Below are 212,309 nucleotides of genomic sequence, written 5' to 3'. Positions count from 1 at the left end.
ATTCTTTAGGATGTATCTGTATGCTTCTGAGATGTATCTATATTCTTGAAAAATGTGTTCTTAAAACCACAGATGTTCTTGTCTCTAAGACTAACTGTTCTCCTTCAGGGTAATTGCAAGAGTCTTCTAGCAAATCTAACAAAAGTAACAAGCCAGACTTGCAAATTAACAGCCTGAACACATTAAAGAGGAAAACCTGCATGCAGGATGACTACTTCCTTAAATAGAATTCCAAAGATTCTTTCTTCCTACCAATGGTAAGGTGCACTGTTCCATCTCCCTGTGTGTGACACTGGTGGCTATTCTGATGGCACAAAGGCAGTACACAAGATCACAGGCTCACAGGATGTCAGGGACTGGAAGGGAGCCAAGAGATCATCTAGTCCAACCCCCCTGCCAGAGCAGGACCATACAATCACACAGGAACACATCCAGATAAGCCTTGAAAGTCTCCAGAGAAGGAGACTCCACAACCTCTCTGGGCAACCTGTTCCAGTGCTTTGTGACCCTTACAGTAAAGAAGTTCCCCCTTGAGTTGAGGTTGAACCTCCTGTGCTGCAGCTTACATCCATTGCTCCTTGTCCTATCCTAAGGAGCAAGTGAGCAGAGCCTGTCCCCCCCACTCCTGACCCCCAGCCCTCACATAGTTACAAACATTGATTAAATCCCCTCTCAGTCTTCTCTTCTCCAGACAAACAGCCCCAGGTCTCTCAGCCTCTCCTCATCAGGCAGTGCTCCAGTCCCGTAATCATCCTTGTAGCCCTCCACTGGACCCTTTCCAGCAGATCCCTGTCCCTCTTAAACTGGAGAGCTCAAAACTGAAGGCAGTACTCAAGATGAGGTCTCACCAGGGCAGAATAGAGGCGGGGGAGAACCTCCCTTGATCTGCTGGACACACTCCTCCTCTTTCACCCCAGGATCCCACTGGCCTTCCTGGCCAGTTATTTTATTACTCCACTGAGAAAATTCAGAATTGCCTTTGTCTTTGAATGCAATGATACTACCTGCTTCCCAGTTATAATCACTGTAATGAACATCATCATAGCTCCTGGTTTTGATTGGAAATATGAAGTTTACAAATCTGTCATCATAAAGTAGAATTTTACATCATGGAAGTATTTACTTTAGTGAAAAAGGGAATGTAGCAAAGTAAGATTAAGCTCATTTCATTGTATGAGTAAAATGGATACTGAAAACATTTTATCAGAATTTCCATTAATCAATTAGAAGCAACATAGAAAAAAGGGAATCCACTGTTGCTGAGGAAGGGCTCTGATAACCAACAGGGCTTTCCTACTCTTGAATACTTCATTTTAAAAAAAAGGGAGGGTGTTTAAAGAGTAACTTTAATTCACTGCTACTTGGAATCTGGTTCAAATTGAAGTGCAGAGAAATGGCTTAACATTGAATCAGCCTTGTAGACCGCAAAAATGTGATGCAAGGGATTCAGTTGTCTCAACTGGCTCTGTGTATAGGGACATAGGTCATAAGAAAGGTTCTCCTGACCCATTAAAATGAAAGACTACAGGACAGATTACTACCTAGTACAAACTGAATCAAACCAGATACTAAACTGTCCCAAGAGGAAAAAAAAAGACAATTATTCACATGAGTAGGACAGTAATGTGTCCTAAAATTTGCTGGGATTAAAACCTGTCTTGTTGGTTAAGAAAGCAGCCAGTATTCAATGACAGTGCTATTGTTACTGTTGAATTACCAAAAGCTCTAGAGCAGTTCTGCTACAGCAGAACTACTATGGCTACTGTGCAGAACTATGACTGTAAATCTTTAGTTGATTTTGTGTTGATTTCAAAAAATCTATTCCTGACCTATTAAGGTTTGATAGCCAGACATGAGACTTATTTTATACACAGGAAAACAAGACAAAGTAAAAGGTTTAATCTTAAAAGTTTCTATCACACATCTCACCTGAAGATCAAACAGCTTTGTCCAGTAGGCACCTTGTATGCAGAAGTTTTAGAACACCTGTAGCATCGAGCCCATCCAACCAGTCTTTTTACCATAGAGACAGGATGAATGAAAACACCATGTTTGAAAGAATATCTGTCAGCATTTCAGAGACAGCCTTCAAGAACCCACTATAATCTCAGTACTCTTTTGTACTATGTATCATTAATAAGTCACAATCAACTGAAAAGGGACAGGAAAGAACAGTTTCCTTGAGAGGGTGTTGAATGACATACATTTCAAAGTTTCCACAGAGTAAGGTAAAATAATGCAAAATACTGAAAATGTAACTCTTTGCTCAAGCTAATATTGATGCTAGAATAAAGAATATTCTGTTTGCAATTGTCTGATGTCACCGTGAAGCCCCTCAATTCAAGAAAGATGTTGAGGTGGTGGAACATGTCCAGAGAAGGGCAACAAAGCTGGTGAGGGGCCTGGAGCACAAATCCTATGAGGAGAGGTTGAGGGAGCTGGGCCTGTTTAGCCTGCAGAAGAGGAGGCTCAGGGGTGATCTTATTACTGTCTACAACGACCTGAAGGGGCATTGTAGCCAGGTGGGGGGTGGCCTCTTCTCCCAGGCAACCAGCAATAGAACAAGGGGACACAGTCTCAAGTTGTGCCAGGGTAGGTATAGGCTGGATGTTAGGAAGAAGTTCTTCACAGAGAGAGTGATTTCCCATTGGAATGGGCTGCCCAGGGAGGTGGTGGAGGCACCGTCCCTGGGGGTCTTCAAGAAAAGACTGGATGAGGCACTTAGTGCCATGGTCTGGTTGATTGGTTAGGGCTGGGTGATAGGTTGGCCTGGATGATCTTGAAGGTCTCTTCCAACCTGTCTGATTCTATGATTCTATGTATCCCAACTTTTGACTAGGACTGAGAGACTTTTTTTTCATATCCTGTTTGTATCAGGGAATCATTTTTATCTCTGCTGTTCATTTGGAGAATTTTAAAACCTAGTACTGCTTCCATTTAATCCACAGGAATTTTGCACTGAACTGGAAGAAGGAGGAGTGCTCTCCACAGCTCACTGTTCTGTGTTACTAGAATTAGTGACTCAGCTTGCTTTTGTTTTGCACTGTAATTTTCCTTATAAGAAAAGGGAGGGAGGGAGGAAGGAAAGTGACAAAAAGAACAAAGTAAGGTTTAAAACAACACAGAGAAAACAAAAGCAAACAATCTGTGATCAATTACAAAATTGCATTTTTGTCCTCTCCTAAGCTCTCTTACATAAATTAAGTTTGCTCAGTGTGCAAAAACGTTCAAAGCCCACTGCCACTTCATCTGCATTCAGACCTATTTGAAAACCATCCTATTATTGCACATTTCAAAACACATCTCTTACCAAGGTAAAACTTCTGGTTTATGCTATTATATCCTTCTTATACACAAACTTAGTAGATTATAACAATGTTTAATTAAAAAAATTAAACACAGAAGAGTATTTGAAAGGTTTGTGATATTTATGCTTTGCAGATGAGGTAAAATGCTTTATCATCAGAGCAGCTGTCAGAGGCAAACCTCAGCTCTCAGCAAAATGTGCTGTAATAACCACCTATTAGCCGCTGTGTCAAGAGGTGAGTGCTCTCCACACAGCTCTATGCCAGCCTGCGGGAGGAAAATGAAAAACCCGATATCTTCCTGTTGGCTGACCCTTTCCTCCCGCAGCTTCCTTTCTCAATAAAAAATTTACACCAAAGGTTTTTCAAAAATAAAGAGGGGTCGTGCCAAGCAAGGAAGGAAGGAAGGAAGAGTGGTCGGTGCCAGCACACTTTTGCTTACCTTTAGAGACTTTGGAGGATGCTGATATCCCGACTCCTGTGGTATCTCACCAAAGATCTTTACTGAGGAGCTAAGAAATCCCACAGATAGCTTGACTCCTAGGGCAGTAAGAAGGCAAATCCTTTTGGTTACCAATACAGAGAAAACGCACCAAAGCAAAAGCCACTGCTGCACAGAGTCCCATTTACACACAAGGTTCTTTATGACCCCTGCGCCAGGGGAAGCACTCAGCACTCTTGCCCTGGGCCGGACCCGAGGACAAGGAGCAAGCGCGAATCAACAGAAAACACGCTGGAACATCGCATGTCTCAGGCTCCTTTTCAGAAACCTCAACCCACCTCATGCCCTTCCTCAGGAAGATGCTTCAGGCCAGCTCGGCCCTCGCCTTCCCGTCACCTCCCCGTGCTATCTCCCCTCCCTTTTTAGACTCCTGGAAGGGTCACTGGTTCTGCACTTTCTGGCTACCCCAAAGGTCAACCTCCGACGACACAAGCCCAGCTGAGTCCATAGCTCCCCTCGGCCCCTCTTGCCTCTGCCCTCAGGCTTGCTCCCCAGCTGGTACCCTGCAAACCAGGCTCCTCCCGCTCCCAGTCGCCGCCCTCGACCCCCTCCCGCCATGGCCTCTGACAAGCCACGGGAAAGTCAGTTTACGGCCCTCAACGCCTCCAGGCCGCGCCGTGCGGAGCCTGCTGCGGCGGGAACGCGGAAAAGCAGAGGCAGGAGGCTCCTTGCTTCGCTCTCCCTTCGCCGCAGGGCTGCCGCCCCCTGAGGGGAGGAGGCGGTACGGCGCTGGCCGGCGACCCTGTGGCGGCGGGGGTGGCGGCACAGGGCCGGCCGGGCCTGCCTTCCCCCTCCGCCCCTACACGGGTCACATGAGAGGGGCGGGCGGCTCGGCCGAGGCGGCGGCGCCTGCTGCCGGGGCTGAGGCAGGGGTGGGCGGAGAGGGACTGGGCAGAGGAGCTCAGAGGCACAGCGTGACGGAGGTGGAGGAGAAGGGGCCGCGAGGCGCGGAGCGCCGCGAAAGAGGTGCCGAGTGAGTGGAGCGAGTCCAGGGCCTCTCTCAGCCGCGGCCGTCGCGGAGCGTCCTGCTTGCGGCCCCAACATGGACGAAGAGGGCGGCGGAGGTGGCGGCGGTGAGTGGCGGGACTTGCGCGGGAGGGGCCGCGGCCCGTACCTGTCGCCGGGAGCGTGAGGAAGGCGCGCCTGCCGTCGGGGCGCCCTGCTCCCGGGAAGGGGGCCGCGGCTGCCCCGCCTCTGAGGCCGTGACATTTGCTCATGCCGCTGCGGCCCCGCCGCTCCCTTCCCCTCGGCACGAAGCACTCCGCCGGTACTGTGCCGTCTCCCTCGAGAGCTGAGGGGCCAACCCGAGCAGAGTGACTGCAGCAGCGAGTGCCGAGCAGCGCCCGGGAGCGGGGGAGCGGCGCGGGCTGGCCTCGTAGCCGGCGGCCACAATGGGGGCTCTGTGCCCCGCGGCGGCCGCCCCCGCTCCCGGGAAGGGTCAGGCGCGGGGCGGGGGGACATGGGCTTGAGCAGGCATGGCGGGTTCAGGCACAACAGGGGGCGGCAGGGCCGGGAAGGGCAGGCGAGTCCCGGTCCTTTCGCCGCGGTGACAGCCCCGCGACGCTGCTGCGCTCCCTGCGTACAGCTGCGCTTCTGATGGGAGAGGGGAAGGGGGAAAAAAGTATGCGTGTTACAGTGGGGAAAACAATTAAGCTCTGCGAGGGCACTGTGTGTGTGATCCCGATGGAGGTTGGGTGATAATCACGGGGCGGTTGCTCCAGTTTAAACAGGGCGAACTGTTTCTCAAGGCAGCGGCGTTGATGTTGCCAGTTTCTACTTTTGGAAAATCCGGACCTGCGTCTTGGGAAGCTTTGAGTTTTAATTTTTATCTTTTGGATGCCGGCTTGCTCGCTTGTCCCAGTTTAAGGCGCTACAGACTTGCAACACGCTCCCCTCCTTTAATTTCTAATGTGTGTGGTGAGTGCGTGTGTAAAGCTGCTGCCTGAAATAACCAGTTCTTGTGTATCATCAGCGATAATGGTGGCTGAGGAGTAGCTGCTAATCCTGCCTTGGGGCAAAGGGATCGACTGAATGGGCTGTCCTATATTCGCTGTGTCTGTGTCTCTGGTGCCGGTACAGAATGAAGCGATGATGATAGACTTTAAAGAAAATGCTAGGCAAGACTGCGTTTGAATGCATTGGCTGATTTCTAAATAGGTAAAGTAAGGACTAAGCCTTGTATGATTAATAGTTGCGCGGTGCTTGCTAATTCTAAATATAATTACCCAGAACTCGGAAATCAAGTGGGTGTGGTGTTTGTTTTGACAACTTGGAAAGAAAAATACTATGATGAATCAGAAAAATAATTCTTCAAGCAGTTGTCTGAAAATGTGGCCGCTTCTCAGCAGGCATTCCTGCTCATTTTGTCAGTGATAGACTTAACTCTTCATCAGAAATCTTAAAAAGGGACATAAAAGCCAGTTCTGAAAAGGTATTATTCAAAGCAGTTGAGCGCTGTAATTGTAAAGAACAGAAAGCTCATTCAACTCAAAATGTGTTATTTTCGCAGTATTATGGACTTGCAGCTGTAGTTAAGGGAAATTAACGCGCTCGGTTTTGGCGCTGACCCTGTGTAATGTAGTATTAGAGTTGTAAACTGGAAAGGGGATGTATTGCTGAATCGGTCTTATATAAGGTGTTAAACATTTCAAAGCTGGATTTACATGGGGGGGGAATAATATTCAGGATCAGTGGGGGAGACAGTCTGTATTTAGCTAAAGACTGGTTCTGTAGGTAAAGTCAGAGTTTTTTACCTAGCATGCAAGTGGAGCTAGTATTTATCACATCAATAAGCGTGTTGCTTTCTTTAGGTTGAATGATAGTATAATTCGTGTTGTTTGGTACTTGGCTTCGTTGTAAGAGAAGCTGTAGACTAACACAGCAAAACTGACTTCTTGTAATCAGCGTCTTTGACATTTTACACGGGTTTCTTGTGAGTATTGCACTTCTTTCTTGATTAGAGATGTGTTATGACTTTTTCTTATGGACCTCTGTCAATTTGGAACACTAAGATTAGTTAGATCCTTTTCAACTGATGAATTGTTACTTCGAACTGAAAGGGATTATTTTTGTCCTTTTTTTAACTAATGGAAAACATCTAGAAAGTGTAGATTTGATAGCAAATTTTAAAATCCTTTGTTGCTGTTGAGTATTAAGACTCTTATGATGCTGGGGAAGTCTGAGCAGGGCAGTCTGGTATTTTGAACCTCTGCAGAACATCTGCAATCCTCAAAAAGTTTACCTTATTGAGTGGGGAAACTCAGAGAGATAAGCATATCACTGTGCACAAGTACTTTAGAAAGTATGCAAAATTATTTGAGGACTGCACACAATTCACCCTAATTAGAGGCTTGAACTAGATAATCGTCTGAATATCTAGGACATTAAACTGTGATTCAGAAGGTAAGCTGCTATTCCCAGTTCAGTTCTGCCTACTGCCCTGCTCTTCAGTTTAATTTCCATCCTATTCTTCAGTTCCCTTCTTTGTCAAATGGAGTCAGTTGTTTTACTGTCTTTGACAAAAACCCAAACCTGTGAATGAAATCAGAGCTGTTTAAAGTTAGGATTTACTTTTTTACAAGCATTTGATGGAAGAGAGATGTTAATTAAGGGAATTGTTCTTAGCACTGCTTTCTCTTTTGTGCGTGAAGCCCTAAATAGGGACATGCATTTGTATTATACAATCCACTTTGACACAAGCCTCCCATTGATTTCAGCAGAGGCTCTGTGCGTGGATTATTGATGCGATATGATCCGAGTCAGTTGGTGTTTGTCTCAACCTTCTTTTGTGTTCTGATTAAAATATCTCTGTGGTTCACTTAATCCAGAAAATCCCTCCTCCTCAGCTGATTTAGAACCACGTCTTTTGCGATATGACTGAGGCTTTTCTTATGTGCTTACTGTTATGTGGTAGTGGTGGTACCAGTGAACTGAGCTCCTCACGGTGGATAGTGCTGTTGGCAGCAGGTGGTATGGTCGAGTACTGCTAAGCAGTAAGTGATCTTCTGTGTAACGTCGAGATATAAAACAGTCATTGCTGGAGGCTCAGAATAGTAGTACTTTGTTTTTCTGAATTTGGATCCAGACATGCAGAAGCTCTGTAGTCCCCTGAATTCAACTCCGTGCTCTTGGAAAAGACTCCAAGATTGAGGACTTGCTAGCTGCATGTATGTGTGTTTGTTTTAAGCTGTCTTCACAAAGGACTCTAAACAGGCATGCCAAAAGGTTAAAATCCTGCTTCAGCCTGACAAATAGATCAGATTAATAGCACTAATAACAGCATTTAGGTTTCCATACTGGTTTATTTCTGAATTTTGAAGCTTTTTTCGGGAGAGAGCAATTCAGTTGCCAAGCTCTGTTAGTTGTTGGCTGTAGTTGCTAGCGATGGTGCCAGGTAGCAAGTTAATTGTGTTATGTAGACAGCCGTTGACAAGGAACTAGACCAAAAGACAAGGTCATTGCAGAAAGGACTCAAAAGAATGGATCTGCTGTCAAATCAGGTCTAGCAAGATGACTTCTGTTCATCTACAGGGCAAAGCAGTTATCTGTTTATAGGTAAAAGCTGTTAAACATAACAACCCCCTCAGATTTTTCTTAGAAAAAGGTGTTTTCTATTTTATGAAATACATATCCTGCTCTCACTTTGAGACATGAGCAGCCTAATTGCTTCTGTTCTTTCCATGGTGTAGTATCTTTCAAAAGCAGACATTAAAGATGTGAGCTCCTTATGGTTATAGGCATTTACACTGCAGTTAAGACTACATCTGTGTGGTTTGTTTATAATAAAAGAAGCTTGTAAAATAGCAAATGTATTTTAACACAGGAGAACGTTCATCATGTTTCACTCCCTACTTGTCAAGGTGGGTAACTTGTAGCAATAGTTTTAAAACATTGCTCCCAAAAGTTCTTTAAAGAAAGGTTTGTAGTTTTAAATGGCACTGCAGGGAAATGCCAAGAATATAAAAGCACACCTACGTGTTTGACTGCACAATTCAATTCTAGGGAGAGGAAGAGAGCAGATAGAGACAACACAAAAAACTCAATGACATAAATAGGACTTGTATAAGCCAGCAGAGCTCCACACTGTCTACTTATGCTAGATAAATATTTCTGCAAGCTACACTAATCTCATATTTGTGCAGATTACCTGTCAGATCAGTAATATTTTATTTTTTAATCTGTTACCACTCTAATAAAAAAGAGCTGTAATAAAAGATTAATAATTATGTTGTAAATATTAGTTATTTCTTGTGATACCAGAAAATAGACTTGTTAATTGCAGTCGCATTAAGCCTTTTCCTAGCCTAGTGCTTGGTGTTTTTAGCTCTGACTTGGAAGAACACTTTTTTAATATGATTTCTAGAAGTTGCCAAACTTACTCTATTGTCATATAATAGCATTTAGTGACTTGTGCTCAGCAATGTAAGCAGGCCATGGATTTAGGAGAACATTATGCTTATAACATAGCGCCTGTGTGTGCTGTTACATCTAGGAATGAAAGCTGTAGCATTTACTTGTTGGGTCAGAGTGTACATTACAAAACAATGTCTGGGAATCACAGGAATAGCTATGTGATAGTGACCTCCCCATGTACTCTTACTGAGTGAATATTGCAGTTCTTCAATGTCACTGGAGTTATAAGAGCTGTTACCCGTTGAGAGAGAAGGTAGATCTTGAGGCAAAGCAATCTTCCAAGATCTAGTCTGCAATTCACGTTGAACTTCTCAATCTCCTCATATTTATTTCCTCTCCTTCTTTATAGAATTTTGAACACTTTTTCAACAGGAAAACAAATGAAATGCACTGTGGCTTTCCTCTGGTTTCTTCTGCTTGCTGTCTTTTTATCCTGTAAGTCTTTCCTTTCCTGGTACAGCAGAAAGGTTTTAAAAGCTTTAACTAGTTTTGCTTATACTGTACTGTATCTCCATTTTATCTGCGGCTGTCTTCTGCTCCCTTCCTTTCCCTCCCAATGTGGACATGCTTTAGTCTGTTTCTTTTTACAGTCCGCCTTTGGCCCTATTTACTTTTTGAACTACTGCTCCTTTTCCTTTTAATGTTGAAAGTAATTGAGTGAGCTGTTTGCTGTCACTGCCTGAAGAGTATCTCTTCTAGGTTCATCCTAGATCCTTTCCACACTTGTCCTGACCCTTTGTACTCGGTACATTCCCTTCCTTCTCTTTGTCCTGCCAGCTACCTCTAGTACTGTTTACTATACTTCTCTTTTAGAAGCCTTGTTCTTTTTCTTGGCTTTTCCAGACTATTCTTGTTCTTCTGTCTTGTTAATTGTGTTTTCCCGTGGAAGATGATCTTTCTGCTTCCAGGTTTTTTTTTGGTGAAGATTTGCAGGACCCTGTGCTTGGTTTAATGCTCTCTTCCTCTCTACATCTTGTTTCAGGAGAATCAAATTTGCAAATATAATGGAACTATCGTATTTAAACTGATGACTCACAGCATGTACTGTGTGCTCTGGATCTAGTACCATCTGTCCCAGCTAATGTTGGCTTGTTTGACATCTTAAGGTTGTGTAATTGTCATCTTAAGCTTAATTAGTCTAAAACAGAGCTCTTAATATCGTTTACACCCACTTCTTTTTTTTTTTTTGATGTTAGTGAATGTGCACTGGCATCCCAAGTGGTTATTGACAAATAAATAGCAAGATGTTTTAATTTGTTCTTAAAATAAGCTGTGGAAAAGTTGTAATAAAGAGAGCAATGCAAGAGTATTGGAACCCTTTTGTGACCTGAAAGTTATGAAATAAGTTATGTTCTTCTGTGCAATATTAATTTTCCCATTTAAATGCACAAATAGACTTGATCAGGTTGTGGGGTCGTATGTGACACTTTCTGCAGGCTTGTGCATGGAACTAGCCACTGGCATGTGGGATGGTGTTTTGTAATGATATAATCAACTTCCATGGGTTTTTTTGCCCCTCCTTTTTAAAGTAAAGTGATAGTTGATGATGCCTGCTTTGCTTTTTCTCCTGTAGTTCATGAGTACTTAAGCATGAATGGAAGGATTGCACTTGTTTTCGTGAAGAGTTTGGACACATTGACCATATTCTTCATTCACAGGATTGAAAAAAAAACAAAGTACTTAACAGCTGTTTTGTTAGAAAAACCTGACAACTTACAGAAGTGTAAGGCAGGAATCCCGTGGAGGTGAAGGGCATGTGATTTTTGCTTGAAGATTTACAGAAGCAAAGAAAAAGTTGTGTGAACAGACATGATGCTGGCCTTCCTGCCTTCACTGTGCATCTTTGTAGAGCAGTGTGTTGTGTAGGGAAGGTGTGTGACTCAGGTAGTAAAAGCGAACTTAATCACACCTAGCAAATTGCTTTTAATTGCCTACAACTTCCTTCTCTTAATTCCAACAATTTCATGGGAAAACTTAGTATTGCAGATTTTTTGGACAGCAGCATTTCCTCTTAGTGGGATAGACACACAAAATGCACTAGAAAACCATGTGTTTTGTGGTCCTCTGAGACTTGCCTGAAGAAGGAAATGGCTTGACCTATTTGGTTGCTATGAACTAAAAACATTCTTGGATTTTGTTTTTTTTTTCTGTGAACATCTGTGTCACATTTATTTCATTACTTTCTGAGGTTCTTTAAAGCCATTATTTGGCAATATTAAGTTTTATTCAAGGAAAATAAACTGATGCATAAATACATAAGTGCTTCCATGATTTCATTGAAGTGATGATATTTCCTTATACATATTTATTGGAAAACCTACTCAATTATATCATAAAAGTTGACATGTTAAAAGGCAAAGACAAATATTGTCTAGTATTTCCTTGAGGAAAAAAAGAGAGCAAAAAATGCAGTAGGATCTCATGGAGTTAACAGGAAATGTTGCATGCTGGAAGCTTGTGAAATCTAAATCAGAATCTCAGCTGGGGTATGGAGTAGTGAAGGTCTTTGATGTAATTTTTCAACAGGTTGGACTTCTTGGTGTGGTTTTACTAATTAGCCCTCATTTTTTTTAGATTATGTGTTTATTATAAAAGAAGTAGTTACCTTATGCCAGGTGTATGGAAGAAATGTGATTTAGCCACCCGATGGAAATTGTACCAACAAGGACAGATCTGACTGCAAGAATACTAACTAATGGTTTTTTTCTGAATTCCATAAGAAAATTCCTCAACAGCAATTGAAGATCAATTAATTTGTAAAAGCTGAATTAGAATTTAAGTCAGGCTTCACTATCATGTCCATTGACTCAGCTGGATTGATGTTAGGAAGAAGTTCTTCATGGAAGGAGTGATTGACTATTGGAACGGGTGAGGTGGTGGAGTCACCCTGCCTGGAGGTGTTTAAAAGGAGGCTGGATGAGGCACTTAGTGCCATGATTTAGTTGATTAGAAGGGTTAGGTGGTAGGTTGGACTGGATGATCTTGGAGATCTTTTCCAACCTGATTAATTCTGCAATTCTTTGATTTTGAGCAGCTGCTGCTGTTTTTGCAGATGTGGGTCCTTAATACAAGAGGAGAAACTGTTCTTGGTTTTAGGGTAAAATATCCTGATTTTCTTAACAAAGAAGCTGCGTGAAAACAGTGAAATGAGTCTGCTGATTCCCAGGGCATGGAAGAGACTGAACAGTAACTGTGGGAATTAATTTTAGTGTCTCTTCTACTCAGCTACCAATTCTCACACAGCTTGAAAGAATATCTACTCCTCAGTCAAATCAGATTGAAATTGAGTGCTACGCTAGGTGTACTTTGGCAGGAGTTGATGGGTAAGAAATATGTCTAGTCTCTCTTGTGCTCACTCATTCTCACATGCATGCACACATGAGAAAAGGCTGAAAAAATTGGCATGTGCAACTAAGGGAACTGCCTCTTGCTGTTTTCTCTAAGAGGCACTGTGGGATGTAGTCATTTAATGAGTCACCTCTACGTTTTTCTGCTGCTGCCTCGCTGTAATACTGAAGTGTTACTCCTAGCATGGAGATGTGTAGCTTTTTTATTTTTCCTGATCTGATTCATACTGCAGAATCCCATTCAGGTTGTTTTCTTGTTTATTTCCAAGCATTCAAGGGTCTTTATTTGCTGTTCCATTTTTGCTTTCCTGTGCTGTAGATAATCATGTTCCTTAATAAGATCCTTGTTTAAGTCGAAAGCAGCGTTGCCTGTAGGGTCAGATAAACAGACCTTGTTGCCTTGCTATGAGGGAGAGGATTGTGAAAAGGGACATTTCTAATTGCATTAATATTATAAAATAAGGAATTATATTCAGTAGTCAGATTCCAAATAAGTGTTTTTTTTTTTTTCTTTCTTGCTCATCTAAGTTTGGACTAATGAACTTCCTGCCTAGTCATTCTAATACACTGAGGAGGAATTTTCCCACCAGGCTGCATTTTCTGTCTGAGTACAGCTTTCACCACTTGCAAATGCAATTTTTGAATTTGTAAAGCTGCTGCATGTTTTTGGTTCAGTATTTTCCCAGGAAGTGGAGGTTAAATGAAGTGGTTGTGAGAAGTGATGATGGTTCTGTTATGGAGAAACTCCATTCCTTGGGAAGGACCTTGCAAGTTGCATGCATTCTTTGACCATGAAACTCCTAATGTACACTGGGCAGGGATTTGGTTCTCCATAGGACCATTTTGAGAAGATCAAATGGACCTGCCCCCTTTATTGTACATACAAAGTGCTCATCTGTTCCTGAGTGCCCACACAGGAGCTCCTGTATACAAATTGTGCAGGCTGATGGTCCCTTATAATAGATCTATGGGCTTTGTTACATGGGGTAGGTGAGTGTGGGTCTGTGTTTTGTTTTGTGGTTCTCTTTTTTTCTACATAGTTTTGGTTCTATTTTATTTTTTTATTTCTTTTAACTGAAAAGGGTTCTGCTTGGGACCCACCCACAACAAACAGTATTTCATAGAATAGAATCATGGAATCAGTCAGAGTTGTAAGGGACCACAAGGTTCATCTAGTTCCAACCCCCCTGCCATGTCCAGGGACACCCTACCCTAGATCAGGCTGCCCAGAGCCTACTCCAGCCCAGCCTTAAACACCTTCAGGGATGGAGCCTCAACCACCATCCTGGGCAACCCCTTCTAGGCTCTCACCACTCTCATAGGGAGGAATTTCCTCCTCATGTCCAGTCTGTATCTCCCCATCTCCAGCTTTGCTCCATTCTCCCTCGTCCTGTCACTACGTAAATCTCAGGAGTAAGTCTTCAAGAGCCTCTATCAAACTGAAGAATTAGTTGATTTAGTCATGCATTTTGTAACCCAAGTATATACTAATTGAAGAAGATTCATTTTGTGTGTGGCATCTGTCACGTAACTGCCTAAGTGGTAGTCTGTGTTATGAAAATCTACCTTTATAGTCTCGAAAATATCTTTTATTTTATAGAGCTTTGTTATTATTTAACTTGCTCTTCTGCAAGTCACTTTTGATCTACTGTAACACCCTTTCAGTTATTCAAATCACCGTATCAGGTACTTGCAACATTTTAAAGCAGCACCTAGTATTCATCTGGGGACAAGAATATCCATGCTTGCTTTCCCACCATCTCTTGTCATTTGTGCTGCTGTTCCTGAATTGCAGTTTGTATAGAAACTGTGTCCAAAGCAGAAACTGATCGGCAAGGTCTGTCAGGGGCAAAGTTTAGAGAAATGGCTGTTGCCTATAAAAACATTTGGAGCCCCAGAGTGGAGAGATGAAAAGGTTTCAGATTTGTGACTAGTTCTGTTCATGTAGGTGTTGCTGGTTACTTCTGTTGCCTGGGCTCCAGACTGGGTCTTAAGCCAAGCTTCTATGAATTACATAAGGTCAACCTTTGTAGGCAGCGTGTGACATTTCAGTTTGCTGTAGATGTTTTTGCAAGGACAGATAAATGAAGCATATGGAGGTGATTATTTTTTTGGCTAGGGAAAGTGGATTTTTGTGCATTAAATATAGTAACTTTTTAAATATCTGAGAGGAAGCTTCCCCACCCCCAGTGACTTAAAAAAAATCAAAATCAAAATACATGTAGCGCTCCTCACTCTCATTTTATGCAGTATAAGTTGGAAAGACTGCAGTATTTAGTCTTGGTCTTGTACCAATGAATGATGTAGTATCACATGAATGTTTTCAAAGATTAGGTGATATTTAAGAAGAGAAGACCAGCTAGTTTGTAAAGTTTAAATCCTCCTGCTGTGAATCTACTGATGTCCAAAGTAAAGAGATTATACATTATGTTACTCTTTATATTTTGCTGAGAGCTTGCTTTCCTTTTTGTCTCTTCTACCTGCTTTGTAAGCCTGTGAAAGAACCATGTTAGGAAGAGGAAAGGTTGGGTGACATTGGTAATCCAAATAATACTCTGCAGTTTATGGAGCCTGTGGGTGGGTGGACTTGGCAGATAGACCCATTGTGGTATGTTAGACTTGAAAGACCATCTGGAGATGATTATTTTCTGGCATTTTGTAGTAAAGGTTTTTGGACAAGGAATTTTCTTACATTTATTTTTTTTAATGAAAGGGATGAGAAGAATGAAGAATAACTTCAGTTTGCATTGAGCACTGAAGTAGTTTGTTGTAGTAGCATATGGAAAACCAATTTATTCAAAGGTAAACTGCTAAAAGAACTTCTACTGTTTTCCTATTGGCCCTCTTGTTTTCTGAAGGCAGCCAAAGATCCTGTGCAGCTGGGACTAATACAGGATCCAGCTGTAACTTTTTTATTGTTGTTCAGATGTCCGGTGATGGTCAAATCTAAGTTATTGTGTGGAAATTCAGCAAAGGAAAAGGGTAGGGTGGGAAAAAAGTGACTCTCTATAAAAATATTCCAGTAAAAGCAACAGGAACTAGGAGGATCCATTTCAGAACTCTGCCATAAATCCCAGCCTGAAATACTTAAACGCCTTCAGATTTTGGTGTAGACTTTAAGTCATCTATGAGCTCTTGGTTTATTTTTTAAACAGAAGTGAAGTTAACAGCCACCTTCACACTCCAACCAGTTCTCCTAGATTACTTATGGAAGAAGATAGCAGTTTCTCATTCATAATACAAGGATTCAGTTAAATTTCTTCACTCTCTGAAGTGTTGGTACAATATGTAATGCTACAACACAGAATATATCTCAGTATCACCAAGGCTGGAAGAGACCTCATAGATCATCAAGTCCAACCCTTTACCACAGAGCTCAAGGCCAGACCATGGCACCAAGTGCCACGTCCAATCCTGCCTTGAACAGCTCCAGGGACGGCGACTCCACCACCTCCCTGGGCAGCCCATTCCAGTGTCCAATGACTCTCTCAGTGCAGAACTTTCTCCTCACCTCAAGCCTAAATTTCCCCTGGTGTAGCTTGAGGCTGTGTCCTCTTGTTCTGGTGCTGGCCACCTGAGAGAAGAGAGCAACCTCCTCCTGGCTACAACCTCCCCCCAGGTAGCTGTAGACAGCAATAAGGTCACCCCTGAGCCTCCTCTTCTCCAGGCTAACCAATCCCAGCTCCCTCAGCCTCTCCTCATAGGGCTGTGCTCAAGGCCTCTCCCCAGCCTCGTCGCCCTTCTCTGGACACGCTCAAGCATCTCAATGTCCCTCCTAAATCAAGCAGTTTTGATTTTACTAACTTAATTGTGCTGTGTATTGCTAGTTTTTGTTTTACAGAGCTTAAATATGTAGGGAGGGGAGCAGCCTAGGCTCTTTCTGCAGAGTTTAGTTCACCCTTGGTACATTTGGTGCTTTCAATCCAAGGCATCATTAGAGTCAGAGTTAAACAAAAAAGTGAAGCTCGCAGGTATATGGAATGATGGAAATGCTTGATGATAATCAACGTAATGCATCCTTTTTTCTTTCAAAACAGGGCTTTTCTGTTTGGTGTGCTGGTTTGAGGCTAACTGGAATGTTTTAATAAGGGAAATTAGATTATAGGCTGTGAAAAGGAAACAGGGGTGATGTCTACTTCACTCATAGGCTTGCTGAGAGGTATAAAAACAAGGACACAAACACAAATGAGACAGTCTCTGTCTGTTGGAGTTGCTGCCTGTGTTTTCTCCCTGGACTTCTGCTGTTCTGCTTGGATCTATCTAACCCAACTAATCCTTCTGCTTCTAACCCCCCTTGCCGATCCTCCAACTCACCTTGCACATAAGGCAGACTCTGGGATAAGGTGGAAGGGTGGTTGGGAGCCCCTCCTGGGGAATCTGATTTCTGGGATGGGCATTGTGTTTCTGTATTACTTTTAACTTGTATATTTCTGCATATAGCTGTAAATATTTGTAATACATTGTAACTCTCTGCTTGTATCTTGTGCTGAGCTGTGAATATAAAGCTTCATTCCTTAACTTCCAGATGGCTGAGTCTAGTCTGGGTGGTTTCATTGTGTTTGTGTGGGCAACTCTCAAGCCATCACAGGAGGGTTTTGGTTATGTTGGGGTGTGTTTTGCTTTGGTTATTTTTCTCTCCTTGTTAAAAAGCTTGTATTGCTCAGGTTTCTTTGTAACTAGCCTGTCATCCTGCTTGTTAGTTGCAGTGATTCTAGTGTAGAAATAAAAATGTTCAGGTTTCTGCTTCCTTCCCAAACCTTCTCTCCAAACTTTGCCTGTGGAATCCATCAAATGGCTACCTGAATTTCAGAATTCTTCTCCTCTGTATGTTGTTCCTCAGTCAGTTTGTCATTATGCTAGTCTAATTTAATAAGTTTGGTAACAATATTATACAATTGGAAGCCCTAATTGCCTGAAAGAGCTAGCTTGAAATACTGCAAGTTGTTTCCATTACTAGTGACAGTGAAAGGAGTTTTAAAACAGAACTACTGTCTCAAGCATAATCAGAGAATGGTTTACGTTGGAAGAGACCTCAAAGCTCATCCAGTTCCAGCCCCCTGCCATAGGCAGGGACACCTCCCACTTGAACAGGTCGCTCAAGGCCTCATCCAGCCTGGCCTTGAACACCTCCAGGGAGGGAGCAGCCACAACCTCCCTGGGCAAACTTTTCGGGCGTCTCACCACCCTCACTGCAAAGATCCCTTTCCTAACATCTAGTTTGAATCTCCCCTTTTCCAGTTTAAACCCATTACCCCTTGTCCTGTCATTACAAGACCTTGTCAACAGTCCCTTCCCAGCCTTCCTGTAGCCCCCTTCAGATACTGGGAGGCTACTATAAGGTCCCCTTGAAGCCTTCTCTTCTCCAGGCTGCAGAGCCCCAGCTCTTGTAGCCTGTACTCATAGCAGAGCTGCTGCAGCCCTCTGATTATCTTCATGCCCTTTCTCTGGACTGGCTCCAACAGTTCCATGTCCTGCTTGTGCTGGGGGCTCCAGAACTGCACCCAGGACTGCAGGTGGGTTGTGAGGAGAGCAGAGCCAAGGGGCAGAATCCCCTCCCTTGCCCTGCTGCCCACACTGCTCTTGCTGCAACCCAGCGCAGGGTTGTGTCTGGGCTGCACTCACACTGCAGGCTCCTGTTGAGCTTTTCAGCACCCCACACCCCCAGGTCCTTTTCCTCAGGGTTACTCTCAGCCATTCCCCACCCTGTGCTTGGGATTGCGCCGACTCAGGTGCAGGACCTTACACTTGGCCTTGTTGAATGCCATGAGGTTGGCCTGGACTCACCTCCGCAGTCTCTCCAGGTCCCTCTGGATGGATCCCTGCCCTCTAGCAAGTTGGTTGTGCCACATATATAAACACGGACAGTGTTTGTGCATTCCTTTCCAGCCACCTTAACTGGTTGGTGATACTAATTTTTTAATGGAGGAGGGAGAAGATGAAAAAAGGATGAACTGAGAAGGGTTGGTGGTTGGTGTGCTGGCTGCTGGGCAGCCTGGCCTTTTGCCTCACACTGCTAGAACATAACAGCAACAACAATTTCATTTTCCTTCCTGAGCTAGTAGGAGCTCATCTGTGACTTCAAAGTGGCCAGAAAGCTGCTTTGCAGGCAGAACACTTGTATCACAAATCAGCTGCACTGCAGAAATGCCTGTGATTTCCATATAGCACGGGAAAGTGGAAGCGTTTGGGGAATTCTTGAACATGGCACCAGTAGCAGATAGAAAAATGAAGAGGTTTTGTTTTAGTGGCAGGACTGCTGCAGTCTATGCATGGGTGATTAAAAACAGTTGATGCTGTTTATATGGTGTCTGAAAGAAGTCACTGTCAAAGTGTTTTGTAAATCTGCAACCAAATCTGCTTCATTTTGGTTTTTAAATTAAGGAGTTTTTCTTCTTCAATTTAATTAAGCAAATGGTGATGCTGATTTTGCTCTATTGCTGCATTGAGTGATATATGTTGTGTACCTGTGTTTGGGCTTTGGTCATGTTGTTGCCTCTCCCAAACACTCTTGTATTTGCTCTCTTATTTTCTTTTTAATACAACTATGGAAATAAATACCAGACAAAGAATTTGTGCTCTCTGCTGATTCTTTTTCATAGAATCAGCCAGATTGGAAGAGAGCTGCAAGCTCATCCAGTCCAACCTAGCACCCAGCCCTATCCAATCAGCTAGACCATGGCACTAAGTGCCTCACCCAGTCTTTTTTTCTTCCCATAGTAGTAGCTCCATGAGCAGCAATACTTTATTTTTTAAAGTTTTGAATAACTGGTAGTCAGAATTCTTCAAGTTGTTAAAGGTTGTGATGTTTATTTGAATTGTGAAGAGCCTAAAAGAATCTCTCAGCTCAATAATTTTCTTGAGGTGCAGGTCAGCTTACAGTGCACTTGGAGAAGTGGGTTGCATGTAGACTCTGTCCATGTCACAGACCATTAAAATGGAGCAACTAGTATAAGGAACTTTGCTTACAGGTTTGCTTTATCTGTATCCATCAGCTATTTTAAGGCAATTTCAGAAAAAAATGGTGACTTGAGAATAAAATCTGCCAGCTACGTTGAAGAAAGTAGTATGATCATATCTTTTATCTTGGAGAGAGTGAGCACAGCATTTCAACTGTGACTGCATTGGATTTGGGACTCAGATGGTCTTATAGATTATTCTCCGATGTGACAAGATAACATCAAAAGGTCCTTTTCAGATTTGAGAAATAGTAGCATGACAATTCTAGCAAAGTTTTAGCTTTTCACTACCCCATTTTACGTTTTGAAGAGGTTTCCTGCTGAACAAACACATGTTAGCCTGATAGCATTTCCTGTTTGAATTGTGAACAGTCAAATGACTCCAAAAAATTTATGTTACAGTAGATAGAGGGTTTCAACATGGAATATGTGCATACAATAAATCTATTCAACTGCTTCCTTTCCCTCCCACCTCCTTGCAGCTGGGAGTTCATCAGCTTCTCTGCTATATCTGGCTTCCTCTAGAGACTTTCTGGGATAGAGAGGTGGCAGGCCTTGATGAACAATGTCATGATTATATTCTGTGGGTCTGTATAAGTTGTCATTTTCCATTGCTACTCTTTCTCATGGAAACTACATCATCCGTTTAGCACAAGCACATCACGTATGCCATGCGGCGTTGCGTGCTGCAGGGTTTGCTGAAGGCTTGTACATCATCATTACATCCACAGAAAATATTTCTGGTGGCCAACCTGACACTTAACATGGGAAATTTTAAATATTTTTATTTTCATAAGGTTCTTAGCTAGGATAATGTTGGTTTGTCTTTCATTGGTAGTTCAGAATTACACTATATATATACACTATGCTATATATATTGGGGGCTGGACCAGATGATCGTTTGAGGTCCCTTCCAGCCTCTGATATTCTATGATACTTTGAGATACTTTGGCATGTGCTTTTTTTTTTCTTATGGTAGAGCTGTGGAAGAATTCAGGAAAGAGAAAAAAGAAATGCTTCTATTTGTTTAAGTCATGAGCTTTCATGATAAAATGCTTGCTGTGAGCTCTAATGAAATCTAACAGCCTGATTAAAAATTACTTGTCTAACTTGATTTTTGGTGACCTTTTTTATTTAAGGGATCAAAACTAGCTTCTGGACATTTAGAGAGACACTGGCTGAATGCCTGCAGCTTCAGTGCAGGTGTTCTCGTGGAGTTTGAAACACTTCAGCAATGTTTTAAGGTCTAATTTATAAACACATTGAAGAGATGGGAGGACAAATCTTATAACTGAATAATCTTTAAGAACTATTTTTTGTATGATTTTCACAGTGTCACCAAGGTTGGAAGAGACCTCATAGATCATCAAGTCCAACCTGTTACCACAGAGCTCAAGGCTGTAGGCTGTTGCCTGTCTACATGTATGCTGTCAGGATTAGGTGGTTGTGGATGACGCAAATCTATGCTTAACCACTTTTATTACCAGGCAACTTTCTCAGTGATCAAGAAATGTGACAGCAAAGAGCTTATCTGTGAGTGGTATCCTCTGGGTGTTTTGTATTCATGGCTGCATCGTCTGTGCTTGTGAAATAGGAAAGAATCTCTGAACTGCATTAACAAGTTTTCTCACTGCATGTAACAGAAGTTAAAACTTGGTATTTCTGCTTGCCCTGAGGCAAGTGCAGAAGGATTGCAAGTATATTAATGTGAGACAGATCTTTTTCAGTCGTTTATAAAGTATGCCTTTGTATAATGAAAGCTCTGCTCCTAAGAGCAGACTCCTCCTCTAGAAATGTGCTACATCTAACCACACTGTCCATGAAGCTGGTGTCTGGAGGTAAAGAATTGATAACTTGCTCTAGGTTGTCTACATGTAGGAAGTGGTATCTCTGATTTCTGCCTTTTGTGTCATGTTCAGGGGCAGCAGAACTAAAGCATTTGGTCCCACTCAATTGTTTCCCATTCAACGAAACTGTTTCCTATTTGAGCATGGCAGGATGAAGTGGGAATCTGAGAAAGAATGTTTATTAATAGGAGCAGCAGGAGCTGGTGGATTTAAAAAGAGGTTGAGGGTTGAATGCCTGTTAGTTGCTTGAAGATTTTAAATCTTTATTCACTTTCAGGGAAAATGCTGAATTTTATGTGCTGTAAATCAGAGATGTTGAGAGTAATAAAGCTAAATTGCTTCCAGCTTTGAAGTTGTAAGAATATTATAATTTTTTAAAGTACTTAGTTGAGAAAAGGTTTTTAAATTATTTGAAAACAAAGTACAAAAGATTATATATTCAGATTATTTTTCACTGATCTCTGGAAGGAATGTAGTGATTTTTGCCAGTGTCAGGCAGAGAAAACAGCTTAGAAAGGGCAGTGTAGTATTTTGGCAGATCTGGCTGAAACTGAGGGAGAGATTAAATAGGAGAAGTTTATTTCTTTAAATGAGTTTTTGCTCGGAATGCTAGAAGGTATGCTTGGAGTATGAAAAAAATCTTTCTTTTTGTAACCTAGAACTTGTGTCTGCACTTAGAAGGATTCAGACATATGCCAAATGTGCTCTGTTTTGGGAGGGCAGTGAGCCAGATGTGGTATGAACTGCTGAGGTTTTTTTGCCAAGCAAAGAATGGGAGAGCAGGGGTTTGACCTTACTGTAAGAGCAAACTTATCAGTGGGCTGGATAAAAAACCCTTTTATGTCTGGATTAGTGAGCTGTCAAGCTAATTGTTTCATGGTGTGATGGCAACCAACAATTCACAAAGGCTAAATGTACTCTTTTCTGTGGAACCTGAACTGCTTTATAGTCTTAAACTAAGCCTTACTATTCCTTCACTAATAAATCTGAATACATTCCTGACTTCTCCTAGTGCCCTCTTAGGCTACAGAGCATGTGGCCAGTGAGCCTGCTGATTCAGTAGCAAGGAGGTGGAGCAATTCAAGCTAAGATGGCCAAGAAGCACAACACTGCGTTGCCCACAGAGTGGTTCACTGCAAGTACTGTGGCTCAGTGCTTTCCATAGCAGGTAGCTGGATTAATTTTTTTTGAGTAGACTGCAGGAATGTCTAAGACATTTGTCTTGGGCAAAGGTAAATGCTGCTTGAGCAGTTATTTGATAGGTGAGCAGTCCTATATGGTTGCTTTCGGAGACTCTTCAGTGAATGGAGATTGTGTTCAAATCTGGCAGTTGCTTCATCTCCTTCAGTGTGCAACTGATCTTGGAAAGTGAATACATAGAAAGCTTCTGCAATAAATACTGCTTCTGAAATCTAATTCCAGAGCTGTATTATGAAGGGAGGGGGAAGGGGAGAGATGAACTTTGCCTTTCTTTCTGGAAACCGGATTTTTGTGCTTTAGAGACAGCCAGCTAAGTAACTGGCTAATGCTGTCTGCTAGTGACTGAAGTACAGTGAGCACCTTTCTTATTGCCAAGAGTAGATGTTACTGGAAACTTGTGACAAAGGCTTCCTGAGCCCCGATTGTCTTGTTGGAAACATGGTAGCTCTGATGAGCTGTGCCTGAATCTTGAGCAGGATTCAAGGGTATTGCTGGCAGGCAGACACGGGGCCTGGGCTCCAGGATCCCCCTGCAGCTGCTCAGCGACATTCCTGTCAGTTTTCCATGCTGTTACTCAAAATGGATCTGACAGGAATGTCTGCTCCTACTCTGATGTGTTTGCTCTTTGAGTCTTTTTTCCAAGGTCTATCCTAGGAAAAAATGTAGGTGTGTGCCAGCCAACTATTTCCCCTTCCCAGTAACTGGCGGCGCTGTGGGTAGCACTGATTGTGTAAGGACACAGCTGAAGCATATTGCTACAATTATTTTTTTCTTTTCCTATTTTTTCCTCCCTTCTCATAACATTTCAAAAGCTGAAGGGATCAGTGTGTTCTTGTTTGCCTCTTTCTCGCCCAAGAGATGATGAAATGATCTCTGCCTTCAGAAGAAATTGTCCCATTCTTGGTCCAAGATGCTTGGATCCTGGAGCCGAAAGCAATCTAGACTGGCAGCAGGACATTTGTGGTTAGTCCAGTTTTTCACAAGGACTACTGGGAGCTGTATACCAGTGGGAGATGAAATATTCCTGATTTCCTTTTCATCCATAGGTTCTTCTTGGGACTGCTAGGAGAGAAAAAAAGAGTGTCCTGGGAGAAGGAATCAGGAGAGGAGGATTTGCTGTTCTGTCAGTAGTTTAAGCGTTGCCTAAGACTCCACAGAGGTTCTAGGAATTACCCCAACCCCTCGAAAGTGAACACAGAACTAAATCCTGGTCAGTGGCAGCAGTAGTTCAAACTGCACAGCTTTCCAGCCTATGTGGGCTTTCACATCGTCAAACTGTTCTCTATTGACAGTCCGTGCTGATGACACTTCCTGCTGGTGAGCTGAAGAGCATGTGCAGGGCCACTTTCACTCCCTTAGAGGAGAGAAACTTCAGTGACGGTTGATGTACTGGATGTAGTCCAGTGCTGACCATGTCCCATCTTACATGAAAAGGGAATGTGGTGTGCATCTCAAAGGTAAATTATCTTTGCCAGCTTTCTGATCTGGATTTGAGGTAGCTAATGTATTGATGTAGTACAGCATCATCTCAATCTGTTGCAGGCTTAGTGGAAATTTGTTGAAGCTTCCTTACTTTTGTCACCTTACAGTTGTTTGAAACTAAAGTGATTTTTAATTATTGCCAGGGTGGCCTGTATGCCTGACTCAATCTGAAGTGACCTGCACTAGGCTGTGAAGTCTTGAGCCTGTCCACTCCTTTTCCATCTCAATTTTGTGTAATTCTGTCTAGCAATACTTCATTTTTCTGTTGGCCAAAATCATGAATGCCCCAAGTTAAAAGGTACGTACTACTTCTATTCTATGGCTTGAAGATCTTGCTCCTGAAAAGCCATTGCACCTACACTTCTTAACTTCAGAGGTTTTTCTTCCTACTGCAGGCGTGCAAAATCCACTGCTCTTCTGCTGCCCTTTCTTTGCACTGTAATGAAGGAAGGCTTTCAGTTTAATACATGATATCTGTAATGTGTCACTGAGCTATGCTGTGCATACTTGGCATGGTGTTCTGTTCCTTTCACCTCCAAGATAATGCTTAGAGGGAGCCCACATTTCTTTCCCAAGACTCCCACTTAAAAGATACATTTGCTGTCAGCTGTTAACCTTGGAGTCTCTCAGCATTATTGCTGGATGGTTCTCTCACTCTGAGGTACTAAAGTTTCCTGTGACTTGGGTCTTGTTATGAAAGTGCACAAAAGAAATTCAGAATTTGAAGGCCTCTACTCTTTATAGAGCAAATTTTGTGTTAATGCTTGCTGCAATGTAAGCACAGGCTCTAAAATGCAACCATTAAAGAATGTCTGTGATTTCAGCTGTGGCACTAAGTAACCTACCTGTTTGTTCCTCCTGGTCTGCAGATGTGCTAGTTTGAGGCTAACTGGAATGTTTTAGTGAGAAGAATTAGATGATAGGCTGTGAAAAGGAAACAGTGGTGATGTCTACTTCACTCATAGGCTTGCTGAGAGGTATAAAAACAAGAATGCAAACCATAGATAAGATAGTATGTGTGTGTGTCTCCATCAGAGCCTGTGCTTCCTCCCTGGGCTGCTTTCTCTGTAACTAATCCCTGCTTTCTAACCCCCCTTGCCAATCCTTCAACCTCACCTTACATGTAAAGCAAACTCTGGAATAAGGTAGAGGGGTGGAAAGAAGGTGGAAGGGTGGTTGGGAGCCCCTCCTGGGCACTCTGATTTCTGGGAGGGCTGCTGTGTTTCCGTATTACCTTTAACTTGTCTATTGCTGTCCCTAGCTGTAAATATTATAACTCTCTGCTTGTATCTTGTGCTGAGCTGTGAATATAAAGCTTCATTCCCTAACTTCGAGCTTGGCTGGGTCTAGTCTGGGTGATTTCATAAGGGGGTGAGAGGTGTGGCAGGTAACTACCAAACCATCCCAGCATCTGTGGGGGCTCCATAAGGAGAAAATTATTATGGAGTTCTCTCAGAATTATTTAGCTGTGAGACTCTGCCTTGCAGCACACAGATTGCAGGGCAGGGGCAAAGCAAGCTGATTCTGTTTGGCAGTATTTTGTTGATCTAATTCAGTGTAAAGAAAAGGCTTGAGACTACTTATTTTTGGAAAGGCAGCATCTGTATTTATGCTGGTAGTGTTACTGCACCAAGCTGATTCTGGTCACCCTTTCCCCATTCTGGACTGCAGTCATTTTGTTAAAAGGCTGAAAGCTGAGTAAGAAAAGGTAACAGGAATGCACCACTGTTCCTAAAAAGGCAAGACAGTGCAGGACTGAGGATTTTTAGTTATGGTGCTTGGCACTCTGTTGCATTTGTCCCACATTTACTTTGATGGCACTGATTTCCCTGTGGGAGGAGGACCGTAGTGTTAAGATGATGGTGTAAGTGACAGTGTGTAGCTGTACCACTGTAATCAGAATGGCACTGCACCGGGTTCCCTGAACAGTAATTAGTAAGTGATGCTAATGAGGGTACTGTTTATCTTGGGTGGCATTTCCTGTATCTGTGCTCATCTGTCCTTAGCCCTCCTCCAAATGCATACCACAGTGGTGTGGGCAGCATCTCCCTCTATCATTTCCGCATTAGTGAGCATCATTTTTTCCCTGCACTCCTTTAAATATGCATGGCCATGCATATTTTAACACTTTATATTATTAATGCAAGTATTAATGTGTTTGGGTAAGAAACTTAGAATGCAAAGTTAAATTCAGCTTTCTTCTTATACTCAATAATTTGTATTTACATATTTTAGAAAGAAAAGTTGACCCAGAAGCATCTTCTGATCTTGATGCAAGAGTAGAGCAACTTCAAAAGAAAAATGCCCCTAAAAGGAAACCCACACTTATCAATTTTTAATATCAGGTTGAACTACTTTTAGGATGTAGAGAATACAGCCTGTAAGGGTAGGGTTTGGAGGCTGAGATTAGCTGTTTTTTTGGCTGGCTGATGTCAAGGGGGTTGCTGCATTGCTGTTCCCTGTGCCTACCTTGCTGCCCGGGCTTTCTGCTATGCCTGTTGTGTTGGCATCCTCAGTGGAACCATTTGGCCTGCTAAACTGGCAAAAGACAAACCCAGAAGAAACAGGGTCCAGGCAGGATTGTGTATCTAGGAGCAACAACTGGCAGAGTGATGCAGGAACATGGGGGAGCCAGTACCAACTTGCTGCATGTGAACTCTTCCTCGGAGCCTGATGCCTGTGTGGTTTTTCTTCTTTCTCCCCAAGTGATTTTCCCTTATTTTCTTGGAATAGGTTCTTCTGTGTTGTTGCAAAGTACTTGGCTTCCTGCTGGAAATAGATCAAAATGCTGAAATAATACCCACTATTGAGTATAAGCTGTAAAGGAGGTAAACAGAATGTGATTGTGGCCTTCAGTGCTGCCTGTTCACATTGATAAAAATAACATCCTGGACTGAAATCAATACAAATACCTGTCTCAATAATTCAGGATTCAAAACCCAGGTAGGTGTCTCTCCAGTTCTGTCAGTGGGTATTTTTACCTAGCAAGATGAGGATTTGGAAGCTGTTGTTAAGTACCTGTTTGTGCTTCAGCGCCATTAAGAGCGGCAACAGATAGCAGCACATGCAGCTATGAAAAGCCTTTGTAGTCTTTTCTTCCACTTGGCAGCTGTTGTTACTGGTGTTGTCTACACTCATTTGTAAACATACACATACTGCAGTGTTTGCTGCAAACTCTGTTGCACCAAGTTCAAGAAGCACATCTACTGTGGTTTACATGGTATAGGCAGAAGCATATTTGCAGGCAGCACGGTAAGGCAGCACTTTCCTGTGTATGGCAGCTGAAAGCTGATGCTTTTTGGGTGGCAGGTAAAATATATGGGTTGAAATGAAAAAAATCTTTTTTTCTCCCCCTCCAAGTCATAGAATCATAGAATCAACCAGGTTGGAAGAGACCTCCAAGATCATCCAGTCCAACCTATCACCCAGCCCTAACCAATCAACTAGACCATGGCACTAAGTGCCTCATCCAGTCTTTTCTTGAAGACCCCCAGGGATGGTGCCTCCACTACCTCCCTGGGCAGCCCATTCCAATGGGAAATCACTCTCTCTGTGAAGAACTTCTTCCTAATATCCAGTATTGTTTGGACCTCATTCTGCAGTGTTTTGGAACTGCCTAGCTTTCTGCTTGACTGGGGATGTTAATGCTACTTAAATTCTACTTGGCTATTTCTGATCAGGACAAAAACATAATCCTGACTTTTTGGGAGTAATTGTTACAGATTATAATAAATACTACTTATTTTGTACAAGGAACTACCTCACACTTGGCAGTGCACTTATTTAACCTGCTGTATTTTTCCATATAGAATAAAAAATGTGTTTCATATTTACAGTTTTTTATGCTTTTGGCCTTAAAAAAGGGAATGAATGTGAGTCAGTGGTGTAATTAAACATACCTTGCAGTGGAAGTAAAGAAAACAACAACTTAGATTTAGTGATCTTAGATCTAGTGGGTCATAATAGAGGGAAACTCTCTCAATTGCTGAAAGTATGTTTTTATGTAGTAATAAGATGAATATCTCCATGCTGTTTCCCCCTCACATGTTATAAGCCAAATTACAACTTGCCTGTGAAGTATTTCCTTATTCTACAGGGAAAAATATTTTCAGGAACATCTTGTAATGGTGTGATTTCCAGCAGCTAAACAATGAGGATGATGGATGTGAGTTTGAGATTCTTTTCTGGGTTTGGACACTAATGTGCTTTCTGGCCACAGTGTCCCTCATGACTGAAAACTCTCAAAATAACTCTGCAAGCCATGGACTCGATGCTAAACTCTTCATACCGCTGGTTGGTAAGGTTTTTGTGTGTGAAAAGATAGTGTGTACAGGATTATTTCTCCTCTGTGCTAGGACATGTTCAGCAGTGACTAAATAGCAAAGATGAATACAGTAAGGTTTTACTGATTGATTTTAGTGCAGATACAGTTTGGGTTTGTGCTGCGAAATAAATGTGTTCAGGAGGATGTCCTCCTACAAAAACTTCTATGGAATTTTTAATAGCCACAAGTGGTCACAGCTTTGTTTACACATCTTGTCTGAAAGCTGGAATATGTTCCTATAATTAAGTTTAGAGAAAAGGAGCACGTAGGGGGAAAGGGGAGAGAAAATAGCCTGAGAATATCCGTCGAGGCAAATGTCCTGAGACAATCAGATTTGTTCTCAGAGCTGAATGTGTATTATTTTAAAGACCAGAAGAAACATGTCTACCCATTCTGTGCACCATTGAGGATAGGTTTGTTTAAAGCCTTGCATTGTGTGAGTATCCTTACACTTGCAAGATGTTTCAGTTGCAGCAAAATTAAATTCCATCCAATTGTTCTTTGCTTGGAACGGAAATGCTTAGTACCAGCAGATGGGGGCTGACATGGAAGAAGAAAAATACTGGGCTGTGTGAAACCAAAAAGTCAGTTGAACAGTAAGTGAGGGAGCTGTGCTGCTTCTTGAGTGAAGATGCAGGATTAGCATTTTGTCTGTTGGTAGGTGTTTGCTTTCTGCTGGCTGTGCAGTGTTTCACTGTGCCCGCTTGAGGCTGAACTCTGAACTGAGTTGGAAGTGGTGGGGCAAGATCGTTTGATACCTTGACTGCTGATCAGAAGGGTAATAGGTTGTAAATAAAAAGGTAAACTCGGGGATCTGGGTTCATATCATACCATTTGAGAGCTGGAAATTATTTAATTTTTGCTACTGAAAAAGAGAATTACTGAGTCCTTTTGGGTTGGAAGGAACCTTTAAAGGTCGGCTAGTCCGATCCTTCGACAGTGAGCAGAGGTGTCTGTAGATGAGTCCTCTCTAACTTGACCTTGAATGTTTCTAGAGATGGCAATCTTACCAAGATGAAGGTATCAGAGGTGTGGACTTGCAAAGGACTAAATTTCTGTCTTCTGTTACAGGATTTGCTCCTTATTTTCACTAACTTGTGGTACTTCCTTTGTAAGCTGATCTGTTGCAATTCTTTCTCGGTGAGGAAGAGACCTTTCTTCAGTGCCTGTTTGCTCAAAAATACTTTTTATGTTTCATAAGTCAGACCTCTGGGCTAAGGCTTTTGTTTGTGTACTGAACTTTGGTTTTCAGTAGTGGAAAATCATTTAACAACAATTTAACAACGGGGTGGACAAGACAGGACAAGGCTACAGGCTACAGAGTTTGCCACAGAAATCAAACACAGTTTGTTTTTTGTCTGGGTTTTGTGTTTAGAAGAAAAGCCAAAGCAGAGTAGACACACCTGTATTAAAAGTGTGTATTCCAACACAGGAAATCCACTTCAGTACATTTAGACCAGTTACAGTGGGAAGGCTGGGATGGAATATATGAATTTTCTTTCATTATTCTTAGTTGTTTTTTGTCTGTTTGTTGTTTTTTTTCTGTTGGCAGTCAGAAGGGGAGTAGTACCAACATACATGGTGCTTTGTTTTCATCTTGCTGCTTGGCCAAGAGTAGAATTTGTTCTTTCAGCAATTCTGTTGCTATTCAGCGTTAGTGTGTATGTTAACATTTCATTCTCTGGTAGCTGAAAGGCTGAAGGTTTTTAAGGAGAAACCCTCTGTGTTTCACACAAATGACTTGCACTAGAACATCCTCTTCAGTTAAAGCTTAGAAGATAGCATGAAAGAATCATAGAATCAACCAGGTTGGAAGAGACCTCCAAGATCAGCCAGTCCAACCTAGCACCCAGCCCTATCCAGTCAACCAGACCATGGCACTAAATGTCTCATCCAGGCTTTTCTTGAACACCTCCAGGGACGGTGCCTCCACCACCAATCCAATGCCAATCACTCTCTCTGTGAAGAACTTCCTCCTAACATCCAGCCTGTACTTTCCCTGGCTCAACTTGAGACTGTGTCCCCTTCTTCTATTGCTGGTTGCCTGGGAGAAAGTGTACTGCAGCTGTAGTTTGTTCCCTGCACTGAAATGCTTTTGGTCTTTTTTAATATTTAAGTGTTCATGCTAACTCCTCCCATCCTGTCTGCTTTGTGTTTAGATTGGTGAAAGACAAAAATCTTGGAAGTGACTCAGAGAGGACAGCTAGAAAATTTGTCTTACAGAACAAATATGTAGTATGTGCTCCATGAGGATTATGTGAACACAAGGTTGGAGAAACCACACATGTTCTAGCTGCTGAAACTAAAAAGCTGGCTTATGGAAGAGGTCTTGCCAGGGCAAATCATCACTTGTCATTTCTCTGCACTGTTTGCTTAGGACTGTGAAGATGTTTTAATGCCCTGTTATTTATCAGCCAGTTTTGGTCCCCTCTTAGCTTGCTCTGAGCCAAACCTCAGCCTTGACTGTACCCAGAAGTACTGTAACCCCTTCTCAGCTGTGCCTGGTTCTTCTTATCAACAGATACTGGAATTTTTGGCTCTGATACTAATACCACTATTTAAGGATGTTGCATTAATGTGCAGTTTTCCCTTAAGTTGTGTCTTCTAAGTGCTCTCCAAGTGCAGAGCAGACTTTTCCGGCAGACTTGTCTTGTCTTGCATCTGCTATTTCCTAATGCAGGAGGTAGTCTGACTCCATTTAGTTTATTTCCTTTCTGTCTAACAGCCTCATTAATTATATTGTGAGGATTGTCTCTCTGCTGTGGCTGTGATCAGAGGAAAGAAGTCAGTCTTTGAGTGCTGTAGGAAGAGGTTTGAGGTGTTTGATTTCTTTTCTTTGCTGGATTGCTTGAACAGAGAAAACTGTCACAGTTTGCATTGATTCCAAATAGCAATTTCACTTGCTCTAGGCATTCCAAACCTGTCCCAAGGAGCTTTTACTGCATGGTGATGTAAGGAAGAAGAAAGTACTCTACTGTTGATTGATACCATCAGACTCTCATGGAGGAGTTTGTGTTAGCATGCAATCCAGAGATTTCACAACTCAGCTTGAAAAAACCCCAAACAACAAACGACTACCATCTATGAATGTTATAGATTTAATGCTTAAAGGGTATTTTCTGTTTGGGTTCTGATCTAGTATTTCCAGTTGCCAACAAAGGCAGGAGGTACCAAAATGCTTGCTGTGGCAAAAGGATAAAAAATGGAGAACCCCTACAAATACTGGCACTGCAGAATTTTAACATCTTTTCATTTACCAGTGTAATACTGCACAAGTCCCTTAAGGATCCTTGAACATCCTAGTGAAGAAAGTGATTGATTATACAAAGTTTGCCAGCACTGAGTAACAGTCTTCTCTTGTTTTATTGTCAGTCCTCAGTTAACTAATCAGAACATTTGTGGGGGTGTATGTGTGTACATAGTGTTTGTATAACCATCAAGTCTCCTGAGTTTTGGTGGCTTAAGATCTTAGAGTGCAGATGTGAGACAAAGATCTGATGCAGGCAGATGTATTTATTAGATTTGATGGTATTTGCGTGCCAGGAATTTTTAGGAGTGGGTGGGTTTCTGAGGAGATGAAGGGAAAAAGCAGGTTAAATGTATTGAAGCCTGGTATTTGTTCAAGAGGAGACTGTAATTTCCTAAACTGGAAGTAATTGAATCATGTTTGTATCTGGAGTAGTTAAATGAGATCATTTGCTGTAATTACTTCATGTCTAACAAGGTCTGTTGGATTTTATGTTATGATTACAATCTATAAAGAAAGGAGCTTAACCATGGGATGTTGAAAATAATCTATTTCATTATTAAGATTTGAACAGGGTGCTTCAAATGGGTCTTTAAAAACCTCCTCTCAAGCTGGAACCTTGCTTGTGGTCCTGTTGCTGCATGTTACGTGTGTATGGAACATAAAGCAGCAGCTTTGGCCATCTCAAGTGCCTGCGTTGGTGTCGTGTTTTGCTGTTGGGACAGAACCATTTCAATTTCTTGATAATGGTTTTTATTGTTCATTTTGCTAAGCTAGAAGGAAAAGTTGTTCTGCAGTTAAGGAACTACGTCCAAGAAAGTGGGTAGCATTAAAACTGTTATTACAGGAACATTGCAGAGGAGGTGAATATTTGTGGTTGATGTCTGGTGTTGTAGAAGTGAGTGAGAGTAATCTGTGTCCAAAGAGGTTTCTTGCTAGAGAAAACATTTTGTGTGGTCAGCTTCTCCCAGTTGCTGGCTGTCAGGCAGAGGCTAAAGGGTGGGGGGCTGCTGCTAGGGGGAGTGACAGCTATAGCTGTCTACAGGAGCACATTTCCATCTTCAGTAGCAACAGAATATTAGCTAAGGAGAGACCTAAAACTGTCTTAATACTCCTGACTCACTTAAATGATGTTACACAAACCCCTAAGTTTGTGATACAGTGTTTAAGGACTGATTTTGACTGTGCATTTATTTGTGTATCTTACCGAGGGGAGGGATTTGCTGTTAAGGGTGATGGTAGTGTTGTACTCCCCTGCATCTCTGCTCTACAAACCAGGTGAAGGGGTGGTGTTAAAATTGTGGGGGTTTCTGAAATCAACACTGGGATACACGTCTTGTTAGTGACTTGTGTATAGCTTTGACTTCTCTTTGGCTTTCTTCCCTGAAGGAGAGTCATGTCTTCTGAATCATAATTCATTTACATGAAGGATTTTGATCTGTAACTGAAAGAATTTGAATGGTATCAGATTTCAATTCAGCAATTAAACTGCAGAGCCAAATCTTGCCATGTGTTATTTGCTAACAAGTTCCCTTTGGATGTGTAGCTTTCTTTTGAAAGATAATTTGTGTCCATAGCCATTTATTTGCTTACCTTAAGATTTTATCAAATAGAATTCCAGTAGATAAGGTTTGGGGTTCAGTTTTATTTCACCTGGAAATGTTCCCAGCCCTGATGTTTCCTGTAAACTTTTCAGAATCAGGTTTATTCAGTTCTCTGCAGTGAGATGCTTTTACAAATGCTCTAAGACTACTTTGCTCTATTCTAGTGCCTGATGACCTCTCCATAGAAGAAAGAGAAGAGCTTCTAAATATTCGTCGCAGAAAAAAAGAACTGATTGATGATATTGAGGTAATTGATTTGTTTGTAAAGATCCTTAGGCTGCATGTCTAAACTACAGCATATCTAGGTGTGAATTCCACATCATTGCTTTAAAAGGATATAAATGACTTTAGATTTGGCTGATATTGAGTAGGATTTATGCATCACCTGTGTGCTTTTAGAAAGAGTAACTTCTGTATTTCTGAAATGCAGCTTGTTCATGTGTGTACATTTGATTTGTGTAATCAGGAACTCATTAAAAAACAGATTCATGTATAGGATAGGAGTGAGTAAGAAATCTGGGTGAAAAAATCTACTGCAGTTAGTGCTGATGCTATGGCATGAGCACAAAGTGGGAGTTCAGAGCCAGGTGTTTAACAGTCATTCAGTTGTGGTAAAGTCTCCAAGTATCTCAAGAAGGCAGTATGATACAGGTGACTAGCAAATACTAGAAAATAAAACTTCATTGCTAATATGACTGTATGACAGATGATGTCAGAATTGTTCTAATGCAGGTTAACATACTGTCCTTCCTTCTTTTGGCAGAGATTAAAATTTGAAATTGCTGAAGTTATGACAGAAATTGATAATCTGACGAGTGTAGAAGAAAGGTAAATATTGCTAACATATGGACGTGGCTCAGGAAGAGCTTGGAACAGCTCTTCCAGGACTAGCAGACAAAAATAGCATGATGATGCTAAATAAACAGTGGATCACCTTTTTTCAGTCTGTTATAAAGTCACTAAAGCCTGACTTTATCCTGTTCAGATGTGTCATTCATTTGGATAGAGAATATGGTGGACAGCAGTAGTATTTTAGCCTGTCCAGTTGAAAGAATTCCCTGAAGCTGCAATCACTTGGAAGAACTGAAAAGAGTAATATAATTTCCCTGCCTTTCTAAAAAGTGAATGGCTTGTTTTTATAACAGAAAACACAAAGTAGCCACAATATAAATCATTGTGCTCCTCCAGAAGTTGTTGTTTTTGTAAAAGAGCAGCTGATAACTGCTTGTTGGTTTGTGTTTTTCTGCACACATAGCAAAACTACACAAAGAAATAAGCAAATAGCCATGGGAAGGAAGAAATTCAACATGGACCCTAAGAAGGTAAATTTTTTTTTGTTGCTGTTGTTCCTTTTGTCAAGAATTGAGTTCCTGCTTGTAATAGGTTCCATAGATCAACAAATACACTCTGCTAATAGAAGTCCACAGGCCTGACTTGTGTCTCCTGTACCACTCTGAGCAGAGGGTTGAGCAGTCATTTGCTAGTTAGGTGTGCTTTTTTCACTTAAGCAAACCTTTCTTGATACCAGCTTATTTATCAACAATCAAATGTGCCAGCTACTGATTGAGCTGGCTTACAGAAAGATGATTTGTCTTTGCTAGAGGTGTTCTATATTGGTGTGTCAAAGATAATGCTGAAAATATTTTTAGCTTTGCTTATACTTCTTTAAAGTGCCTCCCTATTTTTGGTTCTTCTAAAATCCTTCAGCGTGTTCTAATTTGCTCTCAAGAGGACTTCCCTATTTGCATATCTAAGTTCTGTTTGCTCTAAAGGCAGTTATGAACCTTCGTGGGTTTGTTTACATCTCTGTGTGTACTTACATGACTTGTACAAACACCTGCAGGTAGAATCCTGGGCACCTCTGCCCAGGTCTCTGTTGTGCATTTAGCCAAGAGTAAAGCAGTTAATTTTTGGACAGTGCCTCTACTTTCTGTAAATAATTGGTAGTTTTCTGGAAAATTCAGGGACCTGCACATGCTCTCACAGGCCTCCCCAGTTGTACTTAAAGGGCTGCTTTGACATACTTCACCTTTGGCCTTTATGTTGCATTTCCTGGCTTCCTGGCTTTGGTTTGCTGCCTTCTGTTGGTTGTAATTGAGACTCCATTTTGAATTGGTAAAGAGTCTCCTTTAAGCTCTTTCTGGAAATTGTTTGGCTTCTTTTTGGTTCTTGATGAGTTTCTTTCCAGATGTATTGAATGCAGTGGTGTTTTGGTGGTGTTTCTTTAATGTCCTGTGGTAGCTGCTATTCTTCAGGCTGTTTTCAGTTTGCCAGAAATACTCAAACTCCTTGGGACATAGAATCCTTCCTAAGCTGTTGACCATGTCTTCAGGGTTTATTTTCCATTTTGGTGACTATCTAACGAGTTCTGTGGAGAGCAGAATACTCCCCAAATATCCTGAGAGTTTGCTGTTGTCCTCCAGCTCTTTCATGTCCTGGAAGTTTCTGGCACAGTCCCAGAATGATGTCAGATGCTTTCATTCCAGAGTTAACTATTTTTTGTTACTGTTCTTGTTGGTTGAAACTACTTCTATAAATAGATGCTGTGGACACATTGCTACTGTAACATAATTTAAATGTTGTAAACAGACTCAGAGTAGTAATTTCTTAATAGTGCCTGTGAATCAGTGTTAGCCTGCAGTAGCTGACTGCTCTAAAAGCAAGACCATCTTGTTTGCAGCTGCTGCTTTAAATTACAGGCAGCTAAAATATAGCTCCTTCTACTGTTGAGAGAATTAACTTGGGGCCATTGTGAAAGAGATGTTTTTTCCAGTGCTAAATGGGAGGGAAGGTGGTCTCTGGAGTTATTAATATGCAAGAATAGGGGTGATAAGACATGCACCAAACCCCCCAAGTTTTCATCTGTAAAACAAGGTAGCAGAATTGTAATATTTTCATGTCAGGAGCACAGTGGAGTAACTTTCTCATCTTTAGTTTGAAGATCTTTACGTTTTCTAGTGTGTAAACTACATGCAGAGCAATTCTCCAACCCCAGTCTAGAAAATCCTCATTCAAAATAGCTGTGTTTTCTCACATACCACGCTGTTTGGATTTGGTTAGCTGGTGTGGGAAGGGCTATAATGGTAAAGTGTGTAAAACACTTATAGAATCCCTGTGTGAAGCTGTGTTTCAGAGCCTCAGTGTAGAAATCAGTACTGCCTATGCTGGGGCCAGAAGCTGAATTCTCTGCGATAGGCTGGGTTTCAATAACTGCAGAAATTTGTCATTAAGGTACTGTGAAAGCTGTGACATGCAAAGCAGATTTCATTGCACTGATGGAAGAAAAAAATTGAAGTATTTGTAGTGAATGTGGAGTATTTCTGGAGCCATGAAGTTAGTGTGTGGATGTTAAACTGGTGCAGCTGTCTTCCATCTCCTAGCAGTCTACAGAAAGAAAATTTGCATCAAGACAAAAGATAACGTAGGAGTTGATGGGGATTTGGCTGACCTATTTTACTGCTCCTTCCAGACACTGGAGTTGTTGTCCCAGACAAATTCCTTTTCCTGTCTATTTGACTTTGCGTTGTTTAACATCTTATGAATAGTAAAAGAGGGGGGAAAAAACCCAGAAAAATGAAAACTGGATTTATTTCTGTGGTACATTAAAGTATCTGCTTCTGTGCACAGAAATTTTGTTTTCCATGCTTACATTTGTGGATATTACCTTTTTATTCAGGTCAGGAAATAGGTGGTTTGGTTTTATTGTCAGGCAGGTAATAATTTAATCATAAAACTCCAGAATCAACCAAAGAAAAGGATAATTACTTTTTGGAATGTTAATCCTATGCTATGTCAATGAAATAATGGAAGATTTGCCATTGGAATGGGCTGCCCAGGGAGGTGGTGGAGTTGCCATCCCTGGAGATGCTCAAGCAAAGTCTAGATGGGGCACTTGGTGCCATGGTCTGGTTGATTGGCCAGGGCTGGGTGCTAGGTTGTGCTGGATGAGCTTGGAGGTCTCTTCCCACCTGGCTGATTCTATGATTCAGTGGTTTCCCAGCTGCAGTGCAATAAAGAAAGGTACTCCATTTGCAAAATTATTTGTGAACTTGTGAAATATTCTAGTAGGAAAGATTAGGAATAATTTGTTACTCCATGTTTGTAATGCAAGATATTAATGTCACAGCTGCCATTCCTACTTCTCACTAGTGTGCTGGTAACAGTTTTATCAAATCAGCAGGAGCAGCAGCATCTTTACTGGGGTGTGTGGTGGGGGAAAAAAAGAGCTCTGTTGTCTTTGTGACCTGCTGAGCACTGGATCAACAACATCCCTTCCATCCTTTACTTAAGTTTTATACAACTCTTAGTCTCCTTTCTTTGCCACTTTACAGAAAGTTCTCTGAGCATCCCTAGAGTGTGCCAGTTATAGGGCCAGTAATTTATGAAGCATAGGAGTCCAGGGGCTTGGTCAAGTACCTACTGAGGGACAGGGTAAGATTTTTCTATCTGGCTTTAATAGAAGCTCCATGGTAGAAGCTTCAGTGGTTCGTGAGCAGTCCTTTGTGAATAGTCTAGCTCAAGTCCTTTGTGACTAGTTTAGCTGCAGCACAACCAGAAGTCACTGATAATCCTGATGTCAACATACGCTCTTTTAAACTGGTTTCAGCATCACCTTCAGCTGCTACTTCTACTGCAAGTAGTGGCTTGATGTATTGGGTTGCAGTTTGTAGATTATAAGAGATGCTTTATTTTGTCTCATGATGGTGATTAATTTATGCCTGTGTACCTCTTCATTATATGATTTTACAGATTATGTCTTGTCAGACATTTATGCAGTATTCTGAACAGGCCAAGTCGCACATTAAAGAGCAACATGGAATCATTACTCAGTATTTGATATTCCTATTGTTGAGGGATTCAAACTGCCACCTAGTACTTCTAGCCTTAGAAATGTGTTCTCATTTTATCTTTAAACCAATACTAAATATTGCTTATCTAACTGAAAAACATTTGTTTACCATTTCATTAAAACCCCCTTGACTGTAGGCTAATGTCATATGTCTGTGTCAGGATATTAACACCAAACGGGTGAGCAATATTTACATGAATGCTTGTGGGAGGAAATCTAACCTTCCTTTTCACCTGCAATTGTTCTTCCTAGGGAATACAGTTTCTGATAGAAAATGACCTCCTGCAGAACACAGCAGAAGACATTGCACAGTTCCTTTATAAAGGAGAAGGATTAAATAAAACAGTAATTGGAGATTACCTCGGTGAAAGGTAAAATAAAACTACTGACATTTTGTTCTTGGGTTTACAAAGCATACTTGTGGGTTTGGGTGGTTACCTTACCCTTCAGAGGTTGCTTGAGGGGCATGTTCTAAGATCTGTAAATGCTACAGGACCTACTGCAGCATTGTATAGAGCTTTTTTTGTGTTAAGTTGTTTTACCCTTAAGTTTAACTGCTGTGCCAAATTTAATACCATAAGCTTTTGGAATGTGAGAGAGTTGTATTGCAACAGTTCCAGTAACCTTTGATACTGTGCCCAGTCAAGGAGTGATTTCTAATTACTGATAATCAGATAGCAAAGAAATTATTTATTAAAATGGATAGTTATGGGACAACAATTATAATCAGCTTTTGATGTTGTCATCTTGCCTGCCCCTGGGTTTCCCATTAAGAAGCAGAAGTCTGAAGGAGCAGCTGCACTGTATCTGTCTTAATCCTAGGACAACAAACATGCAACATGCATATTGATACATACTGCTGCAAAACACAATCAAAATGCAGGTTTCTTCCAGTGCCATGCAAGCCATGAATTGATTTTGCAAAAGGCAGAAGAGACAAGTGAAGAGTGGGTTGGAGTACACCTATCTACCTGCTTGCACGTGTTGCAGTTCAGGTGCTAGGTAGAGAGGTTTAAAAGCTGACTCATTTAGGATATACTCTTGTAGTGAGATGTTCTGGCAGATCCCTTTCAGGCACTCATAATCTGTTTACATCATCAACAGCTTAGTCCATGCTCTGCAATTTCCCCCTGCCTTTAATGTGTTTAATGAAGGTTTTTACTGTACTATGTCTGTGTTGAAAATCTTCACAGTGAAGTTTCTGCACAGTAGATGTAGAAATTTCAACAGTTGTTCTCACAAGACAAAGTTGTTTCTGTATTAAAAAACCCACTTATGTTCATGTCCATCGTTTGAAAGCTGAAACAAAGCAAGTATAAAGCAGTCCATTTTTGAGAGCTCTGTTGTACTGTGCTAAGTAGGTAGTCTTCTGGTCTCAAGCTGCTAGTTTGGCTTTTGTGACTATGTCAGAAGCAAGCTAGTAAGTGATTTGTGCTATGCAAATGACAGTGCATATTATAGATGAGCTTTTGCATCTACTATCTTGTGTCAAGGCATTTAGAGTCTGAGGACTTTCTCTTTTACTTTGCTGCTTTCTCTTGGAAGCCCATCATTCTAGCTAAATAGATCTGGGGACAAGACCAGGATAGTAAACAAAATGGAAATAGTTGCACAATTTTCTGCCATAAATAGTTATATTTAAAATTATTTATGTTTATGGTGTTAAGTACTTGATAAACTAGAAAAAAAAAGTGAATGGTGAAATGGAGCAAGGTAATACCTAAAAATGTACCTTAAACACAGGATAAATTATAGTCTACATAAGATTTAACATTTCTTTATATGTAGGTAAGTGGCTTCCTAGAACTTTCATTATATTTGGCTCATGTTTTTGGACTTGTACCCAGTAGAAGTGTAATTAATAATCCAGCCTACATTAAAATCTAGAAGAGCAAAAATTAGAGTGTAGGACTAATATTTGTTCTGAATTAATGCAGCTTTGCATTCGTATGAATGAAAGCAATTATTTGGCGTAGAGTAACAAAGTACCCCTGTTGAGTACTCTCTTTTATTACACTGTGACACCACTTTGTTTCACTGCACTGAGGAGCAGTTGTGCAGTACTAAATTTCCTGAGAACTGCTTTGTTGTGCTTGACAGAGCTGATGTGTTTTTTCTGTGAACAACGTGGGGACATCCTGATGAGTGGTTTGTTTTAAGGTGTTTGCCCATGAGTGTTACAGCTTAGTCTGACCATGCAGTTAGTCAGTAATGCAACAGGTAATTCCTGGTGGATGCACACCTTTCTATTTTTGGGTGGAGGCTGATATGCAACATTCTGTCTTGGTGATGTATTTCAAGCACACCCTGAGGATTATAAGCCTTGACACTTCTGGCATATGAACTCAGTGTAGACCAGATTCTGTCTGCATAAAAAATGGTTTGTGTTCACTAATGTTTAAATGTTAGTTTTGCATGTAAACACCTTTGTATCAAACAAAAGCATAATTTGGCTTGTGGATTATATGGCAGTATAAAAGGTGAGAGGGAGCCTGTTCAAAAACTACTCTGATTTAGTCAACTTTCATTGCACTGCTGTTTTGGAATGAAGTAAGAACATAGTACATAGTAAGCTGTTCTTAACAAAAACCTGTTCTTTTTATTAGCTAAAAGAAATCTTATTTAAATCACAGAATCAAAGAGTTGTCAGGGTTGGAAGGGACCTTTAAAGATCATTCAGTTTCAACCCCCCTGCCCATGGACAGGGACACCTCATTAGATTAAGTTCAGGTGTACTAGCTCTTGCTAACTTACCAGCAAAAATGGGCCAAATACTGGTATTAAATATTTAAATACCTCTCAAATGAATGTGTAAACTAGTTCTGATGACTTGATCTGATTAGTATAATGATTTGTTGCCTTGCTTAGTCTCACAAGCAAAGCCAACAGACCTTTGTAGTTCAGTTGCAATTGCCTGTCTCCATTTTTGTCTTTCACAGAGATGAATTTAACATTAAAGTTCTTCAGGCTTTTGTTGAACTCCATGAGTTCGCTGATCTTAATCTTGTACAAGCTTTAAGGTGAGCAAATTCTTTCTTTCTTTTCTGACCTGAGGTTCTTTGATCAATTTGCACTTTCTCATGAGTGACTGTGTTGATGTATTTGTTGGAAAGCTGATCTACAGCTCAGCAGGCTGATGCGCATTATTGTGCAAGTTAGCAGAGACAGCTCTGGTTTAACCCTTCCAATTGCTTGTGTTGTGTGCTGCCTTGCTAAGGTGAAGACCTAATTGTTTCAGAGAAATACAACTAGAACATGGCTGTAACTCTTTAGTATGCCTGCCATATGTGCCCACTATTTTATGTCTCAGCACAGAGATAGGTAAAAAGGCAAACAAACCCATAACTGAAGCAAAGCAGTGATCTTCTTCGGTGCCACTTTCCTTCTCCTTTCTTTCCGCCTCCACTTGTTCATCTGAGCAGGGAGGGATCCAACTGACAATAATCAGTGATAATGTTCATTTACAAAGAGGTAAACTTTGAATCAAGTAATTTTCTTCCTACTTTTCTCAGAATTTCCCACTTGTCATGTGAGAGAAAGTGTAATATCTTAGCGTGCTTTTTTCTGTTGCTGAGTGAACACTTTATGCCATTCTTTTTGGGATGCCAGCATAGTGACCTCGTGAAGTCCCTCCTAGTCTTGGTGGAAATTCATAATAAATGTAGCAATTGAAGCTGATTCAGACAGTTCTGGCAGTTTTATTGCCACAAGTGACTCCCTCCTGACACCAGATAAATTAAAATGTCTGTGTGATCTTTGTCCCTGGTGCGGTGCCTTGTGATGTGAAGTCAGAACAGCTTTGCTGTGGTTGAGTGATATGGGAGTGATAACTTGAGCTGCCTGAGGCTTGAGCTAAGGAAACCTTTTCTCTGGCTGCTGAAACTTGTCAGGAAGGCTTCATATTCCTATCTCTTTTACCCAATTTAACGTTAGGTTTGACATTATTCTTCCTTAGCAGCTGCTACTATTAAATGTTTGTATTTTGGTAGCTTACAAAATTGGTGATCTGGGTTGGAACCTTGCACAAGGTGAGTATAAGGTAGTATGTAGAGCTGGCAAACTAAAGATGGCCTGTGACACCTTAATATGAAAACCGACAGACAGGAATATTGGCACCCAGTGTACAGGGAATACTGGGAACTTGTTTTGCATGGCAGAGCATGTAACTTTGCTGGTTTAGGTCCTGTTTTAATTGAGATAATTCTTTTGCTAAGAAAGGAAAAGATAAGCAATTAAATTCATTGGAGCTTTTAAGCACCACAGTGTGCCACAAGTAAATTTGTGAAGACTTTTGTCCTGTATGCATTCCAGTGCACCTCTATGTAGAAACAGTGAGTTGTGAAAGTAAGAACTATAGTCCAGTTCATGCTGCTAAAAAGGAGCTGCCAAACAGATCTCTTGCATGCATTACAAAGTTACTGAGATGGCACCATGAGCCTTTCCTTTGGAGATTCTGCTATGGTTCTCATAGGGTGAACTTAAACTGGGCAGGCAGCACTTCTCTAAGCACTGGCAGTTGTCTTCTTGCTGTTGCTAGTTGTAAAATGTTTTGATGAGTTCAGGTAAAGATGTTATGTGTGTTGTATTTTTGCTTCTCTCCCCTACCAGACATAATTATCTTACTGTGTCTTTTTATGTTGTAAGAGAAGTCTAGCTGAGTGTTTATTGTTTTTAGTAGCCAGGAAACAGAGGGAGGATTGAACTGATTGTTATCCCACAGCATTCTCGTGGCAAAAAAGGGATGCATACAGAAAATTGTTTACTAGTCTGGAAAAAAGAGCATCTCAGAATATGACCTGCAGTATTCTCTTGCCTGATAGCATGCAGTGTTGCTGGCTGAATTACTGGGCTAGCCATCTGTGCATGTTGCTTTGTCAGAGCTCCTGACTTGTGTGTTGAGAGACTGAGAACATATTTCCAGGCCATTTTATATAGATGTTGCTGACTTTGTTTCTGATTGTTAGTAATACATGCCTGCTATGTGAATGTTGGAATGAGTCTCACAACTGTTCTTCCCTTCTGTAGGCAGTTTCTGTGGAGCTTCAGACTCCCAGGAGAGGCTCAAAAAATTGATCGTATGATGGAAGCTTTTGCTTCGCGCTATTGCCTTTGTAACCCAGGAGTCTTCCAGTCTACAGGTTAGTCACAGGAAGCAACGGGAGCTCTTACTTATACATACTTATTTTTGGATCATTTGTGTTCTTCTGCAAGAGACAATTGCCAGTTTGGAAGTTCAGGGGTCTGCTGGAGAAGGTCCAGTGGAACGCTACAAGGATGACTAGGGAACTGGAACTCTGCCTGATGAGGAGAGGCTGAGAGACCTGGGGCTGTTATTTTGGAGAGGAGAAGACTGAGAGGGGATTGAATCAATGTTTATCAATATCTGAGGGCTGGGGGTCAGGAGTGGGGGGACAGGCTCTGCTCACTTGCTCCCTGGGATAGGACAAGGAGCAGTGGATGTAAACTGCAGCACAGGAGGTTCCAGCTCAACACAAGGGGGTACTTCTTTGCTGTAATGGTCCCAGAGCACTGGCACAGGCTCCCCAGAGAGGCTGTGGAATCTCCTTCTCTGGAGACTTACAGTGGCTGTCTGGATATGTTCCTGTGTGCCCCGAGCTAGATTGTGTGGTCCTGCTCTGGTAGGGGGCTTGGACTAGATGATGTCTTCGGGTTCCTTCCACCCCTTGACATCCTGTGAGCCTGTAATAGGTGAAAGGAGAAACCTGCATACTGATTCTACAGGTTTGTGGCACAGCACAAGTGCTTTTTCAAATCTCATTTCAGACACATGCTACGTGCTTTCCTTTGCCATCATTATGTTAAACACCAGCCTGCACAACCACAACGTAAGAGATAAACCAACAGTAGAGAGATTCATTTCCATGAATCGTGGAATTAATGAAGGTGGAGACCTTCCAGAAGAGTTACTACGGGTAAGTTAGATTGGGTGAGCCAAGACATTGCTTTCTGGTTTTAGTAAGAAACTTAGAAGTGTGTGCAACATTTCTCAGGCAAATTTGTTGAGGTAAAGTAAGAAAAAGATTTTCTAGCATGCATAGTAACTGTGTTGCTGAAAGAGGAATTTTTTGACATTCACAGCTTTTTTGAGCTAGTTCTGCCTTTGGTCAGCCCTTTGTTGAGGAGAAGAGATTCCAGGGAAAGCACTTTCTGTATCTCTCAGTCAGAGAAAGAAAGGGAAAATAAAAAGTGAAACTCATTGCTTTGTTTTACTGCCTCTCATTTCTTCCCATCTGTCTTGTGGAGCTCCCTCTTGCCCCTTGAGATACAGTAAAAATGCTTATGCATTTGAGACACTCTAAACTGTTCTCTGCAAACCCAGGTTCATTGGCAGACCTTGTGCTAAGTGTGACCTGGAGCTGAAACCTTTGAAATACTGAAGTTTATTACAGCCTTTGCTAGGGCTGTTTATAAAATCTGTAACAGAAATGCTTGTTTAGAGATGAAGTGGTTTAAAAATCAAGCTCAAAGCAGGAAAGAAAAGATTGAGGAGGGATAGGTCGGTATATTATAGACAATATTGCCTCTGCTTTCTGTACAGTCTGGGAAGCAGTAAGATGTGTTGGTTGTGTTTTCTATAAGCTTGTTATTAATAAGGTCTTTTTATCCTTCTAGAATTTATATGAAAGTATTAAGAATGAGCCATTTAAAATTCCAGAGGATGATGGGAACGATCTCACGCATACATTTTTCAACCCAGATAGAGAAGGTTGGCTGCTGAAATTAGGTTAGTTCTAAAGGCAGCTCTGCTGGCCTGTGTTTGTTCACTGTTAGCATGTTGGCGCCTTCTGTGTCTCTGCTTTGTTGTGAAGGTAACAGAATTGATTTTGTAATTTATGCTGAAAAATGTTTGAGCCAAAGCAAGTAACTCCTTCAGATCTGAAGGTGGTTACTTCTGGGTTTTTTTTTCCTTTGCATATCCAAATTATCAGTCTTGTTTCAGACTTGGGAGTTTTATTTCTGACAATATGAGAAATAAAACCTCAGTGAAAAAAAGGCAACATTGTCTGTTATTTACCACCTGCTGCTGTGACTGATAAATAACAACTAAGTCTCCATGTGGTCATTTCAGAAAACTCTGAGATTTCAGCTCAGTTTTCTGCGTACAAAAAAACAACAACAAAAAAAGATCTTTCTCTTCAAAGAGTTATTTTTGTATGTCTTTATTTTTCCATATTATTTGTGAGTTTCTCTTGGTTTGGTTTTGGCTATGATTTTTTAATGAGTGGTTTAAATGTGCCTTCTTGTTTTCCTTATGGCCTATGACCTATCACCTTTCTGTTCTGTGACTGGCTGTCTCTGCTTATTCTGCATTAGGAGGTACGTATCTGATTGCTTTCCAGTCCCCTCTTCTTCAGTTGCTCATTCTTTTTGTTTTCTTCCTCCTTCCTCCTGTTTTGGTTTTCGTTTTGGTTTCTTTTTTTTCCTTTTTTTATTTTTAGAATCAAATTTATTGTAGCATTTTTCTTTTTCACTCAGTGTCACTAACAGTATCATCAGTGGTACTCTGACAAGCTGGCATGTCAGTGTCTAGCTCACATGCAAGTGTGTTCTGCAAAAGAAGAAAGTGTTTATGTGTAAAGCAGAAAAATAAAGATGACAATTCCAAGATACTTTTCTTGTTCATTGAACACCATGACAAGAGAGAGAAAACATGTTGCTAATGAGAGTAAACAACATGTCTTGTGATGGAGTTCCAGAGTGATTTTATTACTTGTGCATCAATTATATTAATTACTGGAAGATCAATTACATGTGAACTATGCATTTGTAGGAGCTGTTCTTTTTCCTGCTTAGGTGCCTTTGTAAATAATATATTTAGCTGACTTAACAGAATCTTAGATGAGCACCAAATTTAGGGTTGTGGAAACATCTGGTTACCTCCTGACACTGCAAGGTGATGTCCTTGTTTACAGATTCTTTTAGAGGATTCACTTTTTCACTTGAGTTTAGGGATATTTTTCTTCCTGTATGAGAACTTTAACGTTTGTTTTTCAGGGAAGTAAGCTTCCTCTATGTAAAAAAAACTACACACTCCATTAGAACCAGGTGGTAGCCACTTCACTGTGCAACTCCCTGTCAAAGTAGAAGGAACTTTGCCCTTGGAGAATGCTGAAGTGAGCAAGGGAATGTGCTGCAGGGTGCACATAGGGATGAGTGTGAACATAGAGCCTGGCTTGGTCTCACTCTACTGACTTTGCTGAAAAAGAATGACTGAAAGTCAGTGAGAGCTGCCAGGAATTTCTGCACAACCCTTCTCTGGCCCTGGCCTCAAGTCAGTGCAACCAGCTTTTTGTGGTGTGTGCTGCAGATGAGAGTGCTCAGCAGTCCCAGCAGCAGAGCTCTGTGGCAGTGGAAGGGTGTTCCACACAGCACTCCCACAGCCTGACCTTACTTGGGTGAGGAAATGAAACGTGTCCAGAGGCCTCCAGTGAATCAGCCTGGAGGTGCCTGGAGCTGGGCTTGGTGAGGGACTGCAGGGCTGTCAGCAGGCACATTGTGGCAGTTTAGATGCATTGACCAGAGATAAACCTGGACATCTCTTTTGGTTTTTTTTTTTGTCTTGATGTCTTTCCTCTCCCTTGAGTTGCCTATTTACTAGGAGGCTTGAGCAGTATTTTGAGAGTGCGGTCTCAGCCAACGTGGCTTGCACCTTTACAGTCCTATTTGTTAGGAAACAGTTCTTGTGAAATGGGTAGGGCTTCCTCCACTTCTGGAAGATACTAGTTTGAAAAGCTTCAGTGGTGTTGAAATGCTAAGAAAACTCTCATGCAGGAGAAGTCAAGTGCTCAGTTCTGATAATACTAAAAGGTGAAGTAGAAAAGTTTCTATAAAACTGTAAATCTGACTAAGATAGCTTGCAAACTCTGAGTGTGTCAGGTACTTCGTACAATCAGCTCTTCCCACTTAGCTGCTTCTGCCCCTCTTTTTAGTATCCCATCTCAGCCTATTGATTCTCTGAGCAGGAGATGGGTATCCTGATCCTTTCATACACTGTAAAATCCATCTGCCCTAAAGACCACCCTAGCTTTCTCTCTAGCCTGACGGTGAGTTTCAGAAAGCTGGGATGGTGCAGCGTGCTTCTGGAGAGCTGTTCAGAGGTGACTTTGTGTTAATTCTGAGTGTCAAACTTGGCAGCCAGACAGAAATTCTGGTTTTATCTGTCTAGTCTCAGCTGGTGCCTTTATGTAGACATCTTTATCTTTGGTAAACCTAAATTGTCATCCAGTTCTAGGTCATTTGAAGCCATAATGAAAAGCCATCATTACACCCTAATGAAAATGAATGCTACAAGTGAAAAACTGCAAGCTGCTGAGTGCTAATGAATCCTCACTTAGAGCAGCTTGAGACAGTACAGGCTTTTAGATTTTTCTGCTTCATAGCTGTTAGTGATGTTGGTACCATGCCATTTTCTGCCATCCACTTGAAGGTGTTTCAACATTGCTGCCCTACTGTCCATGTTAGTTGCTTTGCCCAGGGAGGCCTTTCTTTGCCTGAAACAGCTTCTCTTGGCAAATAGCTTGGTTTGTGTAATGCTATCTTGTAGTTAGGGGGAAACCAGGATGTTTGCTCTCCACTTTGGTGAAGTACTGATTCAAGGCAGACACATGATCATATTAGTTTTATCCTTGCCAGTCAGGCCCTTACTGAAAGCTTGGAGGTGGTCCAAAAGCTTTGTCCCTGGGCCTCTCCCACCAGTGCCACTCTGCACAGCACATCTGTCCTTGAGAGGATGATGTTCCTCTTTTCCTAAGCCAGAATGAGAATAGCAGTGGTTGATCAGGAAACTGATGGCTTCCTGCACCTGCATGTCTTTCATGGTAACCAAAGCTCTTCTAGGCTGTAGCAGTTAATGTTGTGATCGAGGGAAGCTTGTTCAGAGAAACTCCAGTTTCAGTCCGATCATCTGTGCAGTTCCTGAGCCTGCTCTGCTGGATGGTGTCTGAATGAACAGAGAAGAACCCACCACATTCTTGATGTCTGCATCTCTTTCCCCTCTAAATCTCCACAGAAATGTGCTGAAGATGTGGGTAGAATTTTCAAAGTGCAGTTGCATTCCTGCTGAAGGCCTTTTTTTTTAACTCAAACTGCTGTTTCCCCAGTCACTGCCTGTTGGTTTTCCCTTTAGCACAAGGTGGTTTGTTTTACCTTGTCTGCTTTGTGCTTTGCCCAGAGTTGACAGAAATAACCTTATGCTTGGTTATGTAGGTGAAGAGGGTTTCTGTTCATCTTTCCTTATGTTTTGCCTTGTTGTGGCCTTTCCTTGTAGTTCCCTTAGATTTCCACCTGCAAAGTATTGTGCTTCTTTCTTTTGTTGTTTGTGAAGTCTTTGCATTGTATTTAGCTAAATCTTACACGAGTCCATCACTTGCATCTCTCCATTGCTCCAAGTGTTTGTGGATTCATACTTGAATTTTCTTGATCCTCTTTTCTTAATTGAATTCTTTCCAGTTTAAATCTTTGCAAGTCTGGGAGCTGGAATGATCTAAAGTATGATACCAACTCCTTTGTTGTTCTTTTGTGAGCTTACAGCAGTTTTGGTGGAGGAAAAGAATGTTTTGTTATCATGAGTTCTTACCCATTAGTCTTGCATGCAGTGTTTAATGGCCACAAAGCCTTATCAACCAGCTTCTTGGGTCTTAGCCCACTGTAAAGCCATATCAAATGCATGTTAGACAGTGACCCTGCAAACGTGATGAGTACAGATAAGAAAACCTTTCAGAGCCTTATTAGAGTTTGTGCTGTTGTCAGCTGTGACTAAGTAATGGGGTGGGGAGACAGAGACTTAGAATAGTTGCTCATCTTGCCAAAATAATTCAGCCTTGCTGCCTTTTTTTCTGGAAGAGTAACATATCTTGGTGGAGCAGAAGCTTGGGATCTGTTTCTGTGGCTCACCTGAGAGGTATAACCTGGTGAGCTACTGCCAGGTTTAGGGAGAAGGGAGCAGTAATAGGAATATTATTAGAAAAACTTCATCTTCCTCCTGGCATCAGCATCAGTGTCCTGGAGCTGGGAAATGTTTCATGACAAAAGCTTCCTCAGAGCTGCAGCTTGATGCCAGGTCTCAGGTTTGAGAAATGTTGCTTTCTAAAGAGAGAGAGAGGATGCCAGGGAAAACTTCAGCAAACTCAGCTGCCTTTACTAATTGGCACTTTGTTGTCCATTTCTGCCCTAAATCATAAGCAGGCCTCCTTTTAACTATAGTTATGGCCTGATGGTTTCTAAATGTTTTGACAATCACAGTAGAAGGAAACACCTTTATTCAATGTAAGCTGCCTCTGACAGTAACCTCTTTGCCCATTTGTTTCATCCTCTCTCCCGCTGAACTGTTTCTCAAGTAGAACTCAGCAGGACATGACATTTGATGCTGGCTGATGTTGCCTGTTGGCCTGAAAAAGCTGGTGATGTTTTAGTGCTGTTAAATGATGATGACCCTAGAAAGCAGGATTGCTCTGACTTTAGAGCCACATTAACATGAGGTTTTACAAAGAGATGTCATGTTACAGGGGTAGCAAGGACTGCCCTGGGCAGTCATCCTGACTTGCCGAGGCTTATTCATTGATCTGGAAGTGAGTCACACTGAAGTTAGTCAGCTTTACATTCCTAGCCCAGACACTTCCTGCCACTTGAACCAGCTTTCAGCCAAGGTGATGGGAATTTTTCTAGTGATTATGTGCCAGTTTGAGTGTTTCTGCAATGCTTTATTTAAGGGTCTGCCACAGCGGTTACGCTAAAATGCCACCAGTTCTTCCCTCACTGTCTCCAGTTCACTCAACCATTCATTGTGTCATGGCTTCTGCATCTTGCACTATTTTGCCTTCTCTTATTTCACCACACCTGCTTGCAAAGTAAATTTTTCTTGAGATCTGTGTGCACGTGGTGGAGACACAGAGTTTGCTGAGTGCCTTGAACGTCACAGTGTGTTAGCGCTGGGCTACTGTGCAGGTCGTCAAACCAAGCAAAAGGAAGAGACAACATACTTGGTCTGCGGTGCAAACACAGAGTAGGCAGGTACCAAATTTCATGGTATTCCTGGAATTATTGATGACTGTGATCTGGAGTTGTGTATTAGACAGCCTCCCAGCTCTCTCAGGCAGAAGGAAAAGGCTGAAAAATGTATGCTCCTGTCTTAGGTTTAGTTGTGTTACTTGGATGCAGTTGGGCATCTCGTGTGTCGTCAGTGCCGCTCTCCATGCGTGGGTGTCCAAGAGGAGGATCGACTGTTTGGAAATGTTGGGTTAATGAGATTAAATCACTGCTGAATGGATGATGCACAGGTGGTGACAGAATCCTGAAATCAGATAACTCTGGTGGAACTAAGCCTGTGTATGAATACCAAGTGAATGCTTTATCTGCAGTTTCCCTTTGCTGGAAATTTGGGGGTTTTTAGTCATCTGACTGAGATTGGTAGATGGGTTCTGGAGTAGCCGAGAGCAGAAGAGCAGCTGAAAGGGCTGAGACAATAATGTATGTTCCTAAGAGGAACTGTTCCCTACAGTGTGACATGAGCAGGTGTAGGAAAGCTCTGTGGTTGCTGTTGTCTAAACTGTTAATGCAGGGAGAATTGGCATTTTGGGAGCAGTAGCTATTTCTTCTGTCAGGTGTACTCCACGATGTATTAACCCATGAAGGGAACGTGCTGAAAAACACTGAATGGGAGAGAGCAACCTGGTACATTTTAGCATATGATTTCCTCCTTACTGCTGACATGTCCTGTTTGTTCTGCTGCTTACAAGCATCTTAGGCACTTGCTGTTAAACCTGAAAGCAGAGAGCAGGGGTTCTTGATCCCATGTATGCTCACAAGGGAAGGTGATAAAATGCTCTTGGGCTTATTGACGAGACCAAGGCCAAGTACAGGGTTCTGCACTTTGGCCACAACAACCCCAAGCAGCGCTACAGGCTGGGGACAGAGTGGCTGAGAGCAGCCAGGAGGAAAGGGATGTGGGGGTACTGGTAGATAGCAGCCTGAAGGTGAGCCAGCAGTGTGCCCAGGTGCCCAAGAGAGCCAATGGCATCCTGGCCTGGATCAGGAGCAGTGTGGCCAGCAGGACAAGGGAGGTTATTCTGCCCCTGTACTCAGCACTGCTCAGGCCACAGCTTGAGTGCTGTGTCTAGTTCTGGGCCCCTCAATTCAAGAGAGATGTTGAGGTGCTGGAACATGTCCAGAGAAGGGTGACAAAGCTGGTGAGGGGCCTGGAACACAAACCCTGTGAGGAGAGGCTGAGGGAACTGGGGGTGTTTATTCTGCAGAAAAGGAGGCTCAGGGGTGACCTCATTGCTGTCTACAGCTACCTGTAGGAACATTGTAGCCAGGTGGGGTTGGGCTCTTCTGCCAGGCAACCAGCAACAGAAGGAGGGGACACAGTCTCAAGTTGTGCCGGGGTAGGTCTAGGCTGGATGTTATGAGGAAGTTGTTGCCAGAGAGAGTGATTGGCATTGGAATGGGCTGCCCAGGGAGGTGGTGGAGTTGCCGTCCTTGGAGGTGTTCAAGAAAAGCCTGACTGAGGCACTTAGTGCCATGGTCTGGTTGACTGGATAGGGCTGGGGGATAGGTTGGGATGGATGAGCTTGGAGGTCTCTTCCAACTTGGTTGATTCTATGATTCTGTGACCCTTCCCTCATACAGTGCAGTCTGTGGGGAAGGTTGGCCCAGGCCCTGGAACCCATTTACAAGTTTCGCCTTAGCAACACTGCATTTCTGAGGGCTCTGTTGTATTGCTATTTTTGATGCAATCAATAGCTGTGATGGACTGGACAGAGGGAGCAGGTCTGGCTGCTAAAACACTGTGTTCATGCACTGTAAGAGAGGAGACATTTGCAGCTTCAGGGCACACAGGTTTTGTGGCTGGACACCATAGTTAGTGCTGTCTCAGGAGTCTGACCTTAGTGCAGAGTTACAGTAACGCATTCCTTTACCCTCAGCTCACCTGTGCCTGATCCATTTGCAATTAAGCACTTAAGCCAAGTTTTGAAAACCAAGCAAAACTGAGGTTACTTTCTCCCTGTTGTTGAAGCCTTGACAGCAGCACACATTTAATTCAGCCATGCCTTTTGATTGTAGGGGGACGAGTGAAAACGTGGAAGCGGCGGTGGTTTATCCTGACCGATAACTGCCTGTATTACTTCGAATACACAACAGTGAGTATATGTTGCATATATGTTGCAGTGACCTCTGTTTGTAGTCAGGATATTTCAGTGGCTAATAATCTGGCATTTTCCTGGTTTTCTTTTTTTTTCAGGACAAAGAACCTAGAGGAATTATTCCATTAGAAAATCTTAGCATAAGAGAAGTTGAAGATCCCAGGAAACCAGTAAGATATTTTCAGAATACCTTTTTTTAAACTGAAGATAAATAAACCATCTGGAACTTAGATGAAGATGTTTGTCAGCTTGGGTTGGTTTCTTTGTTTGGTTTAATTTCTTTTTGTTTCTCCCCTCCAGAACTGCTTTGAACTCTATAACCCCAGTCATAAAGGTCAAGTGATTAAAGCATGTAAAACTGAAGCCGATGGTAGAGTGGTGGAAGGCAACCATGTAGTGTATAGAATATCTGCTCCCACCCCGGAGGAGAAGGAAGAGTGGATTAAATCCATCAAGTGAGTTTAAAGTCTTAAATGTCTTTCAGAAATGCAGTGTAAGCTTTTCTTGGAGTAAGATCCTTGGAAAGCTTGTATTCTGACGTGCTTGAAGAATTCTGATGTGGCAAATTCCTCCAAGATTAGTGACAAGCTATGTGATGTTGGAACGTCAAAACCAAGTCTCCTCTTACTGTCTGGTGCTGAGGAAGTAGTGCTTCTAACTCAGATGAGGAAAATGTGGAATCCTTTTTTAGTATTTTTTTTTCCACAGCAAATTAAAAGCTGTGTCTGAGTCATCTTTAACCCTTGTTTCATTAGGTTCTTACTTGACCAAATTAACTTCAGTGACATATATTTTAAGCATATTTAACAGTGCAGCTTTAAGCTTTCACAATTTGAATTCGTCTTGGGAGTTTTGTAAAGCAGACCCACACTTAAAGCATGATCAAGGTGAAGATATTCCAGTGGAGGGCTATGAGGATGCTCAGAGGGCTGGAGCACCTCTGCTGTGAGGACAGGCTACAAGAGTTGGGGCTCTTCATCCCGGAGAAGAGAAGGCTTCAAGGAGACCTTGGAGTGGCCTTCCAGTGTCTGAAGGGGGCCTACAGGAAGGCTGGGGAGGGGCTGAGGAGGTCTGGTAATGACAGGACAAGGGGTAATGGGTTTAAATTGACAGAGGGGAGATTCAAACTAGATGTTGAGAAAGGGCCCTTTGCAGTGAGGGTGGTGAGACACTGGCACAGGTTGCCCAGGGAGGTTGTGGAGCACAGAACCACCCAAGGTCACATTGGGTGATTCTGTGCTCCACAACCTCCCTGGAGGTGTTTAAGGCCAGGTTGGATGAGGCCTTGAGCGACCTGTTCTAGTAGGAGGAGTCCCTGCCTATGGCAGGGGGTTGGAACTGGATGGTCCTTGATGTCTCTTCCAACCTAAACCATTCTGTGATTCTGAGATGTGAACTCAGCAAATTTCAGCTGCATATCTTCTTTTTCTAAAGAAGTACCAGTGATGCCTGCAGGTCAACCCTCCATTGTCTTAAGAGCAGAGAAACAAGAATAGAATAGTTACAGCTTGCAAATCAGCTCTTTGTTAACCAAACTGATGATTCCTTTTGTCTCTTCTAGAGCAAGCATCAGCAGGGATCCCTTTTACGACATGCTGGCAACAAGGAAACGAAGAATTGCAAATAAGAAATAGAAGGTGATCAGCAACTTGCATACCTGCCTCAACCTAGACATGAGCATTTGAGTGATAGGGTAAAAGTTGGGACAAACTGAATGAAGACAATAACTGTAATTTTATATATATATATATACACACACACACTTTGATTAAAAAAAACTGGGCAAAACCTTTCAGGGTATGTAAGTATTGATGTATAATTTGAAGTGAGCATCAAATGCCAGAGATGATTTTATTGGAACTTAATTACACTGAAAACATGGAAGCCTTGTTTTTACTTACATCAGTTACAACTCCAGTTCACTTAGGCTGGGAGGGGAGGAATTTGAGGCTAATAGTAAAATGCCCTGTGCCTGTTAATTTGAGTGCATTTCCCACAAAAGGAGGAGTGATTTATAAAACCTCCACCTCTCACTAAAATGCAGCACCAGAAGTGGAGCACAGTGTGATCTAGCACTTAATTTTTCTGTAGGCAGAAAAGCCACCATCTCAGTGGCACAGAAAAGCCACCACCTCAGTGTCAGCTTTCAAGTCTCTTTCGCAGTACACAAACAGCTGAATGTGGCTTTTAGATTGGATTTGTTCTCCTACCTTTATGGAAATAGCTTTTTATTCTTCTTCAGAAAAGCAATTCAGTTGCAGTAGAGTGGCAGCTGCATAGTTAAATAGTAGTACCAAAGAGTTTGGTTGATATGTGTTTAAATATATTTTGAGATGGCAGCAGCAAAGGTTTGAGTCTGTGACATGCTGCTTTGAGTACAGACGTGGTTTGAGGTGTGCCAGTAAGCTAAAACTGATTGCTGCCTACTCCTACACTCAGAATAAGCAGTAAGAGTGAACAAATGGAATGGTTTAACCTGCTTTTTATGTAGTAACATCCTTCTTAAGCTTCAGATACGTTGCATTTTAATTAACACTAAGTTACTAACAGGAGTGAGAAGACAGGGCTTGCATGAGTTTAGGCTTTGCATGTGAAAACACCTCTAAATATTGACAGATGCATTTGATCTTTCTAGAGGGAAAACCCAGGAAGGTGGAACTGTTCTGTGAGATGCAGCCCTAGATGATGAAGCAAGCAGTGTTTGTTGCTTTGCTTGGTAGCAAACATTGGACATTCAGTATTCCTAGTCAGTGTTTTATTGCATTCTTCAAAGGCAGTTTTTCAGATCAGTTGAGAAATGAACAGACATCTCTGCTTTTACTTAAAAGCTCAGATCTTGCACATCAGTTACTCGGTGCAACTAAACTCACCCACAAGAGCATGTCTCTGCTTTGGGTTCTTTTGCAGCAAGCAAGCTGTTTGTGCAGGTTTTCCCTACACTGCTTTTCTACTGCTAACACACAGACCATTCAGAAGGTAAAGGCCCTGATTCCACAGTGGGGACAAAAAAACATCTGTTTGGGCCCTGCTGCTTCTGGTAGTACCCAGTTTTTCATGACCTGGTTGAATCTGAGCCATGCCAGCTGTGCCACTGAAGACCCAGTTGGAGACCCCATATTTTGTCCAAGCAGTTTTGCTTGCTGGAGTCAGAGAAGCATCTCTGGAGGTGCAAACCCACAAACTTAGTGAGTTGGTCTGTTTCAAATCTCCCTGTAACTGTAAGGGAGAGCCTCTTTTATTGTTCCTGTCTTGCTCATTTGCCTTGTTTTGCATGGAGTGTCAGCCTGCCAATGTTTTGATTTGTTGCATGTTTGCAAAAAAAGGCTGAGAGGAAGAGAAAAGAAGTAAACTTTTTTTACACCTTAGATTTTCACCAGAGTCTGCTTGGCTGAATGTCCAAATCCAAGTACTTTCAAGGGAGTAAAACTCAACTGAAGGAAGTGGAGTCCTTGACGAAGTGTCAGCATAGGGACATCTTTGCTTAGTGGAACACATTTAAACTCTATAGAAACAAATGTAAATGGTTATGTCCTGTGTTGGCAAAGCAGCAGGATCACAGAGCTGCTAACATCACTTGCTTTGAGGCTTCTGTTCCACAACTTCAAGTGTTGTTTGCAGATGATGCCTACATCAGGTTTAGCTTTGGACGAGCTGTAACGCAAATAGGGATAAGCCAGAACCAGTGGTACTAAAGAGGTTAAAGGAGAAGAGCAAATCAGGTGTGTCTGGAGAAACAGATTACTAAAGCATCCATAAGCCATGAAGCACTTTTGTATTGAATGTTCTGAAAGGTCACCTTCAAGAAAGTCTTATTTATTTAACCAGGTGAGGGTGTAAGCATGAAGGAAATGCCTTGAGAGAGTTCATTTGCTGTATTGAGTGTGAAGTTCTTGTATCCAGCTGGCATAACGATTTAGAGTAACTTGTAACTAAGGATATGATAGCAGGAAATAGATTACTTCTTAGCATTAAAATGCAACATCTTAAACAGCATTTTGTGGTGCTCAATCTATCTAATTTACCAAAGCTAATGGAGTAGCATTCTCGTGTGTGATAATATTTGATTTCAGACGTGCTTTGTAACAGTATTAGCAGGGAGTGAAACCGGCCCAAAATTTCCACTGGCCACGAGGCCAGTAAAACAAAGTGGCTTGTGAAAATTTTGGCCAGATCAGGTACTATCCATGAGGGTGAAGAAAAATCTCTCAGCCTTTCCCTTTTTCATTGGACTTTGAGTCCAGGGGTGGCTTACCTAAGACCAGCTGCTCGGTGGCCTAAAGCAGTATCTGTTAAGGTTTGGCTATGCTGAGAAAAAGTCCTCTGAGGACGAAAGGCTTTTCCCTTCCTGTTGCACTGAAGCTTGCTCAGTTCTTTGTCCTTTACAACTGCAGGGGCCAGCAGGAGCTGCTGCTGCCAAGCACATGGCTTCACTCAGCATCTTAAATCACTGGTCCCCAAGAGCAGCCCATGTTACCAGTGCCAGCTGGGCAGAGAACTGCAGGTAAAGCTTAAGCTCAGCTGGACTGACTTAAATTTTACAATGTTCTAACAAAAATAAGCTCTGCATCAGTTAACATTTTGAACCATTTTAAACTGGTACAAAACTGAACCTTTGTAAACTGAGCAGCATTTATAATGCTCCATATATAAAACCAATGCATATTTTTAAGATGTATTACATATCTCTGTAGATATTGCTTGCTGGAAAAGCTGGGTCTGTTGTAGCCACCTGCTACAAACTCAGATTTGTGGCTTCCCAGTTTTCATTACTCTATTTTCTTGGAAAATGTTTCTAGCTAGAGTTTAAATATAAAATGTAAATACTGTACAGCTCTGTATGGATAGAAGTTTTCCTTGATGTACACAAGTGATTTGCATGACAAATATTGTACCAATCGTTGTTAAAAATGTGATGTTCTGTGTAAATCCACTGCAATATTCATGTTTTCATTTATTGGTAAGACCTGTTGCTTAAAGGTGGAGTTGTTTTGGGTTTTTTTTTCCCCCCAAATAAAGTGTGAAACTCTTACCCACTGTGCAGCACCTCACTTAGCAGGAACTCACAGGGCTGTGCTGCTTTGGCCCTGGCTAGGGGCTAGATGCCCAGCAAAGCTGCTCTGCTGCTCCCCTTCTTGGATGGACAGGAGAGAGGGAAAGTCTAACCAAAGCCCTGTGTGTCAATATAGAACTGGTTTAATAAAATGAAGAGCAAAAGCCAAGGCCATGCATGGAAGCAGGAGCAAAGGAAGATGTTGCTCTCTGCTTCCTAGCAGCAGATGGTGTTGGGTCACTCCTGGGATGCAGGGCTCCAATACGTGCAGCAGGCAGATGCCATCAACCAGCGTCCCCACCCTGCCTTCTTTCATTTAGCTTTTGTATCTGAGCATGGAGCAGCCCTTTGGCCAGTTTGGGTCAGTTGGCCTGGCTCTTTGTCTTGCTCATCCCTCAGCTTACTGTTCAGGGGGCAATATGTTGGAAAAGCAGAGCCTTGGTGCCTGCTTCAGCAGTAGCCAAAGCACCAATCTGGTAGCAACAGCTGCCTACAACCCTACAAAACACAGCACTAGAAAGCTGCTGTGGGGAGCATTAATTCCATCTCAGCCAGTACCAGTACAGGAGGGCAATTAATTGCTGATGCTTTTGGTTTGTTTTTTTTGAGATGAAGGTTCAGTTTCACCACGTGTTGCAGCTGCTCTTGTTCCCTGCCTTTGGGCAGCCAGATTTCAGTTATCAGGTTTTTAAGTTCAGAGGAAAACCTATTGAAGTGCAGAATAGATGGGTTCAGCAAATAAGCTCTAACGAGTGCTCTTCCACAAAGTGCTGGCTTCCTGAGATCCAGCCTAAATTAAGGAAGTACTTTGTCTATTCCATCAGCACCAGTTGAAGATGCAGTGGGTAAGGAAATCAGATCTCTGCTCAACTGGATTAATTAGACCTTCCTCAGTTAGATGCAGCTCCTGCTGCTGCAGTTGCCCAGTCTGCTTCTCCATAGCTTTGAACCTATGCTGAGCTGCCCTCCCTCCCTTTACTTATGAGCTTCAGAAGCAACAAGGGCTTGAAGTAGCTCAACAATGACTCTCTTCTTGTCCACTTCTGCCAGAGTTACTCACCAGACACTGGCCAAGACAGCAAAATCTTGGAGCTGCAGGACAAACGAGGAAAAAACAGGCAGATACAGGACAGGTCTGTGTTTTGTTTGTCACGTTACTTTATGTAACTTCACATAACTGTTGCCATAGGAACATATGCAGGGTACACTTCTGGTTGGCTGTAGAGTGTTCTCCATGTACCAAAAGATTTGTTTTTCTAGTAAAACAGTGCCCTTGCTCCCTTTTTTCCTCCTTAGTGTCCCACACCATTAAAAGCTACTGTTGAGCTTCCAACCTGTTGTCTGGTTTTGGAAGCTTTCAACTTCAAAGGAGAAAGCCTTCTGCATTCTTGTGGAGGCAGCTGAAGTCCCAAGTTACTTCTGTGGGTCACACCGACAGCATCTTCTCACCTAGCACTGAAAGGAAGAGCTGCTCTCGGGAGCAGCAACCACCGGGCGAGCTGTCCAGTCACAGGGCATGGTGCAGGGGAAAGAACTCAAGTAAAACTCCAGTAAAAATGCATTTTAACTTTTTCACTGTATTTATATACTATATAAATTGTACATGCTATATATTTACAGTGGGGCAAGTGCTTTTTTTTTCTTTTGTTATCTTTAAAAAAACAAAGATCAAACTCTTAGACATCTCTGAACAACACAGCTTGTATAAACCAGACAGATTATTCAGATGAACTGTATTTAATACAGGTTCCCCACTCATCTCCTGATGCAGGACCAGTGAATAATAAGTGCATCACAGTTTGATAGCATTTAATAATAAAAATAAAAATCACAGTATGAATTTGTCTGTAACTAGACACTTTAAAGAGACAAAACAGACAACTGAGACTTCAGACAAGTGACAGTATATTAAGAAAATGTAATAAAAACATATGGAAGAGTATACAAAGAGTCTTGAGATACATTCAGAACTGCATATTCCTTGTTTCACAATGCTGAAAATCGGAAGATTTTCTTCAGATCTTGAATACAGCTCAACTGTGAAGAAGTTGCTAGTGTCAGACATCACAGGGAAAAAAAAATAAGATGAAGCTCTTGCAAATCTCTACTTATTGGAGAGCTTGTGAAATCTTAAATAAGTCTTTAAATTAAATATACAGACTGTCAGTTGCCATTTCTGTAATTCCTGGTCGCTCTTGCACCAGATGTCTAACTCGGGAGTAACATTACATGAATAACATAAAGTCAACCTGAGTCTGTAATTAAGCAGCATTTGAGATGGTCTATTCCAGGGCATTAGCTCACCTCGGTGAGAGACTGATGTGGTCATTTACAATGTTCAGCAGTTGTAAAAAGTTTCCACCCTTTTGGATTAGAAGTCTGTTTTTTTTTGTTTAAAAAAGAAAGTCTCGAGTTCAAAACTTAAAAAAAAGTTCTTTCATGGTAAAATTCTGTACAGAAATGTTAAGCACCACTTATGACTGGGTTTTGTATTGATGGTGATTCTTTTGATAATAAATGTTTTAAGTTGTGATGGTCAATATTGGTCATGTCAGGCTTGATAGTAAAAAGTCGTTGGGTTTGATGGTTAAGAAGTATTTGAGTTCAATGGTTGGTTTAGCTGGAGTAGTGAAGGCTTCCATCAGTAAGCTCTGCATCTGAAAGACAAAAGGCAGCAAGGTCACTCCCTGTCCTGACTGTTCAGTGTAAAGTCGAGCTTCAGTGCTTTGGTTCCTGAAAGAGAAGTCTCTGGCTTGCACACAGCTCCGCCTGCCCTGTCACTAGGGGATCCAAGTGACTCAAGAAGCTGCTTTCCTCACCTTACCTCAAGTGACTGCCTTGCAGCGCCACGCCGAGGTGGCTGAGCTTTACAACGTACTGGGACACAGCTACCTGCCTTAAGAGCAGCACACAGGAGACCTTAGGTAACTGGAGACTGGAAGCTTTGACTAGACAGCATCCTTGTTTTACCATTGACCTGGTAGTCAAGCTGACTGAATCTTACCCCCAAAACCAGAAGCCTTGACGGACTTGCCACAGAGAACACACAGGAAAACAACTGCTTTAAAGCTGCTCTTTCTCTGGGTTTTTCTTATCACAAGCCAGTGACAGCCTCAAATCATTTAGTCAAGGGTACAGGAGCAGGCAGGTGAAAAAGGCACAACCAAACAATTCCTTCTCTGCTCTTAATTAGGCTGTCCCTAGCTTTTAGAGAGGTTCAGTGTTCTGCAAAGAGCACTGCCAAAGCAGCCTTGTTTGAGATCAGGTTCCATCAGACACACAATGCTACTGGAGACCCCTTCGTCGCATGTATCGGTGACCATCTCTGAGTTGCAGCCCCTGACTCGTGTCGGGAGATGCAATTTCCTGGCTGCCTGCTCGTTGGGCTGCTGCAGAACAGGCGAGTTCGCCGCCTGCTGGCCCGAGAACGCACTACAGCCCAGCCAGCAGGGCAGCAGATGCCTTTTCTTCACCTTTGTGCCTGATGACTGATCACCTAGAACAGATGCCGCTAGTGCAAGAAAAGCTATTTTGACAGTATCATTTAGGAGTTGATTTTTCACAACAGCAGTATTTGAGAGACCTCGATTCGGTCCTCCTTCCGTTTTCCTTGTTGAAGGGTTCAATATCATCTTTAATTTTACAAGAAGAATGTGTGAACAATCAGCTTTCCTTCCAGACTTGGTTTTATTCTGAAAGCTTTTTGGTGTCTGTGTCCTGAAAAGCAGTCCCTGTTTTTCCACACGTGCCCTTCCTCTCTGCCTTAAGCAAAGAAACACCTGAACAGAGTCCCTTTATTTAACCACTGACTCTGGCAGCCTTTGTTAGGAAGATGGTCTTTCATTACAGTGCTCCCAACCTTGGAAGTCTCGTGTCATCCTCTTTCATCCTGACTACTGAACCTCCTGTCTACCTGACAGATTCCCTTCCAAGACAGACCTGCCCAAGGCTGGTTTTCCAAGTTGTGCCAGGGGAAGTATAGGCTGGATGTTAGGAGGAAGTTCTTCACAGAGAGAGCGATTGGCATTGGAATGGGCTGCCCAGGGAGGTGGTGGAGGCACCGTCCCTGGAGGTGTTCAAGAAAAGACTGGATGAGGCACTTAGTGCCATAGTCTAGTTGATTGGATAGGGCTGGGTGCTAGGTGGGCCTGGATGATCTCGGAGGTCTCTTCCTTTCCTAGCAGTCATTTAGAAACAGAGGGGAAGGAAGAGAAGCCTACCAGCTCTTTTTGATGCGAGTGCAGATAGTTCAGAAGCATGGCATAGAGCCGAGGTGTCACCACAATAAGAGGGTCAGTGTGCACGAAGAGGAGCCCTGCAAGCCTCCTGTGGCCACTTACCTTTACCATACTGGTTGGATGGGATGAAGCTGTGTTTCTTGCTGTCACCTGCAGCAGAAAACTTCCCTTCATTGGAGGGCTGGTTACTGCCCTGGTTTCTGTATTGCTCACAAAAATAGCCCCCTGGAGAACAGGATTCTTCCCGCTCCCGCCTTTTCTTCTGGAAATGAGGATCTAAGTGTTCCAAGAAGTCTTTTGGTTTCCTGATGTGTTTCTTCTTTTTCTTCTTTTTCTTATGTTTGCGACTGTCATTGTCAAAGCGGAGCACAGAGTCATCCAAATCATAATGTCTGAAGGAAACAGGCAAGTTAAAAACAGGCAAACAGATGTGGCACTTGATGCATACATGAAAGGTTATTTCTTTCACCCCAGCCGATGACTTGCAGCGCGTCAGCTCTTTGGTGGTACTTGCTGCATGTCTAAGTTACCTTAGGTGCAGCAAACTTAAGCCCTCAGAGTGAAGGACAGTAGGTCCTGGTTTGTACACAAATCATTCCCAGGGGCTACTTGCGGGACAGGCAGAATTAAGAGTACTAAAATTGTCGTAACCAAATCAAGAAGGCAGAGGTGAATCTAACTACGTGGTCAGATCTAGCGTTCCACCACCGTTCAGCAAGAGCCTTCCCGTCTTCCCTTCAGCGGCCTAATGCCGTGAGCCCCAGCCAGCTGATGCTACACAAATAACTTAGGAACAATGGAAGAAAGGCAGACATGAGATCAACACCTGGAACAGAATTAGGGGAAAATTGCTTATCATGCCAGAATCCTTGCTTACTTGTAATCCTTCTCTCGATGTTTATCTTTGGACTTCTTTTTCTTCTTCCTATATTTTTTCATTCTTTGGTCGTCTACCTTGCGGCACTTCCTCTCCATCTCGCTCCCGCTGCTTTCGGAGGGGCTGGATTTCCTTTTGCCATTTCTGAGCTTCTCGTTTTCCCGGGAGGAGTCCTCGAAGCTCGCATGAGCTGAGCCAGGTGGAAGCGCATGCCTTTCGCGAGGGTATTTGTCAGGCTGCTGCTGAGGTACTGAACAGTGATAGAAGTTTGCTCTGTGGCTGCTGAAGTGATGCCCGTCAGAGAACGTGTTGTGAGGCCACCTGCTTCTGCAATGATAATCCTTGTGTGACCTGTTGTAAGCTTGACTCAGCTTGTCAAAGTCCTTATCAGAATGAGAAGATTTTCTCTCTCTGCCATCTCTTGCTCCATACGAGGAGTAATAATCATGGTAGTACCTGCATTTATCCCATCTCCATGGCTCATCCTGATAGTATCTTTCTCTGCTCCAAGTTCTGTCTCCTTTGGAATGATAATACCTACTCCTGTCTTGTTCTGTTCTTTCTCTGCTTCGGGATCTATACCGAGAATATTTTCCTGAGCTTTTGCCCTTATTTGGGCTCTTTCTGTCACCATGGGAGGCTCTGTACTTGCTCTCGCTGCAATGCTCCTGCTGCTTAGGGCGATTCTGCTTATTTGTTTCTATGCTGCCAGACCTCCTCCTCTTGTGGGAATGCTCATCTGGTTTGCTTCTGCCTTGCTTCTCCCTCTCTTCAGTGTCTGAGCTTTCTCTCTTCCTCCGGTAGTGCTCTTTGTCAGTTCTTTTAGAGTCATACAGAGTTTTCTTGTATTTTTTTCTGTGTTTGTCTTCTTCACATTTTTTGTTACTCAGTCCCTCGTTGTCTCTAGAGAATTGACTCTCCAGCACTTTATCCAGCTTCGTAATGGAAGAGTCATTCACAGGTGGCACCTCCACATAGCTATGAGAAACGTCCTTTGCATCCTGGCATTTCTCTGCCGTATCCAGCGACACAAGTGTTTTAGAACTACATTCAACGTCAGGCTTCAGAGAGGAAGTTGGTCCTAACTTCTCTTCCCTTTCAGGAGACCCTTTGATGTACGAGGGATTTTCTTTTGAAAGGGGTTCGGGTTCTTTTGATCTTCTCAGTTTGTCTTTGTCTCTGCCATCTTCCGACTCGCACTGCCCGAGGAGCTCCTCTTCAGCGTCCGAGGGTTTTTTCCTGACCTTGTGCTGCCCGTTGATGTTGGGATGGATGTTGTCAGCTTGTTTCATACTTTCAGCTACTTCTTTGGTAGAAATGGTTTCGGAATCTGACTGAGAAAAAAGATTCTCAACCTCACAGCTAAAGTTGGAAGGAACCTTCCTGGATTCCTCATAGGCAAAGAGTGCTTCCATCACCACATTTTCCATGAGAGCAGCATTCTCAGAAGATTTCTGTGGTCCAGGGACACTGCACAAAATAAACACATTTTTTTTTTACTTGAAAACGTCCATTTCAGAGATTAAGGTTAGGAGTAAAATCCCCTCAGGTAAAAAGATTGATGACCACTGAAAAACTCTAAAGTAGACTTTCCCTTTTAGAAACCTATTTTTACACCTCCCTCAGCTCCCAGGCTAAAAAACATTTTCCTTCTCCTGATTCTTCAAGTACTGTACTAAAAATCCTCTCCCAACAGATCTGTGTCTCCATTTGCTGCTCTGAATCACAGCAACAGCCAAAACCACTACACTTGCTCTCCCTCCAACTAGAAAAAAGAAAAACACATGGATTTTCCTCTCAACAAATGGGAAACCAGATGGCAGGAATTTAAATTCACACATCTGAGGATGGAAAAAAAGAGAAAAAGTATTCCAGAAAATGGGGAGAAGACCCAACAAACCAAACAAAACACCACGAGAAAGAAAAACCAAACCCAGCATCCTAAGAAGAAACAAAGACTGTCCAACACGTATTCGACTGTATTTAATATGGAACAACCTATGCTCAGTGCAGCTGTTTGCAGCACTAAACACACAGTGTGGAAGTCTCTCTACTAATTTAAAGCTTTCTGTTAGGTAAAACAATGCTGAACTTGTATGAAGTCTTGGGTTTAAAGTTTACCTTATTTCCTCTGACAAGCTGTTCAACTGGCTGTATGTGAGAGACTCTAAGAGGATTTCTTGAGGAACCGGTGACAACCTTACAGGCATCTGCAATTAAAGTGTAGGCATTAAGAGAGAGAAATACATCAGATGCTGAACAAGATCACTATCACCCTGCTCCCCTCTCCCCCTTTCTAAGTTGTGAAACTCAGGAAGTGTTATCTCAGCTGAGCTTGTCTTAAGTCGACATGTTGTGGTATGTGAGCTCAGCTCTGCAAATCTGAATGGGCTAACAGCACAAAGTGTTACAATGAGATTTGTGCTCTGGGTTTTCTTGGTATTTCAGATTCATTAGGAATATTAGAATGCTCCCCAGGTGAGAAATTCTAGAGGGAAGAATCGAAACTTACTGTTTCAAGCAGTCCATTTGTTTTAGGAAAGAAAATCTCAGAAGGTTTAACAGGTTGGACTTGGCAAGTGGCATCATCAAGTTTCAGTCCGTTTTCTTTAGATTCATTATCTAAACTAATAGCACCATTTAGGGAATCACTTTTTGGCAGCTCATGCTGGGATCTCTCTTCTTCAGCATTCTGAGAGGAAGAATGGGAATTCTGCAACGTACGGACCACCTTTCCAATCAAAATCCCATTGGAAGATACTATGTTGCAATTCCTTTTGAACAAGCCCTTTGACTCCTCGGATTTTCCCCACGGTTCCGCACCGTAAGGGGCCGCGCTATCAGAGCTGAGTTTAGGGTTTCCATTTCCATTCACTGCTGGCTCAACAAAAATCTCCTCAGGAACTTCCTGTTTGGAAATGTTAGTAGCAACTGACATTGTAGATGCATTTGAGGTAGACTCTGCTGCAGAAGAATTTGTAATGGTAGATGAAGCTACAGGCTTGCTTAGGTCCTCATCCTCTGCAGCACCGCTAAGACAGTCAGCTTGTGACACAGTCTGACGTGCAGGCAATTTGTTATGAATACTGATAGTGATCTTCTGGGGTTTGGATGGATCTGGAATTGAAGGCCTGGCAATTGCCCAGTTTTGAACACAAGCTGTTGGTGGAGCTGAAGATGGCCTTTTTAGGGTAACACCAATGGTATTTGGATCCTCTTTTAGGGGCCCATTTCCATTCAGACGACTTGAGTTCTGTATTTAAGAAGAAGAGATTGCAAGGTGGAGGTGTGCAAACACTGTTTCATCAAGTTTTACACTAAGAATCCCACTACATATTTCTACAAATTGTCTCAACACTTGAGAGTACAAAACACCTCCCTTCAAATAGAAGTGGAAGTCCACTAATTGTGTTTTAATTCCTGCCTATGTTTTACTACTTAATGGTATCAAATGCACTTTACTCTCAAACCACTACCATTTGATAATGGTATCAAATGAGTATTACTTTTGAAACACACACAGACACCTTAGCTCTGGCTAAAGCTCTTCCTAAATGTATTTATTTTCCCCTCTAAACATTACCTGCAAACACCAGAATAATACTTCTGCTACTTGGAAACAAGACACTTTGTCTTCAGTGCACCAACTAAAGTGACACTGATGGGGGGCCAGAGAAATACCTTTACTTTTACCTATGTAAGCAGTAAAAGATTACTTAATTTGTCTCAAGAGTGTAGCTCTCAGTGTTTTAGAAAGCAGAGCTGGAAATGTAAAGCAGTGAAGTAACAAGGCTGCACAATTTAGGACCAGCCACAGTTTGAATGGTTCTGGCTGCAGCATGAGAGATGTCAAGAAAAAACAGAAGGAATGAAAACAAAACTCAAGATGCTAAAACCCAGTAACAAAACGCAGGCACACCAGAACTAAACCCAACCATTAATTTAGTGCTATTATTTGTTCCCCCCTCAAATTACCTTCATCATGTGAGGAGGAAGTCGTGGTCCCATAAACCCAGCCTGCTTACTGTTAGCCCCCCGCTGCCCGAGGAAGGAGCGGGGATAGGATGGTGCTGGCAAGTAAAACGCACGTTCTCCGAGGGTCAGGTCGTAGCGCCTTGGGGAAAGAGCAGACAGCTTAGCCTAGAGGTTTGATTTCAGCCCCTTCTTAGGTTAAATCCCATCCTGTAATTTTGTAGGAACTATTTCTATGGCACAGAAGACATAACCAAGACAACTAACTGACAATTGGATAACGATCCTCCTGCAGGGACTGTCCTTTTCAGAGCAAGAGCTCATCCTCACACCATCCACAGCTTTTATTTCTTCTCTTTTCTACAGAGAGCAGCGTACACAGCGCAGCCGTGCAAGGCCAGGAAATGAAAGATAAATCAATGACACAGGGAATTGCAGGTATGGCAGAACTGAATTACAGTAATCTTTTCGTAAGGCAGGAGTAAAACCACCTGAAAGTCAGAAAAACACCAGCAGCAGGAGAAGAAATCTATTCTGAAGACAGACAGTGTTTGTTATTACCTGATATAAAAAAGTACGTAAGCTTGCTGGTTGAGCACTGTCTTGATATCAGAGAGCTCTACTGAAGCATCATTCATTCGATACCAGAGTCCATTCCCAGCCTGCAGAGAAAGGCAATAAGATCTGTGGACGAACTGCAAGTTTTCCAAGTGGCACCACAGACAGAGCACTGTGGCACAAAAGGTACCAGAACAAGTCATACAGAGAGTGCAACCTTTTCAGCTATGACCACAGGTTCCCAGGAATGTCTTTATTTCTTTGTCAGCACGGATTTTGCCCTGTTCAAAATCAAGCTGGAGCCTACCTTGATGAAGCAGAGATAGTGTCCTGCATTACAGTTGAAACCACTATGCACCAGAACTGCATACAAAGCATAGATGAGAGGTTCTCCTATTGACTGCGACATATATGCTCGGAGATCCAAATATTCAGGGTATTTTACATCCTAAACACAGAACAAGAAGATCCAAAGGTTACCCTGAAATAGCCCAACAAAAACACAGACAATAATTACAGCAACAGATTTCTGATTCCTTTAAAGCTATCTGTTCTTAGAGAACACTTCATAACTGAAGTTGCAGTGGAATGTTGGCTACAGCATGAGCTCCTGCAGAGTAAGATAGGTTCTTATGGTTTATTCCTATTACAAAAGAAAACATAGTTGTTCCACCAACATTTCCTGGGCTATAGCTAGTTACTACCTGCAGACATTAACAACTTCTCCATCAGTTTCAATCTTTGAGAGAGAAATCTCCCATTCCAAGAAAAGCTGCACAACAGCTGCAAATATACCTTGTTGATTTTTCCACCAGTGAAATTTGCAAACCTCTTCAGTGATATTGTGAGAACGTTGGAAGCACGGTGTATGGTGTACCTCTTTGAGGCAGGAACCATCTTCTTACACCTTCAAGGCAAGCACAGACAAATGAGCTGCATATTCTTCTCCCAACAGCCAGACCAGGTTTCACCTCTCACACATGCTTATGCTGTCTGAATAACAGTTACTTGCATCTCATGTTTTCAGTTTTCACTGTTTTTGCACTCTATTTCCAAACACTCAGCCAAAAGCATGAAAATCACTCCCTTAGACACCAATGTATTGCTTTCCAAGTTTGCAGTTCTTTCAGTGTATGAATTCTACAAACAAGTGAAAGAACAGAGAGCTGTCTTGTTACCTTAAAGTCAAAAGATAACCTGTGCTTTAAGTCACACCACACATTCATAGAATCAACCAGGTTGGATGAGACCTCCAAGATCATCCAGGCCAACCTAGCACCCAGCCCTATCCAGTCAACCAGACCATGGCACTAAGTGCCTCAGCCAGGCTTTTCTTGAACACCTTCAGGGACGGTGCCTCCACCACCTCCCTGGGCAGCCCATTCCAATGCCAATCACTCTCTCTGTGAAGAACTTCCTCCTAACATCCAGCCTATACTTTCCCCAGCACAACTTGAGACTGTGTCCCCTTGTTCTATTGCTGGTTGCCTGGGAGAAGAGGCCACCCCCCTCCTGGCTACAATGTCCCTTCAGCTAGTTGAAGACAGCATTCAAAGTGTATCTTGTACTTGGATGTCATTAGTAAGAAATCTTACTTGCTGCACTTGTAGCTGTTTTCACCATCCAGTTGCTCTGGTTTCACAAATTGTTCTAGAGCCCTGGTGACAGAGGTAACTGCCTGGAGAAGTAAAAAAGGAGAGCACTAAGTCACTGGAAATGCAACATTTATAGCATTTACTAGTGGTTTATGAACCTCTCTAGATCCTGCTTGTGACCTACTGAGTGAGGAGGCACAGGCAGGGTAACTGAGCTTTCACCTCAGTGGGAGAAGATCCTACTTGAAAATGGCTAAGTGTTGCAATGCAATAACAACAACAGATGTGTACTGAAGCAGAATACTAAAGAAACATGACAATATCTGTGTTTATGTTGGTACAACTGCTGTTTTTCCAGCTTAAATCCTGGAGAGCATTTCCACAGCTTCCACAGAATAACAAAGTTCACGAGACTCCCATCCACCACCAAATTCTCTGGGGTTCACAGTGCCTGTTTAGAAGCAAAATGAACTGAGGAAGCTCTACAAGTCTTAAAATCCTAGAATCTTTTTGGTTGGAAAAGACCTTTCAGATCATCAAGTCCAACCATCACCTAACTGCCAAGTCTGGTCCTTTGGTACCACATCTATTCATCTTTTAAACACCTCCAGGGATGAGGATTCAACCACCTCCCTGAGGAGCCCATTTCAGTATTTAATAACCATTTCAGTGAAGCGATTTCTTCATGCATCTCAACACAGATTTGCAGAACATCTTACCTTTATATCCAAAGTAATATCAAGGAATGGCTCATAGGTATCTGAAACTGCTTTGCAGTTTAAGCACTTCACTGGAATCAAAACAAAAATGAATATCAAAATGTGAAGGAGGCAAAACTGTGCAAATTTCAACTATGAATACATATTACTGCAGCTAAACTACAAGGCAGACAAAAAGACACAGATCAGATGGAAGCATGGTAAGATTCTTAAACCAGTACCTCGAGATCTTAGATAGCCTCCAAATATCTGATAGATAAGGGTGGTGGCTTGGGAAGATCTGTCCAATCTGCAAAGAAAGCATAATCAGGCCTCACAAAAACTTAAGGCACAGAGTTATCTCTTGAAACAGATTTTCTTTTTAGGGAAACCACAGACAGAGGTTTTAATTTATGCTAATAAATAAAGGAATAAGAGGGGTTTGGGAACATGGCAAAGTTCATTTCTTTATGCTTACTTGGTGCTTCCATTCAAGCAAGCTTTCTGCAAAGCATCGACGGTGAAGCATAAGAATTCATGTGCGTCTTCCTGACTGCCAAAATGGAAATGTTTTCCTATTCCTAACAAAGGAGAAGGTTATAGGAGATAAGCATCATAAAGTGAAAGGAAGCCTGCCTTTCTAAAATACCTCTTCTTAAAAGTATCAAAGTAATTTCTATGCATTTTACTTTGCAAAACCAAACCAAACATCCCAGCCCGCCAAGCCCCGCGGTGACTTACTTTTAAGGCCATTGATAACAGATGTGGGTTTGATGGCATTATTGGAGCAACACAGGACCTGGTTTATGTGAGTTTCCATTGTACACATCATACAAAATCCTTCCTCGTGACCTGAAGTGTGAAAGAAGAAGGCAGCTCAGCCTAGTCAAATATGCCCTAAAACCACCTCCAGTCTTTACATTCCAGGTACAACATCCACCACGCAGGCCACGTTCTCCTTCTGAAGATCCCACACTGCAACAGTTCATTTCACAGGACAGTAGAGAACACAAATGTCAGTGAAGTCTGCCTTAAAGTGCATTGTCTGACAAGGAAGTACATACTTAGACTAGTCTAAGTAACTACTGCAACATCATTTTTTTGTGCAGGCTGACAGGGTTGCGAGCTCCACAGGCTGCAGAAGATAGGAAGCAGCAATATTGACACCGATGATTCAGCACGAAGAGCTAATGTGCATTATTCTCAGCACAGTGCTGTTGGGTGAGCTACGAGACAGAGATAAAACTCCTCAGGGAGAAGTGGAAGAGTCAAGTAATGTACTTATCATTATGTCTGCCCTCCTTTTGCCACAGCATTCTTAACTGAAATCCTTTCTATATATGGTAGGGAAATACAGCTCTGTTCTAGGAGTAAATAAATGCTGTGATACCAGACTAGAAAACACGCAGGTGCTGCTGTAAAAATACACATCTATGGATACCACAAGAGGCTCTTAGGCTGCAAAAAATTCAAACACAGAGATTTAAAAGGCCACAAACTTTTATCCAATTGCTATTTTTTACCCTAATTTTCCTCCCTTGTCCACTGGAACTCACAAGAGACTACCTTGTAGTGCTTTCTAGGGTGATTGCCTGTTTTTATTTAAGCAGTCAGCAGTGAACATAGTGTTTCTTGCAGGATTAGTGCATTCCAGGCTCCAGGCAGTAAAGACTGATATTTGACAGCACCAACACCCTCGATTTTACCACCTCTCCACCAGCAATAAACCCAGATGCCAAATGCTTATCAAATGCCTTACTTTACAATGCATACCATGATGCACGTGAGGGAAGGAGTGACCTTGTTCTGAACTTTCACTCGAGTGCATTAAGTGAACAAATGCACTTCATATGCTATTCTGAGCCTCAATGTGGTTGGAAAAGGTCTTTAAGGTCATAATTGAAGCCAGCTTCTACGGATAAACCGAGACAACTAAGGTTTCCTCACAGGTCTGCTGTTGTTCCTCCCCTTTCAGAGCTGTCCAACAGATCTCTAAGGGTGTCAGAAAGTACTCACATGACTGGGTGTGCTCGAGAGAAAGCATGTAATTGGCAAGTGGAGGGGTATAGGTCAAACACTGGAGAGTAGAGTTAAGGAAGCAGGTGTTGCCCAGGTTTTGCAGTCCAACTCCCACGCTTTGCGTTTGCTGCCAGTCCATACAGATTTTCTCAGGTGGAAACAGAATCCTTTGTGGTGGGGCAATTCCATCATTGACCACTGCAAGAAAATGGTGTTTTAAAAGAGATGTGTTGACTTTGAAAAGGGATAGTTGAGAACAGTGCAGTGTGCAGAACCAGCAGTGCTCCAGAACACTGAACCAGATGATGCACAGCTTTAACGCTGCCACTCCACTGGTCAACACACTGCTTTGGACAGCACCTTAGCTGCCTGGTCTACTCCTTCTGATGCAAGATAAACTACCCATCCTATTTGAGTAGCTTTTGACAGGCTTCTTTCCATCTATAGTCTGGTCATGAATTAATATAGTTGTTTGTTTTTTTTCTTACTGTAACTTACATCACACACTTGTAATTAGATGGCAGTAAATACAGGATCTAGCACAGAAAGATAAGCAAATAACCAGCCTTAGAGAGATCAGATCTCTTCCTGAGCACTCTTAGCATTTAAAGACTTGTGAATAATAAATCCACAAATAGCAGTGGCATAATGTACTTTTCTCTGCATAACAGAAACGACCTAGGCAAGTGAGTGCAATACAAAAACCCCTCTGCACAGCTGCCAGTCAATAGACAAAAACTAAGTTATGAAGATTGTAAGTAAGTTTTGCAACATCAGCCCCTTTCAGTTGCCTTAGGGGGGTCACACAGCACAAGTCTGCCACCAAAGTCTTTACGTGTTGTAGCCCCATTTTATAGCAGTGAGACAAAGAACAACAACTGCATTTTCTACCCCCGTTTCAGTCTGAAGAAGCGGAGAAGAGACACTTACCTAGATCTCTTTGGGCAAAAGGCTTAGATTTTTGAGATGACCTACAATAAATATGACCTCCAGGCCCTTTGTCCACAGAGACATTTGGATCTTCTGCAGGTGGCACCCGTCCCAGATTTGCAGTGCGGGATGTCATTTTCTTCGTACGGGGTTTCTTAGATTTGTCAGACTGCCTTGATGATGATTTTTTAGAGTTTGAAGATTTTGGCTTGTTAACTATGGTCATTGTTCATATCTGTAACAGAAGCAGAAGACCTGGTTGGCAGAAGAACACCAAGAAGTATCCCAGAAAGGAGAAATCTTGTCCCTTAGTCTCAAAGAAATAACTGAAGGAAGTGAATAACTGACAAGAATGATCAACAAACAACTAAGAAAAATCAACCAAACTGAAAGCTAAACACTCAAAGCAGCATTTTCCAGCAAACCTGTGTCAACATTGCTTGTAACAGCTCTACAGATGGTGACTGATGGGATTCAAGACACTTTCATGGGATTTTAATCCACTACAGTTATGAAGAGCTTTCTGTTCAAAGAAGCTGGGAGCAGTGGTGTGTTCAAGTGGTGGTCTGGTAGGATCCAGGAGGGGCTCTCTGGCCCATCTTTCAGCTCCTGGGAACCACAGACCTCTGAGTTAAAGATTATGGGATATAGCTCCAAGAAATCTTTGGAAAAAGAGAGCAAGAAACCACTAAAACACTTGAATATTGATGTCCACCTGGCTTTCTTCTGCCCCTCCCAGAAAGATTCGTTTGGATGCAGTTTTGGCAGCAGGACTTGCGGTATGTTGCACCTATTGCATTTCCAGCTCTTACTGACAAACAAAAAGATGACGACCCAAAAAAGTGTCTTTCCTGCTTCTGCTTAGGCAAAGCTGTGCAACTTTCCCTGGCAAACCAACAGGGAGACCATGAGGCATAAAAAGGAAGTGCTGGAGAGAAAAGAAAGCAAAGCAAGCCCTGGGCCCTCAAGGGCAAGAGCAATAGCTGAGTGCAAGTCCTTTTAGAAACGATGAGTAGGTTTCAAGATGACACTTCTTTTGAGATGTATAATTGTGTGAGCACAGAAAGCTGCACACAAGCAATTACCAAGTTGTAGATGTGTTTGCTACTATCCTGGGGCCTTTGCAAGTTTAGGGAAACCTGAAATTTAACTAAGAGGTTCAAGCACAAGCCATTTTTGTTACACTGAAATAACAGAGAACAAAGCGTGAAGGAGTTTCGGATTAATGGCACAACTGGATTGCTACTGCTAATAAAGGCAGATGAGAGAAAACACAGTAAATGGGAGAACTTCTGGTCCTACAAAACACAAATGATGTGCAATGCCCTTCCTCACATCTCTTCCCCTTTACATTTCCCATTTAAAATCCACCCTCTGTGCAGCTGCCATTTTGGAGTGGAAAATTCCCACTCATTTCACTCCGAGATGAAGAAGTCATCCTTGGTTGTTTTGGAGACCTAGAGGATAATTCTCAGGCTTCAGTGATTTGTAGGGAAGGATCCAGGCTTCAGGATGCAGATACCTGGGGCGTGTTTTCTCACCAGTTGAAATGGAAAGCATTTCAACAACAGATTTAAAACAGATTTGCGGGACAGAACTCAGAACCAAAACTGCAGTAAAAGGCAAACAGAAGAAGACCATCTCCAAATAGTGTTTCTTTGACAGACAAGGGAAACCTTAGGCAATTTTGAAGTTGCTTGTCTTGGACAGTCTTGTAGTAATAGCTGACCAAACAGCAAGCACTATACCAGAGCACATGCCATGACCTGAAGGCATCAATGAGATCCATCACTTCTTCAAATTATGGCAACAGAATTCTTAAGACAGACGTAACATCTCCGTGACAAAGAACCAGAGACCTCGAAAACGCTGAGAGCTCTCCCGTTGCTCACTATACACGCAGATCCAGCTCCTACCGCAGTGCTGAACAGAAACTTAGGCTGAGCCTCGTCTCCCTGGAGGGAAGTCCTAAGTGACGTTTTGCCGACAGTGGAATTTTTTTCAGCACCCTCGTCACAATCCACATCAGTTACAATTCCGATCTAAACCTTTGCATCTGCTCTCCAGTCTCCACACAGTGTATCACAACTCGCGAAGTTTTTGCACCAGATCCCACTGACAAAGCTGCTTTTCACCAGGGAGCAAAGAGTAATGAAAAGCACACTACCACCACACCCCCAAATACCTGGGTAGCAATGAGGCGCAACAGAAAACTACTAAAGCAGAGATGAGATGCAGCGCAGGCACGTTTAGCTCTCGAAATGACATGCCCAACACTACTACAAGCAAAACAAATCCCGGAGATGAATAAACACCACAAGCAACCCATCACATGCCGAGTTCATAAAGAAACTGTCGCTCACAAAGAGCCCAGCCACCAAGCGCAGAACTCCTTCTCACTTTACCCTCACTCGTAAGCCAGTGAAGTACGTGAAACACAGAGCAGCTTCAGACGCTCCCTGCCCCGGTGTGCCGGGGCTAGCAAAGGGTTTCTCGGCGCCCGCATTTCTGGGGGTGGCAGAGGGTGCGGAGAGCGCGGGCGCCCGAGAGCCGGTGCAGCCACGGCAACGCCGGTGCCCAGCTCGGCTTCTCATCCCGGGCCATGGCTTGTTCAGGCGGGCTCCGCAGCAGCGCTGCGTCGGTGACGGCCATAGATCTCAGGCTCAAAACCAAACCGTTCCTCTCCGACGCCCGCGTACTGCCCATACTGAGCCCGAACTCCCGAATCGCTACCCGCTGCTCTTCCTTTCGGAGGAACGGTGGCTCCTGGAAGCGCTTGGACACACCAAGAGCAAAAGCTGCTCCCAGGACCGGGCACAGCTTGCCCGCCCGCGCCAAAAACGCCCTCAGGAGCGGCGAGAGCCCAAATATAGCCCAAAGAAAAGCCATCTCAACACGCAGCCGAGGGGTACGGAGGAACGGCTCTGAAGGAGCTTCCTTCTCGTCTTGCCCTTCTCCCTCCAGTTCTCCCCTCACCCTAACCGGCCATAAACCCCGTGCTCCTCAGCCCCGCGGCTCCCCGCCCAGCTGGGGGCAGGCCCAGCGCCGTGCCGCACCGCCTCAACGCCCGCCCTCTCCGCACCGCCTTCACCTTTCCAGGCCGGAGCCAGCGCCTTTACCGACCGTCCGGAGGCAGGACCGCGGCAGCGGCTTGCCCAACGGCGACTCCGTGCCCATGGCAACGCGGCGGGGGGGGGGGCGGGGGCAGCGAGCGCCTAGGCGCGGGGAAGCGGGAAGGGGAGACAAATCGAACGCGGACCCTCCGAGCAGTAGGCGGCAGGCCCTGCAGGGTGCCGCCGCCTCGCCGCGGGACTCGGGGCAAGGGAATCCCGGCTGCCCTGCCACCCGCAGCGGGACGCGGCGAAGCAGAACCCAGAGCCCGCTCCAGGAGAAGGAAGAAGGCGGCGGGCGAGCGGGCGGGCGGGCGAGCGGGCGGGCGGGCGAGCAAGCAAGCAAGCAGCGCCGGCAGGACCTCGGCGCCTAAGGGAGGAGTTGGGCGCGGAGCGAAGGATTCGCGCCGGGAACCGCCACCCCCCCGCCGCGCCAGGAGGGGGCCGTCCTGCCGGCCCAGGGGGTGGCGGCGGCGGCGGCGGCTGGGCTGGGTCCTTTAGCCGCGTGCTGGGGACGGCGCCCCGCCCCGCCCGGGGGTCCCTCCCCCTCCGGCTGCCCGCCAGCCGGGAGGGCAGCGGCCGAGTGCCCGGCTGGCGCCCCGGCGGGGTGGGCCGGGCCGGGCAGGGTTGGGCTGGGCTGAGCCGGCGGCTCCCGCCGGTCTCTTTCCCTTCCTTTTCCCGGGCCAGCCCCTCCCCCCCAGCCCATTGATTTCCAGGCAGGGAGCCGCACGCGGCGCTGCTGGGATGTGCCAGGCCGCCGCCGGGCCCTGCTCTCCTCCCCAGCCCCATTACCTGGCTCGGCCCCGCTTGACTCGGCGCTGCCGGGTCTCCCTCGCCGCAGCCCCCGCCTCAGCCCGGCCCGCTCCGCCTACTGTTACAGCCCGTCGGGGAACAATGACGTCCCTCCGCCGGCCTCTTGCATCCGGGGCCCGGCGCCGGCCCGGCAAGCGGGCGGGGGGAGGAAAGGAGGCGGTGGCGGCGGCGGGGGGGAGAAGCGAGCTCCTCCGGGTCACACGGGGACCAGCACCGCCCCTGTGCCGCTGCCGGGAGCCGCTAGAGGGGGCTCGGCGCCCCCCTGCCAAGGAGAGCGGCCGTGGGCGCCGCGCTGAGTTCCCGCGGGGCTGCGGAGCCCCCCTGGGCGTGTTGAGAGGGGCCAGCCCTGCTGCCTGGGAGACGCCTCAGCTCCCCACGACGAAGCTGCAGTCTGAGTTGCTTCCTTCAGCCGTAGCGTTCCTGTGCTTCTCTGCCTTCCGGGCCCTATTTTCCCTGCTGCCATTTATTCTTCCAGTTAATGTTTTATTACTCCACGCTCAAAGAGCGCCCATAAACGCTGGCCCGGGGCCACCCGCAGGAAGGCTGGCAGGCCCCACCGGCCGGAGCGAAGGCTGAGGCCCCAGCGCTCGGCATGTGGCGGGGCGTGTGCCCGGCGGCCCCCTGCTCGGTGCTGCCCGCCATCGAGTTCCCTGAAGAGAACCCGGAGCCGCGCTTTGATGGTAAGCGAGGCCTGCGGAACGATCCGTTCTTGTGCGGGGTGTGTGGGGAGCGAGGAGGCAGCCCTGTCTCCGCGAGTGACCGCGGGGCGCCCCGCTCGGCAGGGTGGGAAGGAGGCTGGAGCGGCTGCCTTCCTCCTCTCCCTCCCCCATCGCCTGCAGGAAGCGGCAGCCGCGGAGGGTGATGCAAGAGCAGGCAGGCCCTTGGCAGCGCTCCCTGCCCTGCGGCCGCTGCGGGAGCTCCCCTTTAGTCGGGGACATCCTCGTCCTCTCCGGTTAGCTTCTTGCCGTATGCGCTGGCAAAAATCAACCTGATCTCTAGTGTGTGTGCTCGAGCCGTGGCAGCTCGTGTGGTGGTTTTGTGAGCCAGGACTGCGTTGAAGCTGTGTGGGTCGGTAGGTGGCTTTGATGTTTTGGTTAATGTGCATCTACCGAGACCTAAATTCATTCTTCTGACTTTTTTTTTCCCTCCAGAATCAGATGTGCCGGCGGAGCTGCGAATTGCAAATGGGTCCCAACAGTTTGTCAATTTCACTTCCACCATTCAAAATCAGCTGCTGCTCGTGTCACTTCTGGAACATCTCTGCCACATGTACACACGCAACCCTGTTCGTTCACGGTGCTTGTTCCGAAGTTAGTAAGAGTAGTTCCTTCCTGTCCCTTAAACTGCCTTACCCCAATACATGCCAGGGTTTTCTGTGCACTATTGCAGTGTAATGTCAACACACATCTGTAGGTCTTACCACATTAAGACAAGTTCTGAGAAGAGGGTGACTATCCTCATCAGCTTAATTGGAAAGGAAGACCTGTCCTGGTTTTGGGAAGAGTAGCAGAATATTGTTGCAAATGCAAAGATCAGACAGTTCTGTTCCAGCTCAGTTATGTGAGCTGCATTGTGGGGTTACTGATCAATACCTGCTTGAACATGAGCCAGCAGTGTGCCCAGGTGGCCAAGAGAGCCAGTGGCATCCTGGCCTGCATCAGGAATGGTGTGGCCAGCAGGAGCAGGGAGGTCATTCTGCCCCTGTACTCTGCACTGGTTAGACCACACCTCGAGTACTGTGTTCAGTTCTGGGCCCCCCAGTTTAGGAGGGACATTGAGATGCTTGAGCATGTCCAGAGAAGGGCGACGAGGCTGGGGAGAGGCCTTGAGCACAGCCCTACGAGGAGAGGCTGAGGGAGCTGGGATTGGTTAGCCTGGAGAAGAGGAGGCTCAGGGGTGATCTTATTGCTGTCTACAACTACCTGAGGGGTGGTTGTGGCCAGGAGGAGGTTGCTCTCTTCTCTCAGGTGGCCAGCACCAGAACGAGAGGACACAGCCTCAGGCTGTGCCAGGGGAAATTTAGGCTGGAGGTGAGGAGAAAGTTCTTCCCTGAGAGAGTCATTGGACACCGGAATGGGCTGCCCGGGGAGGTGGTGGAGTCGCCATCCCTGGGGCTGTTCAAGGCAGGATTGGACGTGGCACTTGGTGCCATGGTCTGGCCTTGAGCTCTGTGGTAAAGGGTTGGACTTGATGATCTGTGAGGTCTCTTCCAACCTTGGTGATACTGTGAAAGGTGGCAGGATAAATTACCTACCTGTTAAATCTGATCTAAACCACACTTAGGAATTTTGTAAGATCTTTATTAATTAATAGCTGTAGTTTAGTCTTCAGTGAATATTTTTAAACTACATTCTGAAAATCAAAGTAAATACCTCTTTAAAATCCTTCATTTTCCTGGCAAGTCTTCTGATAGGTGTTGGGGAGCTTGCATTTTCAGCTGTGCAGTGTTTGTTTTGAAATCTGACCTTTTGATATGTGACTTATCTGAAGTACTTTGTAAGCACATTCTTAATGGAGTTAAGAAACGATCCTCAGGGTTTTTACTCCTTACTATACTTCATTGTTGAAAATAAAATCCAACGCATTACTCATACTTAATATGAGAGTCATTTGTAGCATGCAGTAACAACAGTGCAGACAACTCATTTTGTCCTTCATAGAGGCCAATGCAGAAGTTTGGTCCTGGGTCTTACTGTAATCTCCACCGAATGCAGAAATATTGGTGGAAAAGAAGGCCAAACATTTCCTCCTTTTGGGAAGGGAACAAAAAACCCAACCTGGGCATCTTCCAATGTGTGTAGCAGCTTAGCTTCCTCGTGAGCTTCCACAGAAAATGCTGGCCCTGTGTTGGTATAGCTTATACCAGCCTCGGAAGTGGAATGGGCTTATGAATAAAAGCAATAAATACTGCAGTGATCATAGCTGGTTTGTGGTTTTGTCTGGTATATTCCTGTGGGCAAGGGCAGGTTTTTCCTACTTTTCCAGTGTGTGTAACTGTTCTCCTAAGGTTTGCATAGCAAAATTCCTGAGTTCTTAGAGGTTCACTTCCAATAAATGTTATTTCCTTTAAAAGATAAAGTAATAGTCTGGTGGGTTGCTTTTTGGTTTTTTAAATAGTGATACCAGAGAGGTGTGCTCAAAAAACTGCCAAACAGGTTTAGGACCTCAGAACTCTTTCAAACTTGAGGACATTTTTATAGCATCTTTACAGCTGCATCCATCTCTGGTGATAGTTTCTCCTGTCTGCCATGGCATTGTTTTGTGCAGCTCAGGAGGTGGAAGGAAGTGGCTTTGTTGTTTACTGTGGACGTGCACAAATGCTGGAGTTTGTATAGCACTTGCTGTAAGTGTGACCTCGTAATGGTGAACATGCTTTGAATTTCCTTTTTTCACTGATCAAAATTAGTCCAAGGATAAAAAGCAAGTGAATGGGTGAATGTTTGTATAATCCACCTGCTAAGATAGAGAAGAGGAGATGTTTGTGACCGTGAAAGGGCATGGTGAACAAGGATTACACAAAGGGATTCCCACCGAGCTTGGGTTCAGTGTTTATTGCTAAATCAACAGCATTGGTGTAGGAGTGACTGAGTGACTGTTTAGTTTTTCACATGTGTAATCTTTCAGATAAAGTTTCTCTTTTTGAAACCAACCATTCAGATGATCTCGTTGGCAGGCTTTATTTGATGTGACCTTTCTCTGTTCCTTTGTACAGTACTCCGTCAGGCTTTCACAAGAACAGGGTTGCTCTCCCCTTTTGCCTTCTGTGATGAGTTTAGTACTGTAAGACTGCAGCATAATAGAGCCATTACTGAACTAATGAAAGCAGCCGATCGACAAATCCTGCATGGGGTAAGCTTTGCTCAATTTCTTTGCTAACCTCTGCATCAAGGAATGAACACATTACTGCATCCAAAGAAGCTTTTGTTCTGGGCTTCTTTTAATGTTGGATTGGGCCTTTTAAATGATTATATTAAATGGTACTCCCCTCCTGGCTTAGCCATTTGGGATGGTTCTGGTTCTGTAGGTGCAAACCAGGAGTATTTTGTTCCTTATTAACTAGATTTTAATTCATTATAAAATACAGGCAAGGTGTTCTAAACTGAGCTGGAGCTTTTTCTGTCAGTGAACAGACACCCATTTTCAACTTGTAACTGTTACAGTTGATTATGTTAACACCCTCAATATTAGTAAAGGGCATAATTTGTATGTTGCATAATGTGCTTCAGGCTGAGTCAGAGCGGTTAGCTTATCTGGCTGTTTGAACTAAGCTAGTTAATTTTGTCTTAAGCACATTTTAGAGCCCTTATTTTATCCTCTGCAAGTTGAATTCCAAAAGGGCAGCAGTCTCTCCAGTTAGAGCTGTTAGCAGATTGCTAGTAGGGTAATAGTTCAATGTGGTGAAGCTGTCTGCATAATGAAATGACTCTCAGTGGCTTTTTTGGTTTCCAAGAACAAGTAGTTTCTAATTTAAACTGTCTGTGCTGACACCTTGGTAGACCTGGTATTCTGTGGGGCATGTTTTTATGCTGTTTTTTGTTGTTTCACAGGAACTTGATAATGGAGATTCTCATGCAATTGGGTATGTATGCAAAGCACTGAGAAATACCAAACTCCCTCCCTGAAGTTCTGTGCACCACTCTGAACTTAAGTAATACTTTGTTTTGTATTTTGGCTCTGAAACATAGAAATCAAAGTGAAAATCTCTCTTAAACTCTCAAAAGGACTTGTGTGTATATTTTCTTCTTTTCCTAATGTAAATAGCATTTCTAGATTGTGTGTGCCCATGCCTTATATGATGCTTTCCTTAGAAGTTGTGATTTAGGTTAATGCAGCCTGACTTTTTTGACCAGGGAGACAGAGGTACTCTTTGAAGGACAAACTTCACGCTACTTGAATGAATTCGATCAAATCGCAACCCTAGGGAAAGGAGGATATGGAAAAGTATACAAGGTATTCTTTACCTTCCATCTGTAACTGATCACTTTAATTCTTCTTTGAAGTGTAGAGTTACTGTTGTGCCTTTCATTTTTCTAATTTTCCATTGAATTTTCTAATGGATTTTTTCAGTGGAACAGGTGCAAACCTGCATATAGAATCAACCAGGTTGGAAGAGACCTCCAAGATCATCCAGGCCAACCTAGCACCCAGCCCTATCCAGTCAACTAGACCATGGCACCAAGTGCCTCATCCAGTCTTTTCTTGAACAACTCCAGGGATGGTGACTCCACCACCTCCCTGGGCAGCCCATTCCAATGCCAGTCACTCTCTGTGAAGAACTTCCTCCTAACATCCAGCCTAGAGCTCCCCTGGCACAGCTTGAGACTGTTCTATTGCTGGTTGTGTGGGAGAAGAGCCCAACCCCACCTGGCTACAATGTCCTTTCAGGTAGTTGTAGACAGTAATGAGGTCACCCCTGAGCCTCTTCTGCAGGCTGCACACCCCCAGCTCCCTCAGCCTCTCCTCACAGGGTTTGTGTTCCAGGCCCTTCACCAGCCTTGCTGCCAAATTGAATATTGAACATTGAAAGATGTTGGCATTTTGAAAAACACTTGTAGGTTTTTCTGTTTGCCAGATGTCAGGATGTGTCAGGTGCTTTACTTTGTGCATTTTTACCTTACTAGAGTGAATGAAAACTCCTGTTTCTTGTGTGAAGTGTTGTGATTGACTTAAAGCAGCCACAGGAACTGTTAAGTCTGCACACCCAATGTTCCAGTTGTGACTGCTTGACGAAAAGGCAGTTCTAATGTGGAAGTAAACTGCCCAAGCCAGTGCTGAATTGTATTAAGTACTTGTAGCACATGGCCAGCCTAAGGTCCCCCATGTGGTGTGTCCACATGGAAATTACAGTTGTGTTCTCAGAGATGAAGTCAGAACCTGTTTAAACCATTAGTAGGACCTGATCTTACAGGACCTATCAGCATTTTTTATTGATGGAAAGACAGCTGCAAGGCTCTGTGTTTCACAATGACTGGATTACAGGTTTGCAATTCTGAAAGCAGGCAGGAGTTACGAGTATCCTTATCTTAGATAGGTGGGGCCTAATCCCATTTCCAGTCTCTGGTACAGGTGGGAGGTTGTGAATGGAATGCAGAAATGACTTTTTAGAAAACAGTGGGTTCTAAAGGATTTATTCATTGATATAAACTCATTAATATCTAATTCTGTTTTACTGCAATGGTTTTCAGGTCAGAAACAAGTTAGATGGTCAGTTCTATGCTATTAAGAAAATTAACATTAAGAAGGCTACAAGAAGAGATTGCATGAAGGTAATCTTTTTCCTGGGTTTCATCTCTTTTAACTCCCTGTCTGCTGTGGCTGATTCTGATTTAATTTAATGATGCAGTTAATATTTCCCAAAACATCAAAAATGTTAGCAACATTTTTGATGCTTTCTGAGTTTCTGAAGATTTGACTCTTAACAGTACCTAGGAGAAAAAAGAAGAGAGTTAAATGAAGCATTTTCTTAGCCTGAATTTGATCATCTCTGCAACTATGAAAACAATAATTTGGTTTCTTTTAAAGCTTCCAGATTTTCTCCATTGCTTCAATAATTTTGTCTATTCTTTCTCTGTGAGAAACTGTTGGGTTTGCTTCTTTTTCTTTTGTTGTTGTGATTTTGGGTCTTCACTAAGCACTCAGAGCAAGGAGCAGTCATACTGTTTCTTTTTGGTCCTTTTAGGTGCTACGAGAAGTTAAAGTGTTGGCTGGGCTGCAGCATCCTAACATTGTAGGTTATCATACTGCTTGGATGGAGCAAGTTCAAACAGTACGTCCAAAAGGGAAGTACAGCATATTGTGTAATTCTTGCTTGTAAGCTCTGTACTGTTCTTTGCAGGGCTGTCATCTCTGATGGTATAAAGTACCAAAAACAAATCTTCAGAAAGCAAGCTACAGGGCACCACCAGGTCCTCGTGTCCCACTGTGTGCTTCAGGCTGCTGCCTGATAATTTATCTGTTACTTTATGATTAATTTGGAATTTTGGCAGTGTTAGCTTCACTTCTGGTAATGTATGAGGAAGATTTTAAAGTTGTGTGAGGTTGGGTAGAATGCAATGAAAACCTTTGAATACAGAAAGTGAGTTGACTAGAAGAAGAATAGATACTGGGGAATGAGCCACTTCAGATTTTGGGGGAAAAGCAATGAAAAGGAGCAAGAACCTCATTAATCTCCTACCACATTTTGCAGTCTGAGAGCTGTTACAAAACTAGAATAAGTCATCCACAATGCTTCTCCTCCTATTGGGAAAAGAGTTTAGAGAACCTATAAGAACCTAGAACTAAATACTTTAAGAGTAAAAATAAACAAGCATTTCTTCTTATTTTGCTTTGCTCAGGAGAGTTTTTGATGTGATAGATTGTATTTAATAGTTCTGCAGTGACACAGCAATCTGGTTTACTGTTTACCAGCTGCTGTCTGCAGTGACTGAGAATTTAACTACTTTTATGTTGATTTCACACTTTGTTTTCTGACCCTTTTCTTCTCTCTTCTATGTCTCTCTTCTGAGTGCTTTGCACCATTTGTCCTTTGGCACATTTGTGACCCTAATCCCTTGGTCCCTTTCTTTCCTGTCCTTTTCTGGAATGCCTTTAGCAGTTAAAGTCCTTTGATCCTCTCTTAGTGGGAGGTTTGCTTATGCTCTGTCTGACTTTATTGCTTTCCAAGTCGGTGACTTGACACCCAGTCAGCTGTAAGCACAAAAGAAAGTGCATAGGAAGTTGATAGTGTAGCAAGACAGACAAGATTTTTTAAGTGATGATACTGAGAATCTCAAAGCATGCAACTTTTTAGTGCCTAGAGTACTTTTTAAGTACTTAATAGAGATAATATGAGTACATAAGTAGATGTATAGGTAGGGCTTGCCATACTTAATGGTTTCCAAAATTAGTATTTAGTATTTGCCTCTGTGCTAAAACTGTTGGGTTTTTTTTCACATAAATATACAATGGTAATGAATTATTTCCAAAATATCAAGTGTTTTCAAAACATCAGCAGTGTGATGCAAGGGGTGGTGCCTTGTGGAGTTGCTTCATTAACTGTATCATATACATTATAAGCCCTAATGTTGAACAGCCTAAATTGTTAAAGGTGAAATCTACATAAATAGCTACAGGAGCCCAGTACAGCCCTTTCAGTGAAATCACACAACATGTATTAGCTTTTTACTGAAAAGAAAAAAGCAAAAACATATTAGGGTTGATTCATAGTAGACTAACAAGCACCTTTTGCAGCAGCAGAAGTAGAGAACTCTACAGATACTGAAGTTAAACTCCATAAGATGCTGTAGCTTACATGTTGATTTATAATAAATATATTCATATATTTATATAGCAAATATATTTTTGTGCAACACCATATTTACCTTTTCTTCCAACAGGTAAAACAGTAATGGAGCTGCAGCCATTATGCCTGGAGCAACCAAGCAGCAAGTGAGTGTTACAAATCTCAGTGATAGTATTCATTTGCCTTTAATAGGAGGCTTTTTAAAAGTAACTTTAAGGGTCCAGCTGCACAAGTGCTTTTTGCTTCCATACAGTAACAAAAATAACAAGTCTTAAATTGTCCTTGTCATTGTTTCTGTTGTTGTGTAAGCTGAAAAATGTTACTGGATAGTTCTCCCTTCTTCAGATCTCTCAGCTCCTGAGTGCTTTAGAATAGCACTGGGCTTCAGGTTTACTTCAGAAGTTCTTCAGAAGTTGTATGCCATCTAGCAACACTGATTAGTATGGTGGAGTCTTATTAGAGTGGTGAGGCCCTCTGTTTGTCTGGAGTGTTGATTAATCGTTTTTATTAGGAAATGGAGTCCCATGAGAAATCCTTTCTCACTTTAAGAGGCTGCAGATGTACCTCTGAGCAGCAAGTGCTGTGACCTAGGGCTCTATCCACGAGCTGTCTGGGTCAGCTATGAGAAATCCCTTCTGGGGGAAGGTATTAAAAAGGCTGGAGTCTACACTGCCTGCTTTTTTGCATTGGGAAGCAGCTGAAGTATTACTCTGTAATGCAGTTTGCAATGGGAAAAAGAAGTTTTCAGGATGCTGTCTCACAAACAGATGATCTAAAACTGTGTACATATCTTGATTTCTCTCTCTTTATTTTCAGTGACCACTGTCACATTCAGAGTGTGGAAAGCGGTAGTTCAATTATCTTTGCTGACCTTACTTCACAGGAGAAGAAGTCCTATGACAGTACCAGTCATAGAAATGGTAGTGAATCAGTGCAGAACATGGATCTAAGGAATGATTTTATGAACAGCAGTAGTAAAGAATGCATGAAACCAAATAAATGTGAATTATCCATAGGATTAAAAAAAGACTCTTTAAGTAGTGGTAGCAGTAGATCAGCTGATGTGAAAAATCATTCAGCACGTGGACCTCATTCTAATCTGGATCAAGAAGACAGTACTGACAGTAGTTCCTGCACTGAAGAACACTCCAGGAATGATGTAGCTCTCTGTGGAGAGTTTGAGGTAAATGTGGTTCTCTCTGTCTGGTGAAGTATGTTTGTAAAGCAAAGCCGATCATAGGAACTGGTAAAACTTAGCATACAAGGAGATTTCCATGTCTTAGCTGTCTTGGATACTTTCTGAGTAGTCACCTGAACAAAAAGCACTACTCGTGCATTAAAAACTTCAAACTTGAAAGTTGACAGTCTTCAGCATGTGCTAAGGAAGGCTAATTTGGCTGTTAGTGATGAAAGTGCCTGGGTGTGTAACGTGGTGCCTGTACAGTGCAGGACTACAAGTGAAATAGAGACAGAGCTGGGCAGGGCATTGCCACTCTGCCCACGCTTCTTAAACTTCGCTGGTGTTCATCTCACTGAAATGCTTTCTGTAACACAGCCAGATCTGGAAGGTTTCAGGCTTCTGCTACCATCTGGAGTGCTCTCTTGCAATAAATCCAGGATTTAAAGGTGTTTGCTTGAGTTGTCCAGGTTATCAATTGAACTAGTACATGGTGAGAAATTGAGAGTGAAGTTAGACACTCATGCTAATAAATCATAACATTCCATGTGAATAGGTTAATATTTTTCTCATCTATATTAATATACACTATTTTCTTAAGCCAGAATGAACCTCTGTTTAGTATGTCTGGAAGCTTTTAAACTCTAATTGGAATATTAAGGTAGGTGGTTGGCTGTTTGTTAGCTTTTATCATAACAATTGCTAAACTACGTGAGGAACAAACAAAAAGATAAAAAACAAAGAGAGTAGATACTGAAGGCAGCAGATTAGTGATGCTGTATCTGCTATCAAGGAAACACTGTTGACATGACAGTGGCAAAATCATGGACCGTTACTTTTCTGCCAGGTGGAATATCGTTTGATGCTTCACATACAAATGCAGCTGTGTGAACTATCCTTGTGGGACTGGATTGCTGACCGGAATAAAAGATGCAGTGAGAGAACAGAGGAAATTTCCAGTAAGATTCATCACTGTCTTGAAAACTTTACTTATAAAGCAAATATCTTTCTGTTTTTCCTAATTGGAAGGCCTGATGTTACTTTTTACTCCAGCAGCTTATGTTATGGATCTTCATTAGGTTTTTATTTATTTACTCAAATAGCTGGTATTGAATCTCTGTATGATGTATGTTGGTAAAAGAGATCTAAGCTCATGAGTTTTAGACAGCTCTTCAGAAAAGAATGAGTGTATGCCTGAGGCATAGTTGTTACCTGGAGAGGTCTGTGCCCAGGCAACACTACCTACTTGAAATACAGTTTTATATTGACAGAATCTGCTTTTTTCTCAGTGAGCTGTTTAAATAATTGAAATTTTCTTTGGTAGTAGTCTTGCTGCTACAAAATAGAGCTCTTCAAAGGCTCTGTCTGTTGTGAAAAACATATATACATCTTTTGCTCCAGAGGTGATACACATACTTCATAGAATACCAGGTTGGTCGGGACCTCAGGGAAAGGCAGAAACTAGGTAAGATGGCCTAGCACCACCTTTAGAGGCAGGCACATATTCATGCCTCCTGAACTTTCTCTTTTTTTAATGTCAAGGTTAGGGGCTTTTGCTATTTCAAAAATAGTGTCTTCAGCTATTCTCATTCTGCTACAAATGTATTCCACATCACAGATAAATAGAATTCAATGAGATACACCACTATACATGTAAATAGCTCAGTAAAATTACCTGAAATAATTGAGATTTTAAATTGGTTTCAGATCCATATCACCTTGTGGATGTCAGCTGGACAGTGAAAATTTTTCAGGAGCTGGTAGAAGGAGTCTGCTATATCCACAGCATGGGAGTGATGCATCGAGACATTAAGGTAAGTTCATCGAGTTACCACTTGCAGTTGAAGAAAACAAGGATGACTGACATGGGAGAGTAAAAGCCACTTCATAGTTGAGATGACTTGGACTTAAGAATTTAGCTATGGAAAAAATCATTTGTCTGCTCTACACCAGTATCATACTTTCTTGATAAGCACAGTACTTAGTTACATTGACTTAAAAGTATCATACTTTCTTCATGATAAGCACAGTACTCACTTACAGTGACTTACAAGTGAATTATGGTGACATTCTGGAAACGTTTTCTCCTTTCTGAATTGCCTTTCTGTTCTGAACAGGGATGGTCATACTGGTTTTGTTTCAGTCTTTCTTTCACCAGGGTAGGACCTAAATTACATAACTTATGTTTTCTAGGCTGAAAGCCCCCATTTCTGACAGCCTTTCTTCATATGAGAGGTGTGCCAGCACTTTGATAATTTTTGTGGCCCTTCTCTGGACCTGCTCCAGGAGATCCATGTCTGTCTTGTGCTGGGAACCCTGGGGCTGGATGCAGTGCTCCAAGTGGGGTTTTATGAGAGTAAACCACAGGGGGAGAATCCCCTTCCTGGTGCCACACATTTCATGTGCCCCAGGATGCAACTGACTTTCTGCTAGCTCATACTTTTTCATGCACCAGCATCCTCAAGTCCTTCTCTTGTAGAGCTCCTCAAAGCCTAAGATTCTTACTGAACGATTAGTGGTGTGTGTCTGAGGTGAGAAATAACATCTGGTTATGGGTTTTGTTTGTACCAAGACAAAAGTCACATTCAAAATTATCAATAGATGTGATTTTATACACTGAAAACAGTTGAAATGTCATAATTCCTGGAGATTGTATGATTCTTACTTTGTAGCCCAGAAACATCTTTCTGTACGGATCAGATCATCGTGTAAAAATAGGAGACTTCGGATTAGCCTGCAAAGACCTTCTGTGGCATGATGCAGACCAGTGGTTTAAGGCAGAAAGGGTAAATGGTAAGACAATAAAAGCTGAAGGGAGTTTTGGTGTTTAAGTTTCTATGATATTTAAACCATTAAATTCTTATGTGAAATGGTAATAATGTAGCAGTAGCTGAGCAAGTCTGAATTGCCTTTTTTTGAAGGACTGACACATACTTCAGGAGTGGGGACTTGCCTCTATGCCTCACCAGAACAGCTGCGGGGATCTCACTATGATTTCAAGGTAGGGGGGACTTAAAAAATTTTCTATTAACATATGAGGCTAGAGAACAGGACTAAAACAAGCCTTACAGAAGAGAAATGCAACATATTTGGTAAATACAGAACTAATCCTCATGCTGTTACTCCTAATGTTTTCGTTGACACATGGATTTCAACTCTTCTTTCTACTTTGCTACTAATGCAAAAATTATTTCCAAGATCACCTTAAGGAATGTCTCTAATTGAAGTGTGTTTCTGTAGTGGTGTCATGCTTTCTGTATCAGTATGAAACTTGCCATTCAACTTTTTCTTATAGTGCAATTTTAAATGAGAAATCCAGGAAATAAAGCCAGCAGTTACTCCACAGCTTTTTCTTCACCCTATTATCAGTCAGACATGTACAGCATGGGCGTTATCCTGCTAGAACTCTTCCAGCCGTTTGGAACAGAAATGGAAAGAACAGCAGTTCTGACACAGTTAAGGAATGGCCAAATTCCTCACACTTTCTACAAAACGTGGCCTATCCAAGCCAAGTATGTTAAACTTCTCACCAGCCAAAGCTCCACAGAAAGACCAACTGCTGCTCAGCTTCGTGACAGTGAACTATTCCATACCCCAGAACACGTAAGTTACATCAGCAACCTCAACCGCTACAGCATAAAGGCAATGCTTTGTTTCTCTGCCTGTGTTGTTTTGAATCTGTGTGGTGGAAACTGATTAATCAACAGTGGCTGAAATACTGGAATGTTTCAAGTGTCTTTGCAACGAGATACATGTTAAAGTGTAGGTACTTTATGAAGACTGCACCAGTTAACACAACTTGAGGTGTTATTATAGGTCAGAAAAGCTTTTGAAGCTTTTCATTAGCTCCACAGAATCTTTATTTTCTTTACGACACCTTTTAGTGGATTCACTTGTATCACATGCAGAAAAACTGTGGTGCTGCAGCGTGTGGCTGTAGTGGATTGCAAACAACTCAGATAGATGGGCAAGGATAAAATCTTACTAACCTGTCTGTGAAGTAAACCGCCTCTCCTTTTCAGGTTATTTCCAGCCTACAAGAAAAGGTGAGGCAGCAGGAGGAAGAAATAGAGAAACTCCGAGAGAGAATAAGATTACTTTCGGAAGGACGAGATGAACACCTGAGACTGGGTTCTTCTGTTTAAGTACAGGAAGAATCAACCTCAGTTGTATACTAAGTTATATAAAATTATTCCCTTTTTTTATTACATAAAAATATTTAAACTCATTTGATTCTCCCTGTCCGTTCTTCAAAGGTATTAACCTTTTATTTTAGTTTGCAAGACACCAGCTCACATCAGTCATGTTGTGCTTACCTGCATTACAGTTTAACTTGGTTACATAAGCTTTGGGGCTACACCAGAAAATACAAACTAAAAGTGCAACTTGTATTTATAGAGGGCTGCTTCATAGACTTAACCATTGAACAAACACATACATTGTACATCTGTTACAAAAAACAAGTCACACTAAAAAGGTAGCTGTGATGTTTTATTCATCTTAAAATTCTGTCCAACTGTTGTACTTGAACACAGCTCAGAAAGAACTCAAACCACTACAGCAGGAGGTGGAGTAGGATGAAAACCGCACCATGATGAAGAGCACAGGCTTACTTTAGTAGCTTCATAACAGAGCTGAAAGGTGCCAAGTTCTCACATGACTTCATCCATTTTTGCACGTTGGCTGGGGCAGCATTTGCACTACCTGTCTGCTGAAGCGCAGACCACACAACAATGTCTGCTACAGTGAGTTCATTCCCCACCAGCCACGATGTCTTGCCCAGGGCAGCATTCATGGAGCGCAGGACTGCACCTTTTTCCTTACTGCTACCACCTTTTAGCTGGAAGATGGCCGTATCAACCCAGCTGTCAATCAGAGTTGAAGTAACTGCATTGTACTTCTGGCCAAACAGGGAGAAGAGAAATCTAGCTATGTTCCCCTCTCCTTCAATAGGGCACATTGTTTGAATGCTGAACTTCATCTGTGGTTTTGGAACTGGAATTAAGAAAAGAAAGAAAAGAAGTGAGTACCAGATGGTAGAGAAAGTTAAATGTATTGGTAGTTCTATGATGTGTTTTAGGTGTGATTTTGACCTGTTGTTCTACAGGGTAACTTTGTTCTTACCATCCTTCCAGATAAGAGTAAAGCCCAACTGGTATTCATGACGTGGTTGCTTTTTAGTCTGCTCTCCAAAGCATTTCAAGAGGTTTTCTGGCACACTTCTCACTGATGAATGTGTGTGAACAGCTGACAGTATTTTGTAGTGTTCACAAAGCAGACTGTGAAGTACCAATAACGACAGTGGAGGCAGAGAAGGATTTGCATTGATGACAATATCTTTCAGGGCACCATAATCCTAAATGGAAAACAAAACATTTAACAGGTCAGACACGTTTGCCTTGGAAGCAGTGGAGTTTTCATCTGACTAAAAATGTTCATACCCACACACCTAAAATTTTAAAGAGATCTGAATAATTCAAGTTTGGACATTTAAAACTTGTTTAAGCATTTAAAGGTTTTCCTTCCTCAACATTTCACTTGATAACTGAGGTAAGTTCCAGTTCACCATGAAGCCAAAATTGAATTTCTCAGTAACAAACACCCTCTCCTCATTTCTGCATTAGCCATTCTAGATCCAAATGACAATAGAAGGGGTTTAATACAGACGCCCATGAGAGGGTAGCTGCAGGTTACCTGAAACGATAGAGAACTTGTATACTGAGCTCTGACTGTCCCAGGGTTTAATGCTACCCTTCCAACCTTGAAAACCCACAGATGTGCTCAACTAACCTTACCTTTCCAAGCATCAAATCTAAATCTGCACCATTTGCTGTCAAAGAACATTCATCAGTTCGAATGACATTAGTTACATCGAAGTCAGCATCTGGAGTTTGTATCATCTTTGAGAGACCATCAACAGCATTCTTCAGTTCATACAAGCGCTTTAGGATCTCTTCCTGGCGGGATTCAAGTGCTTGAAGTGATGGATCAGCCTCTTCCTGTAGGAAAGGAAGAGAGAAAGTCACATAATGTACACTCAGCTGTAGGAAATTAGTCCACCACTCACTTTATGACATCCCACGATGTTACCAACTCCATTTCCTTCTCTTGATCCAATGGATAAAGATGCCAAGCAAGGCACCGGAGTGAAATCCTGACAGCCACTTTACACTATATTCTCAAAGACAAGACACAGAAACACGTCTTAAGTGATCATTATTCAGCTTATCCACAAGCACTGAAGCTAGTGCACAGCTCAGAGGCCACTGGTACTTAATACATTGCTGTTGCAATAGAAGGGAATCCAAGTACGCATTCCTCTCAAGTTCTGCCCTAGGTCGACTACTCGGTTCCTCTATAAACAGCCTGGGTGAGGGCACAGCAAGTACTGAAAAGACAGGACGGTATCAAGCAGCCTGGTGCAATTCAAAGCATTCCTGGTGGCTGGAACGAGGTTGAAGTATGAAAATATTTCGCATTTTTGCCTTATTTAAGAAAGAAGTAGCTGAGACGAGAAATAGGGTCTGGGCAGCTCGCAAGCTCCTGTCCCAACAGCAGGAACGAAGAGACTTGAGGCAGAGTGACGACGCCGCAGGGGCACAAGGCCCGCAAGGCCTCTGCTCGGCCGCTTACACACAGAAACCGAGAAACACACACGAGAACCCTCGAAGGCCACGCTGAGAATTACTCACGGCTTTGAAAATGTTGCAGAAGCACCCTCCGAAAAAGCTGAGCTTATTTAACCCTCAAACGAGCCACCGATAGCTTAGGAGAGGCTAGCTGCCAGCGCTACCGCGCTCCTCCGCCGGACTTAGGCAGTGGATCGCAGTGACCCCCTGCCGCGCCAGCTCCTCGGCGTCAGAAGCTTCTTCTAGCCCCCGAGGGCAGACCCCACCCGGAGCAAACGCCGACCTTGCGCGCCTGGGGGCTCGCCCGCTGGGCTCCCCGAGAGCGCAGCCCCAAACGGCGGCCTGCTGCCCACAGCCGAGGCCGCCGGGTCCGCCCGCGGTCCTCTCGTTCCTACCTGCGGTGGAGGCGGCTCGGAGGACGAGGGGCAGCGATGGAGGTTGGGCAGGCGGTACATGCAGGCTGGCAAGTGCTCCGCCAACACGTCCGCGCCAGCCTTGTGCAGAGGCCTCACTTTGTACATGGGCATGGCGGCTGCCACCCGCGCAGCACGGCCGCTCCCGGCACGCCGGCAGCCCGCCCCGCGCTGCAGCCATTGGGCCAGGCCGCGGCACGGCGCCTTGCGCACTCAGCGGCCAGCCAGTGAGCGCCGGCGGCCGCGCACAGCCTCCCTCTCCTCCGCCTATTGGCCAGCGTGAGCCGGGCATGCGTTAGGCGAACCTCCATAGGGCAAAAGGGGCCGCTGCTGGCTTCCATTTGCTGTCCTAAGTGGCCAATCGGCACCAAGAGAGTTGAGAGCCCGGTTGGGACTGGCGAACTCTTTTACTCAGCAGCCAGTGGCTGAGCGAGGGCGGAGCCTGCGGGGGGGACCCTGCGGCGCCTGCAGCGCGTCCTGCTTCTGGGTCCCGATGGAGGAGGCTGCGTCTCGGTGAGTGCCTGCTTTAGAGCGTGCCTCGGCCCTCCTGGCTGCCGCGGTGGGGGCTGCCGCTCACCTACAGTGCCCTGCTCTGGCTGCCTCTCACGGGAGGCTGGGGATCTGGCTGCCCGGCAGCAGACAGCACTCTAGTCGCTGTCGTGGCTGCGGCCTCCTCAGCTGCCTCTGGCTTCTTGGTTCCCGCCTTCCCTCCGGACTTGCCTGGGGAACGTGTGCGGCTTCTCGGGCGCTCCGCCTTTGGGTATGGCCGCTCAGGGTACCCCTGCCTGGCACTTGGATACCAGTTGCCCGTGTTTGAGAGGGCTGGGCGGGTCCGGAGCGCCTTTACTGCGTGCTTCACCGTGGTCCCCCCTCCCTCCTCTCTGTCAAGCCTGCAGCCTGCCAGAGCCATCAGGCCCATCGACCGTAAGTCCGTTCATCGGATCTGTTCGGGACAGGTTGTGCTGAATCTTGGCACTGCGGTGAAAGAGCTGGTGGAGAACAGTCTGGATGCTGGAGCAACCAACATCGGTAACCTTCTGTTCACTGCAATTTCCTAACAACACCTTGGCCTCTAAAGCAGGCTTTTCCTCCAGGCAGAATGCATGTTAACAGGGCTGTGCAAATACTTTCTCTGTGCCTCACATGTTTGCAGTGCTTCTAAGCCTCGGATAAAGACAACAGTTTGATTTTCAGGCTCCCTCTACGTCCCTAAAGGATTTGATTTTGTCTCTGTTATTTATTATAGCCCTTTTGGCCACCCAGTGTGTGTGGCCTGTACAGCAGTGGTGATTAGGCTCCGCTAGCAGGTGGTCAGGGCAGTGCTGCAGCTTCCAGAGCTGCCAGGATAATGGCTGTTATCACTGGAAAAACTTATCTTCAGGCAAAAGTGTAGTGAAGCTGAACTATCTGCAAGCACTGACTGCTTTGCATTGGTTTGCCTTCAATTGTGACAGCTGTGGCCCTTTTGTTGTTCAGACTTTGCTATTACCTATGAATGTTACATCAAGTACAAAACTGATAGTGAATACTTTGTATGGACTTAACTTCCTAGATGTAAAGCTTAAAGATTATGGAGCAGAGCTCATAGAGGTTTCAGATAATGGAATTGGAGTGGAAGAGGAAAACTTTGAAGGCCTGAGTAAGTTGAACCTTTTCCTTAATTTACATATGGATGTTTTGAAAGCATATGTTCAGTGAGAAAACTGCTTTCTGTTCTTTTTAAACATATTTGCTACCTTCACTGGTTTTATTGGCAAATACTCATCCTTTATATGACACATGCACAACCTGCAAGACATGGGGAAACCTAGGCTGAACTTCTGTACTGCTATTTTGGGTATAGTTCTTGTAGCTTTGAATTAGTCTTTGGTTTGAGTCCTTATTTAAGTGCAATGATGAACAGAAGTAATTATAGAGGAGAAAGTCCTATAAACGTTCCTTTAGGTTCATTCATGTTGAGTCATCAGTCATTGTGAGTCAAACTTTGTGAGAGTGGCTGCTTTTGTGAATTACAGGTTGGACTGTTGGCTGAAAGGGACCTGACACTGCACATCTGACTGTCAGATCTTCCCTTTGATAGCTCTAAATTGCATAAAGGGAGAGCAGAAACAATACTATATCATAACTGTAACGAAGCACTGCAACACAAATACTGGCATTTCTTTTTTCAAAGAATGATTTCACCTTGGGTCATTACTCAGTAACTTTTTGTGTTCACACTATGCACATAATACATCAGCAACTCTTTCTTCTGCTGTTCCAGGACACTGGAATTTCTGAAGTGCTGCTGCTAATTCAATTTGCAACCCTAATGCTGTCCTGATTGTGTAGATTGAGTCCTCCTCAGTTGTTGTTATGGGAGTGTGTTTATCCCTGCCCACTGTATACCATGGACAGCAATGCAGTTGTTTTCTTGCAGGGAAAAGTATCTGTGACAGGTACCTCGTCAGCAGAGGCAGGCACTGTGCACTGCTGTGAGGCATCCTGTAACGTGTAGGTCAGCAATGCTGTATGAATTCTGGGTGTAGTGTTACTAACAGCTGTATCTGAGGATTTTAGAAGCTTGTGCTTATAAGAAGAGGAAAAGGGAAGCATCAAGCATTTAATTATTGTGTCTCTAATATTATGTACAATAAAATGAATAATACAGAAGGGTTTTTTTGGTTCTTCATAGGCACAGACCAGCATCATTTTGAATTGAAATGTGTATTTTAAATGTCTTTTTCCAGCTCTGAAACATTATACATCAAAGATACAAGATTTTTCTGATCTAGTGCATGTTGAAACTTTTGGATTTCGAGGTGAAGCTTTGAGTTCACTGTGTGCATTGAGGTATCAATATTAATCTTTCTATTAGCAGAATATTATTGTATGCATGAAAATAACCCAAACCAACTTTTCGGTTTATCATTGTTGATAAATGAGGCTTTGGAAACTTCCAGTTGCTTGATGTTAGGTCAGTTCTGAGCAGTAAGTTCATAGATTCACAGAATCAACCAGGTTGGAAGAGACCTCCAAGATCATCCAGTCCAACCTAGCACCCAGCCCTGTCCAGTCAACCAGACCATGGCACCAAGTGCCCCGTCCAGGCTTTGCTTGAACACCTCCAGGCACAGTGATTCCACCACTTCCCTGGGCAGCCCATTCCAATGCCAGTCACCCTCTCTGGCAAGAACTTCCTCCTAACATCCAGCCTATACTTCCCCTGGCTCAACTTGAGACTGTGTCCCCTTGTTCTGTTGCTGGTTGCCCGGCAGAAGAGACCAACCCCACCTGGCTACAGCCTCCCTTCAGGCAGCTGTAGACAGCAATGAGCTCTGCCCTGAGCCTACTCTTCTCCAAGTTGCATGGTATCCTGAGTCCTTTCCAACTAAAATTATTCTGTGATTCTAAGCTTCTGAAATTATTGTATGATTCTGAGCACCTGATTGTTCTACATACAAAAATCTTTGCAGGATGGGGCTCTGTACTTGTGTTAGTGCTTGATTCACTCGTGTCAAGCACTATTTTAAACCTAAGTGCTGCGTTTGCTAGGCTGTATCTTGTCAAAGATGTGTTTAAACTTCTCCCAGACAATCCATGCATTTGAAACAGCTTTTCTGTAGACAGTTCTGTGCATCAGGAATATTCTGCTGTTGGTTATGTATTAGTACGAGGCACGGGGTGGCCCACAAAACCAGACTTTATAGTCTGGAGAAGGATGAAAGGGCTAAAACTAAAAGATGTTTGTGTTGCAGCTAAGCAGATGTCACTCTGCTCTGCAGGTATGCTTTTAGCTGGTTGTGCTGAAGACTTGGTTTAAATGAATGAGTGGTAGCGATGTAGATTTTGTGCCATGAGGACGTGAAGGAACAGTGCTCAGTGAGTAATGCTGTCTCCTCTTTCTGTCCTTCAGTGATGTTACCATTTTTACCTGTCACAAGTCTGCCAAGGTTGGGGCTCGTTTGGTGTTTGATCACAATGGTAACATTACTCAGAGAACTCCTTTTCCACGACAGCAAGGGACAACTGTTCACATCCAGCAGCTATTTTATACTTTGCCCGTGCGGCACAAGGAATTCCAAAGAAACATTAAAAAGGTAGGTTAGATCATCAGTTATTAATTCAAAGGAGATCTACTCCCTGCTGGATGATCCTCAGTTTGCTGTATCATCCATTGATTATGACAGACTCTCTTGTGCTTGTCCATGTATCTTCATCACACAACAGAGCAGGCTTCCTGTATTCTTCCCTCTTCTGTTTTCCAATCAGTGTTTTTGATACATTCTCAAGTGTTGAGATACTGGAAACAATCATAGAATCAGTCAGGTTGGAAGAGACCTCCAAGCTCATCCAGGCCAACCTAGCACCCAGCCCTATCCAGTCAACTAGACCATGGCACCAAGTGCCTCATCCAGTCTTTTCTTGAACACCTCCAGGGATGGTGACTCCACCACCTCCCTGGGCAGCCCATTCCAATGCCAATCACTCTCTCTGGGAAGAACTTCCTCCTAACATCCAGCCTAGACCTCCCCCGGCATAACTTGAGACTGTGTCCCCTTGTTCTGTTGCTGGTTGTCTGGCAGAAGAGCCCAACCCCACCTGGCTACAACCTCCCTTCAGGTAGTTGTAGAGAGCAATGAGCTCTGCCCTGAGCCTCCTCTTCTGCAGGCTGCACACCCCCAGCTCCCTCAGCCTCTCCTCATAGGGTTTGTGTTCCAGGCCCCTCACCAGCTTTGTTGCCCTTCTCTGGACACCTTCCAGTACCTCAACATCTCTCTTGAATTGAGGAGCCCAGAACTGGACACAGTACTCAAGGTGTGGCCTGAGCAGTGCTGAGTACAGGGGCAGAATAACCTCCCTTGTCCTACTGGCCACACTGTTCCTGATCCAGGCCAGGATGCCATTGGCTCTCTTGGCCACCGGGGCACACTGCTGGCTCATCTTCAGCTCCTCTCTACCAGTACCCCCAGCTCCCTTTCTTCCTGGCTGCTGTCCAGTCACTCTGTCCCCTGCCTGTAACGCTTCTTGGGGTGAATCAATGTCCTGTTCACTTTGGTGTACTTAGAAATCAAGGACTGCTGTGTTAGGACTAAATATCAGCCTTGTAAACGTGCTGTTTCTTTTTAAAGACATTATTTTTAATGTGTGTGTATATATACATATTTGATTTAATTTCCAAAGATTTTTTTTTAACCCCCCCAAAATCTATCCCTTCCCTTTTTGTGTTACTTGAAAATACTGTTTTGTTTATTCATTTTTGTTTTCAAATGAGCTGGTTTGTATAGATGTGAACTTTATCCTTTTTTGTTTCTTTGATAGGAGTATGCCAAAATGGTCCAGGTCTTGCAGGCATACTGTATTGTTTCAAAAGGAGTGAGGATTAACTGCACCAATCAAGTTGGCCAAGGGAAAAAAAGCTCTGTGGTATCAACTACTGGAAGTTCTAGTTTAAAGGAAAACATTGGAGCAGTATTTGGACAAAAACAGGTATTACTTTTGTTGTTGAGAGATGCTGTACTTAGCTGGAGAGGTTTTTACTATCTATTAAATAGGGATGTAGGAAACCTTTCAATACCGTCAGAGGACAGAGCAAGTGTTGGCTTCTAGCACACTCTGCAGGTGGAAAAAGGAAAACCAGTGCAACCTCCCCATGTTCCCTTGGCGTTCCTGAACCGACAGAGTGGCAGAGAGCAGCCAGGAAGAAAGGGAGCTGGGGATACTGGTAGACAGTAGCTGAACGTGAGCCAGCAGCATGCCCGGGGGGGCAGGAGAGCCAGTGGCATCCTGGCTTGTATCAGGAGCAATGTGGCCAGCAGGACAAGGGAGGTTATTGTTCCCCTGGACTCAGCACTGCTCAGGCCACACCTTGAGTGCTGTGTCCAGTTCTGGGCCCCTCAATTCAAGAGAGATGTTGAGGTGCTGGAAGGTGTCCAGAGAAGGGCAACAAGGCTGGGGAGGGGCCTGGAGCAGAGCCCTGTGAGGAGAGGCTGAGGGAGCTGGGGGTGTGCAGCCTGCAGAAGAGGAGGCTCAGGGCAGAGCTCATTGCTGTCTGCAACTGCCTGAAGGGAGGTTGTAGCCAGGTGGGGTTGGGCTCTTCTCCCAGGCAAGCAGCAAGAGAAGAAGGGGACACAGTCTCAAGTTGTGCTAGGGAAAGTATAGGCTGGATGTTAGGAGGAAGTTCTTCCCAGAGAGAGTGATTGGCATTGGAATGGGCTGCCCAGGGAGGTGGTGGAGTTGCTGTCCCTGAAGGTGTTCAAGCAAAGCCTGGATGAGGCACTTAGTGCCATGGTCTGGTTGATTGGCTAGGGCTGGGTGCTAGGTTGGCCTGGATGATCTTGGAGGTCTCTTCCAACCTGGCTGATTCCATGAAAAGGCCCAGGAAAACAGGGTTACTGCTCTGAGGCCACTTTTATGTGTTGTGCCAGCAAGCCTCTGAAGGTTTGGGCTTTTGACAAACAGCCTGGGCAAGAACATTGCTGTATGTCACAGGAACAAGCACTTAAAATCCTGAAAATGGTGTGAGTCTTCAATGGGGAACAGAAACCAGGAGGTGTTTCTAGCTTTGTCAACCTCTTCCTGTGAAACTAACATCTCTTTGTTGTTCTGCTTAACCTCTAAACTGGATTGCAGACAGCCCCTGTAGAGCTGTGTACTGCGATGCTTTCTAAATATTAGCTATAAAAAGAATTTGTTATTCTCTAGAAGAAAGTAAAGATGAAAACAAAAGGGCATAAATTCCTCCTTCCTGCGCTGTATACTGCAGCCATCAGGAATATTGAGTAGTTGGCAGCTGATGGTTATTGATAAGCACTTTCTCTCCTCATAGTGCCTGTTTAGAAGTTTCAAAGTTGTTCATGCTGCAGCTGAGAGACAAGATGAAAGATGTAGCTTTGTCCTGCCTCACAGCAACAAGCACAGTGGAAAATTCTGTGGTATTTGAAGGCTTATAGCCTGCTTATGTAGTATCAAACACTGAAGTGTGAAGATGCTTTCCTGACAGGAAAATAATAGTGGCACAGCTGGGAGGATGTTTGTGGTAAATATGTCTGTACTCAGGCAGTACCCATACAGCTTTATTCCTCTTTTAGAAGCCTTAGATAGAAAAAAAAATGCATAAAACTTGCCAAGGTCATTTCTGCAGAGTCCAAATTGTATCAATGATTTTGTTGTTCTGGTTTTGTACAACTTAAAGTAAGGATCTGTGAAATAAGGCAAAAGCAGTGATAGCGAAGTGAGAACAGTCATTGGTTGAGGCATTGCTCCTGTTCCTCTGTAGGCAGACTTGGTCAGCCAACTTGAACAAAATCATCAGTTTATGAAGCAGCTTTTAAAGCTAATAAATAGCAATAGAAGAAAAAAGCTGTAAGCTTAATGTTTCCCTTCCTTTTTTTTTTCAGTTGCAAAGTCTCATTCCTTTTGTTCAGCTACCTCCTAATGAAGCTGTTTGTGAAGAATATGGACTCAGTGCTACTACTATGCCACAGACTCTTTATTGGTAGGTAAAGAAGTACAGAGCACCACTACCAAAATTGAAATAAAAAGGAAGAAAGTAGAGTTTGGTGGTGAACAGTAGCAAAAGTAGCCAAGAACTGCCTAGTAGATATTAGTATACAGTTTGGGAAAGACCATCACTGGCTTGGAAAAGTTAACTTGGGACTAAGATGTTGCTAGTCATTTGAGTGGGAAGGGCAAAACTACTATTCCTTGTGTTCTGGTTAGTTATATGTTAGTGTAGTGTTCTGCTGACCTTTGGTGCTCTGAGTAACTGTATGGATTTGCTGTATCCATTGTTTATAGCTCTGTTCCTCCAGTAGTGTTACTGAGAAATGGTAGGAGATGAATGTGAATCAATTTAGCCAGATTACCCTTTACTTTCTTACCTTTAAGTAGCTCTCCCTGTACAAGAGATTGGCAAATAAATGCATTACTATCTGATCAGTGACACTTCACAACTGACCTCTCTTCTGCTTTCAGAACAGAAGAATTACAAATGCTATTTCTTTTGAAACTGGAGCCACCTACTTTTTCCATTGCCTGATTCCTTTCTGGAGTTGAACATTCAGCCTTTAGTCAGTTCAGGAACTGGGAGAGGAAATACTTAGGCACATTTGCTGATGCTGTATAGTACTGTTTCTTTTAGCTCCTTTATAAAAGATTCTTCCATCAAATATGTTTATAGTCAGAAAAATCAGTTTGTTTTTCTCATCCATGTTTCCTTACCGTTGCATTGCTATCACACAACAGTATTACAGGCTTCATCTCTCGTTGTGATCATGGTGTTGGAAGGAGTACAACAGACAGACAGTTCTTCTTTATCAACCAACGTCCATGTGATCCAGCAAAGGTGAGGCTTTGGGGTTTTGACATCACTAGTGCTAACTTGATTGATACTCTGTGAAAGCCATTGAATTAGTATCATAGAATCATAGATCAACCAGGTTGGAAGAGAGCTCTGAGCTCAGCCAGTCCAACCTAGCACCCAGCCCTATCCAGTCAACCAGACCATGGCACTAAGTGCCTCAGGCAGGCTTTGCTTCAACACCTCCAGGCACGGTGACTCCGCTTCCTCCCTGGGCAGCCCATTCCAATGCCAATCACTCTCTCTGCCAACAACTTCCTGGCAGAAGAGACCAACCCCACCTGGCTACAGCCTCCCTTCAGGTAGTTGTAGACAGCAATGAGGTCTCCCCTGAGCCTCCTCTTCTCCAGGCTGCACACCCCCAGCTCCCTCAGCCTCTCCTCATAGGGTTTGTGTTCCAGGCCCCTCCCCAGCCTTGTTGCCCTTCTCTGGACACCTTCCAGTACCTCAACATCTCTCTGCAATTAAGGAGCCCAGAACTGGACACAGCACTCAAGGTGTGGTCTGACCAGTGTTGAGTACAGGGGAAGAATAACCTCCCTTGTCCTGCTGGCCACACTGATCCAGGCCAGGATGCCATTGGCTCTCTTGGCCACCTGGGCACTCTGCTGGCAAATTTGTGGATTTATGCTGCAAGTTCTTGTGTCTCACACAGAATCACAGAATCAACCAGGCTGGAAAAGACCTCTAGAATCATCGAGTCCAACCTATCACCTAACCCTTCTAATTGACTAAACCATGGCACTAAGAGCCTCATCCAGCCTCCTTTTAAACACCCCCAGGGATGGAGACTCCACCACCAGTTTGTCTTTGTTGTATCTTTCTTTGAGCAAAAGCTCATACACACAAGATACAATTTAGTATTTCAATTGTTTTGAAGGGAGTGAAATAACATATACTGGTGGGAAGTAGAAGATAATAGTACTGACATTGTTTCTTTGTTATCTCTGAAGGTTGTCAAGCTTGTCAATGAAGTTTATCATTCATACAATAAACACCAGTATCCATTTGTTGTCCTTAACATTTGTGTGGATTCTGGTAAGTTGTGCATAATTCTCAGCAACTTCAGTAAAGGCTGTAACTCCACTGAAGAGTAAATTGTAGAGAACACTGTAACTGATCTCTGTGACTTCCTGCAGGGTGGTAATTTTTGATCTACATAGAGTCTAGCTGTGATTTTCCCCCCTCTACTTAATACTCAAAAGTAATTTAGGTAATGAGAAAAAGGCAATCTTGTGGTTAGCTTAAAGACAGGAAAGCTTTTGTCATGTTGTCAGACTGAATTAGCTTGTGCTTTGTTTGCTAAAAAGTTGAGGGAGTTAAAAGTTCAATTTGCAGATATACTGGGAATGGGAACTGTGGCTTTGAGTTTAATCCTGTGAAATAAAAGGGTGAGAAGGCAGAAAACAGAGATCATAGAAAGAGTTAGGGTTGGAAGGGACCACAAGAATCATCCAGTTCCACCCACCCTGCCATGGGCAGAAACACTTCACACTAGATCAGGCTCTGGACAGCCTGGCCTTAAACACCTCCAGGGACAAGGCTCCCACCACCTCCCTGGGCAACCTGTTCCAGGGTCTCACCACCCTTATGGTGAAGAACTTCTTCCTAACATCCAGTCTGAGTCTACCCATTTCCAGCTTTGTTCCATTACCCCCAGTCCTATCACTGCCTGACAGCCTGAAAAGTCCCTCCTCAGCCTTCTTGTAGGCCCCCTTAAGATACTGAAAGGTCACCTCAGAGTCTTCTCTTCTCCAAACTGAACATCCCCAACTCCCTCAGTCTCTCCTCATAGGAGAGTTGCTCCAGCCCTCTGATCATCCTCCTGGCCCTTCTCTGGACACCTTCCAGCACATCCATATCCCTCTTGTAATAGGGGCTCCAGGACTGGATGTGGTACTCCAGGTGGGGTTTCACCAGTGCAGAGCAGAGGGGGAGGATCACAAGGGTGGATTTTATGTTGCTTTGTTGGTTTTTAAATTTATTTATAATGCAGTTGTTTGTTTTTTTTTCCTTTCAGAGTGTATTGACATCAATGTAACTCCAGACAAAAGGCAAATTTTACTTCAAGAGGAAAAGCTTTTAGTAGCTATTTTAAAAACTTCTCTGATGGAGATGTTTGGTAGTGATGTTAACAAACTCAGTGTCAATCAGAAACTTCTGGACCTTGCAGGTAGGACACAATCTGTGACATTTTTTTGATTAGGTATGTGGTAGAGAATGAAAATGGGAGAATATGGTTTTTAGAAACCCACCAATGAAAAAACAAGATGTGGCTGTCAGTTGGCAGATTCTTCATGAGTTGCTTACATCAAGTAATAAAGGAGAAGCTTAAGTGAAGTGGTTGTTATGGCAGTGGCACCTTCCAACACAACACAATTTATAGCTGGGGGGAAAACTAACACAGAACTAATTGATAATGCTTGAAAAAGGTTTCTCTTGAAATGTTGGAAGCAATCTGTGTTTCCTTTATTTAAGTGTCCTTGAGAAAGAGTGGTTAAGGTCTTGTAAATAAAATTAGAACTTTGAGTACCATTTTCTTGGATTTTGAATTTTGATTCTTTCACAATAACTACAGAAAATTCTGATTCTCTTGTGGGTGTATAATCATTCAAACCCACCTCATCCTCCTCATTTTTGTCAACAGAACCCTTACTACTTTCCTTTTTGCTGCTACAGATTTGGTTATAGACTGATTGTTCCTTATTTTAAACTAATCTTCAGTAGAATACATGTTGGACTGACAGTTTGCAAGATTGAAGCCCTCTAATTACCTACAAATCACATACACTAAAGGTGTCTATTGTGCCTGCTCCTTAATACCTTGTCAATGGACTTTTATAGTGACCATTAAAGTGTAAAGGCATTTCACTTTTCCTTGTCACTCAGTCATTAAACTCTCTTGGTAATATGCATAGATGTGCCAATTGGACTGCCTGCTGTGCCAGCTTAAGAAGAAATGACAAATTCATTCATGCAGGTACCGTTAACTTAAAGGAGTGGCAGCTTGTCAGTTGGGTATTAATGCATTTCAGCCCCATACTTGGTCATTATCTGAAGTTTAAGGGATCCTTTGAGGAGTTTGCTGGTTTTCTCCCTCTCTTTTCATTCCCTTTACATTTCATTCATGTTTCCAGGTAACTCAGAATAGTGAAGTAGTCTTTATCCTGGTCTTTTTAGGTAACTTGAAGAACACACTTCCTGAAGAGACAGAAAAGCCTCAGGTACAAATGCTGCCTGACTCTGAAACTGAAAAACCAAGTCGTGAAGGAAGGAAAATAATGACTCTTGCCAGGTTAAGGGAGTCATTCTCTCTACATCAAACACCAGAGAGTAATTTTCAAAGCCCTAAAAAGGTAAAACGGCAGCACAGTTCCCCTAGACAAATGTCACTTGATACCACTTGGAGTACTGTAAGGACTCAAAAGGCTGCCTTGACAAAGGACTTGAACTGTGAAAAGATGGACTCAAATATGTCAGTTCCAAGCAGATATTTGAGAAAATTAGAAGACAGTGCAGATTCTGGATTCTGTAGCACATCTGAGTCAGATGCTGGATGCAGTACACCAGAAGGTAGGAGCTGTGTCAACAGTGAAAGTGTAATTAATCCTGAGGAAGAATTCTGCAGCTCAGAAGAGCAACTTCAGAACGAGCATCTGAAAACTGTTGGATGTGGTGAGAAATCATCAGAATGTGATATTCAGGTCTTGGGTGCTGAGCCTAAGTTAAATCAAGCGAATGACAGGACTGATCCAAATAAGTTATCTGAGGAAGCCAGTAGTTCTTCCCCCAAAGTAAACTGTTTTAAAAGCAAGAGCTTTAAAAGTGAAGCAAGTAAATGTATTGAAGTGAAGAATAGCAGGAGCTCTGTGCCCAGTGTTGATGTGCTGGTAGAAGTTAAGAAGAAAACTGTGCCACTTGAATTCTCAATGAAGGTTTTAACAGAAAAGGTAAAAAAGGTAATACAGCAACAACAGAAAAATACAGAAACAAAAAATTACAGAAGATTTAGAGCAAAAATTAGTCCTGGAGAAAATAAAGTAGCAGAAGATGAACTAAGAAAAGAGATCAGGTATTTTCACCTTCTTAATATGTTGTATTCATCAGTTAATAAAAATAGCAAAGGAAAAACATGAGACTTTTCTTATGGGGTGGGCAGGAGGTTCACTGTTTGGGTAGGGTATATCCCACCTGTTAGTTTGGGATATACCTTTTATTTATGCTTTTAAATGTCCATTTCACAAGTTATTCTACCTGACAGAGCAGCTGCTTGAACTAACTGCAAGGTGGTGAAGTCACTGTCCCCGGAGGTGTTCAAGAAAAGACTGGATGGGACATTTAGTGCCATGGTCTAGTTGACTGGATAGGGCTGGGTGCTAGGCTGGACTGGATCATCTTGGAGGTCTCTTCCACCCTGGTTGATTCTATGATTCTACAAAAAGACACTGAAAAGACCACAAACATCATAGATTTGTCTTGGTTCAGAATTGTAATTTGCAGTGTAGTCAGAAACAGTAAATTTCATCTGAGATAGAAGAGTCTGACTCGTATTTCTCCTTCATGTAAAGCTGAAATTTGGGGAGATATGGCTGTGAAAATGTCACATTCTGCCCATTGCTCATTTTGTTATCACCAGTGGTTGTGTTTGGGAGAATTGTGAACCAGTCCTGTCTTTAAATGATAGGTTGTATGCTGGGCCACAACAGCTTCACCAGTCAGTGGCAGACTGCAGATCATTTTCACATTTGTATCCTACTTAAATGAAGTTTCTGTTGTTGTTTTGGGTTGATTCTGTGTGTGTGATTTGGTTTGGGGAAGGGTGTTTATGTAAAGTGCCTTCAGGGGTGAATAAAAGTTTTACAGTCTGCCATGATAAATGATGAAGTGTAACTTACAATCTGCTTACATTTTCTGTGTACAGCAAAGAAATGTTTGCCCAAATGGAGATCATTGGCCAATTCAATTTAGGCTTCATAATAGCAAAGTTGAACTCTGATCTTTTCATAATTGACCAACATGCTACTGATGAGAAGTACAACTTTGAGATGCTACAACAACACACTGTTCTTCAAGGTCAGAAGCTGATAGCGTAAGTGTTTGCACTGTTTTAACCATAGTGGCTTGGTGTATGTAATTCAACTTTTCTGTGGGATATCTGTGGGTAGACTGATGTAGAATTCCACACTTGCAAAACAGTCAGGACAGAAGCTGGTTTTACATGTTTCAAAAAGGACATCTTCAGGCGACAAATAAATTCCACTGGTAACAGCCATGGCTATGCAGCAAGTCAGTGGCCAAATAGATTTTACACTTTGGTAAGTGTGGTCATGCAACCAGGATATTGGCAGCTGCTCTTGCATCCATGAGTGCTGCTCAACCAACTTCACTCTGCAGACTGACACTTGGAAATGATCTGTTCAGTAGTGAGATTTTCATGCTAGAGATACAGGCTGGGGTCGGAGTGGCTGGAGAGCAGCCAGACAGAGAGGGATCTGGGGGTGCTGATTGATACCCGCCTGAACATGAGCCAGCAGTGTGCCCAGGTGGCCAAGAGAGCCAGTGGCATCCTGGCCTGCATCAGGAATGGTGTGGCCAGCAGGAGCAGGGAGGTCATTCTGCCCCTGTACTCTGCACTGGTTAGATCACACCTTGAGTGCTGTGTTCAGTTCTGGGCCCCCCAGTTTAGGAGGGACATTGAGATGCTTGAGCGTGTCCAGAGAAGGGCAACGAGGCTGGGGAGAGGCCTTGAGCACAGCCCTATGAGGAGAGGCTGAGGGAGCTGGGATTGGTTAGCCTGGAGAAGAGGAGGCTCAGGGGTGACCTTATTGCTGTCTACAACTACCTGAGGGGTGGTTGTGGCCAGGAGGAGGTTGCTCTCTTCTCTCAGGTGGCCAGCACCAGAACAAGAGGACACAGCCTCAGGCTGCGCCAGGGGAAATTTAGGCTGGAGGTGAGGAGAAAGTTCTTCACTGAGAGAGTCATTGGACACTGGAATGGGCTGCCCGGGGAGGTGGTGGAGTCGCCGTCCCTGGGGCTGTTCAAGGCAGGATTGGACGTGGCACTTGGTGCCATGGTCTGGCCTTGAGCTCTGTGGTAAAGGGTTGGATTTGATGATCTGTGAGGTCTCTTCCAACCCTGATGATACTGTGATGCCGTTTTAGTAGAGCTATGTATTGGTATTGCTGGATTGCTCCTGACACTCACCTTAAGTGGTCTGCACTACATAAGTATGTAATGCCATCTTCTTCTGTCTCTTCCAGGCCTCAAGATCTCAATCTAACAGCTGTAAATGAAACTGTACTGATTGAAAACCTGGAAATATTCAGGAAAAATGGCTTTGATTTTGTCATAAATGAAAATGGTAAGTTTAGGCCAGAACTACTGGAAATAAACCTTTGCATATAGGCAAGTCCCATCATATTAATGTATCAAAGCATCAATTTCCCTCTGGAAGAGGTAATTTCCTGTAATGCACAAGCCTTTTTTCATTATTTCTTGCAAATCTTTCAGCTCCTGTAACTCAGAGAGTTCAATTAATATCATTGCCAACAAGCAAAAACTGGACTTTTGGTCCACAAGACATAGATGAACTGATCTTCATGTTAAGCGACTGTCCTGGAGTCATGTGTAGGCCCTCCAGGGTCAGACAGATGTTTGCTTCTCGAGCTTGCAGAAAATCTGTGAGTATAGCATTCAGTGCTTGATTTCAAACAAATCTTTTCTGTTGTGTTATTGGTGACCATACATATTGCAGGGAAAGTTTATTTACTAGTGAGTGTCAGCAGCTGATCAGAGAATCATAGAATCAACCAGGTTGGAAGAGACTTCCAAGGTCATCCAGTCCAACCTATCCCCGAGCCCTATCCAGTCCACCAGACCACGGCACCAAGTGCCTCATCCAGGCTTTTCTTGAACACCTCCAGGGATGGTGACTCCACCACCTCCCTGGGCAGCCCATTCCAATGCCAATCACTCTCTCTGGGAAGAACTTCCTCCTAACATCCAGCCTATACTTCCCCCAGCACAACTTGAGACTGTGTCCCCTTGTTCTATTGCTTTAATTTAATTTAATATCTCTAATTTTGTTTGTTGTGTAACTTGGGAGAAATTCTGATAGGTTTTTATTTTGTTTCATACTAGTGGAGTTATGAACATGCTTAGCTGAGTTTTCTCTTCTGTTCATCCTGTAGATCTTTCTGCTTTTAATGCCTGGCACAGTACTTGTTTCCTCTGGTAGCAGAAGTATTTCTCTTATCTGTGTCTCTTGTCAGTATGGAGAAAGAAAATAATAACTGGGGGATTTTTGCCTTTCCCTGCAGGTGATGATTGGAACTGCACTGAACATGCAGGAAATGAGAAAACTGATCACTCATATGGGTGAGATTGAACATCCCTGGAACTGCCCCCATGGAAGACCTACTATAAGACACATAGTCAGTTTAGACTTGATTTCACCAGAATAAGTTCATTTCTGTTTATTAACAGTTTTGATTTTAATTCTTGGTGATATTTTGAGCTTTTATCGTGACTTATTTTGAGTAAAAAGCTTTTAGCTTGTCTTCAGATTTGAAGATAATAGCACTTAAAGGCAACTCAGCAGGGTTTCATTGTTATTCCTCTCAGTTCAACCGTATTGCCATGCTGGAATTCACATGGAAATAGCATCTTTTTTATTGCCACTTACTCTTTTGCAATCAAGACTTTTCAAAAATAAATGTAAATGTTTACATATTCACAGAATCAGTCAGGGTTGGAAGGGACCACAAGCATCAGCCAGTTCCAACCACCCTGCCCCTGGGCAGGGACACCCTCCCCTAGATCAGGCTGGCCACAGCCTCATCCAGCCTGGCCTTAAACACGTCCAGGGATGGGGCCTCAACCACCTCCCTGGGCAACCCATTCCAGGCTCTCACCTCTCATGCTCAACAACTTCCTCCTCGTGTCCAGTCTGAACCTACCCCCCCCTCCAGCTTTGCTCCATTTCCCCCAGTCCTCTCAATACTTGATAGCCTAAAAAGTCCCTCCCCAGCTGTTTTATAGGCCCCCTTCAGATCCTGGAAGGCCACAAGAAGGTCCCCTGGGAGCATCCTCTGCTCCAGCCTGCACAGCCCCAACTCTTTCAGTCTGTGCTCACAGCAGAGCTGCTGCAGCCCTCTGAGTATCCTCCTGGCCCTGCTCTGGACGTGCTCCAGTATCTCCGCATCCCTTTTGTTCCAGGGGCTCCAGAACTGGATGCAGTACTCCAGGCGGGGTCTCAGCAGAGCAGAGGGGGAGAATCACCTCCCTGGCCCTGCTGGCCACACTTCTCCTGCTGCAGCCCAGGCTCTGGCTTTCTGGTCTGCAAGGTCTTGTTGAGCCCCATGAGGTCCAGAGTAGTTGAACCTCGTTTATACCAAATACACTGTGCTGTGTTAACACAGCCTGCTCTTACCTGCCCCTCCACTCAAGCATGACAACACACTGATTCTTTAAGTGGAAGGTGAATTTTAAGTCTCTAAGTAATGTCATAAACCAAATACTTCTATGTTGAAAACTACCCTATAGGGGATGTATAAAGAAAATGTAAATGCTACACAAATGAATGTTTTCCTTCTCCCACTAAAGCTGCCTTGCATTAGATAATTACTTGAAGCACTCATGTCACGTTTAATGACTAAGTTACTGCTATATGTGTTTAAAGATGGAATAATTAATCTGGTGTGTTTACTTTTAATTAGCATTCTTCCCATCCATCCTCCACACGTTCTTCAAGAGCAGGGAGGGGCTCCTTTTCGGGTCAGGAACGGGAAGAAGCTGTCTCAGTGGGCACTGCTCATCAGGTCAGTCCACACTGAGCAAATACTCACAAACAGATCTATTTTAAATATCAGAACTCCACTGAAACAAGTAGCTACACCTTTCTAGCTCTGTAGAGCCAAGGAGTGTGCTTTTGGGTGCCGATTCCCCAGCACCTCCCTTTGCAGCCCGTGTGGCGTGGCCGTGGAGCCACTCCCGAGGCGCAGGGCAGCGTCGCCGGTGCCGCGGCTGGCTGGGGCGGGAGCCGCGCACGCCCTGCCGGTGCCTGCAGCACCGTGGGTGTGAAGGGTCGCCTGAACACAATGTGGGCTCTGGCACATGTGCAGCGTCTGCAACGCGGCGCTCTCCATCCGCCTTGTGCGGTGCAGCATCCCGCTCCTAACGAAGCCAGCGCCGGCCCGGCCTGGCTGCTGGCGCGCTGCCCTCCGCGGGCCACAGGGAGGTCGCTTCGCAGCGCGGGCAGAGGGGCCTGCCGTGAGGCTCACCCTCGGTGGAGCCGTGCCTCGCCCGCCCGCGGGCACCGGCCGGCTGCGGTCCCGTCGGTAAGGTTACGGCAGTTAGCGTCGCCCTGCGCCTGCGCGGTGCGGGCAGCGCGGCGGCGGCCGTGAGGCGTTGGGCGGTGGCCCGGGGCGGCGGCGGGCCCGGAGCCGGGCGGTACTGGCCTGTGGGCGGGAGGGTTGCCAGCGCCCGACGGCCCTCGCCGTTCCGCGCTCTCCCACTCGGCCCTTCGCACAGCTGATCCGGTACCGTAACTGCCCGGGCGGCAGGAAGCGCTGGGTGGAGCCGGGCAGTGGTGAGAACATGGCGCCTGTTGGGGCTGTCCCTGTTAGCGCTCGGCCCTGCAGCGCGGGGCTTTGGTTGGTGCTGCATCACAAAGCAGTGGTGGTAACATGAGCGGGAATGGTGACTGCAGCTGCTTAAGCAGCCCTGGAACTTTCAGTAACTCTTAACTGGCTAAATAACCTTATAAGGTGTAGCAGTTACTCACAACTTGTGACTTGAGCAGCGATTGGAACCTGTGGTACAAGTGCCGCTGTCGCTGTCCAGGAACCCACCAAGCTCTTCCACGTGCTTAAATCTAGAGTGCTAAAGGTCTCCTAGAAAGGATGGAGACCTCTGTCTAGCAGAGTTAGGTTTATTGATGACACTTGGTTGTAGTTGTTTGGATGGGCCACATGGATGGGCATTGGTTTTTGTTAGCCCTGGGGTCTGCCAACCACAAGGTGAGATCACTGCCTTGACCGCTGCACAGACAAAATACACGCATGTGTAGTAAGTAAGACATCATTCAGTGTTTAGAGTTAGCTGTTGTTTGGCTGTGCTTTGTTTTTTGTTTTATCAAACAGATTATAGGGAGGAAAAATCTTTACGTCTGGCAGTAGCTGCTGAGAAGGAAGGAAGAAAAATACATGTTGAGGCAATTCAGTAGATATGGCAAAGGATAAGAAGAAAGAGGGAAAGAAGGCAGAAAAATCTGTACATCCTCTGGTTCCTGCACAAGATACCACAGCTGGGGGCACTTCAACAAAGCTGACAGATCTGCAAACGCTGGTCAGTGAAGTGGAAGAAACACAGGCAAATCCAGTGCATAAAGAACCGGAGGAGGTACAGGAACCTCCGGACCAAGATGTTCCTCTATACAAGGAGCCTTCTCTTTCTCTTGTTGTTGTAAAAAGGTATGCTTCCTACTGCACTGCAGGCCAGAATTCTCATTGAAGTGTCTCTGGTGTACCTAGAACTGTACAAACATGGATTTAATTCTTAATTTGGGGCAATGAATCGGGTTCTTCAGATCTAATGATTCTGTGATTTATTACATACATGTTGTGATTCAGTTCTACTGGCAGGGACTTGGAATCTTCAATTTCAGTTTGTTTCCTTTGCAGCTATGAAGGTGAAAAAGTCCGTGGCTTGTATGAAGGTGAAGGATTTGCATATTTTGAAGGGGGAAATACATATAAGGTGAGTGTATAAATTAAAAAGTAGTGTTCTTTCTCTAGAACAGATAAGCCTTTTATTTTAACAGAGATGGAGCTTGAGCACTCAGAATCATAGAATTATAGAATCAGCCAGGTTGGAAGAGACCTCCAAGCTTTATCCAGTCCAACCTATCACCCAACTCTGTGCAATCAACCAGACCATGGCACTAAGTGCCTCATCCATTCATTTCTTGAACACCTTCAGGGAGAGTAACTCCACCACCTCCCTGGGCAGCCCATTCCAATGGCAATGTGTAATTCCAATAGAATGTATAAGCATTGAAAGCTCTGTTGGTGTCTGGCATTAAAACTTCATTTGAAACTAATAGCTGGAGTGGAATGAATATATGGTTGCTTTCAAACCTTACAGCCACTGCAGGCTTCACTTCTGCTAAGAATAAGTTTTCCAGTGATGCTGTTCTCTTCCTTTTGAAGGGCATGTTTTCTGAAGGGCTTATGCATGGACAAGGGACTTACACATGGGCTGATGGAGTGACATACGAGGTAAAGTTCGATTTAACGTACTACTAAACGCAATTACAACCAATTAGATGTGTGAATTCAAGGGAAGTTAATAAGCTGCAGTAATTGGTACAGTGTAGGTGGCAACCATGGAACTGTGACAGTGATTTCAGTCACCAGCCTGACTTCTCCCAAACAGTTGGGGAAGAGTGAGTCAGTTTTTTAGATGCTCTAATTTAATCTTTTAGGGCACATTTGTTAAGAATGTGCAGATGCTTAGTGGCCGTTACACATGGAATGATGGCAGCGTTTATGAGGGATCCATCAAGAACGGAGTTAGACATGGATTTGGAGTTTTCAGAAGTGGTACTCGTCCTGTTTCTTACGTTGGCTATTGGTGTAAAGGCAAAAGACATGGCAAGGTAAGTAAGACCAGCACGTGAGAGCGTAGCCTTGGGTCACTGTCTTTCTAGAACAGTGAGCACTCTTGTGCAAAGGCTTTGCGAAACTGTCCTGTGCCTGCACATTCTCACGCTATGGAGAGATTAGTTTATCCCAAGGAGCTTCTCTAAGCCATGGATGATAATTAAAACAATTAAGAGTGAGATCTTGTTTGTAGTAGAAGGGATTAGCAGTATCCTAAAAAGAGTTATTGGCCTATTATCTGGTTTATCCTATAAGCTGCTCCAAGCAGATGACGACAAAGTGAAAACCGCTGACTGCATCAGTAGCCACATAACAGTGGCAGAACAATTAGCTTCCCAGTAATGACAATGTGATCCCACTTCACAAATGTATTAGGCAGACCAAGTGTGATAGTTAGAATTAAGATTGCCTTACCTAGTGTAAGTAACGTGTAGTTCAGCTTTTAAAGGCAAGTCCTTTTATCTTTCTGGTTTGTGCATCCGGGATTGACATTTTAAAGAGCAGTGTTCAGCATGTGAGGAAAATCCACTGTAATCACATGGGGATTTTTGTTCTGTGTCACTACTGAGACACTAAAACTGCATGGGCTGCTATGGATGGTCACCAGTGGGACACCCTGAACAGTTTGTTCTGAGATGAAACTCTCAGATAAAGACTGAGCAATTAATGCTGTAGCCCTGCTGGTGGAAGTTGATTTGTGAATGAGTCAGAAAAATCTATCTCAGAGTGACTACTGTGATTAAGTTGCTAAACTTAGCCCTCAGAAAGCATTTCCAAGGAGTTTGAAAAACATGTAGACTTTGATGTCATGTGATATGACTTTATTTTTTTGACACTTGGTCTTTTTCAAGGTCTTCACTAACATTGATTGAAAAAAAATTGCTTTTAATTTTATCATTTTGGTTGCTTTCATAGGAATGTCTGTATGAAAGTGACTGTAAGTAAGCATAACTACATCTGTCTTACATAACTTGTATACAATATTTTATGAGTGTGAATTAATATTTAAGCAATTAAATTGATTCTCTTGTTTGTTTTAGGGTACCATTTATTATGACCAGGAACATACTTCTTGGTATTCAGGTGACTGGGTAAATAATGTCAAAGAAGGATGGGGAATGAGATGGTAAACACAACAGCACTTGCTCTTAGCTTTGTTTTTTCTTTTATTTTATACCATTTCTTCTCTTGTTTACAATGGATATAAATGAAGCCATTTCATAGTAGTGTGTACTTCCTGCAGTGGAATAAATAATTGTACAAAGTGCTTTGTAATAATAAAATAGACTTGTTAGAGGGTAGGAGAGCCCTGCAGAGGGACCTGGCCAGGGTGGATGGGTGGGCAGAGGCCAATGGAATCAGACTGAACAAGGCCAAGTGCAGGGTTCTACACTTCGGCCACAACAACCCCAAGCAGTGCTACAGGCTGGGGCCAGAGTGGCTGAGAGCAGTCAGGAAGAAAGGGGCCTGGGGCTGCTGGTAGATAGTAGCTGAAGATGAGCCAGCAGTGTGCCCAGGTAGCCAAGAAAGCCAATGGCATCCTGGCCTGGCTCAGGAACAGTGTGGCCAGCAGGACAAGGGAGGTTATTCTGCCTCTGTACTGAATGCTGGTCAGGCCACAGCTTGAGTACTGTGTTCAGTTCTGGGCTCCTCAGTTCAAGAGATGTTGAGATACTGGAACATGTCCAGAGAAGGGCGGTAAGGCTGGTGAAGGGGTCTGGAGCACAGCCCTGTGAGGAGAGGCTGAGGGAGCTGGGGGTGTGCAGCCTGCAGCAGAGGAGGCTCAGGGCAGAGCTCATTGCTGTCTACAACTACCTGAAGGGAGGCTGTAGCCAGGTGGGGTTGGGCTCTGCTGCCAGGCAAGCAGCAACAGAAGAAGGGGACACAGTCTCAAGTTGTGCCAGGGGAGGTCTAGGCTGGATGTTGGGAGGAAGTTCTTGCCAGATTGGCATTGGAATGGGCTGCCCAGGGAGGTGGTGGAGTTGCCATCCCTGGAGGTGTTCAAGAAAAGCCTGGTTGGGGCACCTGGTGCCATGGTCTGGTTGATTGGCTAGGGTTGGGTGCTAGGTTTAACTGGATGATCTTGAAGGTCTCTTTCAACCTGGTTGATTCTATGATTCTATAATTTAGAGGTTTATGTTGGTTTATTTCTAGCAGTCATTCCCACCAAACAATGTCTAAAGACAGAATCCAAAATCAGCTTTGTAAACTACAAATGTCCTTTAAAACTGGACAATCTCGATTGACTTGAACAGATGGAGCTGTGCTCATGAATAGACAAATTACTTGTGGAGCTGTATATAGAAGAGTATTTTGATTGGCTATGACAAAGAGTCTTTGGATAAAACCTCATCAATATTTTTACAGTGATTTGTAATTGAAAAATAGGAGATAAACAGTTGGTACAATCAAACCTCTGTAGCTATGTCCTTGTGAGCCAACTTGCAGTGCAGTGCTAATATTTAACATTAATGAATGCTGCCTTTATAAGCAGTGAGGTTTTGCTTAAGTAAATCTTGCTTTCATAAGATCCACTCTGAATTTAGTATGAATGAGTCATTAACTTTTAGTGTTTTCTCGCAGCTACAGGTCTGGAAATATCTATGTAGGTCAGTGGGAGAAAAATGTTCGTCATGGAAAAGGGAAAATGAGATGGTTGACAGCTAATCAGGAGTACGTGGGACAGTGGGTGTATGGCATACAGGTATTCATTTGTTCCCCAGCAAGCTCTTCCATTCAGCATCTGCCTGTTACTCTAGTAAAGCTCCATAGTTTTGTGCAGCATCGAAGGAGCTTTGTATGATTCTGGCCAGTTGATAGCAGAAATACGCTGTTCATTTTGAGTTGCTTCTTGTGCTAGCAAGATTCAGTTTGTTAAAAGACTTCTTGGACTTGGTCTTACAAAGTAATCCTTTCATTCTCCAATGGAATATATAAACCTTTTGCATTAAAGAGTTTAAAAAGCACATGGTTTTGACAATACTTCGCTTGAGATGTGACTTCAGCAGTAAATATATGTGGCAGTTTACTTCTGTGTAACCTGTAAAATATTAGACCACACTCTCACCTCTTGTAAAAGTTTTATGATGGGTGGAGAAGATTTCTGATGTTTTCTGTTCCTTCTGTTTGTTATTCTGTTGGAGAAAGACTCTGAGCTGCTTCCTCTGTCTTTTTACTTTCTGTAAAATTGTCCAGGAGTCAGCTTCTGGAACAGTGTGACTCTTTGTCTGACATGACATTCCTCACCTGTCAGAAAGATTCAGGCAGGGAGGATGTCTTTGGAGTCCCGTTGGTAGAGCTTGCTCAGGTATGTGTTGGTTTGGTGTATGCTCTGAGTGGCTCTCCCGTGCACCTTTGTAGAAAACAGTTCTCCAGGTGGTTTGAGGTACTGCAGCTACCACTTGGGTGCTCTTACCTGAGAAGTTTGCCAACAGTGACTCTTAACGTTGCCTAGGTGGTTTTCCTTCTTAGCCACCTGGGCCTGTAGCAATGATAGGAGCTCTGGAGACAATTGTTTTTAAACAGACGTTTCTCTTTCAGCATGGTTATGGCACGCACAGATGGCTTGTGAGGAGAATGCCTGTGTCTCAGTATCCTTTAAGGAATGAATACCTGGGTGATTTTGTAAATGGGGAGCGGCACGGCCACGGGAAGTTCATATACGCCAATGGAGCAGTGTATGATGGTGAATGGGTCAGTAATAAAAAGCATGGCAAGGTGAGTGCTAAGACAGAACTGCATACAACAGCAGAGGAGACTGCTCTCTGTAAGTGCATCTTTGCTCTCTGTAAGTGCATCATCTAGATTGCTGTAGAAATGTTTGGGTGGAATCCCAACATAAAGGGCAGAGTCTACTGAAAGCAGAAGGAGTCCTTCCAAAGACTTTGTTGGGCCACAGATTGGATTCTGTGGCAAATGTGTTGTGTTTATAAACTAGTACATTGTACCATGGGAATGTTCATGCAGTAGGTGCACTGAAAATGTGATTTTTGCAGTGATTGGTCAGTATTCTACTCTTACACTCTGAGCTAAGGGATTTCAGGCTATTCCCACACAGACATCCTCACATTATCAGACCTGAGTGCAACATATGCAAACTAAGGATTGCAAATAAGCCTTTCTATGCAGAGAGCAAGAAATGCTTTTTCCTCAAAATTCTTTTCAGAAATAGACATCCCAGCAGTGTACTTTAATTAACAGATAACAAAGTGGTTTATAAAAGAGAGAGGAAAAAATATTTTGCTTTATTTTACCTCATGTGTTGCATTTTAGGAAAGATTCTTGAAAGGAAATTTGATTGAAGAGCATTAATAATAGGGTTTTTTTTTCTGATATTTATGTTTATATTGAAACCAATTTAATTAATGAAATTAATCTGTCCACAGGGCAAGTTTGTCTTCCAGAATGGTCATGTTTATGAGGGAGAGTTCAGAGATGATCATATAGCAGAGTATCCTTTCCTACTGGATGCAATGAATGCGAAAGAGCCGAGTGCCATTTGCCCAGGAAGTCATTTTGCCAGTGGTAAGCTGCTTGGCAAATTGTACTCAGGTCACATTTTGTTGTTCCTTTTTACTATAATGTGAAGCTGTTTGTATCTAGTCAAGAGCCAGACATATTCCTTCAAAAAACTTGGATAAATGTGGGAGTTATTTTAGGAATGAATGACTTCTGCTCCCATGCTTACTTCCTGCGCGAGACACTTGGTGTTGAGTGACACATCCATGCTGCATCTTGTAATGCTTTTGGAACACTTGCTTGAAGGTTTCATAACCTATGTAGTATCTGCATTTCCTCTTTGCTGAAGGATGGATTTGACAAAATTGCTCTTCAGTTGTTATGTTCTTGATGATGAAATGTCTGCTTTTCACTCTAAAGGATTCTGTTATTCTCAGTTTGAAGTCAGAAAGATAAGAAGGGATAATGTATGCTCTATTCTCCCTGTGTGCATGTATATATTTTTTTAACTTACTTTTAGTTTATTTTATTGTGTTTTATTTGCATGATAGAAAATATCACAGTCATGAATGGCTCAGAAAATACTTCAGTTCTGAGATTAATTGTTGAGTTGGATATAACCTCACTGCTTGCTTTGTTGCCAAGGGAAGAGAGACATGAAGAACTGAAACAGGTAAGTCTACTGTTTGATATTTTCCATTTCACCCCACAGTGTGTTCTGTATTATTGTATTTATTGTTTATTGGTATTTGAATAACTCTTTTTTCTCATTCTGCTTCTAACACCTCTTGCTGACCTTTCCAGATCACTCTGCACGTAAGGCAGATTCTGAGATAAGGGAGGGGGTGGATAGAAGGTGGAAGGGTGATTAGGAGCCCCTCCTGGGCACTCCAACTGCTGGGAGGGGTCTTGTATTTCTGTATTACTTTTAACTTGTATATAGTAACTGTATATAGTAATAAATACTTGTAATACATTGTGTATGTATGCTTGTAAATTGTGTTAAGCTGTGACTGTAAAGCTTCATTCTTTAACTTCCAGCTGGCTGAGTTTAGTCTGCGTAAATCTTCCGGGGGTGGGGAGTGGTCTGTGATGCCCAGAACCACTACACAGAGATTAGTTTGTTTTTATCAGTCTTCAGATAATAAGTATGATTGCTAATTTGAGTAATGCTTCCATGAATGCTTAACCAGGGTTATGCTCTGTCCAGTTACTGGCTCAGTACAAGCTGATCCTTAGTTGCTCTGAGACCACGCTGAAGACATATCCTGCCTTATGTAGGTAGAATTTGCTGTGTTGAGGCATATCTCAGAACTGAGAAGAGTTTACACCTTCTACAGCAGCTTGGACTGTGATCAATCTCTTGACAACGTGTTCCTCATGACTAAGCTCCAGTTTTGGAGATTTCTGAAGGATTGTCATTTTCATCACTCCAAACTAACTCTTGCTGAAATGGATCGGATATTGAGCGGTCTGTATTACTGGTGACTGGGGCCTAGAATTGTCCCAGTGCTCACTTTGATTTGCTTGTGGTGTGTTTGGGTTTTTTTTCTCCTGTAGAGCCAGTTCATCAATCAATTCTATTTAGACCTGCAGTGGGATGCACTGCAATGTCCCCAGTATGTGAATGATTTAACTGCAGCTTCACTTCCCCTGTCATTTCTGTATACCGAATGAATGCATTCAGTTAGAGGTGGATGGTTCTCTCTCAGCCTGCCTGTCTGGAGTGGGTGTTGTGTCTGGTCTGGTTTTTCCAGGAGTGTTGTTCCACTGTGATAGATAAAGATGGAGAGGATAAGAAAGGCTGAGGAGTCAGTATGGCTATGAACATTTTAATGTACATGACAGCAATAGAGATTTACTTTTCCAAATGTTTTAGGTGATAAAAGACCAGCTGAGAAGATACATTGTCCACATGAGACTCTACTGTTCAGAACATTTTTGTCTCACCTTGTTCATCTAGCATTTCATATCTATCATGAAGAGCACAAGTAAGTTAACCTTGTAGTGAAATTTATTGCAGTGTAATCAATTTGAATCTCCCCAGACAAGAGTGGTTAGATTGTTTTTTTTTCAACTGCAGAGAGAAAGGCCCTTGTCTGAGTAAGTGTTTCTCAAGTATGATGTCCAGGAATGTTCTTCCCACTGCCTGTCATACCCAAAGTAAGTAATGATATCTCTTCTGTGCTGTGCAAAATTAATCAATTAGTGCCACATCTGTCACAGGCCTATTGTAATGATTGTTTTTTCCCAATTAATTTTTAAAGGTATCTTCTTTTCTGAAGAGCTACCTGCAGTTTTTGCCATGAGCTACCTTGACAAGTGCTGGGAAATGTACAGAGCTTTTTGTAGACCAAGTACCAGATCTCCGTTTGAACCCACCATGAAAATGAGGCACTTCCTTTGGATGTTGAATGTAATAATCTTGGTTTTGATCTTTTGTGATTAGAGACACTTTATTTGTTCAGTTTATGTGAGCATTTAAAAATACTTCCTGTGGCTTCTGCATGGTAGGAGCCATCTTAATTGTGCAAGCTGTACAGACTGTCCAACAAACACTCAAGGGAGAGTTGTTCCACAGAAATTGCTCTGCAGGATTGAATTCTGGTTTCATACTTGATCATTTCAAATAATCAAATCTTAGACAGATGTGCTTTAAGGGAATGTAAATACTTTTTTTCTGGCTGCTTTTCTCCCCTTCTCTTTGTAAAATGATGATATAAAAACATCTTCTTGGTAGAACTCAAAGGCTAGCAAGTTTTTAAATGACACAGTAAGCCATTTTAACAGTGTTGTAATTTAATATACTGCAAAATGAACATAAGAATTTACAGTAAAATTCAGTAATTCAGGGACAGATGAAGGTTACACTGAAACTAGGGAACAATTCCCATTCATGTGCCTGAGGCACTGTTTAAATCCAGGGTCTAGTTGACTGGATAGGGCTGGGGGATAGGTTGGACTGGATGATCTTGGAGGTCTCTTCTAACCTGGTTGATTCTATGATTCTATGACTTCTTTCATTAAAAAGACCTAATATAAATACTAGATAAGGCAGCAGTGGTTTCTGTTTTAATTAGTGGGCTCTCCCTGGTTTTGCAGTTCAGAAGAGTTGCCATTCACTTCAGTAAGGCCAGCATTTCATGCTGGTATTCATTACATCCATGGAAGTACCATTTGAAACCACTAGATAATCTTGACACAGGCTTGAAAGGGAGTTGGCTCAGGGCCTTGTGGGAATGCCTTAAGTGACTTTAACATGCAACATTTACTCTCACTCAGGATTTTAAACTTCTCAGCAAACAACTAACTGCCTCAAGAGTTGTGGAAATACTTGTCAGAGATGGTCCCTCTCTACATGATAGCAGTAGCACCAACCTGGAGTCAGAGGTGTGTATGGAAAAAGACATGTTCATTGTTCATTGTTGGAGGAACAGTTGAAATGACTTTTTAAAAATGCTGCAGATGATGTCTTACCTGCTGGAACAGGAGGGGAATTATGTCATTTGTTAAAAAAGAATTGAAAGAACACAAACCTGAGCTTCTGGTTTTGTTGTATTTGTTCTGCCCATGTTCGCTAGTTTAGCTCAGGTACTTCCCTCTTTCTCTTGTTACCTTCTCCTTAAATGTCTCAGCAAGCCTGACCATACAGGTAACTCCTTAAGAGTGCTGTAACCCCGAGGGTGAAATACCATTCTAGGAGACTGCTGCTGGTGGTAGTTCTGTCTGCAGGGCAGTTGCCTGACACTATGTGCATGCAGTGATTACACAGAAATGAATCACAGCACTTCCAGCTGCCAAGGCATGCATTGGAAGTGTTTAGATGGGTCAATATTTAAGATGTGAACCTACTGATCCTGAAAATCTAGTGATCTGGTTAGTGATATGTAAAGTGCAGCTACCTCAGTGAGTAGTGACTGGAGAACTCTTGTGCTACCTGACAGCTGACCTGCTACAAGAGAGCCTTCTGCCTTAAGGAATTGGCTCTTACTCAGTGGCAGTCTATTTTAAGTGACATAACTGAATGTATTGTTTTAAAGAGTATCTGGTAAACTGAACACCCTGTACAAGTTTTACTAAGGGATATATTATACACCCATTCTTGAGGTTTCTGGAAGTGTTGTATGCAATTAAGAGTTTGGGGTAACAGCAAAAGTTGTGTGTTACTTGTTACAGAAATTTCTCATAGATAGAGCAAAAACCTATGCACTATTTTATTTCAGTATGACTTAAGGCATAACACAGTCTGTCACCTCCTAAATTGTTTGAGCTTTGGCTGTGTTCACTTTCTCTTCAGAAGAGATGTTTAACTAGATAAATGAGGCCAGTGAGGCTTCACAGTTGTTTCTGAGTTCTGTTGCATGGGTACATACATCTATTAACAAAGGGATTTTGCAAAAATGAATTAAGAGCTGCTTTTGTTGTTGTTGTTTTTAACTTCAGATGGTTTTTCTTGAATTTGTTGAAGCCCTTCTTGGTTGTGCATCAGTGTACGTTACCAGTGGTATGCTTAAGGAGCAAGCAGCTCATGATAATCAGAAAAGCTTTAGAACCAAGAGTGTCTCTGAGGAAACCACAAACGTGTCTCTGAATTCAGAGTATTTTCTCTCCCAGGTAAAGCTGATGCAGAGCTGCTCAATATTACTGTATGTTCACTTAGAGGGTGAAGTCAGAGCTTGCAAATGTCCTGTGTTTCCTGAACACGGAACCCTGTCCTCTTCTGGCATTTGACTGGGTCCTTCTGCTTTCTCTGTTTGTTGCTAACTTAGATTGTAAGATCAGTGTGAAGGAGTTTTAAGGCATCTGCAGGTTTCCCTGGATAACTGTAGATACATACCAGGTACTCTTCTGTTGTTTGAAGTACATCTCCTCAGGAGCAGATGAATTTAGTATTTAGAGCAACATGTCAGAATGGAAGGGCATGTGTAAGAGCAAGGGCTTTCATTCTCCCTACTTCTATCTTTCTGTAGCTCTGAAAGAGGTGTTTCCTGCTTCCCCTGGCTGTTAGCAAAGGTGAAGTTTTATGGCTGCTTTTACTGATAGTTGAAAGTGTGAAAACACTATTGACATGTCAGTAGTATTGAATAGGCATAATGGCAAACCGTTTTGGAGCCAGGAATTTGCATGACTCAGGTGAATGTGTGACTGCACTTTTTTCATTTGAACACAAGTCCAGACAGTTAGTAACTGACTTGAAATCTTCTTGCCAGCCATTGGGATCTTGTGAAGACAAAGGACATCCTCTTGAAGAATTTTTACTGGGTGAGTACTGTTGTTACCATAACCATCTATAAGCAATGGTGCTAGAGGAGATTCACTCTTTCTGTACCTAACAAAATGTCACAAGAGCTACAAGGGCTTTTTTCCTAATTATCTATGCAGATTTCAGCTTGTCACAAGAGGGCAGTAAATGAACAGTAGTCGTGAGAAAGACTTTTTTGAAGAGCTTTTAAAAAGGAATGATCAGAGGCCTGCAGCAGCTCTGCTATGAGGACAGGCTACAAGAGCTGGGGCTCTGCAGCCTGGAGAAGAGAAGGCTTCCAAGAGACCTTGGAGTGGCCTTCCACTATTTGAAGTGGGCCTACAGGACAGCTGGGGAGGGACTATTGACAAGGTCTTGTAATGACAGGACAAGGGGTAATGGGTTTAAATTGACAGAGGAGAGATTCAAACTAGATGTTAAGAAAGGGCTCTTTCCAGTGAGGGTGGTGAGACACTGGAAGAGGTTGCCCAGGAGAGGTTGTGGCTGCTCCCTCCCTGGAGGTGTTCAAGGCCAGGTTGGATGAGGCCTTGAGTGACCTGTTCTAGTGGAAGGCATCCGTGCCTATGGCGGAGGGTTGGAACTGTTGGAACTGCATCAGCTTTGAGGTCCCTTCCAACCTAAACCATTCTATGGGTCACTCTGATGACCCACAAAAGAGCCTTCCCCGTTCACACACATCAGTTCTGCATTGCTCACAGTTACCACCTCCTGTACCATGCAGACCCAGACTTCCCTGTGGCAGTATGTCAGATTTGAAAACAGCACAGGCCAAAACAGGTTGGAAGTAGAAATGCCCTGCTCAATAAATATGTTCAATTTACTTGTTGCAGATGAACAAAAAGAAGGCAGAACTGAGCAAGAGGAGGAGGAGGTTAGTCTGAGGATGCGTCAGGTGCAGATATTTTTTACAACTAAATTATTTCCTGCCTACCAGCATGAAAAAATGCTGAGGGAAAAAGTAAAAGAGAATCGAATACGGGATGCTGAAGCTGCTGAGCTGAGAAAGATCAAGGATGAGGAGCTGGCAAAGTGAGTGTTCTCTCTTACCTTGGAGTACTCTCTTCCAGCATTCTGTTAGTGGGAGATGTGTGTGCTTTAATGAGGTAGCATAGCATACTGGCACTGGGAAAACCAGCTCTGCCAGGTGTAATGAGCAACATACATAATGTGACTCGTGACTTCTAGTACTCTTGGGAGTAGTAAATACAGGTCATACAACTTTTAACTCTGTTTCCTAGTGCTTGAGCCCTGCTCTGTCTGAAGACAGTTAAGATGTTAGCTTGTGTGTGGTTGGTTTTGGGGTTTCTTTGGGTTTGTTGTTTTCTTTTTCACATCTTCACAGGTTGAAGTGGCACCTAGACAGATTTTCTGCTTCTCTGATGGTTTATACTGCTTACACTGTGACTCTAGCAGCAGTGGCTTAGCCAGTAGAAATTTGTCTCCCTCGTGCAGTACATAAATGTAATTTTTTTCCATTCAGACTTATTGCTGAAAGAGAAGCAGAAGAGGCAAAAAGACGAGAAGCAGCTGCAGTGGAAAACATCTCTGACTCCAAGGCTGCAGGTTTTAAGGAGGCGGAGAAGCCTGTCACACCCCCTCCAAAGGAAGAGGCACGCAGTGTAGCAGCCCCAGCTGCTAACAAGGTGCCTGCTGGCAAAAAGAAAAAGAAGAAATAAATCTTCTGCTGAGAACTGCTGAAACTTCAATTCAGTAAGTACTCTTTGAGTAAGAATAAACACCAGGAGAACCATGCGTGCAGTAAGGTTTAAAATGCAAGTTATGATTAAACTATGCACAAGATTTGCTGGCTTCAGAGGGAAACTGCTCTTGCAAGGGTCCTGGGCAAGAGAATGATGTCATTTACACAAGTATAACCCTTTGAACAGAACTACTGCAGTACTTACTTGACTTGTAGATAAAAACTCCCTCTGTGTTGATAGAAGTGCTACCTTGTCCTGATCCTGTGTCAAATAGGCTCTGCTGAAAACAGTTTGACTGAAGCACTGCATATAAAAAAGTATGTAAGAGTTTGGCAAAGAATGTAGATCAGGCTGAAGTAGGAGCTCCCAAGAAGAGGTTAATCTAGAAAGATCTTGGTTCAGGGGCCTTTTGTGACCAATCACTTCCCATTCTCTGTTCAGGGGCCTTTTGTGACCAGTCACTTCACGTTCTCTGTTCAGGGATCTTTTGTGACCAATCACTTCCTGTTCTCTGTTCAGGGGCCTCTTGTGACCAATCACTTCCCATTCTCTGTTCAGGGGCCTTTTGTGACCAATCACTTCCCGTTCTCTGTTCAGGGGCCTTTTGTGACCAATCACTTCCCATTCTCTGTTCAGGGGCCTCTTGTGACCAATCACTTCCCATTCTCTGTTCAGGGGCCTTTTGTGACCAATCACTTCCCGTTCTCTGTTCAGGGGCCTTTTGTGACCAATCACTTCATGTGCAGAAATCAGCAGAAAAGTCACACAACACCACAAATGAACACAGGAAAACAAAAGGATGCCCTTAAAAGTGTAACAATTATTAGGTTTATTTTGCAGTAAAATATTCACATACCGGTATCAGAATGGAATGGTACAGATGAATCCAGACTGGTTTAATTAGTTTGCACATAAACATTTTTAAAATCTAAAAATTTTGTGATCAGAGTTTACAGATTTTAGTAGAAATTTTGATTCTTACAAAGCAAGTATTGCTTTACTATTGTCATTATTCCAGTCAATAATATGACTAAAAACTTCTCATGTTGAACAACTGTCTGACATTGACATCTTCAATAAATCAGCCCTTTGCAGATCAATCCAAGAAGAAAATATTATTAAACTGTGTTGCACAAAGTTTCTTCACTTCTTCTGTAAAAGAAAAAGTAAAAAACAAAATTGAGCCTGGTATCTTACAGGATCCTCCACAAGAACCACCCTGGGAGATCATCAAGGGAAAATTCAAACAGATAAAACCTGAGGAGTTTCTGATGTAGAAACAGATTTCAAGGTATTCTGTCTTCAGACTTGACTCAGTCTTTTGCTGCCATTTCACAGTGAAAGATGCTTTGTGTTCTGAGTGGTTGGAGTGTCAATGATAGTTTGAGTTTGCTGCTGGGCCATTCACCTTGTCAAACTTCTACACTGCCACAGCAGAACACTTCAGCTTCGGGACAGGGAAGTAAATTGTAGCCCCTTTTTAGGGGAAGGAAGGGTTAATCTGTTACAATTACTCCAATCAGCACAACTTTTGCTTTGTGCTGTTTAGCAGACAACACTTCCTAAGTTTATCAGGCACAGAAACACTCACTGTAGGTTAAGTTTGATTCTGAAATACAGTTAGGAATCACTGAGTCATACACCTCATCTTTGTAAAATGTAGAATAGAATCAGAGAATCAACCAGGTTGGAAGAGACCTCCCAGATCATCCAGTCCAACCTAGCACGCAGCCCTATGCCGTCAACTAGACCATGGCACCGAATGCCTCATCCAGGTTTGCTAGGCTTTGCTCTTGGAAAAGTACGAATTCTTTGCCATCATTCTAGTAATCAGATTGCCTCCTATTCAAACAGAGAGCCCTAACTGCTGCACTTGAGACTCCACCTGCTGCTTCTCTTAAAGATGAAATAAGCCTTTAAACAGACTTTGTTAATTTGCACTCTTAGGCACAGTGAATTGTTCTCAAAACAGCATTAAAAACAAATCAACAGTGGAATGAGGATCATTAACAGAGTAGACATTATGTGTAAGTAACATACTCATGGCTCACTGACAAAGAAAACCTAATTCAGATGTAAATATGTTCATCTCTCATCCATAACACACTTCATTAATTACTCCTAAACTGAGCTCTCCTCTATTATTTGAAGGAGGAATAATGACTGATTAATAATTGAGAACACCTTCTGAATATTTATGCTGTTCTTTCACAGCTGGTACAAGGCAGACTAAAACCTTACGCAGCCTTACCTGGCGTTATCATCGATCAATCCCTCTCTAGATTTCTTGTGAGATTGATTTTATTACTTCTCCAGGAACATACATTTTAGTAGTCACTGTATTTAAAGGTAATTAAAGAAACCAATCCTTACCATTAACTTCAATCAGATTTGCATTTTTTTGGTTCAAAATAACATAGAGTTCTCGCTGGTCAGACTTCTTCCCAACTACCCAGTAATCACTCATTGCCTTCACAATAATTTCCTCATCTTCATCAACTCTGAAAGAAGTTTTAGAAAGTAAAGAAGGTGGCAGCCAACTTAATTTTCAACAACTTAATATCTAATCATTAGGACAGCTCAGTAGTATAAATTGTGCAGCATCAAAGAGTGGCAGTACTAACTTAGGTATAGTTCAGCAATCCAAGATGAAAGCTTCATAAATGGCTGCTCAGGACAATTACATCCTCAGATGAGTAAATCATTCAAGTGTCCAGCAACCAAACACTGCATTGCTCTGAAGAAAACACATATCCTCTACACAAAAGATGTGCTTCACACAGTTATGATTTACTACACAGTGACCAAATAAAGCAAGCTGGAGATGAGTACGGTGATTCACACAGGCAGCAGTGAACCTAGAGCTAAACCATGCCCAGCAGCTCTCTGTATTACATAAAGCTGTCACTGATGAAACAGTCTCATTTCATTGGTAAAGAAATGAAAACTGTGCCCTTAAACAGAATGGGGAAATTGCCAGTCACTAATTAAGAGCTATAAACACCACAGTCCTTCAGCATTTTCATGGTCTTCACTGGTTTTTATAGTGACAGAGGGGGTCTCCCACCTTGGAGCACAACACCCACAGCAAAGAAGCCAGTTACCTTCCTCTGTCAGCAGCACTGCAGTAACTGCAGGGTTTGCATTTCATCTGTTGTCTAATCCCTACAAGCAGACAGCTGTTTAAGAGGAGGCTGTAAACAGCCAGAAGCAGGTTTCCCTGTCCTTTATACTACTTATCTAGGGATTAGACAGACTTAAGTCCAAAAGCACCAGGCTTCATTTCCCTTTTAGTTTGCAATGGCTACTCGGAAACTATTTTCAAATAGATCAGGTATTTCCTTTGATATAGGCCCTGGCCCTTCCTAAAATTATCTTTTAAAAGGACAACAGAAGTTTTGTTTAAAGACATACTGCTTCTAAACTTCCCCAAAATACCGAGTACGATCCACGTTACACCACTTGCCTCACAGAGCTCTGAATAGGCACAAGCATGAACAAAATGACAGGAAAGAGTCACTCATTTAGAAGTTTAAATTAAAAAAAAATCAATCTAGTTGACAGGAGGAGTTCCAGACTGTTTAATAGTTAAGCATTACCTGGAGAAGTCACTGTTGATGTCACCGAGAATCTTCATGAGGTCAGGGTGAACAGATGCAAGTGATACACTGGGTGTTTTCCTCATGTGAATGGTACTTTTCTCTGCCAGGTTCATGTGATTGAAATAGATAAACTTAAACTGAGGCTCCTTCTCAGCCCTAAGAAGATTGTTAAACAAACAAACAAACAAACAGCCTGTGAACACGGACATGTTCTATAGGCACAGGCTTCACAAAGAACAGCAACAAGCCAGCACAAAGCTTGCTCAGCCATCCTGAAGTTATTGAAGAGACTCAAGTATGTTAAGACTTGCAGCATGATCAAACTTGATTTTAACATGGTTTCTGTGGCTTTGGTTTGTGGGGCTTCTTTCTTTTAAACAAAAGGCAAGCCTGCAAACCCAACCAGTTTTTCCCCCTCTGCTGCTCAGGCTGCTAGTAAATATACATAGGGAATCTAAAGGCTTTGTCCCACTTCCCAGTAGCAGTGTGTTTGCATTTTTCTAAGGAGCTGTTTTCTCTCTGTTGTGATTTTGTTTCCTTGCTGTGTTCCCCTATGCCACACTAATCTGATGCCAGGTCTTGAGTTTGATTAGTAAGCAATCTTCCACTCAGGTCTTTGTTATTAGTTACAATCAAGAGAAAGAAATCCTTGATTCAAGCAGTTAAGACTGTAAGACACATCACTTGTGTGAGCCAAAGAGACTACTTTCAAACTCCTGCCTTGGAATTCTTCCTCCCTTCTCTCTTTTATAGATACAAAATCTGTCACTTAGAGCTGTGGTTTTGGTAGAAGTCACAGCAAATTCAGACTGGCAAAAACTGGCTACAGCAATTGGTACTTGAGGCTATCTATTATTTAGAATCAGGGAGATACTGTGATGACACCACTCACCTTAGCAAACAACCAGATACCCTCCTTCCTCTCTGTCACCCAGATGCATTAGTGTCAAGAAACTGTATCATGTTTTTGAGACACCATGGCATTAAACTTTAAAAAGAGTTAAAGCTGCCACAGCCAGTCCCAGGTGACATTTGAAAAGCCCAAGTTTAATGATTTAGTGGATTGGCACATTTTCAAGCACATCCTCTTCTGTACCCTGCAGTTTTGCTGATCTGGCACACTACCACTGAACGAATTCAGTCGCACTCCTGTCTTCACTTTAATTCCTCTTATCTCATATCCAGTGCTCTTCCTGCTTCCCCAACTAACACATCTATCTAAAAGTAAATACAATTGTATGGATAGTCAGCTGTGGTTCTTTGGGAATTACATCTGAAGCATTAACATCCCTCTTCACTTGACTGTCCATTTTTGCCCCTCAAATATTTATCTTAGTCCTGCAAAGCATCAAAATAAGAGGACAGCTTTTTTTCCCCCCCTCACCTACCACACACTCCAATGCTTCAAGAAACAGTAATTCTAGAAAAAAGGAGTACTCAACTTTTGTAATCAAATAATCCACTCACTAAAACCTCCATTCAGGCTGCTAAAAATTGTTCTAGTATCTAGACCTTCATCTTCCTTTTGGACTTACAACAGAGTTAAGTGTTGCATATACTCAGCCCAAGCTTTAAATACTTGGGTCTCAGACAACACTTGGAGCTAGTGGTGTCAGCATCCACCTGAAGTGAAAAATGCAGCTCTTTCAACATTATACAAAGCAGCAGCCTGGGAAAGCAGGTGCCAAAGGAAATTAGCATAAAGATGGATGTGGATACCAAGACAGGAGCATTCTTGGTTAAAACAACACAACAAAAGAAATCCAACACAACAAAAAAGAGAAACCCAAACAAAACCCAAACCCGACCAACCAAACTCAAATGTCCTACTAGCCCAAGAGCTGAGATTCTGTTTTCCTCAAGAAAAGGCAGCAAGTATAAATGGAAGATCTTGCAGGAACTGATACTTCTCTACTTCAACATGAGGGACAGTGACAGAAGACTACCACCACTTCAGCTGTCCTGTGTATATTTCTGCAAGCACAGCAATCTGCAGAACTCATGACCTCCATGGATCAGCTAGTTTCAGTTCATATATGAAAGAAGCAAAACCTAAAGTTCTACCTCTCTTATCTGAATAATCCTCTGACAGCTGGGAGCTGAGGAGGCAACAGTTATGCATGTACAGGAAAAAGGTTTCAGACACACAATGAACATTCATTCCTAAATTAATAGCATCAATGTTGTTACTTCAGGAAGACTTAATTAAGCAAGAACAGGTACTTTACAAACGCTTAAGATGCAGAAAGGTTGATAAACATCATTTAAGTACACAGATAGCTCAATACTCTGAGCATTCGGCCTCAGGTTACCATTATTTAAGCAGTTCATTAAACCTAATTTATAGTCAACTATGGAGGGACTACAACAGGAACAGAAAAGTGGTACAAACCCTGATATTCTCTTGTTGATATTGTACTGTTCACATATGTCTGATGCTAAGACGGTGAGTTGAGGCCCAACAATGCTGTCCAGTTTACGGCAAAACTCCAGGGTGGGTGGAATCGAAGCTAGGTGGTGGGTAAAGAAAAGGGAGAGATGAGATTCTCTGTCCATAGCTGATGATTGTATTTCTGAACCCACTTTCTCTAAACATCAGTGAAAGTCCTGGGACAAACTGTTCCATTATAACCTCAGGGACAAATTTGGAAGTGCCTGGCTAACTGAAGCAGTATGTAGTCATTTTGCTGTGTAAGTGCAGTTACTTAGAGCATTGGAACAAAAGACTGATAAAAGCATTCAAGAAGAAAAGGTTCAAGTGTAAGTGCAGTTACTTAGAGCATTGGAACAAAAGACTGATAAAAGCATTCAAGAAGACTCAAGTAACAACATATTCTTCACAAGCAAAACAAGTTGCATGTGAAATAGCATTTTGTGCTATGTCTTGCCAAGTAAGCGATGCTCACAGGTACTTACCATCAATCATAAAGCAGACAGCTGCACTCATGGCCTGGAACAAAAAAGTTAAAGCAAAATAAAACCATTTACAACAGGTTACCTCAACTACCCCAAGTAAATGTCAATACTTCAGTGAGGCTACACACAGACAAATCAGTTAAATTAAGGAAAAAAAAGCCAACTACTTTAGAGGCAATACTTTTGTTGGATAATCTCTCTGTAATCTTGCACAGCACAAGAGAGTTGTGATTATAAAATTCAGCCCAGTTAAAAGTTTTGAAGTTGGAGGAGGAGGGTAAAATTTAGTGGAAATGCAGCTTGCATTTCGTTTTAAAAAAAGGGTTTGTTTTATTTAGTGCTACGTAAAGCCAGGTGTGAGACCACTTAAAGTAACTAAGGCTGGCATCTTGTTTAAATAAAGCAACTCTTAGTTTTGGGGAGGGGACAGGAGAGGGCAAAAGCGGATTCACTAGAAACACCAACGAGTTTTCTGTCTCTTTGCTTACCTGGGCATATCAATGCATCTTTCTATACAGTTCCTAAGTACTTCACATCACTGTCTTCACTGCACATAGATTCCTAACCCCGGGGAATGATTGCAAAGCAAAGTGTAATACCTTATAAACAATTAAGTGAAGCTCCTCGTAAGTGTCATCAGTGTTAACGAATATTTTAGGGAAACGACATTTTGCTTCTGGATCATTAAGATTTAAAGGTCCAGTAAGAAACCTAGAAAACAATTCAACAGGTCAGAGGCAAGGAATTATTCTACTTAGGTTCTTCCTATTTAACAGGTGTTCTTGAAACTAGCAATTACTTGCAGGTATGACTCTGTTTCAATACGATGAGTTCTCAGCTATGCTGATAGGCACAGAGCCTGTAATGTATTATCTCAACACTTAACGTTTTCCAAACAGTATTTGCATTGGTGCCCCAAAGAGTTACAGAAGCAGCATCAGAAAGCCAGAATGATACTAAATAAACTGCACAAATGAAAGGAACAAAACAACTCCATGCTGAAGCTGTTTCTATCTTTACAAACGTTTCCCTTTTGTGTTTCTATTGGGAAGGCACTTAGAATGTACTGTTAGAAAGCAAACTAATTGGCTCTGTTAGAAAGCAAACTAATTGGCTTTATGCGGAACAGTGATGTTAGAAGCACCTTAAACTTAAGGCAGTGGGGAGTATGTGCCAGTGCCTTGATCCCAAAAGAACACAATAAATCAAAAAGGAGGAATTTTCACAATAGAAGAAAAATGTTCAAACCCACAATTACCCAAAATAGTGCTGCACAGCTGCTTAGGTACAGAATCACAGAATGTCAAGGGCTGGAAGGGACCCTGAAAGCTCATCCAGTCCAACTGCCCTTCCAGAGCAGGATCTCCCACATACCAGATCACACAGGAATGTGTCCAGGTGGGTTTTGAATACCTCCGGAGAGGAGACTCCACAATGCCCCTGGGCAGCCTGTTCCAGGGTTCTGTCACCCTCACAGGGAAAAAATTCCTCCTCATGTTTCTATGGAATTTCCTATGCCTCAGCTTCCACCCATTGCCCCTTGTCCTGGCGTCACCCAGCAGAGACTGGCTCCAGCCTCCTGGCACTCACCCTGCACATATTATACACATTGATGAGGTCACCTCTCAGTCTCCTCCAAGCAGCACACCCCAGCTCCCTCAGGCTCTCCTCATAAGAAAGATGTTCCATTCCCTTCATCTTTGTGGCTCTGCACTGGACTCTCTCAAGCAGTTCTGTGTTCTTGAACTGGAGGGCCCAGAGCTTGACACAGCACTCCAGATGCAGCCTCACCAGGGCAGAGTAGAGAGGCAGGAGAAGCTCTCTTGACCTACTAGCCACATCCCTATTAATACATTCCAGAATGGCACTGGCCCTCCTGGCCACAAAAGCACATTGCTGGCTCAATTCCCCACTCTGACATGCTAATCTTAAAAGGGAGAAAAAAAAAAGAAAGATACATCCTCAGATTAAATCTGCACCTTTGTTTGAAGTGCCTGACTGGAAAGTGACCAAAGCAGTGCCACACGTTTTGATGCAGAGCATTAAGACCAGTGGAGAAGAATAAGAAATCTGCAGTAACATTAATGAAGCCTTTTCTCTCATTTCCCTCCAAAGGTTAAGTTTCATATTGGCACTTACTACCATGTGACCCTCTGGAACGAGCTGTGTGTGGAATATATACTCAAAAACATGTACTCCTCCTTCCCAACTTGTGTCCTTGAGGGAGGAAGTAGCAGCACATGACAGTAAACAAGAGCTACCTTCCATAGTGTTGTAGATTTCCTGGCATTTCAGCACGTATTGGAGAATCTCTTCCTGCTAACTGAAGTGAAAAAGAACACACTTAAGAAAAAGCAGCTTAGAGGTATTCTTCTGTTACGTTCTGTGGACTGTCTACACCAAGTTCAAAGCAAACCATTTGCAGAAGATATCCTGAAGATAGATACTCTACTCTGTGTAACATGAAGCAAGTAAAACTAAAGCATAGAAGATGCTTGGTAAGAGAGGGAATTTCATTTTGCATTTACTGATTCTAAAGTTTCAGTTTATGGAGCTTTTTAATGGAGAAAGGATAACTAAGTCCATGTGGTCTTAGGGCGTTTCATGCTGCATTTAGCCAACAAGCTGAAGGGATTAATTTGCAGTACTGAGCAGTCAGCAGGTATCAGCATTCAGTACACTCCCTACCACCTCCCCATATCCAAGTTAAGGAGCAAATACTACTGACTGCTGTGAAAACAACACACCTCTCAATTCCTAAACTAAAATTTAAGGAGGGATTATCTCTCCCCTCCTCTTTGGTATTTTAGCCCCAAGTGGTACCAGATAAACAGAAAATGAAAGGAGAGAAACCAACCCAAATAAAAGGCAGAACTAAACAACCCAGAACAAATCCTACTTATCATACCTCAGGCTCCATGTGCCTTGGAAACAGAGATGTTGTGAGATACTTGTACAGAATTCTCATGTCGTCTTGTTCCAGTCCACTCCTACAAGATCAGGGAGGAAATGAAACACAAAGGATGTTTGCGCTGCCATTTTCTGCTAACTGAAACTGAGGCAAAGCTTGTGCCAAAGCAGGGTAGCAACATCTCAGTGCCTCAGCAGATTAAATCCCAGAACACTCATTTCTAACAAAATGTTTATTTGGTAAATACAAAACACATCTAAAACATCTATAAACCATTAAGAACAACATTTCAATAACCAAAGATGAATTCTGCTGTACCTAAGTCCATTTTAAAAGCAAAACTCTTCAGAAGCAGTGCAACTTGCTGCTTCACAACTATATAAAGAGTAATTCTTTAAGTAACCTTCTATGCTAAAAGTCCTGCAAGAGGAACTTGTGTATGTGCACAGAGTCTCTTCTGAAGGAAACGTTAAAGACACTTCTCTAGCAACTCCTCAGGCCAACTTCAAAGCAATCACTTGGTACAGATGAGAGACTTTTAAAGCTGAAGATCCATACCTTTCTTATGCATCAGTCATCCTACCATTTAGTTTTCTCCTTTTCATGTAACTCTTTCACTGAGTCAGAAGCTTTATTATTATGACATTTATAGGCTGACTAATTGAAGACACACAAAAGAATGATTTTAGTACCTACCAAATCAGCTGGTCATTGTAGAGAAATGCAGTATACTTGACTATGTTCAGGCTTTCTTCCATCCTATTAATAAATGACTGAATTTTCAAGTAAGTCATTTTATCCAGTGGAAAGAAGCTGATTCCACAGAACACATCCAGCAGATCACAAGACTGTAAATGCAGTGTCTGCAAGTACTGGAGAATAATGACAGTCGATTTTTAGAAGGCAGAAAACTTCCAATGTGTACATTTAAGTTACAGATTTGAGTCTAATCCCTGCTAATTCAGAATAACAATATCAACCTCCCCTAAAAAAACCCAGACAAAACAATAGAATCATAGAATCAACCAGGTTGGGAGAGACCTCCAAGCTCAGCCAGTCCAACCTAGCACCCAGCCCTGGCCAATCACTCAAACCATGGCACTAAGTGCCCCAGCCAGGGTTTTCTTGAACACCTCCAGGCACGGTGACTCCACCACCTCCCTGGGCAGCCCATTCCAATGCCAATCACTCTCTCTGCCAACAACTTCCTCCTAACATCCAGCCTAGACCTCCCAGTTCTCCTTCATATGGAGATAAGACTTTTCAGTAGAGCCTATAGTAACACAAGAGGTGGTGGTTTTAAATTAAGAGTAGATCCAGACCAGATAAAAGGAAGAAATCTTTTATGATGAGGGTGGTGATACACTGGCATAGGTTGCCCAGAGAGATGAGAGATGCTCCATGCCTGGAAACATTCAAAGTCAAGTTGGATGGGGCTCTGAGCAGCCTGAAACAGTTGAAGATTTCACTGCTTACTGCAGGAAAGGGGGCACTGTGTGACCTTTAAAGGTCCCCTCAAACCCAAACCATTCCATGAGTCTATGTGTGAATGTGATTCTGAGTGTCACCATGACAACAGTATTTAAGCCTATTAATTACTTAAGAACAGGCACAGCCTATCTTACTAATATTTCCTTGGAGTTACTCCTGAAATTAAATGCTACCAGATGAATCCATTAGCCTTCAGTGTGCAAAGGACAAGATAGTTTCCAGTACTCTCTTTGCTCTTACCAAGAGATTTCAAATACTCTGCTCTGAAAGATGAGCTATGCAGTGGCTCCCTCTACAGTCATTTCACACCACCAAAACCCCAAGTAAATACAGATTATTAAGTAGTGTGATGTACCTCTGTCACAGTTTACAATCTAACACTCATTTCCTTTCAGAGTTCCACTGTGGTTTAAGCCTGTCAGTAACATGTAGCCAACTTATTCAGCAGAGCTATAACTGAACAACTTTTCCTGGGATCTCCTACTATTTTCACTTCAGTAGGAACTTCTAAGAAAAACAGTGATCTTACAGATAAAAATCTATTACTTCTCTTTTTGCTCTGTTTTTAGACAGAAATGTACATCCAGCTAGCCCAAAAAGTACTCCTTAGGTCAGCAGTGTCCACTCCAGAGTCTATGACAGCCTTATAACACCAAGCAAAAATCCTGCCCAAACCCACAAGCAAAAGCTGTCCTACAATCAAACCACACTGTACTGTGCTCTGCAGTCACAACATTGTGTTCTTTTAAGAACCCACCAGAGTACAACTTTAAGCATCAGTATACAGTGTCTACACTCCACCAGGAGCAAAGATATCAATAGCAAAGTCTTTACCACAGGAGAATTAACTGCTGACAGCATTCCCAAGAGAACTGGGGGTGCCAACCTTATCGGGCAGGATTACTAATTCCATATGGGTGGTGGAAAGGGCAGAGTGGGTGGAGAAAGAAAAATGAGATTACTTCACAGTGCTATGTGACTTTCAGTCTGTGTAGACAGCTTGTGGATTCTCCATCCCTGGATGTTTTCCAGACTCAACAAGTCAAAGCCTTTTGCAGCCCAGTTTGATTTTGGTGTTGCCCTACTCGAAGCAGGGGGTTGAACTGAATGGCCTCTCCAAATTCCTCCCAACCTGAATGATTCTTCAGGAGCTATTCAAACAGGACTGCAGGGATTCTTTTCATGCTAACCAATTCACACATTAAAACAGAATTTCCAGAGAATGAACATGATCCCACTGGGGACAATATATCCAGCAGCTAAGCTGTTCCTGTTGTGGTTCAACTCAACAGCCCATGGTCTAGCCTTGGGCTCTGTGGTAAAGGGTTGGACTCGATGATCTGTGAGGTCTCTTCCAACCCTGATGATACTATGATACTATGAACTCCACTTAAAGAATCTATGAGGTTAGTAAGAAGCAGGAAGCATTTCAGAAAAACAAGTACCCAGACTTGGTTGCCACTATACCTTTCCCACTGCCTATTATTTAGAATCACACAGCAGCCACTTAGAGAAGGTTCTTGCTTTCTGTTTCCAACACAGAATCACACTGTGTGTGCCTGAAAAAGAAGGTCTTACCCGATGGAAGAATTTCTCTAGTCTCTCCTTTAGAACTTTCACACCTCCATCATCCATGGCTCTCAGGAATGTGCCATTGAAAAGCTAATAGTTAAAGGGAAAAATAAAACCAGTCAGGTAATGATTTGGTAGAGTCAGATAATGGTTGGTTTCAAAAGTCTTTTCCAACTATAATGATTCTATGATTTACAGTCATTTCCCACAACTCAGCCATGACTACAGCTGAAGTACAAGCCAGCTCCTGTTTCTCAGTACTGGCACTCCACATAAATCCAGATGTGCCCCTTCTTTGTCAAAAAAGTCTCTTAGATTTGCAGAGTCCAGGTGTATGAAGCAGCAAAGGCAGAACTGGAAAAGGAAACATGCTCTTGTTTTGGAAAAGGCAGGTTGACAGCCTTTATCCAGTACTGTTTCTCCACCAGATAATAGCTCACACCATGAAAATCAAGCCTGTAGTAACGTAATTAGCCATGAAAAAGGAAACCTGGACTTCACAAAACTAGAAAGCTCTTGTTGTTACCAGCACAAGTAACTGCAAAACCTTTCTTTTTCTCTTCAGTCAACACTATTACAGCTTCAGGAAGGGAGCAGACAATAGCAATGAGACAAGAATGTCAAAGCAGCAATGAGCTTACACATCCAAATGGTACCAAGAGGTACTTCTGCTCAGAGAAGGAGCCTCTAATATTAACTCTACCTTGTACATGCTGTAGCACTGCTGTAGGACCGAACTGTAAACCTTGTCCTGCAGAAAAAAAAGCAGGACATCAGTATCTGCAGAGGCAGAATTCCCAGTATTTCAACCAAGTCACACATGTTTCCAAACAGCCAGCAAAAACACAGATTAAAGAAATTGATCTCTGAAAAGTTAAAACAGCATTTTCAGTCAGCATCTAGACATCTCTTTGTACTTAAGATACCAGTTACTTCCCTAAGGCCACTGGTGAGTGACAATGAACTTCTTTCCTACTAGTTTTCTTTCAAGTCAAGTCAAAGGCTAAAAGAAGTCGGACACCTTAACAGGCTTTTATTGGGCTAGGATCTTAACCTAGGAGTGATGAAAATAAGACTCTTTCATTGTTTGTCCAGCAAATAGAGTGCCTGCAACACCAATCCTTTTCTTACAACATTATGAGGAGCAGAGGCAGCATAAGCCATTAGCATTTTATATACTATCCCACCCTGTCAAATACCCTACCTGTACACAGTTAAACTGACCTAATCAGACTGCAGTTTGGACAAGATAACCATGTGAGTTATGAGCTGTCTGATTTTCCAGATGATTAGTGCAGATTGCTAGCAATCTTAACAAAGTAATAACAGATATTTATTTTCGTTAGGTTTAAGTCATTTAAAGTCTTGGCAGAACTTTATCAGAGCCTAAGAAATATTCACCTACTCCAAGCTAAAAGTCTCACAGCTGTGATCTTGACTGGGTGAGTTTGAAATGCTATCTGGATAATTCTCTTGCTCTTTAAATTTGATTGAAAAGTACTTTCCTCCTTCTCCAATGTAGGGATATATATTAAAGAATCATTTTAGTATAGCACTAATCAAACCAAGATATTTTTGGAGGTACTCTTAAAATACAATCTAGGCCAAGCTCCCAAAACACTGCCTTACCAGTAATTCTTCTTCCTGATATTCATAGACTGGCTTTCCATCTTTGTGTTTTTCTATGATGGGATTCCGTACAACCTAGCAAGTGGAAGGGGCTGCTATTAGACAATGCAGAATGCATTGAGAACAGTGCAATAGGATGCTTCAGCAATATGGATATCACATGCATAAGTACCATGACCATCCAGAAGTTTTCTTCAGGCTCGTGGAAAAATTGTCTGTTCTTTTGTGTATGGAGGGACTTTGCAGGTTTTGTTGGGCTAAAGGTCCTGGAAAGAAAGCATTTATGTAGATACAGACATCCAGACACCCAAAATGAAAACATATGGATGACAAATTTAAAATCATAGAATCAAAGAATGCTTTAGGTTGGAAGGGACCTCAAGAATCATCTGATTCCAACCCCCTGCCATAGGCAGGGACACCTCCCACTAGAACAGGTCGCTCAAGGACTCATCCAACTTGGCCTTGAACACCTCCAGGGAGGTTGTGGAGCACAGAATCACCCAATGTGATCAAAGACCTTGGGTGATTCTGGGCTCCACAACCTCCCTGGGCAACCTGTGCCAGTGTCTCACCATCCTCACTATAAAGAACCCTTTCTTAACGTCTAGTTTGAATCTCTCTTCTTCCAGTTTAAACTCATTACTCCTTGTCCTGTCATTATATGACTTTGTCAATAGTTCCTCCGCAGCCTTCCTGTAGGTCCCCTTCAGATACTGGAAGGTCATTATAAGGCCTCCTCAAAGCTTTCTCTTCTCCAGGCTGCAGAGCCCCAACTCTCTCAGTCTGTTCTCATAGCAGAGCTGCTGCAGCCCTCTGTGCATCTTCATGGCCCTCCTCTGGACTCAGTCTAGCAGTTCCATGTCCTTCTTGTGCTGGGGGCTCCAGAACTGCACACAGTACTCCAGAGGTGGGGTGCTTGTGCTAATACACTCAGCCATGCAATCAGAGTCCATACCTTGTGAATTGTATGATAGCTTCACACAGTCCCACATTTCTAATTTTTTCATTCTTTTCTACTTCATTTGGGTGATAGAAGAGAATCTTCTTTTCTTCCTAAAATTTGGGAAAAAAAAGAGTTGAAGCAAATGCATTTAATAGACTCAGGAGTGGAAGAATACTGGAATCCTGGTTTGTTTGAAATTTGAATCCCCTCATTGCTGAGGCAGAATTTTATCTTGCACCTAAGTGGACTTCTCTAATAATGGATAAAGGGCACAGTTATGCAGGCAGTCATTCCAAGGTATCTCAAAATGCTTTACAAATTGAAGACTACTGGAAGCTCTAGTCACTTCACAGCTCATTCAAAGCCAGACCAAAGCATGGCTAGCCTCAAAGCTAGACCAGATTGCTCAAGGCACTGTCCAGTCAAGTTCTGAGTATCTTTGAAGACAGAGATTCCACAGCCTTTCTGGGCTTTCCTCTGCTGCTTGGCCACTTCGCCATGACAAAACCTTCTTCTATCTCACCACCACTTCCCTTGCCCAAACTCCTTCCGTCACCTCTCATCTTTTCACTTCAGGAGCCTAACTCCATCCTCTGTAGGTAGCCCTTAAACAGCTAAGGCAGCCGTCGCACCCCCTTCCACATCACCTCTTCTTAAGGCCACACAAATCCAGTTAGCTAATGCTTTCCTGATATATCACAAAATCCAATCCCCTGATCAACTCAAAGCGCTCTCCACTGGGCTTGCTGCAGTCTTGTCAGTGTTTGTCCTGCTCTGGGAAGCCTCAGAGGAAAGCAGTGCCACCAGCAGTCCCACAAGCGTTGAAGAGAGGGAAAGCAATCACTTCACTTTGACCCACTAATGCACAGTCCCTGGCACAGCCTGGCACGCTGGTAGTTCTCACTGCCACAAGGGTACACTGCTGATTCACATACAACCTGTTGTTCACCAGGACTTCCCGGTCCTGTTCTGCAAAACTGCTTTCTAATCAGCCAGCCCCTGATCTGCCATGGTGCATGGCATTATTTCATCCCACACACAGGCCTTGGCATTTGCCTTCGTCAAGGCTCAGCAGGTTTTGGCTTGCCCATTTCCCCAGCTCACTGTGGGTCCCTCAGAGCAGCAGCGCTACCCTCCGGCACATCAACAGCCTCCCTTGGCCTGCAGTCACCCACGGACTTGTTGAGGCTGCACTCAGCCTCATCACTCTGGTCGTTAGTGGGGATGTAAGTACACCGCCCTGCTCAAAAGCCGCTGAAAGTAAAGGTTAGCATATGAAGCACACATCCAACTGCTATCTAAACATAGCCCACAGCTTCTGGAACCTACTTATTAAAGTCCAGAACGGCAAGAAAACGCCAGCCATAACCTGAACGAAACCAAACCGGTGCTAACCTGTCTGCCATGTTGTAGCTACCTGGGTAAGCTATTTCTAGAAGTTAAGGCACCAGTAAAACACAGTTACTGCCTCCATCTGCAGCACTTCACATGTTACTGCTGGGAACACCCTCGGTTACTGCTCCTTTTTACTCTGCAGCAGAGACAGATCTAGTTGTAGGTGGCACCTGGCCCTGGCCCCGCTGAAGGCAGCCGATACACAAGCCTCAGGTGCTGCCCAGGTGGCCACGGGCAGGGTCACACAGCCCTGAACAAGCACCGCTCCTTGCCGAGCCGCCTTTGTGCGGGATGCTGCCACAGTTAATCCCGCGGGTCCCACAGCCCCGAACAAGCAGCGCTCCTTGCCGAGCCGCCTTTGTGCGGGATGCTCCGCTGGCGGGAGAGTTAATCCCGCGGGTCCCGCAGCCCTGAACAAGCAGCGCTCCTTGCCGAGCCGCCTTTGTGCGGGATGCTCCGCTGGCGGGAGAGTTAATCCCGCGGGCACATGCTGCGGCCCAGGCATGAGGAAGGAGGGGCAGCAAGGCCAAGACAGCCACCCCGGGGCCCGCTGCGGCAACCGAACCAGGGACAGAACCGGACCGAGAGGGTGCTCTCCTCTTCCCATCGCCCCGAGACGCGACGCCCCGCTCCGGTACCTCTCCCTCTTTGGGCCCCAGCTTGGGGTTATAGATGAAGAAACTGAGCAGAGTCGGAGCGATCTGCTTCTCCTGGCCGGCTCCCCCCGCCGCCGCCGTTGCCATGCTGAGCCTGAGAGGAAAGCGCCTGGGGCCGGCAGCCGCCACACACCATCAGGGAGCAGCCCGAAGACCTCCGCCGGCGCCGGCCCCGCTCCGCTTCCGCCTTCTGCCGCCACCCCGGAAGCGCAGGGCGCGGGCCGGGAAGCGCTGCCGGGCCCGGCGAGAGGCGGTGCTGCCCCGCGCCCCCGCCGGCCGAGGGCGGAATGGCAGGCGGCCGGCAGCGCAGGGGGCGGCCGGCAGCGCAGGGGCTGCCCGCTCCGGCCCGCTCTGCGGCTCTCCAGCCTGCTTTCACCACCTGGGGATCTGGGGTTCGCAGGTGACCGGGCAGTCCTGACCTGCGGAACGAACCCCACAGCTCACGCAGGGCTGTGCAGTAGGAAGGTTTTATTGCAGGGCAGGGTGCAGGCAGGATCGCTCCTTCAATCCTGCACACCTCATGCTGGCACAGGCCACAAATGACGTTAGGAGAGCAGACAAATTGATAATAAGAGGTAAGACTACTACAGTGCTTTATTGGAGTTCATTAGCACAGGTATTTTCCCATTCTCTACCCTGGTGCCAGCCCTCCCCGGTGGTCTTGAGTGGTCACAGAATCAAGCAGGTTGGAAGAGAGCTCTGAGCTCATCCAGGCCAACCTAGCACCCAGCACTATCCAGTCAACCAGACCATGGCACTAAGTGCCCCAGCCAGGCTTGGCTTCAACACCTCCAGGCACGGCAACTCCACCACCTCCCTGGGCAGCCCATTCCAATGCCAATCACTCTCTCTGCCAACAACTTCCTCCTCACATCCAGCCTGAACCTCCCCTGGCACAGCTCCAGGCTGTGTCCCCTGCTTCCGTCCTGCTGCTTGCCTGGCAGCAGAGCCCAACCCCACCTGGTTGCAGCCTCCCTTCAGGCAGCTGCAGACAGCAATGAGCTCTGCCCTGAGCCTCCTCTGCTGCAGGCTGCACACCCCCAGCTCCCTCAGCCTCTCCTCACAGGGCTCTGCTCCAGGCCCCTCCCCAGCTTCATCACCCTAAATTATTACCTGAGGTGAGTGCCAGCACAGTCTCCCTCACAGGGTGTTTCCATCTTTGGCCAGCAGGCCCCTCTGTATTGCTGCTGTCAGGATACCTCTGCTTCTCCTTTGTCCCCTTCCTGCTTTCCTTAGTCACTGCAGGCTTGGGCCTTTACAAGATACATATCACAGATCTCCAGCTAGCAGCTGCAGGCACTTCTGCAGTAGCTGTTGTTTAGGTTTGCACGTTGTCAACTGACTGCTCTGCCCTCAGTGGGACACTGCACCTGGCCAGGGATCTGTGAACACTATCCCAGGGCAGGGAGAGAAGTTAGTCTCTTTGCTGTTCACTTAAGATAAACGTGGCAGCACTGGTGGTGGTGACAGTGGAGTCAGTTAAGTTCTTACCAGAGAAGTGATCAAACTGCAGCAGCTGTGGAATTCGGCTTGTGCTGGGTTAAACCAGGGGAAGGCCACAACAGTGAGAGGGCCTGGAACACCTGTCCTATGAAAGCAGGCTGGGGTTGTTCAGCCTGGAGAAGAGAAGGCCCCAGGGAGACCTAATAGCAGCCTGCTAGTACCTGAAAGGGGCCTGCAAGAAGGCTGCAGAGGGACTGTTTGCAAAGGCCTGCAGTGATGGGAGGAGAGGCAATAGTTTTAAATTAGAAAGCAGTTGATTTAGGTTGTGCATTAGAATCATAGAGTGGTTTAGGTCAGAAAGGATCTCAAGGATCAGCCAGTTCCAACCCCCTGCCATAGGCAGGGACAACTCTCACTAGAAAAGGTCGCTCAAGGCCTCATCCCACCTGGCCTTGAACACCTCCAGGGAGGTTGTGGAGCACAGAATCACCCAAGGTGATCAAAGATCAAAGATCACATTGGGTGATTCTGTGCTCCACAACCTCCCTGGGCAACCTGTGCCAGTGTCTCACCACCCTCACTGCAAAGAACCCTTTCCTAACATCTACTTTGAATCTCCCCTCTGCCAGATTAAACCCATTCCTCCCTGTCCTGTCATTACAAGACCTTGTCAATAGTCCCTCCTCAGCCTTCCTGTAACCCCCTCCAGATACTGAAAGGCTACTATAAAATCTCCTCAAAGTCTTCTCTTCTCCAGGCTGAAGAGCCCCAAATCTTGTTGGAAGGGAGTTCCTTACCACAAGGGTAGTGCAACACTGGAACAGATTGCCCAGGGAGGTAGTTGAGGCCTCATCCTTGGAGATAGTCAAGGTTAGTCTCGACAGGGCTCTGGATGATCTGATCTGATGGAGTATGGCCCTGCTTACTGCCAGAGGATTGAACTAGATGACCTTTGGTGCTCCCTTTCCAATCCAAAGCACTCTATCATTCTGTGAGTTAGTGCAATGGAGATCCTGGTCTGTGAAAAGCCTGGCTGAGGCACTTAGTGCCATGGTCTAGTTGATTGGATAAGGCTGGGTGATAGGTTGGACTGGATGAGCTCTCTTCCAACCTGGGTGATTCTATGATTCTATGATTGTAAGGTTGCCTGTTTACAGAAATACTGTTGCAGGGAATGCACTGAGGAGGCAAGTGTGGTTGGGCAGTGGATACTTATTGTAATTGGTGATTGCTAGGAAGGGTGGTTCTGTGCCAGACTTTCCCAAGGAAGGGGTTTAATGCATCTGGAGAGATTGCTCAGTGCAGCCTCATCTGTGAATCACCATTGCTTTCGGTGGAAGTGTTTGTGAGAACCTGCAAAGAGTAAGTGATAACAGATTCAATTAAATTATTACATTCCTAAAGCACGAATTAACAGGGCAGGAAGAAACTTCGATTGTGGTTCCAATTTCATCCCATCTTCTTAATTGTATGGCCAGTAACACCACACCTTGACATTTGCAAAGTGGCATCGGATCACCCTGAGTTTGAAATGTGATTCCTTGCCCATGATTATGTAAAATTAAACTGCTGCATAAGTACTTTGGGAATCTGACAGGACAACCCTTGCACTAAAGACAAGTAATTAACCACCTGATGAGTGCTTTCTAGTTTATTAAAAAAAAGGTATGTAGGAGTAAGAAACGTTGTTCTGCAGTCACACATTTTGGATTGTGGAGCTTATTTCTAGGTGCTATTTTGAGCATTTCCGTCAGCTGCGTAGTAACAGACTTAACAAAAAGGTATACTATAAATCACTCCGGGTGTTAGAGCTGACAGCTGTAAATAAATACAGCTGACAGCTCAAATAGCTGTTCCATTGACAGTATGTGGTCTAAATGTGTTAACAAATGTGTAGACTCAGCAGTTTGGAATTCGTTTAGCAAATAAATTACAAAATAGTGCTGTGATCCAGCAAAAAGCACAATGCCTCTGTATCCCTGGTCTGCAGGCTTTGTCACTGCTGCAGCAGGCCTCGGCAGCTCTGCTGGAAAGCACAGCGCTGCAGCTACGTGCAGGGGTCCTGCTGAGGCTATCGGTCATCTCCTTGATTTCTTCTCCCTGTGATGTCAAGAAATGTGAGCAACTATCCAAGTGCTGTGGTGAGTAGAGGTGGTTTAATAATAGATGGATTTGCTTTGCAGAATCAGAGATTTCATAAAGGAAGGTAGTAACTTTACACTGGCTTCGGTTATGATTGAGCATAAAAAGTTACTGAGTAGCAGTAAAAACTAATGCGGAGCTTCAGGTATTTAAATACTTTGGTTCCTTCAATGTATTTAACAGGAATGTCTAGAGTGTAGTTACTAGCCCAGATCTGTACATGTGAAAGAAAAGCTGGGAAGAGAGCATGAGGAACGGGCTAGGCAGTTTGAAAGGTTTTAGCTTTGAAGATGATTTGTAGTCATATGTTAATTATTTCCCTACTGATCCCAGCAAGCAATGAGAAAGACAATTACATGAAGAATTATGCCATAGTCTGACATATTTAAGGCATGGTATTTCTTCTGCTTAGAGGCTGAATAAAGCCACTGTTTCTTCTTTTATATTCTAACTACTCAGAGACAGGGTATCCTGGCACAAGATATTATGGGGTAAATGATGAGAACACGAAATGGATCTCTGGAGCCCTGTCTTTTATTGGAATCAGAAGTGTTCTAGTGTTTTCTACTAATGTAGTATTATTGTCATTGTGTCTAGTGAATAATCTGAGTATTCAGTGCACAACTCTGATAACTAGCGAGAACTTGCATTGCAGTTGGTAAGTGTGAGCAACAGTAGTAGCTGGTTTCTGAATGCTGCCTGTCACATCAAATCTTCTCATTAAATATAGTTATAGACAGTGGCTGCTCATTCCCTTCAGCAAGCCTCCATATGCATGTGTTAACTGGTGGTTAAAGAGGGTAAATGTCTTTAGTTTTTCCTTCTTTGTGAGTCAATAAAGCCCTGCTCAGGAGCTTTCTCCACTACAAGTGCTCACTTCAAACAACTGGAATTCTATGTAGCATAATCCCTAGGAGGAGGCCTATCAATGGCATTTTGGTTTAGGCCATGGAGCAAACAGGTATCTGTCAGTGAGTAAATCCAGTCTGAGTTAATCACCATCACATTTTACAAGACCATTTGAAAGTATGATTTAGCATTTCAGGGGTTCCAGGGAACTGATAAGTTGTTTTAACCTGACAATTTACTGCAAGACTTTTCTGCCATCAGACTGGTTTCATTGCCAAGAACACACTTTATTTCTTGCGAATATCCTATGACATCCATCTCGTGCAATCAGAATCTCTGTGGGTCAGATGCTCAGCTTGTGTAAATCTGGGTAGTTCTGTTTGACTCACAGATACTCTAGGGATTGATTCCAGGTGAGCATATTTTAAAATGGTAAGAAATATTGCTAGAAGACAATGGTTTGTTGGTTGGTTTGTTTCTTTTAATCAGTTTGTATTATTTTTGCACAATAAAAGGGTGACAAAATTATGACCCTATTAAATTCTCAGTATATACTCATCTTATGAGCCACTGGTATGCCAAATTAAGCTGCTGAAAACACAGAGACAAAAAATTCTGTTTTTCAATCACCAAGTGTGAGGAATTGTAGGTTAATGTATATGTATTTATAGATCTTTTTTATTTTAAAGGCAGTAGATATATCTTGGCTCCCAGAAGTGTAGACAGTTGCAGAGAAAACAGAGAGATGAGTATTTAGGAGTGAATCATTCTAGAATTTGCAGTGGTGCAGCAGACATTAGGCACTCCATTAGCTCTTCTTCACGCTGAGTAATGGAGAACGTTTATTCATTGAACTGCTTTTGATTTGATAATAAATATGTTTGAGGCCAACAGGAATTTTTCAACCGTTGTTTTATTAGGTTTGAAGAATATAGACTGAGAGAGAGAAAAGGGCTAAGCATATCAAAGCACAGCCGTCTGGGTTCTGTGGCTTTGTTGCTCTGGAAGAGAGAGCATTCAGATTCTTTAGGCTCTTCCCTAGCAATAGCTCATAAACAATGCAGCTCCCACTTTGGTGTTTTTCTGCAGTGTACACAGAGACTTTTGAGAAGAAAAAAATGCAGTTAATTTGGAATGTAGTCGTTGGCAGCCCAGGAAGAAATGTATTGAAACGGCAGTGACTAAACCATTCCCTTTCCTGAAAAGGCTTCTCTTGCATTCTACTGACTCCTACAAGCTGCCTGTGCGTGAACTGCAGGCTACAGCACTTGCTGGGGTTGAGAAAACAAGTGGATATATAAATACTCCATCAGACCACCAGACTCTGTCTTTTCTAGTGACTGAGTTGTTTCTTCATAAAAAGATATTTCTTCAGCATGCCCACACACAGGTGCTTTTGTGAAGGACACTTGTAACATAGCCTGGAAATAGCAGGAGGAGTACATTGGATCATTTTTAACATGTATTTCTACAAATTCTTCCATCATACTTAGTCCTCCCTATTGAGAACACTTAGAAATACCACCAAGAAGATAATTGGTTCCTTTTTTTTATTGCTTCCCCTCTGTTTTTTAAACCCTCACCATTACTGGAAACCTCAAGTCCACATAGACTTTCCTTTTAATCCTTTCTGCACCAAAGCATATGGGGTTTATGTTCTAGTTCTCATAACTGGCTAATACAAAAAGAGCAGTTAGAAACTGGAGCAATCTCATGCAGAAACCACTTAAGCAAGACTACCTAACTGTTTTTTGCTTGGTGGTGAGATTTTATCCTCACCTACCTCACAACTACATCTGGGTTTTGACAAAGACCTGAGTGTTTCAAGGACATCAAACTTAACCCAGAACACCTGTTACAAACAGTCCTCACACTGATTTCAACAGATGTTCATATATAAAGGTCTATCATGATCTTGGAGGGATTAACACTTTTTAATATCAGTTTAGCAGTCAGAAAACCAGACGCAAGCTACAGCATATGATTAATTTTTATTGGATATTTTAAAGGGAAGTGCCTGCTAAAATAGAGTTAGAACATGATAAATGGTCCACACGATGAAAAAAAAAATCAGCAATCACTGTTTCATTATGTTGCTAAGGCAATGAACAAATAACAGACACTGTCACCATCATGTCAAGGTTTTGGAGTGTCTCATGCAGATTCATCCCAATTCCACCTTGTTTGGTCCTTTTGAACCTCTAAGACTGCACCAATTCTTGGAATTCTGTGAAAGACACAAAAAACCATTTATAGCAGAGATACTAAACTGAAAGGATTAGAAGTAAAAGACGTGGGGCTTGTTAGAGATGTTGCCTAAACTTCCCCCTTCAAACTAGAGACAGAAAGACAATGCTTTAATGGCAATTATAAGGAACAGTAAAATATTCAAGGCACTTTGATCCTTCTCTCTGGGCAATACTGATTTCAGGCAAAAATAATGGAATGGCCAATATGAAATTTGAATAAGTAGTTAAGACCTGAAGTAAAAGAATCAAAAGTGAGTCCATGTGTCCTATTAGCTGTTTGTATTGCTTCAGGGGTTGAGTGAATGTGGGCTGCACAAAAGCCCCAACCATTGTGCAGTTCCACAGGGTGTGTTGCCCAAGTATTGTGTTGTACAACAAGGTACTGCTCTTTGGAAGATGTGGTAAATGTTTGGCTTCTGTGGGTTAGAGTATCTGATCCTTCCTGTCTCTGAACGACTATGTTCGTGTAAGGACTGCTCCATAAATCATGTGTGTTTATACTGGCACGTTTCCTAAGGAGCTGGTTTTAATTTCTTCCAAAGAAAGAAACAGAGGAGTTGTGTGCCCCTAGCACAGCCAGCTGGGGAATCTGCACACCAGCACATTCCCTGCGTGCAATTCCCTAAGCCCCTTTCATGCTCATCTAGGCAGCTTCTCTGGCGGGACGAGTTGCCATTGGCTGCAGCCTTGTGTCTGTGTGCGTCCCGTGCGAAATGGGACACACCAGTAGGGAATGATGAGATCAGGAGGTTTCTGCACCGAGCAGCCATTAAGTCACACCGCCAGCTCCACGGGGTGAGTGCAATGTGCTGCTTCCCAAAGCAGCTGCTCCTTCCTGTCTGGTCCTTAACCTGCCACCGAAGACGAGCAGCAGGGAGCCTGTTCGGGCATCTCGTGTGGGGGCAGCGACACTGGAGCGTTCTGTTCTGCTTCTGGTGCAAAGCAAAGACTGAGCTATGCTGGTAGCTCTTGCAGGGGTGAATGACTTCACTGACTGGTGGAATTTCTGTTGCGAGGTGACTGCTATAAATGTGCTGTTCATTCTCTCGTGGAGAGCTGATTCTTTTGTCCTGGGTTTTACACTTGTGTGTTACAAGTGATGCTAGCGCTGCTCACGTCTGTGGGAGTGGGAGGAGAAATAAGGGGCAGTGCCTTTCAAAGTAACTGGAAATCTGTGAGTGAGTGGCATTGAGAAAGTTCCTTAGGGCAGGCTAGATGGGTTTATTGCTTGTGCAGAAGGAGTTACAGGGGTGAACCTGTAAGATTAGGGTCTGCTCCCGCCCATGAGCAGATTGTCACTGCAGGGGTTTCAGTAAAATTGCTGAGTAGGCATTAATGTGCCATCAACATAAAAGAGAATCACACATCATCACAACTCATCCTGAGGAGCCTTATCCTTTATATATAAATATAAGTAAGTGTATACCTTCAGCCCCAATTTTCCCATCCCCATCGTGATCTGCTGCTGACAGGAAGGTCTTGGTTTCTGAGGCAGTTAACACTCTGGCTCCACACTCAAACCTCTGAAGGAAATACCTAGAAAGAAAGAAACTTTGTCTGATTTTCACAGAATATGATTCTTTTATGCTGATAGCTATCCATAAACACAACATTGACCACAATGGCCTAGTAGTCCTTGAAACACTGCTTCATTTGACATCCCAAATCTTAGTCACATGCAGTTCTGCTTTTAAGTTCAGCCCCAATACAGCTGGTTCTGTCCACTACTGGAATCCAGCCCCAGGGAGGTATTTGTTCTATACTGGGCATTAAAGGCAGGTGTTTACTAATGTGTTTTTATCTGTAGGGGTTATCTGCTTAAATACACCTGTCTGCTGGAAGTTTTTATTAGTGTTTAGCATAACTTCTGCTCACATTTACAGAACAGTACTGGAAAGAAAAAAAAAAGCTGGTGTTTGGACAGGCTCTAAATAGTTAACAAGGTCCTTACTTGAGCTCATCTTCCTCAATAAAGCCACTTTGATCATTGTCGAGAATCCGGAAGATCTCCTTGATCTGGCTGCTACTCTTTTTAGACATCCCACTGATCTGAAAGAATTTTTTGGGACTAAAGGAATCTGGAGCTGAAAATAAATTGATAAATACATTAACCCCAGACCACTGCTTTCGCTGTTCCTAAATGATCTGAGGGCGTTGCTTTGTTGTTACATTTTAGTTGTTCTAAACGCGAATGACAGATCAAACCTGTCAGAGAATGAAGTTTGCCATGCTGCCCCATGCATACCCTCCTAAACATAACAAAAAGCAAATCATACAGGGATAAGTTACAAAGTGACAGCTTAAACCAGTCATGAGCAAAGGTACTGAGACAGCTAAGTCAAGAGATTACAGACATCTGTTTACACTATGTGCTTGTTCAGTATTCCTTTGGGACCGAGTTAAAGTTGCCATGTGTTTACACAAGGTAATTTTGAGAGTTTTCATTGTTTCCTCACCTTGGCAGTCCCGCAGAGCAGCAGCAATATCAGAAGGGCTTAGAATGTCTGCAAGGCTCATTTTCTACCTGTGCAAAACAGTATATTGCAAACAGATTTGTGACGTGCAAATCTTACAACGAATTGTTTTTTTCAGTGTTCTGAAGCATGCTATATGCTAATGAGACTTCTAAGGGTAGAGGAAGCTAATTGATCAAACCAACATCCCTGCTAACCCTGAGCTAATTAGAAGATTTAATACATCCTTAAAAACAGCAGTGCTGAAATAATACCTCTTAATGAGACAGATTACATGACTGATGTTGTGAGTTCATGATCACTTTTTCATCATTTACCTGCATGCTACTTAAGCAGAGCCCATTTTAGAAGTCTATGTATCTGTTCATCTAGTAACTCTCTGTAACTGTTAAGCTAATAATTAGTCTCCCTGGAAGGCATGGCGTCTGACAACACAAATAACAGCAGATGCAGTGGCAAAAAGAAAGTCAAGAAGGTTTGCTTCTGCTTTCTCCCCCAACAGTTCTGAAGAATAAAAAGAAAACTGATACTTATCTATAGAAGGTCCATCCACCTGTAAGTCCAGCAATTAAAATGAAAACCTTAGAACAATGGTCATTGTACTTACTACTGGTGCAGCTCTGCACTGGAAATTCTTTTAATTAATCTCAAGTCAGCTGCTCACCTTTATAGTTTTCTGAGCTAGGTAAAGGAAAAATAGCTGAAGAGATACCAGGCAAAATAGTAATGTTGGCTCTGGCTTGCCACTGCGGCTTATAAAGGATTCAAAAGGTGACAATAACCACTACTTAGGTTACTGTTTCATGTATCAGATGCTTGATTTGAGACCTAGCTCAAATTTCTTCCTTAACTAATTAAACTTTTCTTTCTATTTATATCCTGGGATAATGTAGACAAGAAGAACAGGGTTTTTTAATAAATCCACTTGTGCTTAAGTTAAATACAACTCTGCCATCAAAATGCAACCTTTCAATCTCAAGTATGTTAAAGGTTTTCAGTTGCATCCTTTAAGTTGCTCACTGGAAGATGACTCCAGCAGGCAAGTCCTGATGAAAAGAATCTAGTTTGGTTTCCCTAAGTCTGTTGATCCTTTGGAATGTATAACGGAAGATGGAGATGAAAGATCAGAGGTGACAATGTGTCATTCTGACAAAGACAACTTGTCACTCAGATAGGGACAAACTTGCTGTAATTTGGGGTGATCTTTCTACAGTAAGCTTCATTTCATATATGCTGACCATTTTCTACATTCCTGTGCCGTTGCTTATTGGGAGTAAAACAGAAACCACTGCCTTCACTGGCAGCAAAGAAGCCTACTTAATAATCTGCTTTGAAAATTCTAAATGACATGGAGTCAATAATAGGCTTGAAATGGTAGGAATCAGAGTTTGTTAGCATGGAGGCAGATTTACAACACATGCTCACAGTCTGCTTTCTTCATGAGAAGTAAAAATTGTAGCTATAAAATGTGGGACTTTATTGTGTGTTTCAAGAGCATTGATTTGGGGGTGGGGTGTGAGAAGGATATCTGGAACAACAGATAACAAAGTTTTCCTACTCAGACATTTTTTCCCATCCATTAAGGGGAGCTATGTGGATGAAATTGTAGGATGAAGACCAGTAAAGTATACATGTATTTTAGTTAGAGTTCATTGTAGAACAGCCTATTATGGTATTAAAAGTAAAAGTAATCTCCTAACACATCTTACATGCCTTTAAAACAACCAAAGCTGTTCTTGCACAGAAATGACATTCTATGAAAAGGGAAGGAAAATGTGTAGCTAAAATTTGGTCTTTTTTCATATCTTGTCAGAGTGAATAAGGAAGGGGAAGTAGAAAGGGGATCTGAAGGAAATGTGAGCTCTGTTTTTACCACTGGTTAGAATGCTGATTTTTAGTAACAGCTCTCCAAGTTACTTACACAGTGTAAAGAGGCTTTGTGACAAACCAGAGAAGGAAAACCAGTTCATACTTGTACCATGTCAGAGGCATAATAAGGCTTGTTAAAAAAAGTAGAAGTGCAGACATCTGTGGAAATCAGCATGCATCTGTACAACATGCAACTTGGTTTAGTTTTTAAGGATGGAAATAGCATGGCATGCTGAACAAGCAGCATTTTTTACAGCAGCAAACACTACAAATGATGCTGTGGAGTGGAGTAGTCATGTATCTAAGCCTTGGTGTGAGTTAATGGACTACAGTGGGTTTACTCCTCATTGGTTTAATGACAGTGAGAAAAGTATCGAGCATAGCAGTTGTTCCATAGCAGCTTTGTCTGCATTGGGGTAGAGAAAGCAATGCATAGGTAACACAAAAATGCAGGCATCGTTTAATGACACTTCAGCCTTTTTTGCTCTCTCTTTTGTGTGCAAAAGAAAGTGATATAAGTCACAAATAGTCAGACTTGTCTTTAATCCCAGATATCAGATGTCTAGTAGTGGAAGATTGCTCTCTTCTGTCCATTTCAGTAGGAACACTGTTCATAGTCATCTGGAAAAAGCATTTTCTCCTAAGCCTAAGAACTACGGCCTGGGGTAAATGAGTATGGTCTGACTAAGCCAGCTTGAACAATGCTGATTTGTAGAAATGAAGATCTGATCTCAGGTCTTTTGGTCTTCTTTCAATTTCTTTTTCTTCTTAGTTCAGTACTACATGTACATGTGGGTTTCTGTCTGAGGTTTGTGTGGTATTTTGATCTACCAGAGAGTGGCTGTGGGAGTGAGCATCATGCTGTGCTTGCTGCACAATCATTTTGAGATAATGCTCATCCTCGTAGGCGCCTTCTTGCTCTCTGTTGTCAATTTTCTCCTCTATGATCATCTCTAGTTGATAGGAGTTTTAACAGAAGGTGGTTTTACAGATTTCTCTTGCCATTTTTGCTGCCAAAATGTTTCTAGTTTTTTTGGGACCTCTCTGATGATCATATAGATGTTACTTCATAGCAGGCTTCTTTTATTTCTGCTTGTGCCTGCACACCAATCATTGAGCTGCTTGCTTTGTTTAGAATCATAAAATCAACCAGGTTGGAAGAGACCTCCAAGATCATCCAGTCCAACCTAGCACCCAGCCCTATCCAGTCAACTAGACCATGGCACTAAGTGCCTCATCCAGTCTTGAACACCTCCAGGGACAGTGCCTCCACCACCTCTCTGGGCAGCCCATTCCAATGGGAAATCACTCTCTCTGTGAAGAACGTAGATTTCTGGCTTGTCAGACAACACTAATTATTATAACTAATGAGAATGAGAAAACTGAAGTAGAGGAGAATATTGAGAAAAAGCTAAGCATATAATAATCAAGCTCAAAATGCACCTGCAACTGATTCAGAGATGATGTTGAAATACTAGCAACCAATGCTCAGAGAGTGGCATCTGGTTACCTCCTGCACTCTGCCATGGTGCACAGGGGGCTGAACTGTTTTAAACATGTTCAACAGTAGTAAAAGAGACAGAACTAGTACAGTATTAAAATCTGATCTCCAATAAAATTCAGCTAATAGCTGCAGTAAGTTCACTGTTATTGCTTACAAAGGGATCTCATAATGTTTGAAATTCAACACTGACAACAAAATTGATGCTAATCTTGGCTGCAAGATGGTTGACAAAAGCCTAAAAGAGCTGAATTTCAGAATCTAGTTGATGTCACTGTACATTGATACAGGTGAGAATCTAGGGTTACTGGGGTTTATTTATTTATTAATGACACTGAAGTACAGGCTTCTCTCCACTACAGTTAGAATGAAATAATCAGGGATGTGTATATTATATAAAGGGATGTTTTAATTCAATAGTATGTCTTACAGCTAAATTATCTGCCTGTTTTCATTACCTCTAGGGTCTGCATTAGCTTGGGTGATGGTAGTCACTTCAGGGGGTTCAAAAATTGAGAACTATAAAATAAATCTGCTAAAGGATATTACACAAGAAATGTAATGCTACAAAGAAAACACCTAATAATTCAACAGAAACAACTGCTGCTAGATGATGAGCAGTGGACAGCAGTGTAAAATCTGGTACAGAATTGGAGTATTGCACAGCTTCCAGAAATGTTTAGTGCCTATTCCTATGAAATGCCAATAAAAGTCTTTTTTGCTGGTTTGTTTATTTGGGGGTGGGGGTTATTTATTTGTTTCATCTCTCTACTAGGGACACCTGGTATTGTTATTGGATTGTTCATCTAAAGATGTATGTACTTGTACAACTTCTCAGGTTTTCCTCCAAGATGCCTTTATGAACAGTATATACAGGGATATTAAATACTTTGGTTGGTTGGTTTGGTTTGGTTTCAGACTTCCAGAATTAAACTTGAAGGTGTAATTCTGAGAAATGCAGAACACTCACATTGATAATTGTTTCTTTCTAGGAATCTACCCATATGAAGCGACTGTTTTCAAATAAGTACTGTTCACATCTCAAATAAGGAAAGGAATGTTTTGCTAAATCATTGGCAGGTTGTGGACTAGTCTTGTATTCTTTGTGTTCTGTTCATTCTAAAGTACAGAGTTAATTAGCAGTGGCAATCAGCTACAGACATAACTTTAAGCAGATGCAAAAGAAACATCAGCAGTTGTCTCAGGTGAGATCAGAGGAGAGGTGTTAACCTGAGACCAACTACAGTAGTGTAAAGAGATGCTGTAGCAGCTGTTCTGAACGCCACTCAGCTCCCTCGTTCAGCCCTTGGTTGCATCAGGGCCAGAAAAATTGTATCATGATCCTGGATGACAGATTCTGTCTTTACAATCAGTTTGGAAGTAACTGAAATATAGAATCACAGAATGGTTTGGGTTAGAAGGGACCTCTGAAGGTCATCTAGTCCAACTGTACAAATATATACTTACTAACTATGTGATTGATCATTAATGTTATCTCAATGGTGATGGCAGAGAATCTCAGTGTGAATATAGCTATATGGTTGAAAAGGGTCTTTACAACATATCCTGCCACTCCAAGTTGCTTCTTAAGGCACATTCTTCAATCATCTAAAATAATTACAGAATCCAATCTGCATGGCTGCTGGGACCATAGTCTTTTACCATACTTAACAGAGAAGTTTAAGAACATGGTTTACCATTTGACATTTTTGGCATTGTGCATTATTGCAATGAAGGATGAAATCCAGGCCTTGAAAGCCTCAGTCACAAAGCTTTCTTTCCATGCAAAAAGTAGAGGATGCTACCCAGAGCACTGAGCAGACATCTAGGCTGTAGAGTCAGAAGTTCAAGATACATCCTGCAGCACTGTGGGTCTGGAGCTAAAGGAAGACAGGAATGTCTCTCACATTAGGAGAAACATCTTGGATACTTTCCTCCATTTAAGTTACCATCCTCTGTTAATGAGATTGATTTCTATTTGAGAATTGTAGCAGAATAGGCTAACATAACTGATAAGAAGTGTAAGTAATCTGCTGAGATTGGTCTAATCAGGATATTGTTTTCCCCTTAAAAAGCAGTCCTGGAAGATTTCTGCTAGCAGTTGGTATCTGTGTGTTTGTCTTTAAATGCACCTGAAAGTGCTTCTGTGACTCAGTAGCATGAGTTTTTAAGCTGTGTCTGTTGGGTCTCAGTGTCAGATGGAGTGATCTTGAAATCATTCAGGTTTTCTATGTGTTTGAGGAATAACTGTGCCCCAAGAGGAGGCTGTGAGATGGATGCTGCCTTTGTGAGATGTGAAGGATATGTACAGTGATGCTATGCTGTTACCAGAGGCTCTTGGCACATGGCTGCGCTTCGCTGTGTAAGAAGCCATGGTGAAATAAGGCAAATAGCACTGAAGTGGTTCCAACTGCTTCTGTATTCACTGCCTGTCTCATTGATGTCAGTGGGACTTCTGCCATTCATTTCAGCAGTAGGAGGATGTATAAACCCTGGTGAAGCATCAAGTAAAAATACCCTAGAATTAGACTTAACCTTATCAGTAAATCTCAGAAGTCACTCATTTAAACTGAAGTGGCCTTCTAAGTGGAGGAGGAGCAGGTGTCTAGATTCAGAGAAGTGCTTAAAACATACAGAAAGCATGTGAAAAATTCTGTTAACAAAAGGCAGCCACAAAATTAAGGACTCTGCTGGAGGGGGTTGGATGGAAACATTTGCAGAATAATGCCATCACCTCTAGATCTGTGATTCCAGAAGAGTTATTTTTCACTCGAAGGGAGCTGTGTGGGAGCCTATGATTATGATCGTGTGGCAGTCTTTCCAGCTGTGGCCTTACAGGCACAGTTTGAAGAGCTTTCTTATAGTACATAATAAGCAGTTATAGACTTTTCACAGTACCTGTGTGAGTGAGAGACAGAGAGGAAAAGGAGAGTGTTATAAACAGAAACCAGCATTTTCTGCACCAGTATGCTTAGTGGCAGTACTGAAAGAAGGAAAGGTCTGAAAGCATCTCTAGACACAGGCTCTTCTTAACTTTCTGGAGTGATCCCTGAAGCTGACACCAGACTTACCTTGTCATGAATGTTTTACTGTTCTTAATGGAATGGTAAGTGGTGAAATGGTCTTAGATTTGTAGACCTAGCAGGCTAACCGGTGTGGAAGTAAGTGTGGTTAAATAAAGGAGCTGCCTGCTAAGCCAAAAGCTATCTGAGCTGTCTGTGCCTTTCTCTCTCATCCATTACTATTGGTAGGGTACTTGAGGATCGTTGTGTGACCGATAGCCCGTGGTGATGTAAGACACAATATCAGCTGCATTTAAATAGAGTTCCCTTAGCTTCAGTGTGTTCGTGAGGGTTGTGAAAACAAACCTTCTCTAGTTAGACTCCGTGCAAAACAGCCAACAGCTGTGCTGACAATTGATGCTCTTGAGAGGCTACCAGCAACAGAACAAGGGGACACAGCCTCAAGTTGTGCCAGGGGAGGTCTAGGCTGGATCTAAGAAGGAAGTTCTTCATAGAGAGAGTGATTGGCATTGGAATGGGCTGCCCAGGGAGGTGGTGGAGTCGCAGTCTCTGGAGGTGTTCAAGAAAAGCCTGGCTGGGGCATTTAGTGCCATGGTCTGGTTGACTGGCTAGGGCTGGGTGCTAGGCTGGCCTGGATGATCTTGGAGGTCTCTTCCAGCCTGGTTGATTCTGTGATTCTATGATTCTATCTTGCAAGAACTTGTTTTAGCATGAATTGTGTTTTATGATTACAGGGTACCAAATCTTTGTTCTGGCCCTCTGTGTGCAGATCTTCAAGTCTCACACTGATGGAGAGGGGGAATCTGGGCTCCTGACTCCTACCCCTGTGCAGGTAGGCCCATGTCTTGCTCCTTTCTACTTCTGTGCCATGGTATGCGACTTGCCCAATACAGCTGGTGTGCTGGATATGTAGTGCCATATGGACTGCACTAAAGGGCACCCAGTGTGTGAGGTGAGCCTAACAAAATGTGTTTATTCCTCTGCTGCAAACAAGCACCACAGACCTTTTCTGAGACCTCCATGCTGCTCCCAAGTCCGGAGGCATAGGGTCCCCTCCTTAGAAAACAAACTGTCAGCGCTTTGTGTTCAGAGATTATTAAATCCGGCAAAACGGAGTCATCAACAGAAGGGGCCAGATGGGTTAGTGGAAGTGTTCTGGCTTGAATTAGTTGCAGCAGCAGGAGCAGTTTTAACTTCGTCTGAGTGGAGCACTAGTGCCATCAGGTGGGCAGGAAGCTGCGAGAGCCCTTGGAGGGTAACCCAGATTCGTCTGAGCTGCGCTTGATCTTAGTGCTAGGTCCTGCCATTTCATTTGAGTCTGAAACACAACCAGTTGTATCAAACCGATACATTAAATACCGTAAACAGGTTTTACACCTGCACATGTTACTAATTCTAGTTCTTGACCTCAGGTGCTAGCTGTTCATGCAAGTATCAAAAATAAATGGCCCACAGAGATGCTTTTTGTTTCCCCTTAATATTTTTACTCGTGTCTTTAATGCCCAAGATTCAGATGAGCAGAGCAGGTTCCAATTCAGTCTCCCAGTGGTATAAAGACCTTCTGCTTGAAACATTAGGGAACATGGGTTAAGTAGTGCTGCACTACTTCAGATGTTTTCCAGCAATAGCAAATCATTTGACAGCAGTTGTTCATGACCTTCCAGGCTACCAAATGAGTAAGTAAATACTAGGCTGTTTGTGGCACAGATATCTTCATCTTTATCTTGACTGCTTGTTAAGATTTGACCAGAGCTTGAAACTCTGAAAAAGAAATAGAAGAATAATAAAATAGGACCACATTTTGTAAGTGCACAGTGAAAAAAAAAACCCTTTAGAGTTAAAATGGGAAGCTAATGATACTCCCTCTGATTATCATTCCTTAAATGTAGCACATTTTATATTCATTATAATAAATACTTAGAGGAATTGTTGCATTTGCCACATTGTACCATAGTTCAAATATAAAAAGCAGTGAAATTATATACTTAGATTTTGTAAATCTATCAATTTAGATTCCAGTCCTGAAAAAAGTGTCTCTGAATGAAGAAAGGGACTTGCCACCTGTAGCTGAGGGCAGAATATAATCTGTCTCCTTTGTTAGCTCCTCTCTGCAATACGCAGCAGACCTGAGCACCTCAGATGCAGATCTGTAGCATGCAATGTATGATGCAGGGCACCTGCCTAGAGTCTCAAAGGCAGCTGTTCCTCTGTTTAATAAAAGCAGTCTTACCTTCCACTCCAATTTTACCATCTCCATCACTGTCACCTGCTGCCAGGAACGCCTTGGTCTCAGTGTCAGTCAGAACTCTGGCACTGGCTGAGAAATTCTGCAGGAAGTGTCTGTGAAAGGCAAGAGGACAAAGGAGTGAGACAATATTGAAAGCATTCAGAGTCTCTTATTGGTAATAGCTGCAAAATTCCAAGCTTGATTCAGTTCTTGAGACTATTTCAAAAGCTCTTTGTGTCAGAATAGGGGCTAGAAAGCAAGAGGATGTTGCATCACAACATTAAAAAATTCCCTGATGATGGTTTGGTTTAATTGGATTTAAAAAGGCAAAATTAAAACTGACTCCAGAGTGGCAGGATTCATCTTCTCTCCTCTTTTATCATCTTTCTTTTGTCCCAACATCTAGACTTGAGAGTGGCAACAGTTTTTCTAACCTTACTTTTTAACTTCAAAGTCAGATGAATATGACCTGGAAGATAAAACTGGTGTGACAGAAGGAAAGATGAGAGAACAGCAGCCCTTTGAATTCAGTCTGGTAAAAATTGTGCCATAACAAAAAGCAAACTAGCAGAACTCCTATTTTTGTCTTCACAGTCTGACAGTTATCCCTAGATGAAACAAGTGCTATCAGAGTGTTCTCTTGTGATCCAGGCTTCCCTTCATTCTCTGTCTGGCAGCTCCTTCAGCACAGGCGCAGGCACAGCACCTGCACGCACATGTGCACACACACACACACACAACTGTGTCTCATACAGACAGCTGGAAAGGCAGGAGTTCTGAGCTTAGGCTGCCTGCTTGGACAATAAAACACCAGCCTGTTGGTAGCTCGTTGTTTTATTTACTTACTTCAGTTCCTCTTCCTCAATAAAGCCACTCTTGTCCTGGTCAAGAATTTCAAAGACTTTAGCGAGTTGGTCTTTGGACTTGGAGTTGAGACCCACTTTGATGAAAAAGGTTTTGTAATCGAATGATTCAGCAGCTGAAAGAAGCAGAAAGGGATGAACAAAAGTAGTTCAAGATTTGGATCCCCCCCCCCCCAAAAAAAAAATACTATTTGGTCAAAAAGCAGCAAACTGTTCTGAAGTACAGTGAGAGTTAATGCAAACCCTAACCACCAATCTTGGCTTTCCCTGAATTTATTTGAGATGATCTCTCAGATCTAGGAAGATAAATATTGACAGTGGTCCTCATCATGCAAGAGCAGATATTTGTAAATAGATACTTCACTGAAACAAATTCATGGAATTTGAGGATAAGACCCAGGATTTCAGCTTCTGAAATGCTTAAGTTTGCTAGAATGCACAGGTGATAATGGGTCTTTGTAGCTTGGCTGGCAAAGATTAAATCCTGCAGTTGTTCCTTTACCTTGCATCCTTTTTCTTTTCTTGATAAAGCAATTAAAGCTGTAATTGTAAACCAAACATAACAAACATATCTTATCAGGTACCCTGGAGAGGAAATCAACATTGTGCTGTCTGGTTCCTTCTTTCAGCCTTTTTTGTTTCAGTTGGAATTGCAATGTTGGGGGAGTGAGGACAAGATAATTTGATAGATAAAGTGAAAAGCTGAATTTAAAACATAAATGTTACCTTGACAGCTCTGTAGGCCAGCAGCAATTTCAGCTTCCGTCAGGATGCCAGAAAGAGCCATGTCAAAGATACTGTGAAATGAAAAAGAGCATTTGGGGAGTTCGTATTGGTCTTGCTCTATCAGCCTTTGCTGCTGCCCTGTGGGGACAGCCAGGTTTGATAAGCAGGGCAGTTGCAATCTTGGTACCAGGGCAAAGCAAGGTAGCTGCCCCGCAGGAGCTAACTGTTCTGCCCTTCGGTTCAGACGCTTGTAGTGCATCTGGCTTGCAGTTATGCCTGGTGAAGTCTTCAGGTGCACAAGCTGAGGACAAAGCCAAACGTAGTTATAGACCTGCAATGCATTTGGGTTCTTTGCTTATCTCCATGCAGTGTTTGTGTTGATTATTGTGACGTCTTCAAAAGCTCCAGAGGAAAGATTGGACTCACCTTGCCGCTTAGTTCTCCCCAAGCCAACAAATCTAAGGTGAAAGATCTGCAGAGTCCTCTTGACTGAATTCTTTTTCACATGACAGAGATAATAACTTATATAGACCTTGGTTAAGTCCTCTCAACCTTTTACAGAAGTCCTGGAGCCACGTGATGGCTCAGATACCCCAGGGGATAAGTTACTGTGGCTGACAAGACCTGCTAGCTAATCAGATGGATATTTATATCCCAAGGGAATATGCATGGTAGCTTAGACAATATATGAGGTTTAGTGCCACATGAAAGAAATCCTCTCGACTTCCTCTCAGTTTTTAGTCTAATGAATGATTTTTGATCAGTGCATGAAAAAAAGAACATCTTTGCTTTGAGTGTTTCATGATAGCAACAAATGGACATTTTCATGGTAGACTCTGACTTTTTAAGGGCCTGATCCTGATAGGAATTACCCCTGAAATATTAATCCTGCAACCACCCTACTAGTCTTCAAGTAATGCTAATACAGCTGTAGTTGTAGTAGAGATGTCTGACCTACAAGTAGAATCTCACAGATGAAACTTTTAATTCTAAATCAGCTCAAAGTATTTTTGATAAACCTTGGCTGCCCAGTTATTGACATATGTATATTTTCGACCCTAACAGGCTAACACTGAAGGCATTTGAGCTGTGTTACTTGCATGGTGCCCATTTTAAATTGTCATGATAAATGCCTTCCCTTATAGAGTGCAGGCTGCCAGTAGTTCAGCAGCACAGAGGAGTGTGCATTAGTTCATTGTAGTAAGGAGTGAAACTGAGCAGTGAAATCTGTGATATTTGCTTCTTTATTTCTGTACTTAAAACAAACTTCTGTAGCTAAGCTCAAGCTGCATTCCTCCACTTGGCTATCTTGTGAAATCTGTTGAAGATCTGTTCAGGCTGGAGAAGAAAAGGGCTTGGAGGAGACCTTATTGAGGCCTTCCAATGTCTGAAGGGGGCCTGCAGGAGAGCTGGTGAGGGACTTTTTAGGGTGTCAGGTAGAAATAGGACTAGGGGGAATGGAGCAAAACTAGAGGTGGGTAGATTCAGACTACACATTAGGAACAAGTTTTTCACTATGAGACTGGTGAGACACTGGAACAGGTTGCCCAGGGAGGTGGTGGAAGCCTCATCCCTGGAGGTCGTTAAGGCCAGGCTGGATGTGGCTCTGGGCAACCTGATCCAGTGTGAGGTATCCCTGCCTGTGGCAGGGAAGTTGGAACTGAATGATCCTTGAGGTCCCTTCTAGCCCTGACAATTCTATGATTCTATATTTAACGGCCTCAAGAATGAATGCAGTTGGGCAATGGTGTAAACATCAGCTCAGCCAGTTACTTTTGAAGGCATTTTATCCTGAACTCTAGTGGATATATGAACTAAAGGATCTGCTCTTTCCTCTTGGCAATCTAGCCTTTGTTTCAGATTGCTAGGAAATGATGGAGAGTATGGCCCAGTGGCAAAAGGGCTCTGATAACTGTGTTGGACTTGCTGAACATTCCAGAAGCAATCCTGGTGAGATGACCACATTTTGGTGACAAGCATTTCTCGATAGTGTTTTGTGTATTTTGAGGCAAAGGAGAGCTTGCCTGTAGATGGCACCAAAGTTAGTCAAGTCCACTCGTGGAATCTCTCCAGGACTACTTGGGACGAGAGCAAAACCAAGGAAATGAGAATGAGAACAGGTTAACAGGTGCTAAGGAAAAGAAAGAGGAAGGAACAGATATTTATGGGAAACATTGTCTAGTCTGTCACATCCCTGGAATAAGCACACACTAAACTGGAAAGTCAGACCTAATTCCTGAGGGCTTTCCCTTAGTAATGATTTGGAAGAACAGCTTGGTTTGTCTGTCTCAAACCCATCAGCTTTTGCTGTGTTTATTGTTATGCTGGCTAAATGTTACAGTCTCTTAGGAGGTGTCCCGGAGGCACCCACAAAACAGACAGCAGCTGCCACCCAAAAGTGGGGATTTGTTGAGATTGAGACTACTCAGCACTCCTGCTGACACAACTAAATTGCAGGTTTAGATGGCAGTTGGGGCTATACTGCAGTTCAGGTTTAACCTTGAGCTTGATGGAATATCCTTCCCACTAAGTTGAACCAAAGGGTGTATGTACTCACAAAGGGGAAACCTCACACTCAGGGGTACCTGAAATAAACCCTCACCATAGTGGGGGTGAGGACTCAGCCAACCCATGGAAGTATTCTTACATGGCATCCCAGTCTAAGGGTAGAGGATCTGGCTGCCAGGCCACTTGCTGAATGGGTACAAACTCAGCATGTCTGTGTAGCAGGACTCCTTTTGTACCCTAAGTCAAGGGTGCAGAGGGGTCAGTTCTAGTTAGTTGGAGGGCAGAGCCCACAGACCCACCCAAGCCAGGGTAAGAGCCTGGGCTCAGAGGCACCAGTTAAAGTCCAAGAGGAACCAGGCTGACCTTTATGAGCCTCTAGCAAGCCTCAGCCCTGTGTCAGGAACCTGTGCAGGCTTCAGTGTTTCTGTCAGGGCAGCTGTACTCGCTGCAGGGAGGTCACTGTGAATGTAAGATAGTTTGTTCTAGAAGCCTGGGAGTTAGAGCAGACTGTTAGTTATCTGGGAGGTGCCAGTTTATTCATACCGAGTTGTGATGAGACTGATGTGATTCCCTTTGAGTCTAGCAGTTGACTGTTCTGCCCTGACACAGATTCCCCTTTGAGCTTAGGGTCTAGGATATCTTTATACCTGCATGGGAAGGCATTGTCTAGGGGGTACCTCCTTGTCATATTGTAACTGGGGTTGTGATCTGACTTTCTTTTCTGGAGCTTGATGTACAAACCCTCTGCTATTCCTATGAGGGTGGGATATGCTGGTAAGTAAACAAAAAATCAAGGATCACCCATACCCCAGCTGCCAGATGGTGTGATCTATAGGCTGGTGTCACAGTATCTTGCTGTGCTTGCAAACAAAACTAATATGGAAATGATTTCATAGAATGTGAACACTTTAAATTAGTTCACATTCCACAGCATCTGCTTATTAACATGTTTTTAAATGTGAACAATCAAGCATGAAAGTGTTAGGTACATGTCTACTCTGGGATTTAATCAAGATGGATCTATTTCAGTAACCCATTCCAGGAAATGAATCCAGCCTTGGCCCCCTCTGCCCACACTGTTTGTGTGAAGAGATCCAAGCACCTCTGATGATGCTGCATCAAAGATTTTCCACATGGGCTGGCTGCTAACTCCGGGAAGAAACTTTACCAGTCTGTGTGTGCAATGACTGTTCTGACATCCCCTTGCCCTTTCTGTGCTCTCTCGCTTGCTAGAAGACGGCTGTGAGATTTCAAACAGTTGGAGTGCTGAAACTGAATCTGAAGTTTGCAAATGGCTTTAGGTTGGGATTTGCAAAGGAACCTGGAGTTATGAGGCAGCCAGCTTCCACTAAATATCAGGAGATTTTATCTTGTGAATGATTCTGCTGCTTTATCAGGACAACCCAAATGGCAGTTGAAGAGAGATAATGGATTCAGAGATGAAAGCAGTAGGGTGGGTTTGGGGTACTGCCTTCAATACCCTGGACCTTTATATCCCTTCTTGTAAGGGCTTGTGTAGGACTATCAATGTTGTTTGTGATGAGTTCCCACTCAAAGAAATCATTGTAGTATGCCTTTATTTCACAAAAGTACTGGGTGGATTACAGATTCAGCTGCTCCTCCAGGTTAGTGAGAGGACTGAGGTTTGTCTTTGGGCTCAGTAGAACTCAGATCTGCAACACACATTTTGGGTTGCTCTTCAATTGTCTTAAGGAAAGGTGACACACAAACAACATGGCCTGGAAATTCTGAAGCAGTAACATTTTGGGTATTATGCTGAACTTGATGGTCTTACTCTAAACCTGAGAACAGGTTCTAAGTGTGACAATACAGAATTCTGCCACAGAATGGCTCAGGTCCACAGGGACCTTAGAGACCATCTTCTGCAACTTCCCCACCAATGGAAGGTACATCTCTCAACTAGACTTAGCTGCTTAAGGCCTCATCCAACCTGATCTTGAACACCCCCAGGGAGGGGGCATCCACAACCTCCCGAGGCAACTCAGTCCAAAATCTCACCCTCCTCATACTGAAGAACTTCTTCCTAAGATCCAGTCTAACCTTGCTCTCCCTCAGCTTAAAACCATTCCCCCTGGTCTTATTACTAGACAGCCTTATGAAAAATGCTTCTCCAGCATTCCTGTAGGATCCCTACAGATATTGGAAGACAGGTCTAAGGTCCCTCTGGAGTCTTCTCTTTTCTAGGATGAACAGCCCCAGCTCCCTCAGTCTGTCCTCATAGTGAGGGTATTCCAGCCCTTGGATCATCTTTGTGGCCCTCCTCTGGACTTGTTCTGTGTCCTTCCTATGATGGGGACACCAGAACTGGATGGAGTATTTCAGGTGGGGTGTCACCAGAGCAGAGTAAAGGGGAAGAGTCACCTCCCTTGACCTGCTGGCCACACTCCTCTTGATGCAGCCTAGGATACAATTTACTTTCTGGGCTGCATGAGCACACTGCTGGCTCATGTTAGATCCTTTCTGATCTGGTGCAGCATAAACAATTTCTAGCAGAATTTTTTGTTTTCAATTGTTTACTCAGCAGTGTTTTATTTGTGTACTTCATACATAAATGCTTGATGCAGGAGATTTAGTCCTCACTACATTGCCCAGAGAGATTACAGAGCCTTCATCTTTGAAGATACTCAAACTCAGCTTAGATCAATGTGCCTTAAGCTGGTCTTCTGAAGAAGCATTTGGACTACAGACCTTCAGAGATCTTTCCAGCATCAATTACTCTGTGATTCTGTACCTTAATTGCAACATATCTCTACTAATTCAGATGGCATCCACATAGGCATCCTGCAATCAAAGGTTTTCTGTAGTGCAATGACATTGTTAAGTTCAAAGAACACTCTGTGCTATTCTCTAGCAAAGTTGAAGGCTGCCACTGGCTGAACTTAAATTCATTGAAAAGAACATTCTAAGAAACATTTCATTTCTGGAATTTGTTTCCTTTAGGTAGAAAATGTCCTCTTCTAGTTTGGTTAGCTCTACATATGTGGATTCTAGTGCTGGCAGAAGCCACAATAGGGACAAGGCATCATTTTTTCCTGAGCAGTCTATGGACTTTCCCTGAAACTGGGAGTGTTTGGGAGTGTTATTGTGATTGCTTCTAATTAAATGGCTGGATGGTTTTAATAATAATTAAGCCATCTTCTTGCAATGAGTTACTGTCCAAGAAGAACACATTGTCTCATAAACCAAATTCTCTGAGGGTTTACATAAAGGTGCAAGCTACAGGAGAACTGCTTGGTGCTCAGAAGTGCTTAACTCCCCCTCCCCATGGCAACAGAAGTGCAGTTGTGAACAGTGCTGTGTAGTTGTTTAGCATCTCTGAAATACAAGACAGGCCACTATGCAGCTTTGCATTTCCTGCATTCCACATGAGACTTTCAGATGTGCAAGGAATGTGGTGTCGGGGCTGGCATGGTATTGTGTGTGCCATCTGCTTGTCAGCTAGTGCCATGACATTTCAGTGATGAGCAGAGTGAAGAGTTAATGTGTGTATTGCACCTCTATATGGTTGCCCTCTGGGGTTCTTCAGCAGATAGAAGAATAAGGTAAAAGGAACCAATGGAGTCCCATCATTATGCAAAATATTTCAGTGGCACACTTACCAGCAGCTATCATTTAAGTCCAGATTTAACATCAAAGGTGGGGGGGGTAGAGTTAGGGTTTCTATGCATTATAACACTGCCAAGGTTCAGTGACTCTAATTGCTAGGACTCCTCTTTTGCATTAGCTGCCTGAAATCTGCTGAACAGCTCTCTTGCATGCCTGGCTGTGAGTGAGCTGCACTTGCCTCACATAATCATCTTGCAATTCATGGAATTGCCAACGTTGAGCATTACATAAAAGTTCCAGAAGGCTTTGCTTCTGCTTTTCTTCCAAACAGCTGCCAAATGATGTTACAATTACAATTATCATCCAGTCTCAGCAGAGAGTTTGAAAATGACACTCTGCTTGTGAGCTGGAACCATGGCATGGTAGATGGGAAAGGGGACAACTAAATGTTGGTGGGGAAAGTTCCAGCCCATTCAGGCAGAAATGCACAACATCTACTCAGTCTGATGAGCTCTGCATGTGACCATGAACACTGTTGACTTTGTCCATTGATGAAGCCAATGCTGTACCTAGCTCTAAATCCTGCAAGACACTTACCAAAGGAAAGACTACATAAACATGTAAAGGGTGAGTGCCAGGAGCCTGGAGCTAGGCTCTGCTGGGTGATGCACAATGACAGGACAAGGGGCAATGGTTGGAAGCTGAGGCATAGGAAGTTTCATTTAAACGTGGAGGAATATTTTCCCTGTGAGGGTGACAGAGCACTGGAACAGGCTGCCCAGGGAGGTTATGGAGTCTCCCTCTCTGGAAATATTCAAAACCCACCTGGATGCATTCCTGTATGGTCTGGTATAAGTGATCCTGCTCTGGCAGGGGAGTTGGACTGGGTGAGCTTTAGAGGTCCCCTCCAGCCCCTGACTTCTGTGATTCTATGATTCAGCTGTACTCACTCTCAGACTGAAGGAAAATTGCTCCTAGTATGGCTAACACAGAGGATTGTTTATATAATAAACGAGAGAATTTATTCATGGCCGTTAGTAGGCAGAGTAAGAGAGTCTCAAGGTAGCTGAGTAGCCAGAGTGGCTGTTGTTTGATCGGCAGGAAGCACAGAAAGTGACAAAGGTGGCCAAGCACTACTGGTTTGTACGCAGCGAGAGACGAAAGGCAGCGTGTTGGTGATGCGCAGCAAACCCTCCGGGCCTGTGGCCATACTGTCAGCGGGCTGGGACTTGTGACAGTGTCAGGGTTGGGATTAGACCCTTCTCCTTTATCTCACAGCTGCCTTAGATTTCATGAAAGATAAATCTTCCTAAAGGAGAGTTACATTTTAGGCCATAAACACTTTCTGATGATACATGCTGTAGCCTGGTACTGCATTGCGTGAAGCTGCCCACGACTCTAGCCCGGGCTCTGAGCTGTGTGTCGCATCCTCTGGTAGTTTTTCTCTCATATTCTCAGGGTTGGGATGTAATGTAGATTAGTTTTTAGCTATTTTGCTAGCATTACTTTTCTTCAAGCATCAGACAATTAAGCAGAAATAAAATCCAATGAAATCAGTACAATTAAACCTTAAAAGACATCATTGTTTATGATCATCAGAATTGTGTCAGCGTGGTCAAGGATGAGGGTGGACACCTAAGAAAAAAAGTAAAAAGGAGCTTCCCCCCCTCCCCCCCAAGTTGTTTTGTTGTTTGGTTTGCTAGATCTGTTTTTTCTCCCCTCTTCCAGACACAATTTCAACAGTATGAGTGGTTGAAAATCACAAAGTGCCTTCTTTACAATGGAAATGTAACAATACCAAGTGACCAAAGCGTCTGTACATTGCAATCTGCTGTGTGAACTTGATGTCTGGGGAATTGTTAGTGCCTGGAACAATACAAAAGTGTACAAACACATGCTGAGTGCCAAGTGCTTGTTGGACGAGGTAATTGGAAGAGTCAGTCCAAGGCTGCCTTTGGTCTAGTGCTGTTTATGCCTTCACTAGAGACTGGAATTCTGTCAAGGAAGAAAATGAGAAAGGCAGGGAATAAAACTAGAGGAAAATGTTTTTTTTTTTTTTTTTCTTAGTATCTTTAGTAAAGATAAAAATTACTGAAACTCTTAGCCCTGGAGGGCTCCCAAAGTTATTCTAACACTGCACAAGCTCCTGCTAAACTGAGATTCTGGGGGCGTAACACATTTTTCGCTCCTTAAAAAGAGTGAGTGCAGAGAGGAGGAGTGTGTCTGTAAATCTGTATCTGTGGGGAATCCTAAGAGAAAAGTTAAACTGCCTTTAACCCATTACAGACTCTGCTAGTAGCCAAGGAAGCAGAGAGTGAATCTAGGTTGAGTCTGTAGCTTTCCATCTGAGGCATTTTTTGGGTCTGTGATTGGAAAGACAGAAATATCAGCTGTGATGGAATTTTAGAACGGGAGATTCAGCAGTTAAGGGCTAAGATCTGCATAACATAACGCCCTCTTTGGGGCTCATAAACAGAAGCTGCCAAAGCTGCTGCTAAAGCAAATTCCTCCACCAGTGGATCTCTCTCTCCTCCCAAACTCTGGCTAAGATTAGCACGTGTGCTGCTTAGAGTTATTGCCACCTGTCCTAGTTCAGCTGAGACAGCCTTGTTTTCAGTGACTGTCTCTCTAATATATGATGCATAATGTCCTGTTTACTGGAAATTCTAAAAGAACCCTCCCAGATTTGAGTTCTCCTCAGTGAAATTTGCACTTAGCAGATAATTCTCTTGCACAAAATCTCACTGAATTAACTACTCTGTTGTATTGGCCAATGTTTGGTAGTGGTAGTTGAAGAAATAAGTTTATGTAGGTGGAAATGAAAGTGTTGAGTGGTCAGAAGCACAGAGCATCCACCACCAAAATGCAAATTCAGGTGAACAGGGGCTCAGGATATTCCTAAGTTCTGGCTCATGGAGTCTAGGAATCAGACACATGACAACAAACCCAAACCCAGAGCTGTTACTATGGATTAGGAGAACAGGATCTGCAGTGGGGATGAATATGTAGTTGCTGCAACAAAGATCACCTAGGAATAAAGCTATGAAAATAAAAGGAGCACTCATTAGGACAAAGGCTGTGGCAGAAGGTACCAGGCCAAAGTGCTTGGATGTATTCTTCATGCCACAGTTTATATCTAGCCCTAAATGCTTGCATTTGTAAACACAGCTGTTATGATGTTTCCAGAGGTTCTTACCTTCCACTCCGATTTTGCCATCGCCATCAGTGTCTCCCGCAGCCAGGAAAGCCTTGGTCTCTGCAGAGGTGAGAACTCTGGCATTTGAGGAGAAATTCTTCAGAAACAGCCTGAAATAGAACAGGGCAGGGTACTCTGCTTCAGTTTCCCCCTCTGCAGTTACATTCCCATATTGATACTTCAGATTTTCTTTAACCCATGCCAAAACCCCATAAAGTAATGCCTGGTCCTGTTAGCTGCAGGGATCCACACAGGTTCAAGGAAAGATAAGGAACTGTATTTTATTGGTACAGTAACAGCAGGTTTCTTCCAGCACACTAAGCAAGTTCAAAGGTTTAAATTGTGTAAAGGAATCCAACAGCTGAACAGTACTTACTGAAGCTCTTCTTCTTCAATGAAACCACTCTTGTCCTGATCAAGAATTCCAAAGATTGTTTTTATCTGATCAGGAGTTTTGTTGGATAAACCAACCGTGGAGAAGAAGGACTTGTAGTTGAAGGAATCATCAGCTGGAAGAAACAGAACTTGGTTAAATATTCTCCCCTGAAGCTGCTACTACTTTATATATTCCTTGGAATTATGTATGCCTTTTCTTAAGCAGCAGCCTGCTCTTCTTTCTCTCCTTCCCTGGTGTAGCAAACCCAGAAGATCCAGTGGATGTTTTCCCTTTTTAATCACTTTCTCTGTGGTCATTTGTCCTGCCAGCCAGTTTGAAGTTTTCTGCTACAATACACATCCTGCTAAATCAGGATTTATGCACTGTGTTGCATGCAATTAAAAGTTATTTAGAGGGTGGCTTAAAGACCAACTCCTGTAATTCTTACTTCATTTTTGCTTATTTCTTACTTTGCTGTAGAACTTGGTAGAAAACAGTCAAACTGACAATTTAAACATTTGGAAAATTGGCTGGGTCTTGCTGAGGAACTCCTAAGACAACTGAGACTCTAATTGCTTCACAAGTGGCACAGACCATGCAAGCTGAAGCTCTTTTTTTTGTGCCATTTTGAAGGGACAAGACATGGAAGTCTTTAATAGGTTTAAAAATGGTCAAGAGTTAAGCCAGCCCTAACTGAAACTTGGGCCTCTCTAATTGCTGGCCTCTCTAATTGCTGCCCTGTCGTTTGGGGAACGTTACCCACCAAGTAAGCACTTGTGAGGCTTTCTGAATTCAAGGGGCTATACTGTAATGTAGTAGAAAGAGATGTCAGGGGGAAGGAATCTAAAAGGAAAATGATAGGCATGTCATCTTAAGACATAAAAATTATATGCATCTTCTGGCTGCAGAGAGACCATTCCTTACCCTGGCAGCTGGAGAGAGCAGATTCGATATCTTTAGCAGAAAGGATGTCAGTGATGGCCATTGTTGAACTGTAAAATAAATGAAATGTGAGCTACTTAGTCATTAAAACGACTTCTCTCCCTCTTCCCTGGCTCTATTGGAAGTCACTGCTGTGACATTATACGACAGGGGAGACATTATTCATCTAACTGTAAGCGGCGCAGCCTGTAACAGATGTCTGCGGCAGGTGCTTCCACTTAAAGCTGGGTAATGAGGGAGGAGTTCTGCATGTGGGGAGTGTGCAGCTTCAGGAAGATGTGATGCTTGTACTGCACTGGGAGAGAGAATCAAAGGTGTCTGGCAGCACAGAACTTCATGACTCCTGTGTGGGTTTCCCTGGAGGTGGATTATTGCTCAGTGAAAACTGGCATGTGTTTCCAGTGCACAGAAAAGATCAGGTCCCCCAGGACTGCATTTGAAATTGATCTCATTGAAGTTAAAAACTTCTAATACTGTCACTTTTAAAATAATTAAAGTAATTGTGTAGAATAAGTAAGAATTCTGCTCTTTCCAAGGAAATCTGGAGTTGGAGAGTAAGTCTTGAATAATCATAGCATCATAAATGTTAACTACACTATAAATTTGCTGGGCTGCTGCATCATTACAAGACTGCACTTCCTGATAGCTTTATAGAAAACTTTTTTATGCATGTTGTGGGTTTTTTGGTTTGGTTTGGTTTAGATCCCATGCAGGTTATAATAAAGCAGGCTCTTTTCTAGATGTTGGCAATTCAGTATATTGAGCTGCTTAAAACAGAGATGATGAGGCTGAATTTTAATTCCCGGTAGGGTGGAGGTTTTCTTCCTGCACAGCAGCATTTGACATAATATACTCCAGGTGCCATTCAGTCACAAAGAGCTGCAGGAGTTTGCCAGTGTAATGTATATACAGCTTAAGAAAATGCTGCAAGGCCTGAGTTTCTAGACAGTTTCTTAGCGTGGCCATAGCATGGATGCATTTGCAGTGTGGCAGACCTCACACACCAGGGCAGACTGGTTATAACTTAAAACAATATTCCTGTAAATTAACTGGATGTTAATGAAGGAAGGGGAGCTAAGGCACTGAAAAGTTTTCCTTGAACACAAGAGAACAGAAATATCTTTTCATGAATCCCTAACAGATCTTCCCACAGCATCATTCTTCCTCTGCAAGCAGGGAAATCAGCATTCATGAGAAGGAAATCAGTGCTGCTAACCGTTTACAGCCTGTGCACTGCTTTGAGCTCTACACACAGGTTTAAACTTTGCTTGTGATACGAAGTGGCTGCCACTGTGCTGTTGGAGTGCAAGAAATTGTCAATCTTTTTAGTCTCTTTCAGAATATCTCACAAGTTGTAAGGAGACAATGGGACAAAACCATGCTGATGGCATAAGGTATTTCTGCAGCTAAGGCAGGAAGGTACTTGTGTTTTGCTAGCAATTATTTCATCCCAGTGGCTTCTTGCACAAAATACTTCCCCTCTTAGCACTAGGCAAGATAATTTAGAGCTCTGCCATGCACCTAATTCTCACTGCTGACAGGATTGAGAATGGGGAAGTGTTAAAGGAAAACCAAAACATGACAGCATTTTTTTACAAGGGGAATCATTGCCTTCTTACTCCATCCTGTGACCCAAATGCTGATTCTGTTCTGCGTTAGCTTGTAAAGATACAACCTATTGGAAGTTGCTATGAGAATAGATATTCTAATTGCATAGGCACTTTCCATTTATGGAGCCTTTTGCTTTTGTGTTTCTTGTTTGTCTGAAAGCAGAGGATCTAATCAGCTTACCTTTGTGGTCTTCTTGACTGGCCGTGGAGGCAATCTGGCTGGGAGGAACGTACTTGCTGTGTGTCTGCAGCAGAGCTGAGCTTTCATATATATACTTTAAGTTGTATACCATATACAGATTTCAGATTTCAGCGTCACGAAGGGGGAATGGTGTCAAGTGAACCTGCCTAACTAATCATCTGGCACTATTTTTATCTCAAGAGAATACATATGATATTTGCAAACGAAACAAGATAAGTGTTCAGATGGGGGGAAAAGGACAGAGTCAAATTTCTTCTGATTTAAGCAGAAAATGCCAACTTCTCCAGATGATGTAAGGCAGGGGAAAACCCTCACTGGCTGCTATGTGTGATCCGAGCAGTCAGGTGTAAGGAAGCACTGCTAGCTTCTGAAGAGGTGCCTTTAATGGATGTTTAAATGTGATAACTTGTTATCTTATCTGCAGACGCTACATGGGAGATAGTTTATTCATTAGAGCATGAAACAACAACCAAAAAACTCCCTGTCCTGTCCAAAAAGTGCTTGTGGAGCAAACATTTAGGGAAAAGAACCTCCCAGGATGTCTGTTCTGTTTTGAAAAAACAACCCCAGCCGCTGGGTTTGTTGCCACAGAAGGTAAAATAATCTTATGTCAGCCGATGGGAACAGTTGGCTGGGGGAGGGTATTTTGTCTGGTATGTTTCCAGAGAAAATCATGCAGTTCTGCAGGGTTCTGACATCCTCTTTAGTCCTGTATGTGTGAAGCAAAGAGGTTGTGATCTATCCAGCTGTCTCGGAGACAAAAGCCCCTGAGCCCTACATGAAAGATCTTTGCTTTCAGAATAGAGAGAAACATTTTGACAGCAGCATCAGTGCACAGAACAACATGGGAAGTGTCTTTGCACTTGTCAGTGATCTCCTGATCCTTTAGATAAGTGATTATTTGTTAACATTTTTTGGCCAGCACTGTCTCCAAGTGGTCCTTTCTGCTAGTTACTTTTTAGTTGATTTTTATTTCAGTGTAGAAACAATTTGATCATCCCAATTTTCTTTCATGAACAATGCAGCTTAACTGGGTGAGGAGCCTGCCAGCTTGGATCTGGCTTAGGGACAGAGGCAGCCAAACAGTGAAAGACAAGTCATAAGGATTTCAGCACAAGATAACATCATGGCCAGGGATTTCAAGGGATGACAGCACAATTGGCATCACAGCTTGAGGCGGTGGCACAGTAAGAGGTGACAGTGCAGGGACTGCCTTAATTTTAGAGAGACTATCAAGGCACTTTCTTTTTTCAACACATTTTCCCCTCAGAGGGAAGACAAACTTAGCCAAGCACTGAAGCCAACCCCTAACAGATCATAGTGTGAGGCATAGAAAGTGGCAAATGGGGCAGCTCTGAGACCTCAGTGCATCCAACACCAGTAACAGGCAATGAAAAAGCAACCGAGGATTATGGCAAGAGACACTGTGTGTGGAGGGGATGCTAAAATGTAAGAAAAAAATATCCTGCAAGGTGCTTTTTTATTTGTGACAAATCCTGCCTTTCTGGCCTCCCTGAAAAAGTTTCAGAGCCAGCTAATTTTTGTGGTTAAGAGTGGCTGGGGCAGATCTCAGCCTTCCCAGTTTTCTGAATGGGTGGCTGACCAGCTGACGCTCAACAATTTCAAGAAGAATTTGATGCATAGATATTTAATACTGCCTCTTGTTGCCACGGGTGACATCTGCTAGAAGGGATACAAATATCACTTTACCCCCTCAAACTCTTCTAAGAAACTGCTTTTATTTTACATGGGGGGGGGGGAACCTTCCTCTCCCCTGTGCGCTCACTGCCCTTCTCTCCCCCTCCAACTGGCAAAATTGCCTACATAGTGCCAACAACTGATGTGAAGGAAGTAGGGCATCCAGCATAAAAACTGATGGCATGGTATGACCTAATGAAGCTAAGTTAAGAGGAAGGCCAAATTCTGCTGAAACTCTTGGACTGCAGGAGTCTGCATGGGAATTCGGTCTCTGGTATCTGTTTCAGAGAATGCATTTGATTTTAGATGCAATGGCTTCTCATTTTGCCCAGAGCTAATTCCACATATGTTAACCCCTCGCCCCCACTCTTCCCTTTAAAAATAGCATTGATTGCTGTTATTTCCCTTAATGCCTGTGGACTGTTGCCATCAGCTTGAACTTTTGTATGTGAATCACATAAGGATGCAGTCTTTAAAAATGTGCTTTGTTTTCTAAGAGGCTTTCACAAGCTGATTCCTTTTGTTCCCTGAAACGTTAAGGATAAAGCAGGAATGTGAAATGATTTATGGCTCCAGTCTGTTGAGCTGCTTTCAGACTCCAGCAAATTTTGGAGTCACTTTTGCTGTGAGATTGGAGGCAGCAGAGATCCAGAACACGTGCACTGGGTGAAATGTGCAAGGATCATGTAACTCTACTTACAACCAGCCTCCAACAACCATTTTATTTTCAAGCTCTACATTAGAGATTGCAAAAACATCTGTCTGCTCATTTTTACTTTCTTAAAGATGATTACTAATTTTCCAGATGCCATCCATCTTGGCAGGGAGAGGAACTGGGGAAGTGTTTAAAAGTAAAGAGAAGAAACTCCTTTCAGATTGTCAGGTTACCACTAAAAGTGGGTTTAAATCCTGAGACATGAACATTTCACTTTGATGGAGTCTCACTGCCTTTTAGATGACTCTCTGATGTTTTATTCTTCCCATTTTTGACCTCACACCTAAAGTTACCTCCCCAGAGTGAAAGAGCTGTAACTTAGATCATCAGTAGTTCTGTGATATCTCTGTAACAGGTTCTTACCATTGTTCTCTGAGTGCTGATCAGAGTCACAGTGTCACAGTATCACCAAGGTGGGAAGAGACCTCATAGCTCAAGTCCAACCCTTTACCACAGAGCTCAAGGCCAGACCATGGCACCAAGTGCCACGTCCAATCCTGCCTTGAGCAGCTCTAGGGACGGCGACTCCACCACCTCCCCGGGCAGCCCATTCCAGTGTCCAATGACTCTCTCAGGGAAGAACTTTCTCCTCACCTCCAGCCTAAATTTCCCCTGGCACAGCCTGAGGCTGTGTCCTCTTGTTCTGGTGCTGGCCACCTGAGAGAAGAGAGCAACCTCCTCCTGGCCACAACCACCCCTCAGGTAGTTGCAGACAGCAATAAGGTCACCCCTGAGCCTCCTCTTCTCCAGGCTAACCAATCCCAGCTCCCTCAGGCTCTCCTCATAGGGCTGTGCTCAAGGCCTCTCACCAGCCTTGTCGCACTTCTCTGGACATGCTCAAGCATCTCAATGTCCCAATCATTGTGCAATAGAATAATAAATACAGGTTGAAGAGCTGTGAATGCCTGCTTTCATGTAAGAAAGTGTGTGCCTGAATCATCTTCCTTGAATGGTTATGATAGGGATATCCACAGTCACCAGTCAAGGACTAGAAATCAGCTTATATAATGTGTTTAACCTACTGTTAAATGGCATGTGAGCAGTGAAAGGGGAATATGCATCCAGCCTGCAGTTTGCTTTGGGAATATATGAGATCAAAGAAATTGTCTGAATGTCATTTAGTGCAACTGTATTGATGCCTCATGCTCCTGTCATGTGAGGAGCCTAACTCTTGGAGTGATCTTGAAATATCTGTGAGTGGGTTTAGATTTATATTGCTTAATCTAATGTCTGTAGCTACCTCATAACAACACCCCCCAGGAAAATGCTGAAGCAGAAAAATGCTGAAAGAGTGACTACAAGGAGAGGAGGATCTACATGGGCAGTACACCAAATAGCATCTGCTTTGCTTTGGTGAACTTGGAGGAATCACAAATGTTAAGTAATTTACTTTTCAGCAGCTATCACTCTAGTGTCAAGAAGTTTTCACTTCTGAGATGGATTTTCAGCAATTCTTGGAATTTGCAAAGTAACCTTTCAAATTTATGTGCTAATTTGCAAACTTTCAGTCATGATTTTCTCAGATATGTGAGGCATAGTTTTTTAAGCTAATCAGGTTGTTTACATAAATCAGAGTTTCTGGTTCTGTGTACAATCTGGGACTTGCTGGAGACAGTTCCAATTCAGCTTCCAAAATTTGAAAGGAATATGATCTAGATGTAAAATCTCTGGGATTTCTCAAGCTACAGCTTGAGATTTTTGTTTCTGAATTCAAACTTTATAGAGTTCACTTCCATTTCTGAAAATGTTCATGCATTGACAAAGAAAAAGGCCCTGCCTTTCCCTTTTCCCCTCTCCCCTTTCACCTTTCTCTTTTCCCTGCCTTTCCCTTTTCCCCTCTCCCCTTTCACCTTTCTCTTTTCCCTGCCTTTCCCTTTTCCCCTCTCCCCTTTCACCTTTCTCTTTTCCCTGCCTTTCCCTTTTCCCCTCTCCCCTTTCACCTTTCTCTTTACCCTGCCTTTCCCTTTCCCCCTCTCCCCTTTCACCTTTCTCTTTACCCTGCCTTTCCCTTTTCCCCTCTCCCCTTTCACCTTTCTCTTTTCCCTGCCTTTCCCTTTTCCCCTCTCCCCTTTCACCTTTCTCTTTTCCCTGCCTTTCCCTTTTTCCCTTTCCCCTTTCACCTTTCTCTTTTCCCTGCCTTTCCCTTTTTCCCTTTCCCCTTTCACCTTTCTCTTTTCCCTGCCTTTCCCTTTCCCCCTCTCCCCTTTCACCTTTCCCCTTTCTCTTTTCTCTTTCCCCTTTCCCTTTTCCCCTTTCCCTTCATGGTGTTGTCCAGGTATGGAGTTCATATCTCCTGGGCACACACCCAGACTCAGGAACTCAGGAGCATTCCTTCATCCTTCATTAGACCTCACCAACGATGCTGACAACAATTAGAATGAAGTCTGCAAGCTGAATTACTGTGGACATTGCTACTAGAGGCATAATAGCATCAGATATGAAAGCATTAAGTCTTTACAAACAAGAATTCATTCAGCATTTCAGAGCTAAGCCTGGTTTAATCAAATTGCACATCAATAAAGTGATTCCACTGTTCAAATATTTAAAGGATCAGTGGGATGAAAGGACAGAAGCAGGCATTGTTCTTCCCATACAGTGCTGCATTTGCCCTGTAGCTCCTGAGCAATGCCAGTGTCCAGATATCACAGTGGTTCAAGCTTTGTTGTGTAGTATTGAACAACACAGGCAGAAAATGTGGGTTCTTATTAATTTATGGACAACCTACATTATATTCACTATGGATCCTATTAGCAAATTACTGCAGCTGGGTATAAAGTAAATAACTTCAAATCTGTTGGTCTAAATGGAAAACAAAATGTATTCTAGTGATAAATTCATCTAACAAACTTTGCTTGAATTATGAAGGCTTCCATCTGAGCTGAGTTATAGCACCAATTGCACTTTACTAAAAGGGCACATTTAAAGAGGATTTTTACTCAACTACAACCCTGAGGACTGAAAAAGGTTAGGGCAGAAGACTTGTCTCCTTAATAGAAATCCAAGTCTGGCTGTGGTAGCTCAGCTGTTATAGCAGAAGGTGTATGTGGATTGTTCAGAAGTGGCCCATGAGCTCTTGCTTGCAGAAGGGGAGGCCTGCCAGTGGCAAATGGGGAGATGCTTGACTGCATCTATTGTCCTTCAAGGCAGCTTGCAGAACAGCAACGTGATACACAGACAGCAAATACCTGAGCAAAACTTGTGAGAGTCTTGAAGCAGTGTTATGATTTGGGAAGGATTTGACTAATTGACTTATTGTGAGTATAGCAACCTCAGGATATAAAACCCTTGAAGGAGAGAACAGAAAGTGTAGAATCATAGAATCAGTCAGGGTTGGAAGGGACCACAAGGATCATCTAGTTCCAGTCCCCCTGCCATGGGCAGGGACACCTGTGGCCATTGGAGCTGATTTTCTAGCTCAGACACAGGGGAGAGGTGAACATTCCAGGGATAGGCCATATAATGGCAACAATGGCTAAGTTACTATCATTTCCCTGGAGCATCAAGAGCTTTATGTCCAGAAGCACAGCTTGTTCTTTCCCCTTGCTGGCTTCTGCTGCTTGAGCTGCACCTGCTGCTCTCTTCCCCTGCTGCTCTTTGGGCTGCTGCTTTTGCTGCTTCGTGGCCACTTCACCCCTTCCCCATCTTCCTTAAGGCTACTATATTTTTTCTCTAGTAGTTAATTTCTGCTTATACTGTTATACTTAAACTATAAGAAATACAATTTCATCTTTCCCTGACTTTCCAAAAAAATCTGTGTTGTGGTGAGTTTATTCTACCGGGGGAGGCATCCACCCTAACCCGGGACAGCACCTCTCACTAGAGCAGGCTGTCCAGAGCCTCAGCCACCCTGGCCTTGAACACCTCCAGGGATGAGGCTTCCACCACCTCCCTGAGCGACCCATTCCAGGCTCTCACCACTCTCATGCTGGAGAACTTCTTCCTAGCATCCAGTCTGAAGCCACCCATTTCTAGCTTTCTTCCATTCCCCCAGTCTTATCGCTAGCTGGCAGACAAAAAGTCCCTCCCCAGCTATCTTGTAGCCCCCCCTTTAGATACTGAAAGGCCACAATAATCTTGCTGATTCCTGCATTTTCCTTGTTGTCTTGTTGTTCTCTGAGTAGAGGTGGATGGAGGCAGGTGTGATGCAGAGTGTGTGGTTCAGTGCTGAATTCAGAAAGTATGACCATTTTACAGCTGAATTCTCTGTGCTAAGCTGAGCTGTGCAAGTTGCACTTCTGGGCAGAATGTGGCATGTAACATTTTTACTGGAGTTAGTTCTGTGCACAGTGTAGTGTTACTGAACTTTGCTTATCATATGGAATGTGCAGTGCTCCAGAGCTGTCATCTCAGAATACCATGGTCAGGTAATCTCAGAGCACCAAACCCAAGCTATTTCCTGAAAGTTACAGGAAACTTTACTTAAGGGCAATGTTGAAAAATCATACAATCATAGAATCAACAGGGTTGGAAGAGACCTCCAAGCTCATCCAGTCCAACCTAGCACCCAGCCCTAGCCAGTCAACCAGACCATGGCACTAAGTGCCTCATCCAGGCTTCTCTTGAACACCTCCAGGGATGGTGACTCCACCACCTCCCTGGGCAGCCCATTCCAATGCCAATCACTCTCTCTACCAACAACTTCCTCCTCACATCCAGCCTAGACCTTCCCTGGCACAGCTTGAGGCTGTGTCCCCTTGATCTATTGCTGCTTGCCTGGCAGCAGAGCCCAACCCCACCTGGCTACAGCCTCCCTTCAGGTAGTTGCAGACAGCAGTGAGCTCTGCCCTGAGCCTCCTTTTCTGCAGGCTGCACACCCCCAGCTCCTTCTGCCTCTCCTCACAGGGCTGTGCTCCAGGCCCCTCACCAGCTTCGTTGCCCTTCTCTGGACACCTTCCAGCACCTCAACATCTCTCCTGAATTGAGGAGCCCAGAACTGGACACAGCACTCAAGCTGTGGCCTGAGCAGTGCTGAGCACAGGGGCACAAGAACCTCCCTTGTCCTACTGGACACACTGCTCCTGAGCCAGGCCAGGATGCCATTGGCTTTCTTGGCTACCTGGGCACACTGCTGCCTCTTCTTCAGCTACTATCTACCAGCAGCCCCAGGTCCCTTTCTTCCTGGCTGCTCTCAGCCACTCTGTCCTCAGCCTGTAGCACTTCTTGGGGTTGTTGTGGCCAGAGTATAGAACTCGGCCTTTTAAAATCTCATCCCCTTGGCCTCTGCCCACCCATGCAGCCTGGCCAGGTCCCTCTGCAGGGCTCTTCTACCTTCCAACAGCTCCACACCTGCTCCTAGCTTGGTGTCATCTGCAAAGTTATTGATGCTGGACTCAATCCCCCGGTCCAGATCATCAGTAAAGATGTTGAACAGGACTGTGCCCAGCACTGATCCTTGGGGAACGCCACTAGTGACAGCTGCCAGCTGCATGTGGCACCATTCACCACCACTCTCTGGGCTCAGCCTTCCAGCCAGTTTTTGACCCAGTACAGAGCGCTGCTAATTGGTGCAGAAGCTCTTCCCCATCACATCACCTTGTAACTGATGGTGTCATCAACAGCAGAGACAGTCACTTGAATTATGAATGCTCCTGGTTATGAGTGATGGGACTTTCTGGCAGAGGAATTAAAGTATATGCATTATTAGAACTAGGAGGAGAATTGGAGTCATGCATTGGAGAACAGTACAAAGTTAGACATGGCTTTGTGTTCAGGAATATTTGGGTAATCAAACACATTTTTCTATTAAATGTGTTGGTATTGCAAACCACAGAGAGGCATCCATGGAATAACATTGAAGGTTGCTCTGAATCTTGCTGAAATTGGTATTTAAGGCCAGCACTCTCAAGTTAAAATGTCTATAAGCAACTCTCTCAGTCCTGCATCCAGTTCTGGAGCCCCTATTACAAGAGGGCTATGGATGTGCTGAAAGGCATCCAGAGAAGGGCCATGAGGATGAGCAGAGGGCTGGAGCTGCTCTGCTGTGAGGAGAGACTGAGGGAGTTGGGGCTGTGCAGTCTGGAGAGAAGGCTCCCAGGTGACTTTATTGTGGCCTTTCAGTATCTGAAGGGGCCTACTAGAAAGCTGGGGAGGGACTTTTTAGTACTATCAGGTGGTGATAGTACTGGGGGGAGTGGAACAGAGCTAGAAATGAGTAGACTCAGACTGGATGTTAGGAGGAAGTTCTTCACCGTGAGGGTGGTGAGAGCCTGGAATGGGTTGCCCAGGGAGGTGGTGAAAAGCTCATCCGTGGAGGTGTTTAAGGCTAGGCTGGATGAGGCTCTGGCCAAACTGGTCTAGGGTAGGGTGTCCCTGCCCATGGCATGGGGGTTGGAATTGGATGATCCTTGTGGTCCCTTCCAACCCTGACTGATTCAATGATTCTTTATGGATGCAGGCAGCTGAAATGATCAGCTTAATCTTTGTCAGTTTGTTCCATTTTGACAGAGGTAGTCTAGGGAGCCTTCTGATGAGAGTGACTCTGATGGATCTGAGGGCAAGTGATGTCCTCCACAGGGGTGACCTGCTGATCTGGGCCTTTGCCTGAGTATCTTCCTCAGTCCTCTTGATTTGCAGAATGCCCTTCTGTTCAGATGCTGGGTGTGCATTTAGCTAAGGGTTATTACCAAAGCAAACGTGGGAGCTCATCTGCTGCTCAGATGGCCAGCAGGTTGACTTCAGGAAGGAGGATTTCCTTTGGATGAGTGGAATTGGATTTCACCCAGTTTTAAATCTAGAAGTATGAAAAACGTGATCTGATAATCAGGCATCACTTTCACTGCGTCGTGGTGCCCTCATTCTGCCACTTCTTCTGCAATCCCCTGGAGTTTTCCAAGGAAAACTGTGTAAACAGCAACTGGGGCAAAAATAGCATGACAGCTCTTAGAGAAACAGGAAAATGGAAATCAGAATTTAAAATGCTGTCACTGCCTTTCCACAACTGCTTCTATGCTATTCTGTGGAGGGAGGTGTCCATAAGCCTCCTAGAGACTGCACTCCTTTGTGGAGGCATTGCCTTGGAGTTCTGTTTTGGAGTGCTGACTCTGGGATGAGGCCATGGCACTTTGGTTATCTCAGCTTCTCCAGTAAGCCCAATTAGAGCCCACAGCAGCTTGTGGAGACTGCAGCTGGCTGTGGGCAGCGCAGAAGCCATCATGGCACAGCCTAGCTCGGCGGGGCACTGTGCCTCTAGGGAGGAAAACAGCCTGGAATTCAGCTTTCTCTAAAGAGCAAAATGTGTCTTGAGATACACTCTGCTTACATTGCTCTGAGGAGAGCTGGAACTTTTTCTGCTTTGTAAGTCTTGTTGAATTAGAGCAGAGATCTGTGTGCCTGAAGTCATCTTAAGAGTGTGCACTTCAGAGTGGGAGCAGGGGACTGGAGGACAGCTTGCTACAACAGTTTTGCAGCCCTGCTACAAGCAGTAGGAGTAAGACTAAATAGCCTAACCTACTTGCTTGTAATGACATGGGCTAGATGTAAGAAATTCAGAACTGAGCTAATATAGTTACCAAACTGCCTGTCTGTGTCCAGGGAATGCTGAACACATGCAGAGCAGATGGAGGAGATTAAAAAAGCATAGAATTAGAGATGAGAAATGTTGGCAATTAAAGCATCAAAAATAAAATTTCTCTGTGTGTCTCTTTCCTGATTATTTTGAAGTGTTAAGGTGGAAGTGGCTTAACAAAACCATTCTTGCTAAATCCATTTAGACTCGAATTAATTTCACTCAGTCTTCTTCAAAATTATCTTTGTTTCCCTGCACTGCAGCCTAGCAAGACCAAATCAGTGTGTTTAACTCCACCACTCAATTTAGGACCTTTTTAAGTTGTCTGATGAATCTGATAATTCAGCTTGTCCTCTACTGTTTCAGCTACTAAGGAAATTCCAGTTAGGATCTGCTGGATCAGATATCCTGTGTCTCAGCTGACCCAAAATCCCCTTGATGCCTTTAGCACCATTCTTAAGAGAACCATGCAGCCTTAGTGACTAACAGACTTGTTTACATGCTCATGGCAGAGGATTTAACTTAAAAGATAATGGCATAATAGGAACCTTAGAATTAAGGAATGGTGTCTTGAAGATTCTTGAATGCTTTTGCTGGTGTTTAGTGCAGTAAATTAATAACAATTAATTAGACAATAAAAGAAGCTTAAGGAATCTCTCTTGTTGGTAGGAAATTCTCTCCACCAAAATTGGAAGTGAAAAGTAGATCTCTTTCCAGGCCCCTTAAATGTTTGGGTTCCCCCCCCCCCCTAGTCTCTGAGGATCATATATCTCACTCCCACTGTGCTTATATTGAGCAAAGCTGAATTTTACTGTAGGGAGAACTGTCTGGCTGCTGCTGCTGCTCACGATGCTAATGCTCTTGTTGCAAAAGCAACAGCACAGAACTGAAAACGAAGATGAATTTTACTCCACCCTCAGGGTTTTCTCTGCAAGCTGCAGAGACCTAGTTTGTGTGAAGCTGTGTTTAGGGATCCCTGGCAGGGTGTAGAATTACAGGCTGGTCAGTGCAGATAAAGGCGACACATAGCTGCAAGCACAGCCAGAGTTTAGGGCTATATTTAAGGAAAACATTGAGTTCTGGGTTGGGGGGATACACTCTGCCTCCCCACTCACAAAAGTCACTGGAATCCAAATGCTCTGGCTTCTCCTGAGGATTACATCCCATATATGGGTTTCAAATTTTATCAGCTCGTGCTTGTTTGGGGAAAGAGGAGTAGGTTTGAGATAGATACATGGAAGGTATTTTCTGTAAACGCCTAAGATGTTGAACTCTCAAGGCCAGTAGCTGCTGTCATTGCTGGATTGGCCAGTAGGACGAGAGAGGTTATTCCTCCCCTGTGCTCAGCACTGCTCAGGCCACACCTTGAGTGCTGTGTCCAGTTCTGGGCCCCTCAATTCAAGAGAGATGTTGAGGTGCTGGAAGGTGTCCAGAGAAGGGCGACAAAGCTGGTGAGGGGCCTGGAGCAGAGCCCTGTGAGGAGAGGCTGAGGGAGCTGGGGGTGTGCAGCCTGCAGCAGAGGAGGCTCAGGGCAGAGCTCATTGCTGCCTGCAGCTGCCTGAAGGGAGGCTGTAGCCAGGTGGGGTTGGGCTCTGCTGCCAGGCAAGCAGCAATAGAACAAGGGGACACAGTCTCAAGCTGTGCCAGGGCAGGTCTACGCTGGATGTGAGGAGGAAGTTGTTGTCAGAGAGAGTGATTGGCATTGGAATGGGCTGCCCAGGGAGGTGGTGGAGTCGCTGTCCCTGGAGGTGTTCAAGAAAAGCCTGGATGAGGCACTTAGTGCCATGGTCTGGATGACTGGATTGGGCTGGGTGCTAGGTTGGACTGGATGATCCTGGAGGTCTCTTCCAGCCTGGCTGATTCTATGATTCATCTCATTTCTCCACAGTGGTGAAAATGCAGCCTCATGTGTGCTTTGCTTTCATGCAGGTGACAAAATGCAATCTAGATGAGCTAGAGAGAAGGAGCATATTTGCTGGTGATGCCCAGAGCACATCTCTGCAACAGAGCTAACAGTGTGCCTCCTGCATGATGTGGGCAAAAATGCTGTGCTCCTGCCTCTGTCTCATAGCTGATAACACCAAACTGCCAGAGTTAGGGTTTTGAAACAGCTGCCTGCTGCCTGCTGAGTTGTCAAAATCCATCTCTAAATATCATAGTGGAAGCTGCTGATGTGGTGGAAAACTTGGGCAAAGTGACTCCCTAACGTTGAGAATTAGGCCTGCCCCCCAAACAGATGTAAGCACTGCCTGCATTGTGTCATCTTTTAAACGTATGCTACCCACGTGGAATCGTTTGTGACAGGAATCTTTCCCTGGTGGTAACAGCTATTTCTGATCTGAGGAATGCTGAGCACTTTCCAGATCTTTCTGAGATGGTTTGCATTATCTGACATTTCTGCAGGCAACATTTGCTCAGTGGTGAATTGGATTGCAAATTCTACAGCTGTGAAGTTAGAGGAAGCAGAAGTCCTGGCAAATTTCTAAATAGAGCTCTGGTAAGGAGTGAGTGGGAATTAAAAACCCCCCAAAACTAATGGATGCAGATTGTGGAACCAATCTCTTCATTTGCTCTGATTAAGAGTAAGTGCCTAATAGGGCATTAATAAGGGTGTCAACACTGAAGTGTATTGTGTGCTTCTGCTTATGTTATTTTTCTTTCCTTTCCATGCCTACAAAACTCTTGAGATCCTCAGTATTAGGATTGTGACCTCTTAACTTAGTATTGTTGTGGTGGTTTGGGTGTTACCTGCCCCCACCCTTCCTTTTATGAAATCACCCAGACTAGACTCAGCTGGATGGAAATTAAGGAATGAAGCTTTATATTTACAGCTCAGCACAAGATACAAGCAGAGAGTTACAATATCTACAGCTACAGACAGAAATAGACAAGTTAAAGGTAATACAGAAACACAACAGCCCTCCCAGAAACCAGAGTCCCCAGGAGGGGCTCCCAACCACCCTTCCACCTTCTTCCCACCCCTCTACCTTATCCCAGAGTTTGCCTTATGTGCAAGGTGAGTTTGGAGGTTTGGCAGGGGGGGTTAGAAGCAGAAGGGTTAGTTATACAGAAGCAGCCCAAGGAGAAAAAGCACAGGCTCCCAGAGACACATACACTGTCTTACCTATGTTTGTGTTCTTGTTTTTATCCATCTCAGCAAGCCTATGAGTGCAGTAGCCACCACCATTGTTGCCTTTTCACAACCTACAATCTAATTTCTCTCACTAAAATATTGCAGTTAGCCTCAAACCAGCACAAATTTAAATCCCCTCTGCTGAACAACTTAGTAAGAAATGATCTTTTGAAGTCAGTGACACTCAGAAAGGACTTTCCCCAGTGCATGGGAGGAGAGGTGCTGTGTGTGTAGTAGGTCTGACAGCCTTTTCTTTAGGATTTTTTGTATTTATAGCTTTATAAGAAGGGGATGCTCAGAGAACTGCACTTCACAACAACTGACAATACAGGGAGGGTGACTCTGGGGACAGAGTGGCTGGAGAGCAGCCAGGAAGAAAGGGACCTGGGGATACTGGTAGATAGTAGGCTGAAGATGAGCCAGCAGTGTGCCCAGGTGCCCAAGAGAGACAATGGCATCCTGGCCTGGATCAGGAGCAGTGTGGCCAGTAGGACAAGGGAGGTTATTCTTCCCCTGTACTCAACACTGGTCAGGCCACACCTTGAGTGCTGTGTCCAGTTCTGGGCTCCTCAATTCAAGAGAGATGTTGAAGTGCTGGAACATGTCCAGAGAAGGTCAACAAAGCTGGTGAGGGGCCTGGAACACAAACCCTGTGAGGAGAGGCTGAGGGAGCTGGGGGTGTTTAGCCTAGAGAAGATGAGGCTCAGGGGTGACCTCATTGCTGTCTACAACTATCTGCAGGGAGGCTGTAGCCAGGTGGGGTTGGGCTCTTCTGCCAGACAACCAGCAACAGAAGGGGACACAGTCTCAAGCTGTGCCAGGGGAGGTCTAGGGTGGATGTTAGGAGGAAGTTGTTGTCAGAGAGAGTGATTGGCATTGGAATGGGCTGCCCAGGGAGGTGGTGGAGTGGCTGTGCCTGGAGGTGTTCAAGAAGAGACTGGCTGAGGCACTTAGTGCCATGGTGGTTGACTGGCCAGGGCTGGGTGCTAGGTTGGGCTGGATGATCTTGGAGGTCTCTTCCAACCTGGTTGATTCTATGAGAGCTGGACATGGCTCTCTCAGAGGCAGCTGCTGTCATTGCTGGAGTGGCTAGAGAACAGATGACACTGCAGAATGAAATAACTTTCCCTTAGAGGAATAAATGCACTACACAGCCTGCAGTCTTCCTGGGTCCAAACCAAGGAAGTCCAATGGCTTTTTAAAGGGACTGGAGTAAGACTCAGTCTTCCAAGTAGAGCAATCATTTATAAATTCTAGAGACAAACATATGATATTTGTAAGTGCTTACTATGCAGAGACTTCCCCTTTCCCCTGAAGGCAGTGGCAGAACTCCCACTGACTTCAGTGCCAACAGAATCTGGACCGCAATAAGACAAATGTTTCCCATTAAAACGTTGATAGAATTAGCACTGGGAAGCTCCTTAATGAGAGGGATCTGACAGCTACAGAAGCTGTGGATCTTTAGTATGAATTGAATCTTTCTTTGTTTCTCTGCTACTTTTAGTTTAAAATGTCCTTGTTTTTAGCAAGCTCTCTCAATCTTCCCTCTCGTACCTCATTGCGGTTAAAGCCATTTTGCTGTTGTTGTTAGTGTTGTTAGTTTTGTTGAGGTGATGTGGTTATCATCAGTCATATTCTTCAGAATATTAGCTTTAGTCTTAGATTTCCTTTCCAGACATAAGAGGACCGTTTAAGTAGGGATTATTCTGTTAGGGATCAACAGCAGGGACTAGACTGGAGTGGACTCCACTGCTGTTTGCTCTTCTGCCACCAGCTAACTTCTGTCTCTACATTAAGTAATTTATGCTAATCAGACAGATATACACAAATCCCAGGATGGGATATCTGAATTCTAGTTCTGATGCTAAGCCTCCACGTGCCCCTGGACAGTTATTATTTATGGTGTGCTTTGTGTCAGCACCTCCCCATGCAGTCTGCCATGCATGCATTTAAGCGCCAGACTTTGTCCCTATCGGAGGGTCAAAGCCAAAAGGGCAAATTGTGATATTGTCTCAGTCTATGCTGAATGGATTCCTGTGCTACAAACTGCTTTGCTGCAAGATAGGTGACTCTAGGAATCAGCTCCTGCTCAGTGTAGGTGTACCACAGAAGTTGTTCCTCTGTGTCATTTCAGAGGCTGTTTCTCTGGATGTAAAACATGCTTAATCCCTTTCACAATTTATAAAGGTATTATTTGGCCTTGCTAGTTACCATTAAGTAATTTTGGAGATGAAAAAACTGTACTTAAATAAGACCAGCTTCCTTATTCCCCCCACCAGTTTTTCTGTAAGTTCTTCACTTTGGTAAAACAGAATTTAGCTTATGTTAGTCCCAAGTCCTTGTTTATTCCTAGATGGACAAAGCCTATGCTGTAAGTCTGTTGAAACTTCCCCTGACTAAGGGCTGCTTCATGATAGGTTTTGTCCATGTATGACTTTTGCTAGTTATCAAGATAGTAATTTTATTTTAAACCCCATCTGATTCTGCTCTGCAAGACAATAACAGAGTCTTGCAGACTCTGTTATTGTCTTGCAGAGCAGACAGGGCACAGCACTCAAGGATGGCAAAATAGGAAATTCAGAAAAATAAGATTATTGGTGTTTATTCCATACTTCATTTTGTGCTCTACAGTTCATCTTGGGTTGGGGAGTGAAACAAATATTGTTATGGAGAGCAAAGAAACAGTGCAAATATATTTATGTATTTCTAATTTTGTCTTTGGGTGTTGAATTGCCCTGGGTTAAGTTGCATAATGATAAGTAAAGCAACTGGACACAATCCAGTGCAAAGTGATGCATGAAACCAGCACTTTTCCCCCCTAGCGTGTGAAAATCCGTATCAGCAAGAAACAGATAGTCTGACTTGTATGTAGCTGGAGAAGTGCCTGCATTTTGATACCTACATTCTTTTAAAATGAATCATTCTTCAGTGCAGACACAAGATCCCCAGCTTGCTGAAGCTAAGAAGTGACATGCTGCCGCTGGGCTACATTAACCCTCCCTTTTCACTAACTTCTGCTCACCGCTGCGAACCTGTGAACCTGTGAACCTGACCAACGAGAAGCTCTGGTCAGGACTGTGGCAAAAGCAATTGAGCAGAATACTGTGTTTGCCAGATCCATACTGGAGCCAGGGTTAGATGGGAAATCTGCTCACATCTTGTCATAAGCCCAATATGCCAAGCTCCTCATAACTGGTACTTTAGCATATGATTGCTTGAAGCGTCCTGCTTGCAAATCTCCATCCACTTCAGCCACTTTTTATCCAGAAGATGGGTCAGGGGTGCATCCTTTTCAAAGAAAGGGCCAGCCATTGCTTTCCTACTGGCAATCAGATGTATTTGTCATTACAGCTCAGCAATGACCATAACATGCTTATGGTAATGATTTTGTTCTTCAGGCATCTTTCAGCCAGTAAACCTAATGTGACTGTCTACCAACTGTGTACTAGAAAACCCTCATGTAATAAAAAAACCCTTTGGTGTTAAAAGAAAACCACATTTTAAAATATATAACTTAGGTTAAAAACAACTCTGTAGCATCAGGTGGAGAATAATCAGAGAATAATTTATATGTTCTGGGGTCTTTTTAAAGTAAAAGCTGTAAAGCTTTCCATTATTAGATAGCTGCCCCCCAGCAACTTTTATAAAACATAGACTAACACTATTTGTGTGCAAGAAGGAGGGCAGGTTTCCACTGTACAGCCTATGGAGGTCTGGTTTGGCAGGACTGTTTCTTAAAATCCATATCCTGGGAGGGAGGTGCTGTAGTGGGATTTGGAGCAGGGAGAGAATAAATGTGTAAATAAGTCAGATTAGTCTTTGGAGTAGGGGATGTTTTAAGTAGTGATACAAACTAAAGGAGTGTGAAACTGCAGGTAAAGCTTGGTTTTGACTGTTGCTGTATCAATCTGTCAGCAGGGCTGCACTTCCATTTTTCTCCACGTGTCTCCTTTAAAAAAGGCAGAAACTGAAAAGCACACTGCAGATTTCTCTTTGGTAGCTGAAGATCTGGACCCTAAGTGTAATTAAAACCAGCTGGTAATGACTGCCTTTTAGACCTCCCAAAGCAGCAACAAGAATTGGAAAGTGAACTTCTCTTTCTCTTCTTAAATGTGCAGCAGGCCTTATACAGACTGCTGGGATTTAGGAATCCTGTGGTTGCTTTGACTGACAAAGGGGCAACTGAACAAATGGTTGCTCAGCATGGATAAGGCAATCTGTCTCTACAATCTCAAAATGGCATTTGAAGTTTCATGCCTTATTCTCAAGTGGCTGAAGCAGCAGAGTGGGAATCGAGGTCCTGTAGCTTTTGTAGCAATGCACAGCACTTTGCTTCTGTCTGAGGTACAACTGGAACTATGCTGTAGAAACAGTCAGCTGTGGTGTATTCTCCTCTTACAGTGGTCAAAGGAATGCTGTATGTTGGAGCAGTGGAGGGATCAAGCAGAGCAAATTGACTAGTCTAAAACTGAAGCAGAAGGATAAATACTGTCTCTTCTAGGTGAGTGAAAGCATTCATCAGTGACTCAAAGCTGTCTCAGGAGGGCTAATGTTCACAGTGCCACCAGAGGCTTTTTAATGGCTCTGACGTTGCTGTGATGCTCCTGGAGAGTGATACAGAGCAATGACAGCAGATTCTTGTTAATCCATTATACTTTCTAGGTATGTAAGAGCTGACAACCATGGAACTAGTCTTTGCAAAGGATGTGCTCACTGTGTATGGGCTCATTAAATTCTGCATCCCCTTGACCATCAGTCTTTGCAGATTAGATTATTTTATGGGTCCTCTGCCATCCTGGAAAGGGCACAATTTGTCTAAGAGGAAGTGTCATAAGAACAGGATGGGAAAGAAGAGTGAATAAGAACAGGATGGGAAAGAAGAGTGAATTCTGTTGCCTAAAGGCTGGTGGTGGAAGAACAGAAGGGATAATGTACTAATCAAATTCTGACAAGGTATTAAGGGGAAGAGAAGGGAGAACATTTTTGAGCTGCCTGCACAAAAGCCGGATGCCTGAAAAATAAAGCAGTTCTTATGCATAAACACAGTTTTGATTGAGTTGGCATTACCCAGGGATAAGTCACACAACTCTAGCAGCCACAGACGTCAAAGCATACAAGAATGGGCCTCACACATGCTGGCGATGCCAAGAAATCAGGGAGACCACCTGTTCTGAGATGAAGCACTATATAAATAAATACAGATACCTAATCCTGCCCAGCCAGCAGCAACACAGGTAGCACATGTTGCATGTGATGCCTGTTGACATGATGATGTGAGTAAAGCATGTGTGGCCCGACCTGCTTTTACAGCAGAAGTAAAAGCTGCAGAAATTGTTCAGGGAGAGCCTTTCCTTGTGATCAGCGAGGTCTGGTTGTCTTTCCTTCGTGCTGATCTTTATGTAAGGTCTTCAAAGAGCAGCTGATTTTCAGGGTACAGGGAAAGGCAGATGATCCATGTCTTGAACTGCACTCTGCAGTATGGCTCTGCTGCAGCCGTGGTGGCAAAGATGGGGAAGTCAAAGCTTGCTACATGTGAGACAGGGGATGGCTTGCTGAGTCTTCTGTGTTTTCTGAGAGACAATACAGCCAAGACAAGAGAATGGGGAGTAAAGAGAAATAAATAGGCAGGGAGAAGGGGATGGCCAAGAGACAGAAAAATGAGTGAAAATGTGAACAAGGTCTTGTCTTGTGCTACACATCTTCGCCTGATCTGCCTGTCTGCTCTTTGTTTCCATTGCCTGAGCACGGCAGGAAGAATAGGCCAAGTGTGGTAAGCCTGCAAATACTGAGTCAGGAGCTCTGGTAGGATTGACATCAATGTGTTGGGATGTCTCTTGGCTCCCCCAGTTTACTTTCCCTTCATATCTTAATACGTTAGATAGACTTCATAAGACTTCTTGAAATGTAAAGCCGTTAGACTTTGAGGCTGTGCAAACACCGATGCAGAAAGCACTGGCTGCAGACCCAAGCATGCGGAGAGCTGCGCCAGCCTGGCCGCCAGCCGCCGGCTCCGCATCCTGCCCTGTGCAGTGTCCCGGCTGGGCGCACGCAGGAGGCTGACGAGCGCCACCTTGTGGCGCTGTGGCCGCGGGCAGGGTCACAGGGGTGCCGGGCCGGGCTGAGGAGCGGCACTGCAGCGCCGGCGGGCAGCAGCGGCAGGCTGGGACTCAGCGTGCTCCCGCGGAACCTGCTGCCCTGCCCGCGCCTTGCTGGCTTCTACAGTGCGTGTGCAATGCACACACAGGCACAACCCCAATGTACGTAAAAAATAACGCCTAAGGAGTCACTTGTAAGCTTATTCTATGGAAAATGTTACCCCTCTTAGACCGCTGAGTTGGGAGAATGGATTTGAGGATTTATTGATAGGGCACTAAATCCTATCAAGCCTATAAAATCACTTGTAAGCACACTTTATGGAAAAATCTACCCCTCTTAGGCTGCTGAGTGAGTTGGGAGAATGGATATGATTCGTTGATAGGGCACTAAATCCTATCAAGCCTATAAAATCACTTGTAAGCACACTTTATGGAAAAATCTACCCCTCTTAGGCTGCTGAGTGAGTTGGGAGAATGGATATGATTCATTGATAGGGCACTAAATCCTATCAAGCCTATAAAATCACTTGTAAGCATATTCTATGGAAAAATCTACCCCTCTTAGGCTGCTGAGTGAGTTGGGAGAATGGATATAAGGATTCATTGATAGGGCACTAAATCCTGCCCTGTAGTGCTGACAAAAGTCAGCAGCAAAGTCAAGGATGCTTCCACTAGTTGCTCCTTCCAAGGGCTCTGTTTTTTTTGTTTCCTCTATGTTTGTGACTCCTCTGGTTCCCACAGGTTAGCATAGAACTGCTTGGAGGCAACCCAAGTCCCTTTCAGTCTGCCAGGGTATCTTGCTTCGTGAGCCTTCGTCCTGCTGCCATCTTTCCTAGTGCATTTCTTCACAGTACAGGGTCAGATCTCCAGAAAGCTTTTCCCCTACAGTCTTTCTTCTCTCATCAAACTACGAATAGCTCCCACTGGCATCACTACCTGAATCACATCCACCCATGCTGAATCTCATGTAGATGCCTTCTATTACGTAGAAATCTCTGAAAGTGAGACACAAGAGTGTCTAAGTGCACAATGAGAGCCTTTTGGAATTGTATTTATTCTAAGAGAAGAAACCGGTTTATCCTGACAGGCTACAAGTCACAGAGGGCTTTGTGATTAAATCAGATTGTTCATACCAGATTCACATGTTTCAAACATCCAGGAAAAGGAGAAAAGATTTCGTGTGATGGACAACCTGAGTGGGCTACGTCAAAGTATGAAACCATTGGGAAAGAGCTTAAAAGGAGCATGACAGAGCAAATTCAAACCACGGTAAATGTGGTGTTGGTTTTCCTGTTATTAAAGCTGTTTCTGTAAGTGTTTGAAATGTTGTAGGTACTTCTCAGACACACAAGGAAGGATTATATCCAGCCAGGTAGTTCTAAGTGGCCCCTGAGATTTTTTGGGGTTGGTTTTTTTTTCAGTTTGACACGGAAACAAATCAAATAAACACAATATTGGCAATGACTTTGCTTCCTGTTGAGAACATGTTATGTAACTATTCTGGCTTGCTTTCCCTGTAAAATAGGGTGGGGAAGACTACAGACAACAGCTGTAGAGAGGAGAATAAAGACGTTCAGCCACCCTGCAGTAGTTCAGAGAGTCACCACTGGCAGGTACAGAAGTGGTGTCCTTGAACTTAGACTGTAGCGCTGCAGAAGCGCTTTCATTGCATGCCGTACTGTGATAGAAGAGAGAAGCATCAATAAAGCAGAGAATGTAGCCTGAACAGCTGATGCTGAATAGAAATCTTAGGAGGCAAAGGGTATTTGAAAAGAATATAATAAGCAATCAGAGTTTCTCAAGTTCTCTATAAGAAACCTATGCCCAATTCAGATTCCAAGGAGGGGGCCTACAGGAGGGTTACTCAATCTCTACCAAGATAAGTAAGAATAGAAAAAGCAAGCACTTAAGGAATGAAAATTCATCTGTAAGATTGTAGAGGATAAAATGTCAAGTAACAATTAGTTTAGGCAATGGGAGAGAGTGCATTATGTTTGAAAAGGGCGAGCCAGACTGTTCTACAGGGTGCCGTGGTGCTGCACTGAAGCCAGTGCAGCAGCAGGGCACTGCAGAGAAGGAGCTGATCTGTTGTGTGTGTCCTTCCCCACACCAGTATGCTCAGGTACAACTCACAGCTGTCTGGGATGAGAAGTAGATCGTTTAACCATATCTTATCTAATGCAGCATATATTTCCCAGGCAGATGTCTTCTTTCAGGGATGAAAACTGGCAAAGAGAAATGTGAAAAAAAAAATCAGGAGCTAACTTGTGCAGCTCCTGCACAAATGTGTTGGGAGGAACCCACTGGTTTCCTGTTGGTGGAACCTTTTGGCAGCCAGGAAGCTCTGTGAAGCAGGGCATCCATACACAAGAAAATATAGAGCAAGAGAGATTTAGTTCTGTTTTAAACCTCTTTAGGTGTATCCAAGGTATTTGTTGACCACAGACTCATTTTCTTCCTTAGCTATACAACTCTGTCATGGGTATGTCAAGTTCTAGTTTAAGACTTGATGTTCTTGCCCTTACTGCTGCCTTTGGAAGGTCATGCCAGTGTGTGGTCTCCTTAAACAGTCAGAAATACTGTCTTTAGCTTCCAGTCTAAAGGTACTGCTGATGGGGTTATCATCATATGATGGCACAGTCATGTTCACCTTTCACTTAGTTCTTCTTCCATGTTATTTATCTCAAAGTCTCTTTGTATTGTTCCTCCACTGTCAGACTGAACAGACCATGGTCTTGTTATCTCTCCCTTAGACTGGTATTTCTGTCATCGTTCTAATGGCCAGTCTGCACTGACTCCAGTTTAAACTAAGCTTTTTCAGCACTGTTGGCTGGAATGGTGTAAACATTTCACAGAAAAGCTTACCAGTGTCTGGCCTGAGAGCCCCAATGTTTCCTTCTCTGCTAAAAATCTCACCCAAGCCATCTGAACATTTCATTATCGGTTTCCACAGCTGTGTCATACTGGCAGCTCTGGCACACTGACACTCTATCAGAACACTCAGATCTTTTCCCTTCTCTGTTTCTTCCAGCTGATGAATCCCAAGAACATGACTTTGCAGTTCACATTATTAAGTTTCTATCACTGCAGGCAAGAAGGTCATCTAATTCCAGTGTGATGATCTGCTGCTCCTTCCAGCTTTGTATCACATGCAAGCTTTTTGAAGCTGGGCCTGACCGTTATTCCTAATTGCTGGAAGTATACATGAAATGGTACTGCTCCAAAGACTGACCTCTGAGGAGCACTGTTGGGTGATTTGCTCCATTTGTACACCTCCTTTGCCATTGCAGCCTGTTGCTCCTTGTTCACATTGCTCTTGTATTAATCCCTGTCACCTCCACCTTCAGTGATGGTTTCCTGTGGAGCACTGTACCAAATGCTCTGTTTCAGCTTCAGAGACTGAGTGCAGGGAGTTGTTCAGCTCTAAGCAGGCAGGTCTCATAGCAGCTCAGCCTGCCATCCTCTGCTTTGGGAAGCCATCTCTTTTTCCTTACATGCTCTTTGCCTCTGCAATGAATTGTTCTAAGGCTTAGCATTGCACTGGATTTTAAAAATACCTTTTAGAATAGACATACTTCCTAAATGTACTTTTTAGAATCTAAACATTGTCTTCACTGTGCCCTACTGTCCTAGGCAAAATCTCATTCACAGCCATTAAACAGCAGCTACTTCTACTTGCAATTTCATATACCAGTTATTTCAGTGTGCTCAGGGAGAGACTGTATGGAACCCTCAGTGGTTTTTTGCATTAAGAAATGCAGTTTGTGTCTCATGAGATACTTTAATTTCTGTTATCTTACTGTTTTCTTTATGTACCATTCCCTTCTGTCATTAGCCTTATGAAACCAAAGGGAAGGTCCTGTTTTCTCACTCTGCAATAGCATCATCTCTTTTTAGTAATGGATTATTACAAATACCCCATCTTTTACCAGCCCTGTGTCTTGAATGGAGCTCTGCCATCATTTGTTTTCTGCTTCATGCCTGGGAAGTTAAAGTTTTCCATAAACAAAGACTTGCATTTATTCTTTTCCTGTAATTTTACTTCCCTCATAATTTACATAGAAATTTGAGTAGAGGAAGAATCATAGAATCAGCCAGGTTGGAAGAGACCTCCAAGATCATCCAGCCCAACCTAGCACCCAGCCCTATCCAATCAACCAGACCATGGCACTAAGTGCCTCATCCAGGCTTTGCTTCAACACCTCCAGGCATGGCGACTCCACCACCTCCCTGGGCAACCCATTCCAATGCCAATCACTCTCTATGGCAAGAACTTCTTCCTAACATCCAGCCTAGACCTGCCCTGGCACAACTTGAGACTCTGTCCCCTTGTTCTGTTGCTGGGTGCCTGGGAGAAGAGCCCAACCCCACCTGGCTGCAGCCTCCCTTCAGGGAGTTGTAGACAGCAATGAGCTCTGCCCTGAGCCTCCTCTTCTGCAGGCTGCACACCCCCAGCTCCCTCAGCCTCTCCTCACAGGGCTGTGCTCCAGGCCCCTCCCCAGCTTTGCTGCCCTTCTCTGGACATGTTCCAGTACCTCAACATCTCTTGAATGTTGAGAGAGGCTGCAAAAGATCCTCAACGCTACTCTTGTGGGGCACTTTGGGTCATCTCTTGTCCCAGTAATTTCCAGCCAAACAGAATCTATTTGATCAAGCTGATCACAGATTTCTTACACTCAGCCACTTCCTTAACAATCAGTGGTAAACTTCCTCCCCTGCTCTCATTCCTGTCTTCCTTAAAAAGCTCCCTGCACAGGGCATTAGTGGGAATATTCTGTCCCTACATGCAGTACAGGAGGCGTCTCCATGCTGCAGGAGCTTCTGGTTTCCAATGTTGCCTTTGGCATTGCTGTTCTGTGCAAGACAGTTTTCAAAGGAGACAGGGCAAGTCCTGGCTGAAGCATGCAGAAGAGGAGCTGTGTGCTGCCAGTGGTCAGCTGGTAACTGAATACTGCTCCCAGTGAAAGATGGTCTGAAATAGACATTTGATGATTTAGCTGCCTGTCTGAGCACTCTGACTCCACAGGTCCTCCAGCCCTGATTACTCATTCAGAATTATCAGGGAGAAGTATTAATATGAAGTCAGAGTACAGAAATGCTATTTTTCATGCTCACTGATTTGTTCCCCTGTGAATGTCATTTTTTGAGTATTCTTTTGGCATCTAGGGCCAAGGAGAACAATCAGAGCACTGCCTACTGAGAGGGCTCGTTGAGCCAAGGAGTCAGCTCCATGCCTTACTTGTTCTTCTTCAGAGAAATGATTTTAGCCACATCATGAAGGCATTCACTTTCCAGCAGGGCCAGGGGAGAAATGTGCACCTTCATAGCTGATCTCCTGAATCCACCAGAGATTTGCTTCTGGGCAATGAGTGCAACATCAAACAGAAAATAATGGACTTGTTGAGAAACAGCATTGCTGAAGTTCTTTTCACCCCAGTCACCCATGGCTGTGCACACCCAGCTGCTCCTGTTGGGAGTGCCTCCAGACAGAACTGGATGATGCAAGGCATTTTTCAGATGTTTGCATAATGAAGAATTGCCATCAGAGGGTCAGAAGCAACTGTTTTCAGAAAGAAAATATTGTGTGTTTCTATGCGAGATAATAGCCAAGGGCAAGCATGCATTGTAGCTGGAGCCTGAAGGGGAAGCAGGGCAGTCACTTGAAATTCATAGAATCATAGAAGCAACCAGGTTGGAAGAGACCTCAGGATCATCCAGTCCAACCTAGCACCCAGCCCTGTCCAACCAACCAGACCATGCCACTAAGTGCCTCATCCAGTCTTTTCTTGAACACCCCCAGGGATGGGGACTCCACCACCTCCCTGGGCAGCCCATTCCAATGCCAATCACTCTCTCTGCCAGCAACTTCCTCCTAACACCCAGCCTAGACCTGCCTTGCCACAACTTGAGACTGTGTCCCCTTGTTCTATTGCTGGGTGCCTGGCAGCAGAGCCCAACCCCACCTGGCCACAGCCTCCCTTCAGGTAGGTGTAGACAGCAATGAGGTCACCTCTGAGCCTCCTCTTATCCAGGCTAAACAACCCCAGCTCCGTCAGCCTCTCCTCATAGGGTTTGTGTTCCAGGCCCTTCACCAGCCTTGCTGCTCTTCTCTGGACACCTTCCAGCACCTCAACATCTCTCTTGAATTGAGGGGCCCAGAACTGGACACAGCACTCAAGGTGTGACCTGACCAGTGTTCAGTACAGGGGAAGAATAACCTCCCTCGAAGATACTCTTCTCTCCTAACTCAGGGTGAGACTTCTGCTGTGCAGTTCAGGCAGTGCCTTCCATTTCACCCTTTCCTATGGCTGCAATGCATCATGCTTAATTTTTCAGAGATGTAAAATGAAATTGGCAAGGAGAATAGAAGCAAAAAGGTTCAGTGAATTGGAGAAAAAGTAATAACTTTGTATCTGACTCATCTTTTAAACCATTCCATCAGATCAAAAATAGCTCAACTCTTTATCAAAGGTAAGTGCCCAGCAACAGCATCCCAGCAGTTTCACAGTGTTTGCAGTTTAGCAGCTCTGGTCAGGACTTCTGAATTTCTCCATGGAGCAAGGACAGCCTTCTTTAACTGCAATGCTAACAATTCAGGTAAAAGAAGGACATGGAACTGTTGGAGCAAGTTCAGAGGAGGCCATGAAGATGCTCAGAGGGCTGCAGCAGCTCTGCTATGAGGACAGGCTGAGAGAGTTGGGGCTCTGCAGCCTGGAGGAGAGAAGGCTTTGAGGAGACCTTGGAGTGGCCTTCCAATATCTGAACAGGGCTACAAGAAGGCTGAGGAGGAACTATTGACAAGGTCTAGTAATGACAGAATGAGGAGGAATGTGGTTATGCTGGCAGAGGGGAGATTCAAACTAGATGTTAGGAAAGGGTTCTTTGCAGAGAGGGTGGTGAGACACTGGCACAGGTTGCCCAGGGAGGTTGTGGAGCACAGAATCACCCAATGTGATCTTTGATCAAAGATCACATTGGGTGATTCTGTGCTCCACAAGATCACATATGGTGATTTTGTGCCCCACAACCTCCCTGGAGGTGTTCAAGTGCAGGTTAGATGAGGCCTTGAGTGACCTGTTCTAGTGAGAGGTGTCCCTGCCTATGGCAAGAGGTTGGAACTGAATGATCTTTGAGGTCCCTTCCAACCTAAACCATTCTATGCTTCTATGATTCTACCTGTTACCTGATGACACTTTTTGGCTGTGTTTCACTACTGCTCTTCTCATACCTCTCCATTGATGTGTGTGACTTACAGAAAGGATTGGCATTTCCCTGGCATGTTGCATCTGCAGAAGGTTTTAGTAGGTCTTAAGTAGTACTTCTCAGAGTTTTCTCCTCTCTCAGAGGAGGTCATTTCTCAATAGAAAGGGTAGAAATGTTTAGTGTTGGAATGTCCCACTGGTGTTTGTGTGGGCTCAATTTGATGCTCAGAATATTTCAAAAGCAAATGTTTGTTCAGATTCATGCCTGCAGAGGAGTTTGGCTCAGAGTTGTGTCTTTTGAGGAGTTTGGGGATTGAGTACCTCAAAAATGACTGTGGTTTGAAGACATATCACCAGTGCAGCTTCCTGTCATTCAGCTATTGAGAAAAGGGCACACAAAAGCTCTTTGCAAACCATTCTGCCCTTTAGAAACACAACTGCACTGGTGGAGAAACCCAGTTTGGAGAAACAAGGAGTTTTGGTGCCTTCACACTCAAGGCAGTTACCAGCTCAGCTCTTTTCAGGCTACAGTATCAATCCAGGTCTTTCTACATTCACATTGACTTTTTGACCAAAAAAAACCTTTGCTGTTGGAATTTTCTTTCCGATTTTAACTTCTTCAGGCAGCATTACCAAATCAGCACTGTGAGCCTCTGATTTGACACTGAAACTGATACAGCTGAAGTTCTTCTGACTGCAGAATTGAAGTGCAGACTCAACTGACTTGTGGGAGAGAGGAGCCTTGTTCAATATCTCTAATTTGGAGATGCATGATGTGAGTGTGCAGAGGGTGTTTGGTGGAGGATCTAAACATCCATTTTGTTTCTCAGAACTACCTGAAGGGAGGCTGTAGCCAGCTGGGGTTGATCTCTTCTCTCGGGCAACCAGCAATAGAACAATGGGACAGAGTCTCAAGATGTGCCAGGGGAGGTCTAGGCTGGATGTTAGGAGGAAGTTGTTGGCAGAGAGAGTGATTGGCATTGGAATGGGCTGCCCAGGGAGGTGGTGGAGTCGCCGTGGCTGGAAGTGTTGCAGCCAAGCCTGGATGGGGCACTTAGTGCCATGATCTGGTTGACTGGCTAGGGCTGGGTGCTAGGTTGGACTGGATGAGCTTGGAGGTCTCTTCCAACCTGGTTGATTCTATGACTCTCTGAATAGATTCATTAGCAGTCAGGGAAAATGTTCTTTTTTCAGTAATCACACATTTGTTTGTTCCAAACTGCATTGTAATGTGAACTGCACTCCAGTGAAAACACAGAAGAGCCTTTCCTGAGTACAGAACCAAAGCCTCACAGTCTAGACCTCAATTTCCCTGAGGTCTGTGGTATTTATTTAAAGCTTTAGTTTTGACCTAGATCCAATTCTAATTTCTGAAAGCTACATAAAGTTCTGACTTGCAGCAACTTTCATCTTAAGGTCATTAATATAGATGCATGTAAAATCAAGAATTCCACCCTCCTGTCACATGAACTATACCATATTTTCAGGAAGAATAATTGTTTCCACATAATGATATGCACAGGCTATTGCAGGCAGAGGAAAGGAAGCATGTGGGCCATACCTGCTTGTTATTAACTGCTTTACCTTGACTTACCTGATTCTCTAGGCAGCATCGGCAGGGGAATTAACTGCATCAGAGTCAGTGGAGAGAAAAGTCAAGGAAGAATTCCACTCACAACAAATTAAGGTTTAATACTGCAAAGTTGTCAATGTGTGTATGAAAGGCTGTTGAAAGTCATGTTGCTGGGAATAACTAGGGAGCTTGTTCCTGCAGCCATGATCATCTTTTTGACAGAAGCTCACTTTTGGGAAACGCGATACGAAGTTGTCCTTAGGTTCTCATCTCATTCCCATACTGTGTTTATTTCTCTCTTAGTGTGTGCTTCCTCTTTAATTTCTCCACTAGAAACACATTTTTCAGCATCTACAGACCTGTATCATGAATGATGAGCAAGTCTGAAAGGAGTCTTAAGTGAATGGAAATGACATCTTTTTTTTCCCCCTAGTTTTGGGAATGGCTGTTTCTGCCAATAATTTGAGGCCCTTGCATAAATAGGGTCAATAATGTGCTTCTAAACATAGCCACCATACAAGGCAGATGCCAAGCACAGCTCCAGGCTGGGTGGGGAATGGCTGAGAGCAGCCCTGAGGAAAAGAACCTGGGGGTCTGGGTGATGCAAAGCTCAACAGGAGCCTGCAGTGTGAGTGCAGCCCAGACAGCAACCCTGTGCTGGGCTGCAGCAAGAGCAGTGTGGGCAGCAGGGCAAGGGAGGGGATTCTGCCCCTTGGCTCTGCTCTCCTCACACCCCACTGCAGTCCTGTGTGCAGTTCTGGAGCCTCCAACACAAGAAGGACATGGAAGTGTTGGAGCCAGTCCAGAGGAGGCCATGAAGATGCTCAGAGGGCTGCAGCAGCTCTGCTATGAGGACAGGCTACCAGAGTTAGAGCTCTGCAGCCTGGAGGAGAGAAGGCTTGGAGGAGACCTTACAGTGGCCTTCCAGTATCTGAAGGGGGCTACAGGAAGGCTGGGGAGGAACTATTGACAAGGTCTTGTAGTGACAGGATGAGGAGGAATGGGATTAAACTGGCAGAGGGGAGATTCAAAGTAGATGTTAGGAAAGGGTTCTTTGCAATGAGGGTGGTGAGACACTGGCACAGGTTGCCCAGGGAGGTTGTGGAGCACAGAATCACATTGAGTGATTCTGTGCTCCACAACCTCCCTGGAGGTGTTCAAGTCCAGGTTAGATGAGGCCTTGAGTGACCTGTTCTAGTGAGAGGTGTCCCTGCCTATGGCAGGGGGTTGGAACTGGATGATCTTTGAGTTCCCTTCCAACCTAAACCATTCTGTGATTCTAATTTCTGCTTCTTGTAGTTGTCCATTTTTAGGAAAGTAAGCCCTAAGTGGGTGCATTTTTTCCTTTCTAGTTATCTCCACAATATCTTATCAGTCTCTTGGGGGCTGACCCTTCACTGGGGTCAGAACTGCCGTTGAAGTCTGAAGTAGTTAAAAAATGTGCAGAATCAAAGAGGTATTCTGCTGGCAGCTTAAAGGCTCACAGAATGTGTAGCACTGATGGAGACATTGCTTCTTTGGGATTTTATAGGCATTCTTTATGGCTATCACATGCAAATCCATCTGTGGAATTCCTTTTCCATCCTTCTTCAGGAATTATTGTTTTTAAGATTGAGCAGGAGCCTGAGTTCTTTTGCCAAGTGTAGTAACATGAAGCGAAAAGCAGAGTGCCTGTTCTACTTCCAATCCATTTGGCTACGTCGCGCTGATGCCAAGATGCTGCACACCAATCACACAGAACACAGTCACACCCAGTGGGAGAGTCTCTTTTCCAGAGCAGTGTAAATAAACGTGAGTGCAAATAACAGCTGCTCCCAGTATGTCCTGGGCTAGAGGATGAACTGGCCTCAAAATGACATACACAAAATGCATGACCAACTGCAGAGTTTAATTTGTGCTAATTGTGCTAATTGCTTGTTGTGCAGTGGCAGGGAAAAAATATTTTTGTTGTCATTACATTTTCAGTGGTGGACAACAACTAATTTATTGGTCCTCTGACTGTAAAGAATATTCTTTCTCTTTATGAACTACCTACTTCTAAAAATATAATTTCAATGCAAGAGTCCTTCAGCATAAAGTCAGCAAATCCACCAAGTCGTTATGTAGCTGCTGTGTTCCAAATGACCACCTTCATATCTATGTCTTATTTAGGTTTAGCCTCTTGATTGGGTTTTCATAGCACAGCACTAGGCATACTTTCCCCTGATATTCCGTAGTGACTTGCAGATCTCCATAGCAGTACAAAATTCTGCTGAAAGCAAGCAAATACCCAGAGCCATCTGGAGATGTACCTAGTTCTCAGTGGTGGACAGAACTGTATTTCACACAAGGACAGGAATGTCACAGCAGAAGAGCAGATAGAGCACGTATGGGAAGCAGTATCCACGGGTGAGCTCTTTGGGCTCTAAATCAATCTATAGCAGAACTCTTTTCTCACTCAGAGTTTACTCTGAGAACTGTGCACATTAACTGCATAAGTGTCACAGTACCAGAGCCTACAGAGAAGGTTAGCCTGAGCCAAGCTTTAACTTGTGCTGCTCAGATATCCATGGGAGTCATTGACAGGTTATGGTGGGGCACAGGCAAGATCTCCTGCCTTTCAATGATCTTGATGTTCTAGAGACCTTCCTTCTTTAGCTTCTCTCCTATGAGCATCTCCTCTGCAGGATGAGGCTCCAAGAGGTTAAGACATGGGATCCTCAGTGTGGCTATTTCTTTGCCAGTGGGTCTGCCCAGGCAGGAAATCTTGATCAACATGGAGAATGCTAACAGATGGTTGCCAGGCTCGCGTTTGCCAGCTGGTGCAAAGCACACTGCAGCAAGAACATGTGTACAAGCCCATCCCTAGTGATGGGAGCAGCTAATTGTTCAACACTGCCAGTGAAGAGGAAAGCTCCTGTAACTATCCTGATCTCCAACAACTGTAATCAAATGCTAGGCAGAGGGAAAATCAGACAAGACAGACTAATGTTTCTGCTTATGCACAAAGAGCAGCGTAAGGTTTTCATAAAGGACAGGAGCATTTAATATGTGTGGGAATGTGACACAAGTTAATTTGCTTGATAAAAAGAGCATTTTCTGTGGCCTGTGTTCAGTGAGTCAGCATTTCTGAGATGTGCTTGCTGAAGATAAATGTGTCTGGAGGTTTATGTGGGATGAAGGTTATATTTAGGTCAAATTCAAAAGTGGTCCATACTGTAAAATGTAACCAATGAAAAGGCAGAAGTGATAATCTTGCTTTTATCAGCAGTAAACTGAGCAGGTGCAAACCATGTTTAATCCATGACCCCTGGGAAGCAGCAATGGTAATTTCTGCTGTCTTCCTGTGCCAGATGCCAGGCCTGCTGAATTTCTAATTGGGAGCGCTAGCTACAGAGTCTGATAAGGCACAACTGAGCACCTGGGCTGCATCACAATGAGAATGGCTCTTCTCACTGCTGCTTATTATAATATTCCACTGTAAGCAACACCTGTGGTATGACTTTATAAATAGATAATTGGAGCTGTGCTCACACAAGGTTAATTCAGAAGTTGTCAGCTTGTTAGGCAGCTTTCCAGCCATGTGCTGAGGACACATGCTCATAAGGCAAGAGCAAATCATGCTTTACATTGATGTGGTACATTGGGACAGAAAGTTGACTGCTTTTTGCGTTATCTTTAACACTCCTAGCTTGCTTCTGCATTGAAAGGAAGTTTCAAGTAGATGTGATTACAACAGTCTCTAATGGCTTGGAGTAGCTATGTCACCTGCCATATTCCAAAGCCAGATGGATGGTCCAAATTCCTTAGTGGTTGCATGCACTTGCAGGGAATTAACATTTTGGCAAAGGTGCTGTTGAGTATTTCTCATCTAATTTAATCTCTTAAGATGTTTTTTTCTCAGTTTACAGTGATAGTTACTGTATCCCATGGAGTTTACAGCACAGCACATCCTCTTGGTACTGTGTACAGATCTAGATAGGAGCTGCTTTTGTTGAACATCCTACAGCCCTTGGATTTTGACTGAGTTTGAATCTTTGGGCTGAATTTCCTTCCTGCTCAAATAATTTACATGTGGAAATGAAGAAGAAACAATTGCATCTTGTCAGCCACCACTAATTTCCTAATTATTGAGGGTATGTGGAGATTCATGTTCATAGAATCATAGAATCATAGAATCATAGAATCACCCAGGTTGGAAGAGACCTCCAAGATCATCCAGTCCAACCTAGCACCCAGCCCTAGCCAGTCAACCAGACCATGGCACTAAGTGCCTCATGCAGGCTTTGTTTGAACACCTCCAGGGATGGTGACTCCACCACCTCCCTGGGCAGCCCATTCCAATGCCAATCACTCTCTCTGACAACAACTTCCTCCTAACATCCACCCTAGACCTCCCCCAGCACAACTTGAGACTGTGTCCCCTTGTTCTGGCAGCAGAGCCCAACGCCACCTGGCTACAGCCTCCCTGCAGGTAGTTGTAGACAGCAATGAGGTCTCCCCTGAGCCTCTTCTGCTGCAGGCTGCACACCCCCAGCTCCCTCAGCCTCTACTCATAGGGTTTGTGTTCCAGGCCCCTCCCCAGCCTTACTGCCCTTCTCTGGACACCTTCCAGCACCTCAACATCTCTCTTGAATTGAGGAGCCCAGAACTGGGCACAGCACTCAAGGTGTGTCCTGACCAGTGTTGAGTACAGGGGAAGAATAACCTCCCTTGTCCTACTGGCCACACTGCTCCTGATACAGGCCAGGATGCCATTGGCTCTCTTGGGCACCTGGGCACACTGCTGGCTAATCCTGCAAGCAATGCAACTTAACCTGTAAGACTCTAACATTTTAGACAATTTTGTAAAGCTGTTCCTGGTGAATTTTATCAAAAGCATGTGGAAAGGGTTGTGGAGGGCAGGAGCTCTTTGATTCTCGGATGATCTTTAGACTCTCAGGCTGCAAGGATAAGGAAAGCAAAGCTACCTATTTCAGGTCTGCCTGTTTTCTTCTAAGTAACCAGTTCAAATTAATAAGTAAACTTTTAAATTAAGACACTGTCCTTAATAGTGCCAAGGGGGTTTAAAAATGCACTTGCAATCTGTTTCTTGTGAGTCGTTCTCTGCCTGTGGCATAAGCTTTGCCCATTGCTTTTTGTGGCTTTCTCTGTAACACATTTTCACAGAGGTATTTTATAACTCTTTCCATTCTGATTACCAAATAGTACAGATATTTATGTCCAATTATTCCTGTTGATGAATGGTTCTTGTCCTGAATTTGGTCTTTTAAACTAAAAAATAAAGGAGAGTATCTAAATGTATGTTTTCCAGTGGACATGTGCTGGGTTTCTGCTCCTTGCTCAGTTTGCAAGATTCTTCCTGGTCCTGCTTAATTTATCTTGATTCCCTTCGATTCTTCTCTGCCTAATTGGTTGTGTTGAAATTTTCAGTGCTCTGGAAGGCAGTGTTCATTAATATGAGAAGACTAAGAAAGATTGCAAAGCGTCAGCATTTCAGCACAAGGTGGATCCTTCCTCCCCTTACTGCACCTTCCTCTGAGTCTTCAGTCCTTGCATTTTTCTTCCAAGAGTTCACTGCAGCTGACAGCACCAAGAGCACAGTGTCTGCATGTCAGCAGCTTACTTACTGTTTTATTTATCCCTTGCAGGATCTGGCCTCTAGACCCAAGTACTTCTTCTAAGAATTCCTTTTGTCAGTATTGTGAATTATTTCCAAGCTGGCATGAGCTTCCCCCCATACAGAGTGACCCTTGGCATACCGTGCCCAGTTCTGGGCTCCTCAATTCAAGAGACATGTTGAGGTGCTGGAAGGTGTCCAGAGAAGGGCAGTAAAGCTGGGGAGGGGCCTGGAACACAAATCTTATGAGGAGAGGCTGAGGGAGCTGAGGGTGTGCATCCTGCAGAAGAGGAGGCTCAGGGGAGACCTCATTGCTGTCTGCAGCTACCTGAAGGGAGGCTGTAGCCAGGTGGGGTTGGGCTCTGCTGCCAGGCAAGCAGCAGTAGAACAAGGGGACACAGTCTGAAGTTGTGCTGGGGGAGGTCTAGGCTGGATGTGAGGAGGAAGTTCCTGCCAGAGAGGGTGATTGGCATTGGAATGGGCTGCCCAGGGAGGTGGTGGAGTCACCATCCCTGGAGATGTTAAAGAAAAGCCTGGCTGAGACACTTAGTGCCATGGTCTAGTTGACTGGCTAGGGCTGGGTGCTAGGTTGAACTGCATGAGCTTGGAGGTCTCTTCCAACCTGGTTGATTCTATGATTCTATGAAGTCCCTGTTTATGTTCTCACTCAAGTGAAGTGTAGCTACTTAAGATCAGGCTACTAAAGATACTTATGTACCTACACATGTAAAAAACTGCCCTTTAATCTTCCCTGAGTTTCAGCTTGCTCTGTGTTAAATTGAACTAGTTCTTGTCCGAGGGCTGTCCTTAATTCTTTCTATACAGCTCTGTATAAAGTGGTATGGAAATGGAAAACACTGCCTTAAGAGCAGGCTGCTCAAGTATACCCTGTTTGATAGCCCTGGAAACAATTCTTCTCTTTCCACAGGTGACACATTCAAGTGGCAACGTAGACTATTTATCCAAATCTGGCATCAGAATTCTCTTTTAGAGAAACATGCAAATCATTCTGCCCAAATGCTTTATTGAAAGGGTTTCTGAGGAAGAGATTCCTGCTGATCTAGAGGTCCTGTTTTGGCAAGCATGTCTGAACAGGGTTCATGCCAGCAAGATGCATACTTCAACACTGCTAATTACAGGGCCATTCCCCACAGCCTGATTCCCTGGAGACTGATTGTTTTCCAGGAGGCACCAATTCTATAACTTGCAGGTAGTTTTGCTAAATTCCTGCTGAGATGTTGCTGAACTGTTCCTTTGCAGCAGTGCTGTTCTTGCCATATGACACCTACGGTGTCAAAACACATGAAGCCTGAAGCAGCAGCACTTGCTTTTATTTCAGGAGTCTTGGGAGGAGTTTCTCAGAGTTGCTGAGCACTTTCCACAACTCCTGCCTTAATGAAAACGCTGCGCGAAGAAAGGCTGAATTAAATCTTCATTGTTTGATCTGTTGTGCCTCGCTTGGTCTGTTTGTCAGAATATTTGTTCTGGTTTGCCTTTGTTTTTTTAATTCCCTTTTTTTTTAACTTGACACACATATAGTGTATATTTAGACATTCATTTGGTCAAATGGTTTCTCACTATATTCAGCACTGCTTTGCTGCATCTGGAGCAAAACTTAATAGAGCAGACAGTGTTTGCTAAAAATAGCCAGGAGAAGGTGGCAAGGAATTTGTAATGTAGCTGTGCAAGTTTTACAACAGCTTCTTTACACACAAGTCAGCATTTAGCATTCCCTTTTGTGCCACTGGAAATTTCTTAGTTAAATCTCCTATACCTTTGGGAGACAGCAGAAACACAAAATGTCTCTTAAAACTTGGGTGCAAGGTTCTCTAGGAAGCTTTAAGATACAGCTGTGCCACCGCAGGTGTGTCTTTGAGTCAAGTGTTAGACAATTGACAGTGGCATCAAAACCGGTTCCAAAGCTGGCGTGAACTGGCATTTTGTCTGGCAAGATCACCAGAGAATAGTATGCAGGGCAAGAAATTTGTCTGCTCATGACTGTGTTTCTTGTCATCCTGTTCAGGAGAAATTGATACTGATGTTGGCACTTCTTAGGCCCTTTTGAGGGAGTTCTTAAATGGTCCTTTGCAAAAACTCATTCTTTTGATTAACTCCACCGATGGCATAAGATGGTTCAGTGGACTAAGGTGAAATGAATTTGACTTAATACAGTAATTAAGACAAATGCAAATCAATGTAAAAAGACCCATTTTCAATTATGATCTGTGCTCCTCATCTTCATGTCAAAACTTCTTCAAAGAACATCTGTTGGAAGCCAGAGCAGGCAGCACCCTTCCAGCCCAGGCTTACCTACAGTACAGTAGGTATGTCTGAGTTGACAGAAATCGGACTAGTACCAAATTTTCCAAGGTATTAGTGGCAGATGCAAATCCAAATATGAAACATTTCCTAACAACAATGTAATTCCTTAATGGATTCACAAGGAATGGATTAACAAGAGCTGCTGGATCTCTATTTACACATTTTAACATGAACACAACATGAATTTTCTGACAGCGCTTCAAAGTCTGCCCTGCCATGTGTTTTAAGAGGTTCATTTCTCTGTGTGCAAGCTTAAGCATTTGTGGGAAGAAGTAAGAGACTTCTGTTCTAAGGCCATTTTGGAGTGACAGATGAATACTAAGGGAAAAAAACCTGCCTCAAATAAACAAGTCTCCCTTAATGCTTTGTTTTAAACCTAGTCTTCTTTAGCCAATTTTGCTTGGGAGTTATGTAAAACAATTCTGGATGCTGTAGTACTGGAACCAAGAAAGCTGCCTCCAGTTACCTGAAACTACTGAAACTGGAGGTTAAAATCTAAAATCAGTGATGTTTATTTTGTCTCTGTCATGTGAAGAAGCGATTCACTTTGCTAAACAACAAGACAGCACTGACAGGGAAAGAAAAGGTTATATATGAAAGGATAAGACAGTTCTCTTTCAGGAGAGAGGGAGAGCAGGGTGTGTGCCTCAGCGTTCATACATACAGCATTCATACAGGCATTAAAGCAGTGCCCTGCAATAAACACCTTGGTTCTGTAATCAGCTCTGTCCTGATGCTCAGTGATATCACTTTAGAGTAAGCAAATTGTGAACCTTTTGGGGCTTTATTCAGAGTTACACTGGAGACCTTTAACACCCCTCTGGCAACTTGCTCAGTCTGCTAGACAATATTCCTTCCACACCAATAACGTTATCAAAAATATTGAGGAAAACCAACTGAAAATAAAACCATCAACATCCTTCAGTTGATCCAATTATCTGCCTCTAAAAAAAGGCTTTAACACCTCCCACACGGAACAGCAGCTTTGGTAATTTGGCAATGATAACAGCGCATAATCAAGAAAGATGAGGCTGTAATAAGTGGTAATACATCTCATTTTGTGTACAGGAAGAGTTTTGTTTAAGTAAATATACTTCCTTTTCAAGTACCTTTTGGATTAGTTGCTATTAGGTTGCTCATCTCATTAGTTTCATATAGTTACTACAAATATTTAACTGCAGAAACTGTAAATGGGTGAATCATAATGCAGGAGATAGGATATGAGGCTTTGTGCCTTTGGGGTTTTGTGCTGTTTGTGGTGTATTTGAAGACAGGGGGTAGCTCTGACTAACATGTGGAACAAAGGGTTGCAAGCTTTGGTTATTTAGCTTCTACCAGTGACTAATTCACAGCTAACCTCAAGTGTACCATCATTACAGAATAGTGCTCTGACAAGTCCCTTTAATGATACACTGCCCTAAGTTCCCAAATGCTGTTACAACATCGTGTTCTATCAGCAGATTGCACCAAAGGCCTAACATGCAATTATGATAGAATGAGTTGGGAAATACAGCAGAGTGCTGTGTATAAAATGCAGTGAGTTGTTTTGACACCCTTGCATTGTAACCTTTCTAATGGGCTACAAAGGAAGCTCTAAACTTTACCTCTGTAGCTGCTGCGAGCCTCAGAGTTCTTTTTGTAGGGAATAGGCATGAGGTCTGACAGATCTCAGAAGTACCTTAGGTCCTGGACACTGCAGTGATAGATACCCTAGATTTGCTCAGGTAGTTATACCACAGAAGCACAGTGGTTTGAATAGCCATCACTTTAAAATGTGGCCATAATGTTGATTTGAAGGAGACACATTCACATCCAGAGGCCCCAGCCCTGACATCCATAACCAGCAGAGGAATATCTGATAGAGTGAAGAATAAAAGACTGAGCCTGAAGCTTCCACTGAATGTTTGTAGTGTACGCAGAGGAAGACCTGGCTGAGTGCTTGTCACCAGCATCAGTTTTACATCAGCACAGAGTTATTCAAATTGAGATGGTGGCTGTTTGTAGAAGAAGAACTATTCATGTGTTACACATTGCTTATTACATATCACTGATTTTAAAGGGAAAGGACTACATGTTGTCTTTCCAGTCCATAGCATCTACAGTCATGGGCTAGTTGATTGGCTGGGGCTGGGTGATATCTTGGACTGGATGATCTTGGAGGTCTCTTCCAACCTGGTTGAGCCTATGATTCTATGACTTGGGATCATTTATTGGATTATGTACATTTTAAAGAATAATTCATAATAAGCAGCATAATGCATTGATAATAGCTTACTAAAGCAACAGAGGAGGAGATTATCTTCCATATCATTATTCAAGCAAAATATTTGCCTTGGGGAAAAAAAACAGAATATGATTTTTGTTAAAATGAAAGGGTCATTTGGTTATAGAGTTAAGTGTCTTCAAGCCAGAGAGAGGTTATCTGGGGTAGTGCAGGATTGGTATAAGGAAAGTAGTTTAACTACATCCCCGTGGTAGGACAAAGTTACCCTAGAAAAAATTCTTAGCAACAGAGAGGGATTTAGGTTCATGTTGTGTCTTCTCGGACATCATGTTCCCAGTGCTACTTTGAGCACAACCTCCCAGGGGTGCACTCATTGTACATTTCTGTGCTCACACAGTCATTATGTAATCTTGACATAATTAGATATTTTTTTTCCCTAAATTATTTGGGAAGTGGAAATCTAGTTTGTGAGTTGTAGGCTATTGCCTTATTTCTCACTGTACAGAGCCCCTGCTTCCTTAGGTAACGCTCCCCCTTGTGCTGCTTGTTGTTCAGCCGAATTACAAACCCAGCCTTCCTTACACCCGAATAACCATCACTTCTGAGCCCTGCTCCTGTCATTAATTCAACCAGGTCATGTCCAGCCTTGGAAACGCACAGGCTGCATTAGGTCCTTGCTGCCCGCCAGTGTCTGAACTCCTCCTCTGCGGAGGAGCCGAATGCTGCGGGCACACGCGCGGCTGCTCTGAGCCCTGGGGGGAAGCTGTCCCGAAGGGCCACAAGGATTCTGCGGGAACCTGGCTCTGCCTTTTACTGTTTCTCTCGAGCTTCTTCGCTCGGCCTCTGGCAGAGTTTTGCTGCGGGTGTGCAGAGGCGGTCAGGTGAACACTGCTGCTCGGACACACAGCTCGGTCACCACCCTGCATCAGCTTAGCCCTCGGGGCGTCCCTAGGCCCAGGCTGGCTTGGAAGAGCGGAGCAAGACCCTGCTCTCGGAGACACGAGGGCGCAGATTTTGGCCTGCGTTCCCTGTGCGGGGGATGCCTGCTGCCGGGTCCGTGACCACGGCGAGACCCGCTGTGACTCGTCCGAAAAGGCGCCCAGAGCACGCCCGGCGATGCCCCGCGGACACTGCAGGCGGCGCTGTTCCCGCTGCCCCGCGTGTCCTGCGCACGGCCTCAGCCGGGCCCCGCCTGCTGCCTCCCGCGGAACGGCGCCGCCAGGCGGTTGGCGGAGCGAGCCGTCAATCCCGGGGAGGCCCCGCCCCGCCCCCGGCGTCTGAAGCGCGGCTGGATTGGCGAACGCGCGCCGCCGCTCTCGCGCCGCAGCCTGCGCTCG

The 212,309-nt window shown here is 43.6% G+C and overlaps 11 protein-coding genes across 23 annotated transcripts; 5 read left to right on the top strand and 6 right to left on the bottom strand.

Annotated features, from left to right (window-relative positions):
* Window positions 1-4,258: 4,258 nt before the first annotated feature.
* On the top strand, window positions 4,259-57,266 carry CYTH3 (cytohesin 3). 2 transcript variants are annotated; one of them, XM_064153770.1, is made up of 14 exons: window positions 4,259-4,880; window positions 33,391-33,473; window positions 33,990-34,054; window positions 34,482-34,548; window positions 38,328-38,446; window positions 41,015-41,095; window positions 43,101-43,213; window positions 43,860-44,008; window positions 44,709-44,821; window positions 52,156-52,234; window positions 52,336-52,407; window positions 52,538-52,692; window positions 53,799-53,874; window positions 56,629-57,266. In XM_064153770.1, the coding sequence occupies exons 1-13, from the start codon at window positions 4,850-4,852 to the stop codon at window positions 53,869-53,871; spliced, it is 1,200 nt and encodes a 399-aa protein (XP_064009840.1). In that variant the 5' UTR covers window positions 4,259-4,849; the 3' UTR covers window positions 53,872-53,874; window positions 56,629-57,266. The 2 variants fall into 2 exon arrangements, with proteins under 2 accessions (XP_064009840.1, XP_064009841.1); XM_064153771.1 differs by having other exon boundaries at window positions 4,379-4,880; window positions 44,709-44,820; window positions 52,158-52,234; window positions 53,799-57,266.
* A 1,159-nt stretch (window positions 57,267-58,425) lies between these two features.
* On the bottom strand, window positions 58,426-76,251 carry USP42 (ubiquitin specific peptidase 42). Of its 4 annotated transcripts, none has more exons than XM_064153752.1 (17): window positions 76,077-76,251; window positions 72,175-72,409; window positions 71,242-71,442; window positions 69,967-70,077; window positions 69,704-69,806; window positions 69,468-69,535; window positions 69,247-69,317; window positions 68,528-68,610; window positions 67,728-67,839; window positions 67,240-67,380; window positions 66,936-67,036; window positions 66,378-66,516; window positions 64,915-65,655; window positions 64,524-64,612; window positions 62,403-63,872; window positions 61,628-61,917; window positions 58,426-59,944 (listed from the first exon to the last, which is right to left on the bottom strand). In XM_064153752.1, exons 2-17 carry the CDS (start codon window positions 72,398-72,400, stop codon window positions 59,904-59,906), a joined length of 3,987 nt encoding a protein of 1,328 aa, XP_064009822.1. In that variant the 5' UTR covers window positions 72,401-72,409; window positions 76,077-76,251; the 3' UTR covers window positions 58,426-59,903. The 4 variants fall into 4 exon arrangements, with proteins under 4 accessions (XP_064009822.1, XP_064009823.1, XP_064009825.1 ...); XM_064153753.1 differs by lacking the exon at window positions 76,077-76,251 and adding an exon at window positions 75,266-75,570; XM_064153755.1 differs by lacking the exon at window positions 76,077-76,251 and adding an exon at window positions 75,294-75,570.
* Window positions 75,648-76,673, top strand: LOC135180916 (uncharacterized). Its single transcript, XM_064153773.1, has one exon. The coding sequence runs from the start codon at window positions 76,029-76,031 to the stop codon at window positions 76,671-76,673; it is 645 nt and encodes a 214-aa protein (XP_064009843.1). The 5' UTR covers window positions 75,648-76,028.
* Window positions 76,598-89,783, top strand: EIF2AK1 (eukaryotic translation initiation factor 2 alpha kinase 1). Of its 2 annotated transcripts, XM_064153767.1 has the most exons (15): window positions 76,598-76,777; window positions 77,249-77,407; window positions 79,810-79,946; window positions 80,645-80,676; window positions 80,948-81,047; window positions 82,283-82,363; window positions 82,777-82,877; window positions 84,474-84,524; window positions 85,195-85,561; window positions 86,403-86,514; window positions 87,263-87,369; window positions 88,228-88,348; window positions 88,477-88,556; window positions 88,925-89,158; window positions 89,578-89,783. In XM_064153767.1, exons 1-15 carry the CDS (start codon window positions 76,690-76,692, stop codon window positions 89,698-89,700), a joined length of 1,893 nt encoding a protein of 630 aa, XP_064009837.1. In that variant the 5' UTR covers window positions 76,598-76,689; the 3' UTR covers window positions 89,701-89,783. The 2 variants fall into 2 exon arrangements, with proteins under 2 accessions (XP_064009837.1, XP_064009838.1); XM_064153768.1 differs by lacking the exon at window positions 89,578-89,783 and having other exon boundaries at window positions 88,851-89,019.
* Window positions 89,784-90,032: 249 nt separating this feature from the next.
* AIMP2 (aminoacyl tRNA synthetase complex interacting multifunctional protein 2) lies at window positions 90,033-92,854 on the bottom strand. The gene is made up of 4 exons (XM_064153772.1): window positions 92,580-92,854; window positions 91,351-91,554; window positions 90,680-90,911; window positions 90,033-90,550 (listed from the first exon to the last, which is right to left on the bottom strand). The coding sequence occupies exons 1-4, from the start codon at window positions 92,709-92,711 to the stop codon at window positions 90,165-90,167; spliced, it is 954 nt and encodes a 317-aa protein (XP_064009842.1). The 5' UTR covers window positions 92,712-92,854; the 3' UTR covers window positions 90,033-90,164.
* A 193-nt stretch (window positions 92,855-93,047) lies between these two features.
* On the top strand, window positions 93,048-108,681 carry PMS2 (PMS1 homolog 2, mismatch repair system component). 3 transcript variants are annotated; one of them, XM_064153756.1, is made up of 15 exons: window positions 93,048-93,110; window positions 93,487-93,626; window positions 94,150-94,236; window positions 95,327-95,429; window positions 96,493-96,676; window positions 97,899-98,066; window positions 99,977-100,074; window positions 100,824-100,923; window positions 101,892-101,976; window positions 102,959-103,111; window positions 104,119-105,010; window positions 105,860-106,027; window positions 107,199-107,299; window positions 107,449-107,618; window positions 108,258-108,681. In XM_064153756.1, the coding sequence occupies exons 1-15, from the start codon at window positions 93,091-93,093 to the stop codon at window positions 108,399-108,401; spliced, it is 2,613 nt and encodes an 870-aa protein (XP_064009826.1). In that variant the 5' UTR covers window positions 93,048-93,090; the 3' UTR covers window positions 108,402-108,681. The 3 variants fall into 3 exon arrangements, with proteins under 3 accessions (XP_064009826.1, XP_064009827.1, XP_064009828.1); XM_064153757.1 differs by lacking the exon at window positions 107,449-107,618; XM_064153758.1 differs by lacking the exons at window positions 107,449-107,618; window positions 108,258-108,681 and having other exon boundaries at window positions 105,860-106,011.
* A 372-nt stretch (window positions 108,682-109,053) lies between these two features.
* On the top strand, window positions 109,054-134,236 carry LOC135180908 (radial spoke head 10 homolog B-like). Of its 6 annotated transcripts, none has more exons than XM_064153760.1 (20): window positions 109,680-109,757; window positions 111,081-111,410; window positions 111,621-111,696; window positions 112,149-112,217; window positions 112,424-112,597; window positions 113,642-113,727; window positions 115,185-115,305; window positions 116,142-116,318; window positions 116,987-117,125; window positions 117,611-117,732; window positions 118,341-118,530; window positions 118,939-119,050; window positions 119,143-119,222; window positions 119,327-119,475; window positions 120,342-120,449; window positions 121,503-121,673; window positions 122,270-122,321; window positions 123,153-123,351; window positions 123,803-124,032; window positions 132,656-134,236. In XM_064153760.1, the coding sequence occupies exons 2-19, from the start codon at window positions 111,166-111,168 to the stop codon at window positions 123,996-123,998; spliced, it is 2,466 nt and encodes an 821-aa protein (XP_064009830.1). In that variant the 5' UTR covers window positions 109,680-109,757; window positions 111,081-111,165; the 3' UTR covers window positions 123,999-124,032; window positions 132,656-134,236. The 6 variants fall into 6 exon arrangements, with proteins under 6 accessions (XP_064009832.1, XP_064009830.1, XP_064009831.1 ...); XM_064153761.1 differs by lacking the exon at window positions 109,680-109,757 and adding an exon at window positions 110,137-110,276; XM_064153759.1 differs by lacking the exon at window positions 109,680-109,757 and adding an exon at window positions 110,336-110,527.
* CCZ1 (CCZ1 homolog, vacuolar protein trafficking and biogenesis associated) lies at window positions 124,823-141,317 on the bottom strand. Its single transcript, XM_064153769.1, has 15 exons — window positions 141,123-141,317; window positions 139,102-139,199; window positions 138,316-138,409; window positions 138,144-138,218; window positions 137,218-137,265; window positions 136,521-136,604; window positions 134,148-134,323; window positions 133,449-133,530; window positions 132,802-132,863; window positions 131,140-131,251; window positions 130,541-130,574; window positions 130,017-130,134; window positions 127,622-127,780; window positions 126,396-126,523; window positions 124,823-125,174 (listed from the first exon to the last, which is right to left on the bottom strand). The coding sequence occupies exons 1-15, from the start codon at window positions 141,225-141,227 to the stop codon at window positions 125,119-125,121; spliced, it is 1,431 nt and encodes a 476-aa protein (XP_064009839.1). The 5' UTR covers window positions 141,228-141,317; the 3' UTR covers window positions 124,823-125,118.
* Window positions 141,318-146,121: 4,804 nt separating this feature from the next.
* LOC135180373 (parvalbumin, thymic CPV3) lies at window positions 146,122-150,364 on the bottom strand. Its single transcript, XM_064152726.1, has 4 exons — window positions 150,280-150,364; window positions 149,775-149,907; window positions 149,250-149,359; window positions 146,122-147,801 (listed from the first exon to the last, which is right to left on the bottom strand). The coding sequence occupies exons 1-4, from the start codon at window positions 150,338-150,340 to the stop codon at window positions 147,776-147,778; spliced, it is 330 nt and encodes a 109-aa protein (XP_064008796.1). The 5' UTR covers window positions 150,341-150,364; the 3' UTR covers window positions 146,122-147,775.
* Window positions 150,365-158,236: 7,872 nt separating this feature from the next.
* Window positions 158,237-160,579, bottom strand: LOC135180371 (parvalbumin beta-like). The gene is made up of 4 exons (XM_064152724.1): window positions 160,507-160,579; window positions 159,764-159,896; window positions 158,921-159,030; window positions 158,237-158,451 (listed from the first exon to the last, which is right to left on the bottom strand). Exons 1-4 carry the CDS (start codon window positions 160,565-160,567, stop codon window positions 158,426-158,428), a joined length of 330 nt encoding a protein of 109 aa, XP_064008794.1. The 5' UTR covers window positions 160,568-160,579; the 3' UTR covers window positions 158,237-158,425.
* Window positions 160,580-168,262: 7,683 nt separating this feature from the next.
* On the bottom strand, window positions 168,263-172,934 carry LOC135180372 (parvalbumin, thymic). The gene is made up of 5 exons (XM_064152725.1): window positions 172,887-172,934; window positions 171,078-171,145; window positions 170,154-170,286; window positions 169,778-169,887; window positions 168,263-168,576 (listed from the first exon to the last, which is right to left on the bottom strand). The coding sequence occupies exons 2-5, from the start codon at window positions 171,136-171,138 to the stop codon at window positions 168,551-168,553; spliced, it is 330 nt and encodes a 109-aa protein (XP_064008795.1). The 5' UTR covers window positions 171,139-171,145; window positions 172,887-172,934; the 3' UTR covers window positions 168,263-168,550.
* Window positions 172,935-212,309: the final 39,375 nt, after the last annotated feature.

The sequence above is a fragment of the Pogoniulus pusillus genome, chromosome 13 (assembly GCF_015220805.1).
Source record: "Pogoniulus pusillus isolate bPogPus1 chromosome 13, bPogPus1.pri, whole genome shotgun sequence".
Taxonomy (NCBI): domain Eukaryota; kingdom Metazoa; phylum Chordata; class Aves; order Piciformes; family Lybiidae; genus Pogoniulus; species Pogoniulus pusillus.
The sequence above is the reverse complement of the archived record's forward strand: the minus strand, read 5'-3'. Positions and strand labels throughout refer to the sequence as shown.

Excerpts from the sequence above, each read along its gene's own strand:
- EIF2AK1 (XM_064153767.1), top strand. The coding sequence starts at position 76,690 with ATGTGGCGGGGCGTGTGCCCGGCGGCCCCCTGCTCGGTGCTGCCCGCC. Across the intron at positions 79,947-80,644 it reads ATCGACAAATCCTGCATGGG|GAACTTGATAATGGAGATTC; the intron begins GTAAGCTTTGCT and ends GTTGTTTCACAG. Across the intron at positions 82,364-82,776 it reads CAAGAAGAGATTGCATGAAG|GTGCTACGAGAAGTTAAAGT; the intron begins GTAATCTTTTTC and ends TGGTCCTTTTAG.
- AIMP2 (XM_064153772.1), bottom strand. The coding sequence starts at position 92,711 with ATGCCCATGTACAAAGTGAGGCCTCTGCACAAGGCTGGCGCGGACGTG. Across the intron at positions 91,555-92,579 it reads CCGAGCCGCCTCCACCGCAG|GAAGAGGCTGATCCATCACT; the intron begins GTAGGAACGAGA and ends CCTTTCCTACAG. Across the intron at positions 90,551-90,679 it reads TACTCTTATCTGGAAGGATG|TTCCAAAACCACAGATGAAG; the intron begins GTAAGAACAAAG and ends TCTTAATTCCAG.
- LOC135180372 (XM_064152725.1), bottom strand. The coding sequence starts at position 171,138 with ATGGCCATCACTGACATCCTTTCTGCTAAAGATATCGAATCTGCTCTC. Across the intron at positions 170,287-171,077 it reads TGCTCTCTCCAGCTGCCAGG|CTGATGATTCCTTCAACTAC; the intron begins GTAAGGAATGGT and ends TGTTTCTTCCAG. Across the intron at positions 169,888-170,153 it reads ATTGAAGAAGAAGAGCTTCA|GCTGTTTCTGAAGAATTTCT; the intron begins GTAAGTACTGTT and ends GTTCTATTTCAG.
- PMS2 (XM_064153756.1), top strand. The coding sequence starts at position 93,091 with ATGGAGGAGGCTGCGTCTCG. Across the intron at positions 98,067-99,976 it reads CAGTATTTGGACAAAAACAG|TTGCAAAGTCTCATTCCTTT; the intron begins GTATTACTTTTG and ends TTTTTTTTTCAG. Across the intron at positions 106,028-107,198 it reads CAAGGTCAGAAGCTGATAGC|GCCTCAAGATCTCAATCTAA; the intron begins GTAAGTGTTTGC and ends TGTCTCTTCCAG.
- LOC135180916 (XM_064153773.1), top strand. The coding sequence starts at position 76,029 with ATGTGCCAGGCCGCCGCCGGGCCCTGCTCTCCTCCCCAGCCCCATTAC.
- LOC135180373 (XM_064152726.1), bottom strand. The coding sequence starts at position 150,340 with ATGAGCCTTGCAGACATTCTAAGCCCTTCTGATATTGCTGCTGCTCTG. Across the intron at positions 149,360-149,774 it reads ATTGAGGAAGATGAGCTCAA|GTATTTCCTTCAGAGGTTTG; the intron begins GTAAGGACCTTG and ends CTTTCTTTCTAG. Across the intron at positions 147,802-149,249 it reads TGGGAAAATTGGGGCTGAAG|AATTCCAAGAATTGGTGCAG; the intron begins GTATACACTTAC and ends TGTCTTTCACAG.
- LOC135180908 (XM_064153760.1), top strand. The coding sequence starts at position 111,166 with ATGGCAAAGGATAAGAAGAAAGAGGGAAAGAAGGCAGAAAAATCTGTA. Across the intron at positions 119,051-119,142 it reads ATCTATCATGAAGAGCACAA|AGAGAAAGGCCCTTGTCTGA; the intron begins GTAAGTTAACCT and ends TTTCAACTGCAG. Across the intron at positions 122,322-123,152 it reads TCTTGAAGAATTTTTACTGG|ATGAACAAAAAGAAGGCAGA; the intron begins GTGAGTACTGTT and ends TACTTGTTGCAG.
- CYTH3 (XM_064153770.1), top strand. The coding sequence starts at position 4,850 with ATGGACGAAGAGGGCGGCGGAGGTGGCGGCG. Across the intron at positions 34,055-34,481 it reads CTGACGAGTGTAGAAGAAAG|CAAAACTACACAAAGAAATA; the intron begins GTAAATATTGCT and ends CTGCACACATAG. Across the intron at positions 43,214-43,859 it reads AGGAGTCTTCCAGTCTACAG|ACACATGCTACGTGCTTTCC; the intron begins GTTAGTCACAGG and ends ATCTCATTTCAG.
- USP42 (XM_064153752.1), bottom strand. The coding sequence starts at position 72,400 with ATGACCATAGTTAACAAGCCAAAATCTTCAAACTCTAAAAAATCATCA. Across the intron at positions 67,840-68,527 it reads AACAGCTACAAGTGCAGCAA|GTGTAAGAAGATGGTTCCTG; the intron begins GTAAGATTTCTT and ends CTTGCCTTGAAG. Across the intron at positions 65,656-66,377 it reads TTCCTCCTCACATGATGAAG|AACTCAAGTCGTCTGAATGG; the intron begins GTAATTTGAGGG and ends TCTTAAATACAG.
- CCZ1 (XM_064153769.1), bottom strand. The coding sequence starts at position 141,227 with ATGGCAACGGCGGCGGCGGGGGGAGCCGGCCAGGAGAAGCAGATCGCT. Across the intron at positions 139,200-141,122 it reads TGGGGCCCAAAGAGGGAGAG|GAAGAAAAGAAGATTCTCTT; the intron begins GTACCGGAGCGG and ends CCCAAATTTTAG. Across the intron at positions 138,410-139,101 it reads GCTATCATACAATTCACAAG|GACCTTTAGCCCAACAAAAC; the intron begins GTATGGACTCTG and ends CTTTCTTTCCAG.
- LOC135180371 (XM_064152724.1), bottom strand. The coding sequence starts at position 160,567 with ATGGCTCTTTCTGGCATCCTGACGGAAGCTGAAATTGCTGCTGGCCTA. Across the intron at positions 159,897-160,506 it reads TGGCCTACAGAGCTGTCAAG|CTGCTGAATCATTCGATTAC; the intron begins GTAACATTTATG and ends TGCTTCTTTCAG. Across the intron at positions 158,452-158,920 it reads TGGTAAAATTGGAGTGGAAG|AGTTTCAAGCTCTGGTCAAA; the intron begins GTAAGACTGCTT and ends TTTCTTTTTCAG.